At 44.0% G+C, this 250,750-nt stretch overlaps 1 protein-coding gene across 1 annotated transcript; it reads left to right on the top strand.

Moving 5' to 3' along the window:
* The first annotated feature begins 75,220 nt into the window (after window positions 1–75,220).
* Window positions 75,221–245,095, top strand: LOC137372406 (melanophilin-like). The gene is made up of 16 exons (XM_068036293.1): window positions 75,221–75,330; window positions 129,824–130,045; window positions 153,480–153,616; window positions 157,304–157,357; window positions 166,217–166,302; window positions 172,401–172,529; window positions 175,226–175,436; window positions 179,746–179,990; window positions 181,225–181,308; window positions 212,639–212,866; window positions 227,994–228,197; window positions 233,075–233,245; window positions 237,186–237,278; window positions 239,639–239,705; window positions 243,028–243,128; window positions 245,048–245,095. The coding sequence occupies exons 1-16, from the start codon at window positions 75,221–75,223 to the stop codon at window positions 245,093–245,095; spliced, it is 2,190 nt and encodes a 729-aa protein (XP_067892394.1).
* The last annotated feature ends 5,655 nt before the right edge of the window (window positions 245,096–250,750 follow it).

The raw sequence follows: 250,750 nt of genomic DNA, 5'->3' as shown, positions 1-250,750 counted from the left end.
GTTTTTTGTCGCTGTCATAAGCTTTCTTTTTCTGCTTTATCTTACCCCGTATGCTTCTAGATAACTAAGGGGCTCTAGATTTGGCAGTACCACCCTTTTTCTTTGTGGAGACATGTCTACACTGGAAATATTGGTGGAGTATTCAACCAAATACCTTGCAGCCACGAGTCCGATGTAGCAGTCAGGAGCAGGCTTCACCTTCTTTCTCCTCGTAGTGACCGGCCATCATGGGCAAACTCAAACACCAGGTACCACGTGAACTGTTCCATATGATGCCATGGATTTAATAATTAGATATTGTGAATTGACATTCCACCTGCTTAACTCAAGTTAATAGTACTATTTTATGGTGTTGTTCCTAACGAACAGGCTAGCTGAGCTGCAGGATGCAGCCCCTGTTATTCAAATGCAAGAATGGCAAGAGGGAATGAGCACATCTCTCACGGAAATGCACATGATCAGTTGGATGATGTGCTGCCTTGTCAAATTGAGAATTACAATTGCACAATATATGCTTCTCAAATGGAGGTGTGTGAAACAGTCTAATTTTTAGGCACACGCTCAGCTCAACAGAAGACAATTCTTTCAACATAGCTTGCCAGCTGGTGATAAATCCTTAACTTCTCTCACACCTTCTTCTCTTTCCCCTTCAGAGAAAAAATTAAGAATTGCTTCATGTGTTTCCTTTATTTGTAAAGTTGTTTTAAAATTGAAGTATGACACAAATCAGGAATATATAACTGCATTGACTAGCACTAAAGATTGAATATGCTCATTTTTATTTTGGGATACAGCACTGAACCAGGCCCTTCAGCCCACCAAGTCCGTGCCAACCAACAACCACCCATTTATACTAACCCTACAGTAATCCCATATTCCCTACCACCTACCTACACTCGGGGCAATTTACAATGGCCAATTTACCTATCAACCTGCAAGTCTTTGTCTGTGGGAAGAAACCGGTGAAAACCCACACGGTCACAGGGAGAACTTGCAAACTCCACACAGGCAATCGAACCTGGATCCCTGGAGGTGTGAGGCTGCAGTGCTAACCACTGCGCCACCTGCAAGGGCCCAATACCAGACACACTGTCTCCAAGATGAACACTAGCTCTGCATTGACTGGGAACCGAACCTAGGCCTCCCATATGGCAAGCAAGAATTCTACCACTGAACCACAAAGATATACATAAACCCTGTGCTGTATTTGCTGATGGAGTGTAGGAATGCACCCTTTAAGAATACAAGGCATCATTTCTCTGCTTTCTTGAAATGAATTGTCCAATCAGTGCTAAGTATCGTGCCTTTGTCAAAAGGTCTATTAAACTGAAGACATTTTGTCTCCAGTTTTGTGATTCCAATATGCCAGTGGTATGTGATTTCTAGAGTGTTATTGCAGCACTTCTAAATTGCAGAATATGCCATAGATATATTTCTTTCGAATGGTAATCTAGAAATCTTCATTCCACAGTGTTCAGATACTAGGGCGCCTTGGCCAAGCCCAGCAGATTTATCCCCTGTTATGATTGCCTGTGGGTCAGAACTGTGCTGCACATAAAGTGTGAATGAATCATTCATCCTACCGATGTAACTTCCTTTGTAAAGATTAAGGCTATTAGGACCTATTCTATCAGTTCTTGAAAACTATATAACAAGAGCTTCCTGAGCAGCACTAAATGTTCCAAGTGAACCAGAGTCTCATAGTGACAAACAATTGTAGGATCAAACCTTTACAAGCTTGAAGTTGTAAATGTGCAATGGAAGACACTGCAGCCGGAATTTTCCCAACCCATTGGCAATGGGCTTCGAAACGGGAAGGCTGACAAAATGGTGGGGGCAGGTGTCGGGATGGGAGCCTGATGTCTTCCTACCGCCATATTATATTGCCTGTGGTGGGAAAATCGGTGGCTCGGCCACCCACCAGGATGCCAATTAAGCCACTTAAGTGGCTAATTAAGGACCACTTCCCGCCTCCGTGGGCATTTTGCTAGTGTTGGGGGGGGCCACCACAACGTGAGGAGACCATCCAGTGAAACCTAGCAGCCTCCCACTGGGCTCTGGTGGGGGGAAGGGGGTTTGCCCTTTTTCATTGCATGCCATGGCCCACAGAGTGGTGTCCAGCAGCAATGGCCGCCGGTCCTTCGCAACATCCCCTCCGATCACCAGCACCTGGCTGGCTGCCAGGCCCTGGCTTCCCCCAACCTGCCTGGACTCTTTTTGAGGGTGCCCTGCCACTGAGGTGCCCTCTCCAACGGAGCTACAGCCTCAGCAAGGGCCGACGATAGCGGTGGTTCTGCTGAGGCTGCCAAGCTGTCAGCCCTCTGATTGGCCAGGCAGCAGCTTGTTAATTGGCCACCACTGGCAATATGCCACCCCAGATCCCGCTGTTCACCGACACAGGGTCGCCTCCCGCTTTCAGCCTCAGTGGCGGGACTGGCCAGTAATCGGCAAAATTCAGCACTGCAACTTTTGCATTCAGTTTCTGTCCTGTCCTTTGTGGGCCAAATAGCTGTACCTGTTCCCACCTGTATGACTGGAGCTTGGAATTGATATAATGTAGAACTATGAGAAATCTCAGGCCATGTATAAGACTGAAGAAGATGAGAAAATGAAGTTCATACAGAAGCCTATGTTTAGACTACAGAGATGAAGGATGCCTTAGAGCAAGATGAATTTGTTCATGAAGCTTGCATTGAGCTTTGTTAGAACAGTGAATGAGACCAACGTCAGTGAGAAGGCCTCATGTTTTCTACCTCTGCCTTCCTTCTTATTTTCCCAGGGCTCCCACTTCCTTTACTTCTCTTTATTTTATTAATCTTCTGTACATTTCATGTACCTCATGATCTTTTGGGCCATTCCACTCACTAGTTCTCTGGGTTTTACTCATGTCCCTACATTGTTTTCTCCATCCCTTTTTCCTGATTGTATTAAAATGCCCACCTACCGTTTTGAAGGGTCTGTAACCAAAACATTAGACCGTCCATTCTCTCAATAGATGCCTACAGTATCCCATCTACTGGAATTGGCCTCAGCATGGAGTAATGAAAGTGAAACTCTGTCTGGTTTGACATTGCTTCTGACCTTTTTGGCCCTTAGCAATGGATATTGTCTGGAAATTGATGCAGGGTTAGCCGTATTGCCCCTGTGGTTGGATTGGCTGCCAACACCTGCTCAGAAAGCAACACCAAGGGAAGCACATAGCAAAAAGGAGCAAGACGATCCTGGGTCTGATCTGAGATCAGTCAACTGAAGAATCTTGTGGCAGTATTGGGGCTTTGGGGGTGGAAAGGGGAGGCTTGGCATTTCACATCAGCCCTCATCTCAGGAGGTGAGAGGGATTGATGCAGAGGAAGGGGCTGAATCAGTGAGGGTTCCAACTCTGATTTCATGGCCTTATCTGTTGGAATGTGTTAGGAGGACTGGATCTTGCCAAAACTTGCTGTCTAGTTCCCCTTTAGAGACTATAGGTGCTGAAGGGCTGATGGCACCAGTGAAATACTCCAAATTGCAGAAGTCAATGCCATCAAATATTGGGGATCTGGATTGATGAGGAATGAATGTTGAAGTAACCATGGTGCTCTCATTCTATTGTACCAGTTTTATCCCTGTTCCTGATGCTGAGACTCCACATGAAGCATGTTAGTATTTGACAAGTTGAGAAACAATTCTTCTTCTTTGGTAATTTTAAAGCACGAAAATATTGACATTGTACTTCTAAACCTGACAGTGTGAGCCTTTTTTTTTGCCATGTGTATCACAACAACTCAGATGAAACCCATAGCACAACAGGTCAAAGAATGAAAGCTAAAATTTGAACAGCCTGCCTGTTTGTTGTAACTTCAATGCAAACTTTCTCGAGAAAGAAATATTCAGGATGGACTGGTTTATGGCTTGAGACGAAAGGAATGGACATCATCCTGAGAGGAGGGAGATGATGTGGGACTTCCCTCATAGTGCACATTCATGCTGACTTCAGATCAATATCTTGGCAGTGCCTGTGTGTGCCCTTTCTATTCCCTGCACCAGTCAGTGTACTATACAGGTTAGTGTGCCGTTAATATTAAATGGGAATAGTAGACTTTGGGTCAAAGTAACAGGAGTTTATTTACAGGGTTCTTATCTCTATTAACACTGAGTCACACCAAGTCCAGACTTGTGACATCACCTCCTGTAATGATGCTTAAGGTCTATATACATAATCTACCCAGCAACAGCTTATGTATATTATACTACATCTGCCGCACCACCCCACCCCACCCCCCCCACCACCCCCACAAGTCTCTGACTTCATTCATCAGATCTGTAACATTGTGGGGTTCTCCCGACTCTGCCATTGCATGTTCTTCTTTCACTTGTTTGGGGTATTGGACCTTTTGGCTCTTCTTCCTCATTTTCCTGTGGGTGAGTGGAACTACTGGATGACTCAGGTTCTCTGCTTTCATTGTAGTCTGGGTGATCTGTTGTTGGTTATATCACTAGTTGATCCTCTCTCTCTGGTAGCTGATTCTTTTGAGTTTTTCCTATTCATTTTTTTCTGTGATGTCAGTACTAATGATCTTCTATTTATCTATTTATCCTTATCCATCCGTGGTCTGTCTGGACTATTTAGGACCAAGGATACGGAAATTTCTCCATCACTTCCCCATATTGACCCTAATCTCTAATCTAAACCAAATCTCCAGGTCATAGGTCTGTTTGATTTTTTGCTCTGTAGCATCTATCACGATTCTCTGTTTGGATTGACCTCTCTTTCTCTTCTCTCACTCTCACTCTTTCCTGGTCTTCTGCACCGATTCATGGCTGAAGGGTTCTTGGGAGTGTGGGCAGTTGTGCCCTTAACCTCCTACCCATTCGAAACTCAGATAGGGCCAACTCAACCTGAAGTGGCGTTGATCAATAATTTAATAGTGCTAGCTGAAAATCCTCAGTCTTTTTCAGTAGCATTTTCATGGTTAGAATGCCTCTCTCCACTTCCCCATTGCCCTGGGGGTAACTCGGTATACTTGTAACATGAGAAAACCCATACGTTTCGGCAAAATCTTTGAAGGCTTCATTCATGTATTGTGGACCATTATCAGTGATCACTAGGTCTGGAATGCCATGTGTGGCGAAAATTTCTTTTAATGATTTGATTATGGCGTCAGAACTCAGAACGTGTATTGGTTTGACTTCAACCCATCTGGAGTAATAGTCAACAACAATAACGAAAATCTTCCCTTTATGTTCAATCAGGTCCATTCCCAGGAGCTCCCATGGCCTGGACGGAAATGAAGACAACATCAGGGACTTTCTCGTGTCTTGTCTGGTAGTAGTGCATGTGATAACCTGGAAATCATCTCTTCGATCTCCTTGAAAACACTAGTCTACCATACTGAGTTTCCCACTCTTTCTCTATGCTTGGTGATTCCTAAGAGCCCTTGTGTAGTTTCTCTAGGATGTCCAAACTTAAAGCCCTTGGAATAAATACTCTTTCGTTGTAGACTAGTAAGTCATTCACAATAGTAAGATGGCTTCTTTGCTCGTGATATTTTCTTAAAACTGGGCTATTAGGCATATATTCTGGCCAACATTCTTAGCAAGCTGTCTTACTCTTTAACAGACTTCGTCCTCTTTCTGTAAGTTTCTAATTTGGTGCAACCTTTGAGCAGTTGCTGGCAGATCTCCGGTTGTAGCTAAAGCAAAGATTTTCACTTCCTCCAGGAATGAGACATCTCCCACTTCAGGTATAGCAATTGATGCTCTTGAAAGCGCATCAGCTGTTACCTATTCTTTCCCTGGGACATATTCAGTTGTCGTATTCAATCATATCTCATTAGTCGCAGTCAAAATCTCTGTACCCTTGGGGGTAATTTTGCTAGCTCCTTTGAATTAAGCAACATCATTTGTAGCTTGTGGTCAGTTGCCTTGACCTTGAGACCCAGTATGTAGCCTGAAAATATCTCACACGCCCACATTGTTGCCAATGCCTCCTTCTCAATTACTGCGTAACTTTGTTCCGTTTCTGTCAATGAACGAGAGGCAAAGTACACAAGCCTATGTCGTCCATCTTTATGAGTCTGAAACAAAACTGCACCTAATCCTGTTGGCAATGCGTCTGCTGCAATAATGGTCATTAGTTATGCTAATACTTCTGATGAAGTTAATATTTCCTTGGTCTTCTCGAAAGAATTTTTCTGAAAGTCTCCCCAGCACCAGGCATTGCTGCTCTTTAGCAGTTGCCATAAAGCCTCATTAATAGTGGTTAGATTTGGTAGGAATTTCCCTATCTGGTTAACTATACCCATGAATCACTGTAAATCTGTTACTCTCTTTGGCTCTGGAAAATCCTTTATTGCCTTCCTCTTCTGTGGATCTATCTTGATGCCAGATCCATCAATTATGTGGCCAAGGAACCTCACTGTTGACTGTGAGAATGCACACTTCTCATTTAATGTGAGACCAGCCTCTTATAATCTGTGTAATACAGCTCTTACCCTTGTGTCGTGTTCTTCTTGGTTTTCTCATGAATCAGAACATCATGCACATCAGTGCAAAAGATAAGGCTGAAGCATTTGCATCCATCTTCAACCAGAAGTGCCTAGTGGATGATCCATCTCAGCCTCCTCCTGAGCTCCCCAGCATCACTGATTCCAGACTTCAGCCAATCCGATTCACTCCACATCATTTTTATATTAAATGAGAATAGTAGACTTTGGGTCAAAGTAACAGGAGTCTATTTACAGGGTTCTTCTCGCTCATACATCTACATTACCACTGAGCCACATGAGGTTCAGATTTGTGACATCACATTCCATGATGATGCTTATGTCTATATACATAATCTACCGAGCAACAGCCTATGTACATTATACTATAGTCAGAATGACATTTTCCCTGAAAGAAATCGTAGAAATCATAGAAATTTCAAGCACGCAAAGAGGCCATTTGGCCCATCGTGTCCACGCCAGCCGACAAGTAGTGATCCAGCCTAATCCCACTTTCCAACTCTTGGTCCATAGCCTTGTAGGTGACAGCATTTCAAGTGCACATCCAAGTACTTTTTATATGTTATGAGGGTTTCTGCCTCTAACACACTTTCAGGCAGTGAGGTACAGATCCTCACCACCCTCTGGATGAAAAAACTTCCCCTCAAATCCCTCTAAACCTCCTACCTCTTTCGCTAAGTCTATGCCCCCTAGTTATGGACCCTTCAACCAAGGGAAATAGGGCCTTCCTATCCACTCTATCTGGACCCTTCATAACTTTATACACTTCAATTTGGTCTCGCCTCAGCCTCCTCTGTTCAAGGACCTGAAATTTTATTTGATTTGAAAAATTGATTCTCGCTGGTATCTCAAAGTATAGGTGGACTCAGATTAAAGTGACTAAAACTGCTGTACCATCAGCGCCCACTTGAGGACAGCCATGAGTATAGCCCAAAGCAGCAGCTGATGGCAATAGCTAGATGAACTGAATCATTTGTGTTGAAGACAAATGAAGTTAGATTAGAAAGTTCATCACATCGCATTACAATGTAATACAAATCTGAATAATTATGTATAAATATCGTTGAAATAAGGGAATGAGGGAATTCAATTGACACATTTGTCCCATCCCAGTATCAAAAGCCCTATCACTGCCCGATGTACAGAACATCAGCCACAGAATGGGGGAGTGGCAGGCAGTAATTAGAACTGAAGAAATTGATGTATCAGGGATAATAGAAATATTGCTATCGAACATGACGTGACAGGACAGGGCGTTAAATATTGCAGACTATAATTTACTCAGGAAAAGTAAAAGAGATAGTGGGGTTGTTATGTTAATCATAAACAACATAATTTTTTTTAAATTCATTCATGGGATGTGAGCGTCACTGGCCAGGCCAGCATTTATTGCCCATCCCTAATTGCCCTTGAGAAGGTGGTGGTGAGCTGCCTTCTTGAACCGCTGCAGTCCATGTGAGGTAGGTATACCCACAGTGCTGTTAGGAAGGGAGTTCCAGGATTTTGACCCAGCGACAGTGAAGGAACAGCAATATAGTTCCAAGTCAGTATGGTCTGTGACTTGTAGGGGAACTCGCAGGTGGTGGTGTTCCCATGCATCTGCTGCTCTTGTCCTTCGAGGTGATAGAGGTTGCAGGTTTGGAAGGTGCTGTCTAAGGAGCCTTGGTGCATTGCTGCAGTGCATCTTGTAGATGGTACACACTGCTGCCACTGTGCATTGGTGGTGGAGGGAGTGAATGTTTGTGGATGGTGTGCCAATCAAGTGGGCTGCTTTGTTCTGGATGGTGTCAAGCTTCTTGAGTGTTGTTGGAGCAGCACCCATCCAGGCAAGTCGAGAGTATTTCATCACAGTCCTGACTTGAGCCTTGTAGATGGCGGACAGGCTTTGGGGAGTCAGGAGGTGAGTTACTCGCCGCAGGATTCCTAGCCTCTGACCTGTTCTTGTAGCCACGTTATTTATATGGCTACTCCAGTTCAGTTTCTGGTCAATGGTTGCCCCTAGGATGTTGATGGTGGGGGATTCAGCGATGGTAATGCCATTGAATGGCAAGGGGAGATGGTTAGATTCTCTCTTGTTGGAGATGGTCATTGCCTGGCACTTGTGTGGCGCGAATGTTACTTGCCCAAGCCTGGATATTGTCCAGGTCTTGCTACATTTCGACACGGACTGCTTCAATATCTGAGGAGTCACGAATGGTGCTGAACATTGTGCAATTATCAGCGATTAGTATGGTAGTATCAATAAAGGGCAGAACTAACAGATAGGAACAGATGGATTGCGATAAAGGACTTGTCACCCCATTCCACAAACTTGGCAGGCAAAACTGTAATAGAACAATGGGCTGCCTTTAAAGAGGAGATAGTTTGGGTACAGTCAAGGTACATTCCCACAAGGGGAAACAAATCCAGAGATCCTTGTATGACAAAAGAGTTAGAGAGTAAGGTTAAGCACAAAGAGGGTGCTTATGACAGTTGTCCGGTGGATACAATTGAAAACCAGACTGAATATAGAAGGTTCAGAGGGGCAGTGAAAAAACAAAGAGAAGCAAAGAAAGAGCATGAGAAGAGACTGGCAGCTAACATAAAAGGGAATCTAAAAGTCCTCTATAGACATATAAATGGTAAAAAGGGTAGTAAAAGAAGGAGTAAAGCCAATTAGACACCTAAAAGAGGAGTTACACGTGGAGGCAGGGGGCATAGCTGAGGTACTAAATGAGTACTTTGCATCCAGGAAGAAGATGCTGCCCAAATCATGATGAAAAAGGAGGTATTTGAAACACTGCATGGGCTAAAAATTGATAAAGATAAGGTATTAGATCGGCTGGTTGTACTTAAAGTTGATAATTCACCGGGACTAGATGAGATACATCCACTGATATTGACAGAAGTACAGGTGGAAATTGTGGAGGCACTGGCCATAATCTTCCAGTTCACCTTAGATACAAGTCTGGTGCCAGAAGACTGAAGAAATGCAAATATCACACCCTTGTTCAAAAAAATATGGAAGGATAAGCCCATCAACTACAGGCCAGTCAGTTTAACCTCAGTGGTGGGAAAGCTTTTAGAACCGATAATTCGGGACACAATTTACAGTCACTTGGACAAATGTGCATTAATTAAGGAAAGTCAGCAGGGATTTGATACAGACAAATCATGTTTAACTAACTTGCTTGAGTTTTTTTGATGAGAGCGTTGATGACAGTGATGCAGTTGATCTGGTGTACATGGACTTCCAAAAGGCATTTGCTGAAGTGCCATATAAAGAACAAAGAACAGTACAGCACAGGAACAGGCCATTCAGCCCTCCAAGCCTGCGCTGATCTTGATGCCTGCCTAAACTAACACCTTCTGCACTTCCGGGGCCCATATCCCTCTATTCCCATCCTATTCATATATTTGTCAAGATGTCTCTTAAACGTCGCTATCGTATCTGCTTCCACCACCTCCCCTGGCAGCAAGTTCCAGGCACTCACCACCCTCTGTGTAAAAAACTTGCCTCGCACATCTCCTCTAAACTTTGCCCCTCGCACCTTAAACCTATGTCCCCTAGTAACTGACTCTTCCACCCCGGGAAAAAGCTTCTGACTATCCACTCTGTCCATGCCGCTCATAACTTTGTAAACCTCTATCATGTCACCCCTCCACCTCCGTCGTTCCAGTGAAAACAATCCGAGTTTTTCCAACCTCTCCTCATAGCTAATGCCCTCCAGACCAGGCAACATCCTGGTAAACCTCCTCTGTACCCTCTCCAAAGCCTCCACGTCCTTCTGGTAGTGTGGCGACCAGAATTGCACGCAATATTCTAAGTGTGGCCTAACTAAGGTTCTGTACAGCTGCAACATGATTTGCCAATTTTTATACTCTATGCCCCGACCGATGAAGGCAAGCATGCCGTATGCCTTCTTGACTACCTTATCCACCTGCGTTGCCACTTTCAGTGACCTGTGGACCTGTACACCCAGATCTCTCTGCCTGTCAATACTCCTAAGGGTTCTGCCATTTACTGTATACCTCCCACCTGCATTAGACCTTCCAAAATGCATTACCTCACATTTGTCCGGATTAAACTCCATCTGCCATTTCTCCTCCCAAGTCTCCAACCGATCTATATCCTGCTGTATCCTCTGACAATCCTCATCATTATCCGCAACTCCACCAACCTTTGTGTCGTCCGCAAACTTACTAATCAGACCAGCTACATTTTCCTCCAAATCATTTATATATACTACAAACAGCAAAGGTCCCAGCACTGATCCCTGCGGAACACCACTAGTCACATCCCTCCATTCAGAAAAACACCTATCCACTGTTACCCTCTGTCTTCTATGACTGAGCCAGTTCTGTATCCATCTTGCCAGCTCACCTCTGATCCCGTGTGACTTCACCTTTTGCACCAGTCTGCCATGCGGGACCTTGTCAAAGGCTTTACTAAAGTCCACACAGACAACATCCACCGCCCTTCCCTCATCAATCATCTTCATCACTTCCTCAAAAAACTCAATCAAATTAGTAAGACACGACCTCCCCTTCACAAAACCATGCTGTCTCTCGCTGATAAGTTCGTTTGTTTCCAAATGGAAGTAAATCCTGTCCCGAAGAATCCTCTCTAATAGTTTCCCTACCACTGACGTAAGGTTCACCGGCCTATAATTTCCTGGATTATCCTTACCACCCTTCTTAAACAAAGGAACAACATTGGCTATTCTCCAGTCCTCTGGGACCTCACCTGTAGCCAATGAGGATGCAAAGATTTCTGTCAAGGCCCCAGCAATTTCTTCCCTTGCCTCCCTAAGTATTCTGGGGTAGATCCCATCAGGCCCTGGGGACTTATCTACCTTAATGCTTTGCAAGACACCCAATACCTCCTCCTTTTTGATAACAGGCTTGTCTTCAAAGTTCGAGCCCATGGAATAAAGGGGACAGTGGCAGCATGGATATGAAATTGGCTAAGTGACAGGAAATAGAGAGTAATGAATAGTTGTTTTTCAGACTGGATGGGTCAGTGTTAAAACCACTGCTTTTTCTGATATATGTTAATAACCTAAATTTAGGTGTACAGGGCACAATTTCAAAATTTGTGACTTACCCAAAACTTGGAAATATTGTGAACTGTAAGGAGGATAGTGATAAACTTCAAGAAGACATTGACAGGCTTGTGGAATGGGCGGACAAGTGGCAGATGAAGTTTAATGTAGAGAAGTGTGAAGTGATTCATCTTGGTAGGAAAAACGAAGAGAGTTAATATAAAATAAAGGGTGCAATTCTAAAGGTGGTGCAGGAACAGAGAGACCTGGGGATATATGTGCATAAATCATTGAAGATGACAGGGCAGATTAAGAAAGCGGTTAATAAAGCATACAGGATCGTGGGCTTTATAAATCAGGGCATAGAATACAAATGCAAGGAAGTTATGATAGACCTACAAAAATCATTGGTTTGGCCTCAACTGAAGTATTGTGTCCAATTCTGGGCACCATACTAGGAAGGATGTGAAGGCATTAAAAAGGGTGCAGAAAAGATTCACAATAATGGTTCTCGGGATCAGGAACTTCAGTTACGTGGATAGATTGGAAAAGCTGGGGCTGTTCTCCTTGAAGAAAAAAAAGATTAAGAGGAGATTTGATAGAGGTGTTCAAAATCATGAGAGGTCTGGACAAAGTAGATAGGGAGAAACTGTTCCCATTGGTGGAAGCATCGAGAACCAGTGACACTGATTTAAGGTGTTTGGCAAAAGAAGCAATGACGACAGGAGTAAGAACTTTTTTATGCAGCAATTGGTTAGAATCTGGTATCCCCTGCCTGAATGTGGTGGAGGCAGGTTCAATCGAGGACTTCAAAAAAGAATTGGATAATTATCTGAAGAGAAAAACTTTGCATGGCTACGTGGAAAAGGCAGGAGAGTGGGATTAGGTGAGTTGCTCTTGCAGAGAGCTGGTATGGACACAAAGGGCCGAATGGCCTCCTTCTGTGCTGTCACCAGTCTATGATTCTATAGTTCTAAATTGTGGAAATGAAGTGGGGGGAGAAATATGTAGACAAATCTATGAAATGAATGAAAAACACAGCATCATAATCATGGGGATTTCACGTACCTCGAAACCAACTGGCAAGGAGTGGGACTGAAAGGGATGGAGTTTTACAGTGGGTACAAGATACCTCTCTGCCGAATATATAAGAAGACGAACAAGCAATGGGAAAGAAACCAGAGCAGATAATAGAAGTAAGAATGGCCGAACAACTAGGGGGTAGGGATCACAATATAATAAGGTTGAAGGTAATAACTGAAAGATATCGATGGTGCAATGACCAAAGCAATAGATTGGAAAAAAGCAACTGAAAGGATGAAATTGGTGCTAAGCGGAGAATGAAATATTTAAAGGAGAGATAAATAGAGTTCAAGAGAAATATATTCCACTAAAAATAAAGCTTAATAACAATGAAATGTTTTGGATAATTAGAGGTGAAGGTAAAATGGAATCTAAAGCAAAATACATCCATAAACAATAAATGAGAGGATGGCAAAAGTGAATATTCTGAGTTTAGAAAAGAGACTATTGGAAAGAGCAAATAAAAAAAATGAAAATATCAAAAAGTATAAAAACAAAGAAAGTATCCTATAAGTACATAAATAACAAAAGGTGAATTAAAATCAGAATAGGGCCACTAAGAGATGAGGAATATGAATACACAAGAGATAATACTAAAATGACAGGGATATTGTAGAAATACTTTACATCAGTTTCCAGAAGAGCCTACTAAAGAGAAAATGGCAATAATAGAAGAAGTCAAGATAGATATTGTAACTGTGAAGATGGAAAGAAAGGAGATATTAGTCAAACTTAAGGAGGAAAAGTCCCCAGGTACAGATGGATAAACACCTGTGGATACTCAAAGAAACTAGAGAGGAGATAACAGATGCATTATTATCCAACATTTATAATTCAATAGAAAAAGAAACAGTGCCAGAGGACTGGCAAAAAGAAAATGTAATTCTGATGCTCAAAAAGGGAGATAGAACTAACCCAGGGAACTATAATAAAAGCAAAATACTGCGGATGCTGGAAATCTGAAATAAAAACAAGAAATGCTGGATTCATTCAGCAGGTCTGGCAGCATCTGTGGAAAGAGAAGCAGAGTTAATGTTTCAGGTCAGTGACCCTTCATCGGAACTGACAAATATTAGAAAAGTCACAGGTTATAAGCAAGTGAGGTGGGGGTGGGGCAAGAGATAACAAAGGAGAAGGTGTAGATTGGACAAGGTCAGTGCCACTGACCAGGCTGTGCACATAGTGTGGCATACATCCTGTGTACATCATTGAGGTTGGCCATGCTCTCCATGGAGGAGCTCATGCGCTTATAGCCCTGAGCTGTTGTGGCACACTTTGAGCTGGATGGATTCCTCCATTCTCTGCCCATGCCCCCACACTGCCTCAGCAAACTCTGACATGCAACAGCACATCTCTTTGCTGCTGTACAAGGTCAAGCTTCCTTTTCAGTCATTCCTGTGGTCCTGCATCTATGTCCAACTAAGCAGGGCTGTGAGTGTCCTCCTGCCTCAATAGGGAATGATCACAGCTGCCTCTACCTCTGGCACCTCCTCCTGCACATTAGTGCCCTGCTCTTCATCTAATGCCGCCCTATCTCAGCTCCCGTGAGGACCTGTTGAGGTTAGAGTCACTGCACTGGTGGACGATGCATTTGTAAGGTGCAACGGTGCTTCTTCAGATCTTAGCTGATTATCTTGGCCTAGTGATGGAGATGGAGAAGGTCTCCTTGTGTGGCCGTCTGCACCTGTGGGAGACACAAGAATAGATCATGAGAGCTAGTCTTGGAAAGCAGAAGCCTCTTGAGTGCTGAGGCTTCACAATACATCTCAGTGTTCGGCTTGCTGTCAGATGGGGTGAAATGCAATGCACCCCCTTAATGAGCGCATTGCCCTCTGTAAACACCATCTCCACCATGAGTGCCTATTTTGCCATGGCTGACTTCCTCCTGATGTGCATTTCTGGATATTGCCATCAATCCCTCCTGCATTGGTGTGATAATCTGAAAGTAGGGTACCCCTCCAACTTTTTGGGCCCTCTCTCAGACATTATTTGCTCATTTCTCCTGCAAGGACAAAAGAGAGCGAGATAAAGCACTGCTGCTGCCAATTGCAGCTGCTCCAATTCATTAGAAGCTGCATATTTCTGTGCTGGCAGGTCCTCTGCAGCACTGTGGCCCAGAGCCATTCTGAGGGGTCAGTGAGTGGCTTGGGCACACATTCCTCCCTTACTTAGGAGCAGCATTCCGCTTCAGGCTCCTCAGCTCGTGTGTCTGCTGGAAAGTGCAAACCAGAGGCCTGTCCTGAGGGTTGTGAGTCGCACTCACCTTGCCAGAGTGTATCAGGTCATTGAAAATTTTCCTCCACTGGGTCCAGGTTCTTCTCACCACATTTCTGCCACTGATTGTGGCAGCGATGTCCAGCCCCACCTGTTTGGTCTGTATGGGTGGCCTCCTCCTAAAAGAGGACCTCCCCCCTCTCCCTCATCGCCTCCAGCATCGCCTTCAGTTCCACGTCTGAAAAACGAAGGGCTGCCGGGTTCCAGGCCTCTGGCTGTGCTGGGAGATTGTGCAAATCAAGTGTTCTGAGATCTCTCAGTCAGCAGTATCAGTACTCAAACAGCAGCCACAGTAATGGCTGCCATGGTGAGTATAAATCAGGCCTGCACTTGAGTTGGCCCGCCTCAGTTCCTGCCCCAGCAGCTGTTAATTGGCAGCCAAACCTATCGTCATATCAATTATGTGATTGCCCCATGAAACCCGGGGCCCATTTCTGTTTCTCCCAGGGGTAGGTTCGCAACCCAGAAATGGTCCCAACTTCCATTTCAAGTCCCTGCAGTAAAAATCCAGCCCATTCTAATCTCTTCTTTTCACTCAAGCAGTTAACAGATCATTCTAATTCTTCACATTTTAAAAGAGGTCAAACTGTAATTGTTATGAACGCTGGGCTTTGCAACATGGCTATGTTTTTTAACAAAACAGTGATTTTTAGAAGTTTAGGAGGGGGATCTGGAAAATCAGGTGATCTCACATTCACTCTGCTAAAGGACAAGACAGAAAGCTGGGTTACCAGGACAATTCAGAACACTGATCAAAGACTTTTTTTTGAAAAAAACAGAAACTGCAGGGGTAACACCTGAAGATCAATGGGTTTCACCCTCCCAGACTTTTGGGTCGTAACAAAGGAGTCACTGATTCTCAAGATGCAAATGTACAGGCAGCTGTTAACACCTGAGAACAATGGAAAGCCTGGGTGGCTCTGTTGAAAACCAGACTTTTGGAGCTTGCATATTGGAAAAGGACTAGGAGCTATTGACTTTTGGTTCCAGATAAATCTGACATATTTTCTGAAGGCAGACAAGTTGCAAGAAAGACAACCAGTGGTGGCAACCGAGAGAGAGAGGGCAGGAACATCTGCTCTCAGAAGCCAAATACTGCAAAAGGCTGTGAAAACATGAACCAGTTTTGAAAGTCAAAGCTTCGGGAGAAGCAGAAAATCAACAGGATCACCAGCAATCGCCTTAATCATGGACATCCAGGTCAGAAGTACTCGTAGAAATGAGCAAAGAAGACATTGACTTTGAGAAGGTCTGGGAGATCCAACCCATTGCAACTGGGAGGAGTTTGGGACTTTTAACTGCAAAGGATTTCATTATCAAAAAGGACTGTGTAATGTCTAAGTGTGGTGTGAGATTTTCAAGTGTTTTAATACCATTCTTTGTAATTTGGGGTAGCAGCTAATTGCAACGATTTAGTTACTGGGGATTTCTTTTAGCTTAGTTGTTTTAATAAAAGTCTTAAAATGTGAAATCTTGTGTAATTCTTTAAATTGGTCTGGAGGTTCATATCTCATATTTTTAATGCTAACAGTCTCTCTGAGGTCACAATGATGATCTTTTGTGTTTCTGATTAAGGGTCTCCACCTGAAGTTGACTCTTTTGTTCTCTCCACAGATGCTGCCTGACTGACCAAGTGTTTCCAGTATTTTCTATTTCTCATAAATGTCTGACGAATTTGCTTCTATGGACCTACGACGAGAAGTTAGACTTGTCGTGAGCTTGTCCTTGTGGAGTGAGTTCTCAGTACCACTTGTACTAAATTGGCATTGTCTGTTCATTTTTAGAAAGCTACAAGTGACTGCTGTCAGCCTCGGCTCAGTGGTAGCACTTCTGCCTCTGACCTGGAAAGTTGTGGGTTCAAACTCCACTCTTAAGACTGGAGTATGATAACTAGGCTGGTATTTCTGAGCTATGCTGAGGGAGGGCTGCACTTTTGGAGATGATGTCTTCTGTATGAAATACTAGACCAAGCCCCATCTATTCTCTCAGGTTGATGTAAAAGATCCCATGGCTCTATTCATTAAAGCGCAAGGAGAATTCTCCCTGGTGGCCTGGCCAATATTAATTCCTCAATCAACACTTAAAACAGATAATCTGGTTATTTATTGCATTGCTGTTTGTGGGAGCTTGTTGTGCACAAATTAGTTGGTGCATTTCCCACATTGCAACACATAAAAGTACTTAATTGACTGTGAAATGCTTTGGGACATCTGAAGTTTGTGAAAATTACTGTAGAAATCCAATTCTTTTCTTTTTTGTTGGTATGGGAAGTAAGACTGTGACTGCATGGCTGGCCTGAACGTCTACCGAGTGGGGCACTAAGCCACTAAGAATGGTTCTGGGTCTGGTCTGATCTCAGCTGATTAACCCATCAGCAGAATTTGGTATTCATCGCCAATTAAGCGACCCAAAGTGAGGCAAATCAGTTAGGGTTTCAACTCTGATTATTTTCTAGTGACATCTGTTGGAATGTGTTGAGGGCAAGATTTCTGCAAAACATGCTGTTGAGACTCCTCTGGATGAAAAGCCACTTGACGTACCAAACGGCTGTTGGCATCAAGTGACCATAATGGTAAGAGTCAGTGCCTTCAGGAGAATTGGTTGTGGGGGTACAGTTGTGAGTGAAAGTCATAGAGTCATAACAACAACACAGAAGGAGGCCATTAGGCCCATTTAATCTATCCCAGCTCTCCATAAAACAATCCAGTCTTTCCCATTCCCTTGCTCTATCCCTGTAGCCCTGCAAGTTTATTTCCCTCAAGTGCCCATTCAATTTTGTTTTGAAATCATTGATTCTCTTGGCTTCCACCACTCTTGTAGGCAGCGAGTTCCAGGTCATTACCACTGTGTTAAAGTTCTTCCTCACATTCCCCCCTGCAACTCTTTCCCAAAACCCTAAATCTGTGTCCCCCAGTCCTTGTAGCATCAGCTATAGGGAACAGTTTTCCTTTCTGTACCTTTGCAAACCTGTCATAATCTTGTGCATCTCTATCAAATCACCGTCAATCTCCAACCTAACCTTGTAGCTAATAACTCTCATCGCTAGAACCATTCTGGTGAATCTCCTCTGCAATACTCTAGTTGTGGTCGAACTAGAGCTTTATATAGATTCAGCATAATGACCCTCCTTTTGTATTCAATCCCTTCATTCAAGAAGCACAAGATCCCATATGCTTTACTAATGTTATGACCAAGTGAGAAAGGTGTCTAGGGGTCCCTCACAGCCTTTGCCTGGTCTTACTGTAACAGGGTTTAATTTTAAACACACTGTTTTTAATCTCCCTCTTGGTGAATCCTTGTTCACCACTTTCCAATTACAATATTTATATTTATATTTTTTATATATTTAGATATACAGCACTGAAACAGGCCCTTCGGCCCACCGAGTCTGTGCCGACCAAGAACCACCCATTTATACTAACCCTACAGTAATCTCATATTCCCTACCACCTACCTACACTAGGGGCAATTTACAATGACCAATTTACCTATCACCTGCAAGTCTTTGGCAAAGGCAAAGAAACCAGCACACACAGAGGTTTTCTTAGGTTTAAAGAAGAAAAGTTTAACTTAAACTCTAATTCAGTCGACACGTATGTATACACGACATGCCCATGCTAGCATGCATACGCAATACACACATGAAAATAGAGACAGAAAAGAGCAGAAAGAGCCAAAGAAAAATAAAGTGGAAAAGTCTGAGGCAATAACTGAAGAGATTTTGTTACGGTTCTCCGAGCTCACTGAAAAGTTCTTGATTGTAGGTTGATCTTGCTTTTCGTTAGGGCCCAGTATTCTTCTTAAACCTTCTTCACTTTAGGAGACTTTTCTGTCTCAGGGTTCATGTGTCTTCGGTGGATTCAGAGATCTCTTGTGAGAAAGAGATGGGAGCAGACAGGAGAGATCTTCTCAGTCCAGGAGCAAACAGTCTTTCCAAGTTCAAACCCTTGTGGCCAGTTCAAAAAGTCATGTGACCAGCTGGTCTAACCAGTCCTGGCCCCTGTGGATTGCATCACCCCAGCAGGTCCTGGAATGTGCTTCCCCACCCTCTCACTGTCTGGTAATCAACATCCATTGTGGGTTGAATATGTCAGGGAATGGCCCTTTGTCCTTCCAAATACTGTCTGTTAATATGCAAGTGTCTTTTCCAGCCATGGCTGGTCTGTTAACAAGTCATTTCCTCGCTCCAGCAACAGATAAAAATCAATGTTCATGACAAAGTTAATGTGCCTCATTCTTGGAAGGTGGGGGCCTTGCATGACACTAACTACTCTCTCAATGTATCCTGCCACCTTCAAAAATCTATGCACATGAATGCCAAGGTCTCTTAGAACTTAGAATTGTATTACTTAGTCTATATTGCCTCTCCCTATCCCTTTTCCAAAATGCATCACCCCACAATTCCCTATATTAAATTCCATCTGTCACTTGTCATTCTGCGAGCCTATCTTTGTCCTGTTTCAGGTGATTGGAATCATCCTCTCTATCTGCCACACCTCCAAGTTTGGTATCATTGGCAAATTTTGAAATATTACTCTGTATTCCAATATCCAATATCACAAAAAGCAATGGTCCGAGCACGGAATCTTGGGGAACACCACTATCTACCATCCTCCAGTCTGAAAAATAACCATTTACCATGACTTCTTGTTTTCTGACCTTAAGCCAATTTTTTTATCCAAGCTGGCCTTGACCCTCCTATTCCATGAACCTCAATTTTGTTAGCCAACCTTTTATGTGGTTCTTTGTCGAAGGCTTTCTTAAAGTCCATATCGACAAGTAACCAAGGTGCATTGTTGAATCACATCAATTTTATCCCTGGACTCAAAGGTCCTGGTACTAATTCTACATATTAAGAATGCAACTTCAGCAAAAGTTCTTGTGACTTTCAGGGTAGAACCTAGGAAATTGATTATTTTATAGATATGCCATCAATACTGATTGTATTACCTGCAGGAAAAGCAGGAAATTAAGTGGCCTTTTATCATTAAAAAAGCTTTGTCATATTGAAAAGATTTTCCTTTCAATTTTTATAACAACCATAACTTGTATTTATATAACACCTTTAAAGTAGGAAAACATCCCAAGGTGCTTCACAGGAGCCACATAAGATAGTGTTAGGGCAGGTCACCAAAAGCTTAGTCCCATGGGTAGGTTTTAATGAGCAGGGAGATAAAGAAAGCCAGCGAGATTTAGAGAGGGAATTCCAGAGCTTTGAACCTAGGCAACTGAATGCATGGCCACCAATTGTGGAGCGATTAAAATCGGGGATGCTCAAGAGGCCGGAATTAGAGAAGCTGAGATATCTTGGAGGGTTGGGGGGGCTGGAGGAAATTACAGAGATAGGGAGGGCGAGGCCATGGCGAGATTTAAAAACAAGGATGAAAATTTTTAAAGTGAGGTGTTGCTTAATGTAACGAATGTAGGTCAGCGAGCCCAGGGGTGATGGGCGAACAGCACTTGGTGTGAGTTAGGACACGGGCACGGAGTTTTCGATGACCTCATGTTTACGGAGGGTAGAATGTGGGAGACCAGCCAGGAGTGCATTGGAATAGTCAAGTCTAAAGGTAACAAAAGCATGGATGAGGATTTCAGCAGCAGATGAGCTGAGGCAAGGGAGGGGTTTGGTGATGTTATGGAAGTGGAAATAGGTAGTCTTAGTGATGGTGCAGATATGTGGTTGGAAACTCATCTTGCAATCAAATATGGCACTGAAATTGTGAACAGTCTGATTCAGCCTTAGACAGTCGCCAAGGAATGGGTTAGAGTTGGTGGGTAGGAAACAAAGTTTGTGGCAGAGACCAAAGAAAAATGGCTTCAATCTTCTCAATATTTAGTTGCAGGAAATTTCTGTTCAACCAGTCTTGGATGAGAAGCAGGCTGACAATTTAGAAATAGTACAGGGATTGAGAGAGGTGGTGATGAGATAGAGCTGGGTGTCATCTGCATATATGTGGAAACTGACTGTTTTCAGATGATGTGCTGCAGGGAAGCATAAATAAAGTATGAAGGAAGGTTGAATTGTAACAATTCATAAAATTGTAACATTATATGAACAATTGCCACCTCATTTTAAAATATTATTCAAAGAGCATGGGCTGAATTAGGCATTTTATGGTAAATTATCCTAATTTCATAGCTACAATCTACAAAATTATCTATCCCTTTTTTTCACTTTGGTGTGTCGGGAAGGAGGATCAGTTCAACTTGGTAAATATTTGTATTACTTCATGGGTGTGATACTAGATGAGATGAAATTGAAAGTAATGATTTAATGTGCTACATGTGGTCTGAGATCAGGCTTGCAAGCTTTGGGATGTTCAGTATTTTAAATCAAGAGTTGAAACATTTGTTTACCCAGAGCTCATGAGGAGAGATTACATAAGGGAATGATTTGACTGTGGATTTTAGGATTTTGAAAGGAAATTTATAGGGTAGGAAGAATTTTTATTCCGCTGATGGGGGCGTCAGGCCATTCACAAAAGAAATTAGGAAACATTTCTTCATGCAAATTGTGTTAGAAGTGTGGAATTCTCCTACAGAAAGTGTAGGATAGCTTAGTTAAAACTTTAAATCTAAGATTGAGAAATATTTGCTAGACAAGGGGATAAAAGGATATGGAGCCAAGACGGGTGGATGGAGTTAAGATACAGATCAGCGATGATCTCATTGTTATGAACGCTGGACTTTGTAACATGATTATGCTTTAAAAACTGTGATTTTTAAAAGTTTGAGATGGAGTCCGAGAAGTATGGCGACTTCACATCCACTCTGCCTGAGAACAAGATAGAAATCTTGGTTACCAGGACAGCAGAGAACACAGATCAAAGACTTCTTTTTGAAAAACAGAGACAGCAGGGGTAACAGTAATGTAGTCGTAATGTCAGTGGACGTGTAATTCAGAGGCCCAGGCTAATGCCCTGGGGCCACAGGTACAAATCCCACCACAGCAGTTGGTGGAATTTAATCAGTTAATTAATAAATTCAATTAATTGATTAAAAATACTGGAATTGAAAGCTAGTCACAGTAATGGTGCCATGAAACTATCATCAATTGTTGTAAAACCCATCTGGTTCACTAATATCCTTTAGGCAAGGATATATGCTGGCCTTACATGGACTTTGCATATTGGAACAGTATAGTAAGCTATTGATGTTTGGGTCCAGATAAATTCAATGGATTTTCTGAAGGTAGACAGGCTGTAAGACAAACAGGCTGTACAGAAGACCAGCGGTGGCAGCCGCAGAGCGGACTGTAAGAAAAGAAGACAACCAGCGGTGACAGCCTTAAAGGAGAGAGAGAGGGAACGCCAATCATTATCTAACAATCTTCTGCCAAGAGTGTGACCTGCGTGGACCATAGGCGAGGAAAGGAATGGGCTTGGTTGTGCTGCCACCTGCTGTTGAATTGCCTCCTAACACTCACAGTCCAGAGTCAACAATGAAGGACAGGTGCTTGGACAAGCTGGCAGAGGTGAGAAGCTGCCATGGAGCTACACAAAGAAGAGCCAGTTCCTTCAGGGAGAGATGGAGGAACAGGGTTGGGGGGTTGGGGGGGCGGTGGTGAGGCGGTGAGGGGGAAGGCGTTGAGAGAAAGCTGCTGGAGGTGAGATACTGTCAACAATAAGGAAAGCAGAAGAGGATGGAGTCAGTCAGCTAGTGCTGTTTCAAATGTTGTGTTCCCAGTATCATGTAAACTGATGTGGCATAAATAAATATCTCATTGCATTGGAGATTCTTTGAACATTAACACATGAGGCAAGGAGATATCTCCCAAGGTCTGGAAAAAACTGCAATGTATTGTCGGATACTAGTGTAGGAGCGCCTCATGTGGTTATGGAATTCCTCCCTCCGATGCTTTGATTGAGGCATTAGCTGGGTTCTAATAACAGAGGAAGAAATGTGATTGAGATGCTTTAAGCATTCATACCACTGCATCCCACAGCAAGACTTAAAGGTCCATGCATTTAATTAAGGAAACTAATGAAGAAAATAAACTTGCAGGGCTACGGGGATCGAGCAGGGGACTGGGACAGATTGGATAGCTCCGTGGCGAGCTGGCATGGACTTGATGGGCCGAAAGGCCTCCTTCTGTGCCATCAATGACTCTATGACACCTGCTCTCACAGAAGACTGATACAGTGAAAGGCTGCGAAAACTTGAACCTGTTTTGAAAGTTGAAGCTTGCAGAGAAGTCAAGGACCGACAGGATCACCAGGAATCGCCTTATTCACAGAGGTCCATGTCAAAAGTGCTCGGAGAAGTGAGCGAGGAGGGCATTGACAATGGGAAAGATCTGGGGGATCCAACCCATTGCAACTGGGAGGTGTTTGGTCTTTTAACCACAAAGATTTCACCATCAAAGAGGATTGTGTAATATACAATTGTGGTGTGAGGTTTTCAGGTGTTGCAATAAGTAAGAGAATACATTTCTTTGTAATTTGGGGTATCAGCTACTTACAATGTAGCATGTAGTTCATGGGAAATAAAAACAAGAAATGCTGGAACCACTCAGCAGGTCTGGCAGCATCTGTGAAAAGAGAAGCAGAGTTAACGTTTCGGGTCAGTGACCCTTCTTCAGAACTGACAAATATTAGAAAAGTCACAGGTTATAAGCAAGTGAGGTGGGGGTGGGGCAAGAGATAACAAAGGAGAAGGTGTAGATTGGACAAGGTCACATAGCTGACCAAAAGGTCATGGAGCAAAGGCAAACAATATGTTAATGGTGTGTTGAAAGACAAAGGATTAGTGCAGATTAGGAGTTAACGGATTGACTATTGAACAGCAGCAAGTGCAAACCTGAAAAAAAAACAGTGGGTATGCAAACTGAACAAACTAAGATGAAATGAAATAAATGCAAAAAATAGATTGTAAAAAATGTAAAAAAGAAAAAAAGAAACAATAACTAAAAATGAAAGTAAAATGGGGGGTTGTCATGCTCTGAAATTATTGAACTCAATGTTCAGTCCGGCAGGCTGTAGTGTGCCCAATCGGTAAATGAATTGCTGTTCCTCGAGCTTGCGTTGATGTTCACTGGAACACTGCAGCAATCCCAGGACAGAGATGTGAGCATGAGAGCAGGGGGGAGTGTTGAAATGGCAAGCAACCAGAAGCTCAGGGTCCTGCTTGCGGACTGAGCGTAGATGTTCTGCAAAGCGGTCACCCAGTCTGCACTTGGTCTCCCCAATGTAGAGGAGACCACATTGTGAGCAGCGAATACAATATACTACATTGAAAGAAGTACAAGTAAATCGCTGCTTCACCTGAAAGGAGTGTTTGGGGCCTGGGATAGTGAGGAGAGAGGAGGTAAATGGGCAGGTATTACACCTCCTGTGACCTGCTGAGTGGTTCCAGCATTTCTTGTTTTTATTTCAGATTTCCAGCATCCGCAGTATTTTGCTTTTATTTTAGTGTAGTTCGTGGGGATTTCTTTAATTTAGTTCCTATAATACAAGTTTTAAAATGTGAAATCTGGTCGTGTAATTCTTTAAAATTGGTCTGGGGGTTCATATCTCATAGTTTTTAATGTTAACAGTCTCACTGAGGTCATAACACTCATTGATGGTGGATCAGGCTCGAGGTTCTGACTGGTCTACTCCTATTCTTATGTTCTTATGTTTAAAAAGTTATCTCATTTTAAAATTAGATTTCCATGACTTTCTACACAAGGCAACAATTAGAGTTATTTGTTTCCGACTTCATTATGCAACAAAATTAACGATTCCCATGAGATGCAGTTTGCACTTGAAATGTTTGTACAGTTAAAGCACACTTCTGAAAATATGCTACTTTTTTTCTCAAGATGTTGGGGGCTCATTTTTAACTAGGTCCCTGGTATAAACAGGATACAAGAGCAAAATGCTATGGATGCTGGAAATCTGAAATATAAACAGAAACGCTGGAAATACTAAGCAGATCCGGCAGCATCTGCAGAGCGAGAAACCGAGTTAACGTTTCAGACCGATGACTTTTGTCAGAAATGGGGGGACTTAGAAATGTAATAGTTTCTAAGCAAGGCAGGGAAAGCGGGGAGGGGAGGATGGAAGGGAGGAAAGATTAAATAGCAAAAGCGATGATGGTGCAAGACAAAAGGAGATGGTAGTGGGGGAAAGTAAGGAAATAAAAGATGTGTCTAGAGGAGGTATAAACGTGAAAGCAGAATCATCATTCAAAAGCAAAAGAACCCACAAAATAATCACAAAAAAAGAAAAATAAATAGGGGCAAAAGTTATGATCTAAAGTTGTTGAACTCTGAGTCCAGAAGATTGTAAAGTGCCTAATCTAAAGAGGAGGTGCTGTGCCTTGAGCTTATAGTGAGCTTCATTAGAACAGTGTAGTAGGCCAAGGACAGAGAGAGTCAGAGTGGGGGTGGGGTGGAGAATTAAAATGACAGGCAACCGGAAGCTCAGGGTCACACTTGCGACTGATTGGAAGAGTTCCGCAAAGCGATCACCCAATCTGCATTTAGTCTCCCCAACACAAGGACATTACAGAGAGCTGCAAGAATTATAGAGTAGTTATAATGGGGGACTTTAATTACCCTAATATAGATTGGGATAGTAATAGTATAAAGGGCATAGAGGAGCACGTGTTTCTAGAGTGTGTTCTGGAGAATTTTCTACATCACTATGTTTCCAGTTCAACGAGGAAGGAGGCATTGCTGGATCTGGTTCTGGGGAATGAGGTGGGTCAAGTGGATCAAGTGACAATGGGGAACATTTGGGACTGTGACCATAGCATCATAAGGTTTAGGACAAGGAGCAATCCAGAGTAAAAATAATGAATTTGGGGGAGGGCCAACTTCAATGGAGTGAGGATGGATCTGACCCAAGTAAATTAGAATCTAAAATGGGCAGGCAAGACTGTAACTGAACAATAGGCTGCTTTTAAAGAGGAGATAGTTTGGTACAGTAAAGGTACATTCCCACGAGGGGGAAAGGTAGGGCAAACAAATCCTGAGCTCACTGGATGACAAAAGAGATAGCAAGTAAGATGAAGCAGAAAAAGGGTACATATGACAGATGTCAGGTGGATAATACAATTGAGAACCAGGCTGAATATAGAAGGTTCAGAGCAAAAGTGAAAAAAGATATAAGAGCAGTAAAGAGAGAGCATGAAAAGATACCAGCAGCTAACATAAAAGGGAATCCAAAAATCTTCTATAGGCATATAAATAGTAAAAGAATGATAAAAGGAGTGGGGCCGATTAAGTATCTAAAAAGGGATTTATGCATGGAGGCAGAGGGCATAGCTGAGGTGCTAAATGAGTACTTTGTATTTGTCTTTACCAAGGAAGAAAATGTTGCCCAAGTCATAGTGAAAGAGGAGGTAGTTGAAACACCGGATGGGATAAAAATAGATAAAGACAAGGCTGGCCGTACTTAAAGTTGATAAGTCACCAGGACCAGATCAAATGCACAGAAGAAAACTGATGGAAGTAAGGAAGGAAATTGCTGAGCCACTGGCCATAATCTTCCAATCCTCCTCAGATATAAGGGTGATGCCAGAGGATTGGAGAATTGCAAATGTCACACCCTTGTTCAAAAAAAGTGTGTAAGGATAAGCCCAACAATTACAGACCAGTCTGTTTAACCTCGGCAGTGGGAACGCTTTTAGAAAGGATAATTCGGGACAAAATTAGCAATCACTTGAACAAATCTAGATTAATTAAGGAAAGCCAGCACAGATATGTTAAGGGCAAATCGTGCTTAACTAACTTGCTTGAGTTTTTTGATGAGGCAAGAGAGAGGGTTGATCAGGGTAATATAGTTGATGTGCTGTACATGGACTTGCAAAACATATTTGATAAAGTGCCACATAACAGGCTTGTCAGCAATGTTTCAAGCCATAGAATAAAAGGGACAGTAGCAACATGGATATGGAATTGGCTGCGTGACAAGGAAAAAGAGAGTAGTTGTGAATGATTATTTTTCGGACTGGAGGAAGGTATATAATGGGGTTTCCCAGGGGTCAGTGTTAAGACCACTGCTATTCCTGATATATATTAATGACCTAGATTTGAGCGTGCAGGACACAATTTCAAAATTTGTAGATGACAAAAAACTTGGAAATATCATGAACTGTGAGGAGGATAGTGATAAGCTTCAAGAGGACATAGACAGGCTGGTGGAATGGGCGGACAAATGGCAGATGAAATTTAATGCAGAGAAGTGTGAAGTGATTCATTTTGGTAGGGAGAACGAGGAGAGGCAATATAAATTAAAGGGTAGAATTCTAAAGGGGGCGCAGGAACATAGTGACCTGAGGATATATGTGCACAAATCATTGAAGGTGGCAGGGCAGGTTAAGAAAGCCATTAATAAAGCATACATGATCCCAGGCTTTATAAATAGGGTCATAGAGTACAAAAACAAGGAAGTTATGATAAAGTTGTATAAAACAGTGGTTCAACCTCAACTGGAGGATTGTGCATTAGAGAGGGTGCAGAAAAGATTCACGAGAATGGTTCCAGCGATCAGGAACTTCAGTTACATGGATAGGTTGGAGAAGCTGGGTCTGTTCTCCTTGGAAAACAGAAAATTAAGAGGCGATTTCATAGAGGTGTTCAAAATCATGAGAGGTCTGGACAAAGTAGATAAGAAGAAACTGCTCCTGTTGGTGGAAGGATCCAGAACCCGAGGACACCGATTTAAGGTGATTGGCAAAAAAAGCAACGATGACATGAGGAAAAATCTTTCCACTCAGTGAGTGGTTAGGATCTGTGGTGGAGGCAGATTCAATCGAGGCATTCAAAAGAGAACTGGATAAGTATCTGAACAGAAAAAATTTGAAGGGCTGTGAGGAAAAGGCAGGGGAGTGGGACTAGCTGAGTTGCTCTTGCAGTGAGCTGGCATGGACTGAACAGGCCAAATGGCCTTCTTCGGTGCTGTAACCATTCTGTGATTCTATATAGAGGATGCCACATTTTGAGCAGTGAATACACAATACTAAATTGAAAGAAATACGAGTATATCACTGTTTTACCTGGAAGGATTGTTTGGTGCCTTGGACCTTGTGAAGGGAGCTGGTAAAAGGGCACATTTAGCATCTCCTGTGCTTGCATGGGAAGGTATTGTGGAAATGGGTTGGGGTCTTGGGGGTGATTGAGGGGTGGACCAGGGAGTTGTGGAAGGACTGATTTCTTCAGAAGGTTGAATAGAGAGGGGAGGGGAAGATGTGTTTGGAGGTAGCATCACGCTGGAGGTGGTGGAAATGGTGGAGGATGACCTGTTAAATACAGAGGCCCGAGGGATGGAAGGTGCAAACAACGGGAGCCCCATTCTGGTTTTGCAAGGTGGGGGTAGGGTTGAGTTGTGAGCAGAAGTGCAGGAAATAGAACGGACACAGTCAAGGGCCCTGTCAACTATGGTCAGTGAGGGTGGCTGGAATCCTAATTTGAGGAAAAGAGGAAGACATATCAGAACAAGAGAACAATGCAAGGCTGGATTGCATCTATTTTAGTTTAGTTTTTAGATACAGCACTGAAACAGGCCCTTCGGCCCACCGTGTCTGTGCCGACCATCAACCACCCATTTATACTAATCCTACACTAATCCCATATTCCTACCACATCCCCACCTTTCCCTACCACCTACCTATACTAGGGGCAATTTCTAATGGCCAATTTACCTATCAACCTGCAAGTCTTTTGGCGTGTGGGAGGAAACCAGAGCACCCGGAGGAAACCCACACAGACACAGGGAGAACTTGCAAACTCCACACAGGCAGTATCCGGAATTGAACCCGGGTCGCTGGAGCTGTGAGGCTGCGGTGCTAACCACTGCGCCACTGTGCCGCCCTTATGCAAGGAGTCTTAATAGTAAGGTAGATGAATTGAGGGAATTGATTAACACATAGGAATATGATATTATTGCTATCACAGAGACATGGTTGAGGGAAGGGCTGGACTAGCAGCTCAATATTCCAGGGTATAGGATCTTCAGGCATGACAGGGGAGGGTGCAAAAGAGGAGGTGGCATTGCACTGTCAATCAAGGAATCAATTACTGCAGTAAGGAGGGATGATATCTTAAAAGGTTCCTCAAATGAGGCCATATGGGCAGAATGTAAAAAGAAAAAGGGGGCAATCACTTGGTTGGGAGTGTACTACAGGCCTCCAAACAGTCAGAGAGAGATAGAGGAGCAGATATGTAAGCAAATCTCAGAGAGGTGTAAAAATAATAGGGTAATAAAAGCAACTGGGATAGTCTTAGTGCAAAAGGCTTAAAGGGGGCAGAATTCTTAAAGTGCATACAGGAAAGCTTTTTGAGCCAGCACGTAGAAAGTCCTATAAGAGAAGGGGCGGTACAAGACCTAATCCTAGGGAATGAAGCTGGACAAGTAGTAGAAGTATCAGTGGGGGAGCATTTTGGGGATAGTGACCATATCTGTGTAAGATTTTGGGTAGTTTTTGAAAAGGACAAAGAGGGACCGGAAATAAAGGTACTGAATTGGGGAAAAGCTGATTTCAATATGATAAAACAGGATCTGGTCAAAGTGGACCGGGAGCAGCTACTTGTAGGAAAGTCTACATCAGACCAGTGGGAGTAATTCAAAAAGGAAATAATGAGAGTTTAGGGCCAACATGTAAAGGTGAAGAGCAGGCCCAACAAGTCCAGGGAACCCCGGATGTCAAGGGATATAGAGGATTAGATAAGGAAAAAAAAGGAGGTTTATGGAAGATTCAAAGCACTGAAAACAGCAGAGGCATTAGAAGAGTATAGAAGGTGCGGGGGGTACTTAAGAAAGTAATTAGGAGAGCGAAGAGGGGACATGAAAAAACACTGGCGGGCAAGATAAAGGAAAATCCCAAGGTGTTTTTTAAGTATATTAAGGGAAAGAGGATAACCAGGGAAAGAGTAGGGCCCATTAGGGACCAAAGTGGCAATCTGTGTGTGGAGCCAGAGGACATAGGTGAGGTTTTAAATGATTACTTTTCATCTGTGTTCACTATGGAGAAGGACGATGTAGGTGTAGAGATCAGGGAGGGGGACGTGATAGACTTGAAAAAATTAGTATCGAAAGGGAGGAAGTATTAGCTGTTTTAGCAGGCTTAAAAGTGGATAAATCCCCAGGCCCAGATGAGATGTATCCCAGGCTGTTATGTGAGGCAAGGGAGGAGATAGCAGGGGCTCTGACACAAATTTTCAAACCCTCTCTGGCCACAGGAGAGGTACCAGAGGACTGGAGGACAGCGAATGTGGTACCATTATTCAAGAAGGGTAGCAGGGATAAACCAGGTAATTACAGGCCGGTGAATCTAACATCAGTGGTAGGGAAACTATTGGAAAAGATTCTGTGGGACAGGATTAATCTCCACTTGGGCAGTCAGGGATTAATCAAGGATAGTCAGCATGGTTTTGTCAGGGAAAGATCATATCTAACAAACTTGATTGAATTTTTTGAGGAGGTCACTCGATGTGTAGATGAGGGTAAGGCAGTTGATGTAGTCTACAGGACTTCAGTAAGGCTTTTGATCAGGTCCCGCATGGGAGATTGGTTAAGAAGGTAAGAGCCCATGGGATCCAGAGCAATTTAGCAAATTGGATCTAAAATTGGCCTAGTTACAGGAGTCAGAGGGTGATGGTCAAGGGTTGTTCTTGCAAGTGGAAGCCTGTGACCAGTGGTGTACCGCAGGGATTGGTGCTGGGACCCTTGCTGTTTGTAGTGTACATTAATGATTTAGACGTGAATATAGGAGGTATGATCAGTAAGTTCACAGATGACACGAAAATTGGTGGGGTCATAAATAGTGAGCAGGAAAGCCTTAGATTACAGGACGATATAGATGGGCTTGTAAGATGGGCGGAGGTGATGCATTTTGGGAGGGCTAACAAGGCAGGGGAATGCACAATGGGTGGTAGGACCCTAGGAAGTACAGAGGGTCAGAGGGACCTTGGTGTACTTGTCCATAGCTCACTGAAGGCAGCAGCACAGGTAGATAAGGTGGTTAGGAAGGCATATGGGATACTTGCCTTTATTAGCCGAGGCATAGAATATAAGAGCAGGGAAGTTATGATGGAGCTGTACAAAACGCTAGTTAGGCCACAACTGGAATACTGTGTACAGTTCTGGTCACCACACTATACTAAGGATGTGATTGCACTGGAGAGGGTGCAGAGGAGATTCACCAGGATGTTGCCTAGGCTGGAGCATTTCAGCTATGAAGAGAGACTGAATAGGCTAGGGATGTTTTCCCTAGAGCAGAGGGGGGACCTGATTGAGGTATACAAAATTATGAGGGGCATTGATAGGATAGATAGAAAGAAATCTTTTCCCTTAGCAGAGGGATCAATAACCAGGGGGAATAGATTTAAGGTAATGGGCAGGAGGTTTAGAGGAGATTTGAGGAAAATATTTTTCACCCAGACGGTGGTTGGAATCTGGAACAGACCACCTGAAGAGGTGGTAGAGGCAGGAACCCTCACAACATTTAAGAAGTATTTAGATGAGCACTTGAAACGCCAAAGCATACAAGACTATGGACCAAGTGTTGGAAAATGGGATTAGAATAGATGGGTGCTTGATGGCCGGCACAGACATGATGGGCCAAAAGGTCTGTTTCTGTGCTGTATAACTCTATGATTCTAAATGCTGGTATGGAAGGTTCCATCGTCAGAACAGATGCGACTTCCTCAGCAGCTACTACTGTCTCTGACTTATTACACATGGCTTCCAACTGAAATTACACCCTTCATGGTTCAGATTCACTCACGATCACAGATGTTGTTACTCTGTGTACATCAAACTCCTAGCTCTGAATTACATGTGGACAGCAAACTCCCAGTTCTGCAGTTACCCCGAGTACATCAAACTCGCAGCCGAGTTCCCATGAAGCAGTTGTTAAAGACCAGCACTGATTAAACAATGTCAGTTCATTCTTTCGTTCAGGGTTTACAGACTGTTTCTTCAACATCATGTGGTCAGAAGACCATTTGAAACATTACTTCAGTTGCATGTGATATTTTCTTGCCGGCGTGTATGGAGAGTTTGTGACCCCTCGGGGTAAGACAGATAAAAATCTGCAATGAGCCGTGACATGTGATGTTGAAGTGCGGGGACAGAGAGCTCTTAGAGTGACTCCGCAGGAGTTTGATAGCACAGATCGTCAGCGATACTGAGAGCTCACAAGCAGTTTAAAATGAAATTCACACTTTTCAGTCAGTTGCAGCTTGGCGACGACTTGCTATAATAGTGGTAATGTATGGAATTTATTAAATTAAATATGGAAGGTTACTTCGCACGTTGGTATTGATCCGGGATATTGTGGTTACTAAAACCTAGTGCTACCAATTTGATACTGAAATGGACTGTTATAAAAGCGTGGCATCATTAAAATGGAGTGTTATTAAAATGTAGGATCACTAAATGTAGTGTTAATGCATGATACTAATATTGTGAAATGCATCGAGTTTAAACGAGTGATATTAATTGATTAATAACAGAACTGCAAGGCCTTTCTGCATTTATTGCATTCTAGTGCCTGATTTTACATTCATAATCAACACATGGTGGGAATAATTCTAGTTATATGTGCCTCATGGGAAAAATGGTTTGTGAAGTTTTCCTCTACTTTAAGAACCGGTATAATTTCATGAGACACGTCAGGGTATATCGTCACAAATGTAGTTACAATGTCACAGAATTCTTACTGCACAGATTGTAATAGGAATTCGGTGAGGAGCAAGTTAGCAAGGCGTTAAACAGTTTTCTTATTTGTCTAAAGTATGCAAAATAAACCTTTTTTGAAAAAAATACAGGAATTGTAAAGCGTTTACAGAGTTATTTGTAGGTATGTTGCTGTTTAAAAATTATTACACCAAGACAGGTAACATGGCAAAGGCCTCCAAACTTGAATTACAATCAGTTTAATTAATTTGACATCAAGTTGAACATGCAAATTCAAATTTTGGAAGAAATTGACACAAACTAACTGCTCAAAAATAAATCTCCAGTCTCCATTGAAATATAAGGGGCATTTCAAGTCTATAATTTTGGGGTAACGTTGGAGGAATATTGTTTATAAGTTCACCAGTAAGAGCCAAACCACATTAAAAATAAACTTCCTATTTGCATAGATTTCAAATTTGCATTGAATACTTAGCAGGTAGACATTAGAAAGCACAAAAAGAAAGACTTGCTTTTATATGAGTTCTTTCACAACCTCAGGATGTCTCAAAGAGCTTTATAGCCAATTAATTACTTTTGAAGTATCGCCACTATTGTGTTGTAGGAAAAGTGCCAGAAATAAGAGAGGAAGGTTCAGAGGCTTAATCACATTAAAGACATTAGGGGCTGAATTTTATGATCACATCACCAGGAGTGGCAGTGGGTGTGGAAAAAGGTGGTCCCGCTTGTGACGTGAGTGGCTGCGCGGGTGGCCATTTGCATAATGGTGGCAGTTGTCCCCCCTCCAATCACGCGGTAGGGGAGGCAATGGAGACGCCGTTCACGGCATCACCTGTTGCTACCCCCATTCACACATAAGCCCCTTGTAGAGTCCCCCCTGTTCACACTCAAGCCCCTTGCAGAGTCCCCCCCCGTTCACACTCAAGCCCCTTGCAGAGTCCCCCCCGTTCACACTCAAGCCCCTTGCAGAGTCCCCCCCCGTTCACACTCAAGCCCCTTGCAGAGTCCCCCCCGTTCACACTCAAGCTCCTTGCAGAATTCCCCCATTCACACACAAGCGCCTTTCCTCCGTTCACACACAAGTCCCTTGCAGAATTTTCCCCTATTCACACACAAGCCCCTTGCAGAACTCCCCCCGTTCACACACAAGCCCCTTGCAGAGTCCACCCGCCCCCCCCATTCACACTCAAGCCCCTTGCAGAATTCCCCCCGTTCACACTCAAGCCCCTTGCAGAGTCCCCCCCCCCGTTCACACTTAAGCCCCTTGCAGAGGCCCTCCCCCCGTTCAATCAAGCCCCTTGCAGAGTCCCCCCCCCCCCCCCGTTCACACTCATGCCCCTTGCAGAGTCCCCCCCGTTCACACTGAACCCCTTGCAGAGTCTCCCCCCGTTCCCACTCAAGCCCCTTGCAGAGTCCCCCCCCGTTCACACTTAAGCCCCTTGCAGAGTTCCCCCCCCCCCGTTCGCACTTAAGCCCCTTGCAGAGGCCCCCCCCGTTCACTCAAGCCCCTTGCAGAGTCCCCCCCCGTTCACACTCAAGCCCCTTGCAGAGTTCCCCCCCCCGTTAACACTCAAACCCCTTGCAGAGTCCCCCCCGTTCACACTCAAGCCCCTTGCAGAGTCTCCACCCGTTCACACTCAAGCCCCTTGCAGAGTTCCCCCCCCCCGTTAACACTCAAACCCCTTGCAGAGTCCCCCCGTTCACACTCAACCCCTTGCAGAGTCTCCCCCCGTTCACACTCAAGCCCCTTGCAGAGTCCCCCTCATTCACATTCAAGTCCCTTGCAGAATTTACCCCTATTCACACACAAGCCCCTTGCAGAACTCCCCCCGTTCACACACAAGCCCCTTGCAGAGTCCCCCCCCCCCGTTCACACTCAAGCCCCTTGCAGAGTCCCCCCCGTTCACACTCCAGCCCTTGCAAAGTCCCCCCCATTCACACTCAAGCCCCTTGCAGAGTTCCCTCCCCCCCGTTCACACACAAGCCCCTTGCAGAGTCCCCCCCCCCCGTTCACACTCAAGCCCCTTGCAGAGTCCCCCCCGTTCACATTCCAGCCCTTGCAAAGTCCCCCCCATTCACACTCAAGCCCCTTGCAGAGTCCCCCCCCCGTTCACACTCAAGCCCCTTGCAGAATTCCCCCATTCACACACAAGCGCCTTTCCCCCGTTCACAATCAAGCCCCTTGCAGAATTTTCCCCTATTCACACACAAGCCCCTTGCAGAATTCCCCCATTCACACACACACGCCTTGCAGAATTTTCCCCCATTCACACACAAGCCCCTTGCAGAATTCCCCCCATTCACACATAAGCCCCTTGCAGAATTCCCCCATTCACACACACACGCCTTGCAGAATTTTCCCCCATTCACACACACACGCCTTGCAGAATTTTCCCCCATTCACACACAAGCCCCTTGCAGAATTCCCCCCATTCACACATAAGCCCCTTGCAGAATTCCCCCATTTACACACACACGCCTTGCAGAATTCCCCCCGTTCACACACAAGCACCTTGCAGAATTTCCTCCTGTTCACCCACAAGCCCCTTGCAGAATTTCGCCCTGTTCACACACAAGCCACTTGCAGAATTTCCCCCCGTTCACACACAAGCCCCTTGCAGAATTTCCCCCTGTTCACACACAAGCCCCTTGCAGAATTCCCCCATTCACACACACACGCCTTGCAGAATTTTCCCCCATTCACACACAAGCCCCTTGCAGAATTTTCCCCAGTCACACACAAGCCCTTTGCAGAATTTCCCCCCATTCACACACTAGCGCCTGAGACATTCAGCATAGCGACAATGGCTGCTGGAAACCCCATTTCCCCAATGCTACTTTGGTTAGGTTACTTTCACGTCACTGAGGTATCTTGCCTTGGTGGCGCAAGGGTTTTCAAAGTCGCGAAACTGAGGCACGTGCTTGTCGCAAGCCAAGCACAAAATTGATGAACCTTCGTTGGATCACAGTGAATTAAATTCAATTTTATTTAAAGCAGCATTTCAAACATTTAAATGATGATGCAGCCGCGTCTGGGCATCAGTACTGCCACAGCACTTCCCCGGTTCTAACAGAATTGGCATACGACGGTACGGCTCCGGGTTTCGTGGCGGACTGCTCCGCAGCGATTCTTCCCCGGCCACGCCACCAAACCTGCCTCCGACAAGAGAACAAAATTCAGCCCCTATTTCCGCCGGGCCTCTCCTGCTCAGCCACCATTACTTCAGTGCAAGAGCAGTGGAAAACGCAGAGCAGGTTTCCGTGGCTGTTCTGTCCAAGTGACTGCGGACAAGCAGGAGGACAAACAATCCAATCCCCCACCGAGAAATTTATTCAAGTTCTTTCATCCTTGTGCATTTAGGAAATAAATTGTAAATATTTATCGTAACTTGCATCGGGGCCCAGGAGCCCCATACATCACAGTTATGATATTTTTATGAGGAAGTGAATGTTAATATGAGCCTGCCTGTCTGTCTCCATCACTTTTCTTTGTACTTCGTTTGCCAATTGTCTGCATAATTTTGGTACGTTAGAAGGGAAAACATCAAACAACTGCAGTATTTTAACGTGGAAGAACATCCCAAGACGCTTCACAAATGCATAATCAAAAAAAGACGCTGAGCCAGAGAAGGAGACATTAAGAGGGATGTTAATCAGGGAAGTACATTTTAAGAAGGTGTGGAAAGTAGAACGAGGGTAGAGAAGCAGAGGGTTTACAGAGAGTATTTCAAACTGAAGTCACTCGGTAGATGAATGCATGACTGCCAATGGTGAAACAAAGGATGGGATGCACAAGAGGCCAGGGTTGGAGAAATGGACATGTTAGGGCGGGAGTGGGGTTGTGGCTACTGAGAGAGATAGGGAGGGGTGAAGCCATAAAGGATATACACATGAGCATGAGAATTTTAAATTTGATGCTATCAGCACAAAGTCGCAAAACTAACATGGACTCTTTCCAGACATGAGAACTTTTTAAAGTAAAATTTATAAGGGAAGGATAAAATTATATTTTAGAAGTTAAATTTTATAATTCTTACAGGCAACAAGAGTATCATATTTGCAGTGACAGCCTTGCCTCAGTGGTAGCACAGGCTTCTCACTCAGAAGGTCATGGTTCAAGCCCACTCACAAGACTTGAGCATTTAATCCGGGCTGACCATTCACTACAATAGTGAGAGAGTGTTTTGGATGTGATGTTAAATTGAAGCCCCATCTGCCCTCTTAGGTGACTGTAAAAGAGCCCGTAGCACTCTCCAAAGTGTGGCAGGGGAATTCTAGCATCCCAGCCAATACTTATCCCTTAACCAATATCACTAAAAATGAGCTGGTAATTTGCTCATTGGTATTTTAGGGATCTTGCTGTGTGCAAATTGTTGTGTTTCCCTACATTATAACACTTCAAAAGTACTTCAGTGGCTGGGAAACGCTTTGGGATGTTCTGAGGTCATGAGAGACATGATGTAAATGAAAGTTCTTTCTTCATGTTAGGTTTTCGACTGTTAGACCTCGGCGAGATGTCAAATTATTACATTAGGATTTTGCTATTATATTCAAGTCAGTTTACAAGATCAAATCCACAATATATTAACTTTTGGGAATGTGGAATAGATCCAGTTGAAATGTCTGGAAAGAATGATGTATTTTGCATATCACATCACTTTATGATAATGAGGATTTAATAAAGAATTCTAGAATCGTTCACATGCGCGCAGTCAGGATTCAACCATTTGTTTACCTTTTGGACAATTGACAGATTCCTTCCTGCACAATGAAAGAATCATAAAACTGTAAGATGTATAGTAAAAATTTATTTGATTTAATTGTGCGGTGTTAGTGGTGAATATGGTTCATGTTTTACAGCTATGTTTGTCAATCTTCACCATTATCTTGGTGTGTATGTTCTAATACCAAGTGCTTCCCAAGTTGGAGTAGCATTGACACGTGGTGCTCAGCTAAGTGATGAGATACATGGGTGACAGAAGGTCTACTACCTTTATCTGTGGCTAACCCTACAGCACCTTCTAAGGGTTTTTGAATCCTTCCTTCATGGTTAAATGTAATCATTTCCCAAATGAGTTGAAGCTGGCCATTACTACTTCTTGGGAGTATGGATGCCATAGCCTCCATAGCAAAATTGGGAATATTCAGGAGATACGCTCCTACTGTGCCTATGTAACTGAAGTTTCCACTGATGCCTTATGGTCAATGGCAGACTGGGGAAGGGGAGGCTTAATGCACAGCTGAGGGAGAAAGGAATAGAGGACTACAGGGGGCAGGGTGGGAAGAAGTAATTAGAGTGGGAGGTAGTTCATATGGAGTATAAATATTAGCATAGACCACTTGAGCCGAATGGCCCAATTCTGTGCTGTAGATTCTATGTAACCCTATGTTTTTAAAAACTGCTATTGAAGCTTTACAGTGCTATTCATGCCTTATGTTTTTGGTCTTTTTTAGGTTCTGCAACTTCTTCCAGACCATCCTCCAGGTTGGTAACATATTTATATCTTATATTTACCTCTAATTTCTTATTTCAGAGTGTCACCTTCAAAAAAACACATTCTCATGTCTCTATGTTGCAGGAACGGTTAGCTCTTTACAGTTAATGGCAGTGTGGGAGGTGGCCTACCTTTCAAGTATAAAAGACGAATAATGGGAAAAGGTTGTGCCAGCTGCAGCATAGAGCAGTGCATTTACATTCAAGGTTTTGCTGATATAGGTGTTACTACATTGTGGTTTTGAGGCCAGCATGAGAAGCATTTCTATATACCATTTTTTAGAACAGAACAGTACTGGAGACGTGGCGTGGGATCGCTGAAGAAAACCTGAGCAAGAGAGGGAAAACCTTATTTAACAACAGGCTCGTAAATTTAAATCTGCATGGTTATCACGGTAAATGCAGAGCTTCAGATGTTGAATCATGTTGACTTATGCTTTTGCATTAATGTATCTAATCTAGCATCAAGGATTTTTTTTTAGTGTACTCCTAAAGGGTGGTTTGTGTTTGTCTATTGAATTCCATCCATTTACATCCAATAAATTCTTAGCACACAAAACCTAAACACATTGTATTTCCGATTACATTTACAAAGCACTGTTGACATATCGTAAGGTGAGTCACTTGTTTGGTATGTGAAACTGAATTGATGTATCTGAAAAGATTTCAGTTATTGTTGTTAGCAGCAAATGTACAACCCAAATGTGAATCAAATGAACATATGAATTAGCAGCAGGAGTAGGCCACTCGGCCCTTCAAGCCTGCTCTGCCATTCAATAAGTTCATGGCTGAACAGATAACTCCACATTTCCACCTGCCCCTGATAACATTCCACCCCCTTGCTTATCAAGAATCTATCTACCTCTGCCTTAAACATATTCAAAGACTCTGCTTCCACTGTCTTTTGAGGAAGAGAATTCCAAAGACTCACAACCCTCTGAGAGAAAAAAATTCTCCTCATCTCTGTCTTCAGTGGGCGACCCCTTATTTTTAAACTGTGACCCCTAGTTCTAGATTCTCCCACAAGGGGAAATGTCCTTTCCACATCCACCCTGTCAAGACCCCTCAGGATCTTATATGTTTCAATCAAGTCGCCTCTTACTCTTCTAAATTCCAGCAGCTACAAGCCTAGCCTGTCCAATCTTTCCTCATAAGACAGCCCGTGCATTCCAGGTATTAGTCTAGTAAACCTTCTCTGTACAGCCTCCAATGCATTTACATTCTTCCTTAAATAAGGAGATCAATACTGTACACAGTACTCCAGATATGATCTCACCAATGCCCTGTATAGCTGAAGCATAACCTCCCTAATTTTGTATTCAATTCCCCTCGCGATAAACAATACATTCTATTAGCTTTCCTAATTACGTGCTGTACCTGCATACTAACCTTTTATGCACTAGGACATCCAGATCCCTCTACATCTCAGAGCTCTGCAATCTCTCACCAGTTAGATAATATGCTTTTTTATTCTTCCTGCCAAAGTGGACAATTTCACACTTTCCCATATGATACTCCATTTGCCAGGTCTTTGCCCACTCACTTAACCTATCCATATCCCTTTGTAGTCCCCTTATGTCCTCTTCACAAGTTACTTTCCTACCTATCTTTGTGTCATCAGCAAATTTAGTAACCATACCTTTGGTCCCTTCATCTAGGTCATTTATATAAATTGTAAAATGTTGAGGCCCCAACACAGATCCCAGTGGCACACCACTCGTTACATCTTGCCAACCAGAAAATGACCCATTTATGACTATTCTGTTTCCTGTTAGCTAGCCAGTTTTCTATCCATTCCAATATGTTACCCCCTACACCATGAGCTTTTATTTTCTGCAATAACCTTTGGTGTGGCACCTTATCAAATGCCTTCTGGAAATCTAAGCACAGTACATCCACCAGTTCCCCTTTATCCACAGCACATGTAACTCCCTCAAAGAACTCCAATAAGGATGATTTCCCTTTCACAAAACCATGTTGACTCTGCCTGATTACCTTGAATTTTTCTAAGTGCCCTGCTATAACATCTTTAATAATAGCTTCTAATATTTTCTCTAAGACAGATGTTAAGCTAACTGGCCTGTAGTTTCCTACTTTCTCTTTCCCTCCCTTTTTGAATAAAGGAGTTACATTCGCTATTTTCCAATCTAATAGAATCTTCCCCGAATCTAGGGAATTTGGGAAAAATAAAACTAACGCATCAACTATCTCACTAGCCACTTCTTTTAACACCCTAGGATGAAGTCCATTAGAACTCAGCGACTTGTCAGCCCGCAGCTCCAACAATTTGTTCAGTACCACTTCCCTGGTGATTGTAATTTTCTTGAGTTCCTCCCTTCCTTCCATTTCCTGAATTACAGCTAATACTGGGAGGTTGCTTGTATCCTCAATAGTGAAGACCAATGCAAAATATCTGTTCAGTTCATCTGCCATCTCCTTATTGTCCATTATTAATTCCCCAGACTCACTTTTTATAGGACCAACACTCACTTTGTTAACTCTTTTCTTTTTTAAATATCTATAGAAACTCTTACTATCTGTCTTTATATTTCTAGCTGGCTTTCTCTTGTACTCTAATTTTACCTTCCTTATCAATCTTTTAGTCATTCTTTGCTGTTTTTTATATTCTGTCCAATCTTCTGACCTGCCTCCCATCTTTGCACAATTATAGGCTTTTTCTTTAAGTTTGATACTATCTTTAACTGTGTTAGTTAACCACGGATGGCGGGTCCACCCTTGGAATTTTTCTTTCTTGTTGAAATGTATCTATTCTGTGTATTCTGAAATATCCCTTTAAATGTCTGCCACTGCATCTCTATTGACCTATCCCTTAACCTGATTTACCAGTTCACTTTAGCTAGCTCTGCTTTCATGCCCTCATAATTTCCCTTATTTAAGTTTAAAATACTAGTCTTGGACCCACTCTTCTCTCCCTCAAACTGAATATAAAATTCAGTCATATTATGATCACTGCCACCCAGGGGCGCCTTATCCACGAGCTCATTAATTAATCCTATCTCATTGCACAATACCAGGTCTAGTATACCCTGCTCTCTGGTTGGCTCCAGAATGTATTGTTCCAAGAAATTATCTCGAAAACATTCTATGTACTCCTCATCTAGGCTACCTCTGTCCATCTGATTTTTCCAGTGTATATGTAGGTTAAAATCCCCCATAATTATCGCTGTACCTTTCTGACAAGGTGCCATTATTTCTTCCTTTATACCCCATCCTACAATGTGGTTAATGTTAGGTGGCCTGTACACCACTCCCACAAGTGTTTTCTTGTCTTTATGATTTCTCATCTTTACCCAAACTGCTTCTACATCCTGGTCTCCTGAACTTAGGTCATCCTTCTCTATTGCACTAATACCATCATTAATTAACAGAGCTATGCCTCCACCTTTTCCTAGCTTCATGTCCTTCCTAAATGCCATTTACCCTTCAGTATTCAGGTCCCAATCTATGTTGTCCTGCAGCCATGTCTCTGTAATAATTTTATCCAAAAGTAACAGTACCATCAGGTGATGTTGATGATTGGTTTCTGTCAGGGAGTGGAAAAGGTACTTGGAGTGGCAATGTCAAATTACCCTTTTGAACATTGTCCATGCATACCAACCGAGATAATTAGCAAAAGGTGATGCCCCACAAAGGCTGAAAGCTCGAAACAGTCCGAGCAGAAAGGGTAAATAGGGAGGTGGCAAAGGCTTTAAACTGGTAAGATGGGGGGAGGGATCTACAAGAAACATAAGCAGCCTAAATGCAAATGAAACAGAGAAGGAGAGCATAGGAAAGAATAAAGTAAGGGAGGATATTGACAGCAAAGGAATAAATAGAGTTATAAAACAGGAGTCTAAAAAGAGGTGAAACAGAAAGTGAGAGGAAATCCGATTAAAGATGAGTCAAATATCTGTACAGCAATGCACACAGTGTCTGTAATAAAACAGAGGAGCTGGAGGTAATCATACTTTGGGAGGTACCAGACATAGTAGGGATTACTGAGATATGGGCCGGAATTATACCAGGCCACTTTGAACCTGTTCGGAGGTGGGGATGGCGGGGGGCCGTAAAATATGAATGGAACACATTTGGCTGGAAGACCGATGTCTTTACGTCACTTATGGAGTTTATGGTGGCAACATGGAGCTGGTTGCCAGAGGGGCTGAAGAGCCGTTGTCCACACCAGGAGCACCCTGAGAGGAGTCCCCAGAAGCAGAAGGCAGCCACTCCTGGTCCCTCACAAGGCACGCTTGTACCTCAATGTTCACCTGAGAAGGACAAGGACCTGATGGAGACTCCAGGCACCTCGTTCCCCTCTCACCTTGCCACTGCTGCATAGAGCTCATGGACAAGATGATGGCGTGCAGGTCTGTGCACATCTCCGGCTTCCACTGAGTGGTCAGCTGAGTCTCCATGGAGGAAGCCATGCATGCACACACCTGAGACATGGCAGCACTCATGGGCTGGATGAACTCCTCCATCAATCGCTCATGGGTGCACATAACCTCTGGCAGATCCACCAGATGTTCCCTTACCTCTCGCTGTAGCTGCAGCAGTTGCTGTGTTGCCGACGACTCCAGAGGTCCATCATCAGCCTGGGGCTCAGCTTGGGTCTGGCCACCTACAGTCCTCGATTGTCAGTGACCTCGGCTGACGATGTCTGTCTGTTGCTCATGTGCATCTGTGATGTGCTGACCAGATTCTGACCCTGCATCTACTCGCAAACACATACCTACCGAGGTGCGAGTATTTGCGCTGGTGGAAGGTCCAGGGGAATGATGTGACACTGCATCCTCTGAGGATCCTTCCTCCTCCTCAGAAGTGGCAGGCTAGCCACAGTCTCTCCAACTGTCCGCACTTCGCCATGTCCCTGACGTGCAAGAGAGAACAGTTAGATTGAAGGGTTCAGGACTTCCCATTGCGCCATCGCAACCATCCCTAATGTGGAGCTCCATGTATCCAGTGATGGACATATGAGCACAATGCCTTGTGTGTACCAGATGCACCCTTATGCCACTCCATTCGTTCACTCACCCACTTGAGTTGGCAGTCCTACCTTGCCATCAGCAATAGCTTGGCTAACCTGGTGCCCTGCCATTTCCAAGGCCTCTTCCTCCATGAAGGTCAGGATATGCAGGTACGGAACCCCTCTGCCAGTCTTGACCCTTTCCTTACTGTCGTGTGCTGTCTTCTCCTGCAAGCACAAGAAGGAAGACTATTAGTTTCCTAATGGAGACCAATGCTGGTGGCAGGCCAGCGGTCCATGATGGGGGCACACAAACGCCTTCTGCATGCGTCCACTGTTGAGGGACATTGTGAGGGTTGGCAATGACAGACGGACACTTCTCACTGAGATGCAGCCATGCCTCTGACAGGATATGCTTCTTCCTGACCCCTTTTCCACCCATTTGGTGGTCACTCCTTCTCCACCAAATACATCCACTCGCCTTGCCACATGCAAGCCCCAAAGTGAAAAGATCTTGGTGGATTGAAGGAGGTATTTGACTCGCTTCTGGCACAGGATCCAGGTTCTGGGGGTGATCCCATGACCTCTGCAGTTTCCATCCAGGCTGTCTTGGTTAAGCAGGCGGGTTTCCTCTTCCCTTCCCTGGGGAAGAGGACCTCCGGCCTTGCCCTTGCAGCCTGGAGGAGAGCCTACAGGGAGGCTGCACCATGTGGCCACCCAGGGTCTTCCTTCAGCCATTCTTGCTGCATACCTCCATTCAGCTCCTTGGCAGCAATCAGAGATAGGACTCTTGGCGGAAGGCAGCAATTAATGCAGGGCTGGCAGCCCTTTAAATATGGTGCCAGCACATACCATGGCATGACCTGATGCTGCCAGCACCATCTCACTTTCTGCCACAACTGTTCAACAGGACAGCCCCACACCTCCCCTGAGTTAATTGATCGGCCGCCATGAGATCACGTGCCACAAAATCCAGCCCATGGCTACAGAAAAATCAGGACTGGGAATAAAATATTGCAGGATATAACATATTTAAAGAAGATAGAGAGCAAAAAAGGGGAGGTGGAGTAGCTGTACTTATTAGGGATAACATAATGGCAGTAGAAAAAAGGGATGCAGCTATCGGCAAGTCAAAAATAGAATCCATTTAGATAGAGATAAAAGATAAGAAAAGATCAATCACACCAATAGGTTTAGTCTACAGACCACCTAATAGTGGAAGGGAGGGTGGAGGAAGAAATATGCAGACAAATTAAGGAATTGAGTAAAAAACATAGAATAATAATCATGAGAGATTTCAACTACCTTGATATTAATTGGACTGAAGAGGTAGGTTAAGGGGATAGAGTTCCTACAATGTGTACAGGATTCCTTTCTAACCCATTATGTAAAAAGCCCCACAAGGTAAGACTTGCTATTGGATCTAGTAATGGGGAATGAACCAGAACAGATAAATGAAGTAAAAGTTATGGAACATCTAGGAAATAGTGACCATAATATAATATGCTTTAAGGTGATAACAGAGAAGGACATAAGTATGAGGAAAACCAGGTTAATAAACTGGAGAAAAGCTGATTTTGAGGGGTTGAGAATAGAACTTGGTAAAGTAAAATGGGCAACAATATTGGCAAACAACAAAGTAGAGCAACAATGGGAAATATTTAAAACAATGTTCAACAGAGTGCAGGAAAAATATATTCCACGTCAAGGAAATAACAAACTAAACACTCGTGAGACTCCACACAAGATACAAGGGAACAATTGAGGGTGAGGAAAAAGGCAGATATTAAGTACATAGACAGTAGAGGCGTGCATGATAAGAGAGAATGTGAAGAGGATAAAAGTAAGAAAACATTAGGAAGGCAAAGAGTATCTATGAAATTAAATTATCAAGGAATATAAAATTACATAGTAAAAGTATTTTACAGGAATATCAATAAAAAGAAGGCTGGAATGGGAATAGGATCATTAAGGGATAGATAGGATAGTACCACAGGAAGTGCTAGAGAGATTGCAGAAATATTAAATAATTATTTTGCTTCAGTATTTACCAAACGCATAAACATGACATTGAGTGATGAGGTGAGTAATGAGATAAGTGCATTTATAATAAAAAAGGGAGTGTATTGTATAAACTTATCAAAGTAAAAGAGGATAAAGCTGCATCCACACACCTTCAAAGAATCTAGGAATGAGATAGCGGAAGCATTACTACATATATTTAATAATTCATTAGAAAAAGGTATATAGTGCCAGAGGACTGGTGGATAGCTAAGAGAATTCCGATATTTAAGAAGGGGGACAGAACATGTCCAGGGAATTTTAGACCAGTCAGCTTAACATTGGTGGTAGGAAAAATAATGGAATTCCTACCAAAGAAGAGAATAAAAGAACACCTAGAAAAGAAAAAGCTTATAATGAATAGTCAGCATGGATTTCAATAAGGAAAATCTTGCTTGACCAACCCTAATGAATTTTTTGAGGAGGTAACAGAGAGGCTAGATAATGGTAATGCAGTAGATGTAATTTATCTGCATTTTCAGAAGCCCTTCAATAAGGTGTCCCATAATAGAATAATGAATAAGGTCTTCGAATGTGGAGTCAGGGGAAAAGTGGCATAAAGGATTGCTAGCTGGCTTCAAGACAGAAAGCAGAGAGTGGGAGTAAAGGGTAGTTATTCAGAGTGGCAGAAGGTGGGAAGTGATGTTCCACAAGGATCAGTGCTGGGATCACTGCAGTTCACAATTTACATTAACGATTTGGACTTTGGAACAAAAAACACAATTTCTAAATTTGCGGATGATAATAAATTTGGGGGATGGTTAATGCAGAGGAGGACTGCAACATATTACAGGCAGACATTGACAGATTTGCAGAATGGGCAAATGAAGTTCAACACAGCTAAATGTGTGGTAGTACCTTTTGGTAGAAAGAATAGGGAAGTCACTTATTACTTGGAAGGTATGGGTCCAGGTGGGGTAAAGGAACAAAGAGATCTCAGAGTACAAATACACCAATCACTAAAAGTTGCACCACAGATCAGCAAGGCTTTATTTCTAGAGGGATAGAATTGAAAAGTAGGGAAGTTACGCAAAACCTGTATTGAACCTTGGTTAGACCACACATCGAGTACTACATGTAGTTCTGGTTTTCTGGCTGGCATATTATGAAAACGATATAGAGGCACTGGAGACAGTGCAGATAAGATTTACAAGGATGATACCAGAAATGCATGGGTATACATATCAGGAAAGGATGAACAGGCTGCGGCTGTTTTGCTTTGAAAAAAGATGGCTCAGGGTGACCTAATAGAGGTCTTAAAATTATGAAAGGTTTTGACTGAGTGGATACAGAGAGAACGTTTCAACTTGTGAGGAAGAGCGTAACTAAAAGCCATCAATATAAGATCGTCACCAAGAAATCTAATAGGGAATTCAGAAGAAACTTCTTTACCCAAAGAGTGGTGAGATTGTCGAACTCGCTACCGCAGAGAGTGGTTGAAGCCAATAGCTAGACAAGCATATCTTCTCCTTCTTAGGCAGACCCTCCAGATTGAGGAGACTTGCTTCCACTCTGGTACAATGGGTTCTGAGTTGGCTGATAAGCCCAATATGTGATCTGCAGACTCTGCCACAGGAGGGGTAGGTGGTGCTTGAAGGGTCAGGTAGATGAATAGTTTGGAGGTTTGTACGCTACGTCCGATGCCTCAATTTTGCCTCCGCATGCTCCCGATAAAGTCCCTCAAGGTGTACGATGCCTTCCTGAATGAGCTTTCTCCAACTAGGATGGTCATGAGCCAGGGACTCCCATGAGTCAACAGAATGTTTGATCTCTTCAGGGATGCTTTGAGGACATCTCTAAAACCTTTCCACTGTCCTGCTGGGAGTCTCCTGCCATGACCAGGTTCTGAGTAGGTCAGCTGCTTCGGGAGTCTGTTGTCAGGCATGTGAACAAACTGTCCTGCCCAGCAGAGCTGGTTTTGGGTGATTAGCGCCCCAATGCTGGGCAGGTTGGCTTGCGAGAGGACGCTGCTGTTGGACCAAATGTCTTGCCACCGGATTTGGAGGATCTGCAGAGGCGCATCTGGTAGTACATTTCCAGTGCTTTGAGGTGCCTACTGTAGGTTATCCAAGCCTCCGAAGCATATAGGAGCACAGGGATCACTGCTGCCTGGTAGACCATGATCTTATCTCGAGTTTGAGATCCAGATCCTCAAAAACTCTCTTCCTTTGTCTGCCAAAGGCTGAGCTGACATATTGTAGGTGATGATGAACCTATGTCTCAAGATATGGAAAATGGTCCACAATTTCCAGGATCTCGCATTGATCTTGTTTGACGGGGGTGGGAAGTGGGGTGGTGTTGTGCTGCAGGAGTTGGTTCGGAGGGCCTTCATTTTCTGAGTGTTTAGTGAAAGACCCATGTTCTCATATGCTTCAGATAAGGAGTTGACAATGATCTGGAGCTTAATTCAGAATGCGCGCACACGCAAGCATCATCTGCATACTGAAGCTCGATGACTGAGGTTAGAATGATTTTGTTTTTGAATTGAAGGTGGTGTAGACTGAATAGTTTCCCGTCTGTTATGTAGCATTGCAGCAAAGAAAATGGAGAAGAGGGTTTGTGTGATGACACAGCCTTGTTTGACTCCATTCTTGACTGACAGAGGGTCTGTGGTGGTTCTGTTGGCTTGCACGTCATCATGGGGAGTAACCAGAGGATGGTGACAAACTTCTGAGGGCAGCCAAGTCCGAGCAGGATTCTCCATAAGCCTTTGTGGTTGACAGAGTCAAAGGCATTTGTGAGATCGAAAAAGGTAGTTGGCGTTATTCCCTGCATTTTTCTTGAATTTGCTGAGCAGTGAAGATCATGTCTGTGGTCTCTCTCGATGGGCGAAAGGGCAAAAGCCGCACTGCGATTCGGGAAGGAGCTCTTCAGCCACTGGGAGGAGGTGGTTGAGGAGGATCCTTGCAATGATCTTCCCTATGGCAGGGAGATTCCTCTGTAGTGGCCACAATCGGTCTTGTCTCCCTTCTTGAATACAGTCACGATCACAGCATCGCCAGAGTCCCCCCACAAGCACTCCTCATACCTGATGAGGGATATGAGGTTGTGCAGTCGAGCCAAGAGTGTATCTTTGTCATGTTTCAGGATATCGGCAGGGATTCCATCTGTTCCAGAGGCCTTGTTGTTCTTCAGCTGTTGAATGGCTTTTCTGACCTCGCTCTGGACTGGGGTAGCACCGAGACTAAGCCAGACAGGGTGTTGAGGGATGGAGATGAGGACAATCAAGTCAAAGACAGAGTTTCAGTTGAGGAGTTCTTCGAAATGTTCCCTCCAGCGAGCACTGACTGCCTCCCTGTCCTTGATGAGTTCTCCTCCATGCTTGGCTCTCAGCAAAGTTGGCTCTTGAGTGCTTGGGCCATTGATCACCTTAACAGAACTGAAGAAACTGCGCATGTGGTTGAAGCAAATAATTATCTTTGGCCTCCTTATCTCGAGAGACAATGGGTAAGCGCCTGGAGGTGGTCAGTGGTGTGTGGAGCAGCGCCTGGAGTGGCTATAAAGGCCAATTCTAGAGTGACAGGCTCTTCCACAGGTGCTGCAGAAAAATTTGTTTGTCGGGGCTGTTACACAGTTGGCTCTCCCCTTGCGCCTCTGTCTTTTTTCCTGCCAACTACGAAGTCTCTTTGACTCGCCACACTTTAGCCCCGCCTTTATGGCTGCCCGCCAGCTCTGGCAAACGCTGGCAACTGACTCCCACGACTTGTGATCAATGTCACAGGATTTCATGTCGCGTTTGCAGACGTCTTTAAAACGGAGACATGGACGGCCGGTGGGTCTGATACCAGTGGCAAGCTCGCTGTACAATGTGTCTTTGGGGATCCTGCCATCTTCCATGCGGCTCACATGGCCAAGCCATCTCAAGCGCCGCTGACTCAGTAGTGTGTATAAGCTGGGGATGTTGGCCGCCTCGAGGACTTCTGTGTTGGAGATACGGTCCTGCCACCTGATGCCAAGTATTCTCCGGAGGCAGCGAAGATGGAATGAATTGAGACGTTGCTCTTGGTTGACATACGTTGTCCAGGCCTCGCTGCCATAGAGCAAGGTACTGAGGACACAGGCTTGATACACTCGGACGTTTGTGTTCCGTGTCAGTGCGCCATTTTCCCACACTCTCTTGGCCAGTCTGGACATAGCAGTGGAAGCCTTTCCCATGTGCTTGTTGATTTCTGCATCTAGAGACAGGTTACTGGTGATAGTTGAGCCTAGGTAGGTGAACTCTTGAACAACTTCCAGAGCGTGGTCGCCAATATTGATGGATGGAGCATTTCTGACGTCCTGCCCCATGATGTTCGTTTTCTTGAGGCTGATGGTTAGGCCAAATTCATTGCAGGCAGCCACAATCCTGTCGATGAGACTCTGCAGGCACTCTTCAGTGTGAGATGTTAAAGCAGCATCGTCAGCAAAGAGGAGTTCCCTGATGAGGACTTTCCGTACTTTGGAATTCGCTCTTAGACGGGCAAGGTTGAACAACCTGCCCCCTGATCTTGTGTGGAGGAAAATTCCTTCTTCAGAGGACCTGAACGCATGTGAAAGCAGCAGGGAGAAGAAAATCCCAAAAAGTGTGGGTGCGAGAACACAGCCCTGTTTCACGCCACTCAGGATAGGAAAGGGCTCTGATGAGGAGCCACCATGTTGAATTGTGCCTTTCATATTGTCATGGAATGAGGTGATGATACTTTGTAGCTTTGGTGGGCATTCAATCTTTTCTAGTAGTCTGAAGAGACCACGTCTGCTGACGAGGTCAAAGGCTTTGGTGAGATCAATGAAAGCAATGTAGAGGGGCATCTGTTGTTCACGGCATTTCTCCTGTATCTGACGAAGGGCGAACAGCATGTCAATAGTCGATCTCTCTGCACGAAAGCCACACTGTGCCTCAGGGTAGACGCGCTCGGCCAGCTTCTGGAGCCTGTTTAGAGCGACTCGAGCAAAGACTTTCCCCACTATGCTGAGCAGGGAGATTCCACGGTAGTTGTTGCAGTCACCGCGGTCACCTTTGTTTTTATAGAGGGTGATGATACTGGCATTGCGCATGTCCTGGGGTACTGCTCCCTCGTCCCAGCACAGGCATAGCAGTTCATGTAGTGCTGAGAGTATAGCAGGCTTGGCACTCTTGATTATTTCAGGGGTAATGCTGTCCTTCCCAAATAATTGAAGCAAATAATATAGATGCATTTAAGGGGAAGCTAGACAAACATATGAGGGAGAAGGGAATAGAGGTTACGATGATAGATTTAGCTGAGGAAAGTTGGGAGGAGGCTTGAAAGGAGTATAAAAACTGGCATGGACTGGTTGGGCTGAATGGCCTGTTTCTGCGCCATATATCCTGTGTAATCCATTGTAGCCCTGAATCACCTGCATCATCTCTGGAGTGCTCAAGAATCTATTCTTGATCACTTCCACATGACCTTTTTGCCCATTGGTAGCAGCATGCACAGACATAGCGTCATCTTTTGGGTGTGTACCTCTATCACCTCTCTCAACACTTACACTGCCCCTATGCTGTCAGACTGCTAAGGGAAGACTCGATCTTAACCTTCTTCAGCTAGACATTGGGGCGATCATAGTTATCATCTTTGGCTCCTATCACTGACCCCCATCTCCATGTCCAGCCACTGTCTCGGGCTATACCATCTGTTTGCAGCCTTGGAACCCTATTCAGCTCTAACTGCTTTAGACCTTGTCGTCCCTCCCTCACAAAAACACCTACTTTCACTTCCAAAACTTCCCCTGCCTCAGTCCATCCACCTAGAAAACTCTCTTATACATCCTTGCCACACCCAAACTTAATCACTCCAATACATTCCTGGCTGGAATCCCATCATCCACCCTCCATAAACTTCAGCTCATCAAAAGTTCTGCTCTACCTATCCCATGCCAAAAAAAACAGGTCCTAGTCGATCTACAATCTCCAGTCCCAGTGGAGAAAGTTACTTTTTCTTGCGAAACGCTGACAAGTTGACACGAGTTAAAAAGCAAACAGTTGGCATGTATAATGTCCCACCACTGCCAGTCCCATCCTCATTGGGAAAGAGACCTAAACATGTTTCAATGGCTTCTGGAGAGTTGTAACTCCTGTTGCTGATTAACTTGAATGAAACTTTAGTAGGTTCCTACCATTTCCTTACAATATTTCTAACCTACTCATCGCCAGAGCACTGTTGGCAGTGAATTTGAATATTTAATCTGATGATGAATGCTTCAGACAGTACATTTCCCATTCAACCACAGGTGAGAATCCATCTTCATTAAAGTTGAGCCTACTTTAAATGATAGGGTATTATAAGAAAATAATCTTGAAGATTTAAGATCGGTGAGCATCTTTATGTTTCAGTTTGTATTCTCGACCGAGTTAAATACTGACAAGAGCCCAGTATTTTAGAAGTCAGCTAGTCGTGATGTTCACTGTTTTCATTTTCAAAAACTGAAAACTGCTGTTCTTCATCATGACTGTATTCATTGTTTGTCATTCATTGCAGATGTTTGGAAGCAAGTATTATTACATTTAGAGAAACAGACTAGTCATGGAGATCTGCTTTATGGTCCTGTGTTGTGGGTTGAAGCTTTTAGTCTGGGGCAGTTTTAAACAGTGAAAGTGTATTTTGTAAAATAGCTCATCTCTTTAAATCATGTATTGAAGCAAGTTAGAACTGAAGGCATTTGGTTCTGTGCAGTAATAAAAAAAATAGTGCTGGGCTTCAAACAGCTTATACTGAATTCACAAAGCACTCTCCAACTGCAGGGCCAGGTAGAAAAGAGGTTAAAGAAAGAACATTAAGATAGCACCTTTCACAACATCAGGTTGTCACAAAGCTCTTCACAGTGAGTGAAGTACTTTTAAAGTATATTCACTGCTCAAATGTGAGGAATGCAGCAGTCAATTTCTACATAAGAGGGTCCCACAAACAGCAGTGAGAGAAATAGAAACACAGAATCATGGAATGGTTACAGCACAAAAGAAGGCCATTTGGCCTGTCATGTCCATGCCAGCTCTGTGTAAGAGCTACTCAGCCATTCCCACTCCTCTGCCTTTTCCCAGTAGCCCTGCAAATTTTTTCTCATCAGATCATTATCCTATTCCCTTTTGAAAGGCACAATTAAATCTGCCTCGACCACACTCTCAAGCAGTGCATTCCAGATCATAACCACTTGCTGTGTCAAAAGGTTTTTCCTCATGTCTTTGTTGCTTCTTTTGCCAATCACCTTAAATCAGTGTCCTCTGGTTCTCGAACCTTCCATCAATGAGAACAGTTTCTCCCTACCTACTCTACCTACCAGACCCCTCAAGATATTAAAAACTTCTATTAAATCTTCTCTCAATCTTCTCCTCTCTAGCCAGAACAGCCCCACTTTCTCCAATCTATCCAATAACTGAAGTCTCTCTTCCCTGGAATCATTCTCGTAAATCTTTTCTGTACCCTCTCCAATGTCTTCACATCCTTCCTAAAGTGTCTTGTGCAGGATTGCGCACAATACTCCAGTTGAGGCCAAACCAGTGTTTTATAAATGTTCATCATAACTTCCTTTCTTTTGTACTCTATGTCTGTACTTATAAATTCCAAGTTCCCATTTGTCTTATTAACCACTTTCTCAAACTGTCCTGCCACCTTCAACGATTTGTGCAAATATACCCCCTTTAGAATTGTATCCTTTATTTTATATTTCCTTTCCTCATGCTTCCGACAAAAATGTATCACTTCACACTTCTGAGCATTAAATTTCATCTGCCACGTGTCCGCCCATTCCACCAGCCTGTCTACATCCTCTTGAAGTCTGTCACTATCATTCTCACAGTTCACAATACTTCCAAGTTTTGTGTCATTTTCATATTTTGAAATTGTGCCCTGCACACTCTAGTCTAGGTTATTAATATAGATCAAGAAAAGCAATGGTTCTATTACTGACCCCTGGGGAACCCCACTAGACACTTTCCTCCAGTCTGATAAACAACCGTTCACCACGACTCTGTTTCCTGTCACTCAGCCAGCTGCCACTGTCCCTTTTACACCATGGGCTTCAACTTTGTTAACATGCTTGTTATGTGGCATTTTATCAGGTGACTTTCCATGTACACCACAACTGCATTACCCTCATCAATCCACTCTGTTACTTCAATCAAATTAATGAAACACGATTTGCCCTTAACAAATCCAAATGACTGCTAATTTTGTCCCAGATTATCATTTCCAAAAGCTTTCCCACCACCTCAGTTAAACTGACTGGCCTGTAGTTGCTGGGTTTATCCTTACACAGTTTTTTTGAACAAGGGTGTAATATTTGTAATTCTCGAGTCCTCTGACACCACCATGTATCTAAGGCGGTTTGGAAGTTTATCGCCAATGCCTTTGCATTTTCTACCCTTACTTCCCTCAGTATCCTTGGATGCATCTAATCCGGTCCTGCTGACTTATCAAGTTTAAGTACTTTGTCCTTCGCAGTTTTTAGCCCATCCAGTGTCTCAACTACCTCCTCTTTTTTTTTCATTCGTTCATAGGATGTGGGCATCGCTGGCTAGGCCAGCATTTATTGCCCCTCCCTCATTGCCCTTGAGAAGGTGGTGGCGAGCTACCTTCATGAACCACCGCAGTCCATGTGGGATAGATATGCCCACAGTGCTGTTAGGAAGGGAGTTCCAGGATTTTGACCCAGCGACAGTGAAGGAACGGTGATATAGTTCCAAGTCAGGATGGTGTGTAGTTTGGAGGGGAACCTGCAGGTGGTGGTGAGGATTCCTAGCCTCTGACCTGCTCTTGTAGCCACAGTATTTATATGGCTACTCCAGTTCAATTTCTGGTCAATGGTAACCCCCAGGATGGTGATAGTGGGAGATTCAGAATCATAATATCATTGAATGTCAAGGGGAGATAGTTAGATTTTTTCTTGTTGGAGATGGTCATTGCCTGGCACTTGTATGGCGCAAATGTTACTTCCCACTTATCAGCCCAAACCTGGATATTGTTCAGGTCTTGCTGCATTTCTATGCAGACTGCTTCAGTATCTGAGGATCACGAATGGTGCTGAACATTGTGCAATCATCAGTGAACATCCCCACTTCTGACCTTATGATTGAAGGAAGGTCATTGATGAAGCTGCTGAAGATGGTTGGGCCTAGGACACTACCCTGAGGAATCCTGCAGTGATGTACTGGAGCTGAGATGATTGACCTCCAACAACCACAACCATCTTCCTGTGCGCTAGGTACGACTCCAACCAATGGAGAGTTTTCCCTCTGATTCCCATTGACTCCAGTTTTGCTAGGGCTCCTTAATGCCATACTCTGTCAAATGCTACCTTGAAGCCAAGGGCAGTCACTGTCATCTCATATCTTGAGTTCAGCTCTTTTGTCCATGTTTGAACCAAGGCTGGACTGAGATCAGGAGCTGAGTGGCCCTGGTGGAACCCAAACTGAGTGTCACTGAGCAGTTTATTGCTAATCAAGTGATGATACCTTCCATCACTTTACTGATGATCGACAGTAGACTGATAGTTGGATTTGTCCTGCTTTTTGTGCACAGGACATACCTGGGCAATTTTCCACATTGCAGGTAGATGCCAATGTTGTAGCTGTACTGGAACAGCTTGGCTATTGGGCCGCCAAGTTCTGGAGCACAGTCTTCAATACTGTTGCCGGAATGTTGTCAGAACCCATAGCCTATAGTATCTAGTGGGGATCTGTATCCAGTACCTTCAGTCGTTTCTTGATATCACGCGGAATGAATCAAATTGGCTGAAGACTGGCATCTGTTATGTTGGGGACTTCAGAAAGAGGCCGAGATGGATCATCCACTCAGCACTTCTAGCTGAAGATTGTTGCAAATGCTTCAGCCTTATCTTTTGCACTGATGTGCTGGGCTCCCCCATCATTGAGGATGGGGATATTTGTGGAGCCACCTCCTCCAGTTAGTTGTTTAATTGTCCACCATCATTCACGACTGGATCTGACAGGACTGCAGAGCTTAGATCTGATCCATTGGTTGTAGGATCGCTTAGCTCTGTCTATCGCATGCTGCTTATGCTTTTTGGCACACAAGTAGTCCTGGATTGTAGCTTCACTAGGTTGACTCTTCATGCCCTCCTGCACTCTTTATTGAACCAGTGTTGATCCCCTGGCTTGATGGTAATGGTAGAGTGGGGTATATGTCAGGCTATGAGGTTACAGATTGTGGTTGAGTACAATTCTGTTGCTGCTGATGGCCCACAGCGCCTCATGGATGCCCAGTTTTGCATAGGTAGATCTGTTTGAAATCTATCCCATTTAGCACAGTGGTAGTGTCACACAACATGATGGAGGGTATCCTCAATGTGAGGACAGGACTTCATCTCCACAAAGATTATGCGGTGGTCACTCTTACCAATACTGTCATGGAGAGATGCATCTGCTGCAGGCAGATTGGTGAGGATGAGTTCAAGTATGTTTTTCCCTCTTATTGGTTCCCTCATCACCTGCCACAGACCCAGTCTAGCAGCTCGGCCAGCTCTGTCAGTAGTGGTGCTACCGAGCCATTCTTGGTGATGGACGTTGAAGTCCCCACCCTTTGGCAGTATCTTCTTCCTTGGGAAAGACAGATGTAAATTAGTCATTTCGTACCTCAGTACTGGAAAATTCCAATTGGCTTGTGGAGATTGGCCTTAATATGTCATTTAATTGGCCTAATGCAGGCAAGTAGCTGTCACACACCCGATCCTCCTGAATCGAAAATGGCCCAGAGGTGGGACCATGATGGGTGATCAGCATGCCGGCAGATTGCGGAAAATTACAGGCCCGTCCCGCCTTTGTGGTCATGAGAAAATTAGGCCCATGATCTCTGACTCAGACACAGAAATGTCTTTACAGAGCCAAAGAACAGTGTGCTTTTTGATGTAATTTTAAATCCAGCAGAGACTGATAGGAAAAAGTTCTTCTCTCTGCAGAATATAAGGGCTTTAAAGTGAAATGGGTTTACGGCAGACGCAACACAGTTCCTAATGGATGTTAATGTGTATTAGCCAAAGCACTTGTAAACTGACAGAGGCCACTTAAAGACTGTCCGACGGAAATGAAACAGTGACTGGACAAAAATGCCAGTGTATCACTTATCACCCCATTCCTGTTCCCACCCTGGCTGCCACCACTTCAGTTAGAGTCTTCACATAGTGCCTCAGGTGACAACATAGATGGCATGCATCATACGCTGATGCAATTTTGAGCTACCAATGATGCCTGCTCTGCCCATTGGTATCAGGCGGAGAGTGGTCGAACTAGAAGTGGCTGCTGGCCACTCAAAAAAAGGTAACTCCTCCAGAGTGCCTCCTGCTTTCCGCCTCCTTCTCACCTTAATTCATTACTTCTGGCTTGGATCCAGGGAAAGCTGCCAGATCTTTTGCCTGCCCCCAATTGCCGAGCTGCCTGTGAGTGCTGGTTCAGTATTGTAGCTTGTCAATCAAATATTGAGTGCTGGCCCTTATTAATGGCTTGGGCTTCAACCAAAGATGTCAGTTGGTGTGCAGCACAATTCACATCACCCAATGTCGCCCGAGGTTAAAATCAACACCGCAATCTCCTTTAGAATATTCAATAATGGCAGAATAGGAAATTGGAAATATTGCACTAGAGGATTGTCTGGTTTCCTTCTTTACTTAGGGTTAAGCTATATTATAGAGGTAGAATGGAGGGAGTGAATAAGGGCTCAGACAGCAGAGTTTTGGATGGCCTCAAGTTTATCGAGGGTAGAAAGTGGGATGCCAGCCAGGAGTGCATTGGAATAGTCAAGTCTGGAGGGAACAAAGGCATGAATGAGGGTTTCAGCAGCAGATGAGCAGACTCGGGGTGATGTTCCTGAAGATCAAGGGAACTGGCAGAGTGGCAGTGGTGGGAGCATGAATGCTAAGAAAAAGACTTGCATTTATATGGCATCTTTCACGATCACAGGATGCCCCAAAGCATTTTACAGCCAATGAAGTGCTTTTGAAGTGTAGTCACTGTTGTAATGTAGGAAATGCGACAGCCAAATCTGTGCACAGCAAACTCCCAGAAGCAGCATTGTGACAATGACCAGATAATCTGTTTTTGTGATGTTGATTAAGGGATAAATATTGGCCAGGGGACTGGGGAGAACTTTCATGATCTTTCTTGAAATAGTGCAGTGGGTCTTTTATGTTCACCTGAGATTTCAGGTGTGGCCTTGCTTTAACGTCTCAATCGAAAGACAGCACCTCCAACAGTGCAGCACTCCATCAGTACTGCATTGGAGTGTCAGCATTGATTTTGTGCTGAAGTCCTGGAGTGGAACTTGAACCCACAACCTTCTGACTCAGAGATGAAGTGTAGCCACAGCTGACACCTGAGGAAGGACAGCAGATTCGGGCTCCATGAAGTCACTGTCACATTCCCCAGGCATGACCTCAGCAATCCTAGTAATCTGTTGGAGGGCAGATTGCTGGGTTGCTGTGACACCTTGAAAGCCACTTTGAGCACTGGCATTTATAGCCATGATGGAAACAGTTTGAACCTTCATGACAACAAGCTGATATTTTGTGAACTTATGAGCTTCCACTGGAGCATTCAGATGTAGGGTAGCTTTTGCTTGTGCTGCAATGGAAGCTGAGCTATCGGCCATCAGATGCTGCATCATTGTTGGGTCTGCAAGTGCTCTCATGGAGATGGCAACCTCTTTCACCCTAGAAAGGATGAACTCCAAATTCTGCATGGAACCCTATGCCAAGTTGGAGCTAAACTCCTCCATGTTCCTTGACAGTTACAGCAAGCGTACTGACAGCTACCCTCTAAAGTACGCGCAGTGCCAGTATCTGAGCTGGTGGCTGTGTGTGAGAGATTGCGTGACGTGTTTCATCATCACCAGTCACTTTTTCATCTGGGCCTTCAGCCTCCTGCACCACTGCCTGGCCAGACAGAAGTTCTTGGGCATCTAAAAGCATGGTGAAATCAAAGTACAAGGGCAGGGTTGAAGTGAGGGAAGTGGGGCAGCAAACTAGGGGTACATAGTTACACCATGTGCAGATTGTAGATCATAACAGATTGCGGAATGAGGATGAAGTGAGATGTGAGAAGGTGTATTAGGCAGGGGTATACTGTCGTCCTCGATGGTTTCAGTCCTGTCACTGGCCACTGCCGCTGTGATAGCCACTCCAATTATTTCCAGCGTGCTGTCCTCCATGGGGATGAGCCGTGCCTGCCCCCTGCGGGTTAGCTCTGCTGTCACCTGTTATGAGCCACCTTGTCCTCCAAGACAGAGGGAAGTTCGTCAGTGAATGTGGTGCAATGTATGGTGGTCTCAAATGAACAATACCCTACATATCAAATGAATAATAAATGAACGATACACTACACTGCTGAATATTTTGTGTCTTTTCTGCTTTTATTATAGATTTCCAGCACATACAGTGTTTTGCTTTTGATTCAGATAATCATGGCCAGGGAAGGGCACAAGTAACATTAAATTGAAACTTGTAGTTGGGCTTAAAATGCACCCATTATTAGAGGCAGAGGGACATGGACATTGGAAGAAAGGAGTTTGGGGAAAAGGGTAAAGGATGTAACAGAATTATCCATGACCTTTTATCAGAACTCCAATTTTAAATCTGTATTTTCTGCCGGTCGTCTACATGACTCTGGACTACTGGTTTATCAGCTTTGTTTTGCTACAGTATGTTTCCTGGTTAGAAATTGATTTTCCTACACTGTAGTCCGTTAGTCTGCTGTTTCTGGATATTATGGTGACCTCCAAATTCTGCACTGCACACTCACATCTCACAGCTTGCGCATGTTGCCAGCTATTTAACTGCAGCCGGCACTTAAACCAAACATTAAGGGCAATGTAGTTAATAGGTTGAACATGGGTTTGTGGACCAAAATTAGAAACATTAGAAACTTTAGTTTAACTACATATTCTGATAATATCATGCTTTTCAAATTTGTACACAGCTGTGAATGATAGGATCTATACCAACTTGAATACAGGCATTCAGTTAAAGTTAAATCACAAAGTTCTTTTCATGTTTCAATTAAAAAGCTCTTATCAAAGTAAATTAAACATTGCTTCGAGTTTCCTTTAGTTGCTATGTTGTATAGTCATTAAAAGTTTTGGGAAGGAGGGTAGTCTTTATCTAAAAAGAGACTGCATGTATCTAAAATGTTGGGTACAAGGTGACTCGGCATGGGTGTGATGTGCAGAACTGCCCCTTATTCACACAGCCTGTTGAAACTCATTAATTAAACTGATAGGTGAAGAAAGGCCAGTAAGAAGTAGAGAATAAAAGCAAAATACTGCGGATGCTGGAAATCTGAAACAAAAACAAGAAATGCTGGATTCACTCAGCAGGTCTGGCAGCATCTGTGGAAAGAGAAGAAGTAGAGAATGATTGCTCTGACCCATGTATTTTAGCATGACTCATGCATTTGGATATAGGACTTGATGTATATCGATCTTAGAAGGTGGCAGGACATACTGAGAGAGTATTTAATTGGGCTTCATAAATAGTGGGGGGGGGTGGTGGTCCGTCGTTCAAAGGCGCTTATTGCCTGAAAGAGGGACCCGGCATTGAGAAGGGGTGCATCCTCACTGAAGGCCACACCCCTGCCCTTGCTGCCGATCCCCTCCCCCCACGACCCCTGCCCCGCAAGTCTGCTCCCACCCTGACCAACCTGAGGCCTGGCTGGATGGTCACCGCCTCCAAAGTGGCACTGCAGCTGTCGGCCTCTGATTGGCCGGCAGCTTTCCAAGAGTGGGCCTTTTAGCAACGGGGTCCTAGATCCTAGGAGGTCTGCCGCTATCCACTTAAATGCCTGATTGGCACTAAGTTTGGCTGCCCTTCCAGAAAAGAGGACCACGGAGATCTCGCCATCACTTTCTCCCAACATCAAGAACCCTACCACTTGGATAAAATTCCCCTTTAGAGTTTGCATAAGAATAGAATCTTATTCCCAGTGGAATACAATGGGACTTCATCCCAATTGTCCCCCTGGAGTGCAGCATAGTTTGACAATGCAAGATAGAAATAGTTCCCCTCGAGTCATTTGTGAGCTCCTCACAAGCAAGTTATGAGTATTGCTCGGTATAAAATGGCTGGGTATCAAATGGCTTGGCATGAAGTGGGTGGGTGCGTGTAAAATAACTTGTGATGAATTGGCTGGCTATGGAATTGCTGGTCATGAAATAGCTGGGTATGAAATGGTTGTGTATGAGAGTGTGGAGCACAGAGTGATTGAGGAATCTCTGTTTGAGGAACCTGTTTGACTGAATGCTAAAGTCAGGACTTTGGCGCATGTGAGAATTCAGTGCAGAAAGGAAAGGAGGTGGAGCTTTTTTAATCTTTTGTTTTACCTCCAGTAGCGGGTGCGAGTTCTTTTATCTCCAAGCTAGGAGAATGTAACTTGCTATTACTTTGTTTTATTAAATTAGTAGCTAGTTAACTAATCAAATAAATAAATAAAATTAGACAGATAAGGCAGGGCAGGTGGTGTTCCATAACTGCAACATGTTGGAGTTTGTGGAAAGCATTGCATTCCCAATAACCATATCTGTGATAAGTATCTGCAGCTTGAGTAACTTCAGCTCAGAGATGCTGAGCTAGAGTCCAAGCTGCAGACATCGTGGGGCATCAGGGAGGGGGAGAGTTACCTGGGCACTTTGTTCTAGGAGGCAGTTACAACCTCGGGTTACGTGGAACTTTAGAGTTGGTCAATGGTCAGGGACAGGCGGGTGTGACTGTGGGTCAGGCAGGTATGGGGATCCAATGTGCAGTGATGGAGCTTTTCGATCCTTGACTTTGACAACCCACAAAGCGCTTGCTACCTGTGTGGATGAGAACAGGGACTGCCGGGTGGATGGGCAAATGGACCATAGCACTATGGTACAGGAAGCCATTCAAATGGGGGGGGGGGGAGTGAAAAGGAAAGTGGTAGGGATAGGAGACAGTATAGTCTGGGGGATAGATACTGTTCTCTGCAGACACGATCAGGAGTTCCGAAGATTGTGTTGCCTGCCCACTGCCAAGATTAAAGACATTCTCCAAGGCTGGACACGCACTTGGAGTGGGAGTGGGAGGATCCTGTTGTGGTGGTCCACGTATGAACCAACGACATAGGTAGAACTAAGAATGATGATATGCTGAGGGAGCTTGAGGAGTTAGGGTCCAAATTAAAATGCAGAACCTCAAAGATAATTATCTCTGGAATGTTACCTGAGCCACTCGTCAATTGGCAAAGGGTCAAGCAGATTAAAGAACTGAACACATGACTCAGAGTGATATGGGAAGAAGGGGTTTTGTTTCATGGGGCAGTGGCACCAGAACTGGGGAAAGAGGGAGATATTCCATTGGGATGGACTCCACTTGAACCAGGCTGGGACCAATGTCCTGGCGAACTGTGTAACTAGAGTTGTGGGTAAGGCTTTAAACTAAAAGCTTGAGGGGAGGGGTCACGTCAAGCAAGATTTAGAAATCTAAAGGCAAAGGTCATGGCAATAGAGCAGTGTAGCAATTTGGGTAAACACAAGCAGAGTGGGACAGGAAGGGACAGAGAGATTAATGGTAATGGTGCATCAGCAACAAGGTCCATGCAAAGAATAGCAGTTTAAAAAAAAGTCTCTTTATCTGAGTGCACAAAGCATTCATAATAAGATCGATAAACTAGCGCCACAAATAGAGTAGAATGGTTTGGATCTAATTGCCATTGAAGATGACCAAGGATGGGAAATAATATTCCAGGGTAAACAACATTTCAGAAAAGTAAACTGAATGGAAAAGGAGGAGGAGTAGACCTCATAGTAAAGGATGACATAAGGACAGGAGTGAGAAAGATCCTTGGTTCAAAAGTTCAGGAAGTAGAATCAGTATGGGTGGGGATTCGGAATAAAAAGGGTCAGAAAACACTAGTGGGAGTTGTTTATAGGTCCCCTAACTGTAGTTATACCATTGGACAGAGCATTAAGAAAGAAATAATTGGAGCTTGTAACAAAGACAATGTAATAATTATGGGGGACTTAAATCTTCATATGGACTGGACAGTCATTATAGGAGATTCCGTGGTTAGGGGGACAGCCAAGCATTTCTGTAACCGTCATTGTGAGTCCCACATGGTGTATTGCCTCACTGGTGCCAGGGTAAAGGACGTAATGGAAAGGGTGCAGAATATTCTACAGGGGGAAGGGAGAGAACCGTAAACTGTGGTACACGTCTGTACCAATGATCGAAAGAGAGCAGGTATTGAGGTCCTATGGTCAGATTTTCAGGAGTTCTGCTTTACATGACTCTTCTGAAGTACTATCTCTTCCATCCTATAAAATTCTCCTGATTTGGAGATCACTGCCCTTTTGTTGGCTGCCCTGTCTTCAGACACATATTACAAGCAGGTAGAAAACTTGCACAAACATTGACCATTGGGGGTTAAATTGTCTTGTGACAATAGCAGTGTGAGAAATGTTCCATCTTCCTGAATGATCACTGAAAGTGGCAACGCCGGTGGATAAGGTAGTCAAGAAGGCATGCGGCATGCTTGCCTTCATCAGTCGGGGCATAGAGTATAAAAATTGGCGAGTCATGCTGCAGCTGTACAGAACCTTAGTTAGACCACACTTGGAATATTGCGTGCAATTCTGGTCGCCACACTACCAGAAGGATGTGGAGGCTTTGGAGAGGGTACAGAAGAGGTTTACCAGGATGTTGCCTGGTCTGGAGGGCATTAGCTATGAGGAGAGGTTGGATAAACTCGGATTGTTTTCACTGGAACGATGGAGGTGGAGGGGCGACATGATAGAGGTTTACAAAGTTATGAGCGGCATGGACAGAGTGGATAGTCAGAAGCTTTTTCCCAGGGTGGAAGAGTCAGTTACTAGGGGACATAGGTTTAAGGTGCGAGGGGAAAAATTTAGAGGGGATGTGCGAGGCAAGTTTTTTACACAGAGGGTGGTGAGTTCCTGGAACTTGCTGCCAGGGGAGGTGGTGGAAGCAGGTACGATAGCGACGTTTAAGAGGCATCTTGACAAATACATAAATAGGATGGAATAGAGGGATACGGACCCCGGAAGTGAGGAAGGTTTTAGTTTAGACAGGCATCAAAATCGGCGCAGGCTTGGAAGGCCGAATGGCCTGTTCCTGTGATGTACTGTTCTTTGTTCTTTGCTCTTTGTTCGTATTACTGATTTTTCTACTGCCTCACCTCAATAACCAAAAAAGCAATCCTCTCCTTGAGTTTCATGGGTTATTGGATTGAACTTGCATTTCTGACGCAGTGTGAATCCACAGAGGTCATCGATTAGGTCTATCTGCCACCACTTGACTTGAGCTGGAATTTTATGCCCTCCCTGCCCCCCCCAACCCTGGCAGAAGCAGTCAGGTGGTGGAGGGGGAGGTTGTCGTAAAATTGAGTGGGAGGCAGGAGGCGGGATGGGGGGTGGTGTGCTGTTCCCGTTGCCTTTCCACTCCTGCTGCAATCTTATGAGGGGAGGCGGCAGTGAAAAATGTCCCACCAGCCCCAGGCCAATCAGAGCCCTTAAATGGCCAATTAACTGCCACTGAAGGACTTCCGCCCACCGCCGCTGGTAGTGGCAACTGAGGTCCCCTGGCAGTCTCCTTGCGGCTGGAGGAGGGCCCTCCTGATTGGGCACCCTGTGCCCCTTGAAGGGCCCCCCCCCCCCCCATGGCCCAACCACCCCCACTGCATAACACTCTCCACCACGCCCCCACTCAGCCATACCTCCTTGCCTCGCCATCCCAGCAGTGGCCATTGCTTCTGGTGGTGCTGCTGTGACTGAGAGCTGCCAGCCCACTGATTGGCTGGCAGCTCTTGGAGGTGAGACCTCCTGTCTCAGAAGGGCAGAAGTCCCGCCCAAGGCCAAGTAAGGGCCTGGGGACCGTAAAATCCTGCCGCGACTCTCCAGGCCTGGCAGAGGCAGGCTGACTCCCAACATTTTGGCTGGTGGGCGGGGCCTAGAGGCCTGTTACCTAACCCGACGACGGGACCCGACGACGTGTGTCAGGTTTGGGTCGGGTCGGGCCCATCTTCAGGGTCTGGCTTTGGGGCTCAGGTCGGGTCGGGCCAAGTCCAGGTCGTGCTCGGGTCAGGTCAGGCCGGTAAGTGCTCTGCTGGTAAGTATTGAAATTAAAAATTACCTGAGCTCGGAGTCCGGGACAAAACTGAGTCTGTGCAGTGAGCTAGTAACGTCACTGTGATATCATCGCGCATGTGCTGCAGCTTTGTGGAGATTCCCAGTCAGAAGGTAAGTGAAGGGATGGTCTGGTTGGTCTCGGGTCAGGTCAAGTCGAGGCGGGGTCGGGTCAGGGCAAATTCGGAGGGACTCGGGCTGGCTTGGGCTCCGGTCCGCTGTAGTTCGGTTGGGTTCGGGTCAGGTTCTTTTTTCCCAACCTGAGCAGGCCTCTAGCGGGGCCTCCCAACCAACGTAAAATTCCGGCCATGTGTAGCTAGTTCTATTCTTCAACAAAAGTAATTCACAGTGGCATTGCATACTATTTTTCTTGCTGGCTAGTTAATACAGTTGTCCTTCTTTCCATTGATGTTTGTATGCTTAGTTATTTCATTTATAGGGAGAAATGCGCTTTAAATCGGAATGTGTTTTGATGGAATTAGATTGACTATACACTTTATATACAGATGAATTGCCCCCCTGTCTGTGGCTGAGTTAATAATTTTGTCAAATGTCCGTGCTGCATCCTGTTGGTGCCTGTCCTTGTTGATGGGCAAGATGTACTGGAAAGCCTGGATATGCTTAGAATGGATATGTCGTAAGGTCTGGATAGCTTGCATCCCAGGGTGCAAAAGGAGTGGAGATAGTGGAAGAGCTTGCCATAATCTTCCAATATTCCCTAGATACCCAACGGGATGGGGTGGGGAACATGCCAGAGGATTGGAGAGTGGCAAATGTACGAAATGAAACGCTGTAAGGATATTCCTAGTAACTACAGGCAGGTCAGTTTAACATCAATGATGGGTAAGGTTTTGGAAACAGTAATCAGAGAAAAAAATCAACAGCAGTTCGAGAGGTTTGAGTTCATTAAGGAGAGCCAGCAGGGATTTGTAAAAGGCAGATCATGCTTGACTAATCTAATTGAGTTTTTGGTGAAGTAACAGAGAAGGTTGATGAAGGGAAAGCAATAGATGTTGTTTGTATAGATTTAAGAGAGCTTTTGATGAAGTACCACATAAAAAGCTGGTTAGTAAAATTGAGGCTTATGGAATAGGAGGGTCAGAGTCAGCTTGGATAAAAGATTGGCACCTGGCCCTCCCACCCAACAGTATGGGCACCAGGTAATGCCACCCAAGACCAAGCCCCTTAGTACAGACCACACGAGACCAAGCCCACCTGGTACTGCAACCCGAGAGCAAGCCCCCCACCCCCCCCCCGCAGACCACCCGAGACCAAGCCTGCCATTGCAGACCGTCTCAGACCAAGCCAACTCGGTCCTGACACCTGAGACCAACCCCCCCATTGCAAATGACATGAGACCAAGCTCACCTGGTATTGCCAACTGTGACCAACGCCCGCCAGTACCTCCACCCAAGAGTAAGCACCCCCACCTTCCCTTGTAGACCACCCGAGACCAAGCCCACCTAGTACTGCCACCCGAGAGAAATTCCCCCCTTGCAGAGCACCCGAGACCAAGCCCACCCTTGCAGGCCACCTGTTACCAAGCCCACCTAGTACTGCCACCTGAGACCAATCCCACCCAGACAGAGCACACAATACTGCAGTCCGGCAATGGCCTCCACTCACCCCTCTTCCCCTATCCAGTGCTGGTCATGGCTGCCTACCCGTCACGGCACTGAGGCCTCGCCACGGTACCGCCAGTTTTCAACGCCCAGGGATCTGGTGTCTCATGAGGCTACCCGTCATCCGTGTATTTCAAGGCCCCCCATTAAATTGTGATCAATTACATGCTAATGCATTAAACTAACTGTTCTAGAATTTAAATTGAACTTCAGTTGCTTCTGGGCAGCGACACCACCTTGATGCTTTCCTTCTGCTTACTAAACCTGACACCGACGTCATGACATTGTATTTCTTAGCTGACTCGTCCGACGCTATTCCGTAGTCCTCCACACCTCCATTCACACAGGGACATAGAAGTAGGCCATTCAGCCTATCGAGCCTGCCCCGCCATTCAATATGATCATGGCTGATCATCCACTTCAATGTCTTTTTCCCACACCATCCCCATATCCCCTTACATCATTTATATTTAGAAATCTGTCAATCTCTGCTTTAAACGTATTCAATGACTGAGCTTCCACAGTCCTCTGGGGTAGAGAATTCCAAAGATTCACAACCCTCTGCGTAAAGAAATTTCTCCTCAGCTCTGTCCTAAGTGGCTTCCCCCTTAGTTTGAAACTGTGCCCCCTGGTTCCCAACCAGGGGAAACATCTTAGCTGCATCTGCCCTGTCTATCCCTTTAAGTATTTTGTAGGTTTCAATAAGATCACCTCTCATTCTTCAAAACTCTAAAGAATACAGGCCCAGTTTCCCCAATCTCTCTTCATAGGACAGTCCTGCCATCCTGGGAACAAGTCTGGTGAACCTTCGTTGCACTCCCTCTTATCCTTCCTAAGGTAAGGGGACCAAAACTGTACACAGTACTCCAAGTGCAGTTTAACTGAGGTTCTATACAATTGAAGCAAGAATCCAATACTCCTGTACTCAAATCCTCTTGTGATAAAGGCTAACATACCATTAGCCTTTGTAATTGCTTGCTGTACCTGCATGTTAGCTTTGAGTAACTTATCGACAAGGACACCCAGGTCCCTTTGTACATCTACACTTTCTAATCTCTTACCATTTAAGAAATATTCTGCACATCTGTTCCTCCTACCAAAGTGGATAACCTCACATTTTTGCACCTGATATATTCCATCTGCCACGTTCTTGCCCACTCACTAAGTCTGTCCAAATCCCCTTGAAGCTGCTTTGCATCTTCCTCACAGCACACATTCCCACCTAGTTTTGTGTCATCATCAAACTTGGAAATATTACATTTGGTCCCCACATCCAAATCATTGATATATACTGTGAACAGCCGGGGCCCAAGCACTGATCCTTGCGGTACCCCACTAGTCACAACTTCCAATGTGAGAATGAACCATTTATTCCTCCTCTCTGCTTTCTGCTTGTTAATCAATGCTTAATCCCTGCCAGTATATTATCTCCTATCCCATGTGCTTTAATTTTGCTAACCAATCTCCTGTGGGGGACTTTATCAAAAGCCTTCTGAAGATCCAAGTATACCATGTCCACCAACTCCCCTTTATCAATTCTGTTAGCAACGTCCTCAAAAAAACTCCAACAGGTTCGTCAAACATGATTTCCCATTCATAAATCCATGTTGACTATGCCCAATCAGATCATTATTATCCAAGTGTCCATTTATCACATCCTTTAGAATAGATTGTAGCATTTTCCCAATGACTGATTGTAAAGCTAAGAGGTCTGAAATTCCCTGTTTTCACCCTTCCTCCCTTCTTAAATAGTGGGGTGACATTTGCGACCTTCCAATCTGCAGGAACCGCTCCAGAATCTATAGAATTTTGGAAGATGATCACCACTATCTCCATAGCTACCTCTTTTAATACTCTTGTATGTAGAATATCAGGTCCTGGGAACTTATCAACCTTCAGCCCCATTAGTTTCTCCAATACAACAACTAATTTCCTTCAATTCCTCATTTTCCCTAATCCCTTGGACCTTTAATTCTGGGAGATTTCTTGCATCTTCCTCAGTGAAGACAGACATAAAGTAATCATTTAGCTTCTCCGCCATTTCTCTACTCCCCATTATAAATTCTGCTGACTCTGCCTGTAATGGACCCACGTTTGTCTTAGCCAAATGTTTCCTTTTTACGTACATGTAGAAGCTTTTACAGTCCATTTTTATATTTTTTGCTAGCTTACATTCATATTCTGTTCTCCCTTTTTTATCAATTTCTTGGTTCGCCTTTGCTATATTCTAAAATTCTCACCATCCTTAGGTTTACTACAATTTCTGGCAACTTTATAGACCGTTTGTTTTAATCTTATACAATCCTTAACTTCACATTCTAAATGGGCTCACTAAATTCATCTCCATGACTCTAAATCAAATTGGCAAAGCTAGTCTGGAAGATGAATTTGTAGAATTTTTTGCAACGGTTTCCTGGAACAATACATTGTGGAATCAACTAGGAATAAAGCTGTCTTGGATATAGTATTGTGCAATGAGGCAGGTTTAATTAGTAATATCATAGTAAAAGATCCTCTGGGAAAAAGTGATCATAATACTATTGAATTTCATATTAAGTTTGAAAGCGACATACTCCAGTCCCAAATAAGAAGATTGTGTAAATAGACCGAAACGTATGGCGCTAAATAACCAGTGGGAAACATTTTTAAAAAACAATTCAAATTGTTGAACAAAAATACATTCCATTGAAAAACAAAAACTCAGCAAGAAAGGAGTTAAGGATAGCATTAGTTTAGAAGGACAGGCTATAATGTTGTAAAGAATAGTAGTAAGCCTGAGGATTGGGAGTGTGTAAGTAAGCTGCAAAGGGTGACAAAAAAATTGATAAAAAGGGAAGAAATACAATATAAAAGTAAACTAGCCAGGAATATAAAACCAATTATAAGAGCTTTTACAAGTATATAAAAAGAAAGTCTAAAATAAACATTGGTCCCTTCAAGGCAGAGACAGGAGCTATTATCATGGGGAACAAGGAGATGCCAGAGACATTGAACAAATATTTTGTGCCTGGCTTCACAGTAAAAGACACAAATTACAAATCAGAAATAGAGTAAGCAAGTTTTATGGACACGGGGGAGATGGTGTGGATGATTTCCACTTTTCACCTCTCAACTGACCATAGTGTTTTAAAAAAAAATTGTTTTAGTCCCTGAGTGTTCTGGAGGTCAAATAAATGACAGGTTTTCTTGTAGGATTAAAAAAAAGATAAATTATTTATTAAACAACATAATGAAAATATTCGCCACCTCACCCACTCACACATGCGCACACACACAAGAGATAGAGATCAGAGGACAGCATGCATTTAAGTATGATTGTTGTAAAAATAGTTCACGTTGAAACCTTCTTGGTTTTCTGGGAGGATCTTTTTAACAGTGGTGCAGGCCTGGTGTTCCTTTTCGTGGTTCACTGAAGTACTGCAGACTTTTCTGGTTAAGATTGAGTTAAAGTCGGTGGCGAGAAACCTGTTACGATTTGTCAGGAGCGGAGTTTTCAAGATTATCTTGCAGTCTCTGCCTCTGTGGTTTAAAAATGTTGCAGGCAGGGTCTTCTTCTTGGCTGGAATGGATCTCTCAACTTCCTGGATGACTGGCTTCCTGTCTCTGTCTTTCAGAGAAGACTCTTTTTTGAGGAAAAACACCTTATCAGCTTTGGTTTCGGTCAGGTGACCATAGATGCTCTCTCCTGCTGTGTTCATACATTGTCCTTGAACATGGGGCCATTGTTACAGCTGGAGTTTGATGTGGCTTAACTTGATAATGTGGTGTTATGTCCCACCTATTATCTTGGCTTTGAGTCCAGAGTCTCCCTTTCTGTGAAGGCCTTTGTCAACTCAATTCTTGAAAATCGGAGCCATTTAGCATTGAATGGGCTGTTTAGCATTTTAATGTGCCTTCCCCAGGACTAGTCCAGTGGTGATGGTGGGTTTAGTCTCCAACAGTCACTATGTATATTTGCAGTACAGGAGAGGTCACCTGACCTCTTACTCCATCTTGTCTGCAGCAAAAGTGTGTCCATTTTTTGAAGTTTAGTTCATCAGTTCATTTTTACACTTCATAATTGCTCCAGTTCACTTTAATTCATAACTGTCCCTTTTGTGAATGTGATACAATGGTCTAATAAGAGTGAGGAACCCAAGGTAATTAATATCAGAAGAGGACAAGAATTGGAGAAACCTAAAGGACTAAAGGCTGACAAATCCACAGGACCTGATGGCCTATGCCTCAGTGTTCTAAAAGAGGTTGCTTCAGGGAAGTTGGATGTACTGATTATGATTTTCCAAAATTCCCTAGATTCTAGAACAGTCCCATCAGAATTAGAATTAGAACATTACAGCGCAGTACAGGCCCTTCAGCCCTCGATGTTGCGCCGACCTGTGAAACCATCTGACCTACACTATTCCATTTTCATCCATATGTCTATCCAATGACCACTTAAATGCCCTTAAAGTTGGGAGTTAACGAATGTAACATCACTATTCAAGAAAGGAGGGAGAGTGAAAACAGGGAACTACAGGCGAGTTAGCCTGACATCAGTCATCAGGAAATTGCTGGAATCTATTATTAAGGAAGTCTTATCAATGCACTTAGAAAATCATAGTATGATCAGACAAAGTCAATTTTGTTTTAAGAAAGGGAAATCATGGTTGACAAATCTATTAGAGTCTTTCGAGGATGTAACTAGTAGGGTAGAAAAAGGGAAAGCAGTAGATTCCCAAAAGGCATTCGATTTGGTGCCACACAAAAGGCTAATATGCAGGGTAAGGACTCATGGAGTTGAGGCAGGGATAGAGGATTGGTTAATGGACAGGAAGCAAAGAGTAGGGATAAACAGGGCATTTTCAAGTTAGCAGGTTGTAACTAGTGAAGTGCTGCAAGGATCAGTGCTGGGGCATAAGCTATATTTACAATCTATATTAATGATTTAGACGTAGAGACCGAGAGTAATGTATCTACGTTTGCTGACAATGCAAAGATGGGTGGGAATGCAAGCTGTGAGGGGGACACAGAAAGGCTGCAAGGAGATATAGACTGGTTAAGTTAATAGGCAACAGGATGGCAGATGGAGTATAATGTGGGGATGCATGACGTTATTCACCTTAGTAGTAAGAATAGAAAAGCAGAATATTCTTTGAAATGGCATGAAACTTCTAAATGTTCAAGTTCAGAAGGATCTGGGTGTACTTGCACAAGGAACACAGAAAGTTAGCATGCAAGTTTCAGCAAGTAATGAGGAAAGTAAATGACATATTGACCTTTATTGCAAGTGGATTGGAGTACAGGAATAAGGAAGTCTTGCTACAATTGTATAGGGCCTTGGTGAGATCACACTTGAAGTATTGTGAGCAGTTTCAGCCTCCAGGATATAAAGAAGAATATACTGGCCTTGGAGGTGGTACAGCGAAGGTTCACTAGATTGATTCCCGGGATGAGAGGATTGACCTATGATGAGAGTCTGATTTAAATTGGGCCTATACTCTGTGAAGTTTAGAAGAATGAGAGGTGATCTCATTGAACCATACAAGATTCTGAATGGGCTTGACAGGGTAGACACTGAAAGGTTGTTTTCCCTGGCTGGGGAATCCAGAACATGGAGGCACATTATGAGGAAAAAGGGCCGATCATTTAGGACTGAGATGAGGAGAAATTTTTTCACTCAACAGGTTGGGAATCTTTGGAATTTTCTACCCCAGAGGATTGTGGATGTTGCATTGTTGAATATGTATAAGGCTGAGATGGACAGATTTTTGATTTCTCAGGGAATCAAGGGATATGGGGAACAGGCGGCAAAGTGGAGTTGAGGCAGAAGATCAGCCATGATCGTATTGAATGGCGGAGCAGGCTCAATGGCCTGTATGGTCTACTCCTGCTCCTATTTCTTATATTCTTTTCTTACTCTGAAGGGGCTTGACAGGGTAGACTCTGAGAGGTTGTTTCCCCTCGTGGGGGAATCTAGAACAAGGGGGCAAAGTCTCAGGATAAAGGGTTGATCATTTAGGACTAAGCCAAGGAGAAACTTCTTCACTCAAAGGGTTGTGAATCATTAAAATTGTCTACCCCAGAGGCTTGTGGATGCTGCATGATTGAGTATGAGATAAACGGTATAGCCTAATCTTGCTCCTATTTCTTATGTTCTTATGTATGAAATAACAAATTGAAATGGCTAGGTATGAAATGGCTAGGGATGGAATGGCTGAGGAGTTACTGGCTAGGAGTGAAATGGCTGGACCATGTTGAGAGCATGACTGCCATCAGTAAAATCTCCAACCATTAATTCTGACTGGTTCCTATAATCATGGAACTTGAATTCAGCAGTGTATATATTATCAGCACTCAAGCTCAGATCCTGACAAAACAATTGGTGCTTTTTTTAAACTTTCAGTAATCTGTTTAAGATGGATTTAACTGCTCCTATATTTCTCTGATGTGGTCATGACAGTTATTTTAGAAGAAAAACAAAAAGCTAAATTATCCCATCGAGCAGTGCATTGAGCCATTGTTTTTATGTATTTAAAATGTATGATTTGCAATAAATGGCTTTAAAAATTCAGCTTAAAATTATACTGGAAAGGACTTCTGTAAATTAGAAAGGATCTGCAGCAGATTGTTAACAAAGAGTTCACTTAACTCAATTCTGTCACATGCTTTTGTGACTTGCTACATCCTGACTGTGCTAAAGCTGATCAATAAATAATACTTGCATTTGTATCATGTCTTTCAGAATAAAATGCTTCAAAATATTTTGTAAAATGGATTAAAGTGTAGCAGAACTAGAAGCCATCAATATAGGGTAGTCACCACGAAATCAAATAGGGAATTCAGAAGAAAGTTCTTTACCCAGAGAGTGGTGAGAGTGTGGAACTTGCTACCAGAGGGAGTTAAGGTGAATAGTACAGATGCATTTAAGAGGAAGGTAGATATAAGTGAGAAAGGAGGGTTATACTGAAAGAATTAGATGAGAAAAGATACGAGGAGGCCCGAGTGGAACATAAATGCCCACATCGATTAGTTGGGCCGAATGGCCTGCTTCTGTGCTGTATATTCTATGTAATTCTACAATAGTTGTTTAAAACTTATCATACTTTCTCTGACTATAATGCATCCCCTTGCTGGGCCTTAAAACTGTAGAATTCATTATCTTTCTTAATCTTTACTCTCCCTGAAAAACTACTTGGGTTGGAGTCACCTAAATACTTGATTTCTCTAGATTTTTCTTCTATTCTTTTAAATTCTGTTAGTGTTTCACAATACGGGCCTTGATTCCCAATTTTTAAAATAAACACCAAGAAGAAGTAAAACAAAAGGGTGATAAAGAACATCTTTAATGTCAGACTAGCTTTATTGTATTAAGTGAGATTGTACAGTAACATAAAAATGTTATTAAAACTCTAAAGTGCATTTCGATGTTTGTGCTCTGCCTCCTATTTTTGAGCTATAGACAGTGATGGGTTTAATTTTAAATAAAGGATTAATTTCATATTTAATGTGTACATATGTTTGAAAGACCATGCATCCATGATGGGTTATCAAAACTGGTGAAACATATGAAAATTATTATGGAGCATTATAATGCAGTATTCCAATATTTGTATGTTTGTTGTAAGCCTGTATTGCTGGCACTTGAAAAAATGGTGTTGAGACTAACATTACATGAGTTGCTCAGGTTCTGCCCCGAGTTCACCCAATGGCAAATTCCTGCCATTATATCCTTTGCTGTGCATTCTTTTTTCCTCTTCCTTAGGGTACAGTAACCAAATGGTTCCAGCGACCTAGAGATTGAAAGTTCAGATCCTATTGAATAAATCTAGTCATTCTCTGGGCTGGCACCAGAAAAAATGACCATGGAAGCTTCTCGGTTGCTATAAAAACCCAGCTAGTTCATTATTGTCCTTCAGGGAAGGGAACCTGGCACTCCTATCTGTGACTGCTGCTCATAGAATTCTGCAACCAGAGGTGGTAAGGCATACACGTTAGTGAATCTGCATTTCTACTGAAGAAAAGGATTTCTTTTGTCCCAAAGCAATGCTTTTTCAATTGCATTTTATAGCACCAAGAGTAAATTCAATGATTTTCACCCAAGGGTAAATTTACTGATCCCACACTCCCAGTGGAGAGTCACACCCGCCAAGGGTTGGAGCATTGGCTGCACAGTGTCATGGCTGTACCTCATCTTGCACTCTCCTTGAGGAAGATTGCCGCACTCCCATCCTTCTGGCAATCCAGGGAGCACAGAATCGGGGGATTTGCCTTTAAAACTCTTTTCAAACTAGTGTCACTGACTGTTGGGTTCCACAACGATGACTTGCATTGTGTCTTGCTGGAAGATTTTATATTTCTTAAATATCCCATAGGTTTGAAGCAGTGAAATTGTAAATACTTGATGTGTTATTTGCTTTGCAGCAGCCATTGTATAGTTGTCACCGATTGCTTAGCAAATTGCACAAGGTGATAGCAGACAGGAACTGGCTCAGCACTGAATTCTTAATGAGATCATTCTGAATGATGGTTGTGTTGTTGTTCAGGAAACTATCTATATTCTCTCAGCAAAAGTATTTGCTCAAGCTCCCTAACAATCTAAAAAGTTCTTTTTCTGCAAATGAATGCTTCCTGCATGGAGCTTTGGCTGCCTGGAGTACCAATCAGGAAATTGTGAGGCACTCTCCAGAATTCTCCATCTGTTAGTTTTAATGATTTCCTGCTATGGCTCACACCAGTTGAGGCTCTCAGCCGTAAACCGCATTCGTAAAATGCAGCTTTATGGTAACTGCTGTTCCAATAACACATAGAGTTGTTATTTAAAAGGACTCCTAAAACATTTTAAACCAAGAAAAAGAATCATCGAGATTTCTCTGTCTGGTTCTAGTCAGTTAATGGATGAAAGTATGTCCTTGGGAAGTTGCAGAGGGTAGTTTCAAAAATGGTTCCGCCTATCAGGAATTAAAATTTTGGTAACAGTTAAAGAAGTTGGACTTGTTTACTTTGGAAAGGAGAAGGCTTCAAAGTGCCCTAATTTCAGGATTATGAAAAGAGTTGAGAACACTGATCCAGACAAATTCTTAAGTCTGGTGAAGGGCTGAAATATCAAGTCACAAGTTTGAAAAGTAGGAACCAGAAAAACTTGTCAATTACTTCAACCCAAAAGTTAGCAGAGTTTTGGAATAACCCACCAGGTAAGGCATTTGAATTGGAGAGCATAAATGGGTTGAAGAGAAAATTGAATGTATTTCTTTGGAGAGAGAAAGGGTTGAAGGAGATAGTGAGAAGATGAGGTCGATAATAAAAAAAAGCACAGTCCTTTTGGGCTAAATAGTCTTTTCCTGTTCCTAAGAATCCTTATCTGTGCTATGATTTAAAACAATGTAACTGGTATATGCATTGTTGCAATTTATGAAAAGATTTGAAATTTGTGTTTACACAGATTTCTTCAGTTTGTTCACTGGCCCTGTCACGCTTGTGGTGTTAAAGTCAAGAGAATACTTAGAATATGGCAAGGAAGCTGGATCTGTCAAAACTAACAGAAGATGAGGCCCGACATGTCTTACACGTTGTTCAACGTGATCTGAATCTGCGGAAGAACGAAGAAGACAGACTTGGGTAAGCATAGCTAAGTAAATTAAAAGAGAGAAACCGAGGTGAAGGGCCACAACACAAGATATTACCATGGTTGTGGTGAGCAGGAGAGAAGGTAAACGCTTTTGGTGCCAACAAGCTTAGGTTTTTAAAAGTCTGTAGATTGTAAGAATGGGGAAAGACTGAGACAGGTAAGGTGTTCCACAGATTTATGTCATGGGAAAAAATAATTAAATTAAAAAGGGGCATTTTCATAAGAGACTCAGGGATGGAATGGAGGAGCCTTTGGGACAGTGCCTTTTGAGCAGAACAAGAACCAATTCTAGAATGTCAGTTTTTAATATTTCTCCAGTGATGCTCTGGTCTCGCCATGACATTGTCACAAGTTGGCTGCAACACTGCTCTGTTCTGCCATTCACAATAGCTATAAAATCCAGATGGTCAGTTGATCCCAGTGTGCACTTACTCTAGGTTTAATGTCTATCTTATTTACATTCTGTGATGTTCACGCCACCCAAAACCCAAAGTTTTCCCATTCCTGCTTGCTTTCCAAAGACTCCTGACTGAGGTCAGGATTGAGCTTCGCTTTGGATCTTTCCTTGGTTTGGTAGCCTCTCATTCTTGTCGTTTAGTTTCACACATAAAAAACATGGTTACTTGGGTGAATCACTAAAGGGAAACTTTGGAACCACATCCAGCATAAAAAGAGGGTAGAGAATTCAGGGAACAAAATAAATTACAGTTGCTGCATCGGTACATCTGACGCGACATTATTTGTAAAGGTTACCTATAGCTCCAAGACTGATTGCAATAATAATGTTCTGAAGCAATTATTTCCAGCCCTTTGTTAATTATTGCTTATTGAAACACTGAGTTACAAAAAGGAGGTACAACATTTATTGAATTACTCCGTAAGGGTGGAATCTTATCGACATTGTTTCTAAACACAAGCCAGGACCATTTATAATCCCAAACCCAATGGTGAATGCAGTTTGCCGCCTGCGCAACCTTCCAGGAGGTGGCCAGTTAACAGGGTGCCCCCACGTTCACCATCCAGTTAAGGATGGCAGACAAGCTGTGCAGGCAGGAAGGCCAATCAGAGCGTCTAAGGCTGTGGATGGCCAGCAGCCCCACCAAGAGGGGAAGGAGCAGCCGCTATAGGAGGAGGACTGCGAGGGTGCCTCAAGGTGGAGATGCCCTCTGAAGACTTTTGAATAATTAAAAATAAAGTGTGGCCACAGCTGCCAGGCCATCATTGTGGAGGGGAAACCCCTCCACAGGATGGCCTGCAGCCGCAGCTGTGGCCCTCTGATTCCTGTGGCTCCAGGAAGGGGAATTAAGGAGGCCTCACTGGCCCCCTGGCCTGCCACCCGTGGGCCGCTTCCAAGCATCTGCCGGGCTTTGGTCTTAGTTGGGGTGGGGGGGCTGTTCACAGTTGGGAAGATTCCACTGGCGACAGCAATATGCCCCCAAGTAGGCGCTTAATTGATCCTAATTGGCTACCCACCTCTGCCAGGTGCTTATCTTGTGCCTCTGGCGAGATCACTCGAAGGCAGGAACTCATTGGGTAGACGATCCAATGCACAACTTTCTGAAACTCCCTGCTCTCCCACCTCCAAAGCCGCTTCCACGTGGCTGAAAAAATTCCAGCCTATGAATCTGATACTGGTCAGTAAGAACTGGGCAAAGCAGCATATTCTTCATGAAATGAGGAGAATTTTTTTTTCTCAAAGGGTTGTTATTCTGTGGAATTCTCTTCCCCAGAAAGCAGTGGAGGCTGGGTCATTGAATTTATTCAAGGCTGAGTTAGATAGATTTTTGATAATGGAGTGAAGGGTTATGAGAAGTAGACAGGAGAGTGGAATTGAGACCACAAATAGATCAGCCATAATCTTATCAAATGGCAGAGCTGGTTCAAAGAGCGAAATGGCCAACTCCTGTTCCTGAGGCCTGTGTCCTATGTAAGAGTTCATCTGAGAGATTGGTGCTGATCTGTGGTAAATGTATTTATTTTTCTTTTATAATTATATTCATATTTTCCCCTCATCCTCTCTTTAAGTCCTCTGTAAGTTATACACCATAACCCTGGTCAAAAGGATGGCCACGCAACCTGTTTCAAAACACTGTCCAATACTAGTTTGTAAGTAAGGACTAGGGGGATGAATGAAAAGTGGTTTAGAATTGCTTCTTATTCAGGAGTTGCCTGACCCCTGCTCAAGTCTTCATCTGACAGCACTGCAAAGATCAGGAACTCACCACCCAGGGAGGGTGAGAATAAACATCCATCCACTCTAGGAAAGTGCCTGAACTCTGCTCAGATCCTGTTTGACAACACTGCCAAGATCAGGAACTCATCGTAGAGGGAACAGGGAAATTTGCTAAACAATAAAAATATATTATAAATCTGATAACTAATCAGCCTTGGTTTCCAGGTCGCTATCAAGTGAGTCTGACTGGAGAGTGGGTGTGTGTAAATAGAATCAGGCTCGGCTGTGATACTCTCTGACTCTAATGTCTGCATTCGGAATTAGATTGAGACTACATAGAGGAATCTTATAGTCAGTGGACAGAAGAAACTTTTATACTATCAGTCTGAATTGGATGCAAACCTGCATCCCAGGATTTCAGATGTTTTTATTATTTTATTAAGTTTTAAATAAAAACTTTTAAGTTCCACGATAACTAAATGAGAACCTGGGTTCAGTCTCTGGCCTGCGCAGAGTCATAGAGTCACGGGGTTGGATTTTCAATCTGAGTCGGGAACCCAACACCGGGATCATTTCTGGGTCCTGCGCCGCATTAGCGTCACTGATGCAACACCATTTTGATGTGCAAAGGCCCTAATTTGGCTGGAGGTGGGTTCAGTGCCCAATTAACAGCGCCGGGCGCTGCCTGACTACAGATACTGACTCTTGAGGGTGATTCTCAAAGGCAGACGGTGGCCATGATTGGTCGTGCCATTGCCTAGCAGAATGGAGCAGACAGGAGAGCAGAGGCCATCAGCCTCACCGTTCAAACAAGTGCCCAAATGTTCATTCATCAGATAATTAAACTGTTCTTCTGAAGTGATGCCAACTCTCTGCCACCACATTAGTAACTCAGTTTGACTTTCCCTTTTGATTCAAGACTCTGTATCAGCAGCAACAATAAATAATGGCTCCCCGCTGTGCTCCTGACAACTGTGCACTAATGTGCCACAGACTGTTCATTTTTCAGCTTCTTATCTTTGAAAATTTCATTCTGGCCCTCTCCACTTCCCAGTATGGCCCTTGATCTGAAATCTATCGATCTCAGTCTTAATTATACTCAACGATGGAGTATCCACAACCTTCTTAGACAATTCCAAAGATTCAGAACTGCATAAGTGAAGAAATTTCTCTTCATCTCAGTCCTAAATGATCGATCCATTATTCTGAGGCTGTGCCCCCGTGTTCTAGATTCCACAGCAAGTGGAAACAACCTCTCTGTCACTACCCTGTCAAGCCCCTTCAGAATCTTGTATGTTTCAATGAGTTTACCTCTCATTCCTCTACAATTCAGAGAGTATAGGCCCAATTTACTCAGTCTCTCATTTTCTCTCTCCCTCCTATCTTGACTAGCAGTGTTCCATTTGCTAGCTTCCAATCCACTGGGACTGTTCTAGAATCTAGGGAATTTTGGAAAATCATAACCAGTGCATCCGCTATCTCTGCAACTACCTGTTATAGAACCCTTGAGTGTAGGCCATTACTTATTTATTTATTTAGACATGCAGCACTGAAACAGGCCCTTCGGCCCACTGAGTCTGTGCCGACCAAGAATCACCCATTTACTCTCATCACTCTCATCTCAGGAACCAATCTAGTGAACCTTCATTGTAGTGGCTCCAAGGCAAGTATATCCTTCCTGCACTACAACAGTGACTACGACGTCAGAAGTACTTAATTGGCTGCAAAGCATTTTGAGATGTCTGGTGGTCATGAAAAGTATTATATAAATGCAAGTCTTTATTTCTTTCCTTAGATATGTAGACCACAACTGCACACAGTACTGCAGACTTCCTTATTCTTGCACTCTAATCCCCTTGCAATAAAGGCCAACATGCCATTTCCCTTCTGAATTGCCTACATGCTAACTTACTGTGTTCCTTGTACGAATGCACCCAAGTCTCTCTGAACATCAACATTTAAAAGCTTCATGCCCTTTAAAAAATATTCTGCTTTTCTATTATTGCTAACTAAGTAAATAACCTCACACTTACCCATATTATATTACATTTGCCACATTGTGGCCCACTCATTTAACCTGTCTACATCTCTGCAGCCTCTTTGTGTCCTTCTCACAGTTTATATTCCCACCCTACTTTGTACTGTCAGTAAACTTAGATATATTATTCGCTGTCTCTTTGTCTAAATCATTAATATGGATTACAAATAGCTGAGGGTCCAGCAATGATCCTTGCAGCATTCCACTAGATACAGCCTGCCAACTTGAAGATGCCCCATTTATCCCTATTCTTTGCTTCCTGTCCATTAACCAATCCTCTCTCCATGCCAATATATTACCCCTAATTCCATAAGCCCTTATCTTGCATGTTAGCCTTTTGTGTGGCATCAAATCAAATGCCTGTGGAAAACCAAATGTACTACATCTACTGGTTCCCCTTTATTTACCCTACTAGTTACAGTCTCAAAAAATTCCAATAAATTTGTTGAGCGCAATTTCCCTTTCGTAGAACTATGTTGACTTTGTCTGATCATACTATGATTTTCTAAGAGCGTTGTGAAGTCTTCTTTAATAATAGTTTCCAACATTTTCCTAACTACTGATATCAGGCTAATTGGCCTGTAGTTTCCTGTTTTCTCTCTCCCTCCTATCTTGACTAGTAGTGTTCCATTTGCTAGCTTCCAATCCACTGGGACTGTTCTAGAATCTAGGGAATTTTGGAAGATCATAACCAGTGCATCTGCTATCTCTGCAACTGCCTGTTATAGAACCCTTGAGTGTAGGCCATTAGCTCCTGGGGATTTGTTGATTTTTATTCCCTTAATTTTCCCCAATACTTTTCTCTTACCTTAAGTTCCTCACTCAATTGGTTACCCGCTACTTTTGGTATGTAATTTGTGTCTTCTACCATGAAGACAGACACAAAATATTTGTTCAATGCTTCTGCTATTTTGCTCATTCCCCATGATAATTTCTGTTGTCTCTGCCTCTAACGGACAAACGTTTACTTTAGCTACTGTCCTTTTATATACTTACAAAAGCTCTTACAATCTGTTTTTATATTCCTGGCTAGTTTACTCTCATTCTATTTTTTTTTACCTTTTTATCAACTTTTTGGTCACCCTTTGCTGGTTTCTAAAATGCTCCCAAACTTCAGGTTTACTACTATTCTTTGCAACGCTATAAGCCTCTTCTTTTAATCTACTACTATCCCTAACTTCCCTATTAAGCCACAAATGGATCTTTACTGAGTTTTTGTTTTCCAATGAAATGTATTTTTGTTGAATATTTTTAATTGTTTTTTTAAAGGTTTCCCATTGTTTATTTACTGCCATACCTTTAAGTCTATTTATCCCTAGTTGGTTCACCACAACTCTTCCAGGAAACTCGCGCAAAAGCATTCTACAACCTCATCTTCCAAGCAACCTTTGCTAATTTGATTTGTCCAATCTGTATGAAGATTAAATTCCCCCACAATTATTACATTGCCTTTGTTACAAGCTCCAATTACTCCTTGCTTAATGCTTTGTGCAATGGTATAACTGCAGTTAGCGGGCCTATAAATGACTCCCACCAGTGTTTTCTTATCAAGGGGAGATCATTAGATTCTCTCTTGTTGGAAATTATCATTGCCTGGCACTTGTGTGGCACCAATGTTACTTGCCAGCTTTTTGCTCAAGCCTGAATGTTGTCCATGTCTTGCTGCATGCAGGCACAGACTGCTTCAGTATCTGAAGAGTTGCGAATGGTCCTGAACACTGTGCAATTATCAGCGAACATCTTAACTCTTACCTTATTTTCGAGGGGAGGTCATTAATGAAGCAGCTGAAGATAGTTGGGCCTCGGGCACCACTATGAGGAACTCATGCAGCAGTGTCATGGAACTCAAATGTTAGCCTCCAACAACCACAACCATCTTCCTTTGTGCTAGGTATGATTCCAACCAGCGGAGAGTTTTTTCCCTGATTCCCATTGACTTCAATTTTGCTAGGGCTTCTGGCGTCACAGAGTCAAATGCTGCCTTGATTTCAAGAGTGGTCACTCTCACCTTTTATATGCATGAATGTATAAATAGTTTACCTGGTAGTTATCTGTGGGAAAGGAGGAGAAAGGGACAGACTGCGCTCTGTGAAGGGGTAAGAACCAAATGGGAAATGAAAGTGAGTCCATTTACGTTTTGTTATACTAGTAGTATGTCAGTTAGGAGCCACTGGTGCTACCTTTGCCTTCACTATTGCGAGATGACAATGATGGACTTTCCGTACCTGAATGGATACATAACGATTCTAACAAAGCTCCATGAAGAACCGAAAAAGTTCAGAATTGTCTTTGGTACTTGTTGAGGCGAGGGAAAATTGTTGGCCACGTGGAGGAGAAATTCTCCATCTGTTTGCAGTGACTAATTGGTGCACAATTCCAAAATACTTCAAAGTTAACTGAATAAGCTATGTGTGAACACTGTAAATATTATCATGCAGGCCCCCACCTGCCAAGAATGAGGCACATTGATTTTAAAACTGGTACTGGAGTGAAGAAAGAACTTGTTAAAAAACCCACAATGGACCCTTGGCTGGAAAAATATTTGCATATTAAGAGAAGTCGGAAAGTCTGTTTTCTCCTGAACTGAGAAGATCTCTCCTGTCTGCTCCCATCTCTTTCTCACAAGCCTCTGAAACCACTGAAGACACATGAACCCCGAGAGAGCAAAGTCTCCTACAGCGAACAAGGTTTAAGAAGAATACTGGGCCCCAATGAAAAGCAAGGCCTCTACAGTGAGCTCGAAGAACCATAACAAAAACTCTTCAGATATTGCCTCACACGTTTCCACTTTATTTTTCTTCTGCTCTTTTCTGTCTCTATTTGCATGTGTGTATCGCATATACATGCGAGCATGGGCGCGTCGTGTATCCGTAGGCATCAACCGAATTAGAGTTTAAGTTCAAGTTTAATAAATTTAGCTTTTCTTCTTTAAACCTAAGAAAGCCTGTTTGTGCTGGTTTCTTTGCCTTATAATTGGAAAGCGGTGAACAAGGATTCACCAAGGGGGAGCTAAAAACATGGTGTGTTTAAAAATAAAACCCTGTTACAGAAAGACCAGGTGACGGCTGAGAGGGACTCAGAGACCTCTTTCTCACCTGGTCATAACAGAAATTTTTCTGCTAGTATCTGGAATTTTACCCACAGACAAACGAGAGAAATTGGAAGTGGAAAGCCAAATTGTTCCCAGTTTGGTTGTGTGTGCTTGAATACTAACATGTCTGCAACTGAAGCTAGTAGCTGCCCAAGCCGGGGTGAAGTAACTTGGGATATGTTCAAAGCACTGTCTATGGAGGAGTTGAGGAAAACGGTTGAGCAGTGTGGAATCACTGTACGTGGCAAGGGTAGGAAGTCTGAAGTCCTAAGACTAGCGGCCAACCATTTTTCTCTTGAATCTGAAGACACAGAGACAGGGTTAAAAGCAGACTCCAACAGGGTATTGTTAGCAAAAATACAATTGGAACGGAGGAAAGTTGAATTTGAGGAAAGAGCGAGGGAGAAAGAAAGAAAGCCTTCCAGAAGGAAGGTGAAGAAAATGAAAGACAGGAGAAGGAACGAGAGAGAGAGAGAGAGAGAGAAAGAATATTCCAGAAAGAATGCGAAGAAAGAGAACTGAAGCAGCTTGAGTTAACTAGGGGGCGACAGAGTAACCCTAGTGAAAGCATGGCCAATATGGAGGAGCGTAGTTCAAGGCTAGGTACAGAATTGTTAAAACTTGCTCAACTAATTCCAAAATTCAATGAGGAAGATGTAGAAGTTTTTTTTGTGTCCTTTGAGAAGCTGGTAAGGCAGCTAAAATAGCCAGCTGAGACCTGGCCTCTTTTACTACAAAGCAAGCTAACTGGAAAAGCTCATGAGATTTATTATATATAAACACAAGAAATGCTGTAAATACTCAGCAGGTCTGGCAGCATCATCTGGAGAGAGAAGCAGAGTTAACGTTCCAGGCCAGTGACCCTTCATCAGAACTGGCAGAGCCAGAAATGTAATGGGTTTTATGCAAGTAAAGCAGGGGTGGGGCAAGAGATAACAAAAGAGAAGATGTTGACAGGACAAGGTCACAGAGAATAACTGACCAGAAGGTCATGGAGCAAAGGCAAACAGTATGTTAATCGTGTGCTGAAAGACACCGCGTTAGTACAGACAGAGTGTTAATTGAAAATAATTTTAAAATGTTATTTAAAATAAAATAAACAGATACAAAATAAAAAAAGAAAAGAAAAAATAACTAAACTTATGTGTTTATTTAATTTTAGTTTGTTTCTACTGTGCCTACCCACTTTTTTTTCATGTTTGTTCTTGGGGCAATGCTGTTCAGTTTTCTGTCAATTAACACCCTCTCTGTACTAATGATTTGCTTAAAACCTATTCTATTTCTGGTTCTGCCAGTTCTGATGAAGGGTCACTGACCTGAAACGTTAACTCTGCTTCTCTCTCCACAGGTGCTGCCAGACCTGCTGAGTATTTTCAGCATTTCTTGTTTTTATTTCAGATTACCAGCATCTGCAGTATTTTGCTTTTATTATTATTATGAGGTTTATTCCTTGTAGCCAGATGAGAGTTCATCAAATTATGAACTGGCAAAAAATGCTATCCTCGGGCATATGAATTAGTACCTGAAGCTTATCGCCAAAAGTTTAGAACCCTCAAGAAGCAAGCTAATCAAACTTATCTGGAGTTTGAAAGAAGTAAGCAGATGGCTTTTGACCAGTGGTTGAGGACTCTTAAAGTATAGTTCAGCTATAAGAATCTTAGAGAAGTAATTCTGTTAGATGAATTTAAACACTCTCTCCCACCCTCCATAAAGACCCATGTAGAGGAGCAGCGGGTCTGGCCGATCATTTTGCTTTAATTTATAAGTCGGTTTCCCAGGAGAGAACCTTTCCTAGTCACCCCCACAAATCCAAAAAGGACAAAGGCTGGGAAGGTGCGAGGAGCCCAAGCAGTCCTGGGAGAGAAAGGAAAGCAGGAAACACAGAGGGCTCTCCTCTAGCCTAAAAGGAAGGTGCTGTGAGCAGGAGTAAGACCCAGAGACCTATGTGCTTCCATTGTAATAAAGCAGGGCACTTAAAAGCTGACTGCTGGAAACTAAAGGGAAAACCTGTAGGGTTAATCAGGATACACCCTCTCAGTGAAGACGGGACCCTGATGAAAAGCACAGCAGAACAAGTTGTGGTTTTAACTGCAGTAAGAGTGAGATCCAGGAAGCTTACTACCTGCAAGTGCAGAAAAATTAAATAGGATTTCAGAAGGTTATCAGGGTTTTATGTCTGAAGGGAAAGTAACCCCATACCCCTCGAGTGGGGCAAGCAAGCCCATAGTAATCCTCCGGGACACAGGGGCCACGAGATCCCTTTTACTGGGAAAAGGCTGACCTGTCCCCCAGAGAGTGCAGTGAACACCAAAATGGTGGTGAATGGTATTGGAGGGCAGTGTATGCCTGTACCTGTACACCGGGTGCACCTGGAGTGTGACCTAGTTTTGGGACCGGTGACCATAAGGATCGTCCCTAGTTTGCCTGTGGACAGGGTTGACCTGCTCTTAGGTAATGATCTGTCTAGGGTGAAGGTTGTAGCTACCCCGGTAGTGAAAGAAAGACCACAGGAGGTCAGAGAGACATTCCCCTGCAGTTTCCCTGAATGTGGAATTGATCAAGCCATGATCAAACCAGTTCCCCAAAAGGAGACTGAATTAGCACTGCAGGCAGATGACCAGGTCTGTCTGTCTGAGACTTTCTTTGGAAAGTTAGGAGACCCAGGGAATGAATTAAATGAATTTTATTTAGAGATACAGCACTGAAACAGGCCCTTCGGCCCACCGTGTCTGTGCCAACCAACAACCACCCATTTATACTAACCCTACAGTAATCCCATATTCCCTACCACCTACCTACACTAGGGGCAATTTACAATGGCCAATTTACTTATCACCTGCAAGTCTTTTGCTGTGGGAGGAAACCGGAGCACCCAGCGAAAACCCACGCAGTCACAGGGAGAACTTGCAAACTCTGCACAGGCAGTACCCAGAATTGAACCCGGGTCCCTGGAGCTTTGAGGCTGCGGTGCTAACCACTGCGCCACTGTGCCGCCCTAACCACTGTGCTACTGTGCCGCACTAGCCACTGCGCCACTGTGCCGCTCAAGCTGACGCTCAGCGAGCCAACCCATTATTGCAAGAGTTAGCACAGGCTGCCCAGTCTGAAAGTGAAGCAGAGGGAGTCCCTGATTGCTACTATTTAAAGAATGATCTACTGATGAGGAAATGGAGTTCTCCTCACAGACCTGAGGGCAAGCAGTGGACAGTAGTTCACCAGTTAGTGGTGCCGCAGAGGTACCAGAGACTGGCCAAAACTCCACAAAGATGCAGTGGAGTACTGCAGGAGTTGCCACATGTGCCAGGTTGAGGGGAAATACAAACCTACAGTGAAACCTGCACCCCTAAGTTCTGTACCAGTGTTAGGGGGAACCCTCCAACAGAGGGCTGGTGAACTGTAAGGGACCCCCACCGAGAACAAAGGGGGACAGGCAGGCACACGGCTGGCAAAAGGTTGGACGGGGAAGGGGAAAAAGTGACCAAGAGGGCAGGTTAAAGTAAGTCTGAGAGGAATCCCAGATGAAAATCCCTACTGTCGGGTCAGCCAACCCCGAAAAATGTGAAAAGTTTCGACCCCACATCCTCCTACGTAAATGCAGACACTAGAAACACCCCCTCAGAATGCTGCCTGAATTTCCTAGTGTTCTTGTTTTAACCCATTGGGTTTTTCCAGAATTCTGCGGTGTGATTTAGTACACCATTCACAAGGCCATGCCCACAGGATTGAAATTGCTGAAACTTGTTCAATATAACACCCTTACAGCAAGAAGACAGAGAAGGATTTTGCTTGTGGCTGCTTAATTGCACTTAGAATAGAATCATAGAAAGTTTATGGCAAAGAAAGAGGCCACTTGGCCCATTGTGTCTGTGCTGGCCAAATAACGATCCACCTATTCAAATCCCACCTTCCAGCATTTGGTCCGTAGCCCTGCAGCTTATGGCATAGAAGGTGCATATCCAGACTCCTTTTGAATGAGTTGAGGGTTTCTGCCTCAGCTAGCCTTTCAGGCAGTGAGTTCCAGACCATCAGCACCCTCTTGGTGAAAAAGCTTTTCCTCACCTCCCCTTTAATTTTTCTACTAATCACTTTAATTCTATGCCTCCTCGTCACTGACCCCTCTGCGAAGGTGAATAGACCCTTCACTTCCACTCTATCCAGGCCCCTCAACATGTTGTACATTTCAATCAAATCTCCCCTCAGCCTTCTCTGTTCCAAGGAGAACAACCCCAGCCTATCCAATCTTTCCTCATAGCTGCATTTTTCCAGTCCTGGCAACATCCTCGTAAATCTCCTCTGTACCCTCTCTAGTGCAATTACATCCTTTCTGTAATGAGGTGGCCAGAACTGCACACAGTACTCAGGTTGTGGCCTAACCAATGAGTTATACAGTTCCAGCATAACTTCTAAAATAAAAGCAAAATATTGTGGATGCTGAAAATCTGAAATAAAAACAAGAAATACTGGAAATACTCAACAGGTCTGGCAGCGTCTATGGAGAGAGAAGCAGAGTTAACGTTTCAGGTCAGTGACCCTTTTCAGAACTGGCAATTATTAGAAATGTGAAAGGTTATAAGCAAGTAAAGCGGGGCCCCTCCTCCCAGAACTGCAACAGGGTTCCCCTTGTCCTCACTTTCCACCCCATCAGCCTCCATATCCAAAGGATCATCCTCCGCCATTTCCGCCACCTCCAGCGTGTTGCCACTACTAAATGCATCTTTCCCTCCCTTCCCCTTTCAGCATTCCGAAGGGATCGTTCCCTCCGCGAATCCCTGGTCCACTCCTCCATTACCCCCACCACCTCGTCCGCTTCCCATGGCACCTTCACCTGCAATCTCAGGAGGTTAATACCTGCCCATTTACCTCCTCTCTCCTCACTATCCCAGGCTCCAAACACTCCTTTCAGGTGAAGCAGCGATTTACTTGTACTTCTTTCAATGTCGTATACTGTATTCACTGCTCACAATGTGGTCTCCTCTACATTGTGGAGACCAAATGCAGACTGGGTGACCGCTTTGCGGAACACCTCCGCTCACTCCGAAAGCAGGACCCTGAGCTTCCGGTTGCTTGCCATTTCAACACTCCCCCCTGCTCTCATGCTCACATCTCTGTCCTGGGCTTGCTGCAGTGTTCCAGTGAACATCAACGCGAGCTCGAGAAACAGCATCTCATTTACCGATTAGGCACACTACAGCCTGCCGGACTTAACATTGAGTTCAATAATTTCAGAGCATGATGGGCCCCCCCCCCCCCCCCCCATTTTACTTTTATTTTTAGTTATTTTTTCTTTTTTATATATTTTTTGTGTTTATGTTATTTTATTTCATCTTAGTTTGTTCAGTTTGCTTACCCACTTTTTTTTTTGTGTTTGTACTTGCGGCTGTTCAATTTTCAGTCCGTTAACACCCTTTCTGTACTAATGCTTTGTCTTTCAACACACTATTAACATGTTGTTTGCCTTTGCTCCATGAACTTCTGGTCAGCTATTCTGTGACCTTGTCCTATCGACACCTTCTCATTTGTTATCTCTTGCCCCACCCCCGCTTTACTTGCTTATAACCTTTTACATTTCTAATATTTGCCAGTTCTGAAGAAGGGTCACTGACCTGAAACGTTAACTCTGCTTCTCTCACCACAGATGCTGCCAGACATCCAGCATAACCTCCCTGCTCTTGTATTCTATACCTCAGCTAATAAAGGAAATATGCAATTCTGCTTGCTATGGGCAAGTAGTGAATCAACAATCAGGTCAATGTAATGTTTACTAAAACTTTTATCATGTAGACTGAATGTCCAGGGATCAAAACCACCCACACAGCAAACAAAATCCTTCATTGTATATTTGGAGTAGGCGCGAGTTGTTCCTGTGACTATGTCAGAGTTAAGTTTTTAATTTTTTTTTCTTTAAATTCAACAAGTTCTTTGGATACTTAACAGGCAATGATCTACCTGCTAAAGAATTCTCAGATTTCATTTTGGCCTAGCAGAAAAGCTAGTTTTGGGTGGAATTTGTGTTCTTGTTGATTTTTTACCAATTACAGTTGCCTACCCAAAGTACTTAGGAGAAGAAAACATTAAAAATTTAGATAAGTCAGGCAAGCAGTCATTTCTTATCAGCTTGGCTCAGTTGGTAGCATGATTATATATGAGTCAGAAGATGCTCAAGGGTAAATTGGACATGGGTGGGGACATAGAACAGGTGGAATTATACTTGCCAACCACTATACAACACGTCCAATATCCAGCTCTGTTTAAGTTAATGGAACCAAATATCGGGCGAAGCATAGAACAAGTGACCAATGTGATACCACCTGATTTGTATCCCCGCCCGCGTTCAGTTCCACCTGTGCTCAAACCTCACTTTGGGACTGAAGTACATAAGCTAGACTGACGCTTCTGAAGAAGTCCTGCATTGTTTGAAGTACAATCTTTTAAATGAGAAGATAAAATGAATGGCACTGTACTCAAACCTCCTTTATAGCTTTTCCGGTGTCTGCACCTGATTGCTTCTGAACAGGGTGTGGCTGGTCAATTTCATGAAAATGAATGTCAGGGTTTTTGTACCCAGATTTCCTCTAATGGCACTGGGTATAGTTCAGGGGCAAACTGACACCAGAAAAACCTGGTACTATTAATTCCTGAGCTGCTGATTAAGTGATGTTAGCCTTGAGGGACATGCTGGTCTTGTCAACAAAGGCCTTTATTTTTGGCTTTTTGAAGAAATAATAGTTTTGCAATTTCTGTACATATTGCAGAATTTCCTTAGTATTTTAGCGATGGAGTTGGGCCTCCCAATGCTCTTTGGCCTAATTGCTCTCCGTTTGAATGGTGTGAACCAAACAGTTTTGGATCAACTTTTAGAATGAGTGACACCCAATCCAAGTATAACATAAATTAAATGAATTAACTTTGTCTGCATTGCATTATCAAGCACTCCCAAGATAGGCAAAAAATAGATTAACATTCACTTCAAATTGGCCCATTGCATACATCCCTGTTTTAAATAGCACAAGTTAAGAGTCAAGCTACACTGCTCTATAAAGCACTCCCTGCCTGGCCAGATGCAAATACCCTCTCTACATTACCCTATCATACATAGGAATATATAAAAATGAGAGAAAGGCAAATACCAACTGATCTACTTAGCTTGTCCAATATAGTTGTGATGTCTTACATATCATGGTACAGACACTCCCTACCTACTTGGAGCCATGTAATCTCCTAAAAGAGGTTAAAACCAGAAAAAATCCAGGCCAATCACATCCTTCCCAAAGTGCGGTGACCAGAACTGGATGCAATGTTGCAGTTGTGGTCTAACCAGAGCTTTATAAAGGTTCTGCATAACTTTCCTGCTTTTGTACTCCATACCTTTATTTATGAAGCCCAAGATCCCATATGCTTTGCTATTTACTCTCTCAATATATCCTGCCACCTTCAAATATCTATGCACATGAACTCCCAGCTTCCCCCATTCCGGTGCACTCTTTAGAACTATGCCATTAAGCATATATTGCCTCTCCCTATCCATTCTGCCAAAATGCATCACCACACATTTCTCTGTATTAAATTCCATTCCACTTGTGCCACTTGTGTGCTCATTCTGTTAGCCTATCTATGTCCTGTTGCAGTCCATTTGTATTATCCTCACTGTTTGTCACATTTCCAAGTTTGGTATCATCAGCAAATTTTTAAATTTTACTTTGTACTCCAGTATCCAAGTCATTTATATATATCAAAAAGGCAGTGGTCCTAGCACTGACCCTTGGGGAACACCACTGCCTACCATCCTCCAGTCTGAAAAGCAACCATTTACCACAACTCATTGTTTTCTGTCCTTAAGCCAATTTTTTTTATCCAAGCTGACACTGACTCTCCTATTCCATGACCCTCAATTTTGTTAACCAGCCTTTCATGTGACACTTTGTCAAATACTTTCTTAAAATCCATATAGACAACATCCACTGTGTTCCCTTCATCAACTTTCTCTGTTACATCTTCAAAAAATTCAATTAGCTTAGTCAAATTCAATCTGCTTTTTACAATCCATGATTGCTCTCCTTAATTAACTCAAAGCTTTCCCAGAGCCTGTTATTTTTTTCCCTGATTATTGTTTTTAAAACTTTACCTACCACTGTTGTTAAACTAACCAGCCTGTAGTTATTAGGAATGTCCTTACACCCTTTCTTCAACAAGAGCCACTCTCCAATACTCTGGCATCTCTCCTGCATAACGGCAAGATTGGAAGATTATGGCAAGCCTATCTCCACCCCCACGTCCCATATCAACCTGGGATGCAAACCATCCAAAGCAGGCGACTTATCCACTTTAAGCATAGTCAGCCTTTCCAATACATCCTACCTAGCAATTTTCGCCCTATCCATTACCCCTACCATATCCGCTTCCACTGATATTTTGTCAACATCCTCTTCCTTAGTAAAAACCAATACAAAGTACTCATTAAGTATTCTAGCCTTGCCCTGCACCTCTAAGCATATCACCTTCTTTGTCCTTAATTGGCCTCACCCCAGCCTTTTACTACCTGCTTAATATTTACATGCCAGTAGAGGAATTCTGGTTTAATACGAACATACGAATTAGGTCACTCGGCCCTTCGAGCCTGCTCCGCCATTCAGTAAGTTCATGGCTGAACTGATTACTCCACATTTCCACCTATCCCGATAACCTGCCACCCCCTTTCTTATCAAGAATCTATCTACCTCTGCCTTAAAAATATTTAAAGACTCTTCCCTTTTATGTTAAGTACCATTATATTTCCATATTCTCTCTTTGCCAGTCTTATTTTCCGCTTCGCTTTCCCTCTCAATTTATTGTATTTGGCCTGGTTCTTGCTCGAAGAATTCACCTGACATGCATGATACACTTTTTGTTTCATCATATTCTCCATCTCCTCCATCATCCAAGGAGCCATGGCTTTGGTTTCCCTCTTGTTGGAATGCATCTAGCCTGTACCTGAAACATCTGCTCCTTAAAGATCACCCATTTTTCTCATCCCATTGAAGTTAACCCCCCATTTTAGAAGTTCTACTTTAGATTGTTCCTTGCCCTTCCCCAGTCACTCATCTAAACCTTATGATCACTGTTACCCAGTTTAGTGACCACCATGTTGGAACGTGAAACTGCTGATGGCTGAGGTAGAGGGAGGAGAAGTTCTCTCTGAAGACCCTTGGTGGATATGGCCTTCTTTTGAGGGCCCTGCTCCTCCTCCCTCTGCCCATAGTTTCTCCTCTCTGCTGCCTGAGGGACTGCAACTATAGGCTCCATTGTGAAGGCAGGCTTTCTCCTGATAGGCAAAGATAAAAAAAGAAAGATTTGCATTCATACATTGCCTTTCAGGATCACTGGACGTCTCAAAGTGCCTTACAGCCAATGAAGTACTTTTGAAGTGTAGTCACTGTTGTAATGTAGGAAACGCAGCAGCCAATTTGCACACAGCAAGCTCCCACAAACAGCAATGTGATCATGACCAGATAATCTGTTTTTGTGATTTTGATTGAGGGATAAATATTGGCCATGACACTGGGGATAACTCCCCTTCCCTTTTTCAAAATAGTGCCATGGGATCTCTGAGAGGGCAGATGGGACCTTGGTTTAACATCGCATCTGAATGATGGAAGTTTTCCAAGCACTTGCCTACCTTTTATGTGACAGCCAGACTTTTCTGAGGAATTAATTAGTAGAAGTTGCAATGAACACAGTCACACTCAATTAATAAGAATGTAAGGTTTGTAATCCCACATGCTTCCAGATAGAATATTAGTTTGCATTACAAAACGACTGGTTTAAATCTTTACTCTCAATATGAGAGATTTCTTTCTATTTTAACTTTCCTCTCCTTGAGTCCAGTTACATAAGCACTAGGAGCCTGCTAGTTCCTTGTACAAGTGACCATTCATCATATGTAATCCAAGCCAGTCAGCAACATGTCACGATTATGGAGACCATTATGGCTGAGCCAAACCTTCCCTCACCTAATATCCACATTCATACTTTTAACAGCTAGCAGCAATCTGGAATTGCTTTCTTTTCCTTTCTATTCTGCAGTGACGACATAGAATCATAGAACAATAGAACAACCACTTGCATTTATATAGCACCTATAACTTAGTAATATGTTCCAAGATCAACAGCATTATCAATAACAAAATTGTGACACCGAGCCTCAGAAGGGGATATCAGGACAGATGATCAAAAGCGTGATCTGAAAGTTAGGTTTTAAGGAATATCATTTAAGAAGGAGAGAGAGGCTTGTGGAGGGAATTTCAGAGCTTAGGGCCAAGGCAATTGAAAGCTTGATAGCCATTGATGGTGGCGAGATTAAAATCGGGGATCCACTAAATGCCAGAATTGGAGGAGCACAAAGATCTCGAAGTCTAGTAGGGCTGGAGGAGATTACAGAGATAGGTAGGGACAAGGCCACAGAAGGATTTAAAAACAAGAGTTTTAAAATTGAGACATTTCTTAAACAAGAGCCAATGTAGGTCAACGAGCAAAGGTGTGATGGGTGAATGGATGAGAAACACAGGGGCTGATGGGGAAATAAACTTGAGACTGGATTTTACTGGACCCCCGACGTTGGGCTCCATGGCGGGTGGGGCGGAAGATGGTTCCGGCAGAGACCCGCCATGGATCCAGAATGCCGGGAGGGCAGGGCCTGATCCTCCTGTTGGCAGCGAGGCTCCGTGGTGCCCCCTCCCCCCCCCCTTTGCTGGGCGATGGGACCTGTAACTACCTACATAAATGAACAAAATGAATAAATTTAAATAAACGTACTTGGGATCTAACAGGCCTGCCGCAATCTTTAGAACGGCGGCTGGCACTCCAGCGCTGGAGTTAAGATATTTAATGCGGTGGAGTCAAATAATCATCATCAGTGTAGGGCATGGTGGGAAGGGGTGAACTACAAACTTTGTACAGTTTGTGGGGGGAAGGTCATATTCCAAAGGTAAGTGTTTTGGGGCGAGGAAGGGCACACACCTAATTGTTATTGGGGGTGGGGAGAGGGCATTAGAATTTTATTCCATCCATTTTGGGGAAATATTTCTTCAAAAATTTAAATTTACTGGCAGGGCTGGCTGCCCTTTAAAAAGGGCACCAGCGCCTGCGCACAGGCAGCTGACACCATTGCCGGCATCGGAGAGCCCACTTCCTCCACATGATTGGGGGGGTACGGGCAAACCCGGCTATTTAAATGAGCTTGGGCCACCATTTTCTTGGCTTGCTGCCATAAGCAGCTGCGAGCTCTTAAAATGCAACTCTTGGTGTGAGTTACAATATGGGAAGAAAAGCTTTAGGTGAGCACAAGTTTATGTGTTTTTTTTATTCGTTCTTGGGATATGAGCATCACTGGCAAAGCCAGCATTTGTTGCTCATCCCTAATTGCCCTTGAGGAGGTCCATGCAACCTTCTTGAACCACTGCAGTCCATGTGGTGTAGTTACACCCACAGTGCTGTTAGGAAGGGATTTTACTCCAGCAACAGTGAATGACTGGTGATATAGTTCCAAGTCAGGATGGTGTGTGACTTGGATGGGAAACTTGCAGGTAGTGGTGTTCCCATGCGTCTGCTGCCCTTGCCCTTCTAGGTGGTAGAGGTGGCAGGTTTGGAAGGTGCTGTCGAACGAGGCCTGGCGAGTTGCTGCAGTGCATCTTGTAGATGATGCACACTGCTGCCACTGTGGGTCGGTGGTGGAGGGAGTGAATATTTAAGGTGTTGGATGTGGTGCTGAACAAGCAGCTGCTTTGTCCTGGATGGTGTCAAGCTTCCTGTGTGTTGTTGGAGCTGCATTCATCCAGGCAAATGGAGAGTATTCCATCACACTCCTGACTTGTGCCTTGTAGATGGTGGACAGGCTTTGGGAAGTCAGGAGGTGAGTTACTCGCTGCAGAATTCCCAGCCTCTGACCTGCTCTTGCAGCCACAGTATTTATACGGCTACTCCAGTTCAGGTTCTGGTCAATGGCAACCCCTACGATGTTGATGGTGGAGATTTCAACAATGTTAATGCTGTTGGACGTCTAGGGGAGATGGTTAGATTCTCTCTTGTTGGAGATGGTCATTGCCTGGCGCAAATGTTACTGTCCACTTATCAGGCCATATCTGAATGTTGTCCAGGTCTTGCAGCATGTGGGCATAGACAGCTTCAGTTAAGGAATTGCAAACAGTACTGAACGCTGTGCAATCGTCAGCGAACGTCCCCACTTCTGACCTTTTGTTGGAGGGAAGGCCATTGATGAAGAAGCTGAAGATGGTTGGGCCTAGGTCACCACTCTGAGGCACTCCTGCAGCGATGTCCTGGGACTGAGATGATTGGCCTTCAACAACCACACCCATCATCCTTTGAGTTAGGTATGGCTCCAACAAATGGCGAGCTTTCTCCCAATTCCCATTGACTTCAATTTTACTGGGGCTCCCTGATGCCAAACTTAATTATGCCTTGATTCAAGGGCAGCCACTCTCACCTCACCTCTGGAATTCAGCTCTTTTGTCCATGTTTAGACCAAGACTGTAATGAGGTCTGGTGCTGAATGGCCCTGGCAGAACCCAAACTGAGCATTTTTTAGCAGGATACTGCTAAATAGATGCTGCTTGATAGGACTATCAATGACACCTTCCATCACTTTGCTGATGATGGAGAGTAGACTGATGGGTCGGTAATTGGCCGGATTGGATTTATGCAGCCTTTTGTGCACAGGACATACTTGGACAATTTTCCACATTGTCAGACAGATGCCAATGTTGTAGCTGTACGAGAACAGCTTGGCTAGGGGCGCAGCCAGTTCTGGTTTACAAGTCTTCAGTATGATAGATGGGATATTGGCAGCACCCATGACCTTTGCAGTATCCAGTGCCTTCATCTGTTTCTTGATATCACATGGTGTGAATCACTTTGTCTGAAGACTGGAATCTATGATGGGGACCTCAGGTGGAAACCAAGATGGATCATCCACTCAGTACTTCTGGCTGAAGATGGTTGAAAATACTTCAGCCTTGTCTTTTGCATTGACATGCTGGGCTCTGCCATCACTGAGGATGGGGATGTTTTTGGAGCCTCCTGTGTTGTAGCTTCACCAGGTTGGCATCTCAATTTTAGGTATGACTGGTGCTGCTCCTGGCATACTCACCTACATTTCTCATTGAACCAGGTTTGGTCCCCTGGCTTGATCGTAAAAACAGAGTGAGGGGTATGCCAAGCCATGGAGTTACAGATTGTGGTTGAATGCTGTTCTGTTGCTGCTGATGGTGGACAATGGTATGGAGCAGATATGTAGTTGGAAGCTCATCTCATACAGCACAGAAGGAGGTCATTCGGACAATCGTGCCAGCAATTGATAGAGGTAGCCAACTAGTTCCAGTCCACATAAAAATTTTGCCCCTTCATGTATTTAGGTCAAATATATTGGCTGGAATTTAATGTTCAGCAGGAGGCCCCGCCAATGGGCCGAAAAGTCGGTGGCGAGCCCACCTCTGCCAGGCGTGGAGAGCCATGCCAGGATTTTTCACTCCCCAGGCTCATAATTGGCGTTGGGCGAGATTTCCACCTCCTTGAGGCGGCAAATCCCGCCTAATAGAGCTGCCAGCCAATTAGCGGGCCAGCAGTTCTTAGTCCCAGCAGCGCCACTGGAAGAGGTGGCCACTACTGGGACTACACCCAGCTTCAGCAGGAAGAGGAAGGACGGCCCTGGAAAGATGGTAAGTTTTTGGGGCCTCGCCGAGGACAATTGGCCGGGCCCTGGCGAGGCAAGGGGGGACGGGGGGCGGTTGGGGGGGGTGAAGGTAGTGTTGTGCGTTGGGGACAGTTGTGACTTCAGTGGCGGCCCTCCATGGAGCACAGGGTGCCTGATCAGGTGGGCTGCCCAGTCTGCAAGAAGGCCGCTTGGTTTTACCTGGGGCCTTTGCCGTCGGCCTGCCAGAGGTAAAATACCAGCGTCGGCAGGAGGAGGCCCTTAAGTCGCAGTTAATTGGCCACATGAGGGTATTGATTGGCCTGGGCGGACGGGCCATTTCTCGCCACCGCTGCCTTGCACCCTGCATAAAATTGCAGCGGAGGCAGGAAGGCATCCGGACAGCCCACCCCCACCCCCCACCCCCCCCCCAAAAGCCTCCCACTCAATTTTTCAGCCCCTACCCCCGCCACCAGCTGACTTGTTGAGGGGCCGTAAAATTCCAGCCATTATCTCTGTTCTTGCCCAGCTATGATCGGCTCGCTAGGTATCTGTTACAGATGAATAGAGTGTTTCAGCTGTGGATGGATCAGTAGCAGACCATGTGACCCATTGGCCCAGTGTGACGTTTTCATTGAGAAATGCCCTCGATAACTTTGATGCGCATGTTTTGGATGAGGACAAAAAACCTTAAAGTGTATTTCATTTTTTGTATGCTTGTTTACTTAGCAAAAAGTATGCTGACAGTGAAAAGAATAAGCAGTCGTACTCCAATTTCTGTAAATATGTTCACTGATATGTTTCAACAATACAGAGGAGCCTAGTAGCACAATCATATAATTCATAGCCTGGCACATTAGCATTGTTCTACTGATGTCACGTTGCAACTGTTTGTACTGCAGGAGATAGCACATTTCCGACATTATGAATATTTGCAGCAGCCAATATTTTATTTTGAGGAAAATAATTTGCAGTGCAAATTTTTCCAGGATCAAAGTCTGCCAAATGGGCTCCTTAAAAGGATCTGTTAAGATAGCAGTACTTATCGTAAGAAAGGATAAATAACTTGAATTTATATAGTGCCTTTCACAAGCTCATGATGTCACCAGGTGTTTCACAGACAGTGCAGTACTGTTCAGTATATTCACTGTTGTAATCTGATGTTGGTTGAGGAATAAGTGCATCCCAGGACAGTAGGAGACCTCCCCAGCTGTTCTTCAAAAAGTGTCACGGGATGGTTTACACCCACCCAAGAGGACAGATGACACCTTGGTTTAACATCTCATTTGCTCTACTGAAATGTCAGTATAAATTATATGTTCAAGTCTCTGGAGTGGAACTTGAACCTGTGACCTTTTGACTCGAGTGAGAGTGGTACCACTGAGCCACGATCATCAACTGAGCTAATACTGTTTGCTGCCTGCTCCCCCTTCTCTTGTACCCCTCTCCAGAGCAGTTGTTCCCTTGGCTCCCATTCTGGGTTGCACTTCCCAGCTCTTGGATCTTGACAGAGTCAGAGTTAATGCAGTTCAATCTCCTTTCCTTACCGTCGAACAAAAGAAGGTTTGGGAACAGTATTAGGAGGCAGAGATGTTCCAGCATCATAGAATAAATAACGCTACTAAAATAAACTATTTAGAGGAACTATAAGTTTGTACTATTGGAAAATCAGCTCAGAGCCAGGAATTAAGGATATAAATGCAGAATCTTAGCTTTACAGATTTTATTATAGAAAATGATACTCACAGATAACAAACACAACAGTGCCAAGACTGCAGGACACCTTATGTTACAGTTACTAAAGTGATTCACCCTCCTGGTTGTCCCTAACCTCCTTACAATAATCTCACTTTTCAACATCCTGTTGTCCTGGTATCAGCCAGACTGGGTGCAATCACGTGTGCTGTTTTCAGCTGGATTCATGCTTTTGAGGGTAGTCTGAGATAGATTCTGAGCTAGAAGCATAATGCTTGCTTTTGTTTATCGTCACTGAGTTTAACAGAGCATTGAGCAGGCTTTACAATGATGCAGTGTTCATGCTTTAGATATAGCTGTCAGCAGTTATGGATATCTTGTGATTTTAAGAATCTGTCTTGACAGGACAACTGCTAATATAGAATGAATGCTGAAAGATGTTGAAAATTTGAAATAATAAGAAAGAAAATACTGGAAACACTCAGCAGGTTAGGCAGCATCTGTGGAGTGAGAGGCATATGTTAATGTTTCAGGTTGATGACCTTTTGTCAAGAGTTCAGACCTACTGAGTGCTTCCAGCATTTTGTTTTATTTCAATTTTAAAAATGCCTGGTGACTTCCATAAGAATGGTTAGGAATTTGAATTGTTTCCTCAGTATAACTCAATGCCACTTTTAGTTGATGTCAGGTTGATGTGTATGTTTTCATAATGTGTGGATGTCTGATGATCGATGCACTTCCTAATGGCAATAAATGAACAATAAATGGGTATTTCAGCAGTCAGATGTGTTGATGAAATTATTTATTTATGAAGCATACTATACATGCAGCCTACTCTGAGTGCAGAAGGCCCCTCGAGCCTGTTCTGCTGTTCAGTTAGATCATGGATGACCTGTACTTCAACTCCATTTACTTGTGTTTGCTTTATGTCCCTTATATCACTAACCTAATAAAAATGTATCGTTCTCAATCTTGAAAATTTCAATTGACCCAGCATACCCTTTGATGTGGTGTAACCATACCGAATCTGCTCTGTTAGGCTTGGTCACATGTCTGATTTGCATTTTCCATCAAAGAGCAGATAGTGTCCAGTCATAAAAGATCAGTCATACATCTAATTGATGGTGGAGATGTGCATTGTATTTCCACAGATAAATTGGTACAATGCTCTGCAGCACTGGCCAATATTTATCCCACAACCAAGATCATTAAAATAGATTGCCTGGTGATTATTACATTGCTGCTTGCTGGACCTTACTGTGTGCAAATTGGCTGCCATATTGCAGACATTACAACAGTGACAAACTTCAAAAGTACTTCATAGACTGTAAAGTGTTTTGAGACATCCTGAAGTCCTGAAAGGCATTATATAATTGCAAGTTCTTTCTTTTAAAGTGTCAGCTTTATTTCAGAACCGAGATTTAATAAATTTAATCAAATATTTGTATATATGTAGTACAGCATAATCTGAACCCATTCAAATTTGCCCAGCTTGATGTTGAGTTTTATATCTGGAAGAAGGGGGGGAGTTATCATCAAGCATCATTTTCAGAATACCCTATTGTTGCATTGTCCACTTGTGACTCGCAATCCATTGTAAATCAGCTTTGCAGATGTTTTTTTGTTTTTTTTAATTTCAATATTGTGGAGAAATGATAAACGATCCATGTCTGGACAACATTCAGGCTTGGGCTGTGAAGTGCTAGTAATATTCATACCACACAAGTGCCAGGCAATGTCCATCTCCAACAAGAGAGAATCTAACCATCTCCCCTTTTACTTTCAGCGATATTCCAATCACTGAATCACCCACCATCAACATCCTTAATGTTACAAATAAAAACAAGAAATGCTGGAAATACTCAGCAGGTCTGGCAGCATCTGTGGAGAGAGAAGCAGAGTTAACGTTTCAGGTCAGTGACCCTTCATCAATTCTGCTTCTCTCTCCACAGATGCTGCCAGACCTGCTGAGTATTTCCAGCATTTCTTGTTTTTATTTCAGATTTCCAGCATCTGCAATATTTTGCTTTTATTCCTTAAGGTTACCATTGACCGGAAACCGAACAGGACAAGCCATATAAATATCATGGCTACAAGGGCTGTACACAGGCTGGCGCCAAATTCTGTGTCACCTCCAGATTCCAAAAGCCTGTCCATTACCTTTTAAGGCAGCATGGTTTTGTGAAGGGGAGGACGTGTCTCACTAACTTGATTGGGTTTTTTGAGGAAGTGACGAAGATGATTGATGAAGGAAGGGAAGTGGATGTTGTCTACATGGACTTCAGTAAAGCCTTTGACAAGGTCCCTCATGGCAGACTGGTACAAAAGGTGAAGTCATACGGGATCTGGCAAGATGGATACAGAACTGGCTCGGTCATAGAAGACAGAGGGTAGCAGTGGAAGGGTGCTTTTCTGAATGGAGGGCTGTGACTAGTGGTGTTCCGCAGGGATCAGTGCTGGGACCTTTGCTGTTTGTAGTATATATAAATGATTTGGAGGAAAATGTAGCTGGTCTGATTAGTAAGTTTGCGGACGAGACAAAGGTTGGTGGAGTTGCGGATAGTGATGAGGATTTTCAGTGGATACAGCAGATATAGATCGGTTGAAGACTTGGGCGGAGAAATGGCAGATGGAGTTTAAACCGGACAAATGTGAGGTAATACATTTTGGAAGATCTAATACAGGTGGGAAGTATACAGTGAATGGCAGAATCCTTAGGAGTATTGACCAGCAGAGAGATCTGGGCATACAGGTCCACAGGTCAGTGAAAGTGGCAACGCCTGTGGATAAGGTAGTCAAGAAGGCGTACGGCTTGCTTGCCTTCATCGGTCGGGGCATAGAGTATAGAAATTGGCAAGTCATGCTGCAGCTGTACAGAACCTTAGTTAGGCTACACTTAGAATATTGCGTGCACTTCTGTCACCACACTACCAGAAGGATGTCGAGGCTTTGGAGAGGGTACAGAAGAGGTTTACCAGGATGTTTCCTGATCTGGAGGGCATTAGCTATGAGGAGAGGTTGGATAAACTCGGATTGTTTTCACTGGAACGATGGAGGTGGAGGGGCGACATGATAGAGGTGGAAGAGTCAGTTACTAGGGGACATAGGTTTAAGGTGAGAGGGGCAAAGTTTAGAGGGGATGTGCGAGGCAAGTTTTGATTAGATTAGAGATACAGCACTGAAACAGGCCCTTCGGCCCACCGAGTCTGTGCCGAACATCAACCACCCATTTATACTAATCCTACACTAATCCCATATTCCTACCACATCCCCACCTGTCCCTATATTTCCCTACCACCTACCTACACTAGTGACAATTTATAATGGCCAATTTACCTGTCAACCTGCAAGTCTTTTGGATTGTGGGAGGAAACCGGAGCACCCGGAGAAAACCCACGCAGACACAGGGAGAACTTGCAAACTCCACACAGGCAGTACCCGGAATCGAACCCGGGTCCCTGGAGCTGTGAGGCTGCGGTGCTAACCACTGCGCCACTGTGCCGCCCTACACAGAGGGTGGTGAGTGTGTGGAACTTGCTGCCGGGGGAGGTGGTGGAAGCAGGTACGATAGCAACGTTTAAGAGGCATCTTGACAAATACATGAATAGGATGGGAATAGAGGGATATGGACCCCGGAAGTGCAGAAGGTTTTAGTTTAGACAGGCATCAAGATCGGCGCAGGCTTGGAGGGCCAAATGGCCTGTTCCTGTGCTGTACTGTTCTTTGTTCTAAGTCAGGAGTGTGATTTTTGTTTTATTCGTTTGTGGGATGTGGGTGTCACTGGCTAGGCCAGCATTTATTGCCCATCCCTAATTGCCCTTGAACTGAGTGGCTTGCTAGGCCATTTCAGAGGGTATTTAAGAGTCAACCACATTGCTATGGGTCTGGAGTCACATGTAGGCCAGACCAGGTAAGGATGGCAGATTTCCTTCCCTGAAGGGCATCCGTGAACCAGATGAGGTTTTACAACAATCGACAATGGTTTCACGGTCATCATTAGACTAATTCCAGATTTATTGATTGATTTCAAATTTCACCATCTGCCATGGTGGGATTTGAACCCATGTTCCCAGAGCATTACTTATCTAGTGACAGTGCTACTACACCACCACCTCCCCATACTCTTCAGTTGCCTGGATGAGTGTAGCTACAGCAACACTCAAGAAGCTCAACACCATTCAGGACAAAACAGCTGCTTGTTCAGCACCCTATCCACCACCTTAAGCATCCACTCCCTCCACCACTGGCGCGCAGTGGCAGCAGTGTGTGCAATCTACAAGATGCACTGAAGCAACTTTCCAGGCCTGCTTTGACAGCAGCTTCAAAATCCGTGACCTCTACCATCGAGAAGAACAAGGGCAGCAGACACATCGGAACACCACCACCTACAAGTCCCCCTTCAAGTCACATCCTGACTTGGAACTGTATCGCCATTTCTTCACTGTAGCTGAGTGAAAATCCTGGAACTCCCTCCCTAACAGCACATGAACTGCTAGCAATATTGAAATCATGGGATAAAAGGGACAGTGGCAGCATGGATGCAAAATTGGCTAAAGGATAGAAAACAGAGATAGAAGACTGCAAATTTCTAAATTGTGCCCGTACCCCCAAGTCCAAGTCATTAACGTACATCAAAAACAGCAGTGTCCCTAGTACTGAACCTTGGGGAATGCTACTGTATACCCACCTCTAGGTTGAACAATAGGCTTTATTACTACAATACAAGCAAAATACTGCATTAATATAAAAATGAAAGCAGAACTTCCAACAAATGCCCATGTCAGACAAATGGCTATGGAAACTATTTAAAGACTACACATCAGGTTACACTGTCAAGCTGAGGAGGATTTGCAAAATTTATATCAAATATGGAATACAGATTGTTACAGCAAGAAAAAAAAGACACAGCATAAAAAAGTGATCATCACAACTGATTTTCCTAAAAAAGAAATTATGGAGGGAGTATGAAAGAAGTCTAATTACAAACTGATTAAAAATTAAACTAAGTTGTGTTCACTTTTAATCTTAAAACATATATCAATGTCAACAATAGTCTTTAGTTCAGTAATAGTATTAATATATAACTCACTCCAACATTGACATTGTAGTTTCAAATTAACATTACAGAAGTCAAATTTAAACTAGTTAAATTTCTTTTTGTTTAGAGATGCATTAACTCTCTGTGGTGTTTTGGGACATATCCTCTGTAGTATAGGGGTCTGAAAGGGTTAATGTTTGAGACAGTGAGAGTAACCACTCCCACTGTAGTGATGCAATGATGTAATAGTCACATGGCTATTAGGCTTTGAAGAAGCCAGAAGCATCATGAGAGGTGTTAGTTGGACAGGCTTAATGAGAGTGTAAATAGTTATGTATATAAAATAAACAAGTTACTATTTAGCCATACAAAGACTCAGACATCTGTAAACTACGCTTGAACTACGCTAACAACAATACACAACATGGTGGCAACGGTGAAAACACCTAGAAATTATGGAAAGAACTCACCTCGCTATAGCACCAAGAAGATGGCAGATCTTGAAGGGAGACTGCGAAGAACTCCAGAGCTGCTCTGTAGCCAGAGGAAGACATGGACAGTCAGTGAGTCAGCTGTGCAAGGCATTCAGGCTGCACCACAGAAGCATGGTGGTCTGCGAGCAGGTTTCTGCTCAGGCTGTGAGTCACAGTACCAAGCGACAGTCAGAGATCAGGTGAGAAACCTTTTGGAAAGGTTGTTTTTATTGTTTAACGGTGCACTGGGCAGGCGAGACAGAGGAAAAAAGGTCAATCCCTTGTGAGGGTGAGTCCAGAGTCAGCAGCTATTACTCGATCAGACCACAGAGGAAAAGCACAGGAACACCTGAAAAGAGCAGAAAACCTCCATAAAGAGTGGGAGCGCCTCCATTAAAGTGAAGTTACATTTCTTAAAAGAAAGAGAATTCCTAGAGTTAGGAAAAAATGGGTTCGAAATATACGATGCCTGAAAGATTTCTGAATTTGAAAGGACCCAATCAGATACAGAATTAGTCTATAAGGAGAAAAAGATTTCTAAGATTTAGAATAGCTTCACAGCTACACAGCAAATCTCAGACTGAGCAAGTTAATACTCTATTGTACACCATTGATCCAATTGTGAATGACATAATCATATGGCAAGGTACAAATAAAGATTCAGACAAGTTTGACGATGTCTTACAAGCCTTCGACAGATTCTTTAAGAAGTAATAAGATCATGGGAAGAGCAAAGTTTAATAAGAATCCAGAAGCTGGGCGATTCAGTGGACGCTTTCATTAACCATTTGGACAGATTGACTGAGGGATGTGAGTATGGAGAATTGAAGTCTGAGTTGATCAGGGACCGAATAATAGTGGGAATAGCTGGTGAGTCTTTATCAGATCTCTGACAGTCAAAAGATAATCTCACTCTTGACAAAGATATTCAGATGGTGCAACAGGCAGAGGTCAGAAGACAAAATAGAGCCATCCTGCGGGCTGAAGAGAAGCCTTGGCTTAGAAAGAATCCGATCACAGTACAGTCCCTGAAGCCCAGAACGGAAAAGCACTCTACAGATAAGAAGGTGCACTCGGGGAATGGTGCAAGACACCGTGAAAATCTGCCAGCGCTGCAGCGTCAAAAAGACCCACCGACTTGAACAGTGTCCTGCTAATAAAGCTGAATGCTATAATTGCAATGAGACAGGCCATTTCAGAAAGATGTGCCAGAGCAAAACATCTTCTCACAGAAATGCCAAGCAAGGAGCCTTCACACATGGAGCTGTGAATGAAGTGAAACAACTTCCAATGGAAGACAAACCAGGAGATGTCCTCAGGGAAATTAATTACCACAATCAGGTCTTTTGGATGGCAGACATTTATGCCAATGGACCTATTACGAATTTCAAATTGGACACAGGTGTAAGTATCACAGTTCTGTCAGACCAAGAACTGTGGTTGTCGATACATTGCTTACAACCCGCTGACACTCAGTTTCATGGTCCAGGAGAGATTGAACTGAAGGTCAAGGGAAAGCTACAAGCTGCACTTCAATATAGGGGAAGATGGATAATGGAAACCCTACAGGTTCTAAAAAATCAAGAATTTTCTCTGTTAAGCAGAAAAGCGTGCTTAGACCTACATTTAATCAAAATATTGGATGAAGTCAGACAGCCAGAGTCCAACAGTCACTTTCAAGCAGACTTTCCGAAGCTATTTTCAGGTCCAGGAAGACTGAAGACAGAGTATAGCAAAACGTTAAGAGAAGATGCCAGACTTCTCTTTACACCAAGAATGATACCACACCTGTTGATGAACCAAATACAAAATCAGCTGGAAGAGATTACCAGAAGGGGAGTCATTTCTTCTGTCACGAAACCAAAAGAGTGGTGTTTGACTATGGTTCCAGTTCCAAAACCAAAAGTTATTCTTCGTATCTGTGTGGACTTAACGCAGCTTAACAAAGCCGAGGTGAGGAAAATCCATTGTATGGTTTTGGTCGATGACAGCCTGGCAAAGCTATCTAAAAGCATAATGTTCACTAAACTTGACACAAATAGTGGCTTTTGGTAGGTTCCGATGGACAAGACGTCAAGATTACTCACATTTATCACACCATTAGGAAGATTTTGCTTTAATTGGCTATCATTCGGTATAATGTCTGCACCTGAAATCTTCCAAAGGACCATGTCCAATATTCTGCAGGGCCTCAAAGTGGTGATTTGTCACATAGACGACATCCTGGTCCATGGGGAATCCGTCAAGGAACATGACCAGAGAGTAAAGGTGGTTCTACATCATCTTCAAGAAGCAGGGCTGACACTTAATGACGTGTGAATTCTCGAAAGCATCCATTCACGTCTTGGGATATATTGTAAGTGTTAACAGTATAATGGGAGACCCACAAAAGACGAGAGTCAATATTGAGTTTCCAACCCCCACTTCAGTCCAACATCTCAAAAGCTATCGGACTGAACATTGAGTTCAATAATTTCAGAGCATGACAGGCCCCCTCATTTTACTTTTATTTTTAGTTTTTTTTTCTTTTTCCTTTTTATTTATTTTTTTGTGTGTTTATTTTATTTTATTTCATCGTTTGTTCAGTTTGCTTACCCACTGTTTTTTTTTCGTGTTTGTACTTGTGGCTGTTCAATTTTCAGTCTGTTAACACCCTATCTGTACTAATGCTTTGTCTTTCAACACACCATTAACATATTGTTTGCCTTTGATCCATGACCTTCTGGTCAGCTATCCTGTGACCTTGTCCTATCTACACCACCTCCTTTGTTATCTCTTGCCCTACCCCCGCTTTACTTGCTTATAACCTTTTACATTTCTAATATTTGCCAGTTCTGAAGAAGGATCACTGACCTGAAACGTTAACTCTGCTTCTCTCTCCACAGATGCCGCCCGACCTGCTGAGTATTTCCAGCATTTCTTGTTTTTATCTCAAAAGCTTCCTTGGAATGGTGAATCAGTTGGCAAAAGTTTTACCCAATTTGGTGCAGGTAACAGAACCATTATGACAACTCTTGAAAAAAGATCAGGCTTGGTGTTGGAACACACATCAAGATAAGTATTTTGAAGAATTAAGGAGATGCTAGTCTCACCAGAGATATTAGAGCATTACAACCCTTCATTACCAACTATAATCACAGCAGACACCTCATCTACAGGGTTAGGGATAGGGGTAGTCCTCTTTCAAGTACAGCCAAATGTATGTCGAAGACAGATTTATTATGCATCTGGAACTTCGTCCGAGACAGAGACTAGGTAGGCTGTCATTGAAAAAGAAGCACATGCAGTCATGTGGCCTTGCGAGAAGTTTTCTGATTACATTATCGGTCTGAAGGTGGTTATTGAGACAGCTCACAAACTCTTGGATTCCTTACTGGATGAGAAGGAAATCGCAAAGATGCCTCTGAGAATTCAGAGATTGAGGTTGATGAAATATACCTACAAGACGGTTTTTTTTCGGGGAAAGATGCAAACTTCCGCTGATGCATTATCAAGAGCAACTGTTGACCATCCCACATAACAGGATGTTAACTTTGTTGAAGAGATAGAGTTGTATTCACAGTATACAGCATCACAGTGGCCGGCAAGTACACAGAAACTTCAGGAAATTCATCACGCTCAAAAGTGGGAAGAGGGATATTTTGGATACACCAGTATTGTACACAAGGTTGGCCACAATGTCAGACAATGGACTACAGTTTGCAAATGAATACTTCACACAATTTGTGAGGAAGTGGGGATTTGAACATCTCAAGTTCCACTCATTACCCTCAATCGAATGGCAAAACAGAGGGAGGAGTATGAACTATTAAATTGTTGTTGAAGAAGAATGAGGATCTTTCAACTGCACTATTGAATTATCGATCAACTCAATTGTTATGTGGACTCTCCCCTTCAGAGCTGTTGATGGGGAGGATGCTAAAAACTCAACTTCCTATTCTACCCAGAAAATTACTTCCGGGTCTAGGCGTACAGAACTACAAAAAAGCTCAAGACAGAGAGAAGTGTTGCAGGAACCAACAAGCTCGCAATTACAATCAGAGATTTCGTACTAGAGACCTACCAATCTTAAAGGATGGAGAGAAGATATGGATACGGGATCTAGGAGGTGAAGGTAGAGTCATCCAGAGAGACGAAGTTCATCTGAGATCATCTGAGAGTATGTAGTGCATACTACTGAGGGTACTATACGTCAAAATAGGAGAAATCCTATCCCTATACCGCAAACACTGCAACCAGTCATATATCTGGAAGATGATGATCAAGAAACCCAGAGACGACAGAATACTGCAGATAATAAAAGCAAAATAGCGCAGATGCTGGAAATCTGAAATAAAAACAAGAAATGCTGGAAATACTCAGCAGGTCTGGCAGCATCTGTGGAGAGAGAAGCAGAGTTAACGTTTCATCAGAACTGACAAATATTAGAAATGTAAAAGATTTTAAGCAAGTAAAGCGGTGGGTGGGGCAAGAGATAACAAAAGAGAAGATGTTAATAGGACAAGGTCACAGAAAATAACTGACCAGCAGGTCATGGAGCAAATGCAAGCGGTATGTTAATGGTGTGCTGAAAGACAAAGCTTTAGTACAGATATGACTAGACTGTAAAGCACAAAGCACTCCAAGCTCAAACATTTAAAAAAATTTAAAAACAGAAACAGTGGGTAGGCACAGTAGAAACAAACTAAACATACTAAAAGACCTAAAATAAAATAAACAAATAAAAAAGAAAAAAGAAAAAAAACTAAACATAAAAAGGGGGGGGACCCATCATGCTCTGAAATTATTGAATTCAAAGTCCGGCAGGCTGTTGTGTGCCTAATCGGTAAATGAGATGCTGTTCCTCGAGATTGCGTTGATGTTTGCTGGAACACTGCAGCAATCCCAGGACAGAGATGTGAGCATGAGAGCGGGGGTTGGGGGGTGGGGGGTTGAAATGGCAAGCAACCGGAAGCTCGGGGTCATGCTTACGGATTGAGCGGAGGTGTTCCGCAAAGCGGTCACCCAATCTGCGTTTGGTCTCCCCATTGTAAAGGAGACCACATTGTGAGCAGTGAATACAGTATACTACATTGAAAAAAGTACAAGTAAATCGCTGCTTCACCTGAAAAGAATGTTTGGGGCCTAGGATAGTGAAGAGAGACATTGGTCAAGGCCATCCAAGTTGTTGAACGAGACTTTGAAGAAAGACTACAGATCTTCTGAGTCTGTGGTCTGATCACGTCAAGAGTGATGTCCCTTTAAAAACTCAATATGCTAATGAGCTAAGTACCAGGATGTAGTCATGTGACTAAAAGCCATCGCCACTCTACTATAACACCTTCGACAAAGGTTCTGTATATAGTTTGCTCTTATTGTGCATACTAGATTAGCTGTTCATAAACTTTATAGAGATCTTCAAGGAGCTGGAATCCATGTACCTCATTGTATTGCTTAAGATAACACAAAGAAACTCGTGACAGGGGTCTGGGAAAGTGAACTCCAGTTCATGTGCATCTTTTACAACTGTTAGCCTTGTAGAAGATGCCTCCAAACAAAAAATATATTTCTGCCACCAAACTCTATACTGCAGGGTCTGTAACTTCGATGGATTTTTATGACAGTTCAGCTATCAGAGTTTCTCTGTCCACTGCTGGAACCTACACCCTCCCCTGACATTGCAGTATTATCCTGAGGCAAGATCGAAAACATATTTTCCCCTGCATTTGGTCAATTAAAGTGGGAGGATGAGTCACACCTCCATCTCTTAATTCAACTTTCAGTTTCAAAACAAATACAAGTATTAAACTGATTTCCAGCTCCCTAATTCATTGCACTCAGTTATTTTGACCTGCTTAGCATATTTTATATAAATATTTCAACAAACTGTGGATGTATTCTTTAGCATCAGTGAAAAACTATGCACTGTTTTAAACTGTTGTCCATTCTTACACTGCAGCAGTGAAAAAAGGAATATCAAGTTTAAGCTTGAGTGGACAAGAATGACAAATCAAATCAAGCTATCCATTGGACTACGATGGGAAGAAACAATAGACTCCAAAATAATTTAAGTAGAATTCACCTTCTCCTTTGACCAGCCTATACCTCGCCATTTTGTAAACCAAACATGTTGCAAAAATAACACGGTCAGATTGTGAATTTCTATAAAAAGCAGCTCTTCCCCATGCGCCACTGAAAAAATTCCCAAATTATTGATCTGTACAAAAAAAACTTAAAAACCCAATTGTGACTGCTCTAACTTAGTTTTCTTTCTAAAATAAAAGAGACAATGTTTAAAATTGAGACATTGCAGCCTTTCCAAAAGATGATGTAATATGCCCATCGGGGCCTGTGATATGTAAAAAAGAACAAACAGTCCTTGTTATAGATGGAGCAATGCTCAGGCTATGAGAAAGGAAAGACTTGTATTTATAAAGTGCCTTTTAGGACAACAAGGCATCCCAAAGCCAATGAGGTATTTTTAAAGTGTAGTCATTGTTGTAATATTAACGAAATATTTAATATAATATTTTTATTATTTTTAGTTATTTTTTTCTTTTTTCTTTATTTTATTTTAGTTTGTTTCTACTGTGCCTACCCACTGTTTTTTTCATGTTTGTGCTTGGGGCCAGTGCTGTTCATTTTTCTGTCAATTAACACCCTCTCTGTACTAACGCTTTGTCTTTCACCACACCATTAACATACCGTTTGCCTTTGCTCCATGACCTTCTGGTCAGTTATTCTCTGTAACCTTGTCCTATCATCAAACGCATTCTATTTTGTTATCTCTTGCCCCATCCTCCCTTTACTTGCTTAAAATCTTTTACATTTCTAATATTTGCCAGTTCTGATGAAGGGTCACTGACCTGAAACATTTACTCTGCTTCTCTCTCCACAGATTCTGCCAGACCTGCTGCATATTTCCAGCATTTCCTGTTTTATTTCAGATTTCTAGCAACTGCAGTATTTTGCTTTTATTTATATCATTGCAGTATTATCCTGTTTGTTTAGCATGCTGTGAAAAAGTCATAGTGGAGACATAAGAATATATAGAATAAAAAAAGGTGATTTGGGTCATCAGATCCCTTCCCTCAGTCACTGGATTATGATGAGGATTTTTCACCTAACTAGTCCATGGGGAGTGAGGCCAATTGTAGAACCCAAGTGCCTTTACTACAAAGATAATTGAGAATCCTAGGTACTGTTCTGTTTCAAAATATCCCATAATGTTACTGATGTCACCTTCAGACTTTATTTTCTGCTGCACCAGGATTGAGTGTTATGAGACAAAACTTAAATGCAAAATCATGTCTTTAGGATATAAGTCATAAGGACCAGTAAATGTCACATGACTACCTGTGGTTTCTTCACTCATGATTTTCCTGCTTTATCAGAACAGAAAATGCTTTATTCATTCTGCCTACAAAGCCGTCTGTGTCTACTGATAGTTTATGGAACAAAATTTCAACTTCGGTATTAATTATGTTTTTTATATTCATTCATGGGATGTGAGTGGCGCTAGCAAGACCAGCAGTTGTTGTCCGTCCCTAATTGCCCTTGAGAAGGTGGTGGTGAGCCCCCTTCTTAAATCGCTGCAGTCCATGTGGTGTAAGAACACCCACAGTGCTGTTAGGTAAGGAGTTCCAGGTTTTTGACCCAGCAATAGTGAAGGAACCGCAATATAGTTCCAACTCAGGATGATGTCTGGCTTGGAGAGAAATTGGAGGGAGTGGTGGTGTTCCCTTGGGTCTGCTGCCCTTGTTCTTCTGGGTAGTGGAGGTCGTGGGTTTAAAAGGTGTGGTTGACGGAGGCGTGGCAAATTGCTGCAATGCATCTTGTATATGGGGTACATACTGCTGCTACTGTGCGTGGATGGTGGAGGGAGTGAATGTTTAAGCTGGTGAATGGGCTGATCAAGCGGGCTGCTTTGGCCTGGATGGTGTTGAGCTTCTTGAGTGTTATTGGAGTTGCACTTATGCAGGCGAGTGGAGAGTATTCCATCACACTCCTGACTTGTGCCTTGTAGATGGTGAACAGGCTTTGGGGAGTCAGGAGGTGAGTTATTTGCCTCAGAATTCCCAGCCTCTAACCTGTTCTTGTAGCCACAGTATTTATATGGCTGATTCAGTTACGTTTCTGGTCAATGGTAAACCCCAGGATGTTGCTGGTGGGAGATTCAGTGATGGTAATGCCGTTGGACATCAAGGGGAGGTGGTTAGATTCCCTCTTTTTGGAGATAGTCATTGCCTGACAGTTGTATGGAGGGAATGTTACTTGTCTGTCTTGTTTGAGATCGCCATTGCCTATATTAGTGTGACGTGAATGTTACTTGCCACTTACCAGCCCAAGTATGAATGTTGTCCAAGTCTTGCTGCTCATGGACACGGACTGCTTAAGTATTTGAGGAGTCGCGAATGGTACTGAACTGTGCAATCCTCACATCTGAGCTCATTATGATGGAGGGAAGGTCATTGATGAAGCAGCTGAAGATGGTTGCGCCTAGGACACTACCCTGAGGAGCTCATGCAGCCATGTCCTGGGGCTGAGATGAATGGCCTCCAACAACCGCAGCTATCTTCCTTTGTGCTAGGTATGACTCCCCCTGATTCCAATTGACTTCAATTTTGCTCGGGCTCCTTGATGCCACAGTCAGTCAAATGCTGCCTTGATATCAAGGGCAGTCACTCTCACCTCATCTCTGGAATTCAGCTCTTTTGTCCATGTTTGGAGCAAGGTGGTAATGAGCTCTGGAGCCGAATGGTCCTTGCGGAACCCAAACTGAGCTTCGGTGAGCAGATTATTGCTGTGTAAGTGCTGCTGGATAGCAGTATCGATGACACCTTCCATCATTTTGCTGTTGATTGAGAGTAGGCTGATGAGGCAGTAATTGGCTGGATTGGATTTGTCCAGTTTTTACTGGACAGGACATTCCTGGGCAATTGTTGGGTAAATGCCAGTGTTGTAACTGTACTGGAACAGCTTGGTTATGGGTGTGGCTAGTTCTAGAGCACAGGTCTTCAGTACTATTGCTGGAATGTTGTCAGGGACCGTACCCTTTGAAATATCCAGTGCCTTCAGCTGTTTCTTGATATCACATGGAGTGAATTGAATTGGCTGAAGACTGGGGAACTCGGGAGGAAGCCAAGATGGATCATCCACTCGGCACTTCTGGCTGAAGATGGTTGCAAATGCTTCAGCCTTGTCTTTTGCACTGATCTGCTGGGCTCTACCATCATTGAGGGTGGGGATGTTTGTGGAGCCTTCACCTCCAGTTAGTTGTTTAATTGTCCACCACGATTCATGACTGATGTGGCAGGACTGCAGAGCTTTGATCTGATCCATTGGTTGTGGGATCACTTAGAGTTATACAGCACAGAAACAGGCCCTTCAGCCCATCATGTCTGTGCCAGCCATCAAGCACCTAACTATTCTAATCCCATTTTCCAGCACTTGGCCCGTAGCCTTGTACACTATGGCGTTTCAAGTGCTCATCTAAATACTTATTTATTTCGAGATACAGCACTGAAACAGGCCCTTCGGCCCACTGAGTCTGTGCCGACCAACAACCACCCATTTATATTAATCCTACATTAATCCCATATTTTCTACCACATCCCCACCATTCTCCTACCACCTACCTACACTAGGGGCAATTTACCGTGGCCAATTTACCTATCAACCTGCAAGTCTTTGGCTGTGGGAGGAAACCGGAGAGTCACAGGGAGAACTTGCAAACTCCGCACAGGCAGTACCCAGAACTCAACCTGGGTCGCTGGAGCTGTAAGGCTGCGGTGCTAACCACTGCGCCACTGTGCCGCCCAATGTTGTGAGGGTTCCTGCCTTTACCACCCCTTCAGGCAGTGCGTTTCAGATTCCAACTACCCTCTGGGTGAAAAAAAAATTCTCCTCTAAACATCCTGCCCCTTACCTTAAATCTATGCCCCCTGGTTATTGACCCCTCCGCTAAGGGAAACGGTTTCTTCCTATCTAACCTATCAATGCCCCTCATAATTTTGTATACCTCAATCAGGTCCCCCCTCAGCCTTCTCTGCTCTAAGGAAAGCAACCCGAGCCTATCCAGTCTCTCATCATATCTGAAATACTCCAGTTCAGGCAACATCCTGGTGAATCTCCTCTGCACCCTCTCCAATGCAATCACATCCTTCCTATAGTGTGGTGACCAGAACTGTAAACAGTACTCCAGCTGTGGCCTAACTAGCGTTTTATACAGCTTCATCATTACCTCCCCGCTCTTATATTCTATGCCTCGGCTAATACAGGCAAGTATGCCATATGCCTTCCTAACCACCTTATCTACCTGTGCTGCCTTCAGTGATCTATGGACATGTACACCAAGGTCCCTGTGACCCTCTGTACTTCCTAGGGTCCGACCATCCATTGTATATTCCCTTCCCTTATTAGTCCTCCCAAAATGCATGACCTTACACTTCTCAGGATAAAATTCCATTTGCCACTACTCTGCCCATCTTACCAGCCCATCTATATCGCCTGTAATCTAAGGCCTTCCTCCTCACTGTTTACGATACCACCAATTTTCGTGTCATCTACGAACTTACTGATCATGTTCAGGTCTAAATCATTAATGTACACTACAAACAGCAAGGGTCCCAGCACCGATCCCTGCGGTACACCAGTGGTCACAGGCTTCCAATTGTAAAAACAACCCTTGACCATCATCCTCTGCCTCCTGCCACTGAGCCAATTTTGGATCCAAGTTGCCAAATTGCCCTGGATCCCATGGGCTTTTACCTTCTTAACCAATCTCCCATGCGGGACCTTATCAAAAGCCTTACTGATGTCCATGTAGACTACATCAGCTGCTTCACCCTCATCTACACATCTAGTCACCACCTTGAAAAATTCAATCAAGTTAGTTAGACATGATCTCCCCCTGACAAAGCCATGCTGACTATCCCTGATTAATCCCTGTCTCTCCAAGTGGAGATTAATCCTGTCCTACAGAATTTTTTCCAATAGTTTTCCTACCACTGATGTTAGACTCACCGGCCTGTAATTACCTGCTTTATCCCTGCTACCCTTCTTGAATAATGATACCACATTCACTGTCCTCCAGTCCTCTGGTACCTCTCCTGTGGCCAGAGAGGATTTGAAAATTTGTGTCAGAGCCCCTGCTATCTCCTCCCTTGCCTCACATAGCAGCCTGGAATACATCTCATCTGGGCCTGGGGATTTATCCACTTTTAAGCCCGCTAAAACAGCTAATACTTCCTCCCTTTCAATGCTAATAAGTTCAACTATATCACAATCCCCCTCCCTGATCTCTACACCTACATCGTCATTCTCCATAGTGAACACAGATAAAAGTGATCATTTAAAACCTGACTTATGTCCTCTGGCTCCACACACAGATTGCCACTTTGGTTCCGAATGGGCCCTACTCTTTCCCTGGTTATCCTCTTTCCCTTAATATACTTATAAAACACCTTGGGATTTTCCTTTATCTTGCCCACCAGTTGTTTTTTCATTTCCCCTCTTCGTTCTCCTAATTAGTTTTTAAGTACCCCCCCAACACTTTCTATACTTCTCTAGTGCCTCCGCTGTTTTCAGAACTCTGAACCTGCCATACGCCTCCTTTTTTTTCCTGATCCAATACTCTCTATCCCTTGACATCCAGGATTCCCTGGACTTGTTGGTCCTAAACTTCACCTTAACGGGAACATGTTGACTCTGAACTCTCACTATTTCCTCTTTGAATGACTCTCATTGGTCTGATGTAGACTTTCCTACAAGTAGCTGCTCCCAGTCCGCTTTGGCGAGATCCTGTATTATCATATTGAAATCGGCCTTCCCCCAATTCAGTACCTTTTTTTCAGATCCATCTTTGTCCTTTTCCATAACTACCATAAATCTTACAGAGTCGTGGTCACTATTCCTGAAATGTTCCCCCACTGACACTTCTACCACTTGTCTGGCTTCATTCCCTAGGATTAGGTCCAGTACTGCCCCTTCTTTTGTATGACTTTCTAGATGCTGGCTCAAAAAGCTCTCCTGTATGCATTTTAAGAATTCTGCCCCCTTTAAGCCTTTTGCACTAAGACTATCCCAGATGATATTGGGGAAGTTCTAATCCCCTATTATTTTCACACCTCTCTGCGATTTGCCTACATATCTGCTCTTCTATCTCTCCCTGACTGTTTGGAGGCCTGTAGTACACCCCCAGCCATGTGATTGCCCCCTTTTTCATTTTAAGTTCTATCCATATGGCCTCATTTGAGGAACCTTCGAAGATATCATCCCTCCTTACTGCAGTAATGACTCCTTGATCAACAGTGCAATGCCAACTCCTCTTTTACCCCCTCCCCTGTCATGCCTGAAGATTCTATACCCTGGAATATTGAGCTGCCAGTCCTGCCCCTCCCTCAACCATGTCTCTGTGATCGCAATAATATATTTCCATGTGCTAATCAACACCCTCAATTCATCTGCCTTACTTGTAAGACTCTTTGCATTAAAATAGATGCAATCCTGCCTTGCATTATTCACTTGTGCCTTAACAGGTCTATATTTGCCCTGCCTTCCAGACTGACTCAGTTTCTCTTCAATATTTGACTGTGCATCATCCTCTGTACCTCCACTCTGTATCCCACCCCCCTGCCAAATTAATTTAAACCCCCCCCCCCTCCGCCGCACAACAACACTAGCAAACCTCCCAACAAGGATGTTGGTCCCGTTCCGGTTCAGGTGCAACCTGTCCAACTTGCACAGGTCCCACCTTCGCCAGAAACAGACCTAGTGATCCAAGAAACTAAAGCCCTCCCTCCTGCACCATCTCCTCAGTCACGCATTCATCTGCTCTATCGTCCTATTCCTATACTCACTAGCACGAGGCACCGGGAGTAATCCAGAGATTACAACCTTTGAGGTCCTGCTTTTTAATCTGCTACCTAACTCCTTAAATTCTTGTTGCAGGATCTCATCCCTCTTTCTACCGATGTCATTGGTACCAATGTCTGTGTCTATAGCATGCTGCTGCCACTGTCTTAACATGCATGTAGTCCTATGTTGTAGCTTCACCTGGTTGGCACCTCATTTTTAAGTATGCCTGGTGCTGTTCCTGACATGCACTCTTGCACTCCTCATTGAACTGTAGTAGAAGGATCTGAAAGAACAGACGAATTAGGAGCAGGAGTAGGCCATTCGGCCCCTTTGTGCCTGCTCTGCCATTTAATAAGATCATGGTTGATCAGATTGTGGCCTCAACTCCACTTTCCCACCTATCCCTGATACCCTTTGACTCCCTTGTTAGTCAAGAATTTATCTACCTCTGCCTTCAATATATTCAATGACCCTCCCTCCACCACTCTCCGGAGAAGAGAGTTTTAAAGACTCTCAACTGTCGGAGAGAAAACATTTCTCTTCATCTCTGTCTGAAATGAGCGACCCCCTATTTTTAAACGGTGTTTCCTGATTCTAGTCTCTTTGAGACAGTGAGAGTAACCCCTCCCACTGTAATTATAATGATGTATTCACATGGGTATTAGGCTTGCAAGAAGCTAGAAGCATCATGAGAGGTGCTAGCTGGACACACTTAGTGAGAGTGTAAATAGTTATGTATATAAAATAAATGAGTTACTATTTAGCCATGCAAAGACTCTGAGACATCTGTAAACAACGCTCGAGCTACGTTAACAACAATATGCAATATGGTGGCAGCAGTGAATATGCCGAGAAATTATTGAAACAGCTCACCTTGCACAAAAGCGCCAAGAAGGTGGCAGATCTCAAAGGGAGAAGCAAAGAGCTCCAGAGCTGCTCAGTCGTCAAAGGAAGACATGGACATTCAGTGAGTCAGCAGTGCAGGCATTCAGGCTGCACCACAGAAGCCAGATGCAGCGATCAGGCTACAGTACCGAGCGACGGTCCGGGTCGGGTGAGAAATCTTTTGGAAAGGGTGCATTTATTGTTTAATGGCGTACTGGGCAGGTGAAACAGGGATAAAAGTCAATCCCTTGCGATGGTGCATCCTGAGTCGGTGGCCATTATTCAAGCAGACCGCGGAGGAAAAGTGCAGGAACGCCCAAAAAGAGTGGGGAACTTCAGAAAAGCGCAGGAAATCCCAAAAAGCACAGGAAATCTCCATGAAAGCAAAGAAATATTTCTGAAAAGAAAAAAATCCCAAAGAGTTAGGAAAAGATCGAAATACACGATGCCTGAAAGGTTCCAGAATTTGGAAGGACACCATCAGATACAGAATTAGTCTATATGGAGAAAATGATTTCTGAGATTTAGAATAGCTTCTCAGCTACACACCAATCTGAAGCGGAGCAAGTAAATCCTCTCCTATACTCCATGGGTGCAATTGCTGATGACATGATCATAAGGTAAGGCATCAATGAGGCTTCAGACAAGTTTGACGATGTGTTGCAACCCTTCGAGAAATACTTTAATTTAAGATGCAATAAGATCCTGGAAAGAGCAAAGTTTAAAAGAGTCCAGAAGCTGGGCAAATCAGTGGATGCTCTCATTAATGATTTGTACATATTGGCTGAGGGATGTGAGTATGGAGAATTGATGTCTGAGTTGATCAGGGACAGAATAGTAGTGGGAATAGCTGCCACATCTTTATTAGATCTCTTACAGTCAAAAAATGACCTCATTCTTGCGAAAGCGATTCAGATGGTGCAACAGGCAGAGATCAAACAACAAAATGCAGCCATCCTGCGGGTTGAAGAGAAGCCTTGGCTCAGAAAGAATCCGATGACCGTGCAGTCCCTGAAGCCCAGGACGGAAAAGCACTCTACAGATAAGAAGGTGCACTCAAGTGGGGAAGGTGCAAGACGCCATGAAACCCTGCCAGCGCTGCGGAGCCAGAAAGACGCACAGACGTGAACAGTGTCCTGCTAATAAAGCTGAATGCTTTAATTGCAATAAGACAGGCCATTTCGGAAAGATGTGCCGGAGCAAAACATATTCTCACAGAAATGTCAAACAAAAAGCCTTCACACGTGGAGCTGTGAATGAAGTTGAACAACTACCATTGTAAGACAAACTAGGAGATGTCCTCAGGGAAATTAATGACCCTAATTAGGCATTCTGGATGGCAGACATTTATGTCAATGGGCATATTACGAAATTCAAATTGCACACAGGTGCAAGTATCAAAGTTCTGTCAGACCAAGAGCTATGGTTATTGACACATTGCTTACAACCTGCTGACATTCAGTTACATGGTCGAGGAGGGATTGAACTGAAGGTCAAGGGAAAGCTACAAGCTGCACTTCAATATAGGGGAAGATGGATAATGGAAACCCTATAGGTTCTAAAAAACCAAGAGTTTTCTCTGTTAAGCAGAAAAGTGTGCTTCAACCTACATTTCATCAAAAAGGTGGATGAAGTCAGACAGCCAGAGTCCAAGCAGACTTTCCAAAGCTATTTTCAGGTCCAGGAAGACTGAAGACGGAGTATAGCGTAACGTTAAGAGAAGATGCTACCTAGAGTGATACCACACCTGTTGATGAACCAAGTTCAACATGAGCTGGAAGAGATAACCAGGAAGGGAGTCATTTCTCCTGTCACGAAGCCAATGGAGTAGTGTTCGCCTATGGTTCCAGTGCCAAAACCAAATGGTACTCTTCGTATCTGTGTGGACGTTGTGAGGGAAATCAATCCTATGTCTTCAGTGGACGAAACCCTGGAAAAACTATCCAAAAGCATAATGTTCACTAAACTCAACACGAATCGTGACTTTTGGCAGGTACCGTTGTTCCAAGCAGTCACCATTACTCACAATATTTATCAAACCATTTGGAAGATTTTACTTCAGTCGTTTACCATTCGGTATAACATCTGCACCTGAAATCTTCCAAAGGACCATGTCCAATATTCTGCAAGACCTCAAAGGGATGATCTGTCACATGGAGAACATCCTGACCTATGGGGAATCTGTCGAAGAACATGACCAGACTGTAAATTGGTTTCAAGTTGTCTCCAAGTAAAAGGGTTGACACTTAATGATTGTGAATTCTCGAAAACGTCTATTCGTTTCTTGGGACATATTTTAAGTAGCAAGGGCAGAATGACAGACCCACAAAAGACGACAGCCATTAGTGAATTCCCAATCCCAACTTCAGCCCAACATCTCCAAAGATTCCTTGGAATGGTGAATCAGTTGGCAAAATTTTTACCCAATTTGTGCAAGTAACAGAGGCATTAAGACAACTCTTTGAAAAAAGGTCAAGAGTGGTGTTGGAACACACGTCAAGAGCAGGCATTTCAAAGAATTAAGGAGATGCTAGTCTCACCAGAGATATTAGCGCATTACAACCCTTCATTACCAACTATAATCACAGCAGACACCTCATCTACAGGGTTAGGGGCAGTCCTCTTTCAAGAACAGCCAAATGTATGTCAAAGACCAATCTATTAGAGAAGAACCATAGAACCATGGAAAAGTTGCGGCACAGAAGGAGTCCGTTCAGCCTGTCGTGTCTGTGCCGGCCGAAAAAACTATCCGCCCCATCTCATCCTACCTTCCAGCACCTGGTCCATAGCCTTGCAGGTTACAGCACCTTCACATGTCCACCACCGTTCCTGGCAGTGAATTCCAGCCACCCACCACCCTCTGGGTGAAAAAGTTTTTTTTTCATTATGCGTTATGCATCTAGAGCTTTGTCCGAGACAGAAATAAGGTATGCTTTCATTGAAAAAAGAAGCACTTGCAGTCACATGAGCTTGCAAGAAGTTTTCTCCTTACATTATTGGTCTGAAAGTTGTTATTGAGACAGACCTCAAACTCTTGGTTTCCTTACTGAATGAGAAGGAAATTGCAAAGCTGTCTCCGAGAATTCAGAGATTCCAGTTGAGGGTTATGAGATTACCTATAAGTCGGTAAATATTCGGGAAAGGTGCAAATTTCCACTGATGCATTATCAAAAGCAACTGTTGACCATCCCACACAACAGGATGTTAACTTTGTTGAAGAGATAGTACTCACATTACAGAGCGTCGCAATGGCCGTCAAGTGCACAGAAACATCAAGAAATTCATCACTCTCAAAAGCTGGATGAGGAATGCATTCAGATACATCAGTATTGTACACAAGGTTGGCCACAGGAACAACCTAGTAGGAAGGTAATGAAAATTGCCTTCGAATTCAGGTGACACTTCACAATCATAGACGATTTGATGGTGAATAACAACCGACTAGTCATTCCGATTTCTCTTCAATCAGATATCTTGACAAGAATCCATCAATGCCACATGGGAATCACAAAATGCAGAGCGTGAGCTTAATCATCTGTTTGGTGGCCAGAAATTTCCAAAGACATAGAAAACATGATCTTGAATTGCCAGGTATGTGCGGTACACAGACCAGAGCAGATGAAAACTCTGATAACAACACAATGTGGACCACAGTTTGCAAATAAATACTTTACACAATTTGCAAGTAAGTGGGGACCTGAACATCTCTCCGTTTCCCCTCATTACCCTCAATCGAATGGTGAAGAGGAGAGAGGAGTACGAACTATTAAATCATTGATCAAACAAGAGAGAATCTAACCATCTACCCTTGACATTCAAGAGCATTATGATTGCTGAATCCCCCACTATCAACATCCTGGCAGTTGCCATTGACCAGAAACTGAACTGGAGTAGCCATATAAATACCATGGCTACAAGAGCAGGTCAGAGGCTAGGAATCCTGCGGCGGGTAACTCACCTCCTGACTCCCCAAAGCCTGTCCACCATCTACAAGGCACAAGTCAGGAGTGTGATGGAATACTCTCCACTTGGCTGGATGGGTGCAGCTCCAACAACACTCAAGACGCTTGACACCATCCAGGACAAAGCAGCCCGCTTGATTGGCACCCCATCCACGGACATTCACACTCTCCACCACCGACGCACAGTGGCAGCAGTGTGTACCATCTACAAGATGCACTGAAGCAAAGCAGCAAGGCGCCTTAGACAGCACCGTCCAAACCGGCGACCTCTACCACCTAGAAGGACAAGGGCAGCAGATGCGTGGGTACACCACCCTCTGCAGGTTCCCGTCCAAGCCACGCACCATCCTGACTTGGAACTATATCGCCGTTCCTTCACTGTCGCTGGGTCAAAATCCTGGAGCTCACTTCCTAACAGCACTGTGGGTGTTCTTGCCCCACATGGACTGCAGCGGTTCAAGAAGGCGGCTCACTACCACCACCTCAAGGGCAATTAGGGATGGGCAATAAATGCTGACCTAGCCAGCGACACCCACATCCCATGAAAGAATAATAAAAAAGATCTTCCAACTGCACTGTTGAATTATCAATCTGTTGTTATGTGGAAGCTGTTGATGGGGTGGAAGGTAAAAACTCAACTTCCTATTCTACCTGGAAAGTTACTTCCGGGGCTAGACTACAAAGAGGTTCAAGACAGAGAGAATTCTTACAGGAACCAACAAGCTTGCAATTACGATCAGAAATTTCGTACCAGAAACTTATCAATGATCAAGCATGGAGAGAATTTATGGATGCAAGATCTAGCGTGTGAAGGTAGAGTCATCCAGAGAGCTGAAGTTCATCTGAGATCTTATGTAGTACACACTCCCAAGGCCACTATGTGCTGAAGTAGGAGAAACCTTATCCCTATTCCTCAAATACAGCAACCAGTCATATATCTGGAGGAATCAGATGATGATCAAGAAATCTGGAGACAACGAGATACTACAGACATTGATCAAGGCCATCCAAGTCATCGAAGAAGACTTTCAAGAAAGACTACTGATCTTCCAAGTCTGACAAGAATATGATCAGGGAAAGTCATGAAGCCTCCTGACAGATTGAATCTGTGATGTCATTGACTTGGGGGGAGATGGGGTAGTAGGTAAAGTCAAAATGTATGTGTATATATACCAAAAATATATATGGACAAAGATTTGGGTGGAGATGTAGTATGAAGGTCTGAAAGCATTAATGTTTGAGACAGTGAGAGTAATCCCTCCCACTGTAGTGATGATGATGTAATAGTCATATGGGTATTAGGCTTGGAAGAAGGTGGAAGCATCATGAAAGGTGTTAGCTCGACACACTTAATGAGAGAGTAAATGGTTATGTGTATAAAATAAACGAGTTACTATTTAGCCATACAAAGGCTAAGAGATCTACAAACAACCCTCGATCTACCCGAACAACAATACACAACATGAACCAGGGTTGATCCCCTGGCTTGATGATGATGTAGTGGGGAAATTTATGAGGCCTGCAAGAGCAGCTATCATGGCGGGCGTGGTGACTTAATTAGGTGTGAGTTGCTATTTCGATTTCCCGACAGTGGGTTTTTGTTTTATAATTAAGTCCGCGGTGTGTTTGTGGCAGTTCAGGGTATACCCTGTATTGTGGTGGGTTGCAACTTTGCATGCATTTGCATAGTATGAATACTCATTGCTTTATCATTATTTCAAATTAAGTCCAGACTAGGTCAGTGGCAAATGTGAATCCCGTGGCACCCGGTTCACATTAGCTTAAAGATGGCGTGCATCAGTCGGCTTTGTGCAGTTGTGTCTGAGGTCTGTGGTTCTCTTTCTTGAACTCATCGGCACAAAGAAGGCCAACATTGGAATGGATGTTTGGCTCTGGGCTCAGCATCAGGAATGACGATTCATTGGCGGGGAAGGCAGGGAAGACATGGGGTTGAGTTTCAGGTGGCTGGAGGAGCAGGCGAGGGTAGTCAGGGAGAACACAGGGTGGGGTTTCGGGTGGCTGGAGGAGCAGGGGAGGGAATGTTGTTGCTTCCAGGGTGTGTCCTAGGTGTTGTTGATGCTGCATTTTGCTGGGGGCGCGGGGCTTGTTCTGCAAAGAAGAGTACAATGATGATCATAATGAGCCTAAAGGGAGGGGTGAGTACAGTCCATGTCCGGGTGCTGTGGGGAAAGCTCAGAGTCCTGGTTGTGGGAGGGTACAGTTACGGAGACAGTTGGATTAGGTAGTGGGGAAGGTGAAGACTAAGGGTTGGGTGTTCAATATCTTCATAGGGAGGGGAACGGGACTCTGCAATGATCTCTCGTTCAATTTTTGGAGGATCAAGGGTTAGAGTAGACATGTCAATTGTCATGGGTGTAGGAACAGGGGAGAGGGATGGCTGTCCTGAGAGGATGGCCCTGGGGCAGCTGGCACCCGCTCCTGCTCCATCTGGGTGGACGATGGCATCTGAGGGTCTCTCTGAGGGGAAGCAGCACCCGGAGGGAGGTCCAGGTTTCTCGTCCTCCTCTTGCTTAGACTCTGCTGCATAGAGCCCATGGCAACAGCGATGGAGTGCAGGTCAGAACGCATATGGTTTGAGTGTTCACAACCAGACTCGCCATGTTGCTTGCCAAAATTTCCACTGAGAAAACCATATGCTCATATGCCTGAAACATTGGCAGATGCCATGGCTTGCATGGACCCTGCCATGGCATACGCAAAGCCACGCATGACCTCAGGCATTGCTGACACATTTTCCCCATGCTCTGTCTGCATTTCCAGCAGACTTCTTGTAGCCTCAAACAGAGGATCATCATCAGCATGAGGTCAAGCAGGGACCTTGTCCTTAGCAGTCGTCTCATTGTCGGGGGACCTGGCTGGCATGTACTCCCTTAGCTGCTGGGACATGTCTGTGTCATGCCCACAAGATTGTGACCCTGATTCTAATCTGAAACCACCCCCCCCCCCAACTTCCGCAGACTGTGTGGATGTATCTGCACTGGCGGAGGTGGCAGAAGAGGCAGCTGACAGCGCACTCTCTGGGGCATTGGCAGCATCTTCCCCAGAGGTAGTGTCTTGTTCAGCTGGTCGAATACCAGTGGCAAAACAAACAGAGACACATTAAGCATCATTACATCCTGAGATCAGAACTTTAACACACATTCCTCCTGTGTTTACATATGGCTGCTCCAGTAAATTTAGCAATTCATCCTAACACCATGACAATCCTGCCTCGCTGTCAGCAATTGCTCTACCTCCTTGCTTTCCAGCCAACTCTGCTGTCTTTTCCTCTGCTAGTGTCCGTATTCTTAAGTCGGGCATTTCTGCACCCGTTTTGATCCGCTCACGCAGATTGTGGGACTGCTTATCCTGCAGGAGAAGATGCTGATTTAATGAGATGTCAAATGATGCCTCAGAAGCATTGTCCACATGCATTGACATCACTCATTCTGGACTATCATTTGCACGTTGCATCCAAGCACAAACATGTGCAACACTTACCCATTCTGCACAATCATGTGGTATTTGGTACCAAGGCTGATCACACATTCTATCACACCCCATGACTGCCCACTGTCATAACCACACTGTTACAGAGCCAAAGTGCAAAACATTTGTACAGCTTCAGCAACATCTCTTACCCCTGCAGATCTGAGCAAGTCATTAACACGTTTCCGGCACTGTACCCAGTTTCTGCATGTGACCCCACGGTTCAATACCTCCTCTGCCACCTCCCACCAGGCCACCTTGGTCAGGCGGGAGGGTCTTTTGAGTCCATCTCTTGAGAAGAGGAATTCCTGCCTTTCCCTGATGGCCTGGAGAAGAGCCTGCAGGGAGATATCACTGAACCATGGGGCAGAACGCTGCCTGCTAGCTGCAATGACAGCGCAAGTGTGGGTCGTAATGATGAGAGGCTCAAATATAAATTGGCATTGGTGCTGGGGTGGGAGAGATTATAAGGGATGAAGCAGTGAAAATATAATACTTGATTTAAGCAAGATGAAAAAATATGTCCTAGTTTAGATAAAAGTCCAGGTAGGCTGCTGAAGCTCCAGGCTTGCACTGCAGAATGATTTATAGCTATAGCATTAATGGTGCTTTGCAGATTAACAGCAGCTTCTACCAATGAAAATCTGTCCTCAATGCATGATCGCACATGGCTCCCATGCTCGCTGCTGCCACTTAAATTTACATACGTGATTGCGTGGGAAATGACAAAAAGGGTGGAAGTGGAACTGCCGACATCTTCCTGTTCCATTGTCACAGACGCCACATAAAATATTCCCCAGAGTGAGGGATATGCCGGGTTATAAGGTTACAGATTGTGGTAGAATACAATTCTCCTGCTGCTGCTCATGGCCCACAGCGCCTCATGGATGCCCAGTTCTGAGCTGTTAGATCTGTTCTGAATCTATCCCGTTTAGCACAGTGGTAGTGCCATATAACATGATTGAGGTTATCCTCAGTGTGAAGACTGGACTTCATCTCCACAAGGAATGTGCAGTGATCACTCCTACTAATACTGTCATGGACAGATGCATCTGTGACAGATAGATTGGTGAGGGTGAGGTCAAGTAGTTTTCTCCCTCTTGTTGGTTGTCTCACCACCTGCCACAGGTCCAGTCTGACAGATCTGTCTTTAAGCACAAGGCCAGATATATCAGCAGTGGTGCTACCAAACTACTCTTAGTGATGGACATTGAAGTTCCGCACCCAGAGTATGTTCTCTGCCCTTGCTACCTTCAGTGCTTCTTGTGGTGTTCAACGTAAAAGGTTACTGATTCATCAGATGAGTGAAGGTGGTAGGTGGTAGTCAGCAGGTTTCCTTGCCTATATTTTATCTGATGCCATGAGACTCCATGGAGTCCAGATTCAATGTTGACAACTCCCAGGGCCACTCCCTCCCGACTGTATCCCACTGTGCCTCCACCTCTGGTGGGTCTGTCCTGCCGGTGGGACAGGACATACCCAGGGATGGTGATGGAGGAGTCTAAGATATTGACTGTAAGGTATTATTGGGTAAGTATGACTGATGCTCAACTAGTATGTGGGACAGTTCTACCAATTTTGGCACAAGTCACCAGTTGTTACTGAGAAGGACTTTGCAGGGTTCACAGGACAGGGTGTGCCATTATCATTTCCGATGCCTAGATCAATAATGAGTGGTTTGTCTGGTTTTATTCATTTTCAACTTTTCTATAGTGGCTTGCTAGGCCATTTCAGAGGGCAGTTAAGAGTCAGTCATATTGCTGTGGGTCTGGAGTCACAGGTAGGCCAGACCAGGTAAGGATGGCAGATTTTCTTCCTTAAAAGACGTTACTGAACCAGATGGGTTTTTACGACAACCGGTTGTTTCATGGTCACCATTACTGACACTAGCTCTTTATTCCAGATTTAATATTTAATTGAATTTAAATTACACCAGCTGCCGTGGTGGGATTTGACCCTGTGTCTCTGGAGCATTAGTTTGGGCCTCTGGATTACTAGTCCAGTAACATAACCACTCCACTACCTTTCCCATTATTTTCCCACATGTCCATATAAAGTGAGATATTTGTATTTTGTCTTTAACATTTTGGGCCTGTATTTTTTAAAATGGTTATTTGTCTCAATGGCATATTACATAAGTACAGTCAATGCCACACAGATTAGGAGGTCCTGAGTGCAATTGCCAGCCTGTGCTGATCTCAACTGTGGTGCTAACAGGAGCGCTACTATAATTGGGTCAGGAAAATGAAATGTCAGCAGGACCTCCTGGCCTGATAATTGTTTAGTGACCTTTGCTGTGAAGCGCACATGTGTAAACATCAGGTGCAGACATGATCAGGAAGGAAATCATTCGTAAAGGTTTGGTTGATTCTTGCAAATCAGTGTGTTTAAAAAAAAAAACTTTTTTGTCATGCCATAGTTGACAACTAATGGAAAATAAGTCATAAACATCAAGATTAAGGTTACTCAAATTGTCATGAAATGGCCACTGATACCAGGTCACATCTGAGAGATGGAGACTGCACAGAAATTGGTGACTTAACCTTTGTGACTATGACTAATGCTTTGCTGTGCAATTTCCAATATGCATGTGAAAGTTGCATCAAATCTCTTGTAAATTTAATTTTAAGATTAATGTCATGTAATCATACAATGGATATTAATGCCCTTGAGAGGGTACTCATTCAAACAATAAAGATGAGACCTGGTTATTAGAATTTAACTACTGATGCAGGGTCAAGGAAGTCAGACTTGCTTTTATTTGGGAAAGGTGAGTCTTTTAAGTGACCGATTAAGGTTTTTAAGGTTATCAAAGGAACTGGCAAAGCAGAACCAAGCAAATTCTTCACTATAGCGAAGAGTGCAGAAAGCGGTGAGCACAAGTATAAATTAGAAGGTTTGTAAGCAGGAAAGTCAGTAGAACATTTTTCACCCAAAGGATAAGGGCTTGTTAATTAATTATCCTGGGGATGTATTGAAGCAGACGTAGTATAAATGTGAGCAAGAAGCAATTAGGTGTGTTTCCGCAGAGCTAAGACATTGAGGGATGTGTTGGGAAGGTGGGTAGGTGGTGCTGAGTTTCATCAAAAAAGTCAATGGTCTTTTCATGTTACTAAAAACTCTTGTGTTCCTATCGATAATGCTGGTAGTTCCTTGTTAAAATCAGATATGTTTCCATACTATTAATAATTTATCTACAGAATTCTGAACTTTACATTGTTATACATGTTGGTGTAGATGTATCTTTTGTTATTGTTTACAGGAGTACATGTATATCTGTTAACATAGTCGGCCGTATTGGTATAGTGTTACAAGCTTTAGGATTAAAATGCTTTGCTGGAATGTAGCTGTGTTAGGTTGCTATGTTTTTGAGAGGTACTTCTGTTTTTCCTCTCGAATTGATGTAGCCTTATCCATAAGGGTATGCTGTAGTGTTTTCAGGCAGTGAGTATGGGGAAGTCTGATTCTATAGATCTCAGACTGCTCAGTATTTTTCTAATTTCCAGCAGAAATGAAATAGCACTACGTTCAACTGGCATATGTCCCACAGTTACTGTAACACAGATTTGTGGTGGTGGTCAACAGGCTTTACTTTCTCTCTGCTAGGAGCAAAAAATTAGAATAGCCTGCTCATAGTTGGAGGAATCTTCAACCAATAGATTAGAAAGTGTATCTGACAGCTTCACAGGGTCGGTCATGATCATTCATACATTCTAGCTGGATTAGAAAAAGTAATAATAAATCACATTAAGTAGTCAGCTGTAGTTGCGGATCTCCTGTAGCATTGCTTGTGGTCAATTGGAAGGTGAGCTGCTTTATAACAATAGGGGTGGTTTGCCATGTAACGTACACACTCTTGTTATCAGGGTGAACTGATTTATTATGACTGAATAAGTCAAATTACATTTTCAGCAGATGGTATTTAGGCTATTCCCAAAATTGATAGAATTCTGCAATTTTATCCATTTCTCTGTGAAAGTTGCCATTCCATGTCCTTCGTTATATGTTACTTTCCATGTATTTTCTTATCTATTTAAAGCTCAGAATACACAGTAAAATGGGAGGCAACATTGTTTCAAGCTCTGAATATCTGTTCTATAAAGGCTAATTGTTTTTCAGGCTAACAACTGTCTCTGATTTATGCATTCTGTCCTAGCCAAAAATTTGACAGGGTAATAACAAATTTAAAGCTTTACCCAAAAAAGTTAATTCTGCTTGTTTTCAGATAAGTTGAAAAAGATAAAATGAAGAAATCTCTTTATCTGCGGAAATTTGTCTTTCCACTTGCAGTGAGTAAATGCAGGCCTGTATTTACTGGGAGATGCATATGCTCAGACTGCAGCATCACCCTGCAGCTGACAGAGCAACATATCTGCGGATTTGGAGTGATGCCAAGGCTTTTAAGCACAGTACTAACATGAATACTTTAAACACAAGAGGAAATCTTATGGTTATTATGCTTTTGTTTTTTAAATTTTCATAAAATATTTTAATGAATACAAAAGGTGCATCACCAAAGTAGGAGGGATTTAAAAAAATGATACTGAAGTGGGATCAAATCAAAACTGGGGGTGTCGAAGTGGGACACAGAATGTGCAACTTCTATGCTGTCGTATCATTTGTATAATATTAATAGATTATATATTTTAATGTATAATGTACTTTCAGAGAGTTTATGAAATCAAGCTCTTAAAACTGAAAGGCGCATCTGACTTATGGGACTAGTGGCTTGGGTATCTGGTTCTACATATTGTAAAGACTGGTGTATACATTGCACTTACATACATAAAAATAGATTTTACTAATTTTCACTGAGCTTTACATATTGGGTGCATGCCTTAGGATTTCAGCTCGGGAGGTCAGTAAATCTCTGGATTGTCCATCTGAATTCCTGATTAACCCTATCAAATCACATCTTTGTAAATTTTATCCAATAGTTTTTATATTCCCTAAATTTAGGCACTATAATATTTTGATTGTTATGGTATAAGAAAAGAATGTGAGTTGTACATGGGGGCAACTTATACACCAGATTTTACGATAGATATCTTTTTTTGCTTTGATTCACTCATCTTTTTTCCTGTATTTCCTCCTGTCCCTTCTATCCTGCTTTCCCCTGTTTAGGGAATTAAAGTCTAAGATTGAAGAAGAAAGGACTAAGAGGAAGTTTCTTACGAAGCAAGCCAAGTTTAACGAAGGTCATTGCATTCACTGCCTGGAACCCTTCCAGTTCCTGGTGAACAGCAAACGTCAATGTCTGGATTGCTGTCTGTACACCTGCAAAAGCTGTAGCAAATTCAACAAAAAAGAGTATGGCTGGGTGTGTGATTCCTGCCGGATTGCCAGGTGAGGCAACCAATCTCCCGTATGCATGCGCATCCTGTTTTTTTTTCTCCCCATCCCATGGAATTCCTCTTCCTTATGCATGCACCTCCCAATTTTTTTCCACTCCCATGGAATCCCTGTACCTAATGTACACATCTTCCATTATTAATTTTCCTTCCCATTTTCTCTTCTGAAGGTGCTGACTCATGCTAGAGTTTCCACAGCTGTGAGTAACTCCTATTACCATGGTAAAGTGGCCATCCGACATTGGTCGGCTCAGACTTTGTGTTTTGGCAAGCGAGGTAGAGCAATTCAATGTCAAGCTTGATTCTGCCCTCATCCAGTATTATATAAGTACACTTTCCACTATGTTCAGGAGTGGAATACACAGACTGATATTCCTTTCATTAGCTCAGGAACTGAGGACAATTGTAGTGTCTGAGCTCCTAGTTATCTCAGCATAGCATGGTGATTCACCCTTCCTGGGTTGTATTGCTCAGTACCACACCAGATAGTGAATTTATAATTTTTTTAAAAAAGTATGTCTAAAGAACATGTAGGGCAGGAAATTCAATCACATACCGCCACTTCTGTTGGCACTATGCAGACATATCTCTATCATAGAAGCATGGAAGGTGCCACTATCTGGTTCCCATTTAGGCCACTTGGCATCAGGCAACTGGAATGATACAAGCAGGTTTGTCCCCTGCGTGTGTCCGAAGAGTTGAAAGGGCTAGATTATGACATCGCAGAGATCAACATGGTGATGCACTAATACTAAAATTGGCCAACAAATGTTCAGGGAGTGCCTTCCTTATTCACTCCTGAAACAACAAATGTTATGAAGCAAGATGGGCCCTGTTCTGGGGCTGTTTAAAGAGTCACTCAACAAGTTTCAGCTGAGGTGCTTTTGGCTAACTTGTGCTCAGGCGAAAGTGGAGAAAGCCCTGTAGTGGGTTGCTGGACGACCACAGAGAGGCTGAGATTTATGCATTGTCTTGCATAAATATTGGGGCAATAGTTGCAGTGCCACTTGTTCTGCAGCATGAGCAGAACAGACAGAGGAGGAGCATGTTGTATAATTGCCTTTAAGAGTGATGTCCTTTTAAGATCTTAATATGCTAATGAGATCCATGCCAGGATGCAGTCATGTGACTACAAACCAGAGGCACTCTGCAACTGTAACATCCAGAGTAAGGTTCTATAAACAGTTAGCTCTGTACTATATATAATAGCTTAGCTGTTAAGAAACCTGTTTGAGATCTTCAACCAACTGGACTCCACGCATCTCATTTATGTTGCATCAGACAACATAAAGAATGCATTACATGGTGGCAGCTGTGGTGAGAAGACAAAGTCAATGTTTGAAGACCACAGGTTAAACAGCTTTGAAAACAACCCTCCCTACAGCCACTAGAAAGAAAGTTCAACAAAAATACTGGCCCCAACAGTAGAAAGAAAAAAGAACTTACCTCCGGCTGTGGGAGACAGAGCTGAGAACGACAGGCTGCCAGTAAATCGAGTGAGTCATTATGCCAACAGTCGAGGGATCTCCATTTAAAAAAACAAGCTTTGAAGTGCTTAAAAGATTGATTTTTTTTCTAAAGCTCTATGTAAAAAAAAATGGGAAGACCCGGCTCCTCTCCCAGGCTGATCGAGGTTGGTGCCATCACAGGAGGCGTTCGATTGCAAAAAGCAGAAAAAGTCCGATCACTGAAGAGCTTTCATCCGTGCAGCCACAGTTTAAAAAAAACATGTTAAATCACTCGAGTATGAAAAAGAGCTTCCATTCAAAGCCACAGTCTAAAAAAAAAACCATAAAACCACTGAAAGGGCAACAACATAAACAAATCCTAGCAAAAAAAGCAATTGAACTGCCTATTGAACAGCTGTGTAAACATATCAGCTAGAGTGCTGCAAGCAAGATGAACACAGAATACTATAAAACACCAGTTTCTTTCAATGCAAGCAGCTAGTCTAAACAACAGAGATTTTCTTAAAGGGAAAATAGTGCTGAGTTATAGAACAAGTCTTAAAGCAAGTTTTAAAGCAAATGAACAGCATGAAGATGGATATTAAATTTCCCAGCATGAACTGAAAGGCCATGGATATCCTATCCAAGTTCCAGATTTTCAAACAGAGAATGCAGTTATGCTTCACTGAACAAGTGACTGCAGAACCAGGAAAACAGACTGTAAAAATATTGAGAGCAATTGGAAATGAGGGATTGCACAGAATCAATACCTCAGGCATATCTGAAGAGGACCAGAAAGAACTCACAAAGATTTGGAAAGTGCTCGAAGATCAGCTCTGAATTTTAGAATTCACTATCTGGAATTGATGCCCTACAGACATCAATAAATCAGTTCAACAGCAGTTGCCATAGTAAGGGCAACAGCGATTTTTCAGATGCTGAACTGTCGGACTGAATAATGGAGCTGGTGATAGCCTCAACACCCATTGATCTGTTTCAGAAAGACCTCTTGGGGAAAAAGAAAGGTCACTGTTAGAAGATGGCAGGAAATATGAAGCCATTGTAGGTGGACAACAGCATCTGCAAGCACAAGGTGCAGCCAACAGTATCAGCACAATAACCCGGTTATAAAGAGCAAGCAAGCTGTGTGCTAAGTGTGGTTTGTCCCATTCACGGTGACATTGTCCTGCATTTCAAGATGTGTGCAAGACTTGCGGTGCAAAAGGACACTGGGTCCACCTGTGCAAGAATTCTGGCCCCAAAGGCACAGCCAAAAGTCACAGCAGGACACAGACAAACAGATGACAGGCGCAGCAACAGGGCAACAGCAGCAAGGAGAGTGCCAGAGACCTGCGTAAACGCAAGTCGATGCACGAAGTCCGCAGCAAAACAGACCTGAGACAAGACTCAGAGAGAAGTAGTTCTCAGCCAGAATGCGAACAGGCATTTCACATTGTGAACCTGACACATTGGGCTGGATTTTACCAGGCCCTTCACAACGGGCTCCATGGTGGTGGGCGGGGGGGTAGAGGGGTGGGTGCAGGGGGCTAAAGATGGGACCAGCAGCACTCCGCCATGGAGGCTGGCGCCGGGAGGACTCGGCCGTTTATCCTCAGCACAGTCCAATTACTCAAACGTAGAGCGTGAAACACTTGCTCTGGTGTTTGGGATCATAAGGTTCCACACCTACCTGTTTGGTTTCCACTGTGAACTGTTTACCAATCATAAACCACTGGAGATGATCTGGCGCAAACCATTGACAAGTGCATGACCTCGACTACAGCGACTTTTAGTGAAAATGCGGGGATACAACTTCAATGTCTGCTACAAACCGGGTACCGAAACGATCACCTCGGATACGCTGAGCAGATTGCCAAACCCGAGCAAGAATGAAGCTCCACTGGATCTGCAAGTAAGACAGCATAGATGTGCTCAAAATAAATTTATTGCATTTTGGTTAACACAAATGTGATCAACTGCAATCAGAAACAGCCAGTGAGCTACAACTGAAGGCACTGTGGAGAGTCATCAAAGAAGGCTGGCCTGACACAGTAAAGGAGATGCCAGAAACCCTCAGATGCTTTTGGCCTTGTAGAGATGAACTCGGTATCTCGAGAGGTGTGACCTTCAAGGGAAAACAAGGGATTGTGCCCAAAGCTCTCTGACAGGACATCTTTTCACAACTTCACCAAGGCCACATGGGCAGAGAGCGAACAAGACGACTGGCACGAGACACTGTTTATTGGCCAGGGATCAATAATGATATCGAAAGGTTAGTGAGGATGTGCGGGGCATGCCAGAGCCACCAGCCACAACAACACAAAGAACCTCAACACCCTCACGAGATTCCATCAGTCCCTTGGTCCAAAATCACCACTGATCTATTTTCCGTGAATGGAGATGACTTTATCTTAGTCACCGATTATTTCTCCAAATTTCCAATTGTAAGTAGGTAAAAGACACTTGACGTGCGGCCATCACAGACACATTGAGTGCCATATTCAGTCTATTTGGTGCACCTGAAGGAATTGTTTCTGACAATGGGCCACGGTATACGGGCCAACCTTTCAGGAATGTGTGTGCGAAATGGGATGTAAACCATGTGACGCCCTCACCACATTAACCTAGATCTAACGGTCTTGTCGAGCAAATGCTTCACACAGTTAAATCAGTTATCCTGAAATGTAGGACAACAAAACAAGATTTTCATGTTGCCATGCTCCACCTCAGAGCTGCACCTATGGATATGGGCTTGCCATCACCATCAGAGATCATGTATGGCTGACAAGTGCAGACGACTCTGCCAAGCCATCATCTATCCAAATTCTTCGAGATGCTGGAGACACTGCTTGAAAAACAGGGGAGAATGAAGATGGTGCACGCAGGGGCGGAACTACTTCAGCTACATGTAGGACAAACGGTCAGGGTCATACACCCCACAATGAGAACATGATTACCCGCAGAGGTATCCAAAGTATGTAGTGAGCCTAGGTCCTGCGAAATTACAACATCTAGCGGAGCAGTGTTGAGAAGGAACAAAAGCCAACTGAGAAAAGTGTGCAATACTCCAGTTGCACATGGCAGACTCGAGGGAGCACGCTCTGATGGTGGGGGTGTAATGGAACAACAGGACAGCAGCCATCTGTAAACCCAGGACAGCCAAGGGTGAAATCCACATCCCCAGAAGGTTATACCATAACCAAATCTGGAAGAGTTGTCAAACTACCAAAATGATATATGGACTCTTAAGCTTATACATTTGTAAATTTCACAATCTCTATCGATGTGTAAACAATTTTGATATCTAATTTTATAGATTTTTACTTTAGCATACAAGACTTCTCTTTGGAAAGAAAGGGGATGTTGTATGTTTGGTTTTAAGAGTGATGTCCCTTTAAGATCTTAGTATGCCAATGAGTATGTGCCAGGATAAAGTCATGTGACTACAAGCCAGAGGCACTCTGCAACTGTAACACCCAGAGTAAGGTTCTGTAAATAGTTAGCTCTGTACTTTATATTATAGCTCAGCTGTTAATAAACCTGTTTGAGATCTTCAACCAACTGGACTCCACGCATCTCATTTATATTGCATCAGACAGCATAAAGAACGCATTACAGAAGAAGAAAGAGGAACCTTTGTAAGAAGGGAGGAGGAGGAGGGCTGTCATTGGAATGCCGTACCCTGAGAGGGTTTTCTGGGAGCACCAGTCCTTTGTTGGGATGAGCCAGAAGCAATGGTTCAGGAGCCTTTGCCTCACAAAGGAGGTACTGATAGAGTTGTGTTACTTCCTTTACAGTGAATTGGAGCTTCAAACCAGGCAGAGGATGGCCCTCCCAATGGCTGTGAAGATCACCATCGTCCTTTTGTTCTTCGCAGCTGGTTCCTTCCAGGCGACAACTGGCGACATCAACAATGTGTCACGGTTCGCTGTCCATTGAAGTATCCAGGAGATGACAGAGGCAGTCGACAGGAGGAGAGGGGAGCTGATCCTCTACTCCCTGAGGAGAGAAGACCAGGATGAGAAGCCACATGGGTTTTCCAGAATAGCGGGCTTCCCGATGATGCAGGGTCTCATGACTGCACAGATTTGTCTCTGCGAGACCCCTACATCAATAGGAAGTGATACCGCAACCGCAAGGGCTACCACTCTGTCAATGTCCAGCCACATCAAGAAATCCAGAGTCATAGAGTCATTACAGCACAGGAGGAGGCCATTCGGCCCATTGATTCCACGTGGGCTCTCTGCAGAGCAATCCAGTCAGTCCCGTTCCCCTTTTGTATCCCTGCAGTTCTGCAAGTTTATTTCCCTCAAGTGCTCATCAAATTTCCTTTTGAAATAATTGATTGTCTCTGCTTCCACTACCCTCGTAGGCAGCGAGTTCCAGGTCATTACTATTTGCTGTGTAAAAATGTTCTTCCTCACATCCCCCCTGTATATTCTGCCCAAAACCTTAAATCTGTGTCCCCTAGTCCTTGTACCATCAGCTAGTGGGAACATATTTTCTTTGTCAATAAGGATAAAGAAATCTTTACACATAAAACTAAAAGCGACAACAGGAACACTTGCTGATTCTCAAGAGAATCATTCCTTGAATGCAGTGTGCATTAAAAAGCATATGTCCGAAAAAAAAAGTGGTGCTCCATATCTTAACTAATAAATAGGTGTTATTATGGAATAATCAGTTTATCGTGCTAAAATTGGTAAATTGCCCAAGACAAATTCTACTCTGAACCCACAAAAAGTAAAAAGTATTCTAAGAGTCTAGATCGTATACAGGTTATACAAAATGCTCCAAGACACCGCATCAGAAGGAAGAAAAATCAGACACTGAGCAGAAATTCTGAGCTGAGGAAAGGGAGCTAACTGAAGATAAAGTCGTTTTTGAGGAGCTTTTCAAAAATGGGAAAAAATGAATCAAGTTGGAGGGGTTTAATGAAGAGAATTCAAGAGCGGAGTGGGCTGTAAGTTCTGCCGCTCATATTTGGAGCAGGTGGGGTGGTGAGGGGTGGGGCAGATGTTCACCAACACATAGTCTAAGCCAGTTTTTTCTTGTGGGGTGGGGCACATTACAATTTCTTTCCTACATAGGGGGCCAGTGAGCAAGTTTCAGAAAGATGAAGGCATTAAAATTTTATCTTACTATTAATAAAAACAACAACAAATATGCATTTTTGTGAAGAAGCTTTAAATGAGACTAATTTATTGACTTACTTTCTTGTCACTATGTTGAAAACTGATTTAGTGACATAACTACTAGCATTGTTTTTGCTTGCATAAGTAGTTAATCTCTGCCCGCAAACTTGATGTAGCGATGCAGAGAATTCCTGATAGATGTCTATCTGTCAGGAGAGATCTTGTGTCTCTATCTCTATGTATCTCTGTCTCTCTCTCCCTGCCTCTCCTTCTCTCACTCCCTATCTTTCTCTCTCCCTCCCCTCTCTATCTCTCTCCCCCTCTCTCCTCTCTCTCCCTTCCCCCTCACACTTTCCCCTCCCCTCTCTCTCTCTCTCTCCTTCCTCTCTGTTCCCTCCTCTCTTCCTCCACCACTCCCCATCTCTCTCTCTTCCCCACCCGCCCCTGTCCCTCTCTCCCCACTCTCTGTCTTTGTGTCTCCCTCGCTCCATGCTCCCCACTCCATGTTCCTTGCTCCATGCTTCCGCAGCAGCCATTCCCACAACCGGTTACTAACCATGCCTGTTTTAGTTAAGGTGGCAGGAACCTGCCCAGTGTACAGGATACTGGACATTTACTGAATCACGTGAAAACAGAAAGAGCGGCCGATCCCAGGGTGCCCCTGCCACTAACCCCGTCCGGGCAGCCTATCAATCACAGAGAGTGACTAATCACAGACAGGGGTCCTCCGCTTCTCAAATGCAGGTCCCGCCTACCCCTCCACCTGGCGTACAGGGGAGCCATCAATCAGAGCTGAACTGAGGCAAATTGGCAGACCGGATTGAAACCTTCAGCAGACCAGATGCTGGCCTGTGGGCTATATGTTGGACAACACTAGTCGAAACTCTAAGAGAAAGGGAAAGGAATGAAAAGGGATGAATTATAAAGCATCGCCTTAACTAAAACAACTATGATGACATTGCTCATTCATTTGAAATAAAATGCAGGTTTCAAAATATGTAGATGACTTTTTTCCAAAGGCTAGAATGGATTATGACAGTCAGTTATCAGGTATAACTCAAGACTCGCCGATTAACATAAAGTCTTTGCCCTATCAAATCTATTAACTTGCATTCATTTGCATCGTATAACAATGCAGTTATTCAGATTTATATTTTGTGGATGAATACCTGCTATTCTGGAAGCACCCATGATGCTTCATCCTGTGACAGTCTGCAATACCCACTGTCTTCTGGCCTCCAAGACAGACTAGCTGCTTGACCATAAGGGCTACTCACTCCACTCATGCCTTATGACCCCCTTCTTGCCATCCCAGCCCACAAGGTCATTGGACCTTCAACAAGAACCAAGGAGCTACACTTAACACCATGGGGCAAGCCATTAGTCTGCTAAAGCAGAGGTTTCGCAGCTTAGGTCACTCGGGGAGATCTCCAAAAACCATGCCCGAGAGATCTCCATGTTTGTGGTGGTGTACTGCATCCTCCACATCCTCTCAATTATGAGGGCCCAGCCAATACCTCCTGGGATCTAAAGGCCACCTCGGGAGGTGGAGAAGGGGGAAGAGGAAGAATAGGAGGAGGAAGGAAGGAGACCACATGCACCAGCTGCAACTGGATAGAGCAAGAGAGACTACTTAGTGAGGCTTTGCTTCAGTTGAAAGGAGCTCTTCCCCATTACCAACATGCACCCACCAACCTCTTACAGTACATCCATTTGAGACTCCCCACCACAAAGTCCTCTTGGTCTCCATCACTCAATAAAGACCAACAGCAAAAACATTCACACAACAACCATATCCCGTAATACATAAATAATACACAAAAAACAGAACTGGCCACCCTTGTGCATTTTCTTCGTGCCTGTCTTGTGGGTACCCATAACTGGCCTATTGCTCCTACGAGGTGCTTCCTCAGTGACGGCAGCATGGCTGATGGAAGGCTGCTGATTTTCACTGGGGGAGACTGCAGATGGCCTTGCAGAATGCCCTCGAGCAGCTCTGGGCCATGAGGGCTTGGCTTCAGACTGCACCACTTCAGCATGGATGGCAGCAATCTGGGCTGATTGGCTGAGAGGCATTCTAAAGGGAACTGGCAGATGGCATTGGTGGGAGTACAAATGCTGTCATCCTAAGAGAGGACAGCAGGTTCCTGCACCATGGTGCCACTGCTGCTCCCTTGAGATGAAGCCTCAGCAATGATTGTAATCTGCTGGAGCACAGATTGCTGGACTGTTGTGAATGCCTGCATAACCCGTCGAGCATTGAGATTTGCATCCACAATGGCAGCAGTCATAGACTGGTTGGTAGCAGTCTGAACCTGTGTGCTAAGAGCCAGGGATCTCATGATCTCTGTCTGAGCTCCATTGCAGCATTGATACATCAGCGGGACTCTGCCTGTGCTGCAGTGAGAACTCACCAGCGACTGGCAGGCCCTCCATCACAGGTCGGTCTGGCAGTACTGCCATGTAGATGCCCATCACTTCCACAGTGGAAAGGATGGGCTCCGAGGTCTGCATGAAGGCCTGTGCCATGGTGGAGCTGGACTCCTCTATGCTCCTAGCCAGTGACTTTGGATATCTGGCAGGCCTGTTAATACATCAAGCATCCCGGGATGCATGTTCATCAATGTTTTCCTATAGTCCATCAAAACGAGGGCCTCATCTGAGTCCCCTGCAGCAGGACTGATGTGTGACCTCGTCCTCCAGGGAGTTTATACACCAGCTGACCTATGCCCCTGTCCTGGCTGCAGCCGACTCATGCTCGATGATTCACCACATGCAAATCCCAAATCTAAACTAGCCTCTAACATTTGTGCAGAGCCAATATCTGAGCTGGTTGCTTTGAGTGTTAGGTCGAGTGATGGTGCTTCTTCTTCAAAGCTATCTTCCTCCTTTTGCCCTGCCACTTGCTTCTGCAGAGGCGGAATAGCCGCCAGTTCTTGGCTATCTGTAAGCAGAAAAGCATAAGTGGAAGGGAGGGGTAAGGGAAGTGGGGGGGGTGGGGAAATGATCAGGATGTCCACAGTCACTCCATCTGCAGTTTCCATTTCATGGCGCCTTTCAGGGTGAGGGTGAGGAATGAATGGAGAAGGTACATAAGGCAGCAACTTACCATCATCCAAGAATGCCTCTGCTGCACCAGATGCTACTGACTCCATAGCACTGCCACCCATGATCCAAAGGACCATCTCCTCCAGGCGCTGAAGGTATATATTCTTCCTGGTCCTCTGGCTGTCCTGCTTGTTGTGGGCGACCTTCTCCTGCAGTAGAGAGGGCAGAATGTCATTGATTGTGTGTCAGTGTGTTTGGATGATGTCTGCAATAGCTGAATAGTTGGAGGTATGTGAAGGCAGTGAGAGGTGTATGTGCAACTGGTAGGTTTCGAAGGAGGTGCAGTGTAAGGATGTTAGGCTAAGTCCTGAGTGTCAGAGACTGGTGATGGGCTTTAAAGAGTGAGGAAATACGGGCATAGTGTAATTATTGACATAACATACCTTGGTCATGTTTACTTGATCTCTTATGTTCAGACATTGCTTTATGCCCTGATTACAAGTTTGCACTTGTTTTCTTTTATTTTTTCATGGGGTTGGGCGTCACTGACAAGGGCAGCATTTACTGCACTTCCCTAATTTCCCTTGACAAGGTGGTGGTGAGCCGTTGCAGTCCGTATGGTGTAGGTACACCCACAGTGCTGTTAGGAGGGAGTTCCAAGATTGTGGCCCAGCGACAGTAAAGGAACAGCGATATAGTTCCAAGTCAGGATGGTGTGTGGCTTGGAGGGGAATTTGCAGGTGTTGGTATTCCCATGCATCTGCTGCCCTTGTCCTTCTCGGTGCTAGAGGTAGCAGGTTTGAAAGGTGCTGTCGAATCAGCCTTGGTGAGTTACTGCAGTGCATCTTGCAGAAGGTAACACTGCTGCCACTGTGCATCAATGGTGGAAGAAGTGAATGTTGATGGTGGTGGATTGGGTGCCAGTCATGCGGGCTGCTTTGTCCTGGATGGTGTCGAGCTTCCTGAGTGTTGGAGCTGCACTCGTACAGGCAAGTGGAGCGTATTCCATTACACTCCAGATTTGTGCCTTGTAGGTGGTGGACAGGCTTTGGGGAGTCAGAAGATGAGTTACTCGTCGTAGAATTCCCAGTCTCTGACCTGCTCATGTAGCCACCGTACTTATATGGCTGGTCCAGTTCAGGTTCTGGTCAATGGTAACACCCACTATGTTGATAGTGGGGGATTCAGCGATGTTAATGCCATTCAACGTCAAGGGGAGATGATTAGATTCTCTCTTGTTGGAGATGGTCATTGCCTGGCACTTGTATGGTGCAAATGTAACTTGCCACTTATTAGCCCAAGCTTGAATGTTGCCCAAATCTTGCTGCATATGGACACGGACTGCCTCAGTATCTGAGGAGTCATGAATGGTGCTGAACATTGTGCAACCATCAACGAATATCCCCACTTATGACCTTATGATGGAGGAAACCTCATTGATGAAGTAGCTGACGATGGTTGAGCAACTCCTGCAGTGATGTCCTGCTACTGAGATGATTTACCTCCGTCAGCCACAACCAGCTTCCTTTGTGCTAGGTATGACTCCAACCAACTTCTCCCCATTCCCATTCCCTCCAGCTTTGCTAGGGCTCCTTGATGCAACACTTGGTCAAACGCTGCCTTGATGTCAAGGGCAGTCACTCTCACTTCACCTCTTGAGTTCAGCTCTTTTGTCCATGTTTGGAACAAGGTTGCAATAAGGTCAGTAGCTGAATGGCCCTGGCGGACCCCAAACTGAGCGTCAGTGTGCAGGTTATTGCTGAGTAAGTGCCGTTTGATAGCACTGTCAATGAGACCTTACAGCACGTTGCTGATGATCGAGAGTAGGCTGATGTGGCAGTAATTGGCCGGGTTGGATTTGTTTTGCTTTTTGTGTACAGGACATACCTGGGTAATTTTCCACATTGTTGGGTAGATACCAGTGCTGTAGCTATACTGGAACAACTTGGCTAGGGGCCCGGTCAGTTTTGGAGCACAAGTCTTCAGTACTATTGCTGGAATGTTGTCAGGGACCATACCCTTTGAAATATCCAGTGCCTTCAGCCCTTTCTTGATATCACATGGAGTGAATCGAATTGGCTGAAGACTGGGGACCTCAGGAGCACGCCAAGATGAATCATCCACTCGGCACTTTTGGCTGAAGATGGTTGCAAGTGCTTCAGCCTTGTCTTTTGTACTGATGTGGTGGTCTCCCCCATCATTGAGGATGAGGATATTTGTGGAGGCTCCTTCTCCTGTTAGTTGCTTAATTGTCCATCGCTATTTACGAGTGGATGTAGTAGGACTGCAGAGCTTTGATCTGATCCGTTCTTTGTGGGATCACTTAGCTCTGTCCATCGCATTCTGTTTCTGCTGTTCAGCATTAACGTAGTTCTGTGTTGTAATTTCTTCTTTGAACTGGGGTTGTCCCCTGGTTTGATGGTAATGGTAGAATGGGGAATATGCCAGGTTATGAGGTCACAGATTGTGGTTGAATACAATTCTGCTGCTACTGATGGCCCACAGAGCCTTGTGGATGCCCAGTTTTGAGTTGCTTGATCTGTTTAGCACAGTGATAGTGCCACACAACATCATGGAGGGTATCCCCAATGTGAAGACGGGTCTTCATCTCCACAAGGACTGTGTGGTGGCTACTCTTAGCAATACTGTCATGGACAGATGCATCTGCGACAGGTAGTTTGGTGAGGACGAGGTCATGTAAGTTTTACTCTCTTGTTGACTCCCTCATCACCTGCTGCGGACCCAGTCCCTCAATTATGTCCTTTAGGTCTTGGCCGGCTCGGTCAGTAGTGGTGTTACCGAGCCACTCCTGGTGATGGACATTGAAGTCCCCCACCCAGAGTACATTCCCAGATGCCCTTGCCATCCTCCGTGCTTCTTACAAGTGGTGTTCAACATGGAGAAGCACTGATTCATCAGCCGAAGGCTGGGGGCAAGGGGGTGGGTGTGGGTAGCGGTAGGTGGTAATTAGCAGGAGGATTCCTTGCCCATGTTTAACCTGGTGCCATGAGACTTCATGGAGTCCGGAGTCAATGTTGAGGACTCCCAGGGGAACTCCCTTCTGGCTGTGCTGCCACCTCTGATGAATCTCTGCTGCCGGTGGGACAGGACATACCCAAGGATGGTGATGGTGGTGTCTAGGACATTGTCTATAGAGTATAATTTGGTGAGTATGACTATGTCAGGCTGTTGCTTGACTAGCCTGTGGGACAGACCTCCTAATTTTGGCACAAGCCCCCAGATGTTAGTTCAGAGGACTTTGCAGGATCGACACGGTTGTGTATGCCGTTGTCGTTTCCGGTGCCTCGGTCAATGCCAGGTGGTCCGTCCAGTTTCATACCTTTTAGACTTATGCAAATACACAGAAAATTCCACCCCAGTAAGTAGTTCTCAGTGAGAAACAATGTATACTTTGTCAATTTATGGTAATATACTGTGCAGCACAGCATATTTTTGTATCAATTGATGGCACTAATAATCTCACCAGTAAGAAAATGTGTTTATAGGGATAATTTGCTGCACCCAGCAGTGGGTTGTGCTTGTAAGCAGTGGAAAATGGGGTTGCAGTGTTCCAACAATATCTCTGACTAGCACTCCCTGTAAGTATGGCCTCTTCACTGGCAGTGTGGGACCTTAGAAATATCCATTAAGTGTATGTTAATAACAATGCTGAGCATTCACACTGCTTGATCACCATCTTGTGGTCGGATGGAAGTATTAGGCTGTTTTTGTAAATGGTACAATATGCTGACCTTAATTTCGAAACAATTGCCAAGTTTTGCAAGACTTATATCACTCTGCAATATGTGCATTTTTTATCATTTTAATTGTTTGCAAATGCCTTTCTTGCACCTCGTAAGTTCCGAATACTCTGCCTTGTATGTTATTTCTCTTCCTTGTTTAGTTCTCACAATCTCCTGATCCAACTCATTCTTTCCCAATAAAAACTCTGAACTTCCTTGCCTTCCTCAGCTTACCCTTTCTCTTACAGTCCACTGGTTTCTAAGGTGCAAGCTTGTAGTTACCCATAACTACTCCTTGTTTCATTTTGTTTTCTGTCCTACCCTTTTCAACTTTGGTGACCTGTGTGATAGACAAGGGGATCTATCTGTCTTCTTATACTATAAAGTTTGAACATTGTGGCCCTAACTTTTTGTAGGGGTTGTCCCAATTTGCCACCGTACCTGTGGTAGATCAGAGATATGGTGCAAATATCTTAAAACATCTATATCTGCCATTTCTCCAGGTATCTTGTTGATGTCCCACCAAAGTTACACGTTGGCACAGTCTCAGGATAAGGGGCTGATCATTTGGGACTGAGATGAGGAGAAATTTCTTCACTCAAAGGGTTGTGAATCTTTGGAATTCTCTAACCCAGAGGGTGGTGGATGCTCCATCGTTGAATATATTTGAGGTTGAGATAGATTTTTTGGTGTCTCAGGGAATCAAGGGATATGTGGAGCAGGTGGGAAAGTGGAATTGAAGCCGAAGATCAGTCATGATCATATTGAATGGCAGAACAGGTTCGACAGGCCATATGGTCTACTCCTGCTCCTATTTCTTATGTTCGTATGCTCTTAGATCGGGCCAACCTCCACAGAAGTCAGAGTCTGTGTATTTTTAAATGAAATTTTAACTTGGCCAATGGCCTGGATTCTTTTTAAAATGGACTTCAGCCAGTGATCCCCTGGGGCCAGCAATTGTTTTTGCAGCTTGAAATGTGAAGTTATCTACTTTGTAGCCCAGTTGGCATCTGAACTATAGTTAATAAAATTCTAGATCCTTTGTAGAACAATGTATATATTATTCTGTAAAGCACATCAAGTATCAAAGATTCAATATCCGTCCACGTGTCAGAAGCCAGCAGTTCACGCTCTGTCTGCTTGGAAAATATATATAATTGATTTAAGATCTTGCTTAACTGCTTATTGAGAGAAAATCTGGAACTCCTTAAAAGAAAATTGTTTAATGATGGAAATAATCCTTTGCATTGAGCAAGCTACTTGGAATAGATACACATACCTCTGTGGTAGCTTGAGGGCCTTCACTTCAGTTGGAAGCCACAGTTCAAGACAGTGGGCTGGATTTTCAATCTGGGGTGAGAACCCAAAGCCCGGATCATAGAACCATAGAAAAATTACGGCACAGAAGGAGGCCGTTCAGCCCGCCATGTCCGTTTCTGGGTCCTGACCCCGCATCGCGTCAGCATCAGTGACACAACACGATTTTGAAATGCAAAGGGCCTAATTGGCCCGGGGTCAGGTTTGGCAGCCAATTCGCAGCGCTGGGAGTGGCCGGGAGGTAGGACCCAGTAACGGAGGGCCCTTTGAAAAGGGGAATGGCAGCCATGACTGGGTTTGACATTCACTGGAGCGCTGGAGCAACAGGGGCCTCAGAGGTGCTGGCATAGGCAGGTATCCCAGGGTGGCAGCACGATTTTCAGATGCCTCCCTTGAGGCTTTAATGGATGCAGGTCCAACAGGAGAGATGTTTTGTTTCTGGCATCCGGAAGAAGAAATTCACCTAGAAAAACAAAGAGGGCATGCATGGAGGTGGTGATAGAGGTCAGCAGCGGAGGAGTCACCAGAGGATGTGGGTCCAATGCAGAAAGCGATTCAATGAGCTGATAAAGTCTGGAAAGGTGAGTAGCCAGGGGCACTGGAATGACAGCTCTCTAACTCTGTATGCAGCAACATGCACACGAGCTGAGCAAACTGAGTGCTCATAGTTCTCCTTAACTTTGCCAGATCAGGTGGTCAGTTGCATCACTGAGGTGTCAGCGACCATAACATATGGGGCACAATTGAACAGGGAGCACCACTGAGAAGCGCAACATCTCATGTGGATGCCATGCTAGAATAGGAGACGGAGGGCAGCCTACTCTTAAATTTTTCTCTCTTCATCCTGTAGGAGAAGAGAGCATATAATTCAAGGGAAATGTCTCGGACAGGTGATGGAGTCCTTCAGCTCCATACTCTGACCCTGATGGAGGAGGCTGCCCAGGAAATTGGGAGGGTGCCATTGCATCAGGTTGTGGGTGATGGTGTGATGGGAGGTGGTGAGAATATGGTCATTTGATAGCTTTGTATTCAGGTGAAGGACATGTAGGATACTCCTGCCCCTGCGCACTGTGGCTGTACAACCGCTGTCATCTATGGGGTTGGTTGTGCTGAGGCACCTGCTGAGTAGCCCATGTTCTCAGCTCCACCTTGTTGTGTTTGTCACAGGCCCAGTTGTGGAGGGGGAGCAGAATGTTCAGCCCAGTTGTTGCTGGCATCATCGATGGGAAGAGATGTTTCAGAGTCTGCACTGTCACGTCATTCCTCCACACCTTCCACCACTGCAGTCATGCTTACCTCGATTGGGCCTCAATCTAGCTTAGAACGGGGAGTACTGGGTAAGCCACAGATCATTGAGCAGGAGGAGGGTGAGACAGAGTCAGCTCTGGGCTGTCCCCATCGGAGGATGGAGGACAGACACAGCCTTGCTCTGCTGGGAGAAGATGCTGTGCCTCGGGTGTCACAAACAAAGAGAGTTTTTCTGGAGCATCAGAGGATGATGAGTTTGCAAATGTTGGAGATCCCTGAGGCCTTGTAGAGCCATGGGCTGACAGTGATGAGTCCATGCAGCGCATGTGCTCCATTGTGACTCAGGGGTTTGGCCATATGAGCCCCTCCATTGAGAGAGTGGCCAACCTTGCAGCACCACTCTGAGTGAGTGCAGGAGCAGTGCGCAGACATGCACAGAAAGAGTGAGTTTCTTTGTAGCATTGACCGCTCAGTGTCGCTGATGGCACAGAGATGCTTGAAGTGGATGCCAGCTGCATCTTCATCCAGTAAGCAAGGGTGCCATGAAAGGACTGAGACAGTCGAAGAAGCTGATGTGGGGGTCACCCATCAGGGGGTACCAGCGGATCCCTCACCTCCTCAGACCCTCCGACTGAGGAACCATCCATGCCAGAAGGCCCTATGACAGAGGCCGCCATTGCAATGACCTAGGCACAGCAGCCTGAGGAGGAGCTCCCAAAGGCACCTCTACAACAAGGAAGGAAGCCACTCGCATTCTAAGCTGTGAGCAGAGACAAGGGAGCAGGCTGCCTCCACCTCATCCTCAGCACCCCGTGGAAGTAGACAGCAATGCAAGGCACCGCGCCATTAGTTGCATTTAATAGGTCACCTGGGTAATGTTTCTCAATTTGTATGGTCGTTAACTTTTCCTTTAATAACAACTGCTTTTGCCTATGATCAGACGTGTTATTATTGCTTGATGTCAAAAGGGACATGGAGTTAAGGGGTGGGGGGGGTAGTTGAGTTTGCTGTGGTGCCATGGTCTATCTTGTGGGAGACTGTTGGCAGTGGAGACCCCATTTTCAATCTATTTGGGTGGCAATGGGATTATTTAGATATGTGTGTGTTTGCTGGATAATTTCTCTCTGATGGAGGGTGAGTTAGAGTCACCTGTCATAGGGCTGAGAGCCGCTCAAGTGAAGCACTGCTGAATTAGCATGGTCCTTGCAGCCATGCCAGCCTGCCAATCACCGTAAGATTTGGGACGGTCTCGGTGATCTTCCTGCCAAATCTGGGTGCTGGACAGCTCTGTAGCACCTCCTTCACCCTCCTCTTCCTCACCTTCTTCCACTGCCCCATCCTCCTCCAAAGAAGAGTGGCATTCCAGGTCATCCTCTTCATCCAGCTCCAGTCCTCTTTGTATTGTCATGTTGTGCAGCACGCTGCAGACGAGCACAATACAAGGCACTCTAGCTGGCTCATACCAGAGGGCAGCACCCAAGCAGTCAAGGCAATGGAAGCACATCTTCAAGATGCCAATGGTCTGTTCAATGCGTGTTTGTGTTAGTAGATGGCTTTGATTGTTCTGCATCCGTGTCTGGGTGGTGGACTGGCATTGAGAGTCACCTCTTCAGAGGATAACCGTTACCCCAGCAGCCATCCACAGAGTCTGTATGTTCACCAGCAGAGATGCAGCACCTGGGACTCTCTAAAGATAAAGGAGTCATGACAGCTGTCCAAGAATCGGGTGCAAGATGTGCTTCGTGTGGTCACAGACCAGCTGGACATTCATTGAGTGGAAGCCTTTTCTGTTCAGGAATCTGCCCGCTGTCTGTCGGCGCCTTGATGGCTACATGGGTGCAATCGATGACCCGCCCCCCTTCCCCCACCCCCGGACTTGAGGGAATCCATCGATGACGGCAAAGCCTAAAGTCTCTGTTCCTGGGATGGACCATCTGTCTCAAAATAGATGTATTGTCCCACCCTCTGCAAGAGGGCATCCGTGACCTGCATGATGAGCTGCCAACTGCGAAATGCCACCCAGATCCGCAGTTTATCCCTGCAAAGACACAGATAGATAGAAATTCAGGGCATGGTGACCTTGACGTCTGCAGATAGGATGGTTGCCATGGGAACCATGAGGTCTCAGGTCATTGGGGATCAGAGCACAAATATCTGCGACCACCTGCCAGGATAGGTGCAGCCTCCTACAGCACTGGCACTCCGTCATTTGCAGGTAGCTGACTTTTGGGTGGTACAGCCGATGTCTTGTATAGAGCCTTCTTCCCCTTGCAGCCCCCCGCTGTCCTCCTGAGGCCTCCTCCTGACCAGGAGGCTGCATCTGCTGAAGCTCCTCCTCGCTACTCTGTCCAATGTCACAGTAACCTGCTCCCATCTCAACTCTCTCAACTGCCGCTTGTTTGTTCACCCAGGCTTCCTCTGCCAACCCCTGATGCCCAATTGATGCCAGCAGCCTCACATCCCTCTTATGAGTCCAACCACTCACTGTTCACAATGGTGCTGAGGCACCAGCAATGACAACTCTGTGCCACTGGTTGAGCAGTTGAGTATAAATCGCCGTTGCTTAAATTTGTTGACTATTGCATCCATTAGCCTTTATGGCTCCCTGCTGTGCTTACGACAGCTGCACCCTAACGTGTCCCAGACCCTCTGTTTTCCCCATGCCTCCCGATTGAAAATCTAACACTCTTGCTCAATCTAAAAGCCTGTTAATGAGCTCCACAACGAGCTCAACAGCTAATTAATTGGCGGCGTGTGGGTTGCCATCTTCCTGCCCACCTCGCCCTCCCTTTGAAAATCCAGCCACATTCCTGAGACGTTGGTATCCAGAATGCTGTTTTCAATGCGCGCCCAAACTTGTACCTGTCCTCAGTGGCAATTGAGAATCCAGCCCAGTGTGATGATAATGGAGTCCAAGGCACTTAGAATTCTAAAGGGGCTGGCTTATACGCGGCCTGGGAAGGGATCTTTGGGTTGCTGCGTGGACATGCTACCGCGCAGCCTAGAGGTAACATTGCATACATGGTCTGTCAGGGTAGCGTTTTCCTACCAATATGGTTAGATCAAGAGCACATGATGCCATCCCATATTATTTTCAGTGACTACCCCAAGAGTGTAAGGGTTTATTGTTCACCATGCAGCCTGCTATCCTACATTATTACATAAGGTCAAGTTTTGGTTAATAGGAAGTATGGATTTGCCTCTGGAAGCTGTCTTTTAGGGATAGTCTGAATAAAGAGATTTGAGAGGTAGCCTGAATTGTAACATTATGTCTTTCATCTACATTTCGCAAATTGAAGACAATCTCCATGATGTAAGTATGTATGATCTTATGTAATGTGAAACTGTAAAGTAAAAATAGCAATCCAGAGTATTCCATTAATTCTATATGCATTTACCTAGCTTATGTTGTCTGGAAGTTGGAGATACTTTTTCATCAAGGGAATCTAATATAGCGTTAAGTTCTCGAGCCCTGAAGAAGACACAGGAGTTAGAATATAAGAAGAAGGATATTGTGTAATAACAAAGGGGATACTTTACTAATGAGGAGCAGCCTGCACGGTGAGATGGTTGAAATAAGGAAGGCTGTGTGCCAAATGATTTGTGATTGGTACCCTCAGAAGTTGATGTGTTTGGATAAGACTACTTGGGGCTATCGCTGAGATGATCAGAATGTGTACAGGAAGCAGAACAAAGGAACTGGCAGAAGAGAAGGAAAAGTGCTAAACATCTATGGATGACTGGATTAGCACTGACAAAGGCATTCTACATAACCACCCAATACTCTGTGAGATGCTGTATTACCTTTGCATTATCACCCAAAGCCAGCAGAAACACCAAAGATTGAAAAAGTATGGAAAGTATGAAAAGTGGGTGGTGTAGTATGACTGGCAATGATTTAGGTGTCTAAGAAACTCCTAAACTTCGTACGCACATTTTGATTTACTGCCTTTTGTGATCCAACACTAGCACTAAGTATTTTCTCCATAATAAACACAGCGGCACGATCGCCCAGTAATTTGCTGTAGATTAAAAGACGGATTTGAATTAATATATGAGAACCTTAACACATCTCTCACAGAAATCTCAATAATTAACATACTTGAATGACTTTGAAGTGCTGTGAATTATATGTGGCAAACACAACAGCCATTTTGTGCACAGTGCCATCCAGAACCAATAGTGAGATAGATACATGAGCATTAATCTGTTTTCCGTGCGCAGACTGATGAGCATCTGCGACCAGTTCGAACTGGCCTCGGGAGCCAAAGTTAACCACGGCAAGAGCGAGGCCATGTTCTTTGGCAACTGGGCTGACCGATCCTTTGTCCCCTTCACCGTCAGGTCAGATTACCTGAAGGTGCTGGGGATATGGTTCGGAAGGGCCGGGGCGTGCACCAAAACATGGGAGGAGCGAGTAGCCAAGGTACGACAAAAGTTGGGCATGTGGGGGCAGCGATCTCTCTCCATTGTGGGTAAGAACCTGGTCATCAGGTGCGAGGCGCTCACGTTGTTGCTCTACGTGGCGCAGGTCTGGCCCATACCCCACTCTTGCGCCGTGGCAGTCACCCGAGGCATTTTCCGCTTCGTCTGGGGATGTAAAATGGACCGGGTCCGGAGGGACACGATGTTCAAATCTCTGGACAAGGGCGGGAAAAATGTACCCAACGTGGCCCTCATCCTGATGACCACCTTCGTGTGCGGCTGCATCAAGCTGTGTGTAGATCCCCAGTACGCAAACTCCAAGTGTCACTACGTGCTGAGGTTCTATCTGTCCCCGGTGTTGCGAAGGATGGGCCTGGTCACATTGCCGCGGAACGCTCCGTGCAGTTGGGCGGTGCCGTACCACCTATCCTTCGTGGAGCAGTTTCTGCGGGAAAACACCTTTGACCACCGGTCCATCAGGCAGTGGTCCTCAAGGCCCTACGGGAAAAGGAAACGGTGGATCCTGTCGGATGGTTCCCCGAGCAGACCGTCAAAGTCATTTGGCGGAATGCCTCATCACCAGAACTTTCAAACAAGCACCAAGACGTAGCTTGGCTGGTGGTGAGAAGGGCCCTCCCCGTCAGATCCTTCATGCACACCCGAAGTCTCGCCCCCTCCGCACAGTGCCCCCGCGTTGGCTGTGGTGGGGAAGAGACGGCCGCCCACCTCCTCCTGGAATGTGCCTTTGCAAAGCAGGTGTGGAAAGAGATGCAGTGGTTTTTGTCAAGGTTCATCCCAAGCAGCTCTGTAACACAGGAGTCTGTGCTCTACGGGCTGTTCCCAGGGACGCACACCGAGACAAACATCAACTGCTGCTGGAGGACTATCAATTCGGTGAAAGACGCCCTTTGGTCTGCCCGAAACTTGCTGGTCTTCCAGCGCAAAGAGTTGTCCACCGCCGAATGTTGCAGACTGGCACATTCCAAGGTCCAGGACTACGTGCTGAGGGACGCACTAAAGCTTGGGGCAGCCGCAGCAAAGGCTCAATGGGGAAAGACCACAGTGTAAGGTTCCCCCACCAAGCTGGACTGAGGGGCTGGATCCATGGAAAACCCCTCGAACTGTATCGTTAATATTCTCAATTGCTGTAAATGTAAAACTGTAATTGACATGACAATTGTGAAAAGGAAGGGTCGGGAAGAAACTCATGACAGTATTGAAGGAAACTGATCTCCCTTGCAATGTTTGTATTTTTTGGTGCTGTTTGGAAACTGTTTGGCAATGTAATTTTTACAGATTTTTATGAATAAAGTATATTTTGGAAATAAAAAAAAAATTAATCTGTTTTTTGAGCAGACTGCCAAAGTCATTTGGCAGAATGCCTCATCACCAGAACTTTCAAACAAACACCAAGATATAGTTTGGTGAGAAGAGCCCTCCCTGTCAGATCCTTCCTGCACGCCCGGAGTCTCACACCCTCTGCATAATGCCCTCGAGGTGGCTGTGGTGGGAAAGAGACGGTTGCCCACCTCTTTCTGGAATGTGTCTTTGCAAAGCAGGTGTGGAAAGAGATGCAGTGGTTTTTGTTGAGGTTCATCCCAAGCAGCTCTGTAACACAGGAGTCTGTGCTCTACGGGCTGTTCCCAGGGACGCACACCGAGACAAACATCAACTGCTGCTGGAGGACCATCAATTCGGTGAAAGACGCCCTTTGGTCTGCCTGAAACTTGCTGGTCTTCCAGCGCAAAGTGTTGTCCACGACCGAATGTTGCGGACTGGCACATTCCAAGGTCCAGGACTATGTGCTGAGGGACGTACTAAAGCTTGGGGCAGCCGCGGCAAAGGCTCAATGGGGAAAGACCACTGTGTAAGGTCTCCCCACCAAGGTGAACTGAGGGGCTGGATCCATGGGAAACCCCTCAACTGTATCCAGGAAATATTTGTTTTGCTGTAAAATGTACATAGCATGTAAAATGAAATGGAAGGGTTGTGAGGCAACTCACTCCTGTATTGAAGGAAACTGATCTCTTTTACACCCTTTGTATTATTTGACTTTGTGCTTTTTGGAACTGTTTTGTAATGTATTTTTTACAGTTTTTTTTATGAATAAAGTATATTTTGGAAATTTAAAAAAAACATGAGCATTTGTCCGTTTTCAAATGTATTGGTTCAGGGAATAATGGAGAGATCTTGCTGCTGATCTTCAAATAGTGCCATAGAATCTATAATGCCTATCTAAACCACATAACCAGGCAGATGGTACTTGGTTTTATATTTTATCTGAAGGATGGCACTTCTGAAAATGCAGTACTGCACTGGAAGGTGAGTCTACATAGTGTGCTAAATTGCTGGCATGGTGCTTAAACCAATAACCTTCTGATCTCTAAGTGATGGTGGAACCGACGAGCCAAACTGATGCACAATCCCTGTAATCTTGTCCTGATGGGGTCATAAAAAATGTTATCTGAAAAATATCCCACCTCCCGTTCTGAATGAAATCACTGGAACTTCACCCAAATGAATGTTTCATTCAGTGTTCTTTAACCTGAAGTACGATGGTGGTGGGGGAGCCAGTGATAGTGTCAGTCAGGTACTTTTTGAGTCACGAGACAGCGAATCAGGACAGGAATCCTGGCTAATTAAATCTAAGCTTTCTAATTTTACAGTATTGATGAACACTCAGCATCAAGTTCCAGCTTCATTCATTGAGGCAAATTGAGAAATAATGGTGATTTAATTGGATTTTAAAAGCCAGTCGACTGTAGGAGGAAGGGAAGAACTGAAGGAATAAGAAGTTCCACGGGTGAAAAAATTGGATAAATAGCTGAGGAGCCAAACAGTTGTAGTCGGGAGGGGGACAGAAAGGATATGATAAAGTGCAAGAGAGTGCATTAGGAATAAATATGGCAAAAGAAGGGACTTAAAAAAACTGACACTTACTTCTTGGAGGGAATTAACATCAGTGACAGATTGCAATGGTAGTGTCCCATCTGAGTACCTCTGTTGTAAAGTTTCTGCCAAAGCATAGACTACTGGTTCCAACTCTATGCCTGTATTTTTTTCAGGATTGTGAATACTGGGTCACTGGACTGGTTTTACAACCATGTGAGGTCTCGTTTCAAAAGCTTTGGAAGTGCAAAGGTGATGCACTCTTTACACAAAAGACTTCAACCTGGAGAAAAGCACCCCCTACGACATTTAGGTACGTTATTCTTTCTAGTTGTGTTTCCCACTGACCGTTTGTCCAGGGTTACATTCTAAGTGCTCAAAAATAAAGATGCAATTTATTATTAAGAGAACTAGGTAATTTGGCTTATGCCCTAACAATGCCCTAGAGCACTAAACTCTGAAGGTTTAAATAGTGCTGATGTGATGCAAAGTATGAAATTAAAGGACCATAAATTTTCAGCAATTTATTTTGGAACATAGGTATAGGAGGAGGCCATTTAGCCCCTTGAGCCTGTTCCACCATTCGATGAGATCATAGCTGATCTGTGACCTAACTTCATAGACTTGCCTTCACCCCATATCCCTTAATACCTTTGGTTAACAAAATCTATTGATCTCAGATTAAAATTAACAATTGATCTGACATCAATTGCCATTTGCAGAAGAGAATTCCAAACTTCCACCACTCTTTGTGTTTAGAAGTGTTTCTTAATTTTACACCTGAAACGTCAAACTCTAATTTTTAGATTATGCCCTATAGTCCAAGACTGTAACTACTGGAAATAATTTCTATCTACCCGATATGTTCCTCTTAATATCTTGAAAACCTCAATTAAATAACCCCTTAACCTCCTAAATTCCAGGGAATACAACCCGAGTTTGTTTAATTGCTCCTCATAATTTAACCCTTGGAGCCAAGGTATCATTCTCGTAAATCTATGCTGCACTCCCTCCAAGGCCGATATATCCTTCCTAAGATGTGGTACCCAGAACTGCTCGCAGTATGCCAGGTGTGGTTTAACCAGGGCTTTATATAGCTTCAGCATAACCTCTACCCCCTTGCATTCTAGTCAGCTAGGCCAGCATTCCATTAGCCTTTTTGATTAATTTCTGTATCTCTACATGACACTTTAATGATCTGTGTACATGGACCCCAAAGTCTCCTCGGACCTCCACTGTTTCTAGCTTTTCACCATTTTGAAACTACCCTGTTCTATCCTTTTTAGGTCCATAGTGAATTACCTCACATTTGCCTACATTGAAATCCTTTTGCCACAATTTTCCTCATTCACTTAATCTATTAATATCACTTTGTAATTCTATGCTGCTTACAATGCCATCTATCTTTGTGTCATCATCAAATTTGTATATGTGGCTTTCTATTCCTTGGAGAAAGTTTGGGCCAGTGGGCTAGGGAAAGGGAAGGAAGTGGCAGAGGCAACAGATTGGATGGTCTGAGTCTTAGTGACAAAGAATCCATGAGCTCCTCACAATTGTTGTTGGAGACGAGTGTGGAGCAGACAGGGGAGAGGAGTTTAAGAAGTTGGTTTGCAATAGGGAAAAGAAGCTGATGGCTATCTTTGCATTCCAGGGTGATCCTGGAATACTGAATAGTTTTGGCAGAGGAGAGCAGGTCCTAATTGTACTTTACATGGTCCATCCAGATCTGGTAATAAAAGGCTAAACCAGTTGTCCCCCACTGTTCAAGTCTCCATCCCTTGGACTTAAGGGAGCAGAGATGAGGTCTATACCAGGTGGAGCAGCCAGGGTGAGGGAGTAATGGTTTAAATGGGGCTCGGGCATTGAGGATGGGGGTGAGGTTGAGCAGGCCGGTAACTGCAGAAATGTTGCAGTGAATGGAGGGCCAAAGACTAGAATTTGAAAGTGCAATTGTAAATGAATTGGGAGAGAGATTTTCCAGGGCAGACATAGAAGGATGTAGATTTGGGAGGGGATGGTTGATGTTGGAGGAGAGAAATAAATGGATGCTGTATTGTTGAGTATATTCAATGCTAAGATAGACAGATTTTTGGTCTCTCAAGGAATCGAGGGAAATGTGGATCAGGTGGGAAAGTGGAGTTGAGGCAGAAGATCAGCCACGATCGTATTGAATGGTGGAGCAGGCATGAGGGGCCATATGGTCTATTGCTGCTCTTATGTTTTATGTTCTTTACAGGAAGTGTACATGTATGGCCTTATCGAAAATTGACATGTTAGGAGCAGTAAAGCCTTGTGAGATGGCAAGGTGAAGGGCTGGCTGTGAATATGGGTCGCGGAGTTTTTGTGGAGGGAGAGATGAAGGAATGATAGGACAGTATTCTCAGGAGAGAGAGCATGATGAGTTGAGATGGAGTTTAAAATCACTAAGGATGAGAAGTCACAGAGGCTAAAGGAAGAAAGTAGTGAAGTTATCCCAATGAGAACATTTTTGTGGTGCTTGGGTGGATGGTAGAGAATGAGAATTTTAAATGAAAGCTGAGAGAGGTGGAACAAGGTGAGATGCTCAAAAGAGAAGGTGCCAGAGGAGTTAGGGGGTCAGGCCAAGTCGTAATTTGATGATTAGAGCAACGATCTTGACGGAGTAAGTGGTGGAAGGTATAACCAGATGGGAGGCTTTGTTTAGAGGGAAGGTGTCTTCACACCTCAGCCAGGTTTCCGTCAAGGTCGTGATGTCGATTCAATCATCTATAATGAGTTCATGGATGGTAAGGGCCTTGTTCACAAGTGAACAGACATTCTCGAGGGAGATGTGGAGAGGGGTGGTAACGTCTGATCCAGTCGCAGAATTCACAATGTCAGAATTGAAAGGGATGATTGGAATGGGAAGTTGGTTGTAAAGATTAACCCCTCCCCTCCCCCCCACCACGCACCCCCGGCTGTGCTGGATGGGAAAGTCAGTGAGAGAGTAGAATTGAGAGGTTGGGATTGCTGTTCTAAGCAGTCAGTACTGAGTGCCTGAATAGGCCCTTTGGAAGATGTCAAGATTTGAATAAGAGGGAAGCTGCAGGCTTATCTAAAAGGGAGTCAAGCTTGCAATGGCAGCAGGAAAGTAGGAAAGTCAAGAAGTACTAAGGGGTTGGGGTAGGGATTTGGGGGCTCCTGAGAAGGAAGAATTGAAAGGAGGCATGACAAGAGAGTGCGGTCGAGGAGGAATAAAGAGAAAAGGAAAAAGTTGGGGAGAGAAAAAATGGAAATAGAAGTGATGGGCTCGAGTCCAGAGTGGCATGTAAAATACACATGTGAATGGACACAGGGAAAACTCAAGTTACATAGGCCTGGTTACATAGCAAGATTAGGATACATATTTCCTAGTGGTAAATGGAGAATACAGAGGAGGCAATCGCCACAATATAGGAGTGAACCTCTGACTGCAAACAGTATGAACTGCATTAACATGAACCACTGTTTCTTGAGCAAAATGTCATGCAAGCATGTTGCTTGATCTGACTGATTGAGAGGCAGGTCATGGTCTTTGTAGCATCCCAAATTGTTGTTTAAATTGGATGGATGTCAGGGCATGATCAAAATATAGGAAGGAATGTGCTACTTTGGGTTGGGCATAGTGAACTTGCAGTAAAGAGTGGAGAAAGATCTGCTGGAGTTTCTGAGACTGTGGAGGCAAAGCTCCAGGGTGGGGTTTCCAGAGTGTCACTGGGGTCTGCTGGGGACAGAATAGGTTGGACAATTTAAGGTGGAATTTGTCAGCCAGTTATTGAAAAGTTATGATGTGTACCTACTGGAGAAACTGGTCTAATTCCTTTCTCAAGGCAGATTCTAAGCTGTGTTTTTTCTTGCCCGGGGTATCTTCAGTGATTTGCAAGTGTTCTTCCAGGCTAATGGACGTAGTGCTATGATGTGATGCATTCAAGTTTCTGTTAAATTGAGAATAGCATAAATCCAGTTTATACTTTATTCTTAATGCATTTATTACCTCTTGTAGATTCACACTATGAACGAGATGAATTTGACAATGTATCAGACAGTTACTTGCATGGTGAGTAAACGACAGACTGCTTCATTTATTTTCCATTTTACAGTAATCTTGTTGACACCACTTTCTGTACCCCAGGTTTATTCAGTGATAGTAATAACAGACCTGACTACTTGTCATCTGTGGCCCTTGGCAGACTTGCTGATCTGTCTGCAGATTGAAATGAAGAGCACACAGTACAGAGTGGGTAGTTGCTGGTGTAGTCCCACTTGTCATCACTCAATAGGACAGCGTGTCAGCCAACTCCTGAGTGTGACATTTGAGCAAGATGTTGATTGGGATTGTGGCCCATGGCAAAGAGTTAGTGAATAACATTGGGCTAAGTACATGCAAGTGGCGAATCTTAGATGTCTGTGACAGCTAGATACAGTATCACTTTGTGTTGGAGGATTAAGTAGCTTTCAAATATTAACCCTAGTTGATGAGATTTGCTCTCAAATGAAAACAGATAGCTGAGTGTATTTTATCCTAGATGAAGTGGGTTTACTTAAAATCATAGAAGCTAGATGCTTCCTTGAAGGGTTCAGATATTGTCACAAACAGAAAACATGGTATTCATTTTTGAGATATATTAGCCTTGGGTTTTTTTTCAGAAAATGTTCCCCTCTCATGAAAGTGTTGACTCATGCTGAGACATGGATCCATGGCACCAGCAAGCCTCCACTACTTTGCCCAGATAGCCATTCCGCACCTGCTAGTCCATATAGTGACTATGGACTGTATCACAAATAAGCTCCCCTGTCTTAATACTGAGATGAGTTAGCTCAGCGTGCATCTTCAGAAATTGAATCACAAATTCAATGGCATAGTAGATGCTACACTTACTTACTGAGCCTGAGGGAGCTCTTGTGGATGGTTTAAAATTCATGGGCTAAAAATTTGGCACAACAGATGCCCTCAGGATGGCACGCACAGCCCTTCAGGCATGGCCCACATGGTGCCCCATACTGGGAAGCCTCCCAACTGGACAGATCGTGACATCAAACAGCCTTTCTGGCTGATTTGATGCACATTTTTGAAACTTGAACCACGTATGTGCACTGGATGCGTGCACTATCCATTCTCACAAGCAAATACATTCACAGCTGCAAGAGGGATCTCCCACTCGTGCTGTTTATAGGTATAGGCATCCAACTTGCGGTTAAGGTAATTTAGAATAACTTCTGCTATTGCCAAGTTTGTGGAAGAACTGTAGGGTGCTTTTGAAGGTATTGTGGTGAGTTCCTGCATTTTGCAGGTAGTGTTGCTGTATCCTCACAGGGAGGGCAGGGGATTTAGTGACCAGTCAACACAAAGGCTGCAACAGGTGTGGGGCTATAGTTGCAGTGTCTCTGGGTCTGCAACACGATAGGGAGATGGAGCAGAGGCTGTGCAGATGGGATGCTTTACGCAGTGGGAAGAGAAAGCGGATGAGCAAGAGGAGGAGGCATCCGAAGCACCTTTGCTCCAGACAAGTTGCCTGTCAGTGCCTACTTGACTCCGATCCCCTTCGGATGGCAACATTTCACTACCATTGCTCCACTGTAACGCATCTTCCCATTCATCTGCGACATCCAATCACAGTGACCGCTTGGCCAAAATTCTGCAATAAAAGACACCGACACAACCGTTGCCATAACATTTTTATCAAACAACACATACTATTATACAAGCAAAAATGAACTATTCACCCTTGTGCATTCCCTTTGTGACTGTGTTGTAGATGTCCTTGCCTGTCCTAGTGCTCCTACATAGTACTAAACCAGTTGCTGCAGAATGACTGCTGGAAGGCTGCTGACTTTCACTCGGAGAGACTGCAGATGGCCTTGCAGGATGACCTCGAACAGTTCTGCTTTGGACTGCACCATCTCCGCATGGGTTGCAGCAGTCTGGACTGGCTGGCTGTTAATAGCAAGGGCACTGGCGGAATGGAAGTGGTGGGAAGAGAAAGAGGATGAGCAAGAGGTGCCACTGCCACTCCCCTCGGGCGGTGCCTCAGCAACCCACTGATCTGTTGGAGGGCAGATTGCTGGACTGCTGTGAGAGCCTGCACCCCTTTGAGAACTGAGATCCACAGCGATGATGGCACCAGTCTGAGCCTGCATGGTGGTGAGCATGGATCTCATGACTTCAGTCTGAGCTTCTGCTGCAGCACTGGGACACTCGGCTTCTGTCTGTGCTGCATGGAAGCTGAGATTTGACCACCAGATGCTGCATCACGGACATATCCGCAAGTGCTGTCATGCAGTTAACCCCCATTTCCATGGTGAAAAAAATGAACTCCAACCTCTGATTAATCCCCCCTGCCATATTGGTGTTGGACTCCTCCATGCTCCTTGACAATGACAGAAGACTATCTGGCAGACCTATCAATGCACCACTCATCTCAGTGTGCACATTCATCCATTTTCTCCTGCATACCACCCAATCGAAGTCCTCATCTGAGATCCCTGCAGCAGAACCCCCCTGCAAACTTGTCCTCCAATGAGCTGGCACGCAAACTATCCTTTCCCCCTGACCTGGCTCCAGTCCACTGGTGCCCAATAACTCTTTGTGGGCAGACCCCAATTCTGCAATACACCCAGTGCCAATATCTGAGCTGATAACTGCAAGGGTCAAATTAAGTGATGGTGCTTCTTCATCAGTGGAGTGATGCTGCTCTCTCTCTCTCTCTCTTTTGGGACTGCTGTGGCTGGGCAGGCAGCAGTTTTTGGGTGTCTGAAAGTATAAAATCAGAAGGGGACCATTGGGGTGAGGGAAGGGTAGAGGTTTAAAGCAAGGGGTCCATGGTAAATGTTTGTGCAGCTTGCATATCGTGCCAGATAGCAGCCTGAGGATGATGCCCAGAATTGGACACAATACTCCAGTTGAGGCTGAACCAGTGTTTTATAAATGTTCATCATAACTTCCTATCTTTTGTACTCTATGCTTCTATTTGTAAAGCCCAGAATCCCTTTTGCCTTATCAGCTGCTTTTCCAACCTGCCCTGCCACCTTCAATGACTTATACACATATACACACAAATCATCGAATCATAGAACGGTAACAGCACAGAAGGAGGCCATTCAGCTCGGTGTGTCCATGCTACCTCTCTTCAAGAGTTACTCAGCTAGTCCTACTCCCCTGCCTTTTCCTCTTGGCCCTGCAAATATTTTCTCTTCAGATAATTATCCAATTCCCTTTTGAAAGCCAGAATTGAATCTCTCTTCACCACGTGCTCAGGCACTGCATTCCAGATCCTAACCACTCGCTGCATAAAAAAAGTGTTCCTCAGATTGCCTCTGGTTTTTTTTGCCAGTCACCTTAAATTGGTATCCTCTGGTTCGCGATGCTTCTGCCAATGGGGATATTTTCTCCCTGTCTACTCTGTCCAGACCTCTCATGATTTTAAACACCTCTGTTAAATCTCCTCTCAAGCTTCTCTAAAGCGAATAGCCCCAGCTTCGCCAGTATATCCTCATAACTGAAGTCTCTCATCTCTGGAACCATTCTTGTAAATCTTTCCTGCATCGCCTCTAATGCCTTCTACATACTTCCTAAAGTGTGGTGCACAGAATTGGACACAATACTCCAGATGAGGTGGAACCAGTGTTTTATACAGGTTCATCAGAACTTACTTGCTTTTGTTCTCTGCCACTATTTATAAAGCCCAGAATACCTTATGCCTTATTAACCACTTTCTCAACATGCCCTGCCACCTTCAGTAAATAAAACCAAGAAATGTTCAGTTCAGAACTGAAGAAGGGTCATTGACCTGAAATGTTAACTCTGCTTTTCTCTCCACAGATGCTGCCAGACCTGCTGAGTATATCCAGCATTTCTTGTTTTTATTTCAGATTTCCAGCATCCGCAGTATTTTGCTTTTATTTTACTGCCACCTTCAATGATTTGTACACATATACCCCCAATCCCTCTGCTCCTGCACCCACTTTAGAATTACACCCTTTATTTTATGTTTCTTTCCCTTGTTCTTCCTACCAAAATGTATCACTTCATACTTCTCTGTATCAAATTTCATCTGCCACGTATCCGCCCATTCCACCAGCCTGTTTATGTCCTCTTGAAGTGTTTCACTATCCTCCTCACAGTTCACAAAACTTCCAAGTTTTGTGTTGTTATGATCCCCACAGGGATCATAAACCAAAAGAACTGAATTTATTGAACGACCCAATTTTAAAAACATGTACAAGTTTTCACTTTTATGCCTTCACTTTAACAGTCAAACTAAAATCTACATAAATTAAACATGAATTAACAGACAAATCACAGTCAATATATATATTACAAATTATACATTAACTATCAGATACAACAAAGATAGATCTCAGGGATTTAGGGATCCACTCAGCATATATGGCACCAATTGCAGCCACAAAGTTCTCCAAAGCTCTGAACTTCCTCAGGTAGATTTCTAGCTGCTGCCTTCCAAGATGCAACCACCAATTTTCATCCAACAGCAGTTTTCTTTCAACCCAAACTGCCCGGGTATGGTCTTCATCCAAAACGGCGTACTTCTCCAGAACCCCCTCAGCTCTGCTTACAACAGTCTTGATGGTGTGGATCCACCAGTATTACCTTTATCCGAGCCGTTCAGTGACACCCTTGAGCACTGTATGGCCGAGTTTGGTAAATCAGTTACTTTAAGTAACAGGAAGCGCTGCAGCAACTTGTATTTGCCTCTGGCCAGCTCCTGGATCCAACCTTCACTTTCTTCAGCCTGCCTGAACTGTACTCCTGCATGATCTGAGCTTGGTTGGCTCTCTGTCTTTTTATCTGGTTCCAACCAGTTTCAGTTTCCCCAGGAAACGCAAAATTTTAGTTTCAGTTTCTGTTTCTGTTTCAATTTCCCATTCAGCTAGGACCTGTCTCAAAATAAAGCAAGCTTTAAACCAGGGTCAGTGCTCCTAATAGAACATTTGACAAGTCATCTGTTCAGACAACAGATCGCACATGCTTCCCCATTGTTCCAGCAGACCACGGATTCCATCACAGTGTTATCTGCAAATTGTGAAATTGTGCTCTGCACACCCAAGTCTAGGACATTAATATAGATTAAGAAAAGCAGTGGTCCTGATACTGACCCCTGGGGAACCCTACTATATACCTTCCTCTAGTCCAAAAAAATAAATGTTACCCACCACTCTTGGTTTCCTCAACCAACTTTGTATGCATGCTGCCATTGTCTCTTTTATTCCATGGGCATCAACTTTGCTGGCAAGCCTGTTTTGTGGTACTTTATCAAATGCCTTTTGGAAGTCCATGTACACCACATCAACCATGTTACCCTAATGTACCCTCTCTGTTCTTTGATCAAAAACCTCAATCAAATTAATTAAACACAATTTGCCCTTAAAAAAATCTGCACTGGCTTTCCTTAATTATTCCACATTTGTCCAAGTGACTGTTGATTTTGTCCTGGATAATTGTTTCTGTAGTTGCTGAGTTTTTCCTTGCACCCTGTTTTGAACAGGTGTGGTATTTACAATTCTCCAGTCCTCTGGCATTGCCCCTGTATCTGGGGAGGATGGGGACATAAGGCAGTAACATACTTCCATCCTGAATGCTCTGAGTGCTGCCAGATGCTACAGGCTCTGTCGCAGTTAGCCTCATAATGTGCCGTACCATCTCTTCTGTTGATCTCAGGGGTGAAAAAGTTCTTGCCCTCCACCTATTCAGTTAAACTCCCTTCTATTGTGTGCAACCTTGTCCTGCAAGACAGAGAGTACAGAACGTCAGTGATTGTGTTAAGCTGTATTTGGGTGATATGCCTTCCATGCCTGAATAGCTGGAGGTATGTGGAAGCAGTGGGAGATGGGTATGAGGCTGTCATCAGTGGAAGGTGTGTGAGGGTGAGATGGAGTATATGAATGTTAGGCCTGAGTCCTGCTAGGAACTGCTGATGGGTATGTGATGGGGTTGTGGTGCATTGAGCAATGGGAGAGGTTGGTGGTATGGTGGCTAGGAGATGTCATGTAAAGATGCATTCACTGACTTTGACCACCCATGCGATGTCATTGAACTTCTTGTGGCACTGCTGCCAGGTCCTCAGATCCAGACTCCAGACGTTGACCTCCCTGACCATTTGCTCCCACTCCCTTCGGAAGGAGATCTATGAGGGCCTCATGGGCACCCACAGAAACATGACATCACTCCTCCTGTGCACCTCCACCACTAAGGCTTTCAGCCTCACATCGGTATACCTAGGAGCCCTCTTCCTTTCCGGGTGCCCCATTTGTGCAGCTCCTACTTGTAACCTGTGTCAATACAGGTGATCAGCAGCAGCTTCTTTCCAATAAGAGGGGCAGGCGAGTTGCACCAGATACTATCAGCACATACTGCTGGGTCTCCTGCTGAGTGTTAAAGCAGCCAGCAGTGCGGGCCTCACTTGGCCCAAAGTTACAATCATTGAAATGAGGAGACAACATGGTTTGCACGCTGCCTGCCTCAGTGGGAACGGGCGCAGCCAGATCACGAATTGCGACCCCAACCCCCCGCCCCGCCCAAAAATGGGTTTAATTAATTATTAGCTCGAAATGTTTGTTGGTGTTAAGGTATTCATTTGTTTTCTCAAAATGTTGGGTATATAAAGTTATATGATGAGACTTTGCCGAAGTAGAAATGAAGTGAACTGATTATTTTGTACAAGGTTCCTCCTCATCTCTTGCGTCACGCAGTTTGAAGAAGGGTAATCATTGTAGAAATGTGTTCAATCAAGCACTCAGCTTGGAGGATGGAAGAAATAGTGATCCTCTGTGATGCTACATGAGACTGATTTAATGGCACATCTGGTAATTGGCCATACAGACCAGGGGGGATCCAATCCCTAGTCCACACTAAATTTAGCTGCTCACAAACAGGGCAGTGGTAAAGTACTGCTTGAGTGCTTCAGCAACAGGCAAGAGATTTAAAAAATACTTGCCAAGCTCCCCACTCCTGATTGTCATACCACAATTCTTACCAAAAGATTTGCATGGTGACAGGATTGGGGTCAGTAGTGATGACTCCTGCGATAGAATAGCCCACCAGCACTGACGGTCAAGGCTCACTCATGAATAACCATTTGAGTGAGTTTCCTGCAGATGCTGGCATTTGTGAAACTGTACTGTGTCATGAGTGAATAACTTCAAAAAGGAGAAACTTGTCTCTTCCTTTGAAGGGGACTAAGCACTATGGGGCTGGATTTTGAGAGAAGGTAGGTAGTCCCAACACTGGGACTGAAAGTGAATCCCGAGCCATGCAGGTGGACAGTACGACCCTGGGAGAGATTTTACTGGTGGCAGCCAATTAAGAGGCCAGTGCTGGGACCGCCGGCCTGCCTCTCAGAGCTGCTGGCCTAATCAGAGGACTGGCAGCTTGGCAGCCCCGGCAGCACCACCGATACAGGCCCCTGTTGAGGCTGCAGGGAGAAGGAAAGGCGCCTTTTTAAAAATTTGCCGGGGCCAAGCAGACAGGCCCTGGCAATCGGAGCAGTGAACCCTCCAGTGGCAGCGCAGAGCTGTGAGGGCAGCCATTGCCACTGGGTGGCCCCTCCGTGAACCATGCAGTGTCCAGAAAGGAAGGCCCTCCCCCCCACCCCCACCCCCCACTCAACCCCGGGAATGCTCTGGGAGGCCCCCATGGTTTACCTGGTGGTCTCTGCACGTAGTGGGAGTCCATCCTGACGCTGGTAAATTGCTGGCAGGGGTGGAAAGTAGCTGTTAATTGGTCACTTAATTGAATTAATTGACTACCCACCTCTGGATGCCATTTACTCTCTGGGAATATCTTGCGGCAGCGGGAAGACATCGGAATTCCTTCCCAACACCTTCTGCCACCATTTTACCAGCCTTCCCGCCTCCCAGTCTGTCTCCAGAGGGCTGGTAAAATTCTGGCCGTGGCATGCTAGCACACAGTTACCAATCAACACTCTGGAAAGATTCCAAGTGAAGTAAATTGTGTGCAGTCTTGACCAAGTTTTGTGGATCTGCCCACAGATTATTATGGAACTGATTATCTCACTCAAACGGGACACAGAATGGCTGGCGTGTGAAATTAAACATCACACTGGACTTGGAAAGAGGGGGCGGGGTGGAGTGCTCTGAAAGGAACAGTTGCAATTGAGTGAAGAGAGGTGCACTCTGTAGCTGAATTTAGGAGTACTTGACCTCGAAGTGCTTGATGTTGATGATGGGTGGGAAATGTTCTGCATTCACCATCACCAATAACGATCAATTTGATAGATTCGAAAAGTAAATTTTACCCCCCTTCTTTTCTAAATATTTCACCGCTGTAATAAAATAGTCCAAGTCCGAGAAAAGTCCGAATCCATTCCACATAGAGTCCGTGTGTTCTATCAAGGACTTTCTCCCCACCTTCCTCCAGCAGAAGAGAAGAAAACTTGATGGATACTTTTTATCTGTCAAACGAACTGTTTCTTGGAGTTAGATAAGACCTGATGCTTTAGCTCCTGATATCCTGTCAGCTCCCATTGTCCATTATCCAATGTGTGGCTGCTTCATTTGTTATTTGGGAGACATTCGATTGACCAAATATCTCTTAAATTCAAAAGGCACCTACTGTCAACAACAAGCGCAGAAGTTGCTTTAATTCTTCACACTCACTAATTAAGCATAGAGTTGATTAATACCAGTTTGTGTCGAGCAGTCACATTTGCTTCCTGTGCCTTAATCCAAGCACGTACTTTCTGATTTGATGTGTGTGCCAGAGGAAGGGCAGCGTGGCATTAAACCATAAGTGAAATTGATGTTCTTTATCCTTCCCCTGAACTGCACAACATTACGTGACCTTAGAACACACAGCTTTGTAGGGTGTGAAGATTTCACAGTCAGGCACCATTCGCAACATTAATGATGTGTTTTTCTCTTCTGTTTTCCATTCCTGTAGGTGAATACAATCCTCAGATGATGAGCGGGGTCATTGAAAAAGATGAAGATACTTTAGATAACTCAGAAGCTCAGCACTATAGTGCAGTAATGTCCCTTTTAGGTCTTTGTTTTTGAAAATGTCAATCATTTGTGCAGTAAGATTTTACTTTAAACATAGTACTCTGTTTTCAAAGGATTTCCTTAATCACGATGGTAACTTGGTAATTACATTTATTGCTTGAGATGTATGCTGACATTCACCAAATACAGCCAGATCTATAAATATATACTGTATTGTTGAATCAGTTGCATTACTGGAGATGAAACCTAATTGAGGCTAAATGTATATCTCAAAAGACATCGATACAAAAGACAGACTCCAGAGAGGATGCAGCAAGAAAACAAATCTATGGACTACATTTTGAAAGTTTAATTAGCATTGGCTTTAGCTAAACACTTAGTGTTCCACTGTATATTGAAAGGCAAATTTGGAGTTTGATATTCTACTGGGCTAGAAATTACTTGTTACAGATTCCACTCTGTCAATCTTGCAGTATGATATGTGTCGTTAGCTTCTCTGTATCTGGTTTATATGAATAAATTCATTTTCCCAAAGTCTCTATACCTTGGCCAGACTTTTCCAGGCCCATTGGCAACAGGAGGCTGGAAGGCTGGCAAAATGACATGGGAAGGCATCAGCAGGGGGTGGGGTGCCTGACACCTTCCCACCATTTTGCCAGCGGCAGGGAAAGTGGCAGACAAGCTGCCTGCTGGGAGCTCAATTGAACCACTTATGTGGTCAATTAAGGGTTTCTTACTGCCTTCGCTGGCATTTTGCCAGCGCCAAGCGGGGTGGGCGCCGTTACTTGAAGAGACTGCCAGTTAAGCCCTGGCGGCCTCCTAGCTGGCTTTAGTGAGGAGCCCTCCTTTTTAGGCACTCCATGGCCCATGGAGGGGCGACCGGAAGCAATGGCTGCCCCTACAGCAATGGCGTGCCTGCCCTCAGGGACCCCCCCCCCTCCCCCCACCCAACCTCCCCAGACCCCACATACCTGACTTTGAGGCTGCACGGCTACCGACGCGTCCTCATCCTCCAGATGCAGCCCCAAAAATGGCCACCGGTAGCGGTGGCACTGCTGAGGTTGCTGATCTGCTGGCACTCTGATTGGGCTGGCAGCATCTGGGGGCAGGTCGCCATCCTTAATAGGACAGCAGTCCTGGTAGCAGCCACCGAATTGCTGCTGACATAATGAGGCCCTGGGTCTCACCACCCGCTGAAGCGGGGCTGCCCGGCCCCCACCCCCACCCCATTTTCAGTGGTGGGATTTCTGCTGCTTCTGAAAAATTCTGCCCCCCTGTTTAATGTTACTAACTCCTTTTCCAAATCTCTGTATCTAATTTGTTTACTAGCTCAATTTTCCTCCTATCCATATCTGGTTTGTGTTATTAACTCCATATTCCCAATATCTCTGTCTGGTTTGTATTAACAACTCAATTTTCCCAGTCTCTATCTAGTTATCTATTAATAACTCTATTTCCTGATCTCTATATCTGTTTTTCTGTTTTGCCTTCTAATCCCATATTCCTAATCTCTATATCTGGCTTGTATTACTAATTGAAATTTCCAATCCCTGGATTACTAATATCAGGTGCTTTGTGTAAAATTGCGTCAAATGGAGGCTAGATGCCACCCACAGGAAGTTAGTCGTCCATCATCCTTCTCAGACTTAATTTCAGGAGGTGATGAAGAAGTGACTTGAATAAGTTTTTTTTATCTTCTAAAATATATATTAAATGTTTGGATAGTTTTTCTTAACAATACCCTCACATGCCTGGAGTGAAAATCAGAAATTCAGGCCTGTGCTTCATATGATTTTTCCAATCATTCATTTAAATAGTTAGAATCATGTATGTATCATGTACGTGAATTCCAGATTTACAGTCCTAGTGGATGAGATCCTCCACCAGGAGCGTGAAATCAGAAACCTGCCTCCTATATCTCTGACTTGCTCAGTTTCAACCATCAGTGCTCATATTTTCAGTTACCAGCTCCTGAACTCTGGAATTCTTCCCTGAATCTCTCTGCCTTTCCACCTTTCTTTCCACTTTCAAAAGCCTCCTCGAAACTCTTATTTTCAACAGTGACTTTGATCCCCTCCTGTATGTTGTCTCCTATATCCTGCTTGATGTTCTCCAACTTCCTATAAAATGCCTTGAGATGTTTGTTAAGTTGAGAGGCACTTTATAAGTGTGAGTTGCTGGGACAGCACAGCAAAGCTGCATAATGGCTAAGATCCAGAGAGACTCAACCAGGGTTTTGCACTCCGGATCACTATGCAGTCATCTCCTCTGGAAACAATACTCCTATGACCATTGCCTGTGCCTTTTTCTGGTGGGCCTAAACAGAGTGGAGAACCTGTACTTACCAGCTGTCAGCTTTCCCATCTTAGTAGACCACACTTTCACTTAGCTCCCACCCTTTAACTGCATAATCTTCCAGGGGATCGCACTGAAACAGAGACAGCCAATTGCCAATGTAAATTCAGTGGTGTTTTAATGCTGTGCTCCAACAGAGGTAAAACCCAACCTGGGCCCGACCTGACAACAGCCAACCCGGACCCGAGCCCGAGTCCGAGTCCTTTAATTTTTTTTAATGCCCGACCTGACCCGAACCCGTCACATGTATTTGGATTTGGTCGGGTAGCCAGGCTTTAGACCAGTGATTGAGTACAGATGCCAGTTGTTGATGTACCCATGTTCAATTAACATCATAAAGTTTTTTTTAAAAACAACAAACACTGATTTCAAACAGGTGAAGGCACCGCAACCCTGAGCACTCGCAGGAAAAACGGTATTCATTTCAGGAAATCATGCAGGGTAACAAACAAGCTTCTGATGTGTATCAAGTTCCGATGTCATTAACAAAAATAATCTCCGCGGAGAACTCAGATTGGGAAGTTTAATCTCCCTATTTCCAGATAATTTTAAATCCTTGGGCCAAGTATAGATTAAAGCAAGAGCTCAGTTGATGTTTCTGTACTTACTGCAGTTACTGGTATTTTCACCAGGCTTATCATTTCTTCCCAGACTTGATAGATTTCAGAGTTTAAGGGGTTGGGTTAATGTCACTTGGGTGCTTTGTGTTGGAACTTGTAGCTGTTTCTTTCCCCTCCTTTCCTCCCCCCCCCTCACCAACTCTTCACACCTCTGATTTCTGTTTGTCCTGATCTCTGTCCACGTCTAGCCCGACCCGACCCAAGCCCGAATTTTGTACCTGGAAGAGAAACCCGACCCAACCCGAACCCGACACATGTCACGGGTCTGGTCAGGTTTGGGTTGGGTTTCTTTCTCTTTTTTCTTTCTTTTGGGCCTCCTTATCTCGAGAGACAATGGATACGCGCCTGGAGGTGGTCAGTGGTTTGTGAAGCAGCGCCTGGAGTGGCTATAAAGGCCAATTCTGGAGTGACAGGCTCTTCCACAGGTGCTGCAGAGAAATTTGTTTGTTGGGGCTGTTGCACAGTTGGCTCTCCCCTTGCGCCTCTGTCTTTTTTCCTGCCAACTACTAAGTCTCTTCGACTCGCCACAATTTAGCCCTGTCTTTATGGCTGCCCGCCAGCTCTGGCGAATGCTGGCAACTGACTCCCACGACTTGTGATCAATGTCACACGATTTCATGTCGCGTTTGCAGACGTCTTTATAACGGAGACATGGACGGCCGGTGGGTCTGATACCAGTGGCGAGCTCGCTGTACAATGTGTCTTTGGGGATCCTGCCATCTTCCATGCGGCTCACATGGCCAAGCCATCTCAAGCGCCGCTGACTCAGTAGTGTGTATAAGCTGGGGGTGTTGGCCGCTTCAAGGACTTCTGTGTTGGAGATATAGTCCTGCCACCTGATGCCAAGTATTCTCCGAAGGCAGCGAAGATGGAATGAATTGAGACGTCGCTCTTGGCTGGCATACGTTGTCCAGGCCTCGCTGCCGTAGAGCAAGGTACTGAGGACACAGGCCTGATACACTCGGACTTTTGTGTTCCGTGTCAGTGCGCCATTTTCCCACACTCTCTTGGCCAGTCTGGACATAGCAGTGGAAGCCTTACCCATGCGCTTGTTGATTTCTGCATCTAGAGACAGGTTACTGGTGATAGTTGAGCCTAGGTAGGTGAACTCTTGAACCACTTCCAGAGCGTGGTCGCCAATATTGATGGATGGAGCATTTCTGACATCCTGCCCCATGATGTTCGTTTTCTTGAGGCTGATGGTTAGGCCAAATTCATTGCAGGCAGACGCAAATCTGTCGATGAGACTCTGCAGGCATTCTTCAGTGTGAGATGTTAAAGCAGCATCGTCAGCAAAGAGGAGTTCTCTGATGAGGACTTTCCGTACTTTGGACTTCGCTCTTAGACGGGCAAGGTTGAACAACCTGCCCCCTGATCTTGTGTGGAGGAAAATTCCTTCTTCAGAGGATTTGAACGCATGTGAAAGCAGCAGGGAGAAGAAAATCCCAAAAAGTGTGGGTGCGAGAACACAGCCCTGTTTCACACCACTCAGGATAGGAAAGGGCTCTGATGAGGAGCCACCATGTTGAATTGTGCCTTTCATATTGTCATGGAATGAGGTGATGATACTTAGTAGCTTTGGTGGACATCCGATCTTTTCTAGTAGTCTGAAGAGACCACGTCTGCTGACGAGGTCAAAGGCTTTGGTGAGATCAATGAAAGCAATGTAGAGGGGCATCTGTTGTTCACGGCATTTCTCCTGTATCTGACGAAGGGAGAACAGCATGTCAATAGTCGATCTCTCTGCACGAAAGCCACACTGTGCCTCAGGGTAGACGCGCTCGGCCAGCTTCTGGAGCCTGTTCAGAGCGACTCGAGCAAAGACTTTCCCCACTATGCTGAGCAGGGAGATTCCACGGTAGTTGTTGCAGTCACCGCGGTCACCTTTGTTTTTATAGAGGGTGATGATGTTGGCATCGCGCATGTCCTGGGGTACTGCTCCCTCGTCCCAGCACAGGCATAGCAGTTCATGTAGTGCTGAGAGTATAGCAGGCTTGGCACTCTTGATTATTTCAGGGGTAATGCTGTCCTTCCCAGGGGCTTTTCCGCTGGCTAGAGAATCAATGGCATCACTGAGTTCCGATTTGGTTGGCTGTATGTCCAGCTCATCCATGACTGGTAGAGGCTGGGCTGCATTGAGGGCAGTCTCAGTGACAGCATTCTCCCTGGAGTACAGTTCTAGGTAGTGCTCAACCCAGCGGTCCATCTGTTTGCGTTGGTCAGTGATTATGTCCCCCGATTTAGATTTGAGGGGGGTGATCTTCTTGATGGTTGGCCCAAGAGCTCTCTTCATGCCATCATACATTCCTCTGATGTTTCCGGTGTCTGAGGCCAGCTGAATATGACTGCATAGGTGTTGCCAGTAGTCGTTTGCGCAACGCCTAGCTGTTCTTTGTGCAGTACTTCTGGCTGCTTTAAGTGCTGCGGATGTTAAATCGCTGGGGGCTTTCTTGTAGTTCAAAAGTGCAATGCGCTTAGCGGCTATGACAGGTTCCAGCTCTTCATTATGAGATTGAAACCAGTCTGCATTTCTCTTCGCACTTTTGCCGTAGGTGGTCAAAGCTGACTCATAGATGGCGTCTCTGATGTGGGCCCACTTGGGCTCAGCATCCCCTGTGGGAGTGTTTTGAAGGGCTGTTACAAGTGAATTTAGAAATTTTTGTAACAGCTGTGGGTGAGAAATTCTGCTCGTGTTGATGCGCGGATGGCCCTTCTGCTTGGAATGATGCAACTTCTTTGGTCTGAGTCTAACCTTGCTGCACACCAGGGAGTGGTCGGTGTCGCAGTCCGCACTGTGGAAGCTGCGTGTGATTTGAACACTGTTTAAGGCGGCTCGCCTTGTGACAATGAGGTCTAGCTGGTGCCAACGACGTGATCTTGGGTGCCTCCATGAAACCTGGTGACAGGGTTTAGTTTGGGTTGGGTAGTCACGCTTTAAATCATTGAATCACACAACACAGAAAAAGGCCATTAGCTCCATTGTGTTTGTGCAAGCTTTCAGAAAAAACTGTCCAATTAGTCCCATTTTCCTGGTCTTCCCCCATAACTATTTTTAAGAAGATTATTCTTCTTAAAAAGAGAGAAAAATATAGATGTAATTTTTACTTGAAAGGTACTTAACATTTTTTACCGCCCTTTATTCCTCAGTTGCGCAGAAACAAGCGTCTGCTTTCGGTGCATCCTATTGACTTTGATATGGACTCGGAATACTCTGCCCAGTCTCGTCGCCAGTCTCTCCAGCTTCCTTCACCACACTACGATGGGAATGGTTTACAGGTAATCCCCTCAATTCTTCAGCTACATTAGAAACTTATTATTTTCCCCATTTCACGGCAACCGCAACAGACAAATGTAGTGTGTAGTAGATTGTTGACCTGTGCAGACCAGGGAGTTGCTGGCTGGTGATGAATTGGCTGATCTTGGGTGGGGATGATTGTAAGGAGCTCTACAATTAGCCTTGGTGTTCCTGGACTGGAATCATAGAATCCTACAGCACAGAGGAAGACCATTCAGCCACTGTGCCTGTGCCAGCTCTTTGAAAGAGCTGTTCAATTAGTTCCGCTCCCCTGCTGTTTCCCATAGGGGTGCAATTCTTTTCCTTTTCATGTATGTATCCAATTACCTTGTGAAAGTTACCATTGAATCTACTTCCACTACCTTTTCAGGCAGTGAATTTTAGATCATAACACTCGCTGCATAAAAAAAAAATTCTCAATCCCCCTCGCCCCACCCCGGTTCTTTTGCCAGTTATCTTAAATCTTCGTCCTCTGGCTACCGATCCTCCTGTTACCAACTAGAGAGAAGAAAATCAGCCAGGTTCCTGTTGCTGATTTCTTATCCGCTTATTTCTGCTGAAAAATGCTTATGTGTTGGACAAGATTAGGCTTGGCTGTGATTTCAATCAGCCTCCAGATAGCTGGGTTCTGACATGAAAAATGATCCTTTAATCAAAGTTCCAGAGAGTGACTGCAACCTGTGCATCTGTACCCCAGTATAGGTCAGTACCTTGAGGAGGAGCAGAGAGTGGGAAAAAACCCCAACTGGTCTGTCGCCTCAATATCATACTATGTAATGTGTTTACACATTAAATCCTGGATACGTAGCTTTAATTCTGAAATTTCAAATATCTTATATTTTTGTGTTGGTTCAGAAAAATATCAACAGTTTCCAAAGAGTTAATTGAGGACAGCAGTGTGTTGGCGGAATAACTGAGGAAAATTTATTTCCTTTTTAAAATGCATGAAAACAGTAGACCAAAACATGACAGTAATAAAGATGTTCCAAAGTACATATCATTAGTTTTCAAAACATCCTGAAACAGTCTACACATGACTGCACCTGCATGTTTCAAGACTGCACTTAAATAAGCCAAGTTTTTTTAAATGTACTTTTTTTTTCTGTGGAGAATTTTGTGCTTACGAGTGTGATGCATGCTGACACTGGAGATTGGTACATTTTCCCATTTCAGGCACCCAGTGTCAGCACTGAGCAGTCCCAGCTCAGTTTAGAAGCAGAGCCAAGCTCCCTCTACTCTATAAGTCAACAAGATGTCTTGCAACATCAGAAGACTATTCTTGCTAAATCAAATGTGAAATTGTTCCATTCCGCGTAGCACAAATCCTGGAAAATGTTTCAAATGTTGTTGCTTGTTGCTGATACCCATCTTATGGTCCAATTCTGTCTTTCCAAAAAAGTGCCTCCCTTCAATTTGCTGCAGTCCTTTCTCTCCTGGAAGCATTTACTCATGTTGGGGTATGGTTCCATGTAAACTGGCTGCCCTCCAATATCTTGCTCACTTGGCTGTTTTTCATCTGGAAGCCTGGACAATAGCTTTTTCCATGAAGGACAGTGCAGCTGAAAATGATTCTCAGGTGGCATTGACACGTACAAACTTTTCAGTGTGGATCAGTAGATAAAAATCAATACATGGACCTTGGATGATTTGTTTCCATTCTTTGCTCACTATTTCAGAGGACAATTATAGCAGTCTTACTGCCATCTTGGATGTGACCAGTTAAATCACCAGTGTCTCAGGATAGAGACTTAGCTGGTCTGTGCGGCTCAATTCTACACTGGGCAGCGTCTTTGCTAACTGAGATAGGCAGTTCCTGTGGAGAGAGAAGCAGAGTTAACAGGCTTAATTTTATCAGCCCTCTGGCAATGGGCTGGGAGGCGGGAGGGGTGATAAAAGGGCCGTAGAAGGCGTTGGAAGGGAAGCCTGACATGTTCCCACCTCCATGGGATATTATCAAAAGCAGGAATGACAGTGGCTTGGCTACCCACCTACCATTTAGGACCCTGCCACATGGTGAGTCTGCCATCTATGCCAAAGCAGCCTCCCAGCAGCTTGCTAGTGGGGGTACCTTCCTTTCTAAAGGCTCCATAACCCACAGAGGGTCCCACCAGCAGCAATGGCTGCCACCATAGCCCCGCTGCCGGCGCAGGAGGGTTTGCCCCTCCAATCACCAAGCCTGCCTACCTGGCCCCAGCATATAACAAAAATTTTCCAAGTACCTGCGAGGGTGCCTCAATATGGACGATGGTCTCAGTGGTGATCTTTTAATTAGCTACCGCCGGTAAAATTGCCCCCGCGGTCCTGCCGTCCGCCCTCGCAGGCTCCAGAGCTGCTTTTGTTCCTGACATCGAGACTCATAGCATGCCAGTAAAATTTTGGCCAACATTTCTGGTCAACGACCTTCATCAGATCTGATGAAAGGTCATCGACCTGAAATGTTACCTCTGTTTCTTTCTCCAAAGATGCTTCCAGACCTGCTGAGTTTTTCCAGAATTTTCTGTTTTTATTTCAGATATCCAGCATTTGCAGTTTGCTTTTGAGCAGTTCCTGTGTTTGCCTTTATTGACACATTGAAGTCTGCAAAGCCATGTTTGTTGGAATAACTTATGTGACAGCCCTCTCTTCATATAAACTTTGACAGAGATCATTATTTTTCTTCATTTCCCTTTTCTAGCAGTCATTTTCAGAGTTTTCTTTCACTGGCAATGGTGCAGCAGAGGACAGTTCCAGGAGGGGGTCTTTGATTGGAGAAGCAGAGCTTACCTCAGTATTTCGGAACATCCTGCAGGCGAAAGGACAGAACTTGATGCCAGAGTCTGAGTTTAGCACCGAAGTCCGATTGGAAATTAACTCAAGAAGGAAAAGTTTAGACAAATCTTCTAAAACTGGTAGGTTTCTCTTTCCTTCACTTCAAAATTCTTGCATGGTATGTAATGGACTCAATTTTTACAAAAGTATGTAGTAACATTTGAATATGAAAAATATTCTGAACTGAAGCACTGAGCTAGTCACTTCATAGAATCATAGAAAGTTTATGGAACAGAAAGAGGCCATTTGGCCCATCGTATCTGTGCCAGTCGAAAAACGATCCACTCAGTTTAATCCCACTTTCCAGCATTTGGTTCGTAGCCCTGCAGGTTACGGCACTTGAGAAGCATATCCAGAGTGAATTGAATGAGTTGAGGGTTTCTGCCTCATCTACCCTTTCAAGCAGTGAGTTCCAGACCCCACCACCCTCTGGGTGAAAAATATTTTCCTCATCTCCCCACTAATCTTTCTACCAATCATTTTAAATCTGTAATAAAAACAAGAATTGCTGGAAATACTCAGCAGGTCTGGCAGCATCTGTGGAGAGAGAAGCAGAGTTAACGTTTCAGGTCAGTGACCCTTCATCAGAACTTTAAATCTGTGTCTCCGAGTCACTGACCTCTCTGCAAAGGTCAACAGACCCTTCACCTCAACTCTATCCAGCCCCTCAAAATTGTGTACATTTCAATCAGATCTCCCCTCAGCCTTCTCTGTTCAAAGGGGAACAACCCCAGCCTATCCAATATTTCCTCATAGCTGCATTTTTCCAGTCCCAGCAACATCCTCATAAATCTCCTCTGTACCCTCTCTAGTGCCATGACATCCTTTCTGTAATGAGGTGACCAGAAATGCACACAGTACTTAAGTTGTGGCCTAACCAATGAGTTATACAGTTCCAGCATAACCTCCCTGATGTTGTATTCTATACCTCGGCTGATAAACGAAAGAATTCCATATGCCTTCTTAACCACCTTATCGACCTGTCCTGCTAGCTTCAGGGATCCGTGGACATTCATTCCAAAGTCCCTCATTTCCTCGACACTTCTCAGTATTTTCCTATTAATCGTGTATTCCTTTGCCTTGTTTGACCTCCATCACTGGAAAAAACAACCCTAGTTATCCCCCAATCCTAGTTGCCCTTGAGAAGATGGCGGTGGGCCTTCCTCTTGACTCTGCAGTTTGTGTGGTGCAGGTGATCTCACAGTGCTTTTAGATAGGGAGATTCAAGATCTTCATCCAGTGACAATGAAGGAATTGCAATATATATCCCAAGTTGGGATGGCATGTGGCTTGGAGGAAACCTTGGAGGTGATGTTGTTCCCATGCACCTGCAGCCTTCATCCTTCTCCTGTCTCTATTTTCCTGTCTCTGCTGTACATGAAATGAATGGGTTTGGCAACAATTCCTTGCAGCTGTAATAGAACCAGAACCTGCTCTAAGTACTTAGCAGGTCTGGCAGCATCTATGGAGAGAGAAACAGATCATCAGGTTGATGATCTTTCATCTGATGAAATATTGCCAACATTTTCTGTTTTTATTTCAGATCTGCAGCATCTGCAGTATTTTGCTTTTGTATTAGTTCCTTGTAGCATTCTGTCTCCAACACAGAAGTGTGCATGTTCCCAGCACATTAGAAGTAAGGGACAAATTTCACAATTTAGTGCTACCCATGCAAAACAGCAGTAGGGAGCACATAGAACCATAAAAAATTACGGCACAGAAGGAAGCCATTCAGCCCATCATGTCCCTGCCGGCCAAAAAATCTAGCGGCTCAATCTAATCCCACCTTCCAGCACCTGGTCCATAGCCTTGCAGGTTACAGCACTTCAGGTGCATGTCCAGGTACCTTTTAAATGAGCTGAGGGTTTTTGCCTCCACCATCATTCCTGACAGTGAATTCCAGAAACCCACCACCCTCTGGGTGAAAACGTTTTTCCTCTAATCCTTCTACCAATCACCTTAAATCGGTGCCCCCCTGATAATTGACCTCTCTGCTAGGGGAAGCAAGTCCTTCCTGTCTACTATATCTAGGTCCCGCATAATTTTGTACACCTCAATTAATTCACCCCTCAGCCTCCTCTGTTCTAAGGAAAACAACCCCAGCCGATCCAATCTTTCCTCATAGCTGCAACTCTCAAGCCCTGGCAACATTCTTGTAAATCTCCTCTGTACTCGCTCCAGAGCAATTATGTCCTTCCTGTAATGTGCTGACCAGAACTGTACCCAATACTCCAGCTGTGGCCTAACCAGTGTTTTATACAGTTCCAGCATTGCATCGTATTCTATACCTCAGCCAATAAAGGAGTGCAATCCATATGCCTTCTTCACCACTCTACCTACCTGACCTGCTGCCTTCAGGGACCTGTGGATATGCACTCCAAGATCTCTCACTTCTTCTGCCTCTCTCAATATCTTCATATAAATATATATATAAATAAAATTATGAGAGCCTCCACAATTTGCAACCTCTGTGATTTTACATCCATTCATTGTAAAGGATAGCATGCTCAGTTTTACACTCCGATCGCTAAATCAGAAAATACACCTCTAAATGGGTAGTCTCACTCAGAGCAGGAAATGTGTGGAAAATAGAAGTTTCATACAGTGAGGGGTGCTCTTCTGAGGTTGAAATCAGCACAGTAGAGGGATACTTGCCACGCAGTGAAGCTGTGCTGTACCTGACCTGAGAGTATTTGATGCTGATATTGGGTTAGGAAAAGAAATCTTCCCCTGGCCTCATTCCTCTCGATCTCTATACCTTCCTCAAGCCCTACAACCCTCTGAGAACTTCCTCCAATTCTGGGTTCTTGTACATAGGCCACTTCCTTCACCTGACTATTAGTGACCATGCCTTCTGCCATCTAGGTCCTGAGCTCGGAATTTCCTCCTAAACCTCTTTGCCTCTTCACCTCTCTCCTCCTTTTAGACCCTCCCTAAAAGCCAATCTTTTGGCCACTTATCCTAATGTCTCCTTCTTTGGCTCAGTGTCAATTTTGTATCTGACTATGCTCCTCTGAAGTTCCTTTACTATGTTAAAAGCACTATATAAATGTAAGTTGTTGCCATGATAAAATGTTCTGTTCCTTCGTAGACCATAAAAATTCACCAAATTTCACTGCATCATTTCAGAACCTTTAGCAATAGAAAAAGGCTGCCGGTTTGATTTGAAAATGGTTCAATAATTATCCTTATGTCTTAAAAGCCCTGGCAAAATTATTGATCAGGCCACCGGATAAGAAATTTAGGGTCAAAATGCTGGAATTTCCAACGTACTTCCATCATGGAAACACCATCCCCATAAAGAGTTCAAAGAGAAGACACACCACTACCTTATCAGGGCAACTAGAGATGGAGGATAAATGCAGCCTTGCCAGTGTAGCCCCCATTCTTAGTAGATAAATTATGAGCATATTTTTGAAATGTAATGGGAAGTGTTACAAGTCCATTAATGGCATTGAACAGGAAGAAAACGCAAGCAGAAATGTCTGGTGGGGGAGGGGGAGCAACTATCTGTTGAAAATAGCTAAAATGGGAACAGGGCAACATTTCTTGTGTCACCTTTACCAAAGAATTTTGTGTGCCTACATGATGGGGTTTGCTGTCATCTCCATCCTTGACTTCTCCACTAAAATTATCAAAAGAGAAATTTCAATCCCACTTTGGCCACTTTTTGGCCAAATGGGTGCTATACATCAGCATCTGTTTATAGTGCAGTGTAATGACTTGACGAACTTCAGAAAACGTACTCATTGAAAATTAATATAGAAAGGCAACTTCAAATCCATTCCTACTTCATTGAACGAGAAAATCAAAGAAGTTGTGACTGGTTGAGGTATGAGAGAGTAAATTTCTACTTTATCCTTCAGTTTTTCCCCCCTCTTCTGGGAGCATAGTCTCGTATCTGAGCTGGCAGCTCTTTGGTATCCGACCCAATTATCTACTGTTCATAGATGAGTATTGGTACTTGTTTGACAATGGGGCTGTTAACACAAAACTGGGGGAATGCTACTTCCCCATAGCCCTGCTTTAGATCAGTTAACTCACCCCAGGAAATGAACATGAGGTTTCTTACTCTGTGGGTCAGTACCATAACATGTAGTGTATTTGGGACCCAGGAATGTGCCAAGCAAAACTCTTCCTCTTTTTCCTTTGATATTCTTGCTGTCCAACAATTGGTTGCAAGGAAATTCACTTCCAGGGTTTTAAGGCACAATATTTGACGAAAAGTTCAGATTCCTGGAGTATCCATTCCTGGAACTAAATCAAACCCTTATAAGATGCACTGGGCCAATAATGCAGACACATGCATGTGTTTCGCTGTAGAAGATAAATTCACGTTAACATCTTTTATTTTTCTTTGTCCCTCACTTTCACGTTAATTGAATTCAGACGAGGTGGTGCATCGTGAACACAGACTTCCCCGCACTCGATCCGTTCCCGGAATATGGACTTCCACTGGAGAAGCAGAGCTGCACCATTCACTGCCTTATCAGAAGCATGGAGCCCAGTACAGTGCTGACATGGAGAGCTCTGACGACGACGATGCACCTGAGCATCCAGTGTATCAGCGTCATTTTGTACGACGCAGGAGTAAATGTTCCTCACAGGAAAATTCAGGCTCTGGAGGAAGTCAGGTATATCTTCAAAGATCTGGATTCTACCAATGTACACAATTATGTATTAGACACAACTTTACTTCTAATTAATTTGCCATTTTATTGTAGTTCTGCCTTTAGAGCTAGCAAACAATATGACAAGAGTGCTCTGCAGCTGGTGGGATTGGCCAAGTGACTACAACAGTGTTTTCTGGTCCTATACGTTGCTATGAATGAGACCCACCTCCAAATGTAAATGCATTACCAAAGGAAAACATAAGCTTGTGTCTGTGGCAATGCTGAATGTTGATAATTTTTTTTCACTATGTGCATTCTGAGTTTTCAACCTGCCCATGTAAGCGAATTAGGATCAGGAGTAGACCACTCAGCTCCTCAAACCGACTTTGCCATCCACTTCAATCATGGGTGATCTGCACCTCCACTCCATTTAACCACCTTTGCTCCATAATCCCTTGGTATTATCACCAAACAACTATCTACCTATCTCAGTCTTGAAAGCTGAAATTGTCTCTGCATCCATAGCTATATAGAACAGTGAAACATTTTTCTCTCATTGCTGGCCTGTATGGCCCACAAGAAGAAGGTCTAATGTCAGAAGCTTCAAATCAGATTGTGACCTTGGAATTGCACATTGTGCTTGTTTTACGGTGTTGTAACTGGTGGCTGCAGCTGTATTTTGCGATAGAAGTGGGGTTCATTCACAGGACCAGCAGCCTCAACACATTGTGTCAACAGGGTGGGAGTTGTAGTAAGCTTCAGCTGAGCTCCTAACATCTAACCCCTGAAAAAGTAAGTGCAGAAGTAAATGCTGCCCTGATTTCAAGGATACAACAATTAAGATGCAGGCTTAACAATTTTTTAATTGAAGATTTCCCAAATTATAACTTCCCCAAATGGTGCAGATATTATCCCATTTTCCTTTTTTCAATTCCCGGCAGCTTAAAATGAATTCTCTCAGCCTAGTTAATTTCTGCAGCTCATTTTCACATTTGTTACATTTTGATTCTAATGCTTTGGATGTGACTCCGAAAGGAGATCTGCATGTGCACACTTACCCCAACACCTATCCTTTGGGTCTAGGGTAAATACGATCTATAATTTACATTTAACTCAACACCAAACCTTTGGATTCATATCGACCATTTTCTCTTACACTGAAGATCCTCTTTAAATTGGTTGAGTTGCATAATCTATTCATCCTGGTGCTGGTGGTGGTGAGCTGGTGATGGTTTGAAATTTTCCTTACCTACAGATTTCAGACCTTTCGAAGCGAATGTCTTCCATTGAGCGAATGCTAAGCAGACTGGAGGAGAAGATGACTCCCAGCTCTGTAGAGGTAATCATCTGGGATTGTGAAATTACACTGATTAATGTTTACCTTCAGAGGAAAAAAGTTTCAAAAAATTTAAAATGTGCAATATGAGACAGCCAAGCAAAGTGATTTATACAGTTACCATTTGGATTTGCTGTCTGACTGCTGGAGATTTGCATTAAAAAATCCTACTGGCAGTGATAATACTGGTTTCTGAACTCATCTGAATGATAACAAATCACTTGCCCAGAGGACCATTACCAGAAGGGAAGATAATGCTACCTGAAGGCACCTGAACCAGGATTGCTGGAGAAAGCTGGGTGAAATCTGTAACTTGCCTGCTTGTACCCCAATAAGTTGGCTCTCCTAAACCAATGCTGCATTGTTGCTTATTTCTTAATATTTGTCTTGTGTTAGTTTCATGTGACCAACCAGAGAAAAGAGAGCCTGGAACGTTCCCCTTCTTGGCAAACTCTTGTGTAACAGAACAACGGGTTGACTTAGTTTACTTTTGAAACTGTATGATTTGAAAAGGGGTGAAGTTGTGAAGATGAAGCATTTTGTGTCTCCTTAACATTGCACTTTGAGCTGGGAGGGAGGGGATGAGTGGATGAACGGAAATGTGGTACATAGAATGACAATGGGGGCAGTTTTAACTCCCAAAAATGGTTTTGATTGGGACCGGTGGGAAGTAAAAATGTAAAAGAAATCTCAAACCCAAACATAACCCACCTTTACCCAACCCATTTATGGTTTTAACAAAGGCGAAACTGGGGGGTGGAGTGACCAGCCCGCTTCCAGGAGGCAGGTCACTCATTTAAATTGCTGCGTGCCTCAGAATTTTTTCTGGGTTCCAACTTTAACACTGGCCAACCAGGTTTCCTGAGTCTCAGGAAATCCAGAATCTAAAGGGAGTTGAGAACTGCTGCATGGAACAGGTAAGTGCTTTTCCATCACTTCTTGTGGGCCAGGAGGATCAGGAGTGCTTCCCACCCCACCCCACCCCAGACCCCCCCCCTCCCCCCCCACCGCTGATGAAGCAAAGCTGTTAACGTCCCTCGCAATCGAAACCCTCCATCCCCAACCTGACCCCTGGCAATCCAATGCCCATCCAATGTCCTTCAGGGGCTGAAATCTTCTCCTCTTCCCCCATAATCTCTATGGCTCTCCCCCATGATCTTCTCCCCTCCTCACTGGTCTCTCCAGTTACCCCGTCAATGTTCTATTCCCAATCCCTGATTTCTCCAGACAGCCTATCCCCCATGTCTCCACCTATTCCCCCCCCCCCCACTGCACCAATGCCTGGTCTCTCTCGACCCCACCCCCTCCATCAATGCCTCCCCCCCACTTCCAACTCGTGATCTCTTCCTCACTCCTTTCCGCTCTCTGGCTGAGGCCTGGTGCTGACGTTAAAAAGACATTCCTGAAAAATTAGAGCAATGGGATGTTGTGAGAATGAGGGCCTCTGGCTGCAGTACTGCATGCGGTGGAACTCATTGAGCCTTGGTTGTGTCAAGGAAATGGGTGTCCAGCAAAGACCAACCTCTTCCTCCCCTGCACACTTGGAGATACCAGGAGAGGGGGAATATCAGGAGACAAGCTTGCCCAGCCTATTCTCGCTTGCATACAAATAGAGATATATTTATAACAAAATGCTGCCAGGGACTTGGAGCAGATCCTCAAAGGACAGGAACAGTTTAAGCTGAAATGATGGAAAATCTCCCCCAATATTGTCTTTCCCTTGAACCCAAAAATCATCTACTTACATGTAAATGGTAAGTGGGTAGTAAGAGGTGCAGTGGGGCCTATGAGGGACAAAGAGCATAATACATGCTTAGAGATGCAGGGCAAAGCCAATATACTTAATGAGTACTTTGAATCAGTGTTCACGAACAAAGTGGAATCTGACATAATGTCAGTAGAAGTGGAGAGAGTAGAGGCAATGGAGAAGGTAAAAATTGAGAGTGAGGTACTGGAAAGGCTGGCTGTGCTTAGGGTAGATAAGTCACCTGGTCTGGATGGCTTGCATCCCAGGTTGCTAAAGGAAGTGGAGATGGAAATAGCGGAAGGGCTTGTCATAACCTTCCAATTTTTCCTGGATACGGGGGAGGTGCAAGAGGGTTGGAGAGTGGCAAATGTTAAACCCTTGTTCAAGAAAAGGTGTAAGGACATTTCTAGCAACTACAGGCCAGTTAGTTTAACATCAGTGGTAAATAAGGCTTTATAAACAATAATCAGGGACAAAAATGAACAAATACTTGGAGAAGTTCGAGTCAATTAAGGAGAGCCAGCATGGATTTGTAAAAGAGAGATCTTGACTAAACAAATTGAATTTTTTGATGAAGTAGCAGAGAAGGTTGATAAAAGGAATGCAGTGGATGTTGTTATATAGATTTTAAGAAAGCATTTGATAAGATACCACATAAAAGGCTGGTTAACAAAATTGAGGCTCATGTAATAGAAGGGTCAGTGTCCAACTGGATAAAAAAAAATTGGCTTAAGGACAGCAAACAGCAAGTCATAGTAAATGGTTGTTTTTCAGATGAAGGATGGTAGCCAGTGGTGTTCCCCAAGGGTCATTGCTAGGAACACTTTTTTTGCTATATATAAATGACTTGGATCTTGGAATACAGAGTAGAACTACAAAATTTGCCAATGACACCAAACTTGGAGGTGGCAAACAGCGAGGACGATATGAACTGCCTGCAACAGGCCATGCAGATAGGCTTGCAGAATGGGCAGACGGGTGGCAGATTTAATACAGCGAAGTGCGGGGTGATGCATTTTGGCAGAAGAAATAGGGAAAGGCAATATAGACTTAAGGGCTCAGTTCTAAAAAGTGTGCAGGACAGAGGGACCTGGGGTGCATGGGCAAAGATCTTTGAAGGTGGCAGGACATATTGAGAGAGTGGTTAATAAAGCATATGGGATTTTTGGCTTCATAAATAGAGGCATTGAGTACAAAAGCAGAGAAGTTATGCTGAACCTTTATAAAGCTCTAGTTAGGCCTCAGCTGGAGTACTGCATCCAGTTCAGGTCAGCAGACTTTAGGAAGGATGTGAGGGTCCTTGAGAGGGTGCAGAGGAGATTTACCAGAATAGTTCCAGGGATGGAGGATTTTAGTTACAAGATTAGATTGGAAAAGCTGGGTTTGTTCTTGGAGCAAAAAAGATTGAGGGAATATTTAATAGAGGTGTACAAGATTATGCCAAGCTTAATTAAGTTAGACAAGGAAAAACTGTTCCCATTAAGTAATGGGACAAGGACTAAGGGACACAGATTGAAGGTTTTGGGCAAGAGATGCAGGGGGAACGTGAGCAAGAACTTTTTTTTACGCAGCGGGTGGTAATGACCTGGAACACTCAGCCCACAAAAGTGGTGGAAGCGGAGACGATTAATGACTTCAAAAGGAAATTGGATGAGCACTTGAATGAAATAAATTTGCAGGGCTACGGGAATCGAGTAGAAGAGTGGGCCTGCTGGATAGCTCCGTGGAGAGCCAGCATGGACACGATGGGCCGAATGGCCTCCTGTGCCATCAGGGACTCTGACTCTATAAGATTATTCTCATCAACAAAGATACCAAGAAAATGACTGCAAAAAACATGCAAGATATAAATCACATTTGTAATGACAGCTTGATTATTAACAATGGAATATCTGAATTCCAACAAAAATATCTAAACACGAAGCAAAACACAGAGGGGGGAAAGATTTGATAAGGCCCATTGGTGGGCGGGAGAATCATGATGCATGATTACCTCGCACCCGATAGATGTGATGCAGCCAGCACACAAGCTTTGTGTGCTTTCTTACCTTTAGAATTGCAGCATGCAGCCCAGCACTAAACACACTTTTGAGTGTGAGCACTTCTTGTGAGGCTAGCACCAAATACAACTAGCCTGTAAACTTTAAAGCCAGCCTGTGCTTCTTAAATGGGATGTGCATTCTGGCTGCAGCAAGGGCTAGAAGTGGATGGGAAAGACATTCTGAGCAGGAAGAAACTGCAGTAATAGAGCAGCAGGCCAAAGAGAGGGCTCCTAGCTTCCCAGATGCAGTGCTGGAGGCCTCAGTCCAGGAGGTGGAAAGGAGCAGATGGTCATCTTTTTGTAAAGGCCAGGCGGCCCTCCAGCCAAGCACATAGAAAGGGATGGATGCAGATAGCCACTGAGGTCAATGTCAGGAGTCTGGCCCCAAGGACCTGGATAAAGTGCCAGAAAAAGTTCAATGGCCTTGCATAAGTGGTCAGTGAATACATGTACAAATACCATCTCCTACCAACTGCAGTACCACACTGCTCAATCTCCACACACCAATCACTCACCCATCAACAATCTCTAACAATCAGAACTCATGCCTAATATTCATATGCTTCATCTGACCCTCACACACCTCACATCCACATCTCACAGCTTCCACATACTTCCAGCTACCCAGCTATGACAGGCACATCACTGAAACACATTACAACACACTCACTGACACTCATCCCTCTCACTTGCAAGGCAAGATGGCACCTAACAGGAGGTAGCAGCAAAGAACTGGGTGAGGGACAGATACTGCTGCATCTCCTCAGCCCCTCAGAGGAGACAGTGTTCAGCATTATTAGTTGAGTCGCCACTGAGACTCATCCCGCAAGTTGGTAAGATGCACAAGATGCAGATGGTGTAACCATGCAGCTCTTGCTTTTCCCCCCTTCCCCCTTGCCTCACCCCAACCCTCCCCTCGTGCACTCTTGCTTTCAGATATGCAGGAACAACCGCCTGGCCAGCCAGTGGTGGCCTGAGGATGCAGGCCCAGAGGAAGAGTTTCTCTGAGAGAAACGAAGCACCATCACTTAATCTGACACATGCATCCACCAGCTCAGATAATGGCATTGCACATAACTTAGAGGGTAGTACAAAGTCAGTATCAGCAAGTGGTGAGTCACTGGGCCCGAGTGGGCTGCAAACAGGCTGTGGGAAAGCATAGCACGTCTGCCAGATCCCCAGAGGATGAAATCACACACAAGCTCTGCTGCAGAGGACTCTGATGAGGACTTCGATGGGGTGGCAAATAGGAAAAAGCTGATGTGCATATGCACCAAGATGCTTGGTACATTGGCAGGCTTGGTGCATTGAAGCTTGGTGCATTGGCAGGCTTGCCAGTGAACCTGTTGTCATTGTCGAAGAGCATGGAGGAGTCGGCTCCAACATGGCACATGGGCTTCACACAGAACTTGGAGCCATCCTTTCCAGTGTAGAAGTGGTGGCCAATCCCACAAGAATCCAGCATGATGTGAGTAGAGAGAAGCAGGAGAAGTGGGCACGTAGCTTTGTTAGGATAACGGGCTTCATCAGTCTGCAGGGAGCCACCGACTGAATGCACATGGCTCTGCGGATGCCACAGCTCAATGCAATGTGAGCATGCCTAGGACATCATGCTAGTGAATGCCCTCTATCCTGGCATCAGTCACGATGCTTTCATCCTGTGCCATTCAGCCATTCATATCAAAGCAGAGGGTGGCTGCTTGACGACAAGTGTTACCATCTCTATTCATGGTTAATAACGGTCCTCTGCAACCGTAGCACATATGGACAGCGCTTGTACATTGACAGCCTGCAGCTCACCAATGTTATTTATCATGATCCATGTATTTACATATATGCACTGTAAACCTGAATTAGATCTTGCTGTATTTCCTCTTAGTCTGACTCCAACTAATAACTTACTATTTCTTACTCTAGTGCTGTCTGTCTCTCCCAATCCTTTGTGCACCTTCTTTACCCTTCCTAATTCTACATCCTGGTTCCCATCCCCCTGCAAAGTTGGTTTAAATCCTCCTAAAAAGCACAAGCCCTGCGAGGACGTTGCTCCCGGCCCTGTTGAAGCGCAACCTGTCCAGTCTCTATAGGTCCCACCTCCCCCAGAACTGATCCCAATATCCCAGGAATCTAAAACCCTTCCTCTTGCACCATCTCTCCAGCCACGCATTCATCTGTTCTGTCCCTCTATTTCTACACTCACTAGCATGTGGCACCAGGATTAATCCAGAGGTTACTACCATTGATCTCCTACTTGCTAGCTAGGTCCTAGCTCCCTAAAATCTGACTGCAGAACCTCATTCCTCTTTCTACCTATGTCATTGGTACCAATATGGACCACAATCTCTGGCTGTTCACCCTCCTCCTCAGAGAGCTCTGCAGCCACTCAGTGACATCCTTGACCCTGGCACCAGGGAGGCAACACACCATCCTGAATTCACATCTGCTGCCGTATAAATATGTGTCTATTCCGCTAACTATAGAATTCGTGATCACTATTGCTTTCCCAATCTTCCTCCTGCCTCCCTGTACAGCTGAGGAACCTGTGGTGCCGTAGACTTGGCTCTGGCTGCACACCCCAGATGAACCATCATTCTCACCAGTATTCAGAAGTGCATAGCTGTTGGAGAGCGAGATGCACTCAGGGAATTCCTGCACAACCTGCCTGGTCTTCCTTGGCTGTGTGATGGCCACCCATTCCCTCTCTGCCTGCACACCCTTATGCTGCAAGATGACCACCTCCAGAAGCATGCTATCCATGAAACTCTCAACCTCGTGGATGCACCGCAGTGATACCAAGGGCACAGTGCTTGTCACCAGCTATATGGTGTACAACTGAGGAGCAGGAGCATGAGAAGGAGGCGGAAGAGGAAGAGAGGAGGCAACCTAGACAGCTCCTTCTTAACCAGGCTGTCCACGAAGAACTCATCTGGGTGAGATACCAGGAACTGCAATCCCATTTCTCCATTAACCAACAGGCTCACACCTCACCTTCCCTCTGTTTCTGACCATCACTGCATCCACTTTGACCACAATGCAATAATAAAAGCCACCACAAAATAACCATTCCATATCAAATTTACAAATGAAATCGTGTCATATTGCATATGAGTCACCCCGTGCATTCACTTTGTGCCTGTCTTCCGTGTGCCTTTGCCTGTCCCAGTGCTCCTACACAGTGCTACCTAGTGGCTGTAGAAGGCTGCTGATTTTCAGTGGAGGAGGCTGCAGATGGCCTTGGAGGATGACCATGTGCAGCTCTGGGCCTAGAAGTGGCTGCAGACTGCACCATCCCAACATGGACAGCAACAGTTCTGGGCTGGCTGGCTGACAGGCAACAGCAAGGGCACTGGCAGAGTGGAAAGGGTGGGAGGATGAATTCTGAGCTAAGACAACAGGTTCATACTCCAGGAAGCCACTGCCACTCACCCGGGGGCAGAGGTTCAGGGAACCTCAGCAATCCTAGTAATCTGCTGGACAGATTGCTGGACTGCTGTGAGAGCCTGCAAGACCCTTTTCGCACTGTAATTCATGGCCATGATGGCAGCAGTCCCAACATGCATGACAGTAGTCTGAGCTGCCACTGCAGCACGCAGACATTGGATAGTTGCTGCTTGTGCTGCAATGGAATCTGCAACATTGGCCTTCAGATACTGCATCATGGTTGGGTCCACAAGTGTGTGAACAGAGTTGGCCACCACTTCCATGTTAGAAAGGGTGGGCTTCAAGTTGTGCATAAAGTTGGTGCCAAATTGATGCCAGATTCCTCCATGCTCCATGACATTGACTGCAGGCTTTCTGGCAGACTTCCCAGTGCACCAGCATTTTGCTACACATGGCCATCAGCATTCTTCTGTACGTTGCGCCATCAAAGTGCTCATCTGAGTCCTTTTCAGCAGAACACGGCTGTGACCACATTCTTTGGTGTGTTCACACCTGTGCTACACATGCTCAGTGTCTCACCACATGCAAATCATGCCTCTATGCTCACCTCTAAATGATGTGCAGTGTCAGTATCTGAGCTGGTGGATGCAAGTGGGAAATTAAGTAACAATGTGTTTTCATCATCATTGTATTCTTGCTCTTCCTCTGTTGCCTGGCCAGTTTTCACTGCTTGGGTATCTCAAAGGAGAAAGGCACAACAGTAATGTTGTGATGCTGGTGAGGATTGGGAACGGGAAAAGTGAGAGGTTCACGCCTTACACAATCTGCAGTTTGTAAATCAGAAGAGGGTGTGTGATGAGGGGGTGTTGGTATCTGAAAAGGAGCAGTCAGTATGAGGATACCATTTGCTCGATGGTTTCAGCCCCGCCACTGGCAACGGCCTCAGCAATGGCAGTCCCAATAATGGCCAGCACCGTCTTCTATATGCGGCTAGGATATGCAGGTTAGCCCCTGCTCCCTCCTTTTGAGCACCACCTTGTCCTACAATAGGGAGGGACGTGTGTTATTGAATGTTGTGAAATCTGTTTGTGTAATATGGCTGTCATGGTTGAATAGCTGGCAACATGCGCAAGCTGTGAGATGTGGATGAGAGTTTGCGGCAGTGCTAATTGTGTGTGTGAAGTGGAGCGTATGAGTATCAGATATGAGTCCTGATTGATAGAGATTGTTGGTAGGTGAGTGATGGGGCTGTGGTGATTTGAGCAGTGTCTGGGGCTACTGGTGCAGTTTGTAGGATATGGCATTTGGAGATGCATTCCCTGACCTTGACCACTCGTGTGAGGTCATTGAACTTCTTGCACCACTGCATCCAGGTTCTCCAGGCTTGATTCCTGGAACTGACCTCCATGGCTATCTGCTCTGACTGCCTTTGGAACACATAATTGGAGAACTTCCTGTCCTCCTGCAGATATAATCCATCTGTCCTCCTTTTTACCTCTTCCACCAAGACCTCCAGTGCAGCATCTGAGAACCTTGGAGCCAGCTTTTTCCCATGTTGTACATGTTTCCCAGGTCAGAAACATTCCTGCATGACTGACAGCACCTGCTGCTGCCACAATGCACCTTCCCTTTAAGCAGTGCAGGCTAGCTTTAGTTGGTCACTTACAATATTGGCCCCCAGCTGATGCATGTAACCAGTCAATAGCATGGTAAGTGATGGCTCGACGCTGAAACAATTGAAATGTGCTGCCAGCATGAAGTTGGTGTGCTGTTGTATTGCAGTCACAAGGCACAGGTTAATTGTGCACCGTGATCCCCATGCCCATTTTCAGGTGCTATTGAATTTAGCCCCCGATGACTCAAAGCTCAATGTGATCAAAGCATCAGGCCCTCATGGACCAGGAGACGACTATAGAACATCCAATCTTACAGTACTTATAAATGATATATAACTGTTTACTAGAATACCATAGGCTGAAGGTTAGATTATGCTGGTTTTTAGCTGCATGGTCAGAATTCATGACCTGCCTGTGCTCATGCAGATGAAGGTGGGGAACGACACAATTTCATGTACCCACTAGTATAGATTTGGAATCAGGACATGGATAAAGAAGGTTTCGTGGTTGTAGATGAGTACTACTGCACAGAACTCAGACATGGAACTTAATGGGGCTGCATACAGGAAAGTTCTGAATGGACATGCATACCAAGATGCTGGGTGCATTGGCTGGCCTGCCTGACAGCCTCCTGTCATTCTCAAAGAGCATGGAGGAGTCCGGCAACAACTTAGCAGAGAGTATTAGCATGGAGCTTGCCATCTCCACAGCCTCTGCTCCATCTCCCTGTCATCCTGCAGACTTAGATGCACTGCCACTGCTGCACTCTTCCTGTTGGAGCCTTTGTATAAAGTCAACTCTCCTCTGGCCCCACTATGAGAATATGGCAACACTCTCTGGAAAATCCAAAAACTAACCATAACACCTCCAAAAACACTCAATACTTGCAGACACTTTGCAACAGAAAAAGTTCCAAAAAATTACTTTAGCTGCAATTAGGGTGGCTGGACCTTTAAATAAGAGCAGGGCCCATCTTGCACCTTCACACTTGTTTTTTCTTGAGTGAACAATGATTTCATTGCCTGCACATTCATTGCTCCAATTTGGGATCCTGGTGTCATATCAGTCATTTGGGCTGTGTGACATTAGGATAGCACTGAATCTATATCTTCCAATGCACACAGGGTCCACAACTGTGTGTGCTCTTATCCCCAATGAATGCTATGTGGGTCATGCAGGAAGGAACCAACAGCACAAGCTGCACATGGAAAGCAGAGTATGAGGCAATTTCACACTCCATGTATGTTTTCTTGAGGGAGTTTGCTCCGATGAAGGTGATACTGTGTACACTTCCATATCAAACTAATTAGCTGCATACTTCACATACACTTCCACAATAAAGCTAATGACCAATCAGGTAAAGGTTGAGTCACTTTTTGTAGATTTCTTTCTCCTTACAGGGCTGAATCATTTTCTTTCACAACATTTTAATGCTTAGAATGTTGAGAGGCATTGAAATGTTTTCATTAGGATATTTGAATAACGATGCCTTTAAAAGAAACAACAGTAAATGCAGCTGGAAAGCTTTTCTGTAGGTTTATAAGAAAACAATTCCCTTTGGGCTAATGTGCAGTGATTACTTACAGGGGAAACACAGTTCGTTGCTTTTTTTTTTATTACTGTGACATTTACTGCTGGCAAAGTTTTTTTTCTCAAAATGTTCATTAATATGGTTGGGAATAGGGAGCTACAGACCAGCAGGGTGGGACTAATTGGATAGCTCTTTCAAAGAGCTCACGCAAACAGAAGGTCCCGATGGCCTGCTTCTGTGCTATATAATTCCACAGCAGTCCTCAGTGCCTAATAAACAGATCATGTTTGACTAATCAAACTGAATTTTTTAATGAAGCAACAGAGAAGGCTGATGAAGGGAATGCAGTGAATAGTGGCTATATGGATCTTAAGAAAGTGTTTGACAAAGTACCACATAAAAGGCTGGTGAACAAAATTGAGGCTCATGGAATAGGAGGGTCAGTGTCAGCTCGGATAAAAAAAAATTGGCTTCAGGACAGAAAACAGCGGTTTGTGGTAAATGGTTGATTTTCAAACTGGAGGATGGTAGACAGTGGTGTCCCCCAAGGATCAGTGCTAGGGCCACTGCTTTTTTGATACATAAATGACTTGGATATTAGAATACTGAGTACAATTCCAAAATTTGCCGATGATACCAATCAACTGCAACAGGACATAGATAGACTGGCAGAATGGGCAGACAAGTGGCAGATGGAATTTAATAAAGAGAAGTGTGAGGTGATGCATTATGGCAGAAGGGATAGGGAGAGGCAATATAGACTTAATGGCACAGCTCTAAAGTGTGAGCAGGGACAGAGGGAGCTGGGGGTTCATGTGCATATATTTTTGAAAGTGGCAGAACATACTGACAGATTATTTAGCAAAGCAGATGGGATCTTGGGCTTCATAAATAGAGGTTTTGAATACAAAAGCAGGGAGGTTCTGCTGAATCTTTATAAAGCTCAGGTTAGGCCACAACTAGAGCATTGCATCCAGACTGGTCAACACTTTAGGAAGGATGTGAGGGTCTTTGAGAAAGTGCAGAGGAGATTTACCAGAATGGCTCCAGGGATGAGGGAATTTAGTTATAAGGTTAGTTTGGAGAAACTGGGGTTGTTCCCCTTGGAGCAAAGGTGGTTAAGGAGAGATTTGATTGAAGTATACAAGATTATGACAATTTTAGATAAGATAGGCAACAAAAACTGTTCCCATTAGCTGATGGTTCAAGGACTAGGGGAAACAGATTTAAGGTTTTGAGCAAGAGGTGCAGTGGGGAATGTGAGGAAGAGCTTTTTTATGCAGTGGGTGGTAATGACCTGGAACTCACTACATTCGTGATGATAGAAGCAGAGACAATCAATGATTTCAAAAGGAAATTGAATAGGCACTTGAGGGAAATAGACTTGCAAGGTTATGGGGATAAAGCAAGGGAATGGGAGTTACTGGATTGCTGTACAGAGAGCTGGCATGGACCCGATGGACAGAATGGCTTCTTCCTGTGCCATAATGGCTCAATAGGGTGGAATTTAAAAATTACAAAGTATTACCAAGTATTTATAGCCACAGAAACAAGCCATTCAGCCCAAACTGCTCCATATCAGTGTTTATGCCCTATACACACCACCTTCCATCCATCTTTATCTACCCCATTAATAGATCCTTCCATTCCTTTCTTCCTCCTGTGCTTATCTAGCTTCCCCTTAAATGTATTTAAGCTATTCCCCCCAACTTCTTGAGTTCCACATTTTTAAATCCCCTCTATATAAAGAAATTTCTCCTGAATTCCCTATTGGATTAGTGAATATCTTATATTTATGGCTCTTAGTTGTGGTCTCTGCAAGTGGAAACATCTTTTCTATGTCCACCCTATCAAACACTTTAATAATCTTAAAGACCTCTCTCAGGTCACCCTCAGTCTTCTTTTTTCTAGAGAAAAGACCCCAATCTGTTCAGCCTTTTCCGATAGATTATACCTATCCTTTCAGTTCTGGTATCATTCTAGTAAATCTTTTCTGCACCTTCTCAAGTATCTATTATATGGGGATCATATTTGTTCATAGTACTCCAAGTGTAGTTTAACCAAAGTTCCATACGAGTTTAATATCGCTGAGCGGCTGCAGAATACTCAGAGAGGGATGGTGTGCAGCCAGAGCCCGTGCCCATATTGGTACCAAAGACATAGGTAGAAAGAGGGATGAGGTCATGCAGGCAGTTTTTAGGGAGCTTCATTTGTGTTTTATTCTTTCATTTCTCCCTTGACTCCTCTTCTCTAAAGACTAGCAAGCAAAACCTCAAAAATAATTTCTGGATTACTCCACATGCTAGTGAGTATAGAAGTAGGAGAATAGAGCAGACAAATGCGTGGCTGGAGAGATGGTGCAGGAGGGAGGGCTTTAGATTCCTGGGTTATTGGTATCTGTTCTCGGGGAGTTGGGACCAATACACGCTGGACAGGTTGCACCGCAACAGAGCCGGGACCAATGTCCTCATGGGGTGGTTTGTTATTGCTGTTCAGGAGGGTTTAAACTAACTTGGCAATTGAATGGGAACCATAATGTAGCATTAGAAAGGAGAAACAAGGTGCATAAAGGATTGGGAGAGACTGATAGCACTATAGTAGGTGGGGTCAGAGTAAAGGGAATGCAATATGGTCTAAATTAGGTTTACTGTGCATGTATGTAAATGCATGAAGCATAGTAAATAAGTTTGGTGAGCTGCAGGTGCAGATAGCACATGGGAATATGATGTTGTGGCGATAACAGAGACCTGGCTCGAAAAAGGGCAGGACTGGGTACTAAATGTTCCTGGATACCAGGTGTTCAGGAAAGAAAGGGAAGAAAAGAAAGGAGGTGGAGTGGCATTATTGATTAAGGGGCATATTTCAGTGCTGGAGAGAGATGTTGTCCTGGAGCGGTCAAGGATAGAATCTATTTGTTTAGAATGAAGAAAAAGCAGAGGTACCATTATACCACTGGATATATTCTATAGGCCACCAACTAGTCTTCTCCTCTTCTTCTTCTTTGGCCTCCTTGTCTCGAGAGACAATGGGTAAGCATCTGGAGGTGGTCAGTGGTTTGTGAAGCAGCGCCTGGAGTGGCTATAAAGGCCAATTCTAGAGTGACAGACTCTTCCACAGGTGCTGCAGATAAAATTGGTTGTCGGGGCTATTACACAGTTGGCTCTCCCCTTGCGCTTCTGTCTTTTTTCCTGCCAACTGCTAAGTCTCTTCGACTCGCCACTCTTTAGCCCCACCTTTATGGCTGTCCTCCAGCTCTGGCAATCACTGGCAACTGACTCCCACAACTTGTGATCAATGTCACAGGACTTCATGTCGCATTTGCAGATGTCTTTAAAGCAGAGACATGGATGGCCGGTGGGTCTGTTACCAGTGACGAGCTCGCTGTACAATGTGTCTTTGGAGATCCTGCCATCTTCCATGCGGCTCACATGGCCAAGCCATCTCAAGCGCCGCTGGCTCAGTAGGGTGTATATGCTGGGGATGTTGGCTGCCTCGAGGACTTCTGCGTTGGAGATATGGTCCTGCCACCTGATGCCAAGGATTCTCCGGAGGCAGGCCTCGCTGTCGTAGAGCAAGGTACTGAAGACACAGGCTTGATACACTCGGACTTTTGTGTTCCGTGTCAGTGCGCCATTTTCACACACTCTCTTGGCCAGTCTGGACATAGCAGAGGAAGCCTTTCCCATGCGCTTGTTGATTTCTGCATCGAGAGACAGGTTACTGGTGATAGTTGAGCCTAGGTAGGTGAACCCCTGAACCACTTCCAGAGCGTGGTCGCCGATATTGATGGATGGAGCATTTCTGACGTCTTGTCCCATGACGTTCGTTTTCTTGAGGCTGATGGTTAGGCCAAATTTGTTGCAGGCAGCTGCAATCCTGTTGATGAGTCTCTGCAGACGCTGTTCTGTGTGGGATGTTAATGCAGCATCGTCTGCAAAGAGGAGTTCCCTGATGAGGACCTTCCGTACTTTGGTCTTCGCTCTTAGGCAGGCAAGGTTGAACAACCTGCCATCTGATCTTGTGTTGAGGAAAATTCCTTCTTCTGAAGACTTGATCGCATGTGAGAGCAGCAGGGAGAAGAAGATCCCAAACAGTGTAGGTGCGAGAACACAGCCCTGTTTCACACCACTCAGGATAGGAAAGGAGTCTGATGAGGCGCCGCTATACTGAATTGTGCCTTTCATATTATCATGGAATGAGGTGATGATACTTAGTAGCTTTGGTGGGCATCTGATCTTTGCTAGTCGTCTGAAGAGACCACGTCTGCTGACGAGGTCAAAGGCTTTGGTGAGATCAATGAAAGCAACGTAGAGGGGCATCTGAAGCAAAAACAAGAAATGCTGGATTCACTCAGCAGGTCTGGCAGCATCTGTGGAAAGAGAAGCAGAGTTAACGTTTCGGGTCAGTGACCCTTCTTCGGAACTGGGGCATCTGTTGTTCGCGGCATTTCTCCTGTAGCTGGCAAAGGGAGAACAGCATGTCAATAGATCTCTCTGCTCGAAAGCCACACTATGCCTCAGGGTAGGCACGCTCAGCCAGCTTCTGGAGCCTATTTAAAATGACTCGAGCGAAAACTTTCCCCACTATGCTGAGCAGGGAGATTCCACGGTAGTTGTTGCAGTCACCGCGGTCACCCTTGTCAACTAGTAAGAAAGATATAACGGAGCAAAACGGAGTGAAATTATAGACGGGTGCATAGACTATATAGTAGTGATAATGAGGGACTTTAAATATCCTAATCTAGACTGGGATAGCAATAGTTAGAAAGGCAGAGAAAGAGAAGAGTTTCTGAAGTGTGTTCAGGAGAATTTTCTTTATCAGTATATTTCCAGCTCAATGAGGAAGGAGGCATTATTGGATCTGGTTCTGCGAAATGAGGTGCGTCAAGTGGACCAAGTGTCAGTAGGAGAACATTTAGGGAACAGTGATCATAGTATCATAACGTTTAGGTTAACTATGGAAAAAGTCAAGGAGCAATCTAGAGTAAAGATAATTAATTGGAAGAGGGCCACTTTCAGTGTGTTGAGAATGGATCTGGTCCAGTAAAATTTGAATCAAATATTGGCAGGCAAAACAGTAAAGGAACAATGGGCTGCCCTTAAAGAGGAGATGGTTTGGGTACAATTGAGGTACATTCCCATGAAGGCGAAAGGTAGGGCAACCAAAACCAGAGTTCTATGGATGATCATGGAGATAGATAGAGAGTAAGATGAAGCAGAAAAAGAGGTTGCTAATACAAGTGAGAACCAGGCTGAATATAGAAAGTTCAGAGGGAAAGTGATAATGGAAATAAGAGAGGCTAAGAAATAGTATGAGAAGAGACTGGCAGCTAACATAAAAGAGAATCCAAAAGTCTTCTATAGGCATATGAATAATAAAAAGGTTGTGAGAGGAGGGGTGGGGCTGATTAGGGACCAGAAGGGGATCTACACGTGGAGGCAGAGGGCATAGCTGAGGTATTAAATGAGTACTTTGCATCCCTCTTTACCAAGGAAGAGGATGCTGCCAAAGTCATAGTGAAGGAGGAGGTAGTTGAAACATTGGGTGGGCTAAACATTGATAAAGAGGAGATTTTAAAAAGGCTAGCTATACTTAAAGTTCATAAGTCACCAGGACCAGATCAGATGCATCCAAGGATGCTGAAGAAAGTAACGTTAGAAATTACGGAGACATTGGCCATAATCTTCCAATCCTCCTTAGATACATGGGTGTTGCTGGAGAACTGGAGAATTGCAAATGTTGCACGCTTGTTCAAAAAGGGTGTAAGGATAAAACCAATAACTACAGGCCAGTTAGTTTAACTTTGGTGATGGGAAAGCTTTTAGAAATGATAATCTGGGACAAAATTAACAGTCACTAGGATAAGTGTGGGTTAATTAAGGAAAGCTAGCATGAATTTGTTAAAAGCAAAACTTGTTTAACTAATTTGATTGAGTTTTTTGATGAGGTAACAGAGAGGGTTGATAAGGTTAATGTGGTGTACAAGTACTTGCAAGAGGCACTTGATAAAGTGATTCATAATAGGCACGTCAGCAAAGTTGAAGTCCATGGCATAAAAGGGACAGTAGCAGCATGGATACAAAGTTGGTTGAGTGACAGGAAACAGAGAGTAGTTGTTTTTTGGATTGCAGAAACGTATACCATGGCATTTCCCTAGGAATGGTACTAGAACCACTGCTTTTCTTGAGATATATTCATGGCCTAGACTTTGATGTACTGGGCACAATTTCAAAATTTGCAGGTGACACAAAACTTGGAAGTATTGTGAACTGTGAAGAGGATAATGAAAGACTTCAAGAGGACATAGGCTGGTGGAATGGGCAGACACATGGCAGATGACATTTAATGCAGGGAAGTGTGAAGTGATACACTTTGGTAGGAAGAACGAGGAGAGGCAATATAGGTTAAAGCGTACAATTCTAAAGAGAATGCAGGCGCAGGGGAACCTGGGGCTATATGTGCACAAATTGTTGATGGTGGCAAGGCAGGTTGAGAAATGGTTAAAAAGGCATATGGGATTCTGGGCTTTATAAATTGAGGCATAGAGTACAAAAACACGTACAAGTAATTTCATGTTAAGTTTGAAAGTGACACATTTCAATCACAAGCAAGAATCTTAAACTTAAACAAAGCCAATTACGGAGGTATGAGGGGAGAACTGGCTAAGGTTAATTGGATAAATAGACTGGAAGGTATGGCGGTAAATGAACAGTGGGAAACATTTAAAGAAACAATTCAAAGGGTTCAACAAAAGTACATTCCATTCAAAGACAAAAACTCGTCCAGAAAGATCCATCCGTGGCTCACTCAGGAAGTTAAGGAGAGTATTAGAATAAAAGAAGAGGCTTACAATGTTGCAAAAAATAGTAGCAAGTCTGAGGATTGGGGGTGTTTTAGAAACCAGCAAAAGGCCACCAAAAAATTGATAAAAAGGGAAAAATAGAATATGAGAGTAAACTAGCTAGCAATATAAAAACAGATTGTAAGAGCTTTCATAAGTGCATAAAAAGGAAGAAAGTAGCTAAAGTAGACATTGGTCCCTTAAGGGTAGAGACAGGTGAAATCATCATGGGGAATGAAGAAATGGCCGAGGCATTGAACAAATATTTTGTGTCTGTCTTCACAGTGGAAGACACAAATTCCATACTAGAAACAGGCTAAAACCTAGGGGCTAAAAAGAGTGAGGAAATTAAGGATACTGGTAGCAATCGAGAAAACGTATTGGAGAAACTTGAGGGACTAAAAGTCCCCGGGACTAGATGGCCTACATCTTGGGGTTCTAAAAGAGATAACTGCAGAGATAGTGGATGTGCTGGCTAGGATTTTCCAGAATTTCTTAGATTCAGGAATGGTCCTGTCAGATTGGAAGTTGGCAAATGTTACGCTGCTTTTCAAGAAAGGAGATAGAGAGAAAACAGGGAACAACAGGCCAGTTAGCCTAACATCAGTCATTGGGAAGTTGCTGGAAACTATTATTAAAGAAGTCTTAACATTGCACTTGGAAAAGCATAGTATGATTAGAACAAGTCAGCATAGTTTTACTAAAGGGAGATCCTGTTTGACAAATTTATTAGAGTTTTTTGAGGATGAAACTAGTAGGGTAGATAAAGGGGAACCAGGAGATGTTGTTTCCCTGGATTTTCAAAAGGCATTCGATAAGATGCCACATAAAAGATTAATAGGCAGGATAAGGACTCATGATGTTGGGGTAATATATTAGCATGGGTAGAGGATTGGTTAACAGACAGGAAGCAGAGAGTGGACATAAATGGGACACTTTCAAGTTGGCAGGCAGTGAATAGTGGGGTGCCACAAGGATCAGTGCGGGGGCCTCAGCTATTTACACTCTATATTAATGACTTGGATGAAGAGATAGAGAGTAATGTATCTAACAAGAAATGCTGGAAATACTCAGCAGGTGTGGCAGCATCTGTGGAGAGAGAAGCAGAGTCAACGTTTCGGGTCAGTGACCCTTCTTCAGAACTGGCAAATATTAGAAATGTAAAAGGTTATAAGCAGGTAAAGTGAGGGTGGGGCAAAAGATAACAAAAGAGAAGGTGTAGATAGGACAGCTGACCAGAAGGTCATGGAGCAAAGACAAACAATATGTTAATGGTGTGTTGAAAGACAAAGCATTAGTACAGATAGGGTGTTAATGGACTGAAAATTGAACAGCCACAAGTACAAACATGAAAAAAGTGGGTAAGCAAACTGAACAAACTAAGATGAAATAAAATAAAATAAACACAAAAAAAGTATTTCCAGCATTTCTTGTTTTTATTTCAGATTTCCAGCATCCACAGTATTTTGATTTTATTTAAGTAATGCATCTAAGTTTGCTGATCATACAAAGCTTGGTGGAAAGGAAAGCTGTGGGGAGGATGTAGAGAGGCTGCAAAGAGATATAGACAGGTTAAATGAGTGGGCAACAAGATGGCAAATGAAGTATAATGTAGGGAAGTGTGAAGTTGTTCACTTTGGTCGTAAAAATAGAAAAGCAGAATATTTTTTAAATGGTATGAAACTGGTAAATGTTGATGTTCAGAGAGACTTGGGGGTACTCGTACAAGGAATACACAAAGTTAACATGCAGGCTATTAGGAAGGCAAATGGCATATTGGCCTTTATTGCAAGGGGATTGGAGTACAGGAATAAAGAAGTCTTACTAAAATTGTACAGGGCATTGGTGAGACCGCACCTGGAATATTATGTGCAGTTTTGGTCTCCACATTTAAGAAAGGATATACTTGCACTGGAGGCAGTGCAGCGAAGATTTACTAAATTGGTCCCTGGGATGAGGGGGTTGACCTATGATGAGAGGCTGAGTAAATTGGGCCTAGATTCTCTGGAGTTTAGAAGAATTAGAGGCGATCTAATTGAGACATACAAGATTCTGAAAGGGCTTGATCGGATAGAGGCTGAGAGATTGTTCCCACTGGTCAGGCAATCTAGAACATGGGGGTACAGTCTCAGGATAAGGGGTCAATCATTCAGGACTGAGATGAGGAGAAATTATTGCACTCAAAGGATTGTGAATCTTTTGAATTCTCTAACCCAGAGGGTTGTGGATGCTCCATCATTGAATACATTTAAGGCTGGAATAGATAAATTTTTTGTCTCGCAGGGAATCAAGGGATATGGAGAGTGGGCAGGAAAGTGGAATTGAAGTTCAAGATCAGCCATGATCATAGCAGGCTCGATGGACCATATGGTCTACTTCTACTACTATTTCTTGTGTTCTTGTGTTCAGCTGGAGAACTGTGTCCAGTTCTGGGCACCACACTTTAGGAAGGATGTGATAGCATTAGAGAGGGTGGAGAAAAGGTTTACGGGAGTGGTTCCAGGGATGAGGGACTTCAGTTACAGGGATAGACTGGAGAAGCTGAGTTTGTTGTTCTTAGAGAAGGGAAGGTTGAGTGGAGATTGGATAGAGCTGTTCAAAATCATGAGGGATCTCAGCAGAGTAGCTAGAGAGAAACTGTTCCCATTGGCAGAAGGGTCGAGAACCAGAGAACACCAAATAAGCTGATTGGCAAAAGAACCAATGGCAACATGAGGAAAATCCTTTTTATGCACCAAGTGGTTAGCATTTGGAAGAGATTGTGGTGGAGGCAGATTCAGTCGTGGCTTTCAATAGGGAATTATATAAGAACCTGAAGAGAAAACATTTATTGGGCTACAGGGAAAGGGCGAAGAATGGGACTAGCTGAACTGCTCTTCCAGAGAGCCAGCATGGACATAATGGGGTGAATGGCCTCCTATAACCATTCTATGATTCTATCCCTCTAAAAATGAATCCCAGTGCTTTGCTTTTTATGACATATTAACCCTGGAGCTGCAGCCTCACCACTAGCCATGGCATTGCTGAGCTGCCAGCCCTCTGATTTGGCTGCCAGCTCTTGGGGGTTGGCCTATTAATTGGCCGCCAGTGAAAATATGATGCCCTGGGTCCTGCCGCCTGCTGACATGGGGTCGCTTTCCACTTTTGGCCCCAGTGGCAGGCCTTGCCAGTAATCAGCAAAATTCGGCGCAACGTTTCAGCTCGATGATCTTTCTTTTTCATCAGAACTGCAAGAAGTTAAAGATTGAACAGTTTATAAGCAGATAAAGAGCCAGGGAACATCGGGGTGGGGGAATAGAATAAAAAGGAAGGTTTGAGGTGGGTGGAAGGCAGGAGAGACAAAATGACAAAAAGGATAATGGTACAAAGGAGGATGGTAATGGGACAAGGAAAGAAACAAAAGAAGGGTCCAGAGGAGCTGTAAATAGCAACAACAGAACCATTACCTATTGTCCCAAACAATGGGAGTATTTAGATGAGCACTTGAAACGCCATAGCATACAAGGCTACAGGCCAAGTGCAGGAATATGAGATTAGAATAGATAGGTGCTGGATGGCTGGCACAGACACGATGCACCGAAGGGCCTGTTTCTGTGCTGTATAACTCTATGACTCTATGACTAATGGGAACAATGGTTATGATATGAAATTGTTGAACTCTGTTGAGTCCGGAAGGTTGTGAAGTGCCTAATCAAAAGATGAGATGCTATTCCTCAAGCTTACATTGAGCTTCATTGAAACAGTGTAGGAGGCCGATGACAGAGAGATCAGAGTGGGAGTGGAACAGGTAATTAAAATGACAAGCGGTCGGAAGATTGGAAGGTCAGGATCATGCTTGAGGATTCAATGGAGTTGTTCAGCAACCTGCGTTGGTCTCCCCAGTAGAGAGGAGACTGCATCGTGAGCAATGATTACAGTATACCTATTTGAAAGAATTAAAAGTAAATCACTGTTTCACCTGGAAGGATTATTTGGGACCTTTTGATGGTGGTAAGGGAGGGGATGACAGGACAGTTTTTTCATCTACTGGCCTTGCCTCAGGAAGGTGGCGTCGGAAGGGGAAAGAGTGTTGGCCTCGATTGTCCGTTATTCAGCATGGACGCCAGGTCTCTCTACACCTCCATCTCCCAACAGAATGGTCTGAGAGCTTTCTGCTTCTTTTTTGAACAGAAGGCCAACCAGTCCCTGTCTACCACCACCCTCTGCTGCCTGGCTGAACTTGTTCTTATATTGTACAACTTTTCCTTTAACGCCACTCACTTCCTCCAAATAAAAATTGTCACTGTGGGAATCGATGAGTTCTAGCTATTAATACAGAAGCAAAATACTGTGGATGCTGGAAACCTGAAATAAAAACAGAAAATGCTAGAAATAGTTTCAGGTCAATGATCTTTCATCAGAAATGTTAATTTAGTTTCTCTCTCCACAGATGCTGCCTGACCTGCTGAGTATTTCCAGCATTTTCCATTTTTATTTGAGTCCTGTTGTTACGGTCAAGTGAGGAGGGGTCGTAGGGCTTCCCTCTTTTCCCTCCCCTTGTTTGACCACAACAGGTTTAATGCTTTTTTAAAGTGAATGTACTAGCCAATTCTGTAGGTGTTTGATTACTTACTTGCTATGCTCATAACAAGAACCAATCGGACAGGTTTTCTTGAGTTAACAAAGAAAGAGGTTACCTTTATTGTACTTAAACCAAACTATTAAAATAATAAGCTACATGGCAACTTTCACTCGCACACGCACTAGAGGTTCACACACACACAAATAGGTTACAGAGTGGGGAAGGGTAGATTGGTTGACTTAGAGTCCATAAAAATAAAAAAGAAACAATCTGTGAAGTTTTGTGCTTTGGCTGGCTTCTGGCTGAATTTGGTGGTCCTGAGGCTTTTAGTTTGAAGAGGTAGATGACTGATTCGGTGAGTATCTTGAAAACAGCAATGCGGATGATTTCCTCCAATGGAGTTTCCAATTATAGCCAGAGTAAGTTAAGATGGTGAATCAACAAGTAGGATTTGAAAGCTTTCAAGCTGGAATAGAGAGAGAGAGGGACTCCCACTTAGGGTCTGCACGTGTCAGAGTCTAGTTGCTTCTCCTCTTTCTGCTACAGAGAAAAACCAGCTTAAAACCACAGATGGGGAGGGGCTTGTCACATGACAGTCACTCAGTGATTCAAATAGAGCAGTTAGCAGTATTTGTCCGCTTGCTGAAAAGAACAGGTAGTTCCTTTAAACTTCCTGGGTCTTGGTTCTTGCTGGGAAATGCACAGACATTTCGTCTCCCTCCTCACGGTCCATTGCAATGTAGGATACAGTGTAGCAAATCATCTTAAGCTGCCAGCAGTCATCCTTTTTGAAATGTTCTTCATAAATTTCTACAAAAAAATTTAGATCTTCAGTCAGTGGACCAAAGAAAATTATCATTCAACAAAACACATTGGTATAACAATATCTTTTCGCTGATTATGTGGAAAGTTCTTTGTTCCAGTCCTACAGAGGACCTCTACTTCACCTTTTTTTGTGTTCCAAGATTCCCCTTCACCATGGTAGACAGGGTCCTCAACCATGCCTGTCCTATTTCCTACACCTCTGCACTCACTCCTTTCTCCCCCTCTCAGAACCACAATAGTGTTCCCCTTCTTCTCATTTTCCAACCCACCAGCCTTCACATTTCAATGGATCATCTACTGTCATTTCTGCCACCTCCAGCTTGATGCCACCACCAAACACATCTTTCCTTTCTCTCCCCTCAGCATTCCAAAGGGATTGTTCCCTCTGCAACACCCCATTCCGTTTTTCTATCACCTTCAATAACTGCTCCCCTTTCTCAAGGCACTTGCCCTTTCACCTTCTTCCTTCCCACCGTTGGGAGCCCCAAACACTCCGTCTAGGTGAAACAGTGACTTGTACTTCTTTCTGTTTAGCACACTGTATTCTTTGCTCACGATATGACCTCCTCTACATTACGGAGGGGAGATGAAATGTAGATTGGGTGATCACCTTGCTGAACATTTCCGTTCAGTCCAAAAGTGTGACCCTGATCTTCCAGTCACTTGTCATTTTAATTCTCCATTCCGCTCCCACTCAGACCTCTCTGTCTGCGGCCTCAACATAGCTTGATGAACAGCATCTCACCTTTCAATTAGGCACTTTACAATCTTCCAGACTCAACAGTAAGTTCAACAATTTCAGATCATAACCACCGTCCCCATTTGTTTCAGACAGCAGGTGTTGGTACAGGTTCTGCTATTATCATTTACACCTCCTGTAGACCCATTTTTGTTTCTTTACTTGTCACATTACCACCCCCTTTTGTCTTGTACCATCATCCCTTTTGTCATTTAATCACTCCTGCTTTCTACCCTATCAAAGACTTTTCATTTTGTTTTTTCCCACCTTCCCTGCCCCCGTCCCTGTCTCTGAACTTGCTTAAGAACTGTTATATCTCTAACTTTTTCCAGTTCTAACGAAAGGTCATCAACCTGAAACTTCAACTTTGTCTCTGTCTCCACAGATGCTGCCTGACCTGCTGAGTGTTTTTAGCATTTTCTGTTTTTATTTCAGATTTCCAGCAACTGCAGTATTTTGCTTTTGCCTTAGATTTGTCAGCCTAGTTTTGAGTGGATATATGATTCTGCTGCCAGGATAAATGAGAAATTTTGAATTGTATAAACACCGGCAGCCAATTCAGGTTCACCAGTCCGTCAGAATCTTTTTAAAGGCCAATATAAAAGCAACTAAATGTTCAAGGAACTACTGAAATCCATCAGCCCTTTGTGGGTATCACCAACCCAAACAATATACTCATAATAACTCATGTTGGGGTATTGTGTATCGCACCTGGAGTATTGTGTACAGTTTTGGTCTCCTTACCTATGGAAGCTTATACTTGCCATATAGTGAGTGCAATGAAGATTCACCAGACTGATTCCAGGGATGGCAGGATTGTCCTATGAGGAGAGATTGAGGAGGCTGAGCCTGTATTCTCTAGAGTTAGAAGAATGAGAGGTGATCTCATTGAAGCATACAAAATTCTTACGGGGCTCAACAGGGTTGATAGAGGAAGGATATTTGCCCTGGCTGGGGGAGCGGGTAGATTCTACAACCAGGGGACCCAGTCTCTGAATAAGGGGCAGGCCATTTAAGACTGAGATGAGGAGGAATTTCTTCACTCAGAGAGTGGTGAATCTGTGGAATTCTTTACCCCAGAGGGATGTGGAGACTCAGTCATTGAGTATGTTCAAGACAGAGATTGATAGATTTCTAGATATTTAAGATATCAAGGGATATGGGGATAGTGCAGGAAAATGCACTAAGTAGAAGATCAGCCATGATCTATTTGACTGGCGCAGCAGGCTCGAGGGACCGAATGGCCTACTCCTGCTGCTATTTCCTACGTTCTTATGTTGTAGCAGAGAGCTGTTAAAAGATTATATACTGTGGATAGAATAGGGAGAGAGAGAATACCTTCAATGTAAAATACTCCCTGGTCTTCCATGTACCATGCTTCAAAATAAATGGCTGTCCTACCTGCTGAGAGGTATTGCATTTTTTGCCAATTGCAGTCTGTTTGACTCATGTAAACCAATTGATTTTATCCTTGAACCTAGATACTAGCCGCATAGTTACAAAGTAATGAAAAGAACTGAGTTCTAAATGAGAGCAAATTGATGTGACCTGTCACCAAGAAAAGCCACCCTACAGTATTTCAGCAAATGTGCAAGACGTTTCAGTGGACTTGAGGAAAGTAAATTAAAGGCAAGGATAGATTGTTAGTAAAAAATTGGTTGAATAGATTAGACTTTGAATGATAAAAGATAGAAGTTGGCTTGAGTGAAAAGCAGAGGGAATCAATATGGAACTAATAAATAGTGCATTAGGAAAAAGGGACAGGGAATTTTAGCTGTGCTTGCAGGAACTGTCTTTCAGAAAGAGGGAGTTGAGTTCATGAAGCTAATGTTTGTTGCTTTCACATCACGGCATAAGTAAGCAGGAGGAAGAAGGAGTTCATGAGATGGATGATCCAGATATCTGTAAAGTTAATTTTAAAGTACAGTTATTGAAATTTTTCACACCTGGTGTCCATTCCCCTACCATCCAAGAGGTTAGACCTGATGTCATGCATACATGATCTGCCTAGTGCAATTTTCTAATAGTAAAGCTCTGTTACTCATTGCTTCAGTTTGGTCACTCTGTCCTTCCGAGAAGTTACACTGGATCCTCTGTGCACAGCAGGGACTGAATTTTATCAGCCCTGTAAGAATGGGCAGGGAGGCAGGGGAGCTCATAAAAATAGCGAGGGAAGGACAGGGTGGTGAGCCCGTCACCTTCCCAATGCCATTGAATTTTGTTTGGTCGGGAAAGGCGGAGGACGGTCTTCCTACCTAGAGATCTATTGAGGTCCTTGAAGGCCACGTCAATGCCTCCTCCCACTGCCACTGACATTTAATTAGCAGCGGGGGTGGGGGGGGCAGCTCTCTGCCATGTGGGGAGGCTGCCCAGTAAAGCCTGGCAACCTCCCTGTGGGCCGGGGTGGGGTGGGCCCTCGTGTTTGGGCACAAAGGGCCTCAGCAGCAAAGGCTGCCCCCAGACCAACACTCCCCATCCCTCTCCAGCCTAACTGGCCCTGGCAAGTCTGCCCCACTTAACTTCACCACAGGCCTCCATAACTGCTCCTGACCCTGGGCTTACTGCAGTGCCAACAGTGGCCGCCTCTCCTGGTAGCACTGCTGAGCTGCTGGCCCTCTGGAGGCAGGATTCCTGTCCTTAAAGGGATGGGGACCCTAGTGCCAGGCAGTTAACAGCTTGAACATAGTAAATTGCAGCCCAGGATCCCTCAAAGAGCCGAGGCAGGGTTTCCCTTGCCTTTCTAGCCTGGCGTCGGGACCCACGCTGCCTGCATAAAATTCAGCTCCTCATTACAAAACATCCAGTTTCCGTTTCTGTATTTGCCGAAGTCCAATTCTTAACATCATGCAGAAGTGTTGACTGGACAACAGCCTCATACAAGCAAAAAAGTTAGTGGAAATGCCTAGCAGGCCTGGTCACCATCTATGTAGAGAAAAGGTAGATAAATGTTTCATTGCCCACTCAAAACATTAAATATTTTTCTTCTTTCTGGCTGCTGCACCTGACCTGTTGTGTATTGAAGATTTTTTTCTGTTTTTAAGATTTATGAGATTTTCTGCTCATCTCGTCCTCTATAGCAGTCCCAGTGAAGGCAATGTGTCAGATCATCCTCTTCTCATGAGAGTTGAAAAAGAGTATAAATAATTGTGAGAACACTTAAAAGAATTTTTTTTTAAAGGATTAGAGAAGAGAGTTGGTCTGACCTGTCCTCTTATTCGCCCTCACTGTTCTCTCTCTCCTTTCTTCCTCCTTTATTCCTCTCCTTCCTTCACACTCTCTCCTTACTCTCTTTTCTGTGGATATTTGTGCTTGTTTCTGTCCCTAGCCTCATGTCCATTCCTCTGTGTTTTCTGTGCTGTGCTTTTTTGTATGAATGCTTCTCTTCCCTCCTCCAAACAGAGACATCCACAAAGGAAGCTGGTGAGGTGCCAGTGACTTCAAACTCCTGCAGTACAAATGCCAAATAATGGCTCAATGTGCATCTTCTCTGCTTAAACCCCATATCTCTTTTGTAGACTCACCCAAACGTACCAGGAATGAACTGTACATATAGGTGCAATTTATATACCAGATGGTAATCTTAGATATATAGATAAGAACAGAAAAATACCTCTCATTATAGCATCATGATTTATTCATATATCAGCAGATTGTGTCGTGCACTAAGATGTTCTCAAATAACAAGTTGTTTGTGCTGACTGGACCATTGCACTAACCAAAAGCACGTCCCCACAAGAAAGATAGGATGAAAAAATGGAGTGAGAGTCTGGCTGTTCTCATGCACTGTCTAGTGCTCAGTTGCAGAGAATATAAGAACATAAGAAATTGGGGCAGGAGTAGGCCATCCAGCAACTCATGTCTGCTGCACCATTCAATAAGATCATGGCTTATGTGATCTTGGCCTCAACTCCACTTTCTCGCCTTTTCCTTCATAACCCTTGATTCCCCTATAGTTCAAAAATCTGTCTATCTCAGCCTTGAATATATTCAATGGCACAGCCTCCACAGCTCTCTGGCGTAGAGAATTCCAAATATTCACGACCCTCTGAGAGAAGAAATTCCTCCTTATCTCTGTCTTAAATGGGTGATCCTTTATTCTGAAACTGTACCCCCTAGTTCTCGATTCCCTCACAAGGGGAAACATCCTCTCAGCATCTACCTTGTCAAGCCCTCTAAGAATCCTATGTTTCAATAAGATCACCTCTCATTCTTCTAAACGCCAATGAGTATAAGCCCAACCTGCTCAACCTTTCCTCATAAGAAAACTCCTTCATCCCAGGAATCAGCCTAGTGAACCTTCTCTGAACTGCCTCCAATGCAAGTATATCCCTCCTTAAATGAGACCAAAACTGTATGCAGTTCTCTCGGTGTGGCCTCACCAACATCCTGTACAGTTGTAGCAAGACTTTGCTACTTTTATACTCCATCCCGCTTGCAATAAAGGCCAACATTCCATTTGCCTTCCTAATTACTTGCTGTACTGCATGCTAACATTTTGTGATTCATGGATGAGGACACCCAGATCTCTCTGTACCTCAGCATTCTGCAGTCTCTTTCCATTGAAATAATATTTTGCTTTTCTATTCTTCCTACCAAAGTGGATAACCTCACATTTTCACGCATTATACTCCATCTGCCAAATTTTTGCCCACTCACTTAACCTATCTATATCCCTTTGCAGATATTTTGTGCTTGATTTTCCCTACAGGGATGGGAAACAGAGGTCAGGACTGTATCCAGGTCCCAAACCCTCCCCCATTGGCAATTAGTCACTCATTGCAATTTTCACGGAGGCCCGTCCTTAATTGTCATGGAGACAGGTTCTGTGTCCAAGTAAGGACGGCGGGCAGGCTCTCGAAGCTGGAGGGCCAATCAGAAGAATTCCAGCTTGAGAGGAACAGCAGGTTGTGATGGTAGGTAAATAAAGAGAGGACGCTTCAACATGGCAGAGCCCTCTCACCAACTTTTTAAAACTTTAATTAAAAAATGTTTCTTGCAGCCAGGCTACTGTGGAAGGAGGGGAGGTGGTAGGGGATGGGAGGGAGCCCCTCTATAGGGCAGTCTGTGGCTGCTGTCGCAGGCAGGGAGGGCTTCTAGGCCTGCCTGGAGCGCTAGCCCACTGGCTTGCCGCTGGGTGCCAGCCTCCAGACACCTAACCTGACCTCAGCCGGTGAAGAAAACTGGAGGCCAACTGGAAAATTCTAGTGGGGATGTGTAGCCCTGCTGGTCCCGATCCAGCTTCCATTAAAATTGCCAGAGCCAGGAACGGTGTCAGGAAACTGGCACGCCGGCCAGTGCCAGTATTTTCGGGCCACGTCCACTACCATTCCTGCCCCTGGTGGGGCCTGAAAATTCAGCTCTTTGTCTTCACTTCAAAACTTGCTTTCCCACCTATCTTTGTATTGTTAGCAAATTTGGCTACAATGCACTCAGTCCCTTCATCCAAGTCATTAATATAGATTGTAAATTATTGAGGCCCAGCTCTGATCCCTGTAGCACCTCAGTTTGCCAACCTGAAAATAACCAATTTAACCCAACTCTCTCTTTTCTGTCAGTTAGTCAATCCTCTGTCCTTGGTAATATATTTTCCCCAACACCATGAGCTCTTGTGCAGTAACCTTTTATGTGGCACCTTATCGAATGCCTTTTAGAAATCCAAATACACTACATCAACTGATTCCCTTTTTTCCACACTGCTCATTCCATCCTCAAAGAACTCTAATAAATTTGTCAAGCACTATTTCCCTTTCATAAAACCATGTTGACTCTGCTTGATTGTATTATGATTTTCTAAATGTCATGCTACTACTCCCTTAATGATGGATTCCAGCATTTTCCCAATGACAGATGTTAGGCTAACTGGCCGGCAGCTTCCTGCTTTCTGTCTCCCTCCTTTCATGAACAGGGGCATTGCATTTGTGGTTTTCCAGTCCACTGGGACCTTTCCGGAATCTCAGGAATTTTGGAACATTATAGCCAATGCATCCACTATCTCTGCAGCCACTTCTTTGAAGCCCCTAGGACGCAGGCCATCAGGTCCAGCCTTTAGTCCCATCGGTTCTCCTAATACATTTTCTCTAGTCATAATGATTGTTTTAAGTTTCTCCCTCCTTTTTGCCTCTGTTTTCTACTGTTGTTGGGATGCTTTTTGTGTCTTCTACTGTGAAGAAAGATACAAAATATTTGTTCAAAGTCCCTGCCATTTCTTTGTTTCCCATTATTAATTCCCCAGAAGAGCAAGATGAAGGCTTAGGAGTCAGCCCACTAATTGCTCCATCAGAGAATGGTACATGATATAGAAAAACTTAAAAGAAAGAAGGGGAAGAAATGCATATCCAAACATAGTCTGCACCCTATAAATCAATTATAAAAATACCAAAAAAAACTCTCAGATAAATAGTTCTATGTGAATTATACCTGAACTGTGAGGTTACACCTATTAAGAAAGGATGGGTCTCTTTTCTCTTGAAAAGAGAAAGCTGAGGAGTGATCTAATAGAAGTCTTTAAAACTATGAAAGAGTAGACACAGAGATAATGGGCGGTATTTAATGCAGGTGACGGGGGTCTCGTCCGCCTGTGAGAGCCTCGTGTCGCCTCTTTATGGGAATTTCCACTGCATTGCGTGCCAATCAGGTACTTAACTGGGCAGCAGCAGGCCTTCCCTGGGATTAAGGACCTCAGGGACAAAAGTCCCACCTGCTGAGAGCTGCCAGCCAGTCAGAGGCTGGCAGCTATTTTACTCAACAGCGTCACCAGGAAGGCGGTGGCTGCTCCCAGTAATGCACCCACCCGAGGCCCAGGATCTTCAATGGACCCAAGACACAGATGAGTGATGGTGAAAGGGGTTTCATGGGATGGAGGTCACGGGGGAGGGTGGCCAGAAACAAGGGCAGGAGGTGGCTCTTAATGCACCCCCCCCCCCCTCCCCCAGCTCCTTCCCAATGCTGGGTCCCTGGTTCAGGCACTGAGTGCTTTTGAACGAGGGACCACCCACCTCACACCGCACCCCCCACCCCTCCTCCCGGGGAACGAGCAAGCAACCTGCACAGGTTTGCACGTTGTGCTACCTGCATGGCGACAGGCCCGTCTGCCTCTGGGCTAATACCAGCGGCGGCAGGAAGAGGCCCTTAATTGGGTATTAATTGCCCACTTAAAGGACTCAATTGGCAGCGGGACGGGAAGGCCATCCACGGGCTTTCCTGCCACGTACTTAATCAGGGTGGAAGCTGGATGGTGGCAGGGTCCTCACCTGCCACCATTCTGCCTGATTAAATGCACTCTCTGCCTCCATACTCACTACTGGGGAAAGCATAAAATCCAGCTCAGTGTTTCGTCTACTGGAGAAGAGCAATATTAGGGACCATCAACCTAAGATAGTCACTGATCAATCAAATGACAGATGTTAGGCTAACTGGCCGGCAGCTTCCTGCTTTCTGTCTCCCTCCTTTCATGAACAGGGGCATTGCATTTGTGGTTTTCCAGTCCACTGGGACCTTTCCGGAATCTCAGGAATTTTGGAACATTATAGCCAATGCATCCACTATCTCTGCAGCCACTTCTTTGAAGCCCCTAGGACGCAGGCCATCAGGTCCAGCCTTTAGTCCCATCGGTTCTCCTAATACATTTTCTCTAGTCATAATGATTGTTTTAAGTTTCTCCCTCCTTTTTGCCTCTGTTTTCTACTGTTGTTGGGATGCTTTTTGTGTCTTCTACTGTGAAGAAAGATACAAAATATTTGTTCAAAGTCCCTGCCATTTCTTTGTTTCCCATTATTAATTACCCAGAGACTGATGAGAGTGTGGAAATCACTACCACAGGGATTAGTTGAGGTGAATGGTGTAGATTCAAGAAAGGGAAAGCTCCATAAGCATCGGCGGGAGAAGGGAATAGAGGGCTATGCTAATAGTTAGATGAGGAAGGATTGTAGGAGGCCCAAGTGGAGTCCAAATGCCAGCAAGGATAGTTGGGCCGAATAACCTATTTCTGTGCAGTATATTCTATGTAATGCTGTGTAAATAGCTTTAATTTGTTTTAATCCTCATTATTTTTGCAGTCTCCAGTTCGGCATCCAGAGTTGTCTCTAGTTGACTCTGAGGCCTCAGGTGTTGATTTGACAGATGCAGATCTAGAAGAAGAAAAGCTGAAGAAGATATTGGGTGAGTTAGCCAGCAATATCAGTGACAAAGGCCCTTCATCTGAAGAGGAAGAGGTAAACAGGAAAATTGAAGGTCTGCGAGAAATTACTTCATCCAGTGAAGACCTGCACAGTGAGTCTCTAAAGGTATGGCATGATCTTTGAGGTGAGGCTAGATTTGTCCTCTCTAGGATGCTAGAATTATTCAGGTTCAGCTCACCTGGTAAATTTTGTTGTCATTTGTTGAGTATAATGATCTTGTTCAGTGGTTTAAGGCCCATCTCTTCAAAGGTTGAAGACTAAATGGCACTGTGGTGGCAATGCAGTAGCTGTATGTGCTGTACCACATATTCTTTGGACATAGTTTTCAGCCTACTATTCCCCTCTAAGCAGTTTCCCCATCTTGTTGCATCTTTTCAGAGGAAGGCATCATACAAAAGCTAGGCAGTATCCCACTGGTTGAGAGAGCGCATTAGAATGTGAGTCCCGCCCTGAGGCATCCTGAAATCAATACTAGTGACCAGTTCGATAGCACCATTGGAAGGAGCTATGAGTAGGATAGGGTAGGCGGTGGCGTAGTGGTAATGTCACTAGACTAGTAATCTAGAGCTCAGGTTAATGGGGGACATGGGTTCAAATCCCACCACAGCAGATGGTGAAATTTGAATTCAATTAATAAATCTAGAATTAAAGCTCATCTCATGGTGACCATGAAACCATTGTCAATTGTTGTTAAAAACCCATCTGGTTCACTAATGCCCTTTAGGGAAGGAAATCTGCTGTCCTTACCTGGTCTACATGTAACTCCAGACCCACAGCAATGTGGTTGACTCTTAAAATGGCCTCTGAAATGGCTAAGCAAGTAGGGATGGGCAATAAATGCTGACCTAGCCAGTGATATCCACATCCCATAAAGAAAAAGGAGCATAGGAGTCAAACTTTTGCCTGGCTTCTCGTCATAGAATGACGTGGGGCAAAAGGGGAAAAAATGGAGAAAACGCAAGAACCTAAATAATGACGTCTGGGTAGTTGAACAGTGACAAAATGTTTGTTCCAATGCAAAAACTGAGCAAAACATAAGAAGAGATAAATATGAGCGGTGTGGAGAAAATGGGAAGAAATAAAGTGAACAGGTGAACAGTATGAGTAGTCTGAGAGCAAATGACTAAATAAAAGGTGCAAGACAGACAAAAATAATTGTTTTTATCTTTCCCTCATGGCTTATTAGGTACACCGTGTGGTACTGAACCATGCAGATCAGGAAGATTCCAGGTTCAGTCCTGATTTTCATTGAGTTAGGTGTTGTCAGCCAATTTGGCATTGGAGTGTCACAGATGGCTTCAGAACCTCGGCTAGGGAAGAGAAGGGGGGAAATTAGATGCTCCTGATTGCTATCCAGCGACCACTGCTGGAGAAGGTGTAGAGCGAGAATGGATTAAGGCTTGGTTGAGGTGTCTCCCAGCCACTGAATGGCCCAATGGCACTAACTACACATAAAGAATGGCTACTTTGATAAGTTACCAGAGAGCTGCCATTGCCTATTTATCTATAGCCAGGACAAGTCAAAGGCCTCCAACAATATGGGGCAAAAATGATGGTGAGGGAGAAAAGATTTCCATATCGGCATTGGTGTTGCTGAAACATGTGCTTGAAATTGTGCTGCTTTACCTACCTATTCAATCAAAGAAAAAAGGCCATCTCATTTTCAGACGATAAGTGCTCCATAATCAACAGGAGAACTGACTGTAGTGTTCATAGTGTGAACAGGACCAGGCCTTCCATTACAGCTTATGCGACCTCCTGAATGTAACTATTGAAGAAAGTTGCATGAAACAAAGCTCATAAGCAAAGTGTGAAAAGCAAGATTGGGTGGGGCAGTGGGTTAGTCTCTCCTTGTACTTCTGGGTCAAAGTTCAGCCAGACTGATGGGATCAAAGTCACTTCTGTTTGGCATCTCTTTGATTCGCCACAGAAAATGATTACCCACAATTTTGTGAAAATTGACAATCGCATTCAGAGACCGCGAGATAGCTGGTGTAGGAAATGGAAAAATGTCATGCAGCTGCAATAGGGTGTACTTTATCTCTGGTTGAATTTCCACTTTGGATGCATTCGACAATCTGGCTGCAAATTGTAATTGAAATTGCACAGGTTTTCCAAAAGGAAGTTATATTTCAAGTTTCTGCTCAAACTTATTTGCATCATAACTTAAAATTATCCATGAACTGGTACAATTGGGCAGCGTAATTGTTGCAGTAAAAAATATTCATTGATGTATTTAAGAGTGCTAACCTTGTGAAGTTTTATTAATACAGCAGAATATGTGTTTATCACAAAAATACGCATCTTTAAGGAGTGTCTAGTCCACCACCTATGAGCAACCTGAGTTTAAGATCAATGAAAATGACTTTAAAAAAACTAAAACCATTTACTAGTGTCATTGGTCTACACTAGTCAGTCTCTCAGCAAATTATCTATTTTTTATTATCTAAAACCTTTTAAAATGTACTTTCTAGTGCCTTTGTGCCTAAAAAAGAAAGCTTAGTTTGAAGAGTCTCCTTGGAGGGACGCAAAATAGGTGCAGGTGGTTGAAATTCACCATGTTTGTTTTTTGGATTGGGGAGTGTGGTCAATTTTGTGGGCAGGGCTGGCTCTTTGTTAGACCAGCATTAAAGATCGCGGAAACTAGATTTACACTCAACATAGTTTGCACTTCAAATTACATGATTTCTAGTGCTGGTATGAGGCAAGTTGCACTGTTAAAACCAATGAAAACTAGCAGAACCCTAGTCCATTGTTAGATTAAAGGGACAAGTTGATACAGGTTGTGAAGACAGGCCTCTCCTGACATGCCCAAATGGAATGTCAGGATCTGTAATTGCAGGTCCTGGGTTACTGATGGGATTAACAACTCTGGTTGGACATATTTCTGGAGGTTTCATCTCATGACCCTGAATTGCCCTGCCCAGTTTTTATCCTTCTCTGATATTTTTGATAACTAATAAGCAAAAAGGAAAAATTAGCACTATTTCTTAATGCCCCTCTGATTTTTCTTATGGGTTTTTGGCGGCAGGTCCTGGAGATTATTCTTCAATTCTTGGAGACTCCAGGGCAATTTGAAAGGCTTACCGACAGCTGATGACATTGTGCCTTAAGTGTCATCATGACCTTTATTAGCATGTCTTCCTCATCTGAATTGTTGAGCTCTATAGGAACTGGCAAAGGGATTTCCATACTCAGCAGGTTGCAAGCAAAAATATGGTAGAAAAATATTGACAGGAAGAAACATGCTACTGCAAATATTACATTCTTCATGACAACAGAAACTTATGCAGGAAGCAAACTGCCATTAAATAGCTATAGTTGTTTTTATTATCATCTTAATCCCAACTTTTGAGTCCAACTTTGGTAGGGCAGGCCAGTAGTCTAGTCATGTCATACACCCATTTTAGGTGAACCATAGAAAACAAGGATTTTAAATGAGAGATGAGAGGCCTGGAACGAGGTGAGATGCTTAAAGGAGGAGAAAGTGCCAGAGGAGTTAGGAGACCAGGTGTGATTTGATAGGAACCACATCGTCACAGCAACGGTCTACGCGAAGCACGTGGTGGTAGCTATAGCCTTCAATTTAAAAACTGATTATTACATTCCCACTTTTCATATCAAAACAAAATCTTATCAGTGTATTTTTCTTAAATTTTTGAGCACTACAGTACGAGGTGTTAAAATTATAATAATTGTTGAAGATATTAATTTACTTTCAGGTTTATTCCAGCAAGGTAACTATAGCATATTTCTGGAAGCGGACTTCAGCTACGCAGAGCTGTTCTGGCACAAATATAGTATGATGACCATGTTTATTTACATTTCGGGATTGCAACCAGCCCTGCCTTAACTCCTCCCTCATTCCATGAAATGCATCTCATTAGGAACATGAGACAAAAACTTCTCTTCGGACATTTTAATTTTTAATTTTTGGAACTTGTATATTTTCCCACATCTGATGTATAGACCTGGTTTTGGACAGTGCCTTCATAGTGCACATCCTCTTAAAGCGTGGGTTAGGAAAGAAACTCTGCAGCAGCAAAGAGAGGCTGAAGTGATGGCAGCACTCGCCTTGTAGTAATTATGGTGATCATAATTATTCAAATTTTGCTTTCTTCTGATGAACAGCCCTCAGCTTCTTCTGCCCACAGCTGTTTTTTTAATTTCCAGTATTTTTCATGAAAGATAGTAACCAACCTACCCAAAAGGATAGTTTTGAAGACTAATCATGAAAACTTCCCTAGACAGTTTTCTACCGACCACGCAAGTACCCTATCAATTTTCTCACTGAGATATCTCCACTGCTTTCCTCCCTCAGCCTCTTCACGAAGCGACTTCTCATCCTTGGTGATTTCAAAACCTCCATCTCAACTTATAATGTTCTCTCTCCTCTGAGTTCACTACCCTCTTATCCTCCATGTAAACTCCCCAATCCATATACATGAGCACTCCTTGACCTTGCCATTGATTAGATTAGAGATACAGCACTGAAACAGGCCCTTCGGCCCACCGAGTCTGTGCCGAACATCAACCACCCATTTATACTAATCCTACACTAATCCCATATTCCTACCAAACATCCCCACCTGTCCCTATATTTCCCTACCACCTACCTATACTAGTGACAATTTATAATGGCCAATTTACCTATCAACCTGCAAGTCTTTGGCATGTGGGAGGAAACCGGAGCACCCGGAGAAAACCCACGCAGACACAGGGAGAACTTGCAAACTCCACACAGGCAGTACCCGGAATCGAACCCGGGTCCCTGGAGCTGTGAGGCTGCGGTGCTAACCACTGCGCCACTGTGCCGCCCATCTCATATGGTCTCGCTACTCCCATAGTATCAATCACAGATAAGGTCATCTCTGACCACTTCCTCGTTCCACTCTCCACCCACATCCCACTTCCCTCTCCAAACCCTGCTTCCTTCTGTGTCTACCCCTGGAACAAACTCTCCCAATTCACTTCCAACTGCACTTTCAAAATCCCAACTGTCTAGCCTTTGGCCTTCCTTTCACCACAACATTTCTGCTGGTACTGACCTGCTCAATTGCACCCTCACCTCCACCTTCGATGCCCTGGCCCCATTAAAACCATTACTCTCTCTCACCCTAGCCATTCCCCCCATGCAGCCCTCATCTCCACTTCCCTCAGTCCAAGGGACGCAACTTGAACAAATACGGCAGACGACTGGTTTAGTCATTCACCACCAGATCTGGCTGGACCACATAAAGCACTGTCGGGTCCTGCTCACTATTCCAGGATCATCCTGAAATGCAAAGATAACCCCTAGTTCTTTCCTCTACTGCAAACCATCTCCTTAAACCTCTCTCTCCCAGCTCCTCCACCCTCACCTCTAATAAGTGTGAGGAACTCGTGGATTTCTTTGTCGCTAAGATTGAGACCATACAATCAGCTGCCTTGGTTACTTCCCTCTCTTCCCCTAGCCCACCAAGCCAAACATTCTGTCAGGTTCCCCCCTGCCCTAGCCCTGAACTTGTATCTTTCTGTAGTTTTTCTCCGATCTCCCCTCATGTGCTCACAGAATTCGTCTTGTTTCACCTCCTGCTCTCTCGCCACTTATCCCAATAAACTACTGACCATCCAACTTCCCTTTCTGGCTCCTCTGTTAGCTGACTTTGTTAGCAGCTTTCTCTCCTCAGATATACCTCTCCTTCGAAACTTGCCAATTTAACCCCTCTTCTCAAAAAGCCAAATCTTGACCCCTTCATCCTTGCGAGCTACTACCCTATCTCCAACCTCCCTTTCCTCACTTAAGTCCTTGAACATGTTGTCACCTCCCAAATCTGTGCCCATCTTTCCCAGATCTTCATATTTGAATCCCTTCAATCAGTTTTCCACCCCTGCCACATTATCAAAACGGCTCTTATCAAAGTCACAAAGGACATCCTTTGTGACCGTGACAAAGATAAACTATCCCTCCTCGTCCTTCTTGACCTGTCTGCAGCCTTTGACATGGTTGATCACACCATTCTCGTCCAGTGCCTCTCCACCGTTATCCAGCTGGGTGGGATTGCTCTCACTTGGTTCCATTCTTATCTATCTAATCGTAGCCAGAGAATCACCTGCAATGGCTTCTCTTCTTGCTGCCACACAATTACCTCTGGTGTCCCCCAAGGATCTATTCTTGGCCCCCTTCCTATTTCTCATCTACATGCTGCCCTTTGGTGACATCATCCGAAAACACAAAATCAGTTTCAAAAGGTACACTGGCGACACCCTGAACTACCTCATCACCACCTATCCTGAACAGTCCACTGATTCTGAATTATCAGACTGCTTGTCCAACATCCAGTCCTGGAAGAACAAAAATTTCACCTTGACTAACATTCCTCCCTCAATGAACACCACCAAAAAACAGATTATCTGATTATTCAGTCATTTTCTGTTTGTGAGACCTTACTGTGCATAAAGTGGCTACCATATTTGTCTACATAACAGTGACTTCACCTTCAAAAGTAATCATTGACTGTAAAGCACCTTGTGACGTCCTGATAAGACACACACCACTGTGGCTAAGACCAGGAGGGTTACCTGGGTCATTCTGAACTGACCATCAGAAAATCTGAGAGACTGACTCACTCTTTTCCTGTTACCCTGTTGAAAGATGCTACCATTTTGCTTATTGTGTCTTGTTATCAATATGACTGACATCAACAACACAGCATCAAAAGTAAGGAACGTCTTTTCTGTACCAGTGAAGTTGGCTTTGCATATAGTAAATAGGGAATATTTTTATTTCTGGAACTAGTTTAAACATCAGACTATTGCTGTTACCAAGTAAGATGATGAACCTTTAATGTAGAAAGGTAACATGTTTGTTCTCAGTTCACTGATGCAGTAGTCCATGCAATCCATATATTAATGAAAGGAAGCTTTTCTAGTGTTCCATTAGCCCATCTATTAAAAGGGAGAAGAAGTTGCCCCTCCGCCCCATTAACCTGAAAAGCAACTCCGCTTAATTTGGTTTCCTAATGGTTCTTTTGTCTCAGTTCCCTTTTGCTCTTAAGCAGCTATAGGAAGTGTCTGACTGGATGAATGTAGTGTGCGCTTTTCTTTGTTTTGATATTAAGTAATATAAATGTGAGACAAACATTTTCAGATCTTTTCTTGTGCTGATAGCAGTAGGGAATATAACCTATTAACAGGATCAGCAATAGGCAATATCCAGCCTAATAATGACCTTTCCTCTCCCATTGTTCTCATCAATGGACAGTCTTGTTTTGAACATGAGGCCAAAATATGACTCTTTCATCCAGGTATAAGCATTAATTGGAGTTGAAGGGGTGGAGGTCAACAGTGCAGAAAAATACAGAGAAGGAAGCACAGTAGGATCCTAATGATTCTGCCTAGTGTGAACCATCTAGACGAGAAAGAGCCCAGCCTATGCTGCTAGCTAATCTCAGCTGCTGAATGCGGAAGGGGCACTCTGGTTGTCCTTCTCCACCTGAGTAGAGAGGAGAAAATAATCAATCACAATTTCTACTCCTCACCACTATCCAGTAATTGTGGATAGTGGGTGGGAATAACAGTTGAGTGAGAACAAGACTAGACTTGGCTATATTATCCTGCATGACACTATCCAAGGCCACACATGAGATATCACAGCATATCTGGGAGGAGTCAAAAAAAAAAGAAAGTTACTCATGAAGTAAACGTAATGGGAGAAGCATTGGTATCTGGTTAACAAAGGAGTAGAAGCTTCACTCCCTTCTTTTCAAGTTCTAAGCAGTTGGGGGAGGGAAGGACAGGAAGTACTTTGCTACAGGGATCTGAGTTCAAGTTCCACCCTGGACACTCCTGTGCAGCTTCTGGTGTCCAATTACAACATCTTTTGTCTGGTATTCAATGTGATCTCAAATTTAGAAAGGCAAAATAAAGTTCTTCTGGGGAAAATTAATTTTTAACAAACGCAAAGAAGCATAATATGTCAGAAAAGAGCATGATGATAAATATCATCAAGGACCTCCCAAAATCTCATGAAATTTGCCACTGTAGTGATTGTTTTTTGGTTCTAGTATAAGTTGTGTGCTGGTTAATGTGAGAAGCATCCCTTCTGTGGAATGGAAATTTTTACAGAAGTGTCAGTATCCAGTACTCATTAGTCAGGTATATCATGGAAAAGCTTTCACGACACTCCCCCAGCAAGAATACCCAGTTCAGGTATCATATAGGTCAAATGCAAAATAAAGTTCCCTTTGCTCTAAGTCAACATTGTGCCTTAATCTCAACTTCAAAATGCTACTTCTCTGCCACATTTTTGTAATTTTTTTTCACTTCTTGTATTTGCCACCATTATTGCATTTTCAAAATGATATTGCTAATTTGTACCAAATTGTGATTGGTTCTATATTAAGTCCATGCCAATTTTGTTCAGACTACCCAAACTCATTTCATATAGATTCTTGCAGTGACAGAAGATGCCTATCATTGTACCAATCTCCAGAGGTAAAAGGATGGTATCCTGAGCCTTTCACCATTTAATCACCAAATTTGAGTTTTAATAGCAGGGATAGCAAAAAAAAATAAACAAATATGACTGTTACCCACATGAAAACCCTCTTTCTCCTCTCTGTACGGATAATGAAGTGATTTCAGCTCCCAAACGTTCCCCATTTAGTTGAGTAACTGTGAACTTTTTCACTACCTGCACAGGGTGGAGATGTATTGAGCTCCACTAGTCTCCTGCCAGAGCTATCGCAGACGACCAAGATAATTTAGGAGCATTCTGCAACATAGAATTTCATAGAATCATTGAATGATACAGCCCATCATGCCTATGGCAGCTCTTTGAAAGAGCTATCCAATTAGTCCCATTCCTCTGTCCTTTTCCCATAGCCCTGCACATTTTTTCATTCCACTATTTATCCAGTTCCCTTTTCAAAAATATTATTGAGTCTACTTCCAGCACCCTTTCAGGCAGTGCATTCCAGATCATATCAACTTGTTGGGTAAAGATATTTCTCCTCATCTCACCTCTGGTTCTTTTGCCAATTATATTAAATCAAATGGGCTCTGATTACTGGCCCTTCTGACACTGAAAACAGTTTCTTTTATTTAATCTACCAAAACCCTTCATGATTTTGAACACCTCTTTGAAATCTCCCCGTAATCTTCTCTGCTTTAAGGAGAACAACCCCAGTATCTCTGGTCTCTCCACAGGGGGACAGTTGCATAGTGGTAATGTTACTGGACTAGTAACCTAGGCTTCCGGACTAATGCTCCAGAGACATGTTCAAATCCAGTCACAGAAGCTAGTGTAATTTAAATTCAATTAATTAATAAATCTGGAATAAAATGCTAGTCTCTTTTCTAATGATCATGAAACTACCAGATTATCAGCAAAAACCATCTGCTTCAATAATGCCCTTCAGGGGAGGAAATCTGGCATCCTTGCCCAGTCTGGTCTACATGTGACTTCAGACCCACAGCAATGTGGGTGAGTCTTAACCACCCTCTGAAATGGCCTAGAAAGCCATTCAGTTGTATCAAACCGCTACAGAAAAATGAAGAATAGAACTGGATGGACCACTCAGCATCGATCTAGGCACTGGAAACAAAAAGACACATCCCACCAGTCGACCCTGCAAAATCCTCCTCACAAACATCTGGGGACTTGTGCCAAAATTGGGAGAGCTGTCCCACAGACTAGTCAAGCAGCAGCCTGACATAGTCATACTCACCAAATCATACCTTAAGCCAATGTCCTAGACACCTCCCCCACCCCCCCCCACCCACCATCACCATCCTTAGGTTTGTCCTGCCCCATCAGCAGGACAGACCCACAAGAGGTAGGAGCATAGTGGTTTACAGTCAGGAGGGAATGGCACTGGGAGTATTCAACATTGACTCCGGACCCCATGAAGTCTCATGGCATCAGGACAAACACGAGCAAGGAAACCTCCTGCTGATTACCACCTACTGCCCCCTCCTCTCAGCTGATGAATCAATACTCCTCCATGTTAAACACCACTTGGAAGAAGCACTGAGGGTAGCAAGGACACAGAATGGTCGCTGGGTGGGGGAATTTAATGTCCATCACCAAGAGTGGCTCAGTAGCTCCACTACTGACTGAGCTGGCCAAGCGCTAAAAGACTTGGCCTGCAGCAGGTGATGAGAGAACCAACAAGAGGGAAAAACATACTTGACCTCATCCTCACAAATCTACCTGTCGAAGATGCATCTGTCCATGACAGTATTGGTAGGAATGATCACTGCACAGTCCTTGTGGAGATGAAGTCTCATCTTCACACTCCATCGTGTCGTGCGGCAGCACCACCATGCAAAAATGGGATAGAACATAGCTGGCAGCTCAAAACTAGTCATCCATGAGGCACTGTGGGCCATCAGCAGCTGTAGAATTATATTCAATCACAATCTGTAACCTAATGGGCCAACAAATCCCCCACTCTTAACACTGCCATCAAGCCAGGGTGCCAACCTTGGTTAATTGAGGAGTGAAGGAGTGCTTGCCAGGAGCAGCACCAAGCATACCTAAAAATGAGAGGCATGATCTGTGATTTTACAATGTGCTGAAGACTGTATATGGCCCACCCACTACCACCTTTGTTCCTATCCTAACAGTTGATGGAAATCACTGATAAGGCAGCTGTAATGGAAGGGTGGCATGTCCACTTTGCCGAGCTCCTCAACAGAGACTCCCACATTTCAGCAGATTTTCTGCATCAAATTGAGCAGTTGCCTGAGAAAGAAAGCCTGTTTCTTCCTCCTTCTACTGAAGAGGTGATAAAGTCAATCAAATCAACCAAACAAGGCAAAATTCCTTGGCCCAGATAGCATTCCTGCAGAGTTTTGGAAGCGTAATAGTACAGAGCTTGTTAACAAACGTACAGCTGTCTTCAAGAGTTTCTGTGATCAGGAAGATGCACTGCAGCAACTCGCCAGACCTCCTTCGACAGCACCTTCCAAACTTGCAACCTCTTCCACCTAGAAGAACAAGGGTGGCAGATACATGGGAACACCACCAGTTGCAAATTCCCTTCCAAGCCACACAACCATCCTGACTTAGAACTATATCGCGTTTCTTCACTGTCGCTGAGTCAAAATCCTGGAACTCCCTTCCTATCAGCACCGTGGGTGTACCTACACCATATGGACTGCAGCGGTTCAGGAAAGCGGCTCACCAGCACCTTCTCAAGGGCAATTAGGGATGGGCAATAAATGCTGGCCTTGTAAGCGACGCTTACATCTCATGAATGAATAAAAAATGTCTTGAATTAAGTGTAACTTATTTCATAAAATATGCATTAGAGAACCTGACGCATTAATTGTATGTATTTATTATTAATCCGTCTAGAGTCCTCAGGGTGTCCTGAACCACTTCACCGTCAATTGAATACATTTCCCTTATTATTATCTAGGCGAACACAGCAACCAATTTTTGCACAGCAAAATCTGACAAACAACAATGTGATAAATGATCAGATAATCTATTTTTGATGATGCTGTTTGAGGGATAAATGTTGGGCAGGACACAGGACCTCCCTGGCTTTTGTTCAGCTACTCCAAACGAATTTTCTTTTACATCTTTTTAAGAGAGCAAATGGGGCTTTGATTTAACATCTCATTTCCCGCAGTTCCAATCTGAACTGTCAGCCTAAATTGTGGACTCAAGTCTTTGGAATGGGGTTTACCCATCACCTGTGTTATCTGTATTTACTTCCTGGCAACTTTTCAATTATAATTTCCTATTAACACTCAGGGTTCATATGATGATCCTTTTTCCTCCCAATATTCTTCCATCCTCTCGTAAAGGGACTGAGTCTTACTCATTGTGGTTCCACCCTGTGAGAATCTGTGCAGAAGCTTACCTTGTGGCTAATCTTCATTTGTGAGGCCAGCAAGTTTGTCTTCAGGCTCTTTAACAAAGGGGCATAGGAACAGGGGTAGGACATCTCAAACTAATCATTGAGTTAGCATCTAATGCTTTTTGTAGGAAAGTTCCACATTTCTATCACTCTTTGTGTGAAGAAGTATTTCCTAACTTCTCTCCTGAATGATTTGGCTCTGATTTTAAGGGTTATGTCCCATTGTCCTAGACTCCCCCACACAGCGCACCCCCCCCCCCCCCCCGCCCCACCATAATCTAACTGATATGTCAGCTGTGGTTCAGTTGGTAGTACCTTCACTTCTGAATCAGAAGGTTGTTGACTCAAGTCTCACTCCTGGACTTGAGTGCAAAATTCAACGCTGATACTCCAGTGCACACTGTACTGACAGAGGTGCTGCCTTACAGATGAGACATTAAACTTAGGCCCCAATCTACCCTCTCAGGTGGATGTACTTATTTGTCAATCAATAACACAAATTATCACATTGCTGTTTGTGGGAGCCTGCTGTGTTTCCTACAATAAAACAGTGATTCCACTTCAAAAGTGTTTCATTGGCTGTAAAGTGCTTTGAGACAGCCAGTAGTCATCCAAGGCAGTATATAAATGTTCTATATTCCAGGAAACACAAGCCTAATTTATGGAATCTTTCCTCATAATCCAACCCTTGGAGCCCGAGTAATATTTTGGAGAATTTCCACAGCCAATATATCCTTTCTAAGGTGTGGTGCCCAGAACTGGGCACAGCACTCTAGATGTGGTCTAACCAGCGATTTGTATAGCTGTAGCAAAATTTCCACATCATTATATTCTAGCCCTCTAGTTATAAAAGTTAACATTCCATGTTTGTACCTGGCTACTACATGTTAGTAGTCTGTGCACATGGACCCCAGAATAGCAGAATTCATTTTGTTCTCGCCCAATGTCCACTCACAGTAGTGGTTATGGAATTAGATTAGTAACCCAGAGGTCATGATTTCAAATGCTGCCATGGTAAGTTTTAATAAATCTGGTAACTTAACCATGAAAGCTATTGTATTATGGCTCTCTAATGTCCTTCAGGAAAGGGAACTTGCCACCATTACCTGGTCTGGCCTACATGGGACACCAGCCCACACTGTGCAATTGACTGTTAATGCACGCAGTGCAACTAGGGATAAATGTAGTCTAGCCAGCCTTACAACAAGAAGTTTCATTTGTGTCATGCCTTCAACATAGTAAAACATCCTAAGGCACTTCACAGGAGAATTAGCAAACAGTGGTTGACACCGAGCCACATAAGGAGGCGTTAAGATACGTGACTAAAAGCTTGATCAACGAGGTAGATTTTAAGGAGCATCTGAAAGGGAAAGAGAGAGGCAGAGAGGTTTAGGGAGGGAATTTCAGGGCTTAGAACCTTGGCAGCTGAAGGTACAGTTGCCAATTGTGGAGAAATGCAAATTGGGGATGTGCAAGATGCCAGAATTGGAGGAGCACAGCTATCTCGGAGGGTTTTTTTTTTATAGAGATACAGCACTGAAACAGGCCCTTCGGCCCACCGAGTCTGTGCCGACCATCAACCACCCATCTATACTAATCCTACACTAATCCCATATTCCTACCACATCCCCACCTGTCCCTATATATTTCCCTACCACCTACCTATACTAGGGGCAATTTGTAATGGCCAATTAACCTATCAACCTGCAAGTCTTTGGCGTGTGGGAGGAAACCGGAGCACCCGGAGGAAACCCACGCAGACACAGGGAGAACTTGCAAACTCCGCACAGGCAGTACCCAGAATCGAACCCGGGTCCCTGGAGCTGTGAGGCTGCGGTGCTAACCACTGCGCCACTGTGCCGCCCCTGGAGGCACAGGAGGAGATTACAGCTCGGGCTGGAGGAGATTACAGCAACAGGGAGGGGCAAAGCCTTAGCGGGATTTGAATGAAAGGGCGAGAATTTTAAGATTGAGGCATTGTTGGACTAGGAGCTGGTATAGGTCAGCGAGCACAGTAGTGATGGGTGAATGGGACTTGGTGTAAATTAGGAGACAGGCAGCAGAAATTTGGATGAGCTCATGCTTACATAGGATGAAAGGTGGGAAACTGGCCAGCAGAGCATTAAAATAGTCTAGAGATAACGATTACCCACATTCTGAGCTCAAATTAAAATCTTTCCCTCTCCAGCAGAAATTACTGGATTGTGATCAGAAGTAGGTACTCACCTAGGAACATAGAGGCCAATTGTTGCTACTTATTGCTGCTACAAATGCCTGAGGTCAACTAACTCAGTAGACTATGGATGAGATTTTCATGGGTTGCACTCAGAACCCCCACATTTATCAACTGAGAGAAGCCTCAAGATACTATTTTTGATATCATCTCAACACTTAATGTATTGCAACCTTTAGTGCAATACATAGATTACAAAAACAGCACTGATAGTAGAAAGAGAGGAAATGATTGAAGAGGGTGGGATGACGTGTGCAGGACACAGCCATTACATAAAGCATAGTAGCCCATTAAGAGGGAAGTGGATGAAAGTGTAAGCTTAGTAGACCTAATTAAAGCATGCCAATGTTGAGCCTCACTGACTTCCACTAAATCAATAGCAAAAACTCTTAACTTAATAGATGTGCATTATAGAAGCAGCAGCATGTTTACTAATCGCAAAGTGTGCTTGAGAAATGCTCCATGCTCTTGCTAATGACTAGTGACAAGCTTAACCTTTTAAATTCATATACCTTTCAAAGAATTTATACATATATACATTCATTAAGGTGATGGATCTTAGTGCTGAAAAAATGAACATTTTCCATTTCAAGCACCCAGTTTCAGAAATGAGCACTCTCAAGGCAGTTATTAGATGTAGCATTGTTAGATTCAGAGCAATCCTCCTACTTTGGCCCAACAATGTTTTTTCAGCCCTAAACTCAGAAATGCCTTTTGTGATGCTGTGAATTTTTTCCATTTTGCACACCAGCTATCCCATGGCCCCTCTGGATGAAACTACCTCTTTAAGAATAGATAGTACTGTTGCTGATATTATTGTATATTTATTTTAAATGGGTTACTGCTTCCATTAAGAGGACAGGGAAGTTTGATACCTCCACATTAAACATTTGTATGATAACATGGTCATTTCTACCCTATCGCGCTTTATGAGTAACAGTTTTGCACTGTGAGCCAATGTTCACTAATAACTGAAATGAAACTAGAAACCTTGTTTCACATTACACCTTCACAGTGAACAGAGTAAGGAGACATTTGCCCTCAGGCTAGGTGAATTTAAGACATCTTTACGCACATACTGTATTTTTTAACTTCCTGTCTGTTTTACTAACTTTGTTTTCTACTATGTATGTGGCATTCACAGCGCTCATCAGCAGTGGCTCTTTGCGACGTCACAACAAAAGCTTTAAGGATCATTAACGCAACTGAAAAAGCATTGCATGACTTTGCAGAAGTAGATGGCACAGTTAATGAACTTCTCACAAATCCCAGTTTGCACCTAAAGTCCAGTGAAAAAGACCCAAGTGTGAGCGAGGCTGATGAAGCATACAGAAAACTTGAGGAAAACGTAAGAGCAATGGTCGACCTCACAGAAGATATCCATTTTAATATTAGTAAATATGAGATATCTTCCCATTTCCTTACAGTTCTTTCATATTTGATAAATATGTAAAAGGAAGGGCTAAATTGATCCACACCTTTGTGGATGTGCAATGTACTTAGGTAACTGCATTCTTGGCTTGGTACTGAATTATGCAGACCAGGAAAGACCCATGTTGCTCCATCTATGTTGAGTTAGTTGATCTCAGAGAAGGAAGGAATTGGGGCAGTTCTATTGGCTTCAGCACCTTGGCCAGATAGCTCTCCAGTGGTTTCTGCTGGAAAGTTAACACATGTGGACATTAGATCAAGGTTAACTGAGATGCTTTCTGTCATAGAATAACCTAACAAGACATTGTCGAGGTTGATGCATGGAGTGGCCACTTAGTGAAGTTATCAGAGGGCTACTGGGAAACTATACCACAGGACAGGAAGAAAATTAGGGCTATTTGGGCCATTTAGAGTCATAGAGTCGTACAACACAGAAACAGGCCCTTCGGCCCACCGCGTCGATGCCTACCATAATGCCTATCTGTACTAATCCCACCTGCCTGCATTAATTCCATATCCCTCTATGCCTTGCTCATTCAAGTACCTCTCCAGATGCCTCTTCAATGTTGCTACTGTTCCTGCCTCCACCACCTCCTCAGGCAGCTCATTCCAGATACCCACTATTCTTTGTGTGAAAAATTTACCCCTTTGATCCCCTTTAAACCTCCTCCCTCTCACCTTAAATCTATGCCCACTAGTTTTAGTCACCCCTACCATGGGAAGCAGTCTCTGGCTATCTACCCTATCTATGCCTCTCATAATTTTATATACCTCTATCATGTCCCCTCTCAGCCTCCTTCACTCCAGTGAAAACAGACCCAGCCTATCTAATCTCTCTTTCTAACTCAAGCCCTCCAAACCAGGCAACATCCTTGTGAATCTTTTCTGAACCCTCTCTAGCTTAATCACATCTTTCCTGTAGTGCGGCGACCAGAACTGCACACAGTACTCCAAATGCGGCCTAACCAACGTTATGTACAACTGTAACATGACATCCCAACTCTTGTACTTGATGCCTCGGCCGATGAAGACAAGCATGCCATATGCCTTCTTCACCACCCTGTCTACCTGTATTGCCACTTTCAGGAAACTATGTACTTGCACCCCAAGGTCTCTCTGCTCAACAACACTCCCCAGGGCCCTGCCATTCACTGTATATGTCCTGCCCTGGTTTAACTTCCCAAAATGCATCACTTCGCACTTGTCTGTCTTAAATTCCATTTGCCAATCCCTTGCCCACTTTCCCAGTTGATCTATATCCTGCTGTAACCTTAGACAACTTTCTTCACTGTCCACTATACCACCAATTTTGGTGTCATCTGCAAACTTACTAATCATGCCCCCTACATTCACATCCAAGTCATTAATATATATGACAAACAACAGAGGGCCCAGCACCGATCCCTGCAGCACTCCACTGGGTCACCGGCCTCCAATCTGAAAAACAACCCTCCACTACCACCCACTGCCTCCTATCACCAAGCCAATTTTGTATCCAATTTGCTAGCTCACCCTGGATCCCATGTGTTCGAACCTTCTGGACCAGCCTACCATGCGGGACCTTGTCAAAGGCCTTGCTAAAGTCCATGTGGACAACCACCATCGTCCTGCCCTCGTCAGTCCTCTTGGTCACCTCCTCGAAAAACTCAATCAAATTCATGAGACATGATTTCCCATGCACAAAGCCATGATGACTATCCCTAATCAGACCATGCCTTTCCAAATGCATATAAATCCTGTCTCTCAGAATCCCTTCCAATAACTTTCCCACCACTGATGTAAGGCTCACCGGCCTGTAGTTCCCTGGCTTATCCCTGATGCCCTTCTTAAATAAAGGCACAACATTAGCTATCCTCCAGTCTTCCGGTACCTCACCCGTGGCTAACGATGATACAAAAATCTCTGCCAGGGCCCCAGCAATCTCCTCCCTTGCTTCCCATAACATCCGAGGATACACCTGGTCAGGCCCTGGGGATGTATCCACCTTAATGCGCTTCAAAACCTCCAACACCTCCTCCTTTGTAATGTTGATATGCTCCAGGATATCGCTGTTCTCTCCCTTGAACTCACGAGCTTCCATGACCTTCTCCACGGTAAATACGGATGAGAAATATTCATTTCAGGCCTCGCCCATTTCCCGTGGCTCCACACATAGATTGTCACACTGATCTTTAAGTGGACCTACTCTCTCCCTAGCTACCCTTTTGCTCTTAATATACTTAGAGAATCTTTTAGGACTCTCCTTTATCTTATCTGCCCAGGAAATCTCATGGCCCCTTTTCGCCCTCCTAATTTCCTTCTTAAGTGTAGTCCTACATCCCCTATACTCCTCGAGGGACACGCTTGATCCCAGCTACACTTGACCTATGCCTCCTTCTTTGTCCTGACCAGACCCTCAATATCCCTCGTCAACCAAGGTTCCCTAAACTTGCCAGCCTTGCCCTTCCATCTAACAGGAACATGCCGGTTCTGAACTCTTCCTATCTCACTTTTAAAAGCCTCCCACTTGCCAGACGTCCCTTTACCTGTTACCAGCCTCTCCCATTCAACTTTTGAGAGTTCCTGTCTGATGCCATCGAAATTAGCCTTCCCCCAATTTAGGACTTCAACCTGAGGACCAGTCCTATCCTTTTCCATAACTATCTTGAAGCTAATAGAGTTATGGTCACTGGTCCCAAAGTGCTCCCCCACTGACACATCAACCACTTGCCCATCCTCATTTCCTAAGAGGAGGTCGAGTGTAGCCCCTTCTCTCGTAGGGCCATCCACATACTGCTTCAGAAAATTATCCTGGACACACTTAACAAATTCTTCCCCATCTGATCCCTTAGCACTAAGGCAGTCCCAGTCAATATTAGGGAAGTTAAAATCACCTACTATGACAACCCTATAATTCCTACACCTATCTGTGATTTCCCTACATATATGCTCCTCCACCTCCCTCTGACTATTGGGGGGCCTATCGTATAATCCCATCAAAGTGATCACCCCTTTCTTATTTCTAAGCTCTACCCATATGGCCTCGCAGGACATCCCCCCAGGATATCCTCTCTAAGTACTGCTGTGATGTCTTCCCTAATCAATAGTGCAACTCCCCCTCCTCTCTTACCTCCACCTCTGTCACGCCGGAAGGATCGTTACCCGGAACATTGAGCTGCCAGTCCTGCCCATCCCTCAACCACGTTTCCGTAATAGCTATAATATCACAATCCCATGTATCAATCCATGCTCTGAGTTCATCTGCCTTACCTGTAAGGCTTCTTGCATTCAAGTAAATGCAGTTCAGCCTATCGGACCTTCCATGCTCCCTGTCCTGCCCCTGCCGGCCTGCCTACTGGACTTGCTTCCTTTAACCTCTACATTTGCCTCAACTATCTCATCGGAGAGACTACTACTTTGGGTCCCACCCCCCTGCAAGGCTAGTTTAAACACTCCTGGGTAGTACTGGCAAACCTCCCCGCAAGGATATTGGTCCCCTTCCAGTTTAGATATAACCCGTCCTTCTTGTACAGGTCACCTCTGCACCAGAAGAGATCCCAATGATCCAAGTAGCTGAAGCCCTCCCACCTACACCAGCTCTTCAGCCACGCATTCCTTTGCCTTATCCTCCTATTCCTACCCTCACTAGCACTGTGGCACAGGAAGTAATCCTGAGATTACAACCCTAGAGGTCCTGCTTTTTAACCTTCTGCCTAACTCCCTATATTCACTTTGCAGGACCTCATCTCTCTTCCTGCCTGTGTTGTTAGTACCAATATGGACCACGACCACTGGCTGCTCACCCTCCCCTTTCAGAATGTCCTGCAGCTGCTTTGAGACATCCTTGCACCAGGGAGGCAACATACCATCCTGGAGTCTCGTTTGCGGCCACAGAAACGCCTATCTGTACCCCTTACGATAGAATTCCCTATCACTATAGCTCTTCCAACCCTTTTCCTCCCCTGCTGTGCAGCAGAGCCCTTCATGGTGCCACGAACTTGGCTGTTGGTGCTTTCCTCTGGGAGGTCATCCCCCCCCAACAGTATCCAAAGTGGTATATCTGTTTGAGAGGGAGATGGCCACAGGGGACTCCTGCATTACCTGCCTGCGCCTACTACTCCATCTGGTGGTCACCCATCTCTTTTCTGCCTGTGCAGCCATTACCTGCGGTGTGACCACCTCACTAAACATGCTATCCATGACGTCCTCAGCATCGCGGATGCTCCACAGTGAATCCACCCGCAGCTCCAGCTCCGTAATGCGGGTAGCCAGTAGCTGCAGATGGATACACATCCAGCACAAATTGTCACAAGGGATACTGGAAGCATCCCTGATTTCCCACATAGCACAGGAGGAGCATATCACGGGGCTCAGCTCTCCTGCCGTGACTTACCCTTAGATTAATTAGTTACTCCCTTAATTAAAAAATACTAATTACACTAGGGGCCTTATTCTACCCACTTCAATCTAAAATCCTAAAAAATAAAACACTTTAGTAGTACTCACCTTATCACCAGAGGGTTTTTTTTTCCAACAAAAAAAACTTTCCCCTTATTTTTTTTGAAGATATTCTCACAGCTGCTACTCACCAATCAATCACCTTTATTTTCTAATCAAAAACTATACTAAAGAAGGTTTGTCATTTGGTGCAAGGTAAACTCATGGCATGTGGGAAACACCACAGCAATGTTTCTAGCTGACCCAGCTAATAACCCTGCCTGACGTTTTGCCAGTGCTCTTGACATGTGCCTCTAGCATATGAGGTACCGTCATCGACAGAAAGAGGGAGTAATTTGGCACATTGTGTTCTTGTAGGTGTATATGGCAGCCAGCACAAATTACGGCCTGGAAAGGCAGCTGAAGGACCTGGAGGAGCGAGCACGAAGCAGACAGAGTCACACCACCACAACAACAGACTCTGAGCTCTCAGAACTGGAAGATAAGGTGGCTTCAACGGTTGCTAAGGTTCAATACACTGAAAGCGAGGTACAGTGTAAAGCGCTACAGATCTAAAAGATCTAAAAGTTTAGCAGCTGCATGTTGAACCTGAGGAGGACAGCTCCCCATCTCCCATTGCTCAGTTGATTAAAAAAAAGATTGCCCAGTGCATGTACAGAGCAGGAAGGTTGCCAGGTTTGATCTTTGATCTGTGCTGATGCAGCTGGTCTCAGCTGGTATGGTAGAAGAGAATCTGTAATTGGCTTTAGTTTCCACTGGATTAATGTGGGGGGGGTGGGGGGGGGTGGTAAAAAAACAATTGGACTAGGTTCTCATTATTGATTTCTATCCAGTGGTTTCTGCTGGAAGTGCATTGTCGTAGAAAATGGATGAGGACAGATCAGGCTTGGCTGAATTGCTATGCTCATTCAAATAGACTACTGATTTCACTGTCTACGCAGGGCTTACTCAGTACATTTTGTTGAGAGCCACAATCCTAATCAATTTCTTGCTCATAGGCAACTCTTGAGTGTACTGCACATTTACTAATGGGATTGGGGGTCTGTGACTGCATTTCCTCACACAGTACTCCCCTGATTTCAATTATGCCACTGTAGGAGCTGGCAAATGGAGAAAAAAACTACAGCCCAGTTTATCATTAGCGATATTAGCTTAAAGGGTTCGGATGACATTCCTCTGTCCACCATTTTAGTACAGTATTAACCCATTTATTTTAAATGGATCAAGTTAAAATATTTCGGCTTCCATCACAATAACAGAGAGAAGTTGTGCAATGCACTAAGTATTCATCCTTAATCTTGCCAATGGTAAATTTTATCTTAAAGGACCTGATTATTCTTTTAACATGTTGCAATTTAATGGGTCCTTTTACTTCCTGCAAGGAAGTTGGGAAATGCTGCCTTCTCCTAGCTTGCTTCCTTTGACTGGAGAACATGATAATGATAAGAAACAGCACCACATCTCAGCTGAGCCGGCATTCCACACTGGGCATCAACAGCAACAGCTTTATTTTCTATAATGCCTTTAACACAGTAAATGTACAAAGGCATTATGGAAGACCAAGCATCACAGGTGCAGGGAAGATGAGCTGTAAATGGTCACCAGGATGTATTATGAGTAGCACTGATCTAGGCTCTTTCTTGAAGAATGGCCCTTTAGCTGAGGTGCCAGTGAGCTGCTGGCAGAACTGTACCACACATGTCAGTCCCCTCGAGAAGAGAGGTGAGAAGATAAATAACTGAATAAAAGGAACCTGAACTAGATTGGATAGAGTAACAGCTTTAGAAATATGATTGATTCAGGAAAAAGTGTAACATCAATAATTGGTTTATTTGTAATTTTCATTCACAAATGGCAATCTACAAAACTTATCAAAAAAACTGGAATATGGGTATAATTCCATTTTAAAAAGTCTCTGTCAGTAAATGTTATTATTTTCCACTTGGCAATAATGTTCTAGCACACCTCACTGCATGCATTGAATTCTATTTGGTGCGTTGATTGCTCCTTGCTTTACGCACAGTTGGTTACCAAAGCTAGTAAGTTTGGTAGGTACAACAAATGTATTCATTCTCAGAGTTGAGAGACTATGAACATGAGTTGATAGATAGTGTAATTCCCCCAATTATTGTTACTGCTACCAGGATATTAAGACTAATTTTGACCTCTCCTTCATCTGGTTTTCTACCAGTGATGGTATCAATGCCTGATATTTGCCATATAGCCTCCACCTTGGATGTTTCTTCTGCCTGAGATCCTGAATGCTCTTTTACCCCCATGGCTTCCCTTAATATAGGAGTCACCTCTTCAACCTCAGATCCACAGGCCGAAATCTGCTACACACTTCCCATTTGACCACCCTGAGGTCCACTGTGAGAATTGGTTAAACCACCGCAACTGTATCATCACTCCCTCTCCTTGGCCAAAACTGCTTACTATTGCAAGGCCATCATGGAAAGCAAAACCAACTCCAAGCTCTTCCTCTGGACCAAAAACCTCCTACTCAGTCTTCACCTCAAACCCTAAATTTGAGAAACTCAGTGACTTAATTGTGTCCAAAATTAAAGTCATTGGCATATTGCTGCCCCTGAGTGTCCCAAGATTTAACTTCTTTCCTGTTTTCATCCAAACAAATCCTCAACCATCCTGTTCTCTGCTGTTTGTCCCCAGTTTTGCTCTCAGCCCTCAATACATTCATCTTGTCCATTAAGCCTTCAGCTGCTCCCATGATTTTCTGCCATTCCAACTTCTATCCACCTTAGCCCCATGATTGCAGATTTGATGAATCTGTCCTAATGTTAACACCCTAATCTTCAAGAAATCCATCCTTCATTCTCTCTATTCTTTCCAACTACCGTTTAAAATCCTGGCATACATTGTTGTCTCATAATTGTGCCTCCTGTTTTTAATTGACTCCTTCCAAACTGGTTTTTGCCCTGACCAAGCACCAAAACCACACTGGTCGAAGTCAGAAATGACATTTTGTGTGACAGTAACCGTGGCTTTCTGTCAATTTTCTTCTCACTAGTTACTCCACCTTTGGCACAATTGATCATTATGTCTTCCTCCAAAATATTTTCTCTGTAGTCCGCCTGTCTCCAATTCAATGTCTGAAAAACCAAATCCAATTTTTCTGATCCTACTGGCATGCAGGTGCCTCTGGCATTGACTCCATCAACCTCCCTTTCGGCCATCATGGCTTAGTCAGGAACCTTGGTTAACAAAGTTATCATTTCAGGTCAATGACCTTTCACCCGAACCATGAACAGCCAGTTATGATGAAAGGTCCTCTACCTGAAATGTCAGCACTAAAATAAAAGCGAAATACTGCAGATGCTGGAAATCTGAAATAAAAACAAAATTGCTGGAAATAGCAGGTCTTGCAGCATCCGTGGAGAGAGAAACAGAGTTAACATTTCAGGTCTGTGCAGAATGCAGTGATCTCTTGTTGGGTCACATTCCTACAGCTCGACATGTGCCAGATGTCTTCCAGTATCTTGCCCAAGTGGTCATCATTCACAGCTGAGCCTCGACAGGCAACTACAGCAGAATCTAATCGTGTCCTCAACTGCATGCTTTCAGTGAGACCACTGGATAATGATGGGAAACAGAAACGTGGCTATTATTCCCCTGCTGAGTGTAATTATAGTGCCCCTATCAGCACCCCAACTATAAACAGCATAGTTGAAGGATCAAACCTTGGTCTTTGTCTATGTGTATGGCTGAACTACTCAGTGGAGAAACTTGGGATATTGGGGATGCTTTGGTTGACATTTCCATGGTCAACATAAAATGAGTATGGCGGCTGTCCAGGACTCAGAAATGTCCATTCATAAGATTGCTATAACAACATTCCTGAGGCCATTAAAAACAAGAGTTTACAGTTTCTAACTCTTTGGATAGTGTGCTGTGTCTCTAGCTTTGCATTTTCACTGTGTCTTCCTGGCCATGTGCATTCTGCAATTATATGTCATTAACTGACATGTATTGATTGGACTTAGTCTCACATATGATTCCCCTGGCTGTTCCCTTAATGGCAATTAAAGCAACCATCACAGTTGACCAAGGGAGGTTATGAGCATAAAATCAGTTGCAACTTGGGACTTATTTGCCAGCCCATCATGTTGGTCAAAGAATGATGTATGGTGGGCGGTGGGGAAGGAGGTGGTGGTGGAGGTGAACAGAATACAAAGTAAAGGGAGCACAATGGGGGGAAATTTTATTCGCTTAGCACCGCTTCAAGCGCTGTCTGCAGAGTACATCAATTCTCCGGGGGAAGACAGCATTGCCTGTGTGGCCTGCGCAGTGATCCTCATTGATATTGAAAGTGCCCGCAGCACTGTCTGCCCCTGGAGAAGCGATGTTGTCTGCAAGCAGCATTACACTAATGAATTTTTCCCCAGTATCTTTAATTGAGAAAAGTCGATGTATCAGCTATTTCAAATGTCAGTGCGGTTTTGTACTGCAGGTTTCTGACATAGAAAACCGGATTGCAGCTCTGAGTGCTGCTGGGATGAATGTTTCAACTGAGGATAAGCTCAAAAGGAAGCAGGATGGACAGGTGTGTGTGTGTCTGTGGGTGTCAATGTATTATCATCACTGATGCTGACTAAATTAGAGTGGATAACAGAGGGTCAGACGAGGTCCATACAGTCATAACGGCACAGAAGAAGGCCATTCAGCCCATCAAGTCCATGCCAGCTCTCTTGATCTGGAAATGTCTATTTATGTGCAGAAGAAAATGCTGGCAAGCTCCCCACTGCTTCAGTTTGCTAAAGACATTGCTGTAAACATGAGGAACATGTGAGGATTCAATCCCTGGCCTTTACTGAGTTAGCTGATCTCAGTTAGACTGCGTTGTGACTGTTATAAATAGTTCCATTATCCTCGGGTCAGGGAGAGGGAAAACCAGCCATGGGTTTCGACTTCCTGATCACTGCCCAGTTGCATAATGTATGTGTGCAGATATCAGAAAGTCTGGGTTGGTGCTCTGTGATGCCTTCACTGTTAAGTAGCTCGCTGACATTCTCCTGCTTAAGCGCAAACTTGAAGCATAGTCACTTGGAAGTAATACTGGATGGGAGACAGTGTCTGGAGCTATTCTTCAGGAAAATGGGGGAAAAAAGAGGAAAACATGATGAAAGGCGTACAGAAGTCATAAGGTAATTCCCATCCAAGATCCCCATCACCCTACAGGTTTAATAAGGGTGGTGGTGAGGTGGGGGAGCACAGGTAAGAAATTGGAAAGGTCATTTTTGTTGATTGTTAGGAATAGCAATCTTGGTTCCAACTCTGATTCATTTGTTGAACATCACTTATTCTTTTGTTTATTTTTTAATATAGTTAAACGCTTATGACCATCTTGATATATTATTTTGGCAGGTAACATGATATCACATGACAAATAATTTTATTCCTTGCCTCGGAATTTGGCAGTTATTGTAGTCTCCACATGCCGCTAAAGCACCAAGCTCCATGTGTGGTTTCTACACTACCTTAGATGTACTTTATCCAATTTTACAAACTAGAATTGCTGGAAGAATCTGCAAGTATGTCTTTATAGGGTTCTCATTTCAAATTGTGGAATTTATCCTTCAATCATAGAAATATTAATGCAACTTACATGAACATCATGGCAGAAAACATTAAGTGGATGATGATCTTTAAAAGTGTATAAATGTCTTTCATTACACCACTTTGAAGATAAAACCTAGGAATTTGAAAAGTCCAGCTGCCAAGAAGTTGGAGACAAAGTGACTCATTTGGTTTAAAAAGTGCTTGTAAACTTCCCACTATGGGACTGAACCAACAGATCAGGAAGGTTCCAGTGTATCCCACATTAGCTGATCATAGGTGGTGGACGAAATGCTTCAGTTAGCTTGGTGCCTCAGTTCAAAGGAGGGGAAAATTCAGCTAGGGTGTCTGTTCCTGATCACTAGACAGTGATTTTTGCTGGAAAATTGACATTTTGTGAAGACAACATTGGGCTCAGCTGTGATGCCCGACAGACAAATATCCAGGGCACTCACTGTCTCAGTTTAAATTGGAAAGAATGACAGCTTGGACAAGGCACCAAAGGGTGGCAGATCAACATCTTCAGGAGAGGAGAGGAGGGGAGAAAGCTGGAGTCTGTTAACAAGAACAAAACAAGGTTGGACCCAACTGAAGTGTAAAGTTGTTTTAACTGGAGTAATCTTGTTACTATATCTGAACGCTCAGTAGCCGATAACTCCCTGAATAATTGGGTGCAGAGGCCAACTTTGTGCCTGTGGTTTGTACCCCAGAGAGTGCAGAATGTTTGTAAGTGTCATTAAGGCTCCATTCTTATTGAAATAAGGGCTGCTTTGCATAAAGAGACTGGAACCCTGAGATGGACTCCAGTCACTCAGTGCCCTTTGCAAAAGGGCACTGCATGAAAGGACTGCATGAATGTTTTTAAAAGTTTTCTTTGTACCTGCCCTGTTTCTTCATTAGGGGCCATCAATCTTATCTGCTACAAAAGGCCAAACTTGGTCAGGGACCATCCCCATCTGCACACCAACACCCCACACCACCACCACCACACACACACACACACACACATATCCCCTCTCCCAGGTCCTTTCTTCCTGAGGTGTCAGCAGGAATTCCTACCCTGATGAATTTGCTGAGGTCCTAGCAATGCATTGAGAGCAAATTTTAAATATTACAAAGTCTTGTACTAAAGGCTTAGTTCGGCTTATTGGTGTGCAGGTGCATGGAGTGCCTCTGGAAAGCACATTTATCAATCCCACATTCTCTTAACCCTTAAGAATTACATTATACCTGGAGGCTTTATCTGTGTGCAAAGAAGTACTCCATAGCCTTTGCGGTGTGTGATATGTATGAATGATGATTCATTTTACAACTGATCTGTTTGACTAATGTACCTGTCTTTTACAGGCAATGATGGTGCAGCAGCCTCCTCGCCGAAAAAGCTCAAATCCAACCGGAAATAAGGAATCAAAAAGTCAGTTTGAAATAATAGCAATTTAAATTAGAATATGTGGGCATTGTGAATAGAATATTTATAATAATTTTTATTTGAATATGGGCTGGTCTTCTTAGAGATTGTAACATAATGAGACCTTGCTTCAATGTCCCACAAAGATGTTCTGAGTAATTAATAGCCTGCTTTCTTAAATTTATTTCCTTTTCCCCTGTTCTATTTCCTCTGTCCCATAATGATAAGCATTCTCCAATGCTTTCATTAATCTTTCCACCTCTCTTCCACCCTTTTAGTTCCTGAGATTTACTCAATTTCTTTCCCCTACCCCTTTCATTTCTTGTGCTCCTCAACCCTCTTGCATATTCTTCTTCCTTCCCTGCAGCATCATATCCTCACAAACTCATTTTTTTCCGGCATCTCAAAATGATGGATCTTTTCATTCCCCAATCTCCCTTGCCTCCTACAACCTACATGTTTGGTATTGAAATGTAAATGTTTTTAACAAAATGATGGAACAATATTTTGAATAGTCCCAATTCCTACCAGATTGCCTAGCTCCAGCCTATATAATATCAATATTATTTTAATAGTTACATTTCATTTAATTTATATTTCATATATTGCTTAAAGGGAAAGGATGTGTAGGAAACAAACACTCACCCGCCCCAATACCCCCCACCCCCCATAAATAATATCTGACATCATATCATTCGACTTGCTGCCTTTAATACAAAACAACTCTAAGTATTTGCTTTCAAATAATTATTTGTAATATCTATAGCAAATCCCAGGTACCACAATTTAACATGGGAAAGCCATGGTGTTGGAATTTAGTACAGGGAAGTGAGTAAGAGGTTTTCCTATTAGTGCAGCAAAGTCATGGTGATGATCAGCTATTAAAGCACTAAGAAAAGTAGCAGAAGCACCTCATTGTCACCCTCCATATAGCACATTGCAAGAATGCTTTAAAATAGATATCACCATGACCTGAACTAGTCAGATGGTAACAGAAGGGACTTTCTCCTGACACTAAGGTTTCAAAGGGCATTTCTAATTATTTAATTAAAGACATCAAGACTAATCATAAACCGTATGTTGGAAAGTGATTGTTTCAAATACTTCTCGTTAATGGCAAGGGTTAAAGAATGGCTTTGTCCAGCCCCCTTCTTAAGCAATCATCATTGGCTATCTGTGTAGAGGCAGCATGTCATTTGAAAGAAATCATTAGCATATAAATGTTAAAATAAATTGTTTCAACTATATGTGAAATGAACGATCTTTTTGGAAGAAAACACTTACATGATCAAAGTCAGTTAGGATGGAATGTAAAGGTTTCCCTGTGGACAAAATACAATAGTGTTTTTAAACTAAGTTGGAGAAAAACTGTCTATCAGATCAGCAGTGGTTTATTTGTAACTTTGATCGATTTCCTCTTGACATTTATAGATTTCATTGGCCAGCATGCTGGTGCATATATTTTTAAGGTTCTTTCCCATTGCCTGATAACGTACAAAGTGCTTGTTTTGTCTGCATGCCCCACAGGATTTCCTTAAATGCACAACCTATTCCAGGTTAAACAGGAAGCTGGGGTGTCCACAGATTTCTGTGGCTTCATTGTCCTGTATAATTAAACTGAGCCTTACAGGAACAGAAGGTTCCATGTTCAATCCTCAGTTTGTCCTGAGTTAGTTGGTCTCACCTGAAGCAGTTGTGGGGTTACTGCAGTTGGGTCTCTGTCTTTATATATTAATTCATGGGGTATTTCTGGCGAGACCGGCATTTATTGCTCATCCCTAGTTGCCCTCGGGAAGGTAGTGAGAATTCCAGGACTTTGCTGCAGTGGTAATGAAGCAACAGCAATAAATGTCCAAGTCAGGATAGTGTGTGACTTGGAGGGGAAATTTTGAGTTGATGCACCTGCTCGTCTTGTCTCATTAGAGGTCACAGCTTTGGGAGGTGCTGACAAAGAAGCCTTGGCAAGTTTCTGCAGTGCTTCTTTTAGATATTACACACAACAGGGGAGTGGAAAAATCTGCTGGGGTTCCTGCTCCTAATCACTATTCATGAGACATCTGTTTAGTGCATATATGGATATCAGGACTGGATAGGATCATTTGTGATGCCACCTTGGTTGCATAGTCAACTGTCTCAATCTATGTTTGGTACTGGGGGACTGCTAGCATCTGTAGAACCACAATCTCCGTATGTTAGATTCTTTGGGAGAAGAGGTAAGAAAATTGCAACCTAAACAACACAGCTCTACAGGACAGTTTGTTTGCAACTCAAAATTACACCCAAAGTAACCTCACGGTCTGGTACATTGAGAAAGAAAAACGTCAGATCTGATGGAGTTTTTTTTCTCAATTTAAAAGGCCCTGAAGAAGGTGTCATAGTCCTCTGGGATTCTCACAATCTCACTCCTCCAGTTCAAGTCATAAGGCCTCACAACCTAACTCTAGATACTTCCCAAGGATGTTGTGCGTAAATGCAACACTTACTCTGGTTCTGAATCACACAGACCAGATGTTCTAGGTTCAATTTATGTGCATAGTGTGTTCTCTTTTTAAATGCATTAATTATAAATGGGTCTTTTCCTACATGGTTTAGAGTTGTTAAATTTAGCAGGGGAAGGGGATATGAGAAAAACCAGACAATTAGCCATCTGAGGGAAATTGAATAAACAAGGTGGGAGAAAATAAGCTGAAAAGTAGAAGGGTCTACTTCCTTACTTACCTGTAAAAATAAAATCAACATCAAGATTGCCATATTTCAGTCAGTGATGTAATTTCGATTCCTTTTAAAGGCCTAAAGAAAAGGATATTGAAGCTACAATAAATGTCTTTGATTTATAAAAACACCATTACATAGAATTTATAGCACAGAAACAGGTCAGTCGTGCCAACAGGCCTATGCCAGTGTTTATGATCCACACAAGCCTCCTTCATCCCTATTTTATCTCACCCTTATCAGCACATCTTTGTCTTCCTTTCTCCGTCATGTACTTATCCAGCGGTCCCTTAATTGCATTGACTACTTCATGTGGTAGCACATTCCAATTTCTTACCACACCCTGGGTAAAGAAGTTTTTCCTGAATAACTTATTGGATTTATTTGTGACTATCTTATACTGATGACCCCTAGTTTTGGACACTGCCACAAGTGGAAGCATCTTCTCTGCATGTACCCTATTAAACATCTAATTTAACGATGTCTATCCAGTCACCCTTAGCCTTCTCTTTGCTAGAGAAAAGAGTCTCAGCCTGCTCAGTCTTTCCCGATTTTTATAATGATATAATATATAAATATACATTGTCTTTTAGCAATTAATATTCCCTTTCTACAGCTGTCAAGAATGATACATTTGATCGAAATTCACAGTACAGAGGATCACTCACCCAACGGAATCCAAGTAACAAAAGCAGAAGATGGGACCGCGTTTATGGGGTACGCTGAGGTTCCATCTTATTGTGAGGGTCCTATTGCAGAAATTCAATACTATTCATAATATAGCTACAACCATTTGTGGCTTGCTTCTCCTTTGCCTGTAGCCCTCAGCAGACTGAAGCACTGTATGTTTCCAGGCTCCATTCATGGCCTGTTCAGCTCCCAGAAATTACCAGAGTTAGAATTCAGCTCCCTCAACAATTGCCTTTGGTTGTACAGTTGAACTTAATGGTACAGTATTTTTGAGATCAAGGTGATCATGTTCCGACAGACGGCTTTGAACAGAAAGTTAGAGGATATTCCCTGGTCTAAAGTAATTACTTTCTCTGATAGCTATACAGTGATTCTGTAGGCTGGTCTTTGCGCTGTCAGACTGCTCCGCTGCTCTATTAGACTATGTAGTTGTGTGTTATTGAATCATAGAATCATAAAATAGTTACAGCACAGAAGGAGGCAATTCAGCCCATCTTGGCCATACTGGCGCTCTACAAGAGTAACTCAGCTAGTCCTACTCCACCGCCCTTTCCTGTAGACATGCAATTTTTTTCCTTTCAGGTGCTTATCCAATTCCCTTTTGAAAGCCATGATTGAATCTGCTTCTGCCACCCTTTCAGGCAGTGCATTCCAGATTCTAACCACTCACTGCATAAAAATGTTTTTCTGCATGACTCCATTGGTTCTTTTGCCAATTTCCTTAAATTGATGTCCTCTGGTTCTTGACCCTTCTGTCAATGGGAACAGTTTCTCTCTACCTACTCTGTCTAGACTCTTCATAATTTTGAACACCTCTATCAAATTTCTTCTCAACCTTCTCTAAAGGGAACAACCTCAGCTTCTCCAATCTAGCTATGTGACTGAACTCCCTCATTCCTGGAACCAGTCCTGTGAACCTTCTTTGCACCTGCTCCAAAGCCTTTACATCCTTTCCAAATCGTGGTACCCAGAACTGGACACAACATTCCGATTGGAATCACTATCGCTTTTACTCCTGAACCAGGTTTTGGGGAGTAATGCCAAACCTACTGCAGTGTGTTGCTGTTCTTCATTTCCATGCTGACCTCTACTCTCCTGGATGCCAATTGGAAGCCAGTTTGGAAAATGGAGACCCCTGCAGGGTGAGGGTGACTGCTCTGTGCAGCAGATGGAGGCAATCTGACTGCATGATGGGAGGTTGTGAGTCTGCCTGTGCACATCTGTGGGGAGAGGGGGTAGTGAATCCGACTGTACACATTGGGTGCAGGGAATCCAATTCTGCACATTGAGGAGAGAGAGAGAGTTTGGATCCTTACACTTCTCAAACTGCAAAACATAAAACCTTGTAACTTTAAAAAAGTAACTTAAAAATAAAGTTGTTTTTGAATAATTGTAGAGTACAACTATAGAAAAAGATTAATGTGTATGGGCAGGTATTTGGTGAAAATTTAGCTATTAGAAGATTTAATCTTTGATGATCAACAAACTTTTAAAAAGCCTTTTCATTTTTATAAGCAGTGCATAGATGTTCTATATATTTTCTATTTGGCATAATAACTCAAGGAAGCATTAATAGGTGTCAGGGCCAGGCCTGCACCTTTCTCTAACTGGTAATATTTTATATCTCTGTTGAGAAAAAAATGTATCAAAGTCTTTTTTTTCAATTATGCATATCCATTGTTATTTCATCACTGAGATCATGCACACAGTTCCTACTGGTCCAAATGAAGATTATGGGAAGGTAACTCACTGCTCCGAGCTGGGACAAAAACTTAGTCCTGGACCTGGTCCTTAAAGTGTTGGTCTGACAAATGGGATTGTAAAAGGATGGATAATTATATCACGAGAAAACAGAGGGAAAGAGCAACAGCTGTCCTGTTTTTTTTAATTTATTACTGTTTTCCCTAAATGTTCACACTTCACTTGTTTCTTTGTTTGCTAAACAGAAACCAGTCATGTCCATGCGACCTAAAAGAGAAAAACCATCAACATGACCTGCGTGCTGCAGCATTAGAAAAGAGTGTGTTTCCCAGAATCGGAATATAAATCTACATTTCAAAGAGCAATCAGCTTGTTAAATGATACATAATACAAAACAGCTTGTGTGTTATATGTTTATTTTATGCAGAGTTATCTACAATTGATCCTTTGAGTAATGGATATTCTTTGCATTGAAATATATGCATGTGCATTCTACCATATTGCATCAACTCTAATGCTCTTTATAGTTCTGATGTTTTGATAAAGCAATGCTTTGCATATTACAGGTTTTTAACACTTCTTCCATGACTGACAGTATTATCTGGCAAGTGCAGGTCCCTCAACAGCTCAATTTAATTTACTGCCAACTGAGAAACTGACCTGTAAGGAAGATCCCAGGTTCACTTCTGGTTTACATGAGGTCAATTATCTTAACTGGGTTGGTCGTTGATATGATTGCCATCATTGTCCCTGGCATTTACAGGAAAAATCAGCCATGATTTTCAATCAATTAGTAACCAGTTCTGTTCCTTTAGATTGGAAAATTGTACATGACACTGTTATTTAAGAAAGGTGACAAAGGGATATCGGGGAATTATAGACCAGTTAGCCAAACAGTTGTTGTCGGGAAATTACTAATGTCTAGGGGCTAAAAATTCACCTGCACCCATTTTTGGGTGTGGGCATTATGATTCACGATCTGCCTGCGCCTGACTCCATTGAGGCACGCCGCACACAAACTTTGTGCTGCCTCCCCATTTGTCTGATTGTCAGCCTAGCAGGACTCACGCTGCTGGCTTTCTGATGCTCAGCAGGGTGCCGAGCAGCGTGTTTGGCTAGCACGTGTGGCAGCTAGCCTCCAGCTCTTAAAGGCATTCTGCCCTCTCAAAGGGGAGCTATATGACTGAAAGGAAGCTGCTGTTGACTGCCAGTGCTACAATTGGCTGCAATGTGAAACAAAGCAAATGGAGCACCAGGATAGAAAGAGGCTCCCAGGTTCATGGAAGCTGTAGTCATGGAGATCAACAGGAAGAGATGTTTCCTCAGAGGGCCAGGAGGCCATTAAGGAACGTCCTCTGAAGGGAATGGGAGTAGGCCAGGGAGGTCAACACCTGGAGTCTGGCCCCGAGGACCTGGCAGGAGTGTCGCAAGAAGTTCAATGACCTCACGTGGGTGGTCAAGGCCAGTGAATGCATCTTCAAATGGCATGCCTACCGCATCACCAAACTCATGCTGCTCAATGCATCATGCCCGCATCACTTACCCATCAGCAGTCCCTAGTAGGAAGCTGGCCTAACATTCATATACTCCATCTCACTCTCACACACCTTCCAATGATGCCAGCCTCACACCCACCTCCCATTGCCACCACATACCTGCAGCTATTCAGCAGACACATCACCCAAACACAGTGCAACACAATCACTGACATTCTTTCCTCTTTCTTGCAGGACATGGTGATACACAATAGAAGGGAGCAGGGCAATAGCCACAGGGGATAGGCATACCTGCAAGTTCTCCTCCAAGCCACACAGCATCCTGACTTGGAGCTATATTGTAGTTCCTTCACTGTTGCTGGGTCAAAATACTGGAACTCCCTTCCTAATACCACTGTGGGTGTACCTACCCTACATGGACTGCAGCAGTTCAAGAAGGCAGCTCGTCACCACCTTCTCATTGGCAATTGGGGATGGGCAATAAATACTGGCCAAGCCAGTGACACCCAGATCTCATGAAAGAGTTAAAACAAACACCTGCATCACCTGAGCATGACAGAAGAGATGGTTCTCCATTGGTCTGGCTGCCACAGAGCCCATTGGTTCTGGCATAGCTGAGAAAAATGACGATGGCAATATGTCACTGCCTTATGCCTCTTCTCAATTCCCACGTCACCCATATCCTGCTGTCTGGCATGATGTGCACGTTACCGATGGTGCGACCATGGCCCTATTGCATTCCAACCCACCCCATTTCCCTCACCCCAACTTTCCCCTTTCTGATTGTTTTGCTTTCAGATGCCCAAGGATTGCCACCTACCCAACCACAGCAAACTCAGGAGGAAGAGAGAGAGTAACAGAACACCCACCACTGGATCTGACACTTGCACCCACCAGATCAGATACTTGGCGCTGCACAAACTTTGGAGGTTCTTATGGAATCGAGATCTACACATGGTGAGTCACTGGGCATAAGTAGGCTGCAGCTAGGTCGCAGATGTGTTCTGCTACAGGGGACACAGATGAAAACCTTGATGGAGCAGCATACAGGAGAATGCTGGTGAACATGCACACCAAGATGCCTGGTGCATTGGCAGGCCTGCCAGACAGCCTCCAGTCACTGTCAAGGAGCATGGGAGTCGTTCGGCTCAAACATGGCAGAGGGCATTGCACATAGCTTGGAGCCCATTCTTTCCCGTGCGTAATTGGTATTCAACTCCATGACAGCATTTGCAGACCCAGCAATGATGCAGCGTCTGGTGACCAGTGTCTCAAATTCCACTGCAGTACAGGCACAAGGCACCCAACGTTTCAGTGCTACAGTGGAAGATCATATGGAGGTCATGAGACCTGTGCTTGCTGCCATGCAAGCGCAGACTGCTGCCATCATGGCTGCAGATCTCAGTACTCAAAGTGACATGCAGGCTCTCATAGCAGTCCAGCAATCTGCGGCAACAGATTACTAGGATTAGATACTAGGTGGGAGTGGCAGTCGCAGCGTCGAGCATGAACATGTTGCCCTCTCTCAGAATAACAGCATTCGTGCTCCCACCACTGCCACTCTGCAGTCCCCTTGCTGTTGCCTCTCATCTAGCCAGCCCAGAATAATGCTGCCCGTGACAATATGGTGCAGTCCAAAGCTGGGCCTTCTAGGTTCAGAGCTGCTCAAGGCCATCCTGCAAGGCTGTCTGCAGTCTCTGAAAGTCAGCAGCCTTCCACCAGCCATGCTGCAACCACTGGGGTAGCACTGTATAAGAACAATAAGACAGGCAAAAGCACCCACAAGACAGGCACTAAGAGAATGCACAAGTCCACTTTTGCTTGGAAAGTTGATGTGTTTTTGGATAAAGATGTTATGGAAAGGGTATTGTTGGTCTCCTATATGGATGCTAAGGTGGGGAATGGTGGTGAAGGGATGTTCCTCCAAGGGAAGCGAATTCTGAGCAGGTGCTCTTGAGCAACCTGTCCAGAGCAAAGGAGCCCCAGGTACATCCTTCCTGCCTCATCCTCTTCTTCCTCATCCACTTCCTTCTCTTGCTCCCAAGGTGGCCTCTGGATGCCTGGTGGCAATGGCTGTGTCGTCATGATGGTGAGGTTATGGAGGATGCAACAGACCACCATGAGCTTGGAGACACTTTCCCTTGGAGACACATCTCTTGTGTGTACAGTATGGTTCCTTGCCTGTCATCCCTGGGGCTACGCAGCATCCTGCACCTGTCCATCATCTTCCTCCATCTCTTCATCATTGGAGAAGGCACCGTGCAAATTGCTCTCCTCTCTGGAGCACCAGGTTGTGTATGGCACAGCACAGCACAATGCTACAGGAGACCCTTGCTGGGGTATGTTGTAAATCCCACCAGATCTGTCTAGGCATCTTCAGAAGCCCTATGGCCTGCTCTATAGCACTCAAGTTGTGAGTTGGCAGGTTGTATCTCTCTTCTGCATCGGTGCTAAGGTTCCTCACAGGCGTCAGTAGCGCTTATCACCCAGTATCCATCCTTGAAGGCGCGTAGGGGGTGGAAAAAGTCTGGCAACTGGGACTATCTTAGTATGTAAGCATTGTGGCTGCTTCCCGGGAACTGTGAACACACCTGCAAGAACCATTTTATGGTGATCGGAAACTCGTTGTACATTGAGCAAGTGGAAGTCCTTCCTTTTGATGAAGGCTGCAGGCTGATCAGTGGGAGCCTTGTTGGCCACATACATGCAGTCGATGACACCCTGCACCTTGGGGAATCCAGAAATGTTACCGAACCCTACAGTCCTCTCAGCCTGACTGTCTGGATTGGTGTAAAAGCGCACATATTGGCTGGCCCTCTTGAACATTGCATTGGTGACCACCTTGATGCAATGAAGAGCCACAGACACCTGCACGCAGAAAATAATCAAAAAGGCTAATGGAATGCTAGCCTTTATATCTAGAGGATTGGACACAGAGGTTATGCTGCAGCTGTACAAAACCCTGGTTAGACCCCACTTGGAGTACTGTGAACAGTTCTGGGCATCACACCTTAGGAAGGATATATTGGCCTTGGAGGGAGTGCAACGTAGGTTTACAAGAATGATACCTGGACTACAGGGGTTAAGTTACAAGGAGAGATTACACAAATTAGGCCTGTTTTTGCTAGAATTTAGAAGGTTAAGGGGTATCTGATCGAAGTCTTCAAGATATTAACAGGAAAAGACAGGCTAGATAGAGATAAACTATTTCCACTGGTTGGAGATTCTAAAACTAGGGGGCATAGTCTAAAAATTAGGACCAGACCGTTCAGGAGAGATGTTAGGAAGCACTTCTTCATGCAAAGGGTGGTAGAGGTTTGGAACTCTCTCCCAGAAACAGCAGTTGAAGCTAGAACAGTTGTTAATTTTAAATCTAAGATAGATAGATTTTTGTTAAGCAAAGATATTGAGGGATTTAGGCCAAAGGCAGGTATATGGAGTTAGGCCACGGATCAGCCATGGTCTCATTGAATGGCAGGACAGGCTTGAGGGGCTGAATGGCCTACTCTTGTTCCTATCTTCCTGTGTTCCTATCTTCCTGTGTTCAGGTGTGTGCATGGTTCCCAGGAAGCAGCCACGGCACTTACATACTAAGACAGTCTGAAGTGATTTATGACTTTAACCCCTTATAGAGACTAAACCAAATCAGGAGTAGATCCCTATGAATCCCCTTTAATCAAGTTCAAACCAGACAAATTCTCATAGACACTTACTTGGGTCCAAAGAATTGTACTAGCTTTCCCTCAAAGAAAAAAAACCAACAGAGAATATTACCATCTTTCAGATAGCCTATTTTTAATAATTATGGCTAAGTCATAAAAATCCCAGACATTATAAGGGTCTGGGAACTCTCTTCAATATATGTCTCTCCACTTAAAGATACACAGAGAGGGGGTTGTTTGTAGTTGTATGCAGCATGCTACATGAGACGATTTATTAACTTTTATAGATTTATTGAAGAATTTAACATGCAATACACTTCTAAGTGGATAAGTATATCACAATATCAAATATTACTAAAAGATGTAACACATAATCTTATTTCTAACATAGAATCCAAATGTTTAACCTTGCTTATGTTACAGCAAAAATATCTTAGAATAGCCAGAATATTTATCAAAATTTAAAGTAAGCTTTTTACCTTAAATTCCCCTTAGCTAAGAAGCAATGTTTGAGGATTTAACAGCTCTAATCATTGCTTCAAAATAAAGGCCGGCTTGGGTCTGCAAATGAAACCCAACCCGAGCCCAGCAGAACCACATTCGACCCCGAGCCCGACCTGGCCTGAGGCCTTTCATTTTTTCCCGCGCCTGTCCCAACCCAACCCGACCATCAGTTAACCAACCTGCCGTTTTTCACTTTGTTGCTTATCTGCACAAGCTTAAAATAACTGTAACAAAACCACCTTTCAAGTCCAAAAAGTACATTAACAGTGGAGCCACTTACTGGAGT

Source organism: Heterodontus francisci, chromosome 7 (assembly GCF_036365525.1).
Source record: "Heterodontus francisci isolate sHetFra1 chromosome 7, sHetFra1.hap1, whole genome shotgun sequence".
In the NCBI taxonomy this organism is placed as follows: Eukaryota; Metazoa; Chordata; class Chondrichthyes; order Heterodontiformes; family Heterodontidae; genus Heterodontus; species Heterodontus francisci.
The sequence above is the reverse complement of the archived record's forward strand: the minus strand, read 5'-3'. Positions and strand labels throughout refer to the sequence as shown.

What these genes read in the sequence shown, in the direction of transcription:
- LOC137372406 (XM_068036293.1), top strand. Translation starts at nt 75,221, where the DNA reads ATGGCAAGGAAGCTGGATCTGTCAAAACTAACAGAAGATGAGGCCCGA. An exon ending in GCACCCCCTACGACATTTAG is followed by an intron (nt 153,617 to 157,303) that starts GTACGTTATTCT and finishes TACCTCTTGTAG; the next exon opens with ATTCACACTATGAACGAGAT. An exon ending in TTCAATACACTGAAAGCGAG is followed by an intron (nt 233,246 to 237,185) that starts GTACAGTGTAAA and finishes TTTGTACTGCAG; the next exon opens with GTTTCTGACATAGAAAACCG.